The following is a 258,658-nucleotide window of genomic DNA, read 5'->3' on the forward strand; positions in this document are numbered from 1 at the left end:
TGGACCCACTCCCGCATGGCCCTCCTCCCACCTGGGCCCACTCCCGAATGGCCCCCCCTCCCACCTGGGCCCACTCCTGCATGGCCCCCCTCCCTCCTTGACCCACTCCCGCATGGCCCTCCTCCCACCTGTGCCCCCCTCCCTCCTGGACCCGCTCCCGCTTGGCCCACCTCCCTCCTGGACCCACTCCCGCATGGACCCACTCCCGCATGACCCCCCTCCCTCCTGCATGGCCCCCCTCCCTCCTGGACCCACTCCCGCTTGGCCCCCCTCCTGCTTGGCCCCCCTCCCTCCTGGACCCACTCCCGCATGACCCCCCTCCCTCCTGGGCCCACTCCTGCATGGCCCCCCTCCCTCCTGGACCCACTCCCGCTTGGCCCCCCTCCCTCCTGGACCCACTCCCGCATGGCCCCCCTCCCACCTGGACCCACTCCCGCATGGCCCCCCTCCCTCCTGGACCCACTCCCGCATGGCCCTCCTCCCACCTGGGCCCCCCTCCCTCCTGGACCCACTCCCGCTTGGCCCCCCTCCTGCTTGGCCCCCCTCCCTCCTGGACCCACTCCCGCATGACCCCCCTCCCTCCTGGGTCCACTCCCGCATGGCCCCCCTCCCTCCTGGACCCACTCCCGCATGGCCCCCTTCCCTCCTGGACCCACTCCCGCATGGCCCCCCTCCCGCCTGGACTCACTCCCGCATGGCCCCCCTCCCGCCTGGACCCACTCCCACATGGCCCTCCTCCCGCCTGGACCCACTCCCGCATGGCCCTCCTCCCACCTGGGCCCACTCCCGAATGGCCCCCCCTCCCACCTGGGCCCACTCCTGCATGGCCCCCCTCCCTCCTTGACCCACTCCCGCATGGCCCTCCTCCCACCTGTGCCCCCCTCCCTCCTGGACCCGCTCCCGCTTGGCCCACCTCCCTCCTGGACCCACTCCCGCATGGACCCACTCCCGCATGACCCCCCTCCCTCCTGCATGGCCCCCCTCCCTCCTGGACCCACTCCCGCTTGGCCCCCCTCCTGCTTGGCCCCCCTCCCTCCTGGACCCACTCCCGCATGACCCCCCTCCCTCCTGGGCCCACTCCTGCATGGCCCCCCTCCCTCCTGGACCCACTCCCGCTTGGCCCCCCTCCCTCCTGGACCCACTCCCGCATGGCCCCCCTCCCACCTGGACCCCCTCCCTCCTGGACCCACTCCCTCCTGGACCCACTCCCGCATGGCCCTCCTCCCACCTGGGCCCCCCTCCCTCCTGGACCCACTCCCGCTTGGCCCCCCTCCTGCTTGGCCCCCCTCCCTCCTGGACCCACTCCCGCATGACCCCCCTCCCTCCTGGGCCCACTCCCGCATGGCCCCCCTCCCTCCTGGACCCACTCCCGCATGGCCCCCTTCCCTCCTGGACCCACTCCCGCATGGCCCCCCTCCCGCCTGGACTCACTCCCGCATGGCCCCCCTCCCGCCTGGACCCACTCCCACATGGCCCTCCTCCCGCCTGGACCCACTCCCGCATGGCCCTCCTCCCACCTGGGCCCACTCCCGAATGGCCCCCCCTCCCACCTGGGCCCACTCCTGCATGGCCCCCCTCCCTCCTTGACCCACTCCCGCATGGCCCTCCTCCCACCTGTGCCCCCCTCCCTCCTGGACCCGCTCCCGCTTGGCCCACCTCCCTCCTGGACCCACTCCCGCATGGACCCACTCCCGCATGACCCCCCTCCCTCCTGCATGGCCCCCCTCCCTCCTGGACCCACTCCCGCTTGGCCCCCCTCCTGGGCCCACTCCTGCATGGCCCTCCTCCCGCCTGGCCCGGAACCTGCATTTCCCCCCCTCCAGCTTGGACCCGCACCTGCATGGCCCTCCTCCAGCCTGGACCAGCTCCCGCCTTAGCCCGGTCAGTCTCACCCTCTGCAACTGTGATCTTTAAAATTAATTTTTTTGTGATTTTATTTGTGTCTACTAAAGTGCTAGTCATGGCGAATAATTATTCCTGTGGTAAATATGACTGGCGGCGACAGTCAACAATAAAGTGTCCATTGATTCATATACTCGTGCCTCTGTGGTAAAATGTCACTGGTGAAGATATATGTATTCAGGAATAATGACAAATAATAATGTGTATGAAGTCATGACTCCATTAATTTTGACGGGGTCTCTCTGCTGCTGACTGAATTTTTGGCGCGCTATGTTGTATTACGTCACAAGGTCCACTAGGTCGTTAATGCGCCTGCGCAGAAAACCCCAACGCCCCTGCCAACACAGCCTGTGAGACACGTGTATTGCGGCGGTCAGCTGACCCGAGCCAGGTCATGTGACAAGGAAACGCTGGCTGCTGCTTTTCAGTTGCTACTAGGTAGAGCTCGGTGAGAGATGTGCTGTCCGCCGCCATAGAGGAGGACAGGACGAGAGCTCGCCATGGAGGAGCTGACAGCCGCCTGCCGCCTCTCCACAGCCCTGCTGCTGATCTCCCTGCTGAGCACGGCCGCCTGCGCCGCCACCAACCAGGTAGAGGACTTATCGTAAAGGGAGGCCGCAGCCTAGTGTCGTAAAGAGCACACTGCAATTGCTTATGTGACAATTCCTGCCTGCTGTCATGGCTTTTTTTAGCCTAGTTTTTTCCATTTACTCTCAGAAATTAAATGTCTTTATCATGGATTTCAGGTGTAATTGTGCTTAAAAATGCCAGACAATCGCTTATCCTGCGACTACCTAATCCAATAGTGAGCGCCCATACAATCGCTTATCCTGCAACTGCCTAATCCAGTAGTGAGCGCCCATACAATCGCTTATCCTGCAACTGCCTAATCCAATAGTGAGCGCCCACACAATCGCTTATCCTGCGACTACCTAATCCAATAGTGAGCGCCCACACAATCGCTTATCCTGCAACTACCTAATCCAATAGTGAGCGCCCATACAATCGCTTATCCTGCAACTGCCTAATCCAGTAGTGAGCGCCCATACAATCGCTTATCCTGCAACTGCCTAATCCAGTAGTGAGCGCCCATACAATCGCTTATCCTGCAACTGCCTAATCCAATAGTGAGCGCCCATACAATCGCTTATCCTGCAACTGCCTAATCCAGTAGTGAGCGCCCATACAATCGCTTATCCTGCAACTGCCTAATCCAATAGTGAGCGCCCATACAATCGCTTATCCTGCAACTGCCTAATCCAATAGTGAGCGCCCATACAATCGCTTATCCTGCAACTGCCTAATCCAATAGTGAGCGCCCATACAATCGCTTATCCTGCAACTGCCTAATCCAATAGTGAGCGCCCATACAATCGCTTATCCTGCAACTGCCTAATCCAATAGTGAGCGCCCACACAATCGCTTATCCTGCAACTGCCTAATCCAGTAGTGAGCGCCCACACAATCGCTTATCCTGCAACTACCTAATCCAATAGTGAGCGCCCACACAATCGCTTATCCTGCAACTACCTAATCCAATAGTGAGCGCCCATACAATCGCTTATCCTGCAACTACCTAATCCAATAGTGAGCGCCCAGACAATCGCTGTGGTCGTTACCGAGGTAAAGAATTCTTAAGGTGCAGTTGCTTGAATACCAATTCCATAATGTTTTTACTCGGACTTTGGAGACTCCCTGTGGTTTCCCTCGGGTCTGTCCTCAGAACCCCTGCATGATGTAGATGCTGAAGCTGCCACTTTGCAAAAATAAGATGCAATCGCTTAAATACCAGTTCCATAATGATATCACTAGATCTCCCTCTGATGCTTGAGCTGTGCATTATTGCTTCCTGTAATTGCTATTTAAGCAATTTTCTGTTTATTTTGATGCATGTGAATGAACGGCATTAGGGCACGCCTGGGTATGGCACGCCGAAACATTGCATCTCAGGCTGGATCTGTGAGCTCCGGCTCTCCAGCTGTGACACTATAACTCCCAGCGTGCACAGGGGATTGCGGACCATTGAGGGTTAATGTGCGGCGCGCTGAGCTCTGCGGATGTGGAGGACGGTGGTCTCGGCTGTGACTGTTAGATGCAGGGATTGCTCTGATCATCTGATGGATGGAGGAGCAGATAAAACAGCGCTGTCAGTCAGCGGTCGGACCGGTTGTTCAGGGAGCGGTCATTGTGCCTGCGGCACAGAGCCTTCCTTAAAGGGCAAGTCATGGTTAAATACACTTATATGAAAAAGTTTGGGCACCCCTATTAATCTTAAGCTTAATGCTTTATAAAAATAGTTTTTTTTGCAACAGCTATTTCAGTTTCATATATCTAATAACTGTTGGACACAGTAATGTTTCTGCCTTGAAATGAGGTTTATTGTACTAACAGAAAATGTGCAATCTGCATTCAAACAAAATTTGACAGGTGCATAAGTATGGGCACCCTTATCATTTTCTTGTTTTAAATACTCCTACCTACTTTTTACTGACTTACTAAAGCACTTTTTTTGGTTTTGTAACCTCATGGAGCTTTGAACTTCATAGCCAGGTGTATGCAATCATGAGAAAAGCTACTTAAAGTGGCCACTTGCAAGTTGTTCTCCTGTTTGAATTTCATCTGAAGAGTGGCATCATGGGCTCCTCAAAACAACTGTCAAATGATCTGAAAGCAAAGATTATTCAACATAGCTGTTCAGGGGAAGGATACAAAAAGCTGTCTCAGAGATTTAACCTGTCAATTTCCACTGTGAGGAACATAGTAAGGAAATGGAAGAACACTGGTACAGTTCTTGTTAAGGCCAGAAGTGGCAGGCCAAGAAAAACATCAGAAAGGCAGAGAAGAAGAATGGTGAGATCAGTCAAGGACAATCCTCAGACCACCTCCAGAGAGCTGCAGCATCAACTTGCTGCAGATGGTGTCACTGTGCATCGGTCAACTATACAACGCACTTTGCACAAGGAGAAGCTGTATGGGAGAGTGATGCGAAGGAAGCCGTTTCTGCAAGCTCGCCACAAACAGAGTCGGCTGAGGTATGCAAAAGCACATTTGGAGAAGCCAATTTCTTTTTGGAAGAAGGTCCTGTGGACTGATGAAACCAAGATTGAGTTGTTTGGTCATACAAAAAGGCGTTATGCCTGGTGGCAAAAAACACAGCATTCCAAGAAAAACCTTTGCTACCCACAGTAAAATTTGGTGGAGGTTCCATCATGCTTTGGGGCTGTGTGGCCAATGCCGGCACCGGGAATCTTGTTAAAGTTCAGGGACGCATGGATTCCTCTCAGTATCAGCAGATTCTTGACAATAATGTTCATGAATCAGTGACAAAGTTGAAGTTACGCAGGGGATGGATCTTTCAGCAAGACAATGATCCAAAACACTGCTCCAAATCTACTCAGGCATTCATGCAGAGGAACAATTACACTGTTCTGGAATGGCCATCCCAGTCCCCAGACCTGAATATCATTGAACATCTGTGGGATCATTTGAAGAGGGCCGTCCATGCTCGGCGACCATCAAACTTAACTGAACTGGAATTGTTTTGTAAAGAGGAATGGTCAAAAATACCTTCATCCAGGATCCAGGAACTCATTAAAAGCTACAGGAAGCGACTAGAGGCTGTTATTTTTGCAAAAGGAGGATCTACTAAATATTAATGTCACTTTTCTGGTGAGGAGCCCATACTTATGCACCTGTCAAATTTTGTTTGAATGCAGATTGCACATTTTCTGTTAGTACAATTTACCTCATTTCAAGGCAGAAACATTACTGTGTCCAACACTTATTAGATATATGAAACTGAAATAGCTGTTGCAAAAAAAACAATTTTTATAAAACATTAAGCTTAAGATTAATAGGGGTGCCCAAACTTTTTCATATAACTGTATGTGAACCCCTCATAGGCCAGTGCTTGTGTAATGCCCGGTTTGTAATATGTGGGACAGCCTGAGCGCTTTCTTTTCCAGTTTGGTGCACAGCGCCTGCCGTCTGCCCGTAATAGCAGAGACGAGCGGTGCCGGATGCTGATCACTGCCTACTCCCATTACAAGGCGACCATTACAGATCGTTATCTTCACGGATTGTAAACGGATTCCCTCTGGACCACCATGATTTGTAGTTCAGTGCTCCACCTGGGGGTGTCCTGAATTAGAAATTAAATGCCTCCTTTTATGTCAGGACCAGTGCCGCCCCTGACCATGGGTTGTCTAGTATTGCAGCTCAGGTCCATTCATGTCAACGGGGCTGAGTGGTTTTGTCTGGCACTGATAATGCTCCAGGGAAGACGCTATTTCTTATATCCTGTATTTCTTCTAATCCTGGACGCCCCCTTACCATCCTGCACAGTCACCATTCAGGGGCACCGCTGCCCAGCCTGTAGGGGCAGTGTCTGTGGCTAGCCTTGGGGTGGCACTTGGCACTAGGTCCAGCTTACCTGGCAAAACTCAAATTTCTTTTCCTATTTTTTTTTTTCCCCAGGTGGCGCCAGTCATTTCCATGGAGCAGTTGCTGTGGGTCAGCGGCCGAGTGATCGGGGAAGTGGACACCTATCGTATTCCCTTAATCACCTACACCCCTCGGGGGCATCTCCTTGCATTTTCTGAAGCCCGAAAACACTCCGCTTCTGACTTGGGGGCAAAGTTTATCGCCGTCCGGCGCTCACATGATGGAGGTAGGTGGGAGGATAAATCCGTTTTCTTACCTGTATGTGTATATATCAGTCACTATGACTAATGATGGGGAAACTCCCAATCTAAAAGGTCCATTAACCCTGCAGCTGCCAAAAGTCCTGATTGAGTAGATGATTGGTGGCGGCATGTCGCCATCTAGTGGCTGAAAGGGAGCACAGCAGGAGTTAAGAGGCAGTAAAGCGAATTGCCCCTTGTACCTGGTTTCATGAGTAACAATAACATCTGTATAAGTAACATTTTAACTATTTATGACTCACTTTTAATCTACTGACCCCCAGTGGGGAGATCTAGCATCACACGCAGATTATTCAAACCAGTGGTCGACCATGTAGCATGTAGATGGGTGGGTCGGGTCTGGCAGAGCGGAAGCCATTCTCACCCCTCTATGGTGTGCATACGCTTATTCTATATATTGATGTGTTTTTCAGGTTACACCTGGGGTCCAACCGCCTTCATAGTGGATGACGGGACAGCCCCGGACGGACTAAACCTTGGTGCGGTGGTGGTGGATGACGATACGAAGAATATATTCTTGGTTTACACGTTGTGCGCCCATTACCTCCAGTGCGGAGTCTCCAGCGTCATGGTGACTAACAGCTCGGATGACGGCATCACCTGGAGCACGCCGAGGAATCTCTCCCGCGAGATTGGCACCAAAATGTTTTGCCCCGGTCCAGGATATGGAATCCAGGTGGGTGGTGGGCCGAGATTGTGACCAGATGGATAATTCCGGCCGCTCTGCATATTAACCCCTTTCTGACATTGGACATAATATTCCGTCCCTGTGCCTATTTGACCAGAGACGGCATATTGCGTCATCGCAATTGCCGCCAGGTGTCAGCTGATTCTGACAACTGGCACTAGGTACCAGGAGCGGTCACAGACCACACCCGGCACTTTAACCTCCGAAATACTGCGATCGAACACAATCGCAGCATTCTGGAGCCGGCAGCCCCTCTGCCTTTGGATCGGAGACACCGCGGCGTGATGTGGGGTCTCGATGTCGTCATGACGATATCTGGGTCACCACCTAGAAAACTTGCTGATCATGCCCAGTGCGTGATGGGCAAGTGTGTCAGTCAGTCCAGAACTGACAGTTTCTATAGCATCGCTGCATCCCCATGCTATGGAAGCAATCAGCCTGCAAAAAATGAGTGTCCTCTTGTCCTGCAAGAAACAAGTTGCCATACAGCATAATCACCGGAAAAATAAAAAAGTTAGAAGTCTCAGAATAAATCGATGCAAAAATAATTTTTTTTTTCTATAAGCGCCGAAACATTAAAAAAAATGATATAAATGAGGCATCGCTGTTATCATACTGACCCGAACAATAAAACTGCCTTATCAATTTTACCACATGCGGAACGGTATAAACGCCCCCCCCCCCCCCAAAATAAATAAAAATCCTGAATTGCTGGCTTTTGTTCATTCTACCTCCCAAAAATCGGAATAGAAAACTATCAAAAATGTCATGTGCCTGAAAATGGCACCAATGAAAACGCCAACTCTCCCGCAAAAAACAAGACCTCACATGACTCTGTGGGACAAAATATGGAAAAATTATGGCTCTCAAAATGTAGAGACGCAAAAACTATTTTTTGCAATAAAAAGTCTGTTAGTGTGTGACAGCTGCCAAACATAAAAATCCGCTATAACGCCTCTTTCACACGTCCTGATTTTTCCGATACCGGAGATGTCAGTGTCCGTGTATGTAATACTTGTGGCATGTGTGTGCCGCATCAGTATCAAAGGACGGGCCCCAGGGAAGAAGCGTTACAGTAAGCGCTGTTCCCCCTGCATCGGGTGCAGGACACGGCTCTCTTCATCATTCTCATCATTGTCCCCTGCTCTGCCGGGCTGAACTGCGGTGAGCGCTGACTATGTCACCTTTGCACTCATGGTGCTAGCGGGGATCTCACCGGCGTCACCGCAGTTCAGCCCGGCTGGGAACAGAGCCTCAGTGACCAGAGGTAACCTCAATTGCGTCACTGACGCTGCGCTCACTGCAGCTCGTTCACCAGGGGTTCTCAGCCTGGATGGTCGCATCTTGGCACCATCCAGTTTGAAAACTATTTCGCGTGAGACAAAACGACCGACAGGTGAGGGATATGGTTGTTTTATTTTTGTTTTATTACAGGAGACGAAGGCTTCCGTGGATTAGGCGTTAGGTGAGTACAACTATGTTTGTTTTTAAATAAAAATGGGAACATTTAACCCCTTGATGACAGCCAATACGTCTTTTAACTGACCTGAGATATAAGAGAATAGCCTCCCCATACAGGTGACAGTCCCGCAGCTGTCGGCTGTCCACTATAGCTGACAACTTGCTCTATCAGCCACAATCAGTGTTTGCACCATCCAAATCTGTTTAACCCCTTAGATGCTGCTGTCAATAGTGACTACATCATTATAAATAGTTAACAGAGTGTGGTGGCTTCCTCTTTATCCCAATTGGTGCCCTCAGATCATGATTGTGTGGTCCTGATGTTCGCCATGGCAATTCATGACCAAATAGCGGCCTTAGAGTCTGCCGGCTATAGTAATCTGTTCAGAAGTTAGAGACATTTAGGTGCTAAAAATACACATTTTCATTTCTGTCATACCACTTTGCATTAATTCCTGTAAAGCACCTGAAGGGTTAATAAACTACCTGACAGCAGTTTTCAATATGTCAGGGGGTGCTGTTTTTAAAATGGTTTCACGTTTGGGGGTTTCCCATTATATAAAACCCCTAAATTCACTTCAAACATGGATAAGTCCCTAAAAAAATAAATTTTGTACATTTCCTTGAAAAAATGAAAAATTGCTGCTACATTTTTTAACCTCCTAAAATGCTAACAAAATAAAATAACATTTTACAAATTGTGCTGCTGTAAAGCCGACATGTGGGAAGTGTTATTTATTCATGGTCTGCTGTGGTATGAGCATCTGGATTAAAGGGATAATCATTCAAATTTAAAAAATTGCAAATTTGTTTACATTTTTCTCAAATTTTTGATATTTTTTATAAATAAACACAAAACATATTGACCTAAATTTACCATTATCATAAAGTATAATGTGTCATGAAAAAACAATCTCAAAATCACTGGGATTTATTGAAGCGTTCCAGAGTTATTACCACATAAAGTGACACTGGTCAGATTTCAAAAATTTGGCTCCGTCTCTAAGGGGTTAAATGGACTGGAGACTAATAGTCTATTGAAGGCCAGCTGGGACATGCTATTAAATATGGCCCCCTGAAGAAGCCAGTGTAACGCGCATTGGGGCTGCTATTGTGGGGTCTCTCTGTGGAACTATGGGTAAGAGCCATCTTTAATCTATGAGGTGGATAATGTGGTGCATTTTACTGCTTTAGAGCACTCTATAGGTTGCACACAGGTGGGGCAGAACAGGAGCACCTTTTTGGCTCTGCACTTATGCTACTTTAAGCCCTAGCACTTTGTGATAAGGGGGGGGGGGGGGAGAAGGGGCTAAAGAGATAGAGAGATAGATATATATATATATATATATATATATATATATATATATATATATATATATATATATATCTCTATCTATCTCATTTTATTTTTTATTTTCTTATACACAGAAAAAGTTTTCTCCAAAAATGGGGCGCCTCATTGTCTGCGGGCACGGGACGCTGGACGAGGATGGCATCTTCTGTCTCCTAAGTGATGATCATGGGAACAGCTGGAAGCAGGGGGGGAAGTTGGAGGGGCTGCCGTTCAAGCAGCAGAAGCGACTAGGGGACTTCAGCCCCGATGAATGTCAGGTAACGGGAGTCTCGCTGTGTGTGACGCACAATCTGCCGCGCTGCACCTAACATCCTCCTTCTCTCCCACACAGCCCTATGAACTCCCAGATGGCACCGTGGTTATTAACGCCCGCAACCAGTACTTCTATCATTGCCACTGCCGCATCGTGTCCTTCTCCACCGACGGCTGTGACACGCTTCCGCTAGAAAATGTCCGCTTCGATGAGGGTTTACCAGACCCGGCAGTGGCAGCCGGAGCTTTATACAAGAATGGCGTCACCTACTTCGTCAACGCAGCCAACCAGTCTAAAAGTAAGAGGGACAATCTGCGTGTTCTGGTAGAAGTGGTGTGTGCTGTACAGGGGTATATGTGGGGCAGCCCCATAGCTACAAGTTGCCAGGTGCCGCAGACTTGGCATCAATGGGTGAGCGGCGCTTATGACGACACATCTGCATGTATCTGTCAGGACGCATGCCACACATCGGGCATGATGCTTGCCACGCTACGGGCATGATGCTTACCACATACGTCATCTGTGCCACCATCTCCTGATTGTGCAAGCGAGCCGTGCTGGACAACCTCTAAACCCGCTTCGCTTTGCAACCAATTTTCATTTTTTTCCTTCTCTTCTAAGAGCCATAACTTTTTATTTTTTCTTCGACATACGTTCATTTTACTCTATAATGCACAAAAAAACTGAGATGGTGAAGAGAAGGAAAAAAAAGGTGGTGCGGTAAAAGTGACCTGATATTGATTCTCCAGATAAGTACTATAACAGCAAGACCAAATGTGTACAAAAGATGACCGAATTTGTAAAACAAGAAAAAAAAAATATATTTTAATTTTATCGGTTATTTAAAAATAAATAAATAAAAATAAATATTTTTAATTTTCACTTTATTTTTGCATCTTCTTCAGGACTTTAATACTGCAATACTAAAGAGAATCTGTCATATGGATTCACCCTAAAAACTAAAGGTGCGACCATAACGGCGCTGTGATGTTGATCAATCCTATACCTGATGTACAGGGATCCGCTCAGTGGCTGATGAATGCCTTATGAAGTTTTCAGAAAATGATTTGTGTGCTTCAGGGTGGGACGTGGGGTCAGGGTCTTCTAGTTCCCTGCCCCCACCCCTTTTACCAGCCTCCTCTGCTTCTTACACAGGTCACCGATTATTCAGTCACCCGCCTCCTTTTTAAAATCCTGCACCGCCATCACTGTGGGGGTGACGCGTGCGCCCTGCGAGTCAGCGTCCTGTGTGCAGGACTTCACTAAAATGGCACTTGAGGCGGCGCATGAGCAGATCGAGATTTCACCTGGGTGAAAAATGTACTGAGCCGAAATCTTGATCTGCGCATGCGCCCCCTCCGGCGCCATTTTATTGAAGTCCTTCACACAAGGTGCCGCCCACACAATGATGGCGACGATGAATTTTTAATAAGGAGGCACATCACTGAATACTCGGTGACCTGTACAAGAAACAGAGGAGGCCCCACATCCTTCCCCGGAGCGCACAAGATGTCATTGTATGAAAACTTCATCCTTTCACATCGGGTATCAGATTAATCAGCATTACAGCACCATTATGGCCGTGCCTTTAGTTTATAGGTCTAATAATTCCTGCCGACAGGTTCTCTCTAAAGTAAACACTATTTTATTTTTTCCCCCATAAATTAATGAAACGTCATGTATTGCACTATACAGTCATCATGATAGTCTCCCACAGAGGCTAGCGACAGGTTGGCTTCCTAGGAGGACTAAGGTGGCAGCAATGAGGGTCTTGCGTGCGGTCACTGGGGTGGAGGGATGATGGGGGGGGGGGGGGGCAGTGCACAGGTATAACAGCAGTTGCTTTACTTAAGTGTCACAGTCTGTGATTGATATCAGCACTTAAATGGATAAACAGCAATCGGAGCGCTGTCTGGTCGCTGCTGTATAGTCTCTTGTGGTGGAGAGGCGGCCATCGTCCCTTTGTTTCCCCCCTTACATCTTTCTGTCCCTTTCCCTAGGAGTTAACCTCACTCTGCGGTGGAGCTTCGATTTCGGGGACTCGTGGGAGCAGAATTCCATCCAGATCTGGCCCTTAGCCAGCGGCTACTCAAGCCTCACCACCCTGTCCCGTAACATCGAGGACAACGAGAACATCTTCATCATCTACGAGAAAGGAAGGCAAGACATCACTGAGTCCATCGCTTTTGTGAAAGTCAACCTGTACGGGAACATCTGAGCCCCCTGCCCAGTGCGGAGATGACCGGACTTCACCCCCTTCTCCCCCAGAAGACATAATCTCAGATGAATGGACTCCCGGGACGTCTGTCTCCTCTCCGGGGCTCTTCCCACTTGTTGTTTTTCCATAATCTGCATCCAGCCGAATATCACACATGGGGGGTAATGAAGGCTTCCAACTTAACAAGCAGGATCACCTCCCACTGTGATGGCTCTTCTCTGGAGGGACCACCAGTGTCTCTCTATATGGGCGAGCGCTGGAGCTCCCTTTTACATGGACAACCTTTTTAAATGTCTAAAAGGATTTTCCACCATATTGCTAAATTGTAGAAAATCTAAACACTTGGAACGAAAAGGAAAAAAATCATAAGAATGACCCTGCCCACGGATACATGAAAGCCACTTGTCAAAGTGTTTGGTGGGAGGACCCCTTTACATGCTCACATTATGGTCCCCTGCAGAGAAGATCTGGACTTTCTCAGTCTGTCCTCATTCTTGACAGTTCATGGCCCTAATCGAATCTGTAGGTGAATATATAGCTGACGATTGCACTAAGGGCTGGGTGCGGGATAGTATGCGGACTATAAATAAATATATATATATATATATATATATATATATATATATATATATATATATATATATATATATATATATATATATATATATATATATACACACCAATCACTGTATAAAATGATAATATTAAGTGCAAGTGGAGAAAATGTAACGGAGGAAATCAATTTACAGATGTAGCAGAGCTGAGTACTAACCCTGCTGCAGTCTCCTGACCCCCAGACTGGGCTCTGCTACATCTGTCTGCAGGTTGTGTTCCATGGACTTGAGTCAGCTGAGCTGCAGTACCGCTCATGTACTGTAGACAAGTGTGGCGCTATTAGATCAGCCTTTTTTTTCCCTCTAATCCTGTACAGGGCGTATGTTGGAGATTACTGGGCACAGATATTGGACGGATGTCTCTCCGAAACCAAAAAAATCAAAACCAATTTGTAGTTATTAAATTATTTTGGAATGTATTCTGTGATGTGGTTTTTTTTTTTTCTTTTTTAAGTTTTTCTTGTTGCGGCTCACAATGTGACCCTGTTCATCTGCATTACATTGCAATCTTATTTTATTTTATTTTTTCCACCATCTAACCCCCCTGATCCTGCGCAGCTTTGATATGGTGTCTGTTAAATGGCCATAAACAAGGAATTACATTTATAAATATTCTTGGTTTCAAATCTACCGTTTCGTGTACACAGCCCCTATTCAGACCTATGCGTCTCCATGGTTGCAGACTACAAGCAAACATTTTTGTAGTCACAATTCAATTGATCTGTCGCTTACTTGGTAATGTAATGGGTGTGTGCTAGCAAAGGGGACGAGGGATGGAGTAAAGAAATGGTCACAAAGGCGGACGTACCCTCTACAGCTCCTTCTTGCCCCTTTTTTTTGGGGCTCATATCCCTCGGGCTTTATTGAACATTTACTTTTTTTTACAGATGGTTTAGTTTCCTTTTATTGTATTTGATTTACGGTGAAAATCTGCTCTCCTGATCACTGTTTTCCTGCTGACCTCCTGCTTAAACACAGCTTCCAGCCTAAACAAGCAGCGCTGCAGTGTAAATCATGGAAAATGTGTCACCCACAGGTAATACTACTTTTGGCACACGCGGGCATATTTGGGAATTGCATGTATAGCAATCTCTGCTTTCCTGTGCAGCGTCAGGTCCTGTCCTCTGCGCTCCCCTTGCTGTATGCCATGTGAGGGCTGAGGCCATTTCCTGCCCTTATACATTAATATTAAGCTAGCCGGGCCCTCGAGTAGAGCGGCTGCCCAGATGTCAGGCAGATTTATTGTTGCCTCAACTCTGGGGGGGGGGGGGGGGGGAAAGAAAAAAAGAAAAAAAAGTCAGCTTCAGAAAATTTAGTTTCAGAGCTATTAAGTGTTAAAAACTTTGCTGTCGACTCCCTTAAGATGATCCGACGTGTAGCAAATGGTCCAAAGATGTGAGTCAATCAAGAGGTTGTGTAATGATAGGCAAATCATTGGGCAGCAGCATAAAGTGCCCCTGCCGGGAGCTTCATGGCCGAGCAGCTGCATGCAGCCGTACATCACCAAGCACAATGCTGCGCAGCGGATGGAGTGGTGTAAAGCCGCCACCACTGGACTCTGGAGGAGACGTGTTCTGTGCAGTGACGGATCACACTTCTCTATCTGCGTCTGATGGAGGAGTCCGGGTTTGGTGATTTCAGGAGGACGTTGCCCCCTGACTGCATTGTGCCCCTGTACAGATGGTGGAGGAGGGTAATACTATATATGGGCTGTTATCGGGGGGTTCGGTCTGCCCCAGTGCATGAGGTCCATACGGACATGGTTGGGAGAGTATGGTGGAAGAACATGAGCGTCCGCAGAGACCTCAGCCCCATCTAACACCTATAATAGAGTTTGTGTTCCCCCCCCAACATCAGGGTCTGACCCCACAAATGCTCTTCGGGATGAAGCGGCAAAAAGTCCCACAGACGCCTCCAAAATCTTGTAGAAGAGTTTTTTTTTTTTTCTCCTGCACCTCCTCTTTCCTGTATATAATTGAAGTTTTTTTTTTGTTTTAAGTCGAGAGGGTGTAGGCAAGAAAAATCCCATTGGGAAGATTTGAGGATCCCACCCACTTAACTTAAAAAAACAACAAAAAAACACCTATAGGTACTATACAGCTATACAGGTAATGTCAAGCACCAGCTGCTACAGCCCCAGTTACATATGCACTTAGGCACACCAGGAAAACTATACATACAGCATGAGTTCGCCATCTTGTGGATAAGCTTGGTATAGCACACCATGTGGATTTATCATTGTTCTTTGTGTATAGGCGCTATGTAACGGGTATTAAAGGGGTATTCCCATCTCCAGGATCCTTTACCAATATGTAGTAGGTGCAATAATATTAGCAAATGCCTCCAATTAGCGAATCAGAAAAACTATACTACATTTATATGTCTCTTTCCTCATCTGCAGGCATTGAAGGACCTTGGGTATCCATGGTTCAGGCCACTGATGGTGACAATTAGCGAGTTGCTAGTGGTTGTAACCACGGATTCCTAAGGTCCTGCAATGCTTGCGCATGATGAAAGACATCGCGAATCAGAAGAACTATACTACATTTCTAATTGGAGCTATTTGCTAATATTATTATTATTGCACCTACTACATATTGGGATAGGTTCTTAGAGATGGGAATACTTCTTTAACCCCTTCCCGACATGTGACGTATATCCTGTGATCGTGCAGGCTCTTGTGAGAGCTGACACCCTGCTGCAATGCCCACGATCGGTTCTTGCACCGATCGCAGACATTTAACCCCTCTGATATTGCCTGTCAATACTGATAGTGACATCAAGGAGCATCGCACAGGGAGTGGGCTCTCATCAGCACAACGCAGTGCGATCGTATTGTGCTGATGGTCTCCGTGGTGACCGTGGGCCGCAAGATGGCTGTGGGGTCCTTCAGGGGCCTGCAGGGAAATCGGCCTGTGAGCGCCTGCTAAGAACATGAGTTGACATGCCTTCTTAAGTGATGAGCGAATATACTCGTTACTAGAGATTTCTCGAGCACGCTCGGGGGTCATCCGAGTATTTTTTAGTGCTCGGAGATTTAGTTTTCCTCACCCCAGATGAATGATTTACAGCTATTAGCCAGGCTGTGTACATGTGGGGGTTGCCTGGTTGCTAGGGAATCCCCACATGTAATCAAGCTGGCTAAGAGATGTAAATCATTCAGCTGAGGTGAAGAAAACTAAATCTCTGAGCACTAAAAAAAATACTTGGAGGACCCAGAGCGCTCAGCTGTGATTGGAGGTGTAAACTCACCTCTGGTCACTGGTGTTAGCTGATGGGACTACTGCTCCCATCATCTGACACCTACAGCCACTAATTACAATGAGAGCAGGAGCGGATGATGGGAGTATTCATTAGCCTCCTCTGTGCTGTAAATAAATAATTAAAAAAGAAAACCTGCATGGGATCCCCTCTATTTTTGATAAAAAGCCAGACAAAACTCACAGGTGGGGCCTGCAACCCTCAGCTGTCCTCTTCAGCAAGGCTGGTTATCAATAACAGAGGGGTCCTCACTTTCTATTATTTAAATAATAAAAAAAAAAAAAACTGCGTGGGCTCCCCCCATTTTTTACAACCAGCCTTGCTAAAGCAGACAGCTGGGGGCTGGTATTCTCAGGCTAGTAAGGGCCCATGGATATTGGCCCCCTCAGCCTAAGGCCGGCGTCACACTCGGCGTAAGACAATACGGTCCGTATTTTACGGCCGTAATACGGCCGAAATACGGTGAAATGTTCCCAAAATAGTGATCCGTAGGCAGGGTGTGTCAGCGTATTTTGCGCATGGCATCCTCCGTATGTAATCCGTATGGCATCCGTACTGCGAGATTTTCGCGCAGGCTTGCAAAACCGACATCTAATGGATTTATGTGCTCAAATGTTCATTAAAACATATATACAGTATATATATATATATATATATATATATATGTCATTGAGACACATATATATATATTCTGTATTTAGATTTCATTCAGCGCGATATCTGTGAACAGCCGGTAATTCAATTGCCGGCTTTTCATTTCTCCTGCACAAACCCGACAGGATATGAGACATGGTTTACATACAGTAAACCATCTCATATCCCCCTTTTTTTTGCATATTCCACACTACTAATGTTAGTAGTGTGTATGTGCAAAATTTCAGCGCTGTAGCTGCTAAAATAAAGGGTTAAATGGCGGAAAAAATTGGCGTGGGCTCCCGCGCAATTTTCTCCGCCAGAGCGGTAAAGCCAGTGACTGAGGGCAGATATTAATAGCCAGGAGAGGGTCCATGGTTTTTGGCCCCCCCGTGGCTACAAACATCTGCCCCCAGCCACCCCAGAAAAGGCACATCTGGAAGATGCGCCTATTCTGGCACTTGGCCACTCTCTTCCCACTCCCTGTAGCGGTGGGATATGGGGTAATGAAGGGTTAATGCCACCTTGCTATTGGAAGGTGACATTAAGCCAGATTAATAATGGAGAGGCGTCAATTATGACACCTATCCATTATTAATCCAATTGTTGGAAAGGGTTAAAAAACACACACACACATGATTAAAAAGGATTTTAATGAAATAAACACAGCGGTTGTTGTAATAATTTATTGTTCTCTCAAATCCATTTGCAGTCCCTCGCTTGGCAACATAATAAACGCACAAGATACATACCTTCTGATGTACTGTCAGGTCCAACGATGTAATCCATCTGAAGGGGTTAACTAATATTACAAGCAGGAGCCCTGCTATAATGCAGCTGTGCTCCGTGCTTGTAATTCCCCTGCGAATGAATGAAATGTAGGTCATTGACCTACATTTCATTCATTCGCGGTGAGGCGCCCTCTGGTGGATGTTCTCATGAACTGCAGCCTGGGAACTTTTTCCCACGCTCCAGGTCATATGAGGACATCCACCAGGGGGCGCATCACCGCGAATGAATGAAATGTAGGTCAATGACCTACATTTCATTCATTCGCAGGGGAATTACAAGCACGGAGCACAGCTGCATTATAGCAGGGCTCCTGCTTGTAATATTAGTTAACCCCTTCAGATGGATTACATCGTTGGACCTGACAGTACATCAGAAGGTATGTATCTTGTGCGTTTATTATGTTGCCAAGTGAGGGACTGCAAATGGATTTGAGAGAACAATAAATTATTACAACAACCGCTGTGTTTATTTCATTAAAATCCTTTTTAATCATGTGTGTGTGTGTGTGTTTTTTAACCCTTTCAAACAATTGGATTAATAATGGATAGGTGTCATAATTGACGCCTCTCCATTATTAATCTGGCTTAATGTCACCTTCCAATAGCAAGGTGGCATTAACCCTTCATTACCCCATATCCCACCGCTACAGGGAGTGGGAAGAGAGTGGCCAAGTGCCAGAATAGGCGCATCTTCCAGATGTGCCTTTTCTGGGGTGGCTGGGGGCAGATGTTTGTAGCCACGGGGGGGCCAAAAACCATGGACCCTCTCCTGGCTATTAATATCTGCCCTCAGTCACTGGCTTTACCGCTCTGGCGGAGAAAATTGCGCGGGAGCCCACGCCAATTTTTTCCGCCATTTAACCCTTTATTTTAGCAGCTACAGCGCTGAAATTTTGCACATACACACTACTAACATTAGTAGTGTGGAATATGCAAAAAAAAGGGGGATATGAGATGGTTTACTGTATGTAAACCATGTCTCATATCCTGTCGGGTTTGTGCAGGAGAAATGAAAAGCCGGCAATTGAATTACCGACTTTTCACTAACAGCGCTGCGTATTTCTCGCAAGTCACACTGCTGGTCCGTGTGGAATCCGTATTTTTCTCGCCCCCATAGACTTTCATTGGCGATTTTTTTGCGCAGTACGCTGACAAACGCAGCATGCTGCGATTTTGTACGGCCGTAGAAAGCCGTATAATACTGAACCGTAATATACGGCTAATAGGAGCAGCCCCATTGAGAATAATTGTGCCGTATGTTATGCGAGTTTTACGGACGTAGTTTCTGCGCTCTTACGTCCGTAAAACTCGCCAGTGTGACGCCGGCCTAAGCAGCCCACAGTTGCACAGAAAAGGCACATCTATTAGCTGCACCAATTCTGGCACTTTGCCTGGCTCTTCCCACTTGCCCTATAGTGGTGGCAAGTGGGGTTCATATTTGTGGGGTTGATGTCACCTTTGTATTGTCCGGGGACATCAAGCCCCGAGGTTAGTAATGGAGAGGCGTCAATAAGACGCCCCCATTACTAACCCCATAATCACATTGTAAGAAAACACAGACACCAAGAATAAAGTCCTTTAATTGAAATGATGACACAGACTCTTTTATTAACCTCAATTAAACCATACTTACGACCTCGCCTAATTCCTCCGAAGCCCTCGATCTCCTGTAATAAACCAAAAATAAAAAACAACAATATACCATACCTGTCCATTGTTCTCTCCAATGCTGTAATACATGTCTGGAGGATAATTAGTTTTCAACCTGGATGGTGCCAAGATGCGATCGTCCAGGCTGAGAACCACTGGTGAATGAGCTGCTGTGAGTGCAGCCTCAGTGACTAGCGGTGACGTCACTGAGGCTGCATTCCTAGCCTGGCTGAACTACCTCGGTGACATCCCCACTAGTACCATGAGAAAGTTGCACGGTGCAGAGGCGAGTTTATCGGGAGAATTGGGGCATCTTAGAGATGCACCTTTTCTGGGGTGGCTGAGACCGGATGTTTTTAGGCTCGGGGGGGGGGGGGGGGAGTAATATCCATGGCCCATTCCTAGGCTATTAATATCAGCCCACAGCTGTCTGTACAACCTTTGCTGGTTATTAATTTTAGGAGGACCCTACGTCGTTTTCTTTAGGGTCCCCCATTTTAATAGCCAGTAAAGGTTAATTCTACAGCTATGAGCTTATATTAATAACCTGGGAAGCTCCATGGGTATTACCCCCTTCCCAGGCTATAAATATCTGCCCCCAGCCGTTGGCTTTCCCTCTGCTGGTGCCGAAGGGGAGACACGTGAACTGGAAGTGATACATTAGTCCTCTGTTCGTCAGGGCGAATCTCAGGAACTTCTGGTGGGCAGCGTGTATTGGAACATGGTAGTATGCACTTTTTAGATCCAAGGTGCACATCACCATGTCTTTGTCTATGAGCGGTATTGTGGACCTTATAGATTCCATCCTGAATCTTTTCCACCTGATCAGGGGTTTTAGATTTATAATCGTTCGGGATTCTCCCGATGTTTTTTTTTTTATTGAGAACAGCTGTGAATAATGGCCCTTGCCTCTCTCTGAGATGGGTACTGGGACGATTGCCTTTATTTTTAACAACTCTTGGATGTCTGTCCACATAGGGGAGTTTGAGAGGGAACAGGATCTGGTTACTATGAACCTTTCTGGGGGAAGGCTGGAGAACTCTAATTTGTATCCCTGAGCAATCATCTGCAGAATCCATGGATTTTTGGATATTTTCTGCCCCTTGAAATTTTTGTAACCGACATCCCACACTGATGTAATTTATTTGGCTTTCCTGTACTTGTACCGGGGAAGATGGGAGTCTCTACCTTTTCCACCTTTGGGATAAGACCACCTCCCGGACTTCCCTTTCCCCCTGTAGTCTGTCTTCTGACTAGGTCAGGCTCTACGAAAGGGCTGGTACTTTTTCGTATTATCTTCAGGAAACCCTTTCTTCTTGTCTGAAGCTTTTTCTAATATGTCATCTAGAATAGGCCCAAACACTTTACTCCCTGAAAATGGGATTCCACAAAGCTTATTTTTTGATTGGATATCCCCAGACCAAGTCTTTAGCCAGATAGCTCTTCTGGCCGCATTGGACAAAGATTCGCTTCTGGCGGCGAATCGTACAGATTCCACTGAAGCATCCGCCATAAAACCTGTTGCGAGTGTTAGCAACGGAAGGGATTTGAGAATAACATTTCTGGAGGTCTTGGCTTTGAGATGTTCTTCCAAATCGCCCATCCATAAATGCATGGACCGGGCTACCGAGGTTGCTGCTATATTGGCCGCCCAGGATTCCCAAGTTCTCCTGAGCAGTCCATCTGCTTTGCGATCCATTGGATCCTTTTAAGCGGAGGAGTCTTCAAACGGGATTGCCGTCTTTTTCGCCTCTTTTGCTAATGGCACATCTATCTTGGGAACGTCATCCCAAACTTTAATATCCTCCGGATTATAAGGTAAACTGAGTCTGAAGTCTGTAGGTACCACTAGTCTTTTCTCCGCTTCCTGCCATTCTTCTAATATCATGGAACGGACATGATTGTTAACTGGAAATACATTTTTTGACTTGAGCATGCAGACCACCAAACATTTCATCTTGAATTGAGATTTCCTCTGCAGTGTCCTGTAACTATATGAACATATTCGTAGTCGGCAGGACTGTAGTGTCCTGTAACTGTACTGCATGTAGGAGTTCATCCGTATCTACTGCCGAGAAGAGATATCTCTTTCCTCTTCCTAATGGTTCTTCTTTTCCTTCTTCATCCGAATTTTCCGAATCTTCTTCCTCAGAAGAAGGACTGGACTCCCTTGATCTTTTCCGTGAGGTTTGCGGTTCTGTCTGGCTCGTCTGGGAAAGATTGAGGCTCGAGATGGACGCCTGAACCTCCTGACGTATCATTGCTGTCATATTGGTTAATAAAGGTGTCTGTTCTTCTCCAACGATTTTAGATGTGCATGACTTGCAGAGTGGCTTCCGCCAGTTCTCTGGAAATCTAGCTGCACAAATGGGACATTTACTTTTTCCAGATTTTTTCTTTTCAGGTGCAGGGATGGAAGGCTCTGCCTAAAATACATATAGATCCTAGTAATAGGGGTATATGGGGATGGACAGGACGCATTGTGGTGTGGCTTTGATTAGCTAACTCACATGCCCCTGAGATTGGTCTAGCCCTTCAGGTCTGGCTGTCTCTTCCATTATGGAGATACCTTAGCCGGGTGCTCCTTATTAGGATGGCCGGCGGCATATGGACCCCCATACCCTGCTAATATATATGCTTTTACCTGGTTGATCCTGCCCTCCGTACCGCTTCCATGCGGTGACCGTGCCTCAAAGGCCTCTACTGAGGCCGGCGCTGCTGCTGGTGTCCCGTGCTCGTCGCTGCCGGAAGTGACGCGACCGCTGTACTTGAAAGCGGACGCGCCGCTCATGGAGGCTGCCACCGCTGATGAGAGCGGACACCACCGCTGATGAGAGCGGACACCGCCGCTGATGGAAGCGGCCGCTGCTGATGGAAGCGGCCGCCGCACTCACCCCCTAGCAGACAGGTGCCCGGACTGAGCCCCCTGTACGAAGGAAGCGGACCCGACCCCAGGAGCAGCTCTACACTGGGGATGCTGAGGGACCCCCCATGGCAGGTATCGGCAGCAGATATTCGCGGTGGGGAAGGGAAAGGCTGGGCCCCCCGATTTCCACTATCTGCACAGCACCGTCGGAGGAGAAGCTTGCCGTTCCTATCCACAGTGGGACAGGAAAAACACTGGTGGGTGGAGTGGGAAGGTTCCTTTTAACCGCTTGTTGTTCCTGTCCCACTGAGGGTAAGAAGGACGTCCTTCAATGGTGCTGTCAGGTGGTGAACTGGAAAGACTCCTAATTTCCTTGGAAAGGTGGTCTGGGGTGGTAGTCCCAGCCGAGTCCACAAAGTCACAGTCAGTAGACACCCGGCACCTTGTACAGAAATAGACAAGACGGACACAGTCCTGAGGCACAACTTGCAGTCCAACAGGGAAAAGAAATTTAATAATGGACAGTAGAGCTGAAGAAATAAAGTACAACACTGGCTTCCTGCCCTTTCCCTAGCAATGTCCGCGGCCGTACCCACGGCAGCCGCTAGAAGCAGTAGTCCATACGCCGGGGTCTGGACACTTAAAGTCCCTTCAGCGGGGCCCTTACCGAATCCTTGGGCCCATGTTGCAGTCCTGGGCAACAGATTCTTCCCCTCCTGGGGTCTGTCAATGCCTCGGCTGTAACTACACATCTGCCCAGGGCAGACGTGCCCGGGCGACTGACCACCAGCAGCAGCTTCCTGTGCACACCTATACAGTAAATCTGGATGGGCTCCTCAGAGCGCTGGGCCCGGGGCGGCAGCACCCTCTGCCCCCACTTGTATGGGTACGTGTCATCCGATTATCAGATACACTTGCACCATGCTGCCATTATTAATTGCACAACGGCACTATAGTATAACACTGGGCCGAATGCCATCTGATAAAATATCGGCTACACTCAGCTGTGTTATTCGCTCGTGTGAGCGAGCCAATAAAATATAGTCCCTGGTCTGTGCGGTGAGCGGCTTATTAGGCCTCGTCTACACTGCCATATTATCGTCAGTATTGTGAAGAATACATGTGAACCTTTTTATTATATTCTGTGTGGCTTCAGCTCTGGGTTTTTTCTTATAAATCCTAATGCTAAGTGGCGACAAAAATACAAAAGTGTGAATGAGGCGTAACTCTGCATCAGTCTTGTGTCCTGCTCCGTATTCTGTAGTTCCATATGAGTACTGGAGCCAATGCTGTAGAATTACACTACATCCTACAGTGTGGGGTTCTGTACTGGTAATTGGAGTCTAGGAGAGCTATAAGCCTGGACTCTGGTGAGATATATATATATCTGAATGTGTGTGTGTATGTATGTGTGTGTGTATGTCCGGGATTGGCAACTGCACCGTTGCAGCTACGGCCACAAAATTTTACACAGTCACACGTCTGGACCCCGAGAGCGTCATATGCTATGTTGTGAGGCGAAATTTTGTTCTAATTCACCAAACAATTTTGCCCCTATCTACATAATGGGGGAAAAAGTGAAAGGAAAAGTGTTGGAGGCAAATTGACAGCCAGGAGGAGGTGGCATACAGGTATATACTATATAAAGGAGAGATGATATACAGCTATATATTATATATAGGAGGAGATGGCATACAGGTATATACTATATACAGGGGAGATGACATACACGTATATCTAATATATAAAGCTGAATGTGTGTGTGTATGTGTGTATGTCCGGGATTGGCATCTGCACCGTCGCAGCTACAGCCACAAAATTTTGCACAGTCACACGTCTGGACCCTGAGAGCGTCATAAGCTATGTTGTGAGGCGAAATTATAACCCCTGCTATGTGCAAAAAGAAAAAAAAGGAGCATGAACCGCACATCCCAAAATCATATGTCGATCTAAAGCCGCTAGGCAAAATTTTAAATACTGAACATGAGGTTTTCAGTTTAACATTCTGATCAGACTGTATGAAGCCCACTGCCCCTTCACGGCAAACCTCGTAGTGGGTCCTAACGCCCTAACGGAGCGGAGCCGTGCGGCGACCACCGCCGCAGCGGCCATGCACCAGCAGGGCAGACGGCCTGTTGCCCCACAGCACCCATGCTGCGAGACTGAGTCCCCAAGACTCCAGACCGCGCCGCCCCACCAGCACAAAGCCACAGCAACAATGGCCGCCACACAGCACCAGCACCAAAATGAAGGGAGCATTTAAACTCACCTTCCCCGCGTGTTCTAATTCACCAAACAATTTTGCCCCTATCTAAATAATGGGGAAAAAGTGAAAGGAAAAGTGTTGGAGGCAAATTGACAGCTGCCAGATGTGAACAAGGGGGACTTAAAGAATGAGAGTGTTGACGCTAAAGAGTATGTACCATAGAGTTGCTAAGGTGGGGCCCCGACATGGGATACTCACCACACACGGGGATATGAACACACACACAAAATGCGCCATACACTACCACGTGCTTGAACACATATACCACCCTCAGCACACATTTCACCACACATGCACCAACCTCGCCACATAAAAGTCGAAACACAAAAGTCACTGCTCAAAACTCGCAATGCACAAAATTCGCCACATGCAAAACTCGCCACATGCAAAACTCGCCACATGCAAAACTCACCTCATGGAAAAGTCACCACACGCAAAACTCACCTCATGGAAAACTCGCCACACGCAAAACTTGCACACGCGGAAAAATTGCCACATGCACAAAAGTTGCAACACATGCAAAAGTTGGCTCACACAAAACTTGCACATACTCAAAACGCACCACACATAAAACTCGCCACGCGCAAAATTTGCCATGCGCAAAACTTGCTGCACACAACTTGCTAAACTAACCTGTCACATGCAACTCGACACACAAAAAGTTGATACATGCATGTCGCCACACAAAACTCATCTCACACAACTTGACACATGAAACTCGCCCTAAAACACACACAACTTGACACACGAAACTCGCCCTAAAACACACACAAGTCTGGTATTATCCTTCAAAAATAAAAATCTGATTAATAAGCAGACAAACTACAAGAGCAACAACTGTACCATATAGGAAATATGGCAGCTGTCAGTCACATGACCTGTCTATTATGTGTATGTGTGAGCTAATATATACTGCCAGGGGGGAGGGCTTCCTGTTGGCTGGGGATTTATCAGGCTGCCAATTTAGCTTACAAATACTGAGGTAAAAATACTGAGCAAATAACGTGTGAACGAGGTCTAATACAGGAGGAGATGACACAGATATATACTATATAAAGGAGGAGATGACACATAGGTATATACTATATACAGGGGAGATGACACACACACACATACAGTGGGGCAAAAAAGTATTTAGTCAGTCAGCAATAGTGCAAGTTCCACCACTTAAAAAGATGAGAGGCGTCTGTAATTTACATCATAGGTAGACCTCAACTATGGGAGACAAACTGAGAAAAAAAAATCCAGAAAATCACATTGTCTGTTTTTTTATCATTTTATTTGCATATTAGGGTGGAAAATAAGTATTTGGCCAGAAACAAACAATCAAGATTTCTGGCTCTCACAGACCTGTAACTTCTTCTTTAAGAGTCTCCTCTTTCCTCCACTCATTACCTGTAGTAAAGGCCCCGTCTCACATAGCGATTTACCAACGATCACGACCAGCGATACGACCTGGCTGTGATCGTTGGTAAGTCGTTGTGTGGTCGCTGGGGAGCTGTCACACAGACAGCTCTCTCCAGCGACCAACGATCAGGGGAACGACTTCGGCATCGTTGAAACTGTCTTCAACGATGCCGAAGTCCCCCTGCAGCACCCGGGTAACCAGGGTAAACATCGGGTTACTAAGCGCAGGGCCGCGCTTAGTAACCCGATGTTTACCCTGGTTGCCAAAAAAAACAAACAGTACATACTCACCATCTGATGTCCGTCAGGTCCCTTGCCGTCTGCTTCCTGCTCTGACTGAGCCGCCGTACAGTGAGAGCACAGCACAGCAGTGACGTCACCACTGTGCTGTGCTTTCACTTTACGGCGGCACTCAGTCAGAGCAGGAAGCAGACGGCAAGGGACCTGACGGACATCAGATGGTGAGTATGTACTGTTTGTTTTTTTTTACATTTACGCTGGTAACCAGGGTAAACATCGGGTTACTAAGCACGGCCCTGCGCTTAGTAACCCGATGTTTACCCTGGTTACCAGTGAAGACATCGCTGGATCGGTGTCACACACACCGATTCAGCGATGTCAGCGGGACCTCAACGACCAAAAAAAGGTCCAGGCCATTCCGACACGACCAGCGATCTCGCAGCAGGGGCCTGGTCGCTGGTACGTGTCACACATAGCGAGATCGCTACTGAGGTCGCTGTTGCGTCACAAAACTTGTGACTCAGCAGCGATCTCGCTAGCGATCTCGCTATGTGAGACGGGGCCTTAATGGCACCTGTTTAAACTTGTTATCAGTATAAAAAGACACCTGTGCACACCCTCAAACAGTCTGACTCCAAACTCCACTATGGTGAAGACCAAAGAGCTGTCAAAGGACACCAGAAACAAAATTGTAGCCCTGCACCAGGCTGGGAAGACTGAATCTGCAATAGCCAACCAGCTTGGAGTGAAGAAATCAACAGTGGGAGCAATAATTAGAAAATGGAAGACATGCAAGACCACTGATAATCTCCCTCGATCTGGGGCTCCACGCAAAATCCCACCCCGTGGGGTCAGAATGATCACAAGAACGGTGGGCAAAAATCCCAGAACCACGCGGGGGGACTTAGTGAATGAACTGCAGAGAGCTGGGACCAATGTAACAAGGCCTACCATAAGTAACACACTACGCCACCATGGACTCAGATCCTGCAGTGCCAGACGTGTCCCACTGCTTAAGCCAGTACATGTCCGGGCCCGTCTGAAGTTTGCTAGAGAGCATTTGGATGATCCAGAGGAGTTTTGGGAGAATGTCCTATGGTCTGATGAAACCAAACTGGAACTGTTTGGTAGAAACACAACTTGTCGTGTTTGGAGGAAAAAGAATACTGAGTTGCATCCATCAAACACCATACCTACTGTAAAGCATGGTGGTGGAAACATCATGCTTTGGGGCTGTTTCTCTGCAAAGGGGCCAGGACGACTGATCCGGGTACATGAAAGAATGAATGGGGCCATGTATCGTGAGATTTTGAGTGCAAACCTCCTTCCATCAGCAAGGGCATTGAAGATGAAACGTGGCTGGGTCTTTCAACATGACAATGATCCAAAGCACACCGCCAGGGCAACGAAGCAGTGGCTTCGTAAGAAGCATTTCAAGGTCCTGGAGTGGCCTAGCCAGTCTCCAGATCTCAACCCTATAGAAAACCTTTGGAGGGAGTTGAAAGTCCGTGTTGCCAAGCGAAAAGCCAAAAACATCACTGCTCTAGAGGAGATCTGCATGGAGGAATGGGCCAACATACCAACAACAGTGTGTGGCAACCTTGTGAAGACTTACAGAAAACGTTTGACCTCTGTCATTGCCAACAAAGACTATATTACAAAGTATTGAGATGAAATTTTGTTTCTGACCAAATACTTATTTTCCACCCTAATATGCAAATAAAATGATAAAAAAACAGACAATGTGATTTTCTGGATTTTTTTTTCTCAGTTTGTCTCCCATAGTTGAGGTCTACCTATGATGTAAATTACAGACGCCTCTCATCTTTTTAAGTGGTGGAACTTGCACTATTGCTGACTGACTAAATACTTTTGTCCCCACTGTATATACTATATACAGGGGAGATGACACACAGGTATATACTATATACAGGGGAGATGACATACAGGTACATACTATACAGGGGAGATGACACACAGGTATATACTATATACAGGGGAGATGACACAGGTATATACTAGATACAGGGGAGATGACACACAGGGATATACTATATACAGGAGGAGATGACACACAGGTATATACTATATACAGGAGGAGATGACATACAGGTCAATACTATATACAGGAGGAGATGACAAAAAAGTACATACTATATACAGGAGGAGATGACACACAGATATATACTATATACAGGAGGAGATGACACACAGGTATATACTATATACAGGAGGAGATGACACACAGGTATACACTAACTATATACAGGGGAGATGACACACGTATATACTATATACAGGAGGAGATGACACACAGATATATACTATATACAGGAGCAGATGACACACAGGTATATACTATATACAGGAGATGACACGCAGGTATATACTATATACAGGAGGAGATGACACGCAGGTACATACTATATACAGGAGAAGATGACACACAGGTATATACTATATACAGGAGCAGATGACACACAGGTATATATTATATACAGGAGGAGATGACACACAGCTATATACTATATACAGGAGGAGATGACACAGGTATATACTATATTCAGGAGGAGATGACTTACAGTTATATACTGTATACAGGAGGAGATGACACATGTATATACTATATACAGGAGGAGATGACATACAGGTATATACTATATAAAAGAGGAGATAACACATAGGTATATAGAGGAGATGACATACAGCAGGTATATACACTATATACAGGGGAGATGACATACAGGTATATAGTATATACAGGAAATGACATACAGGTATATGCTATATATAGGAGGAGATGACACACAGGTATATACTATATACAGGAGCAGATGACACACAGGTATATACTATATACAGGAGGAGATGACTTACAGGTATATACTATATACAGGAGGAGATGACACACAGGTATATACTATATACAGGAGGAGGGAGATGACACACAGGTATATACTATATACAGAAGAGATGACATACAGGTATATACTATATACAGGAGGAGATGACACATAGGTATATACAATATACAGGAGGAGATGACATACAGCAGGTATATACTATTTACAGGGGAGATGACATACAGATATATACTATATACAGGAGATGACATACAGGTGTATACTATATATAAGGGAGATGACAAACATGTATATACTGAGGGGAAAATGAGAGGTGTGAGGTGAAAATGAAAAGGTGTGAGTGCAAAATGAGAGGAGTGAGGGAAAATAGTGGAGTGATCGGAAAATGACAGATGTGAGGTCGAAATGACAAGTGTTAGGGGGGAATGAGAGGAGTGAGGGGGAAAATAAGAGGAGTGAGGGGGAAAATGAGAGGTGCAAGGGAGAAAATGAGAGATGTGAGGGGGAAAATGAGAGGCGTGATGGGAAAATAAGAGAAGTGAGGTGCTATAACTAACCACAGATATGTACTATGCCCAGGCAACGCCGGACTCTTCAGCTAGTATATATATATATATATATATATATATATATATATATATATATATATTTATTACACACACACAGACACACATCCACACACGTAAAGCAATATAATAGTTTATGTAAATTACACTAAACTTTAATTAGCTGTACACATTACAACATCACATAATTATGGCATATTGCAATACTTTCAGAAATTAGTTCCCTTAAAGTATTACTCTGGGGTATTTTTGATTTCACCACCAGAGGGGTATCAGTAATGTAAGTTCCCTGTGTGTAATAAAATACATAACAGTCACTGCCTTCTGCCACTGTGTCATAGCTTTGGTCCTGCATTATACCCTTTGAGGGTGCTGCATTATACTATATGAGGGGGCTGCATTATACTATATGAGGGGGCTGCATTATACTATATGAGAGGGCTGCATTATACTCTAGGAGAGGGCTGCATTATACTCTATGAGGAGGCTGCATTATACTCTGAGAGGGCTGCATTATACTCTGAGAGGGCTGCATTATACTCTATGAGAAGGCTGCATTATACTATATGAGGGGGCTGCATTTTACCCTTTGAGGTAGCTGCATTATACTATATGAGGGGGCTGCATTATATACCAAAGTAAATTACTAAAGGGCATAAATCAACTAGTATAAATCATAAACCTACCCTATAAAAGCCAATTTTTATTATTCATTATTAAAACCAATAGATAAGTCACAAAAAGAACCAAAAAACACAGTGAAAAAATACCAAACAAAACTATGGGATATTAGGGGATCCCTAGTACTGTATCTATGCTGTCACCTTCCTACCAGTGGGGGTTGGCACCCTATGGGAAACGGATTGGCGCCCCCGCTCAACGATGGCTGCCCCTTGTGGCCCTAAAAATATCATGAGCCGTAACCCTCCCCAGGTAGGGAATAAAGGGCACCTCTAGGTGTATACAGTGATCACTCCTACAAAACTAAGGATAGCCCTAATCCCCAGATGTGCGTGCAAATAGAAGCATCATATTAGAATCGGAACACTTTCCCTGTATCGGGCCTCCTGATGAGCCAGAGGGGCGAAACGCGTTGAGGCGGAAGTGGTGGGTGGACATGCATGGATGAGTACCAATATATATATTCTCCTTTTGTCATGTCTCAATCTGTGCTCAGGTTCCTAAAGGGCAAATAGGGCATGGCCTGGACTGCAGCAAACCTTTGTTACCAGAAATAGACATTACGTTTTGGTACTTGTCATTTTGAAGGGTTAACCATATTTATTATTGAGTTTTTACGGTTATCCCATTGATATCAATGAAGCAGGATTTATATGCATAATGTTTCCACCATTCGCCGATTGTGTTCATCATTTGGTTTTATTGGCACGCACATCTATTGACATCTGTGACCTATCTATTGGTTTTAATAATGAATAATAAAAATTGGCTTTTATGGGGCTGCATTATACTCTATGTGAGGTGTGCATTATACTATATGTGGGGGGCTGCATTATACTCTATGAGAGGGCTGCATTATACTCTATGAGAGGGCTGCATTATACTCTATGAGCGGGCTGCATTATACTCTATGAGAGGGCTGTATTATACTCTAAAAGGGGGTTGCATTATACTCTATGAGGGGGCTGCATTATACTCTATGAAAGGGCTGCATTATACTATATGTGGGGGCGGCATTATAGTATATGAGGGGGCTGCATTATACTATATGGGGGGCTGCATTATACCCTATGAGGGGGGCTGCATTATACCCTATGAGGGGGCTGCATTATATTATATAGGGGCTACATTATACCCTATGAGAGGACTGCATTATACCTTATCAGGGGGGGCTTCATTATACCCTATGAGGGGGCTACATTATATTCTATGAGGGAGGCTACATTATATTCTATGGGGTGGCTGTATTATACCCTATGAGTGGGGCTACCTTATATTCTATGAGGGGGCTACTTTATATTCTATGAGGTCGCTACACCAACCCCTGCTACATAATTAAAATATGTACTACCTTATATTATACCCTGATATTAGCGCGTTTTACCGCACAATTGGTGGTCTTGTATTTATTTCTATGTAGCTACATAGTGGGCCCCAAGAATGATTTTCTCTGGTGGGCCCAAGGTGCTCCAGTCCGATGCTGGATGCTCTTATATACAGTTGGCGATGTTGCCGGATGATCACATGTAATGTATTCCTGCTTTTTTAGCTGCACTCTCATTTTTGACATCATGTTTCATTATACCATTTTAGGAATAAAGATTATTTTAGGTTACAGATACTCTTGTGTTTCTTGGACTTCCATTTTTGCCTGTGATCTCATGGTTGAATGGTTGTATTTGGGTTATTGTTGTATCTTGTTTAGTCCCAGTAGATTCCGCATGAAATGAATGTTCCTTTAGGTTTATCATGTGGGGTTCCCAAAACTTTTGTCCATATAGTAAGTGTATGCTATTATATACTCCGGCGAGATGTGTAATTCTTCCCGGCTCCTGTGGTGGCGCTGTTGCTGTCAGGTTTTTCCACAAATTACAACTAATAATTAGGAGTAATCAATTAATTGTGTGTGGCTGAGGATATATAGAGGAAGGAAAAACATCTGTATCTGTCTGTGCAGAGCGGCCTTGTGGGTGGTAAGGTATGAGCAATCATCATATTTTATCAATTTCTAATTATTGCAAAAAATGTAGTAAATTTCCCAATAATGCAATGTAGAAGAATTGATGTGACCTGTCTGCAGACATCTTGGTGCGGGGGTGGGGGTGTGCAGCTGCAGAGCGGTGATTTTTTCCACATAATATATAGAAAGATGGCAGCTCAGCAGCCGTGGTACCCAGATATAGAGGAAGATGCTGAGGATGGAGGGAGGTGACGGCCCCGTGTATAGGAGGGGAGAGGATGCTGGAGATGGCAGAGGGGGAGGAGAGGATGATGCTGAGGAAGAGGAGGAGGAGGAGACGTGTGTGACTGCAGCGAGAGCAGAGGACACCAAGCAGCAGGAGGATACACAACCCGCAGGCCGCTGCATCTGTATATATTCTATATACCCCGCAGTGCCGCCATGACCAGTCAGTCCCAGGGCATCCAGCAACTGCTGCAGGCGGAGAAGAGGGCGGCCGAGAGGGTGTCCGAGGCCAGGAAACGTAAGAGTGTCTATTAGCTATCTATTATCTATCATCCATCTATCTATCTATTATCTATCTGTCTATTATCTATCATCTATCCATTTATCTATCTATTATCTATCTATTATCTGTCTATCTATCTATCATATATCTATCTATCTATTATCTATCATCTGTCTATCATCTATTTATCTATCCATCTATCTATTATCTATCTGTCTATTATCTATCTATCTATCTATCTATCTATCATCTATCTATCTGTCTATTATCTATCTATTATCTATCCATCTATATATCTATTATCTGTCTGTCTATCTATCTATCTATCATATATCTATCTATTATCTATCTATCTATCTATCTATCTATCTATCTATCATCTATGTATTATCTATCTAGGCTTGAGAAAGACTCTCCATGAGCTGAAACGTCACCATGACGGGCTATTAAACTTGAACACTTTTTGAACTCATTTGCAATGGTGTGCTGCCTGACTTTTTGGACTCTTATTATCTATCTATCTACTATCTATTTATCTATCTATCCATCTATTATCTATCATCTATCTATCTATTATCTGTTATCTATCTATCATCTATTATCGGTCTATCATCTATTATCTACCTACCTACCATCTATCTATTATCTATCTATTTATTATCCATCTATCTATAATCTAACTATTATCTATCTATCATCTATCTATCTATTATCTATCTGTCTATTATCCATCTATCTATTTACCTATCTATTATCTATCCATCTATCTATTATCTGTCTATCATCTATTATCTATCTATCATATATCTAGTATTTATCTATCTATCTATCATCTATCATCTACTATCTATCTATCCATCTATCTATTATCTATCTATAATCTATTATCTATTTATCTATCTATCCATCTATTATCTATCATCTATCTATCTATCATCTATTATCGATCTATCATCTATTATCTACCTACCTATTATCTATCTATCATCTATATATTATCTATCTATAATTTATCTATTATCTATCTATTATCTATCTACAATCTATCTATCATCTATTATCTATCTATCTATCTATCTATCTATCTATCTATCTATCTATCTATCTATCTATCTATCTATCTATCTATCCATCATCTGGTCAGATGAGGTAACAGGTCTTGTGGGCCTCCCTTGACCGCCTCCATCATCTCCCAGGTGAGGAGGTCTCCTATTCCTGACCGGTCATATTACTACGGCGAGCCGCTGCGTCCACTATTTGCCCGACACTTCCCGTTCGCCCGGTATTTGTAGGATGCTAATATTTATGTCCTGTGCTGAATCTTGGTTTGGGACCATCGGGTCTATTTCTTTCCTTATGTCCTGTAGGTAAGGCCCGGAGGCTGAAACAAGCAAAGGAGGAGGCCCAGGGGGAGATCGAACAATATCGGATAGAAAGAGAGCGGGAATTCCAGAGCCAGCAGCGCACCGTACGTAGACAGCGGGTATTATTGAGTTATGGTAGTTGGTGGTAGTATGTCCAGTGCACGGCGATATGCTGCAAATTCACAGCAGTGGTCGGAGGGTGATCCTTGGATTTCTGCCCTGGATTTGTAGTCAATGGGTCAAACCAATTGTGGTTCCCAATAAGGGTCACTTATTTTTTTTTCTGTTTTGTGTTGGGAAACAATAAATCACACTGATGTGGCGCACGCTGATTTCCCACAGATTTAGCAGAGAAATGAACTCTGTGGGAACTTATTAAACAAGACGAAATAAGATTACTAATGGATCCTCCATTGCGGATACAGTGAAAAATACCAGTATTGCACAAAGTAGCGTATTTTGGCTACTAAAAGGCCGAGACCCATAGTGCTCCCATAGTGCTGCCATAGTAGCCCCCATAGTGGCCCCTATAGTGCCCCCATAGTACCCCTATAGTGGCCCCATAGTACCCCACAGTACCTCCATAGTGGCCCCATAGTACCCCCATAGTGCCCCCATAGTACCCCCATAGTGGCCCCCACAGTACCTCCATAGTGGCCCCATAGTACCCCCATAGCACCATGCCTGGTCAATGACGTTCTTTGGACACTTATCTCCTGTCTTCAGTATCTAATAACTTTTGGAAGCGATTCCCTTTCTTAGACATTGGGGCAGATTTATCAATACTGGTGTGAAAAGTGCGCCACCTTATATCATATGCTAAAAAGAGAGAAAAATATTAGCTCACCTTCTCAATGGATACCACACAAGGAAACCCGCAGTGCCGCAGTTAGGAAACCATTTGTAAAAATAGAAAAATATACAGCGTGTTGAATAAAATTCAGAAGTCTTTATTGAAGAATGAAAAGATCGCACCAGTGTACGTGGGCAGTAAAAATGTGCAAATCTCGCATATATTTATTTTAATCCTTATTCATTGAATACATTTGGCGCAAAGTAAATCATTTAATCATTTTTTCAACCTTTAAGAAAAAAAGTCTCACTTTCGTCTTAAAACGCGTCACATTAAAAACTCCATCAGAAATCTTACTCCACGTGAGATTTGCCACCCAACCGTCCCCCAAAAAAACCCCTTGACATTTGACAAATGTGTCAATTCATCAATCTATATAAAACATCTAGATAACTAAAGTTGTTGGGGGAAATGGAAAATAATAATAAAGAAACATAAAAAAAGACAATAAAAAAAAAAATGGCACAAAAATGACAAAGAATAAAATTACTCCAGAAAAGTGGAGAAACGGCAGTGATGACTCGGGGACTAAGTTTTCTCGTCAAATTGCCAGAGATGTAACTTGAAGCTTGTGGCCCACAATGCAAAATCTCCAACAGGCCCCCCCAGGGGTCTTCCCAGCACTATAAGGAGGAGGGGGCTATTTTGATTTTTGGTTGGGTCTCTTCTATGTGCCGGCCATCTTGTATCTCATCTGTGTTCTGCTTGGCATCTTGTCCACAGGCCTTGGGCACCCAGGGTGACCTGTCCTCTGAGATTGAGGCCCGAACCCGGCATACGCTCCAGATGGTCCAGAGCAGCCATGGAAAGAATAAGGAGGTCGTGCTGAGGAGGCTACTGAGCCTCGTGTGTGACGTGAAACCCGAACTGCACGCCAACTACCGCTTCACCAACTACTGAGTGCCCCGCCCGTACCCCCTGTGCCCGTGTGTAGTGTCCATGTTGTGTATCTCAGGAGGGGCTCGGCGCCCATGCTGCTGCAGTCTCAGAAGACCACATATCCCGGGGGGAAGATTTTGAGAAGAAGCCCCCTTCCCTCCAGTTGCTGCTGTATCTTTACCCATGATCCTCTATGTTATTAAATTCAGAAACAATAAAGGCACAACTTGTCGTGTAAACCTCTTGTAGCGCTCCATGTCCATGACATAGGACCAAAGACCCCGGCCGCTTGTATCTAATAATCTCACTGCTGAGGGTTTGTTTCAGTTTTGGGCAGACTAGACAAGCCCTGTAAGATTTAGTGGCATAGCTAGGGTCTAATGGGCCCCGGTGCAAGATTGTGCCCGGGACCCCCCCATCCTGTTATATGTATATATATGTTGTCTATCCTAATATATATGTTCCATTCCTGGGTCCCATCCTGGTATCTATGTCCCTTATCCTGGGCCCCATCCTGGTATATATGTTCCTTATCTTACTATATATGTTCCCACTCCTGGAATATATGCCCCTTATCCTGGTATATATTCTTATCCTGGGCCCCATCCTGGTATATATGTCCCTTATCCTGGTATATATTATCCTGGGCCCCATCCTGGTGTATATGTCCCTTATCCTGGTATATATTCAGTATCACCTCTATGCTGATGACACACAGATCTACATCTCTGGACCAGATATCACCTCCCTACTAACCAGAATCCCTCAATGTCTGTCCACTATTTCATCCTTCTTCTCCGCTAAATTTCTGAAACTTAACATGGACAAAACAGAATTCATCATCTTTCCCCCATCTCACGTGACCCCCCCAACGAACCTATCCATTACAGTAAATGGCTGCCCACTCTCCCCAGTCCCACAAGCTCACTGCCTCGGGGTTATCCTTGACGCTGATCTCTCCTTCAAACCACATATCCAAGCCCTTTCCACTTCCTGCCGACTTCAACTCAAAAATATTGCACGAATCCGTTCATTCCTCAACCAAGAATCTGCAAAAACCCTAGTCCATGCCCTCATCATCTCTCGTCTTGACTACTGCAACCTCCTGCTCTGTGGCCTCCCCTCAAACACTCTCGCACCCCTCCAATCTATTCTAAACTCTGCTGCCCGACTAATCCACCTGTCCCCCCGCTATTCTCCGGCCTCTCCCCTCTGTCAATCCCTTCACTGGCTCCCCATTGCCCAGAGACTCCAGTACAAAACCCTAACCATGACGTACAAAGCCATCCACAACCTGTCTCCTCCTTACATCTGTGACCTCATCTCCCGGTACTTTCCTACACGCAACCTCCGATCCTCACAAGATCTCCTTCTCTACTCCCCTCTTATCTCCTCTTCCCACAATCGTATACAAGATTTCTCTCGCGTATCACCCCTACTCTGGAACCCTCTACCACAACACATCAGACTCTCGCCCACCATCGAAACCTTCAAAAAGAATCTGAAGACCCACCTCTTCCGACAAGCCTACAACCTGCAGTAACCACCGATCAACCAACCGCTGCACGATCAGCTCTATCCTCACCTACTGTATTCTCACCCATCCCTTGTAGATTGTGAGCCCTCGCGGGCAGGGTCCTCACTCCTCCTGTACCAGTTATGACTTGTATTGTTCAAGATTATTGTACTTGTTTTTATTATGTATACCCCTCCTCACTTGTAAAGCGCCATGGAATAAATGGCGCTATAACAATAAATAATAATAATAATAATAATATTCTTATCCTGGGCCCCATCCTGGTATATATGTCTCTTATCCTGGTATATATTCTTATCCTGGGCCCCATCCTGGTATATATGTCCCTTATCCTGGTATATATTCTTATCCTGGGCCCCATCCTGGTATATATGTCCCTTGTCCTGGTATATATTCTTATCCTGAGTCCCATCCTGGTATATATGTCCCTTGTCCTGGTATATATTCTTATCCTGGGTCCCATCCTGGTATATATGTCCCTTATCCTGGTATATATTCTTATCCTGGGCCCCATCCTGGTATATATGTCCCTTATCCTGGTATATATTCTTATCCTGGGCCCCATCCTGGTATATATGTCCCTTATCCTGGTATATATTCTTATCCTGGGCCCCATCCTGTTATATATGTCCCTTATCCTGGTATATATTCTTATCCTGGGTCCCATTCTGGTATATATGTTCCTTATCTTGATATATATGTTCCCACTCCTGGAATATATGGGTCTTATCTTGGTATATATTCTTATCCTGGGCCCCATCCTGGTATATATGTTCCTTATCTTGATATATATGTTCCCACTCTTGGAATATATGTCCCTTATCCTGGTATATATTCTTATCCTGGGCCCCATCCTGGTATATATGTCCCTTATCCTGGTATATATTCTTATCCTGGGCCCCATCCTGGTATATATGTCCCTTATCCTGGTATATATTCTTATCCTGGGCCCCACCCTGGTATATATGTCCCTTATCCTGGTATATATTCTTATCCTGGGTCCCATCCTGGTATATATGTCCCTTATCCTGGTATATATTCTTATCCTGGGCCCCATCCTGGTATATATGTCCCTTATCCTGGTATATATTCTTATCCTGGGCCCCATCCTGGTATATATGTATCTTATCCTGGTATATATTCTTATCCTGGGCCCCATCCTGATATATCTGTCCCTTATCCTGCTATATATTCTTATCCTGGGCCCCATCCTGGTATATATGTCCCTTATCCTGGTATATATTCTTATCCTGGGTCCCATCCTGGTATATATGTCCCTTTTCCTGGTATATATTCTTATCCTGGGTCCCATCCTGGTATATATGTCCCTTATCCTGGGCCCTATCCTGGTATATATGTCCCTTATCTTGGTATATAATCGTATCCTGGGCCCCATTCTGGTATATATATATCCCTTATCCCGTTATAGATGTCCCTTATCCTATGCCCCATCCTGGTATATATGTCCCTTATCCTATGCCCCATCCTGGTATATATGTTCCCGTTCCTGGTATCTATGTCCCTTATCCTGGTATATATGTTCCTTATCCAGGAATGTATGTCCCTTATCTTGGGCCTCATCTTGGTATATATTTTCCTTATCTTGATATATATGTTTCCATTCCTGGTATATATGCCCCTTATCCTGGGCCCCATCCTGGTATATATGTCCCTTTTCCTGGGCCCCATCCTGATATATATGTCCCTTATCTTGGTATATATGTCCCTTCTCCTGGTATATGTCAGCTAATGGCCTCTGATTGGCTGGCAGTGTGTATTGTCGCCCATGGACCCGATTGGTCTGTGCACCACAATACACTACAATTAAATATGCGTCTGAGGACGCACATCCTGTTGAAGTTTGTGCTGACGCTGCTCAGTCATGCTCACGACCTCTGCGACTGCGGTCGTTTACGCCGCTGCCCCTATCCATGAGATTGCTGGGGGGTCCGTCCTCTGGGACTCCTGCCGATCCCAATAACCTGGGCTCTGCTGCTCACTGGAGATAGCCAATCGCTGCATTCGGTTGATCTTCGACAGTCCCATAAAAAATTATAGAGCAATGGTGCCAGTCGTCGTCCACGACAGTCCCATAAAAAATTATAGAGCAATGGTGCCAGTCGTCGTCCACCATTTATTTCTCATGGACCTCTTCGAGTCCCAGTTTCTTGGGATCATTGGGTGTCCTTTTGGGTCCCTCTAGATTCCAGGGCCCAGATCTGACTGCAGCCTTGTACCTAGTATTTGTTATGCCCATTTGGATTAACCAGACAAGGTACAAACAACTGCAACAAACCCTCAGCTGTGAGAAGGATTAGAACTACACAGATAATGTAAGAGAGAATGTTTCCATTCACTGACAGCAAGCTCAGTGCTTGGAAATGGTGAGTAACTGAAATACAAATGGGAAGATAAAAAGGTTTAGGGACAATAGGTTATGTGTGCCGTTCAGGAGTCTAGGAAAAGTTGGGTATCAGCCGTGTTGTCCGCCATGGTGGTTGTCGCTCAACTTTCCTCAATACATATGTAACTGAGAAACAAATACATATAACAGAAGAGGGCAAATATGTGCCGGGAAATACCGTATACCCGCGGTGTGTACTGCTCTGCCCCCTAGAGGTAGAATGAGGAAGTACACAAACTATAGACTGATGATCACTATCAGGCTGACACACTGAGCAGAATTCACACGGCTTCATGAAAAACCTCACATTCTTACTGTGCAGCAGAATGCAGGCTGTTGTTCTCTGTTATCAGATGTGGTCACAGTAGTGCTGCATTTTTATAAGGTGTTCTCTTCCAAAGTCCAAATCTTGATTTTTGCATTGCCGAACACTGCAGTAATACAAGAATAAAGAGTTCAGTCAGATCAACATTCACACCCAGGCCGTTCCCAAACCTCCGGTAATGCAGGAGCCATGACCTCAGCTGCTGAAACACTCTGTCAGCTGAATACTCATTCGGGTGTGTCACATCTGACAGCTACACACCCACAGATGAGCATGTACGCTATGGAGAAACGTATTCAGACAGGCGTCAGGAGCATTGAATGTGGGGATTCACTCAGCTCCATTGTCCCTTATGTATCACATCAGACATCTCGTGCCCGGTGTATTACATCCAAAACCACTGCCCTGGTGTATTTCTCACCCGCAGAATATAACACCTGCCCGGTGTATAACATACGGCCCTTCTCCCCGGTATATAACATGCAGCCCCTAGCCCCCAGTGCATAACATGCAGCCCCTCACCCGTGGAATATAACACCCGGCCCCATTGTCCCCTGTGTATAACACCCGGCCCCTCACAAGTGAAATATAACAGCCGGCCCCTCTCCCCCATGTATAACATGCAGTCACTCACCTGCAGAATATAAAACCCGGGCCCTCGCCCGCAGTATATAACATATGTCCCCTCGCCCCTGGTGTATAACATGCAGCCCCTCACCCGAGGAATATAACACGCGGCCCGATTGTTCCCTGTGTATAGTTCGTGTTCCTGCCAACGCTGAAATATTTGTTTATATAATTTGTCCCTCATACCTCGAATTTGTCAGTGGGACAGGTCTTTCCCCCCTTACACAGACGCACCACAGCCGTCAGTTATTTCCTCATTTATTCTGGGCACCGCCTCCGCGTTATGGCATTTTAAAGGGAACCTGTCACCCCCCCAGGCGTTTGTAACTACAGTAAAAGAGCCACCTTGTGCAGCACTAATGCTGCATTCTGTCAAGGTGGCTCTTCTAGTTCATGTCCCTGCCAACGCTGAAATAATCGTTTATATAATTTGTCAGTGAATTTGTCAGTGGGGCAGGTCTTTCCCCCCTTACACAGACGCACCACAGCCGTCAGTTATTTCCTCATTTCTCATGGGAGCCGCCTCCTCAGTGTTATGGCATTTTCCCGGCGCCTGCGCTGTCATATTAGGCCTTGGGCATGCGCAGTTAGCACTGCCCGTCCACTGACATCTCATGATCTGACGATTCCTATGATGCTGCACAGTAGGAAAGAGGAGGAGGGAGATGAGGGAGAGCCACAGAGAACTACTGCACATGCCCAAGATTCCCAGCCCCGCAGTGTGAATAAATCAGAAGAGACTGCGGGGCGGGATCTCGGGCCGCGCGTCCACACAGGCGCAATAAGAAAGACATCATGAGATGTCAGTGGACGGGCAGTGCTAACTGCGCATGCCCAAGGCCTAATATGACAGCGCAGGCGCCGGGAAAATGCCATAACGCTGAGGAGGCGGCTCCCATGAGAAATGAGGAAATAACTGACGGCTGTGGTGCGTCTGTGTAAGGGGGGAAAGACCTGCCCCACTGACAAATTCACTGACAAATTATATAAACGATTATTTCAGCGTTGGCAGGGACATGAACTAAAAGAGCCACCTTGACAGAATGCAGCATTAGTGCTGTACAAGGTGGCTCTTTTACTGTAGTTACAAACGCCTGGGGGGGTGACAGGTTCCCTTTAACATGCAGCCCCTCACCCGCAGAATATAACACCCAGCCCCTCACCCGCGGAATATAACACGCGGCCCCTCTCCCTGGTGTATATCATGCGGTCCCTCACCCACAGAATATAACACTCGGCCCCTCTCCCGCGGAATATAACACGCGGCCCCTCTGTGCGGTGTATAACATGCGGCCCCTCACCTGCAGAATATAACACGTGGCCCCTCTCCTCGGTGTATAACATGCGGCCCCTCCCCTGCAGAATATAACACCCAGCCCCTCTCCCCAGTGTATAACATGGGGCCCCTCACCTGCAAAATATAACACCCGGCCCCTCTCCCCGGTATATAACATGCATATAACATGCGGCCCCTCACTCGCGGTATAAAACACCCGGCTCCTCTTCCCCAGTGTATATACATGCGGCCCCTCACCCCCGGTATATAACAACCGGCCCCTCTCCCGCAGTGTATAACAACCAGCCCCTCTCCCCTCTGTTAAAATGTTGGCCATCTCCATCAGTCACACAGATATTAAATAAACAAATATTGCACCTGAGTGACCACCGATTACCGGTAAGTCAAATTTTTGGGACCCTTGTGTGGCACCCGAGGGTCCTGGTCGTCACAGTTGCATTGCTTTCCTCACGGGGAGAGTGATGTTACGTTTGGAGGCAAGGAAGGATAACTGTCACCAGGTAAACACAAACATGCAACATGTTCACACTCCAGGCCACCAGGGGGAGCTTTTGATCCTATTTACTACGTGACTCCCCATATATATGGTTGTTTGTAGGCTAAGTGAGTTGAGTTCTTGCCAGGAAACAGACTGGAGCAGTCTGAGGCAGAGGAAGTTGTACGGAGCTGTGTAGCCGCAGTGCTGCAGCTCCTGGAAAGAGATTATACGAAAGCCGAATATATTGCAGTGAGTGTGCAGGAGAGAGAAGCACAGGAGAGGATACCAGTGGGAGACCAGCCACGAGCAGGCTGCCTCCTTCTGAGGCGCAGAGACCGGTAGCCGGAACACCGAGGTTGTAAGGGTCTCTACGACTTACATCAGAGACCGGCATGACAGCTGAACTGCAAGTTAACTGTCCGCCCTAATTCCCAGGAGGCACGGTGACACCTATAGAGCCCGGGGCGCGCTAGAGTCCCTGTAAAAAGGCTCAAGTCACCAGTCATACGGGTTATGTCCTATCCTAAAAGGGGTACAGAGAGAGAACATCTGTGAGGACCTTATATGAAGCCATAGGCAGTAAGGAACTACAACACCACGGCGCTAGAAGAAGGCTTTAATCTTCACCTGGATAAGGGAACTCCCAACTTGCCTCCAAGCCGGCCGGACCCTGCCTGCCCTGTGATCTGGTGCTCTGGACTGTGGCTGCCTGAAGTCTTCAGTAAACAAGGTAAAGAGACTGCAAACCTGTGTCCTCGTTCTTTACTGCGCCATTCACCATCTTCCATCTACACACCGGGAGCCCTGGGGATACATTTCACCTGCGGGAAGTTATACCATCTAGCTGCCATAACATCACCCCAGAGGACCCCTTGAGGCACCGTCGGTCCCCACTGACCGAATACCACAGGTGGCGTCATGAACATAAACTTTATTCCCTTTAAAGATCTTTCCCTTTTGCATGGACGCCCAGGGCCACGGACCGGGTCGCCACCGTGACATCCCCCTGTGAACACCGGACCCAGTACCGAGTATCCAACGGCCTTGGCATGGAGACTCACTTGTTTTAGTGAACAATTGGAGTCACAACAGAGGAGCACCCATAGATCGTACATTTATCACCTATCCTGTGGATACCCCGTTCCAATCACATGCACAAAGTCTAATATTTTATTTGCTCTGCACTGATATATATGACAATGCTATGTGGACAGTATATGGAAGTATTGTTTAGGTATTCTGTAAAGGTATTATTTGAAAACAAAATGATAACTCTATTTGGGTAGTATTTAGAGAGCAATTAGTGGCAGTGATATGAGGACAGTATATGGCGGAACATACTAGACAATTCTCCCAGAACATCTGGGCTGCTTATGGAAAAAAAAGGGGAGATCTCCCTAGTTCCCATAGGGACTTGGCAAATATCATCAACCCTTCACAGATCTTTATATAGGCAAAAAATAAAACAAAATCTAAAAAAAAATGTATAAAAAGTAGAAAAGATCTTAGCCTCTTGGTATTGTAGAATCTCCATGTTGATGTCAGACAGTAAGAGACATAGCTTCCTTCCATTGGTGTCCATCTGTGTAAGCACGGTCAATAATTTACGGCAAGGAACCATCTTGTGGTTCAATGAGTCTTGTTTTCTCATAATTTTTCGGTGCCCAGCTCAGTTTATGATACTTCAGCCATAACCTGTTGTCCCAGCAATACTCAGGTGATAGCACCTTGGATGGTAAATGTTCCAAAGTTAGGTATCTGTTGAGGTGGCTTTCATCGTGCCAGATAGCTTCTACGCCCCTTTTCTTGTCTTCTATGATGCCCTCCAGGCATCTCGAGATGAGGTTGGTGAGATGTGTGGGCTTTCCACCAAACACTGCCCCATGGTAATAAAAAGTACTCTTCCATGGAGGTATGAAAGCCACAGATAAAGGGTTCCTCTCAAGGGGGTATTTCTTTCTGTTTGCTAAGTAATATCCAGAATGTAGCTGAGCCACAAGGTCACCAAGAGTCTCTGGTCCGTAATTGGAGGTGAATATCTAAAGGTTTGAAGAGAAGAAAGAAAATATAAAAGGTACCTTCACACTCAGCAACTTTGCAACGAGAACGACAACGATCCGTGACGTTGCAGCGTCCTGGATAACGATCTCGTTGAGTTTGACACGCAGCAGCGATCTGGATCCCGCTGTGATATCGCTGGTCGGAGCTAGAAGTCCAGAACTTTATTTGGTCGTCAGGTCGGCGTGTATCGTCATGTTTGACATCAAAAGCTACGATGTCAGCAATGTTTTACATGGAGCTAACAACCAGCGAGAACGATAAGTGAGTCGCCGTTACGTCACTAGATCGCTCCTGCATCGTTCTGGAGCTGCTGTGTTTGACATCTCTACAGCGATCTAAACAGCGACGCTCCAGCGATCGGCTCGTTGTCTATATCGCTGCAGCGTCGCTGAGTGTGACGGTACCTTAAGAGTATAGTTCATTGTTTGTCTAGCCACAGTAGTGTGAAAAAGTGTTTGCCCCCTTCCTGATCTCCTATTTGTTTGCTTGTTTGTTAGGCTTAAATGTTTCAGATCACCAAACAAATGTAAATATTAGACAAAGATCACACAAGTAACAACAAAATGCAGCTTATACATGAAGGTCTTTATTATTAATGGAAAAAGAAATCCAAACCTGCAGGATCCTGTGTGAAAAAGTGATTACCACATAACATAATAACTGATTGGGCCACCCTTAGCAGCAACAACTGCAATCAAGAATCTGGGATAACTGGCAATTAGTCTTTTACAACGCTCTGGAGGAATTTTGGCAAACTCATCTTTGCAGAATTGTTGTAATTCAGCTACATTCAAGGGGTTTCCAAGCATGATCTACTTTTTTAAGGTCATGCCACAGCATCTCAAACTAATTATGGTCAGGACTTTGACTAGGCCACTCCAGAGTATTAATTTTGTTTTTCTTTTAGCCATTCAGAGGTGGTCTTGCTGGTGTGTTTTTGATCGCTGTCCTGCTGCTGTCCTAACCCAAGTGCGCTTTAGCTTGAGGTCACGAACAGATGGCCGGACATTCTCCTACAAGATTTTTTGGTAGACAGCAGAATTCATGGTTCCATTTACAACAGCAAGTCTTCCAGGTCCTGAAACAGCAAAACAGCCCCAGACCATCACGCTACCACCACATTTTACTATTGGTATGATGTTCCTTTTCTGAAATGCTGTGTTACTTCTACGCCAGATGTAATGGGGCATACACCTTTCAAAAAATTAAACTTTTGTCTCTTCAGTCTAGCAGTCAAAAGTCTTGGGGATCATCAAGATATTTTCTGGAAAAAGTGAGATGAGCCTTTATGATCTTATTGCTCAGCAGTGGTTTTCTACTTGGAACTCTGCCATGGAGGCCATTTTTGCCCACTGACGTTAACTGAGGTAGGTTCCTGTAGTTCTTTGGATAGTGTTGTGGGATCTGTTGTTACCTCTTGGATGAGTCATCACTGCACTTTTGGGATAATTGTGGTCAGCTGTCCACTCCTGGGAAGGTTCCTCACTGTTCCATGTTTTCGCCATTTGTGAATAATGGCTCTCACTGTGGTTCTCTGGAGTCCCAAAGCTTTAGAAATGGCTTTATAACCTTTTCCTGACTGATAGATCTCAATTACTTTGTTTCTCATTGTTCCCGAATTTCTTTGGATGGTGGAATGATGTCTAGCTTTTGAGGAACTTTTGGTTTACTTCACTTTGTCAGGCAGGTCTTATTTAAGTGATTTCTTGATTAAAACAGGTGTGACAGTAATCAGGCCTGTGTGTGGCTAGGGAATTTGAACTCAGCTTCCCAAAGATGCGATAAACCACAGTTAATTTATGTTTTTAAGGGGTTAGAGGGCAATCACTTTTTCACACAGGGCCCTGTAGGTTTGGATTTTTTTTAAATAATAAAGACCTTCATGTAAAAGCTGCATTTTGTGTTACTTGTGTTACCTTTGTCTCAAATATTTACATTAGTTGGGTGATCTGAAACATTTAAGTGTGACAAACATGCAAAAGAATAGTAAATCAGGAAGGGGGCAAACACTTTATCACAACTGTATCTATCTTTTATCTATCTATCTATCTATCATCTACCTTTTATCTACCTGTTATCTATTATCTATCTATCATCTATCTTTTATCTATCTATATATCTATCTATCTATCTATCTATCATCCATTTATTTATCTATCTATTTCTTATGTCCTAAAGGTTCACCAGGTCTTGGCAAATTGTAGACCACTGATCAACAAAGTAAACTTACTTGATCAACATCCATACAGAAAAGGTAATCCACTTGGTCATGAGCCAGTGGTAGGACTAGATCTCTTAAATCCATCATGCGCATCATTGAGATGTCCTGCCAACGTGCCCGGTTGGTCACTTGGAGGGTAGTTATGGACATACGGTACCGTTTATGGATTCTGGGCACATCCAATGGACGGTCAGTGAGGATATATACTATGCAAGGCAAACCAGGCATAAAGAAGCGATTGGCAGAAACAAGAAAGTCTTCAAGGTAGCTGTCAAGATACCTGAGGAGACAAGAGCGGAGATGACCTATGTCTTCTAGTAACCTATCAACTTTGCGATCTGCTCAGACTTTTCCTTGCTCTTTCCTTCCTCCACCTTGCTACCCACCATGACTGTCGAGCTTGTGAATATTATTCCCTCTATGTTGGAATAAACTGCCACATGATAGCCCACATACATCCTGTGTATTGCACTGGAAAAGAAATCATGAACACTCACTTTCCAACTGCAAATACTGAGAGACCAACCACAGTTCCACGAGCCCGATGAAGAAGATTTTCCTCCTCAGGATCAAATGTTCCTTCCCACACGATGGGAGCTCCCCAAGACGTTACAGAAGGCTCCTTAGGAAAACATCTGTAAGAGTACTGAGTGTGAACTAAAGTTTTATACATGTGCATATAAAACCAGTCTAATCGCAACATTTTAATTGCAATCTAAAGCTATTACTTTATGGCAACCTTTGATCTTGGAATTTTTTTCCTCCTGAAGGATAACATTAATGTCATGGTGACTCCCAATTATACAGAAGTATCGCTGTGGAGACTTAGTCTATAGATCATCCTCTTTTTTATCTACAGACGTCAAACATTGAAATGTTTCCCCTCCCGAAATGCAGTAAAAACATTCAGTGACCAAGTGCAATTCCACCATTTTTTTAGGGGGTCAGGGAAGGGGGTTTCTTGGTAACATGATTCTCCTGGTCAGTACAATTATGGTGATGCCATATTTATATTGTTTTTTTTCTTCTCTTTAGTATTCAGAAAAAAATCAGAATTAAAAAAAATTTGGTTTAAGTCTCCATATTGTAAGACAAGTACCGCTTTTTTTTCCTGGTGATGGATGTGTGTGAGGGCTTGTTTTATGTAAGGAGAGCTGACATTTTTAGTGATAAGATTTTCAGTTACATGCGATGATTTGATTGCTGTTTGTTGCATTTTTTGGGGGATGTACAGGGCAAAACACATTTTTGGCATTTCTATTATTTTTCTGTTTATGGCATTTACGGTAGGGGTTGATTCATTATATATTTTGATAGAACAGATACAACGATAATAATTCTGTTTATTTTATTTTCTAAATTTTAATGGGGCAAGGAGGTTGATTTGAATCCTATTTATTTTTTTATATACATTTTTTCTTTCTTATTCTTTTACTATGTTGAGTGCAGCAGTCAAATCTTCACGGCTTCTGCACTCTGCACATATACTCCGCTCTTCTCAGCCAGTGTAAAGCCTCATTCAGACGTCACTGGTTTCTGCTCTCTGTACATTGAAGTTCAGCTTATTAGCCACTGTAGTGGTGACATGTTCTTCTGTGATGTGACCCGTAAGAAGTCCCCGCCACAGCCCCGTTCTCTCTGCTATTTACACTAATGAGAACAAGGCGGTGGTGGTGACCTAGTGGTGAGAACAGTTTGGTAGCCTGGCATTAGTCCTACAATGTCAGGCTTCTCAATGTATTCTCACCACCGCTGGCCATACCTGCTGTCACCGTCGCTTCCCTGATGCCTGGATGCCCTGCCACCTCTCACCGCTATAATAGCGGTGACACAAGAATATTGCAGCTCAGCATACAGCGCTGGGCTACAATAAAACTGTGCCGTAACCTGCTCGTGTCGGGAAATGTGCACAGTGCCCACTGACACGGCCACGGTATATTAGATACGGCTGGTGTACGATCGCAGTCTCCTATGTGTCTGCTGTATTTGCCGTATGTGTCATACTTTGACATTTACACACAAGCAAGTAAAAATGGCCGTCCCCAGTGGCTGATGCAAAAAAAATGTTAATAGTTAATTTTATAGTACATTACAAATTAATGTTTAGATGTAAAATTCAAGTTGGTGACCAGTTTAAGTTTTCTAGATCACAAGGGTTGTCATTCATTGTTGGTAAAGCGGGCAAATCTTACCTTCTCTTATGTTGCTTAACAGATATCTTAGTGTTATGTCCTGGGGCCCAATATTACAGACCTCAAACCTGTAGGACTGGATCTGTTAGTCATTATATAAGGGTGTGAGAGGCTCTCATGCAGGTACGGACTGGGGCTGAAATTCAGCCCTGGCATTTGAAATCACACAGGCCCATGCTGTCCCCATCCCCATGAACCAGATGGGATATATTACTAATATTACCCTGGATGGAGGAAAGGTTTTCTACAAGACCAATATTTCTAATGATACCTGTTGCCTGCTGGGGTCAGCGACTTTGTGCTCCAACACAACTCTTAACAGTATGGGTGTCCGGAGAAAACCGATTCTGTTAACGACGTAGCAGACAAGGCAGCCCATGACCAGACAGGCCCTTTTGGCATTTGCCAGAATTGCCAGATGGCCAGTCCGGCCCTGCTCTCATGTGCCTGTCCCTCTCTAAATAGTGTAGATAATAAATGTGTGCTGATAGTCACTGTTATACTATGTGCTGCTGCATAGAATGTTATGAACATTGCTGTATTCGCTTAATGTTATTATACAGTGATTAAATGCTATTTATGCATAGTGAACTAGAACTAGTGAACTAGAACCCAGATGCCCAGGAGAGTCCTGGGCCCTGGGTACCTGAGGAGCTAGCATTGAAAGGGAAATCCAAGGCTGGCTATGGGACCGCAGAGCCAGGAAGAGCATCTCAGAGGCTAGAGGAGCCAGAATTAAGAGGGAAAGCCCAGGCTGGATATGGGACCACAGAGCCAGGACGAGCATCTCAGAGGCTAGAGGAGCCAGCATTGAGAGGGAAAGCCCAGGCTGGATATGGGACTGCAGAGCCAGGACGAGCATCTCAGAGGCTAGAGGACCTAACATTGAGAGGGAAAGCCCAGACTGGATATGGGACCACAGAGCCTGGACGAGCATCTCAGAGGCTAGAGGAGCCAGCATTGAGAGGGAAAGCCCAGACTGGATATGGGACCGCAGTGCCAGGAAGAGCATCTCAGAGGCTAGAGGTGCCAGATTTGAGAGGGAAAGCCCAGACTGGATATGGGACCGCAGAGCAAGGACGAGCATCTCAGAGGCTAGAGGAGCCAGCATTGAGAGGGAAAGCCCAGGCTAGATATAGGAAGCCAGAGCCAGGACGAGCATCTTAGAGGCTAGAGGAGCCAGCATTGAGAGGGAAATCAAAGCTGGATATGGAACCAAAGAGCCAGGAAGAGCATCTCAGTGGCTAGAGGTGCCAGCATTGAGAGGGAAAGCCCAGGCTGGATATGGGACCGCAGAGCCAGGATGAGCATCTCAGAGGCTAGAGGAGCCAGCATTGAGAGGGAAAGCCCAGGCTGGATATAGGAAGCCAGAGCCAGGACGAGCATCTCAGAGGCTAGAGGAGCCAGCATTGAGAGGGAAAGCCCAGGCTAAATATAGGAAGCCAGAGCCAGGATGAGCATCTTAAAGGCTAGAGGAGCCAGCATTGAGAGGGAAATACCAGCTGGATATGGAACCAAAGAGCCAGGAAGAGCATCTCAGAGGCTAGAGGAGCCAGCATTGAGAGGGAAAGCCCAGGCTGGATATAGGAAGCCAGAGCCAGGATGAGCATCTCAGAGGCTAGAGGAGCCAGCATTGAGAGGGAGAAGGCTGAATACTTGAACTTGTGCTGTACTGAAACTGCCATGGATTGTTTGTTATCAAGTAAAGTTATACTACTGTTAAAACGGAATACGGAGTCTGTTCCTGAGTGTGTGATATCGTCCGGAGACAGGACTATATGATCAGCAGGATCTGCAAACCCAAACGTGAGTTTTGTGCAATACTCTCACACCACACATCAGACGGGACATTATTTTTTCTTTGTGGGGTGCCAGGGTGTGGGAATACAACAGCCCCTCACCATGACTACCACCTTGGCTACCTCACAGTTACAAACATTCATCATTTCTCACACCCAGACGGGCATGTGATTCTTTCTTTTTTTTTTTTCTTGTGTTTTCATAATGAAATCATCATGTGAGGGATTACTATCTACTATATAATTGTCTAAGGGTACTTCCGTCTTTCTGTCCTTCTGTCACCGTTATTCGTTCGCTGATTGGTCTCGGCAGCTGCCTGTCATGGCTGCCGCGACCAATCAGCGACGCGCACGGTCCGGAAGAAAATGGCCGCTCCTCACTCCCCACACTCACTGCCCGGCGCCCGCATACACCCCTCCGCTCACCGCTCACACAGGGTTAATGCCGGCGGTAACGGACCGCGTAATGCCGTGGGTAACGCACTCCGTTACCGCCGCTATTAACCCTGTGTGACCAAGATTTTTACTATTGAGGCTGCCTATGCAGCACCAATAGTAAAAACATCTGTTAAAAATAATTAAAAAAATAAAAAATGATTATATACTCACCTACGTCACCTTTCCCGCTCCTTGCGATGCAACCGCCACGCTCCGGTGCCATGGATGGTCTGGCAGAAGGACCTGCGATGACGTCACGGTCATGTGACCGCGACGTCATCAGAAGTCTTGCGCGGAAAGGACCTGCCGTGATGTCACGGTCACGTGACCGCTACACGGTCATGTGACCGCGACGTCATGACAGGTCCTGCGCTACAAGGACCTGCCAGTCGACAGAGCTACAACGGGCCAGCGGAAGGTGAGTATGTTTATTTTTTTACCTGTGTCATACGTGGCTGGGCAATATACTACATAGCTGGGCAATATACTACATGGCCTGTGCAATATATTACGTGGCTCTGTGCTGTATACTACGTCACTGGACAATATACAATGTAACTGGGCAATATCCTACATAGCTGGGCAATATACTACATAGCTGGGCAATATACTACATGGGCTGTGCAATATACTACGGGGCTCTGTGCTGTATACTACGTCACTGGGCAATATACTATGTGGCTCTGTGCTGTACACTACGTCATTGGACAATATACTGTGTGGCTCTGCTGTATACTACGTCACTGGGCAATATACAATGTAACTGGCCAATATACTACGTGGCTGGGCAATATACTACATAGCTCTGCTATATACTACATAGCTGGGCAATATACTACGTGGCTGGGCAATATACTACGTGGCTGGGCAATATACTTCGTGGACATACATATTCTAGAATACCCGATACATTAGAATCGGGCCACCATCTAGTTTAATTATATATTTGCTACTAAAGAACAAAAATACCAGAAACCCCGTCCAGAGGAATGGAGACCATGGTAAGTTGCACCAATTTTTAGGCCTAGAATGCCCACTTCTCAGCCATTTAGTAACTAAGGATTTGAGGTTACAGAGAGATAATAAGGCATGTTATTTTTTTTGTAACTTCTTTTTTTTGGTTTAGTGTCTCTTATAGGGTTATTCCCATCATTAATAGTTGTGGATTGGCCAGGATCTGACAGCTGGGACTCCCACCGATCCCCATAACGGGGTTCTGAAATTCCCCATTGGAATGGAGCATTTGTGTTACTGCTAGAGATGAGCGAATATGTTCGGAAAACGATCACCAAACATAAATTCGGCACGAGTCTGGTAATTTGGATTCATGATTGGTAACATGAGCATTTTTCTTAAAATCTGAAAAAGTCGGTAACAGTAAAAGATAGAATAAAAGCCAGTAATTCATGTGCCGCGTTCAGTAAAATCACAGTGACAGGTTAGAATAGATAGAATAGATATATACACATAGAATACATAGATATATATATAGATGTTAGTGACACACACACATATATATATATGTATATATATTAGATAGATATGGAGCGCCCCCAGACGCAGGGCCGCGGGTTACTCGGTACCGGGCCTCTCTGTCTCAGTTCTGGGGTTGTCACGGTGGCTAGACCCGGTCCGTGACCCTGCTAAGGGGCGTCCAATGAAAGGTGTGATGAGGGTGCGTGGTGCAGGTCGCGATGAATAACGAGGACACAGGGTTGCAGTGTCTTTACCTCTTTACTGAAGGCTTCAGGATCCGCAATCCAGAGTACTGCTAACAGGGCTGGCTGAGACCGGCCGGTCCGAAGGCACATCCAGAGTTTCCTTTGCAGGTGGAAATCAGTGCCTACCTTCTAGCGCCTGTGTGTTGTAGTACCTCCCTGCTGAGCACCACTGGATAGTCCTCACAACTGTTGTGTCTGTTTCTGATGTTCTTCTCTCACAACTCGTATCTATTCTGATGTTCTTCTCCGTCCCCCAGATGATATGGATAGGACGCACCCGTATGACGGGTAGGCCTGGAGTTCTTCCGGGACCCTAGTGTCGCCCCTCTCCCACAATTGCCCCCTATGTCTGCTTAGGTGATTTAGGTGAGACAGCCAACCTATAATTAACTCTCCTGCCGTTGGTTTGAAGTAATGCTTGGAGCCCAATACTTCCTCGGCGTTCCGACCACCGGCTACGCACCTCAGTAGGATGTTGCCTCGATCTTACGGCACGACTCCTACTGGCTCTATTCTCCTTTTTGCTGCGATCTCGTTTCTCACTTCTCCACAGTAAACCTCGCTTTTTTTCCTTTCTTAGGATGCCACCGCATTCAAGTGCAGGCACGGCTCCGTAACGTTCTGTTCTGTTCGCTAGGCCACTGTCAGGATCCCACCCCTGACAGAGACCCCCCTGAATCTTCCCCCGCAACACCCTCTGCCACAGGATGTTGCCTGGTTCGAACCCAGTCAGCTTCTGACTAACTTCCTATCCAACCCCCAGTTTTACCAGATTGTGAGGAGTGGCCTAATACATGGAACCCTTTGCTCCCCCTGGTGGCCAGAATGTGAAGTGTAAAGTGTGACTGTGATACATGGTCAGGTGAACTCCTGAAGTGCCATCAGATGTACCATCACTCCCCTTAGTGGCGGAGCAACAGTACTGCAACGACCAGGACTCTGGGGAGCTGCAGATAGATAGATAGATAGATAGATAGATAGATAGATAGATAGATAGAAGAAAAGCCGGCAATTCATCTGCCACGTACAGTAAAATCACTACAGGAGCTGACAGCATAGAATAGATGGATTACATACAGTAAATACATATAGAATAGGTACAGTGGGGGAAATAAGTATTCAATTCCTTGCTGATTTTGTACGTTTTCCCACTGACAAAGACACGAACAGTCTATAATTTTAAAGGTTGGTTAATTTTTTTTTTTGAGAGATAGAATATCAAAAATAAAATCCAGAAAATCACATTGTATAAATTATACAAATTTGCAGTGAGAAATAAGTATTTAATCCCTCTGGCAAACAAGACTTAATACTTTGTGGCAAGCACCGTGAGTTGAGTTAATGCCAAAGACCTGAATTGTTGTCTCGTCTGATCACAGCACCTTCTCCCAATCACTCACAGAATCATCCAGGTGTTCATTGGCAAACTTCAGACGGGCCTGCACATGAGCCTTCTTGAGCAGTGGGACCTTGTGGGCACTGCAGGATTGTAAACCTTTATGGCATAATGATTTATCAATAGTGTTGAGCGAGTGTGCTCGTTACTCGAGTTTTCTGAGCATGCTCTGAGTATTTTGGGAGTGCTCGTAATTTATTTCTGAGTCCCCGAAGCTGCATGATTTGCAGCTGCTAGACAGCTTGAATACATGTGGGTATTCCCTAACAAACAAGCAATCCCTGCATGTATTCAGGCTGTCTACCAGCTGCAAATCATGCAGCTGCAGGGACTCAGACAAAATTTATGAGCACTCCCAAAATACTCGGAGAACACCAGAGCATGCTCGGAAAACTCGAGTAACGAGCACACTCGCTCATCACTAGTTACCAATGGTTTTCTTTGACTGTGGTCACAACTGCCTTGAGATCAGTAACAAGTTCCCCCTGTGTAGTTTTAGGCTGATCGCTCACCTTCCTCATGATCAAGGATACCCCACGAGGTGAGATTTTGCATGGTGCCCCACATCGATGTTGATTGACAGTCATTTTGTATTTTTTCCATTTTCTTACTACTGCACGAACAGTTATCTCCTTCTCACACAGCATCTTACTTATGGTTTTGTAGCCCATTCCAGCTTTGTGCAGGTCTATGATCTTGTCCATGACATCCTTATAAAGCTCTTTGGTCTTGCCCATGTTGTAGAGGTTAGAGTCTGACTGATTAATTGAGTCTGTGGAGAGGAGTCTTTTATAAAGGTGACTATGTAAGACAGCTGTCTTTAATGCAGGTAACGAGTTGATTAGGAGTGTCTAACGGGTCTGTAGGAGAAAGAACTCTTAATGGATGGTAGGGGATCAAATACTTATTTCTCACTGCAAAATGCAAATAAATTTATATAATTTATTCAATGTGACTTTCTGGATTTTATTTTTGATATTCTATTTATCAATCTTAAAATTAACCTACCCTTAAAATTATAGACTGTTCATGTCTTTGTTAGTGGGTAAACTTACAAAATCAGCAAGGATCAAATATCAAAGGATCACAGTACAAAGGAGAATAGAACCAGTAGGAGTCGTGCCTTAAGGTCGTGGCAACATCCTACTGAGGCGCATAGCCAGTGGCCGGGGCACCGAGGAAGTAACAGACTCTACGCATTACTTCAAACTACGGCAGGACAATTAACTTCAGGTTGGTTGTCTCACCCTTTTACACCTAACGAAGACACGGAGGCAACTGTGGGAGACGGGCGTCTCTAGGGTCCCAGAATAACTCCAGGCCTACCCCGTCATACGGGTGCGTCCTAGCCATATCATCTGGGGGACGGAGAAAGAACATCAGAAACCGACACAAGAGTTGTGAGGACTATCCCGTGGTGCTCAGCAGGGAGGTACTACAACACCCAGGCACTAGTAGGTAGGCACTGATTTCCACCTGCAAAGGGAACTCTGGATGTGCCTTCGGACCGGCCGGTCTCAGCCAGCCCTGTTAGCAGTGCTCTGGATTGCAGACCCTGAAGCCTTCAGTAAAGAGGTAAAGAGACTGCAACCCGGTGTCCTCGTTATTCATCGCGACTTGCACCACGCACCACCATCACACCTTTCATTGGACACCCCTTAGCAGGGTCACGGACCGGGTCTAGCCACCGTGACAACCCCAGGACCGAGACAGAGAGGCCCAGTATCAAGTACCCCGCGGCCCTGCGTCTGGGGGCGCTCCATGTCCGTGTATCACTGAGCTGCCGTGAGAGAGTTCACTGAAGTTCATCACCTCCGGTGATCTCCGTTACGGCACCACTGCTGCGTGAGAAAGTTCATCTGAGTTCAACATGAGTGATACACTGCGGGATCGACCACCTCCTGTCAGTGTATCACCGGCAGCTGGGTAGAGCAGTCACATCTCCCGATGTGACTGTTCTACAAGTGAGATCACCGTGGGACACTCGGGATTATGTGGACTACAGCAGACAGGTGAATATATGGTGGTTTGTTATTTTTTATTTTTTCAAGGAGACTAGGGCGTTGGGGATTTGGTGTTAGGTGAGTATAATGTGTTTGTTTTTTTTACTTGAATAAGTATTTAATTAATTTACTTTTTTTTTTTAAAAAAAATTTTTACTTTCAGCATAGGCGCCGGCAGACGAGAGACTATTTCTCCCATCAGCGGCTCCAGCTATCACTGTTATCATGACAGCAGACATAGCCCGATGGGAGGAGTAGTAGGTAGCCTCTCATCAGCCACTACCTGCTGACCTGCGGTAAGCTTTTTATCGTGGGTTACCGCATCTCTGTGAGGTCACGCCAACATCTGACAGCATGACCCTGCAGGGCTCTGACGGCGGTAACAATCCCGCCAATCAGAAGTGCTACGCTGTGTGACAGTGTGGGAAACATTGGCTTTTGTGCTGTGTATGTTCAGATATATTTGGCAATTAAATTGGCAAATATTGCATATTCGGCGATCGTGAGCCAAACCGAATATTGAAATATTCGCTTATCTCTTGTTACTGCCCATTTCACCCTTCTATGGGACTGCTGGAGATAGTGGAGTACAGCATTCATTAATCTTGGGTCGTCTCATACAGCATGAATGGTGTGGAGGCACGCATGTACACCCACTGATCCATTACAATAGAGCATTTCGGAGCCGATTCCCAGTGGTCGGATGCTCACCGATGCCCTAGATATAAATGATAGCTTTTAGCGATGTTAAATTGGTTGTCCAAGCAAGATCAAACTTTGCCCAGGGATTGGAATTTGTGCAAAATAACAAACCCATCCATATTCCAATGGCACCATGTGTTACATACTGACCATCACGTCCGTATTAATTCATCTGACCGCTGCAGCCAGCCACATGATGCAGCGATCTAGCAGCTGGTGGAGTGGTGGCATCACTGCTTTCTGTCTCTGTATAGACCATGGCACGGCTTCCACTGCATCCGAGTGAGTTTGGCTGAGTTTGTTCTTTTATTACATATCTCATTTCCTGGGCAATGTTTTCTTTTTACTTGAACAACTCCTTTAATCTTCCATTGAGTGACCATGGCAAACTGGTGAAGTCTGGACCTCAAATATTCCAATATCACAATTGGATGTGGTGGTCTTGAATGTGCACTACTGGGAGTCATGATGCATAATTTCATGTCCTCGCCCCCATTTTTTCCCCCTTTTTTCTTCTCTAGCCCTGCTTCCTCACCTGCATGCCTCTGTTCTCCTCTTCTAGAGTTCACTTTTCTCAGTCGTCACAGCAGCTGGAAGAGATTACTGATGCTGCAGGCCGCCCTTTCTTCCTCACCCTCCTCTCCTAGAGTTCACTTTTCTCAGTCGTCACAGCAGCTGGAGGAGATTACTGATGCTGCAGGCCCCCTCAAGCACTGAAACACTAACACTGGAGACCTGATTTACATATTTGTAGTATGTTTATACTCACATTAAAGACCTGATGTAGATGACGTAGCTCAGAGCCAGAAGTGGTGTGCACCAAAGTAGCTGTTGCTTGGTAATCTGCATAGAGAGACATCTTGATAAAATTACATTTTTCCCAAAATTTTAGTCCAAAAACACAAATGCAGGCATGATGGATTAACCTAATGGGTACTAAGTTGACCCAGTATATAACCCCATATCTGAACAAAATTCAATTTAAAGGAAGTGGACATCGATGGCTTCCAACTAATTGTGCACTACAACTTTCCAATGCAGCTGGTTGGTGAATGTGGTGTACAGCCCCGGAACTTCTAAATTTTAGATAGTATGATAGCCATTGTTAGAACCTATTAAAGAGGTTAGCCACTACTTTATCATCCTTAGGATGGACCATCAATGTCGTATAATATGTTATTTTTATTTGGCCATCAATAAAAAAAAAAGAAAGTACTGGCCAACCCCTTTAGATATATTAGATATGTTTAATAAAATTCAACCCTAGATAAAAAAATTTGGTGAAAATAAAGCTAAAACGCTTTACGTGGTAGAACCCTTATACCATTGTGTTTCTAAGCAGACACATACATATCAGTTATACATCAATAATATATCATGAGACAACAACAACAACAAATTATTTAAAGGCCCTATCCCTTTTCGATCCTTCCTTACCGTGGAGGTCGGCACCCTATATTTGCGCAGATGGCGTCATCTCAACTTATTGTGACCCATTGGGCCCTAGCAAGTGATATATCTGAAGGTAAATTGTAACAATGATATAACAATCTAATGAAAGGCTACCTATATGGACCTATATGACACCACACCAAGCAAACCTGTTCAAAGCCGGCAAAGCAGTTATAGGGGGAAGACGATACTATTATCCCAAAGTAGGAGACAAATGCTCATCAAAATAATATACACTCACCGGCCACTTTATTAGGTACACCATGCTAGTAACGGGTTGGACCCCCTTTTGCCTTCAGAACTGCCTCAATTCTTCGTGGCATAGATTCAACAAGGTGCTGGAAGCATTCCTCAGAGATTTTGGTCCATATTGACATGATGGCATCACACAGTTGCCGCAGATTTGTCGGCTGCACATCCCAAAGATGCTCCATACAAGGCAGGATGGATCCATGCTTTCATGTTGTTTACGCCAAATTCTGACCCTACCATCCGAATGTCGCAGCAGAAATCGAGACTCATCAGACCAAGCAACGTTTTTCCAATCTTCTACTGTCCAATTTCGATGAGCTTGTACAAATTGTAGCCTCAGTTTCCTGTTCTTAGCTGAAAGGAGTGGTACCCGGTGTGGTCTTCTGCTGCTGTAGCCCATCTGCCTCAAAGTTCGACGCACTGTGCGTTCAGAGATGCTCTTAGGCCTACCTTGGTTGTAACGGGTGGCGATTTGAGTCACTGTTGCCTTTCTATCAGCTCGAACCAGTCTGCCCATTCTCCTCTGACCTCTGGCATCAACAAGGCATTTCCGCCCACAGAACTGCCGCTCACTGGATTTTTTTTCTTTTTCGGACCATTCTCTGTAAACCCTAGAGATGGTTGTGCGTGAAAATCCCAGTAGATCAGCAGTTTCTGAAATACTCAGACCAGCCCTTCTGGCACCAACAACCATGCCACGTTCAAAGGCACTCAAATCACCTTTCTTCCCCATACTGATGCTCGGTTTGAACTGCAGGAGATTGTCTTGACCATGTCTACATGCCTAAATGCACTGAGTTGCCGCCATGTGATTGGCTGATTAGAAATTAAGTGTTAACAAGAAGTTGGACAGGTGTACCTAATAAAGTGGCCGGTGAGTGTAGTTATGGGGTAAAAATAGGGTATAAATACTCGTCAAGATAATGTATTTATGGGGTAACCACTGTAACCCCACCATATAGCACATAATGCAAACGCATCTGTATGACAAATGTACCACAATCGGTGATTCAAGAAACATTTTAGAACTTTTTTTTATTTATATATATAAATCAATACCCAGTGCAAATTCACAGATATGTACGGTGGTAGATGAAAGCACACCAATAAGTGCTTTTGTGGTGCTCAGTGCGTTTCCCCTCCCAAATCAGAGGTTCCTCAGGAGTACAAACATAGCTAACCTCCTCAGTAAGGAAGGGTCGAATAGTGCTTGATTTGTCCTTTAAATACTTCATTGTTGTTGCCTTGTTTGACTACAACAGACAATTTAAAACCAAAGATAAGAAAAAACAAAATGAGCATATACCCTACAATAAGTAAATAGTAATAGTACATGTAACTAACACAAATAATAAAAAAACCGTAAAAGTCATCCCACCACGACAAGGTGTACCCAATCGGGATGGTCCTATCTCTAATATTAAAGCTCACCATGTGTCAGCAGACCTCAAAATTGATGTTGGCAGAGCAGTGCTTGGACCCGTGGAAAGCGATATATGGACAAAATGATCAGGTCAAAAGTGTTTTTTGATTCTGACCAAGACTTTCCAGGCTACCTTTAACTACAACATACAATTTACCTACGTTGGAGTCACTATCATATTATTAGGACCCGAGAAGTAAACCCCCTGGGTCACGGCTTCAGAGCCCCCAAAGGCGAGCGACCAGATGGAGCCACCCCCTATACAAGGAGTGTTTGGGACAGGCCCAAGGAGGGTGAAGCCGCAACTGCAGGAGCCAAAGGGGCGACTAATGATAGGACCAAAGATGGGTCAGAGGACAGGAGAGAGAAGGAGCCACTGAGGCAAACAGAATGAAAGAGACACTGGATGGGCAGAGACAGCAGAGAAAATGTACTGACCGGAATGGAGGAGACACAAGATAAACAGGGAACGTCAGGAACACAGGATCGGCTGGGACGGCTGGAACACAGGACTGGCTGAGACAGCAGGAACACAGGACTGGCAGGGATGACAGGAACTCAGGACTGACGAAATGGCAGGAACACAGGACTGGCAGGGATGACAGGAACTCAGGACTGGCAAGACGGCAGGAACACAGGACTGGCAAGGATGACAGGAACTCAGGACTGACGAGACGGCAGGAACACAGGACTGGCAGGGATGACAGGAACTCAGGACTGGCAAGACGGCAGGAACACAGGACTGGCAGGGATGACAGGAACTCAGGACTGGCAAGACGGCAGGAACACAGGACTGGCAGGGATGACAGGAACTCAGGACTGGCAAGACGGCAGGAACACAGGACTGGCAGGGATGACAGGAACTCAGGACTGATGAGATGGCAGGAACCCAGGACTGGCAAGGAAGATGAGAATGAGACAGGAACCTAGACAGGGCAAACGCTAGTGGAGCCAAAGATACTAAAGCGATGACGGCTAGAAACCGACAAACACAATAGACGCAAAGGTGTCTTATCAGGGCGAAGGCAGGAGAGAAATACCCAATGGGCGCCGCCATATTGGGAGCGGAGCCAACGGGTCACGACCTTCCGGGAACCCCAGCGGTAAGAGGAGCCCGTCTGCGCAAGCGCGGACCGCCGAAGGGACGAGCACCAGGAAATCCAGACTGAGAAGAGCGAGGAGGAGCGTCGGGAGCACGCCGGCTGGAAAGGTAAGTATTAGGCGGCGTAACAGTACCCCCTCTCTTACCCCCCCTCTCTTTAGAACTGGAAAGGAACCTCTTCAAGACTAGAGGAGCATTGATATTCTCCAGAGGCTCCCAAGACCTTTCCTCATTTCCAAACCCTTTCCAATCAATCAAATAAAACGTCCTGCCCTTGCCTTTTTTCTTAGCAAGAATATTCTTAACCTCAAAAGAAGCATCAGAAGAAATAGGTTGGTGAGAACGTGATGAAACAGAATGAAAATGATTAAAAATTGCGGGTTTGAGGAGTGATACATGAAAAGCATTAGGAATGCGTAGGGAAACGGGCAATTTCAACTTGTATGCTACGTTATTAATTCGGCTAGAAACCTCAAAGGGACCGATGTAACGTGGACCTAACTTCTGAGAGGGAATTTTGAGTCTGATGTAGCGAGAGGAAAGCCAGACCTTATCACCAGGTCGATAAGGAGGGACATCCAAACGCCTTTTGTCAGCATACCTTTTCATTCTGCTACTAGCATTTTCAAGCGCCTCCTTAGTCTCCTGCCAAATTTTGGAAAACTCCTGGGAGAAGCAGTCTGCCGCCGGCACGCCTGAGGTGGGGAGAACAGGGAGAGGAATGCCGGGATGTTGCCCAAAAACAATAAAAAAGGGAGACTTAGATGAAGATTCGCTAGTGTGGTGTTGTGAATTAGACTTTTTTGGCTCCCTCTTGTGGTCACTAGTGATATGACTCTGGGATTGTCTTTCCTCAGTTTGGCACCCACCTGGGTCGTTAGTCCAGGGGTGTTGCTATATAAACTTCCTGGATTCTCAGTCCTGTGCCTGGCATCGTTGTAATCAGTTCCTTTCTGTTTGCTCCTGTCTGCTGGTCCTGGATCTTGCAAAATGAAGCTAAGTCCTGCTTCCTTGTTTTTTGGTTATTTGCATTGCTCTTATTTTTTGTCCAGCTTGTACTAAATGTGATTCCTGATTTTGCTGGAAGCTCTAGGGGGCTGGTGTTCTCCCCCCGGGCCGTTAGACGGTTCGGGGGTTCTTGAATATCCAGCGTGGGAATTTTGATAGGGTTTTTGCTGACCGTATAAGTCATCTTACTATATTCTGCTATTAGTCAGTGGGCCTCTCTTTGCTAAATATCTAGTTCATTCTTACGTTTGTCTTTTCTCCTTACCTCACCGTTATTATTTGTTGGGGGCTTGTATCCAACTTTTGGGGTCTTTTCTCTGGAGGCAAGAAAGGTCTATCTTTTCCCTTCTAGGGTTAGTTAGTTCTCCAGCTGGCGCGAGACGTCTAAAACCAACGTAGGCACGTTCCCCGGCTGCTGCTATTTGTGGTGCTAGGATTAGATATATGGTCAGCCCAGTTACCACTGCCCTAAGAGCTGTTTTTTTGTGTTTGCAGACTTGGTATGTACTTTTGAGACCCTCTGCCATTGGGGTCATAACAGTATGCCAGGCCAAGGTTGAATGTTTAATGCATTGCAGAAGTGGGATTACAAGAAAGGAAAGTCTGAGTTTTTTTTTTTTTTTTTTCTTTCCTCTCTTTTTTCCTCCCCTTTACCTCTGAGTGGCTTGTGCTTGCTGCAGACATGAATGTCCAGACTTTGATTACAAGTGTGGATCAGCTTGCTGCTTGTGTGCAGGGCATACAAGATTTTGTTACCAGTAGTCCAATGTCTGAACCTAAAATACCTATTCCTGAACTGTTCTCTGGAGACCGATTTAAGTTTAGAAATTTCAGGAATAATTGTAAATTGTTTCTATCTCTGAGACCCCGTTCATCTGGAGACTCAGCTCAGCAAGTAAAAATTGTTATCTCTTTCTTACGGGGCGACCCTCAGGATTGGGCCTTCTCGCTAGCGCCAGGAGATCCGGCATTGGCAAATATTGATGCGTTTTTTTCTGGCGCTCGGATTGCTTTACGAGGAACCCAATCTTGAAATTCAGGCAGAAAAAGCCTTGCTGGCTATTTCTCAGGGTCAGGATGAAGCTGAAGTGTATTGCCAAAAATTTCGGAAATGGTCCGTGCTTACTCAGTGGAATGAGTGTGCTCTGGCCGCAAATTTCAGAAATGGCCTTTCTGAAGCCATTAAGAATGTGATGGTGGGTTTCTCCATTCCTACAGGTCTGAATGATTCCATGGCGCTGGCTATTCAAATTGACCGGCGTTTGCGGGAGCGCAAAGCCGCGAATCCTCTGGTGGTGTTGTCTGAACAAACACCTGATTTAATGCAATGTGGTAGAATTCAGACTAGAAATGAACGGAAAAATCATAGACGTCAGAATGGGTTGTGTTTTTACTGTGGTGATTCTACACATGTTATATCAGCATGCTCTAAACGCCTAACTAGGGTTGTTAGTCCTGTCGCCATTGGTAATTTGCAACCTAAATTTATTTTGTCTGTGACTTTAATTTGCTCATTGTCCTCCTACCCTGTTATGGCGTTTGTGGATTCAGGTGCTGCCCTGAGTCTTATGGATCTGTCGTTTGTCAAGCGCTGTGGTTTTGTTCTTGAGCCGTTGATAAATCCTATCCCTCTTAGAGGTATTGATGCTACGCCATTGGCGGAAAATAAACCGCAGTTTTGGACACAGGTAACCATGTGCATGACTCCTGAACATCGGGAGGTGATTCGTTTTCTTGTTCTTCATAAAATGCATGATTTGGTCGTTTTGGGTCTGCCATGGTTACAGACCCATAATCCAGTCTTGGATTGGAAGGCAATGTCTGTGTCAAGTTGGGGCTGTCGGGGAATTCATGGTGATTCCCCGCCGGTGTCTATTGCTTCCTCTACTCCTTCGGAAGTTCCTGAGTATTTGTCTGATTACCAGGATGTATTCAGCGAGTCCAGGTCCAGTGCTCTTCCTCCTCATAGGGACTGTGACTGCGCTATAGATTTGATTCCAGGTAGTAAATTTCCTAAGGGAAGATTATTTAATCTGTCTGTACCTGAGCATACCGCAATGCGTTCCTATATCAAGGAATCTCTGGAGAAGGGGCATATCCGTCCATCCTCTTCCCCTCTTGGTGCGGGATTCTTTTTTGTGGCCAAGAAGGACGGATCTTTGAGACCTTGTATTGACTATCGGCTTCTGAATAAAATCACTGTTAAATTTCAGTATCCTTTGCCTCTGTTGTCGGACTTGTTTGCCCGGATTAAAGGTGCCAAGTGGTTCACCAAGATAGATCTTCGTGGTGCGTACAACCTTGTGCGCATTAAGCAAGGAGATGAATGGAAAACTGCATTTAATACGCCCGAAGGTCATTTTGAGTACTTGGTGATGCCTTTCGGGCTCTCTAATGCTCCTTCAGTGTTTCAGTCCTTTATGCATGATATTTTCCGGAAGTATCTGGATAAATTTATGATTGTTTATCTGGATGATATTCTGTTTTTTTCTGATGATTGGGACTCGCATGTAGAGCAGGTCAGGATGGTGTTTCAGGTTTTGCGTGAGAATGCTTTGTTTGTTAAGGGCTCAAAGTGTCTCTTTGGGGTACAGAAGGTTCCCTTTTTGGGTTTTATTTTTTCCCCTTCTGCGGTGGAGATGGACCCAGTCAAGGTCCGAGCTATTCATGATTGGACTCAACCCACGTCAGTTAAGAGTCTTCAGAAGTTCTTGGGTTTTGCTAACTTCTACCGTCGTTTTATCGCTAATTTTTCTAGCGTTGTTAAACCTTTGACGGATATGACCAAGAAAGGTTCTGATGTTGCTAACTGGGCTCCTGCAGCCGTGGAAGCTTTTCAAGAGTTGAAGCGCCGGTTTACTTCGGCGCCTGTTTTGTGCCAGCCTGATGTCTCACTTCCCTTTCAGGTTGAAGTGGATGCTTCTGAGATTGGGGCAGGGGCCGTTTTGTCGCAGAGAGGCCCTGGTTGCTCTGTAATGAGACCATGTGCTTTTTTCTCTAGGAAGTTTTCGCTTGCTGAGCGGAATTATGATGTTGGCAATCGGGAGTTGTTAGCCATGAAGTGGGCATTTGAGGAGTGGCGTCATTGGCTCGAGGGTGCTAAGCATCGTGTGGTGGTCTTGACTGATCACAAAAATCTGATGTATCTCGAGTCTGCTAAACGCCTGAATCCTAGACAGGCCCGCTGGTCATTGTTTTTCTCCCGTTTTGACTTTGTGGTCTCGTATTTACCAGGTTCAAAGAATGTGAAGGCTGATGCTCTTTCAAGGAGCTTTGTGCCTGACTCTCCTGGAGTCGCAGAACCAGTTGGTATTCTCAAAGAGGGAGTTATCCTGTCAGCCATTTCTCCGGATTTGCGACGTGTGTTGCAGAGATTTCAGGCTGGTAGACCTGACTCTTGTCCACCTGACAGACTGTTTGTTCCTGATAAGTGGACCAGCAGAGTCATTTCCGAGGTTCATTCCTCGGTGTTGGCAGGGCATCCGGGAATTTTTGGCACCAGAGATCTGGTGGCTAGGTCCTTTTGGTGGCCTTCCTTGTCACGGGATGTGCGGTCATTTGTGCAGTCCTGTGGGACTTGTGCTCGAGCTAAGCCTTGCTGTTCTCGTGCCAGCGGGTTGCTCTTGCCCTTGCCTGTCCCGAAGAGGCCTTGGACACACATTTCCATGGATTTCATTTCAGATCTTCCGGCGTCTCAGGGCATGTCTGTCATCTGGGTGGTATGTGATCGCTTTTCCAAGATGGTCCATTTGGTATCTTTGCCTAAGCTGCCTTCCTCTTCCGATCTGGTTCCTTTGTTCTTTCAGAATGTGGTTCGTTTACACGGCATTCCTGAGAATATTGTGTCTGACAGAGGATCCCAGTTTGTTTCCAGGTTCTGGCGATCCTTTTGTGCTAAGATGGGCATTGATTTGTCGTTTTCGTCTGCCTTTCATCCTCAGACTAATGGACAAACGGAGCGAACTAATCAGACTCTGGAGGCTTATTTGAGGTGTTTTGTTTCTGCAGATCAGGATGATTGGGTGACCTTCTTGCCGTTGGCTGAGTTTGCCCTTAATAATCGGGCTAGTTCCGCTACTTTGGTTTCGCCATTTTTTTGCAACTCTGGTTTCCATCCTCGTTTTTCCTCGGGACATGTGGAGCCTTCTGACTGTCCTGGGGTAGATTCCATGGTGGATAGGTTGCAGCAGATCTGGAATCATGTGGTGGACAACTTAAAGTTGTCACAGGAGAAGGCTCAGCGTTTTGCCAACCGCCGCCGCGGTGTGGGTCCCCGACTTCGTGTTGGGGATTTGGTATGGCTGTCTTCTCGATTTGTTCCTATGAAGGTCTCCTCTCCTAAATTTAAGCATCGCTTCATTGGTCCTTACAAGATATTGGAAATCCTTAATCCTGTGTCCTTTCGCTTGGATCTTCCGGTGTCGTTTGCCATTCACAACGTGTTCCATAGGTCTTTGTTGCGGCGGTACGTTGTACCTGTGGTTCCTTCTGTTGAGCCTCCTGCTCCGGTGTTGGTTGAGGGTGAGTTGGAGTACGTGGTGGAGAAGATCTTGGATTCTCGTCTCTCCAGGCGGAGGCTTCAGTATCTGGTCAAGTGGAAGGGCTATGGTCAGGAGGATAATTCCTGGGTGGTTGCCTCTGATGTACATGCGGCCGATTTAGTTCGTGCCTTTCACGCTGCTCATCCTGATCGCCCTGGTGGTCTTGGTGAGGGTTCGGTGACCCCTCCTTAAAGGGGGGGTACTGTTGTGAATTAGACTTTTTTGGCTCCCTCTTGTGGTCACTAGTGATATGACTCTGGGATTGTCTTTCCTCAGTTTGGCACCCACCTGGGTCGTTAGTCCAGGGGTGTTGCTATATAAACTTCCTGGATTCTCAGTCCTGTGCCTGGCATCGTTGTAATCAGTTCCTTTCTGTTTGCTCCTGTCTGCTGGTCCTGGATCTTGCAAAATTAAGCTAAGTCCTGCTTCCTTGTTTTTTGGTTATTTGCATTGCTCTTATTTTTTGTCCAGCTTGTACTAAATGTGATTCCTGATTTTGCTGGAAGCTCTAGGGGGCTGGTGTTCTCCCCCCGGGCCGTTAGACGGTTCGTGGGTTCTTGAATATCCAGCGTGGGAATTTTGATAGGGTTTTTGCTGACCGTATAAGTCATCTTACTATATTCTGCTATTAGTCAGTGGGCCTCTCTTTGCTAAATATCTAGTTCATTCTTACATTTGTCTTTTCTCCTTACCTCACCGTTATTATTTGTTGGGGGCTTGTATCCAACTTTTGGGGTCTTTTCTCTGGAGGCAAGAAAGGTCTATCTTTTCCCTTCTAGGGTTAGTTAGTTCTCCGGCTGGCGCGAGACGTCTAGAACCAACGTAGGCACGTTCCCCGGCTGCTGCTATTTGTGGTGCTAGGATTAGATATATGGTCAGCCCAGTTACCACTGCCCTAAGAGCTGTTTTTTTGTGTTTGCAGACTTGGTATGTACTTTTGAGACCCTCTGCCATTGGGGTCATAACAGTGTGGTTATTGTAGGCGAATTCTGCCCAGGGAAGAAAAGACACCCAGTCATCATGGTGAGCACTGGTAAAATGACGAAGATATGATATGAGGATTTGATTTACACGCTCCACCTGACCGTTGGACTGGGGGTGGTAAGCAGAAGAAAAATCTAGCGATACCTTCATAAGACCACAAAGGGCTCTCCAAAAACGGGAGGTAAACTGGACTCCTCAGTCGGACATGATATGCTGAGGGAATCCGTGGAGTCGAAAAACTTGAAGTAAAAAGATCTTCGCTAGGTCAGAAGCAGATGGTAGACCAGGCAGAGGGACGAAGTGGGCCATCTTGGAAAATCTGTCTACCACCACCAAAATTGCTGTGCAATTAGAAGACTTAGGTAAGTCGGTGACAAAGTCCATGGCAATATGACTCCAGGGAACAGATGGCACTGGAAGTGGAAGCAGAGAACCAGAAGGAAGTAGTCGGGGAACCTTGTTCCGAGCACACGAGGAACAGGAAGCAACAAAATCCAGCACATCCTGGCGAAGAGAAGGCCACCAATAGTGACGAGAAATCAAGGAAAGAGTCTTCTTACCTCCAACATGTCCAGCGAACTGGGAGGGATGACCCCAACGCAAGACCTTCAACTTGTCACGATTTGATGCGAAGGTTTTTCCCGGAGGAGGAGTGATCAAATCTAGAGGAGCCAAGGAAACAATCTTAGCTGGATCAAGAATATGCATAGGTCTCTCCTCTTCATCCAACGGTTGAAAGGACCGTGATAGGGCGTCAGCCTTGATGTTTTTATTTCCAGGTCTGAAATGTAATTCGAAGTCGAAACGTCCGAAGAACAAGGACCATCTGGCTTGTCGAGGATTCAGCCTTTGGGCAGACTGGACGTAGACTAGATTATTGTGATCTGTAAAAATGACGAAAGGATGAACAGCCACTTCAAGAAGATATCGCCACTCCTCCAAGGCCAATTTGATGGCTAACAATTCTTTGACACCGATGGAATAATTAAGTTAAGGGGGGTAAAATGCTTTAGAGAAAAAGCCACAGGAGACTAACCGTCCCGAGTTAGACCTCTGTAAAAGTACAGCTCCGGCTCCGATAGAAGATGCATCCACTTCAAGAATAAAAGGCCTATTGGTATCCGGTCGATGAAGCACTGAGGCAGAAGCAAATTCTCGCTTCAGAGTTTGGAAGGCTGTTTCTGCCTCTGGAGGCCAAAGATTAGAATCGACCCCCTTGCGGACCAGAGCAGAGACTGGTTTAGACAAAGAGGAGAAGTGAGGAATAAATTGTCTGTAGTAATTGGCAAAGCCAAGAAATCGCTGTATAGCTTTTACTCCCGATGGACAGGGCCAATTCAAAACGGCAGACACCTTCTCAGGATCCATCTTTAGACCATCCTCAGAAACGATATAACTCAGGAAAGGCACGGAAGACTGCTCAAAGACGCATTTTTCAATCTTCGCGAAGAGATGATTCTCCCTTAGATGAAGTAAGACCCGGTGAACGTCTCGTCGATGGGTGGATAGATCATGAGAGAAGACGAGGATGTTATCCAAGTAGACTACAACACTGGTATAGAGACAGTCTCGAAAGATGTCATTGACGAACTCTTGGAACACCGCAGGAGCATTACAAAGCCCAAAAGGGATTACCAAATACTCGTAGTGACCGTCCCGAGTGTTGAATGCGGTCTTCCACTCGTCTCCCGCATAGATACGAGCCAAGTTGTAGGCTCCCCGAAGATCAAGCTTGGTAAAAATTTGTGCTCCTCTCAGTCGGTCAAAAAGTTCAGAGATAAGAGGTAAAGGATATTTGTTCTTCACAGTGATGTTATTTAACCCTCTGTAATCAATACATGGGCGGAGGGTACCATCCTTCTTCTTCACGAAAAAGAAACCTGCCCCAGCTGGAGAAGAAGATTTCCGAATGAAGCCTCTAGCAAGGTTCTCTTGTACATAATCCGACATAGCTTGTGCTTCTGTAGGCGAGAGAGGATAGATTCTTCCCCTAGGAGGCGTGGTACCAGGAACGAGGTCTATAGGACAATCGTAAGGTCGGTGTGGCGGAAGAGACTCACCCTCCTTTTTGTCAAAAACATCCGAAAAAGAATAGGCAGAAGGCAACCCAGAGGGAATGGTGGAGGGACAAGGAACACCAACAGGATGCACCGGCAGCAGACAACGAGACCGACAGGAATCTCCCCAACGAAGAATATTGCCCTTATGCCAATCCAAGAAAGGTTCGTGGAGTCGCAACCACGGTAGACCGAGGAGAATAGGATGAGAGATGTTGACTAAAACTAAAAATGAAATTCTCTCCCTATGAAGAGCCCCTACCTGAAGCTCGACCAAGTGCGTGACTTGAGTTATAGTTTCTTGCAGGGGTCTCCCGTCAACAGAAGCGAGAAGAAGAGGATTCTCTAAAGGCCTAAAAGGGACCGAGAATTTAATTACTTCTTCTAACCTAATAAAATTTCCCGCTGCACCCGAGTCCAAATAAGCCTCAAGAGAGAAACGTTTGTCATGAATGTGCAATAAAACGGGCAGAGTGAGGGGTTGAGAGGTTTCACATGCACCTAGGGAGGCCTCTCTTACCTGACCTAGGCGGAGGAGTTTTCCGGACGGTCTGGGCAGGGTCGAAGAAGATGAGAGGAGCAGTTGTTCGGAGAGTTTTACGCGATCAACGTGCATCGGCTCAGGAACAGAAACTGAAGCAGAGACCCTGGGATGCGCACTGGGCGGCCTGCGGGAAGTCATGGAAGAACGAGGAAATTTTCTCTCCCGAGCTCGCTCCTGAAAGCGAAGATCTATTCGCATTGCCAAGGCAATCAAATCCTCCAAAATAGTCGGAGTATACCGGCCAGCTAATTCATCCTTGATACGACTGGATAGCCCCCGCCAGAAAACCCTGACCAACGCCTCATTATTCCAACCCAAGTCGGAAGATAAAGTCCGAAACTGAATTGCATATTGCCCAACAGTTAGAGACCCCTGCTGTAAATTAAACAGGGCCTCAGTGGTAGAAGCCAAGCGACCTGGTTCATCGAACACTCGACGAAACGTCTCCAAAAATGGTGTTAACTGATTGACCACAGGATCATCCCGCGCCCAGAGAGGGTTAACCCATGCTAGCGCATCACCCTCCAAATGAGAAATAATAAAGGCTATCTTGGCCCGATAGGGTATTGCTGGGGAAGGAGCTCGAAATGAAGACGGCACTGATTCAGAAATCTCCGGCATAGTTTGGGATCACCATTGAAACGGGGAGGTTTAGCCAAACAGGGAGAGGGATGAGGCGCAGGGGTAGGTGCAGGAACAGACACCGCAGTCTGTAAAAAAAGAAGTCGAGTATCAACAGACGCCATATAGCCCAGAATATGGGACTGAGTGCTGTACCAGCTCTTGTTGCAAACTGGGCAACTGGGAGGCATTCCCCGGGTTAGAGGTCTGGAGGGCAGAAAGTCGGGAGTCCATGGATTTCATGAAGGACATCATCCGACTCTGATTCTCCCGAAAGGAAAAGTAGTTCCTTCTGAGCGGCCGCAGCTCCAGCGGGATCCATGGCCTTTGCATACTATTAGGACCCGAGAAGTGGACCCTCTGGGTCACGGCTTCAGAGCCCCCAAAGGCGAGCGACCAGATGGAGCCACCCCCTATACAGGGAGTGTTTGGGACAGGCCCAAGGAGGGTGAAGCCGCAACTGCCGGAGCCAAAGGGGCGACTAATGATAGGACCAAAGATGGGTCAGAGGACAGGAGAGAGAAGGAGCCACTGAGGCAAACAGAACGAAAGAGACACTGGACGGGCAGAGACAGCAGAGAAAATGTACTGACTGGAATGGAGGAGACAAGATAAACAGGGAACGTCAGGAACACAGGATCGGCTGGGACGGCTGGAACACAGGACTGGCTGAGACGCTGGAACACAGGACTGGCAGGGATGACAGGAACTCAGGACTGACGAGACGGCAGGAACACAGGACTGGCAGGGATGACAGGAACTCAGGACTGGCAAGATGGCAGGAACACAGGACTGGCAGGGATGGCAGGAACTCAGGACTGGCAAGACGGCAGGAACACAGGACTGGCAGGGATGACAGGAACTCAGGACTGGCAAGACGGCAGGAACACAGGACTGGCAGGGATGACAGGAACTCAGGACTGATGAGATGGCAGGAACACAGGACTGACAAGAAAGATGAGAATGAGACAGGAACCTAGACAGAGCAAACGCTAGTGGAGCCAAAGAAACTAAAGGGATGACGGCTAGAAACCGACAAACACAATAGATGCAAAGGCGTCTTACCTGGGCGAATGCAAGAGAGAAATACCCGACGGGCGCCGCCATATTGGGGGTGGAGCCAACGGGTCACGACCTCCCAGGAACCCCAGCGGTAAGAGGAGCCCGTCTGCGCATGCGCGGACCGCCGAAGGGACGAGCACCAGAGAATCCAGACGGAGAAGAGCGAGGAGGAGCGTCGGGAGCGCGCCGGCCAGAAAGGTAAGTATTAGGCGGCATAACACATATCATTATCATACCTACCAATAAAATTGCAAAATATAGCCGGGCTGCCTACTTGATTCTTTTTTTTTCTTAAAACCGATTTAACTAAAGAATTAATCAACTTGTTTAAACCCATTGGGTCCTCTCCACAATCATCTGAAAGATGGTGCGGTGACTTCCAAGTGTAGAGATGTCTCGATTCTCAGGGTGACATTGGAGACTACCAATTCGTGCTACAAAATTTTTCCAGGGTTTCCGACTTGAATTTTTTTCCAAAACAATTTAACTAAAAAAAATTAGTCAACTATTCTTAACCCTTAAATGACGGAGCCCTATTTTTTTTTTTAAATCTGACTTGTTACTTTGCGTGGTAATAATTCTGGAATGCTTGTACATGTCCCAATTTCTAAATATTTTTCTATCTACTGGCTAACACGGTACCAAGATTTATATCTTTCCTGTATGTACATGTCCCAACGATTCTGAGATTTATTTTTTTGTGACACATTGTGCTTTATGCTGGTGGTAAATTTAGGTTGATGTGTTTTGTGTTTATGAAAATGGTCAAAATTTTAGAGTCCTCAGTGGTTGATACTTTTTAATGGTTGACTGAAAAGGTTTTAACAAACAGCAGCTTTCCAGATCTTTTCACCAGGCATCAGATATTGCGCTATATCTGAAAAGTCACCTATTTATACACAACTAGACATAGAGCAGTGCAGTAATAAGACAAGTGACGTGAAGCAGAATGATCATTTTGGGGAGAAAAGAAAACAATTATGGCAATATACAGTATACTTGGATGAGTTTGGAGATAAGGAGTGTAAAGTTTTATTGTCCCTGATTGAGATCTGGTCCGGGGCTGTGATGTCCCCATGAAGGCTGAGGGACACAGTACTTAATTAATCTAGTAAGTCCCAAGTTGTCATTACCTGGTATTTAAACAAATGAGATAAAGAATGAGCAGATAGCATACAATAGATATGGTTCCAGGGAAACATCACTCATAGCGTGGTATAAGGTAAGTGACCATATTAGACTGGATAATTGGAAATACCAATCGGAGAAGAACCAAACCAATAAGAAAGAACTAATAAGTGGTCAAAACATGAGATATTGTGAAATAAAATACCTTATACTTACAAGTGGGTAAGTGGTGGCAAAGAGAGCGCGCACACAATAAAATAACATTAAAAAAATCTACTGTATACATACAGAATTGATGATACTTCAAGTAGAACCAGTAACGCAGAGTAAATTAGCTTAATTGATATAAAAAGCCATATCACACCCAAAAATTATAATTAGAGTGGGATATAGTGGATAATAGGATATAGGGGCATGATATAAAGAAGATGAAATATAGCTGTAAGGTTCCAACAAAGAATGTGGCACTCACCCCGACGCGCGTTTCGGTATGTACCTTTGTAAGGGGGTACCTGAGAATTGACGTTTACTTTAAATACTAGTATTTTAATATCCTTAATACTAAGATCAGTGCTGAAAAAAATTTTGGCCACAGGTAAGATCTGTCCTTCTTTCTTTTACTCTGTGGTGTTCTAAACTTTTGTGCTGTTTTTCCTACATAGACTGTGTTCACATGCAGGGTTTTTATTTTTTCTGCAGCAAAAAAATACTTTTTGTCAGTAAAAATGCGAGTTCCAAATGCATGTCCTGCTGTGTTTTCGCAATTTTTGTTTTTTGTGTGTGTGTGGATTACACATGTGCTTTGTCTACAGTGCACATTTAAACCCTTCATCCTCAAGCCATTTTTTTGTTTTTACCTCCCCTTCCTTCAAGAGTCATAGCTTCACTATGCAGTAAAACCAGTAAAACCAGCTATGATTCTCCAGGCGGCTGGGTGGAGGCTTAATTTTTGCTCATTGAGATTTCCTTTTTTTTTACCATTTTGGAGTAGATATGATTTTTGATCGCCTCTTATTGCATTTTATTGCAATGTTGCGGGTTGATCTGTGCAACTTCCAAGGCTACGATCTTTGACACAACAATTGTGCAATTTTTTAACTTTGAATGTTTGTCCCCTCAATCCAAATTGTCAAACCACACAAACTAGTTAATAAACAAATATATCTCCTTCATGTCATTGTTATTTTTAAAACTTGTTTTTATTTGATTAAGATGTTATGAAGGTTTCAGGAGCAATTTTTCATTTTTACTTTTCAAGAAAATTTAGAAAACTTACCTTTCGTGATCTACCGTATATAGTTTCAAAATGACTTTCAGGACCAATATATCTGGAAAATTTCCTAAAGTGATATCATCAAGTTTTCAGTACTGTTGTCGGGAAGTTTTTTTAACCCTCCATATACTTATAACTAGTTCTTCCAAAAACTCACAGACTCCTTATTTTTATGACAACAGAAAAAAAAACTTTTTTAACAGATGATAATTCTTTCAAGTATGTGAAGGAGTAATTCATTCAAGTGTCTGGCTTGGATCCTATCTTAAGTACTTTCTCCGTTACAGTATTCAGACTCTTCTCGAGTAAAAAAAGAAAAAAAAGAAAAAGTTCTGAGAAACATTTGAGAAGTTGATAAAAATCCTACGCAAAACAGAATCAGGGAACCGGTGTGGGAAGAAAGCAGTAGAATATCAAGTACATGTAAAACACTCACCATGATCCTGGTGCCGATGTTGACATGCTTGCTCAAAGTTCTCCTTCAAAGCTTCAGAAATATGAGAATGAGCAGAAGGCGTGCCTCTGCATGCCTCAGGCACTCCACACCTTCCCTAAAAGAAATCCAGTGAATTTTTCTACATTTTTTCTTCAGTCGATGTATAAAACATGAAAAATATTGTACATATAGAAAAACTTTCCAAATTGAGAGTGGTTGATACCTTTTTTTTGCGTCTAGAGAGAGAAGATGGTAATAAGTAGCAGCTCTGGAGACTCCTCCGTCTCATCATCAGATGTCAGGTAGGAGACAATATTGGAAGAGTCTCATATTTATATATAACAGGACATAGAATAGTACAGTAATGAGACACGACATAAAGCAGAATTATCAACATGGGAAGGGAAAAAAACAGTCATGGCAGTAAATACCGAATAAGTTGATAGATAAGGAGTGTAAAGTTTTATTGTCCTGTGAGATCTGGTCCAGGTTTATGATGTCCCCACAAGGTCTGAGGGACACATTTCTTAATTGCCACCAACCTGTAGCTCGATAGCCACATGTGGCTTGCGGGCCCGTGATGTGTGGCTCGCGACTGTCTGCCAGCTTGGATATGAGCAGATATGAATGGTGGCAAGATAGGAAACCCTGGAGCTTGGCATACTGCCTTGGTGTAATTTAGTTTAAAAGCTCTGGCTGTCATTATACCAATAATACGGGGTTCTCGGTGTCACTACTGTGAGTGAGGCAGGAGCTGTATGTGGCTCACTACCCTCTCTCAGAGCTGGATGTGGCTCGTGCTCCTCTCTCACAGCTGGATGTGGCTTGTGACCCTCTCTCAGAGCTGGACGTGTCTCGCGACTCTCAGAGCTAGGTGTGGCTCACGACCCTCTCTCAGAGCTGGATGTGGCTCGCAGCCCTCTCTCAGAGCTGGATGTGGCTCATGACCCTCTCTCGGAGCTGGATGTGGCTCTCAGCCCTCTCTCAGAGCTGAATGTGGCTTGTGGTCCTCTTTCATAGCAGGATGTGGCTTGTGGCCCTCTCTTTAAGCTGAATGTGGCTTGTGGCCCTCTCTCTGAGCTGAATGTAGCTCGCATCGCTCTTTCATAGCTGAATGTGGCTTTCAAGGTTAGAAAGGTTGGGGTCCTGTCAACAGTGTTTCAGCCAATCAGTAAGCTTAGAGGCTCATTTCTTGAGGTCGAGCAGAGCTGTTGAGCTCAGTTATGGGCTGCAGCGCTGTCAACATGACAACCATGCTGCATATAATAAAAGACACTAGGAATAGTGGCAGAGACTCAACGCTAGACTCGGGGAAGGTGAAAAAATTGCAGTTTTTAGGGGGGTTTTTTTAAAGCAAACTGCAGCCGAGCGACAGATGTTTTCCAAAACAGGAACACCCCTTTAAAACAATGTAGTACCCCAAAGCAGGGTACAACAGAATGTTCAGTTATCGCAAATGTCTTTACATAACCCTCTACTGCATTGTGTAAATGATAATGCACTTGCACCAGGATGCTGATATCCTGTACTGCTAAGTAACAGAGACTCATATTTGCACTAATATGCTCAGGATACTACTGGGTTAATGATGTTAGCCTTTTTAAGGTTCGCTCAGCGATTAAACTGAGTGAGTGCAATATGAGGAAACCTCGCATTGCACTAGCTACAATGCAAGCCAATGAGGCAGTGTTCATCTGTAAGTTTTTCTTCATCTAGAATTGAGGTGATGAAAAATTTGCAGCATGTTGTGAGTGGCTGAGACTCACCAATGAAAGTCAATGGGTGCGAGAACATTTTTTTGTCGGAAACCCGACATTTCATCAGCCGAAGTACAGTTAATTCAGAGTGGACCATCCGAATATATTAGAAGATATATATTGAATGTAAAAAAAATGGTGTGTAGTCCCCCTAATTTTTAATAATCAGGGGAGGGAAAGCCACTCTCTGGGGGCTGATGTTTATAGCCCGGGAAGGGGGTAATAAACATACAGCTTCCCAGGCTATTAATATTAGCTCACACCTGTGTAGTTAGCTGGTTAATAAAATGGGGTACCCCAAAAATAAAGTGACGTGGGGCCCCCCTATAATTAATAATCAGCAAAGGCTAGGCAGACAGCTGCTGGCTGATATTAATAGGCTAGGAAGGGGGCCATGGATACAGCCATAAGATGCACCAATTCTGGAGCTTAGCCTCGCTCTTCCCACTTGGCCTGGTGCACTGGCGAGGGGGGTTATAAATAATGGGGTTTATTTACCTTCGTATTGTCAAAGTGACATCAGGCAAAGAGATTAGTAATGGACATCTATAAGACCTCCCTATTATTAACCCCATAGTCAGATTGTAAAAATTATACAAGGACGCTGATAGTCCTCCGATGCCCATGGCATGAACATGGGCATCAGAGGATTATGTGCATGTCGGACAGGTGAGGAAAATGGTTGTTTATTATTTTTGCTTTTTTTACAGGGCTTCAATGGATTAGGCGTAAAAGTGAGTATAACTTTGTTTTTTATTTTTACATAAATGTGTAAAACAGGGTGTTGAGTTTAATTTCAAATAAAGGATTTTATTCTGGCTGTGTGTTAATTTCCAAATTCACTATGTGGTTAGTAATAGGGACGTCTTATAGAAAGCAGCCTGTTATGACCCCAATGGCAGAGGGTCTCAAAAGTACATACCAAGTCTGCAAACACAAAAAACCAGCTCATAGGGCAGTGGTAACTGGGCTGACCATATATCTAATCCTAGCACCACAAATAGCAGCAGCCGGGGAACGTGCCTACGTTGGTTCTAGACGTCTCGTGCCAGCCGGAGAACTAACTAACCCTAGAAGGGAAAAGATAGACCTTTCTTGCCTCCAGAGAAAAGACCCCAAAAGTTGGATACAAGCCCCCAACAAATAATAACGGTGAGGTAAGGAGAAAAGACAATTGTAAGAATGAACTAGATATTTAGCAAAGAGAGGCCCACTGACTAATAGCAGAATAAAGTAAGATGACTTATATGGTCAGCAAAAACCCTATCAAAATTTCCACGCTGGATATTCAAGAACCCCCGAACCGTCTAACGGCCCGGGGGGAGAACACCAGCCCCCTAGAACTTCCAGCAAAATCAGGAATCACATTTAGTACAAGCTGGACAAAAAAATAAGAGCAAGCAAATAACCAAAAAACAAGGAAGCAGGACTTAGCTTAATTTTGCAAGATCCAAGACCAGCAGACAGGAGCAAACAGAAAGGAACTGATTACAACGATGCCAGGCACTGGACTGAGAAACCAGGAAGTTTATATAGCAACACCCCTGGACTAACGGCCCAGGTGGGTGCCAAACTGAGGAAAGACAATCCCAGAGTCATATCACTAGTGACCACAAGAGGGAGCCAAAAAAGTCTAATTCACAACAGTACCCCCCCTTTAAGGAGGGGTCACCGAACCCTCACCAAGACCACCAGGGCGATCAGGATGAGCAGCGTGAAAGGCACGAACTAAATCGGCCGCATGCACATCAGAGGCAACCACCCAGGAATTATCCTCCTGACCATAGCCCTTCCACTTGACCAGATACTGAAGCCTCCGCCTGGAGAGACAAGAATCCAAGATCTTCTCCACCACGTACTCCAACTCGCCCTCAACCAACACCGGAGCAGGAGGCTCAACAGAAGGAACCACAGGTACAACGTACCGCCGCAACAAAGACCTATGGAACACGTTGTGAATGGCAAACGACACCGGAAGATCCAAGCGAAAGGACACAGGATTAAGGATTTCCAATATCTTGTAAGGTCCGATGAAGCGAGGCCTAAATTTAGGAGAGGAGACCTTCATAGGAACAAATCGAGAAGACAGCCATACCAAATCCCCAACACGAAGTCGGGGACCCACACCGCGGCGGCGGTTGGCAAAACGCTGAGCCTTCTCCTGTGACAACTTCAAGTTGTCCACCACATGATTCCAGATCCGCTGCAACCTATCCACCACGGAATCTACCCCAGGACAGTCAGAAGGCTCCACATGTCCCGAGGAAAAACGAGGATGGAAACCAGAGTTGCAAAAAAATGGCGAAACCAAAGTAGCGGAACTAGCCCGATTATTAAGGGCAAACTCAGCCAACGGCAAGAAGGTTACCCAATCATCCTGATCTGCAGAAACAAAACACCTCAAATAAGCCTCCAGAGTCTGATTAGTTCGCTCCATTTGTCCATTAGTCTGAGGATGAAAGGCAGACGAAAACGACAAATCAATGCCCATCTTAGCACAAAAGGATCACCAGAACCTGGAAACAAACTGGGATCCTCTGTCAGACACAATATTCTCAGGAATGCCGTGTAAACGAACCACATTCTGAAAGAACAAAGGAACCAGATCGGAAGAGGAAGGCAGCTTAGGCAAAGATACCAAATGGACCATCTTGGAAAAGCGATCACATACCACCCAGATGACAGACATGCCCTGAGACACCGGAAGATCTGAAATGAAATGCATGGAAATGTGTGTCCAAGGCCTCTTCGGGACAGGCAAGGGCAAGAGCAACCCGCTGGCACGAGAACAGCAAGGCTTAGCTCGAGCACAAGTCCCACAGGACTGCACAAATGACCGCACATCCAGTGACAAGGAAGGCCACCAAAAGGACCTAGCCACCAGATCTCTGGTGCCAAAAATTCCCGGATGCCCTGCCAACACCGAGGAATGAACCTCGGAAATGACTCTGCTGGTCCACTTATCAGGAACAAACAGTCTGTCAGGTGGACAAGAGTCAGGTCTACCAACCTGAAATCTCTGCAACACACGTCGCAAATCCGGAGAAATGGCTGACAGGATAACTCCCTCTTTGAGAATACCAACTGGTTCTGCGACTCCAGGAGAGTCAGGCACAAAGCTCCTTGAAAGAGCATCAGCCTTCACATTCTTTGAACCTGGTAAATACGAGACCACAAAGTCAAAACGGGAGAAAAACAATGACCAGCGGGCCTGTCTAGGATTCAGGCGTTTAGCAGACTCGAGATACATCAGATTTTTGTGATCAGTCAAGACCACCACACGATGCTTAGCACCCTCGAGCCAATGACGCCACTCCTCAAATGCCCACTTCATGGCTAACAACTCCCGATTGCCAACATCATAATTCCGCTCAGCAGGCGAAAACTTCCTAGAGAAAAAAGCACATGGTCTCATTACAGAGCAACCAGGGCCTCTCTGCGACAAAACGGCCCCTGCCCCAATCTCAGAAGCATCCACTTCAACCTGAAAGGGAAGTGAGACATCAGGCTGGCACAAAACAGGCGCCGAAGTAAACCGGCGCTTCAACTCTTGAAAGGCTTCCACGGCTGCGGGAGCCCAGTTAGCAACATCAGAACCTTTCTTGGTCATATCCGTCAAAGGTTTAACAACGCTAGAAAAATTAGCGATGAAACGACGGTAGAAGTTAGCAAAACCCAAGAACTTCTGAAGACTCTTAACTGACGTGGGTTGAGTCCAATCATGAATAGCTCGGACCTTGACTGGGTCCATCTCCACCGCAGAAGGGGAAAAAATAAAACCCAAAAAGGGAACCTTCTGTACTCCAAAGAGACACTTTGAGCCCTTAACAAACAAAGCATTCTCACGCAAAACCTGAAACACCATCCTGACCTGCTCTACATGCGAGTCCCAATCATCAGAAAAAAACAGAATATCATCCAGATAAACAATCATAAATTTATCCAGATACTTCCGGAAAATATCATGCATAAAGGACTGAAACACTGAAGGAGCATTAGAGAGCCCGAAAGGCATCACCAAGTACTCAAAATGACCTTCGGGCGTATTAAATGCAGTTTTCCATTCATCTCCTTGCTTAAGGCGCACAAGGTTGTACGCACCACGAAGATCTATCTTGGTGAACCACTTGGCACCTTTAATCCGGGCAAACAAGTCCGACAACAGAGGCAAAGGATACTGAAATTTAACAGTGATTTTATTCAGAAGCCGATAGTCAATACAAGGTCTCAAAGATCCGTCCTTCTTGGCCACAAAAAAGAATCCCGCACCAAGAGGGCAAGAGGATGGACGGATATGCCCCTTCTCCAGAGATTCCTTGATATACGAACGCATTGCGGTATGCTCAGGTACAGACAGATTAAATAATCTTCCCTTAGGAAATTTACTACCTGGAATCAAATCTATAGCGCAGTCACAGTCCCTATGAGGAGGAAGAGCACTGGACCTGGACTCGCTGAATATATCCTGGTAATCAGACAAATACTCAGGAACTTCTGAAGGAGTAGAGGAAGCAATAGACACCGGCGGGGAATCACCATGAATTCCCTGACAGCCCCAACTTGACACAGACATTGCCTTCCAATCCAAGACTGGATTATGGGTCTGTAACCATGGCAGACCCAAAACGACCAAATCATGCATTTTATGCAGAACAAGAAAACGAATCACCTCCCGATGTTCAGGAGTCATGCACATGGTTACCTGTGTCCAAAACTGCGGTTTATTTTCCGCCAATGGCGTAGCATCAATACCTCTAAGAGGGATAGGATTTACCAACGGCTCAAGAACAAAACCACAGCGCTTGGCAAACGACAGATCCATAAGACTCAGGGCAGCACCTGAATCCACAAACGCCATAACAGGGTAGGAGGACAATGAGCAAATTAAAGTCACAGACAAAATAAATTTAGGTTGCAAATTACCAATGGCGACAGGACTAACAACCCTAGTTAGGCGTTTAGAGCATGCTGATATAACGTGTAGAATCACCACAGTAAAAACACAACCCATTCTGACGTCTATGATTTTTCCGTTCATTTCTAGTCTGAATTCTACCACATTGCATTAAATCAGGTGTTTGTTCAGACAACACCACCAGAGGATTCGCTGCTTTGCTCTCCCGCAAACGCCGGTCAATTTGAATAGCCAGCGCCATGGAATCATTCAGACCTGTAGGAATGGAGAAACCCACCATCACATTCTTAATGGCTTCAGAAAGGCCATTTCTGAAATTTGCGGCCAGAGCACACTCATTCCACTGAGTAAGCACGGACCATTTCCGAAATTTTTGGCAATACACTTCAGCTTCATCCTGACCCTGAGAAATAGCCAGCAAGGCTTTTTCTGCCTGAATTTCAAGATTGGGTTCCTCGTAAAGCAATCCGAGCGCCAGAAAAAACGCATCAATATTTGCCAATGCCGGATCTCCTGGCGCTAGCGAGAAGGCCCAATCCTGAGGGTCGCCCCGTAAGAAAGAGATAACAATTTTTACTTGCTGAGCTGAGTCTCCAGATGAACGGGGTCTCAGAGATAGAAACAATTTACAATTATTCCTGAAATTCCTAAACTTAAATCGGTCTCCAGAGAACAGTTCAGGAATAGGTATTTTAGGTTCAGACATTGGACTACTGGTAACAAAATCTTGTATGCCCTGCACACGAGCAGCAAGCCGATCCACACTTGTAATCAAAGTCTGGACATTCATGTCTGCAGCAAGCACTAGCCACTCAGAGGTAAAGGGGAGGAAAAAAGAGAGGAAAGAAAAAAAAAAAAAAAACAAAACTCAGACTTTCCTTTCTTGTAATCCCACTTCTGCAATGCATTAAACATTCAACCTTGGCCTGGCATACTGTTATGACCCCAATGGCAGAGGGTCTCAAAAGTACATACCAAGTCTGCAAACACAAAAAACCAGCTCATAGGGCAGTGGTAACTGGGCTGACCAAATATCTAATCCTAGCACCACAAATAGCAGCAGCCGGGGAACGTGCCTACGTTGGTTCTAGACGTCTCGCGCCAGCCGGAGAACTAACTAACCCTAGAAGGGAAAAGATAGACCTTTCTTGCCTCCAGAGAAAAGACCCCAAAAGTTGGATACAAGCCCCCAACAAATAATAACGGTGAGGTAAGGAGAAAAGACAATTGTAAGAATGAACTAGATATTTAGCAAAGAGAGGCCCACTGACTAATAGCAGAATAAAGTAAGATGACTTATATGGTCAGCAAAAACCCTATCAAAATTTCCACGCTGGATATTCAAGAACCCCCGAACCGTCTAACGGCCCGGGGGGAGAACACCAGCCCCCTAGAACTTCCAGCAAAATCAGGAATCACATTTAGTACAAGCTGGACAAAAAAATAAGAGCAAGCAAATAACCAAAAAACAAGGAAGCAGGACTTAGCTTAATTTTGCAAGATCCAAGACCAGCAGACACGAGCAAACAGAAAGGAACTGATTACAACGATGCCAGGCACTGGACTGAGAAACCAGGAAGTTTATATAGCAACACCCCTGGACTAACGGCCCAGGTGGGTGCCAAACTGAGGAAAGACAATCCCAGAGTCATATCACTAGTGACCACAAGAGGGAGCCAAAAAAGTCTAATTCACAACAGCAGCCACAGGTAGGAAAGCGGCCATAGCTCTTATATATGGGGAGCAGGTAGGAGAGTGGCAATTGTTATGATCTGGTGGCCTAAGAGCAGCATGAGACGTACTCTGGAGAAGGTGGTACCTGTACTGACCGCAGACCCTGAACTTAACAACGCAACTAGAAGTAGCCGTGGAATGTACCTAGCGCTCCCTAGACATCTCGATACAGCCGGAGGACTAATTACCCCTAGAGATAGAAAAGGGAAAACTATCTTGCCTCAGAGAAAATCCCCAAAAGATAAGCAACCCCCCACAAATATTAACTGTGAGAGGAGAGGGAAAAAACATACACAGACGGAAATGACAATTTAGCAAAGGAGGCCACTTCTAGCTAAATAGAAAGGATAGGACAGAGTACTATGCGGTCAGTATTAAAACACTAGAAAATATCCACCACAGAAAATACAAAATCTCCACAGCTAACTAAAGATATGGAGGGTATATCTGCATCTCCAGAGATACCAGCTTGGCTAAACAAATCCTTATACAGACCAAGCTGGACAAGACAAAAACATGGAAAAGAACTGAACAATAAGGCCAGAGCATGTGGACAGCAAAAATCACAGCCAGAACTTATCTTTGTTGAAATTAACTGCAAAGCAGAAGGGACCAGGCAGGCATGTGAATCCTCCAGGAACAATGGACAACTGGCACTGACTAAAGGGTGAAGCAAGACTAAATAGCCCAGTCCAAATTGCAAAAAGTGAACACACCTGATAACTGCTGCGATTCAGAGACAGCAGCGCTACCACTTACAACCACCGGAGGGAGCCCAAGAGCACAATTCACAACAGGCAATATCTTCTATATATGAGAGAGCAGGGAGAAGAGCGGCCATATCTTCTACCGTGTTTCCTGATAGTAAGACACCCCCGATAGTAAGACGTAGTGGGGGTTTTAGCGGGGTCGGCTAATGTAAGATGCACCCCGAAAGTAAGACATAGTACTGTACGTTGGAAAAATATAAGCCGTACCGGTACCTTTTGCTGCATTAACTGCGGGATGTGGACGATTCAGCGATGTCTTCACTGGTAACCAGGGTAAACATCGGGTTACTAAGCGCAGGGCCGCGCTTAGTAACCCAATGTTTACCCTGGTTACCAGTGTAAATGTAAAAAAAAAAAAAGTGAGGTGTCATATCTTGTTTTTTCCAGAGGTGATTTTGGAGTTTTTGGGCTGTCGGGACAGAATACAGTGGCTCTTCCTTTGCCTTTTGGTGTTTTTAATCCTTCAGAAAGATACTGTTGACTTCCATCTCCAAGTTCTAAACGTCGCTTCGCCGGAGGGCGCCCCAGTGCAGGCTGCAGTAGGCCGGCTCTGGCGGCGGGTCCATGCGGGGTGGAGTAGATGAAGCTGGCCGCTGCTTGCTGCTTGCTGCTCGTGGCCGGGGGCGGCGCTGTGGTTGGCGCAGAAGGCGGCAGATACCTGCACGTCCTGTCCTCCCCCGGCCCGGTGCACCATCCCCCGCACGGACTGTGCGCTCCGGAGCAGCAAGCAGCGGCCAGCTTCATCTACTCCACCCTGCATGGACCCGCCGCCAGAACCGGCCTACTGCAGCCTGCACTGGGGCGCCCTCCGGCGAAGCGACGATTAGAACTTGGAGATGGAAGTCAACAGTATCTTTCTGAAGGATTAAAAACACCAAAAGGCAAAGGAAGAGCCACTGTATTCTGTCCCGACAGCCCAAAAACTCCAAAATCACCTCTGGAAAAAACAAGATATGACACCACTTTTTTTTTTTTTTTTTACATTTACACTGGTAACCAGGGTAAACATCGGGTTACTAAGCGCGGCCCTGCGCTTAGTGACCCGATGTTTACCCTGGATACCAGGGGACTTCGCATAGTTGGTCGCTGGAAAGCTGTCTGTGTGACAGCTCTCCAGCGACCACACAGGTTTTTTTTCCAATGTAAGACATACCCCGAAAGTAAGACATAGTGGGACTTTTGAGTGGTAAAAGAATGTAGGACACTGTCTTACTTTCGGGAAAACACGGTATATATGAGGGAGCAGGTAGGAGAGCGGCCATAGATCCTTTATATGAGGGAGTAGGTAGGAGAGCGGCCATAGCTCCTATACAGGTCCTTCTCAAAAAATTTGCATATAGTGTTAAATTTCATTATTTACCATAATGTAATGATTACAATTAAACTTTCATATATTATAGATTCATTACCCACCAACTGAAATTTGTCAGGTCTTTTATTGTTTTAATACTGATGATTTTGGCATACTCCTGAAAACCCAAAAAACCTGTCTCAATAAATTAGCATATCAAGAAAAGGTTCTCTAAACGACCTATTACCCTAATCTTCTGAATCAACTAATTAACTCTAAACACATGCAAAAGATACCTGAGGCTTTTAAAAACTCCCTGCCTGGTTCATTACTCAAAACCCCCATCATGGGTAAGACTAGCGACCTGACAGATGTCAAGAAGGCCATCATTGACAACCTCAAGCAAGAGGGTAAGACCCAGAAAGAAATTTCTCAACAAATAGGCTGTTCCCAGAGTGCTGTATCAAGGCACCTCAATGGTAAGTCTGTTGGAAGGAAACAATATGGCAGAAAACGCTGTACAACGAGAAGAGGTGACCGGACCCTGAGGAAGATTGTGGAGAAGGACCGATTCCAGAGCCACCGTGCACAGGCGTGTGCAGGAAATGGGCTACAGGTGCCGCATTCCCCAGGTAAAGCCACTTTTGAACCATAAACAGCGGCAGAAGCGCCTGACCTGGGCTACAGAGAAGCAGCACTGGACTGTTGCTAAGTGGTCCCAAGTACTTTTTTCTGATGAAAGCAAATTTTGCATGTCATTCGGAAATCAAGGTGCCAGAGTCTGGAGGAAGACTGGGGAGAAGGAAATGCCAAAATGCCTGAAGTCCAGTGTCAAGTACCCACAGTCAGTGATGGTGTGGGGTGCCATGTCAGCTGCTGGTGTTGGTCCACTGTGTTTCATCAAGGGCAGGGTCAATGCAGCTACAGGTAGCTATCAGGAGATTTTGGAGCACTTCATGCCTCCATCGGCTGAAATGCTTTATGGAGATGAAGATTTCATTTTCCAGCACGACCTGGCACCTGCTCACAGTGCCAAAACCACTGGTAAATGGTTTACTGACCATGGTATTACTGTGCTCAATTGGCCTGCCAACTCTCCTGACCTGAACCCCATAGAGAATCTGTGGGATATTGTGAAGAGAAAGTTGAGAGACGCAAGACCCAACACTCTGGATGAGCTTAAGGCCGCTATTGAAGCATCCTGGGCCTCCATAACATCTCAGCAGTGTCACAGGCTGATTGCCTCCATGCCACGCCGCATTGAAGCAGTCATTTCTGCCAAAGGATTCCCGACCAAGTATTGAGTGCATAACTGAACATTATTATTTGATGGTTTTTTTGTTTGTTATTAAAAAACACTTTTATTTGATTGGACGGGTGAAATATGCTAATTTATTGAGACAGGTTTTTTGGGTTTTCAGGAGTTGTATGCCAAAATCATCAGTATTAAAACAATAAAAGACCTGACAAATTTCAGTTGGTGGATAATGAATCTATAATATATGAAAGTTTAATTGTAATCATTACATTATGGTAAATAATGAAATTTAACACTATATGCTAATTTTTTGAGAAGGACCTGTATATGAGGGAGCAGGTAGGGGAGCGACCATAGATCCTATATATGAGAGAGCAGGTAGAGTGGTCAAAACTTCTATATATGAGGGAGCAAGTAGGAGAGCGGCCATAGCTCCTATATATGAAGGAGCAGGTAGGAGAGCGGCCATAGCTCCTGTATATGAGGGAGTAGGTAGGAGGGCGGCCATAGCTCCTATATATGAGGGAGCAGGTAGGAGAGCGGCCATAGCTCCTATATATGAGGGAGCGGGTAGGAGAGCGGCCATACCTCCTATATATGAGGGAGCAGGTAGGAGAGTGGCCATAGCTCCTATATATGAGGGAGCAGGTAGGAGAGTGGCTATATCTTCTATATATTAGGGAGCAGGTACGAGAGCAACCATAGCTCCTACACATGAGGGGGTAGGTAGGAGAGCGGCCATAGCACCTTTATATGAGGGAGTAGGTAGGAGAGCGGCCATAGCTCCTATATATGAGGGAGCAAGTAGGAGAGCGGCCATAGCTCCTATATATGAGGGAGCAAGTAGGAGAGCGGCCACAGCTCCTATATATCAGGGAGCAGTGTTGTGAATTCTGTTCTGGGGTTCCCTCCGGTGGTTGTTGGTGGCATTGCAGCTGTTCCTGGCTTGCAATCCTGGTCAGGTGTCCCTGCTGATTGCAGGCCTGACTGGGGTATTTAGGGCTGCTGGATTCATTAGTCAGTGCCAGTTGTCCATTGTTCTTGGAGGGATTGCATCTCTCTCTGGTTCCTCATGCTCTGCTGCCAATTCAGCTAAGATAAGTGTCTGTTTTTTTGTCTCTGTGCACACATGCAGTGTGCTTGTAATTCAGTGCAACTCATTTGTGTTTTTGTCCAGCTTAGACTTTGTTTGGATTTTTCAGTCATGCTGGATTCTCAGGAGTTGCAGATATACTTGCTATGTCTTTAGTTAGATGTAGTATATTTGTATTTTCTGCTGTGGATATTTTTAGGATTTTAATACTGACCGCTTAGAATTCTGTCCTATCCTTTCTATTTAGCTAGAAGTGCCTCTTTTGCTAAATTCTGTTTTTCTGCCTGCTTGTGTCTTTCCTCTTATACTCACAGTCAATATTTGTGGGGAGCTGCCTATCCTTTGGGGCTCTGCTCTGAGGCAAGATAGAATTCCCATTTCCACCTATAGGGGTATTTAGTCCTCCGGCTGTGTCGAGGTGTCTAGGACTGGTCAGGCACACCCCACGGCTACTTCTAGTTGCGGTGTCAGATTAGGGTTTGCGGTCAGTACAGATACCACTTACTCCTGAGAAAGTCTCTCATGCAGCTCCTAGGTCACCGGATCATAACAGTACAACTGACCGACAATGAGTTAAATGCATCTCAGAAGAAGGGAAGAAAGGTGCTGAGCCATTTTTTTCTGTAGCCTGTTTTTTCTTTCCTTCCCTCTTTTCCTCTGGGTGACTGAGGAGACTTGTGCTAGCATGGATGTTCAGGGATAAGTTTCTTGTCTAGACCAGCTTGCTGCTAGGGTACAGGGTATTTCGGATTATATTGTTCAGACTCCGCTTTTAGAGCCTAGGATTCCTACTCCTGATTTGTTTTTTGGGGACAGGTCCAAATTTTTGACTTTTAAAAACAACTGTAAACTGTTTTTTGCTCTGAAACCTCGTTCCTCTGGTGATCCCATTCAGCAGGTTAAAATTGTCATCTCCCTGTTGCGTGGCGACCCTCAGGATTTGGCATTTTCACTGGAATCTGGGAATCCGGCCTTGCTTAATGTAGACGCCTTTTTTCAGGCTCTAGGATTATTATATGACGAGCCAAATTCTGTGGATCAAGCGGAAAAGACCTTGTTGGCCCTGTCTCAGGGTCAAGAAGCGGCAGAATTGTATTGTCAGAAATTTAGAAAATGGTCTGTGCTGACTAAATGGAGTGATGAAGCTTTGGCTGCAATTTTCAGAAAGGGTCTTTCTGAATCTGTTAAAGATGTTATGGTGGGGTTTCCCACGCCTGTTGGTCTAAATGATTCTATGTCTCTGGCCATTCAGATTGATCGGCGCTTGCGGGAGCGCAGAACTGTGCTCGCTGTGGCGTTGTCCTCAGAGCAGATGCCTGAGCCTATGCAGTGTGATAGGATTCTGTCTAGAACGGAACAACAGGGATTCAGATGTCAGAATAGCTTGTGTTTTTATTGTGGCGATGCTTCTCATGTCATTTCAGTCTGCCCTAAGCGTACAAAGAGAAACGCTAGTTCAGTTACCATCAGTACTGTACAACCTAAATTTCTGTTATCTGTGACCTTGATCTGCTCATTGTCGTCATTTTCTGTCATGGCGTTTGTGGATTCAGGCGCCGCTTTGAATCTAATGGACTTTGAATTTGCCAGGCGTTGTGGTTTCCCCTTGCAGTCTTTGCAGAATCCTATTCCTTTAAGGGGCATTGATGCTACACCTTTGGCTAAAAATAAGCCCCAGTTTTGGACACAGGTGACCATGCACATGGCGCCAGCCCATCAGGAAGATTGTCGTTTTCTGGTGTTGCATAATTTGCATGATGCTATTGTGCTGGGTTTTCCATGGTTGCAGATGCATAATCCTGTGTTGGATTGGAAGTCTATGTCTGTGACTAGTTGGGGTTGTCAGGGGGTTCATAGTGACGTTCCTTTGATGTCAATCTCCTCTTCCACCTCTTCTGAGGTCCCAGAGTTTTTGTCTGATTTTCAGGATGTATTCGATGAGCCCAAGTCCAGTGCCCTTCCACCGCATAGGGACTGTGATTGTGTTATTGGCTTGATTCCAGGCTGTAAGTTTCCCAAGGGCCGACTTTTCAACCTGTCTGTGCCGGAACATACCGCCATGCGGAGTTATGTTAAGGAGTCTTTGGAGAAGGGGCATATTCTTCTCCCATCTTCTTCACCGTTGGGAGCGGGATTTTTTTTTGTTGCTAAGAAGGATGGCTCCTTGAGACCCTGTATTGATTATCGCCTCTTGAATAAAATCACGGTAAAGTTTCAATACCCTTTGCCTTTGCTTTCCGATTTGTTTGCCAGGATTAAGGGGGCTAGTTGGTTTTCTAAGATTGATCTTCGGGGGGCATATACTCTTGTTCGTATTAAGCAGGGTGATGAATGGAAAACTGCGTTTAATACGCCTGAAGGCCATTTTGAATACCTTGTGATGCCATTCAGACTCTCTAATGCTCCATCTGTTTTTCAGTCCTTCATGCATGATATCTTCCAGAATTATCTTGATAAATTCATGATTGTATATTTGGATGATATCTTGATTTTTTCCGATGATTGGGAGTCTCATGTGAAACAGGTCAGGATGGTATTTCAGATCCTTCGTGATAATGCTTTGTTTGTGAAGGGGTCTAAGTGTCTCTTTGGAGTGCAGAAGGTTTCTTTTTTGGGCTTCATTTTTTCTCCCTCATCTATAGAGATGGATCCGGTTAAGGTTCAGACCATTCATGACTGGATTCAGCCCACATCCGTGAAGAGCCTTCAGAAATTTTTGGGCTTTGCTAATTTTTATCGCCGTTTCATTGCTAACTTCTCCAGTGTGGTTAAACCCCTGACCAATTTGACGAAGAAAGGCGCTGATGTGGCGAATTGGTCCTCTGCGGCTGTCTCTGCCTTTCAGGAGCTTAAACGCCGATTTACTTCTGCCCCGGTGTTGCGTCAGCCGGATGTTTCTCTTCCGTTTCAGGTTGAGGTTGACGCTTCTGAGATTGGGGCAAGGGCCGTTTTGTCTCAGAGGAATTCTGTTGGTTCCTTGATGAAACCGTGTGCCTTCTTTTCTTGTAAGTTTTCGCCTGCTGAACGCAATTATGATGTCGGCAATTGGGAGTTGTTGGCTATGAAGTGGGCGTTTGAGGAGTGGCGACATTGGCTTGAGGGAGCCAAGCACCGTATTGTGGTCTTGACTAGGGTTGAGCGAAACGGGTCGATCATTTTCAAAAGTCGCCGACTTTTGGCTAAGTCGGCGTCTCATGAAACCCGATCCGACCCCTGTGCTTGTCGGCCATGCGGTACGCGACTTTCGCGCCAAAGTCGCGTTTCAATGACGCGAAAAGCGCCATTTCTCAGCCAATGAAGGTGAACGCAGAGTGTGGGCAGCGTGATGACATAGATCCTGGTCCCCACCATCTTAGAGAAGGGCATTGCAGTGATTGGCTTGCTGTCTGCGGCGTCACAGGGGCTATAAAGGGGCGTTCCCGCCGACCGCCATCTTACTGCTGCTGATCTGAGCTTAGGGACAGGTTGCTGCCGCTTCATCAGAAGCAGGGAGAGCGTTAGGCAGGGTCCACTAACCACCAAACCGCTTGTGCTGCAGCGATTTCCACTGTCCAGCACCACCTTCGGTGTGCAGGGACTGTGGAAGCTATTTTTTTTTTTTTTTCCCCTCAGCGCTGTAGCTCATTGGGCTGCCCTAGAAGGCTCCGTGATAGCTGTATTGCTGTGTGTACGCCACTGTGGAAACCAACTGCTTTTTTCAAAGCACATATCCTCTTGTTCCTTCCTTTCTGCACAGCTATCTTTTCTGTTTTTCCACACTTTTTATTTAATTTGTGCATCAGTCCACTCCTATTGCTGCCTGCCATACCTGGCTTACATTACTGCAGGGAGATAGTAATTGTAGGACAGTTTTTTTTTTTTTTTTGTTTTTTTTTTTTGTGGGAGATTAAGATTGGCATTTCTGCTACAGTGCCATCCCTGTGTGTGCCATCTCTCACTGAGTGGACCATAGAAAGCCTATTTATTTTTTCCGTGATTTGTGTTCTAAAATCTACCTCAACACAAAAACAGTACATCAATCAGTGGGAGAAAAATATTGGCCTCAGTCAGGGCTTGTGTGCCACTGCTGTGTGTGCTATCTCTCATTCAGTGGGCTATAGCAAGCCTATTTTTTTTTTTTTTTTTTAATATTATTTGGTTTCTAATTCTCCCTGAAAAAAAAAAAAAAAACCTAAAAAAACAGTGGGAGAATAATATTGCCCTTTCAGCTTGTGTGCCAGTCTTGACTCCTGGGTGTGCCACCTCTCTCCCTCTCATTCAGTGGGCCATAGAAAGCCTATTTATTTATTTTTTTAAATATTATTGGGTTTCTAAAGTCTCCCTGAAAAAACAAAAAATACATAAAAAAACAGTGGGAGAGTAATATTGCCCTTTCAGCTTGTGTGCCAGTCTTGACTCCTGGGTGTGCCACCTCTCTCCCTTTCATTCAGTGGGCCATAGAAAGCCTATTTATTTTTTCCGTGATTTGTGTTCTAAAATCTACCTCAACACAAAAACACTACATCAATCAGTGGGAGAAAAATATTGGCCTCAGTCAGGGCTTGTGTGCCACTGCTGTGTGTGCTATCTCTCATTCAGTGGGCTATAGCAAGCCTATTTTTTTTTTTTTTTTTTTAATATTATTTGGTTTCTAAAGTCTCCCTGAAAAAAAAAAAAAAACATAAAAAAACAGTGGGAGAGTAATATTGCCCTTTCAGCTTGTGTGCCAGTCTTGACTCCTGGGTGTGCCACCTCTCTCCCTTTCATTCAGTGGGCCATAGAAAGCCTATTTATTTTTTGGTTTTTTTAATATTATTTGGTTTCTAAAGTCTCCCTGAAAATAAAAAAAAAAAATACATAAAAAAACAGTGGGAGAGTAATATTGCCATTTCAGCTTGTGTGCCAGTCTTGACTCCTGGGTGTGCCACCTCTCTCCCTCTCATTCAGTGGGCCATAGAAAGCCTTGTTTTTTTGTTTTTTTTTTAATATTATTTGGTTTCTAAAGTCTCCCTGAAAATAAAAAAAAAAAACATAAAAAAACAGTGGGAGAGTAATATTGCCATTTCAGCTTGTGTGCCAGTCTTGACTCCTGGGTGTGCCACCTCTCTCTCTAATTGTGGGCCATAGAAAGCCTATTTATTTTTTGGTTTTTTTAATATTATTTGGTTTCTAAAGTCTCCCTGAAAATAAAAAAAAAAAATACATAAAAAAACAGTGGGAGAGTAATATTGCCCTTTCAGCTTGTGTGCCAGTCTTGACTCCTGGGTGTGCCACCTCTCTCCCTTTCATTCAGTGGGCCATAGAAAGCCTATTTATTTTTTGGTTTTTTTAATATTATTTGGTTTCTAAAGTCTCCCTGAAAATAAAAAAAAAAAATACATAAAAAAACAGTGGGAGAGTAATATTGCCATTTCAGCTTGTGTGCCAGTCTTGACTCCTGGGTGTGCCACCTCTGTCCCTCTCATTCAGTGGGCCATAGAAAGCCTTGTTTTTTTTTTTTTTTTTAAATATTATTTGGTTTCTAAAGTCTCCCTGAAAATAAAAAAAAAATACATAAAAAAACAGTGGGAGAGTAATATTGCCATTTCAGCTTGTGTGCCAGTCTTGACTCCTGGGTGTGCCACCTCTCTCTCTAATTGTGGGCCATAGAAAGCCTTTTTATTTTTTTCCTTCATTTGTGTTTTAAAATCAACCTCAACACAAAAACACTACATCAATCAGTGGGAGAAAAATATTGGCCTCAGTCAGGGCTTGTGTGCCACTCCTGTGCGTGCCATCTCTCATTCAGTGGGCCATAGAAAGCCTTGTTTTTTTGTTTTTTTTTTAAATATTATTTGGTTTCTAAAGTCTCACAGAGAAAAAAAAAAAAAAAAATTAGGTGGGAGATTAATATTGACATTAGTGCTTGAGTGACAGTCCTGCGTGTGTGTCATCTCTGTGATTTGGTGTCACAGAAAACAGAGTGTGTAACATTGTGCCTGATTTTCCTTGTGGTCTCACCAACCTGTTAAGGGATATTGAAATCATACTGAAGTTATAGCTCACCGTGTAAGTTGTTTGACAGCAACAAATAAAGTTAGTTTGGTTACGATTTTTAAACAATGAGGAAGTCTGGTGCAAGAGGTCGTCGTGGGCGTTCATTGTCAGCTGGTAATGATGGTAGTGGTAGTGGAGCATCAGGTGGTCGTGGGGATAAAAATATTCCACCTAAGTCTGGAGCTGTGGAGCCAGTTTCGTCGTCAGGCTACACAAGGCCTCGAACGCTCTCTTTTCTGGGAGTAGGAAAACCGCTTTTAAAGGCTGAGCAGCAACAGCAAGTTTTGGCTTACATTGCAGACTCAGCCTCTAGCTCTTTTGCCTCCTCTTCCGAAACTGGTAAATGTAAAAGCAGCGCGTCGCTTGTGGATGTTCACGGTCAGGGACAAGTCGCTTCCTTGTCCTCCTCAGCAAAAACTACAACAAGAGAGAAGGATGCAGCAGGCGACACAACGGGTCACTCCATGGAGCTCTTTACACATACCGTCCCTGGCTTAGAAAGTGAAACATTTAACAGGCCATGCCCATTACAAGTAGATTCTGACATGGAGTGCACTGATGCACAGCCACAGCCAGAGTACTATGCTGCTCCTTTGACTCAGACCACCACATTGCCCTCTCAGGGTACAGATCCACAATCAGACCCTGATGAGACTATGTTGCCCCGCCACGAACGCTATACCACCGACCGACACAGTGACACAGACGAAGTTGCACACGAGCTCGAAGAGGAGGTAATAGATGACCCAGTTATTGACCCCGATTGGCAGCCATTGGGGGAACAGGGTGCAGGCGGCAGTAGTTCAGAAGCGGAGGTGGAGGAGGGGCCGCAGCAGGCATCAACATCGCAACAGGTTCCATCTGCCGGGCCCGTATCTGGCCCAAAACGCGTGTCAAAGCCAAAACCTGTTGGAGGACAGCGTGGCCATCCGGTTAAAGCTCAGTCTGCAATCCCTGAAAAGGGATCCGAGTCTAGGAAGAGTGCAGTCTGGCATTTTTTTAAACAACATCCAACTGATCAGCGCAAAGTCATCTGTCAAAAATGTTCAACTAGCTTAAGCAGAGGTCAGAATCTGAAAAGTCTAAATACTAGTTGCATGCATAGACACTTAACCACCATGCATTTTCAAGCCTGGACTAACTACCAAACGTCCCTTAAGGTTGTAGCACCCTCGGCCAATGAAGCTAGTCAGCAACGCAACATCCCTTCCGTCACTGTAAGGCCACCATTTTCCGCACCACCGGCAGTATCTGTGCAGGTTTCTTTGCCAGCCAAAAGCAGTCAGGGTCAGGGAATCACCAGTTTAGTAGGAGGAAATATTGCATCTAGGGCACCGGCGGAAACAATACCGTCTCCAACCGTCTCTCAGTCTGCCATGTACACCGGCACACCCGAAAGTTCCACGATCTCCTGCTCTCCAGTCCAGCTCACCCTACATGAGACTCTGGTTAGAAAAAGGAAGTACTTATCCTCGCATCCGCGTACACAGGGTTTTAACGCCCACATAGCTAGACTAATCTCGTTAGAGATGATGCCCTACCGTTTAGTTGAAAGCGAAGCTTTTAAAGCCCTGATGGAGTACGCTGAACCACGATACGAGCTACCTAGTCGACACTTTTTTTCCAGAAAAGCCATCCCAGCCCTGCACCAGCATGTTAAACAGCGCATCGTCCATGCACTTAGGCAATCTGTGAGTACAAAGGTGCACCTGACTACAGATGCATGGACCAGTAGGCATGGCCAGGGACGTTATGTGTCCATCACGGCACACTGGGTGAATGTGGTGGATGCAGGGTCCACAGGCGACATCAATTTAGGGACAGTTGTGCCTAGCCCACGGTCTAGGAAACAGTTGGCTGTAGGCGTTCGCACCCCCTCCTCCTCCTCCTCGTCCTCCTGCAGAAGCTACAGCTCTTCCACAGAACGCAGTCGGCCAACCACTCCATCGGCAGATGACACTGTTGCACACCAGTTGTCCCATTATGGGCCAGCTACTGCCAAGCGTCAGCAGGCTGTATTGGCTATGAAGTGTTTGGGCGACAACAGACACACCGCGGAAGTTCTGTCCGAGTTCTTGCAACAAGAAACGCAGTCGTGGCTGGGCACAGTAGATCTTGAGGCAGGCAAGGTAGTGAGTGATAACGGAAGGAATTTCATGGCTGCCATCTCCCTTTCCCAACTGAAACACATTCCTTGCCTGGCTCACACCTTAAACCTGGTGGTGCAGTGCTTATTGAAAACTTATCCTGGGTTCTCCGACCTGCTCCTCAAAGTGCGTGCACTTTGCTCACATATCCGACGTTCGCCTGTACACGCCAGCCGTATGCAGACCTATCAGCGGTCTTTGAACCTTCCCCAGCATCGCCTAATCATAGACGTTGCAACAAGGTGGAACTCAACACTGCACATGCTTCAGAGACTGTGCGAACAGAGGCGTGCTGTTATTTATTTGTGGGAGGATACACGGGCAGGCAGTAGGATGGCAGACATGGAGTTGTCAGGTGTGCAGTGGTCGAAGATACAAGACATGTGTCAAGTCCTTCAGTGTTTTGAGGAATGCACACGGCTGGTTAGTGCAGACAACGCCGTAATAAGCATGAGCATCCCCCTAATGCGTCTGCTGATGCAAAGTTTGACGCACATAAAGGAGCAGGCGTCTGCACCAGAGGAAGAGGGAAGCCTTGATGACAGTCAGCCATTGTCTGGTCAGGGCAGTGTACAGGACGAGGTAGCGGGCGAAGAGGAGGTGGAGGACGAGGAGGATGATGGGGATGAGTATATTTTTAATGCGGAAACTTTCACGGGGGCACAGGAAATTGGTTGCGTGTCACGGCCGGGTTCTGGTTTTTTGAGGGACACAAGTGACGTAGATTTGCCTGCAACTGCCCCTCAACCAATCACAACCGGAGATTTGACAACTGGAACTTTGGCCCACATGGCGGATTATGCCTTACGTATCCTAAAAAGGGACACACGCATTACGAAAATGATGAACGATGACGATTACTGGTTGGCCTGCCTCCTTGATCCACGCTATAAAGGCAAATTGCAAAATATTATGCCACATGAGAACTTGGAACTAATATTAGCAACCAAACAATCAACTCTTGTTGACCGTTTGCTTCAGGCATTCCCAGCACACAGCGCACGTGATCGTTCTCACACAAGCTCCAGGGGGCAGCAGACTAGGAGTGTTAGGGGTGCACACATCAGAAGTGGCGTTGGACAGAGGGGTTTTCTGACCAGGTTGTGGAGTGATTTTGCTATGACCGCAGACAGGACAGGTACTGCTGCATCAATTGAAAGTGACAGGAGACAACATTTGTCCAGTATGGTTACTAACTATTTTTCATCCCTTATCGATGTTCTCCCTCAACCGTCATTCCCATTTGATTACTGGGCCTCCAAATTAGACACCTGGCCAGAATTGGCAGAATATGCATTGCAGGAGCTTGCTTGCCCGGCAGCAAGTGTCCTATCAGAAAGAGTATTCAGTGCTGCAGGTTCAATATTAACCGAAAAAAGGACTCGTCTGGCTACCCAAAATGTTGACGATCTAACATTCATTAAAATGAACCACAACTGGATTTCGAAATCTTTTGCCCCACCTTGCCCGGCCGACACCTAGCTTTCCTATGAAAAGCTCTTGCCTGTGAATTACTTTTCTAATGTCTAATTTGCTGCAGCTGATTGTACAGCATACGACATGTTTACACCTCCCTAAATGGCAAAACTCCCCACACGGGGCCGTGGTATCGCGACTTGGCGCAAGCACCCGTGAGACTGCTGTTTGTCTGAAGAGGTGGGTGTGCTCGCTTTTGGTTGACGGCATTGCTACTGGGTCCCTCATAGTACAATGTAGTGTCTCTGGCGGTGGTGGTGCGCACCCAACGTCAGACACACCGTTGTAACATGAGGGGCCCTGGGGCGGTCCCGCCGGCCTCAAGAGAGTTCCCCCCTACCCCAGCTCAAAATGTGCTCTACCACGTGCAAAATTATGTCGCACAGCTCCACCAATCTTTAGTCTATTCGCTGACATCATTCAATGTCTGGCACTGACAATACAAATTTGTAGACATCTATGATGCAACTTAAAGTAGTCTGTGTCTGTGTCCTATATTGGCACCATTAAATAGTTACTGCCAAATTACAATGTCAGAAACTCAGTAGATGAGCCCACCCCTGTACCTAAGTATGCCACCTTTTTTTTTTGTTTTGGTTGTTTTGCGAGACATTAACATCTATTTATATTTTGGGAGTACTGGGACAGACACTCCTTGCACTACTCCTCCACTCACCACCAAGCTGCCTGTGTATCCATGTAACCGCTGTAAAACTGCCATGAGCCTATTGTTTGTTATTTTAGGCCTTTGATAGCCTGTCTGCGGTCCCTACTTTAAATACTCCTCCACTGACCACCAAGCTGCCTGCCCGTGTATCCATGTAACCGCTGTGAAACTGCCATGAGCCTATTGTTTGTTATGTTAGGCCTTTGATAGCCTGTCTGCGGTCCCTACTTTAAATACTCCTCCACTGACCAGACCACTGCTGCCCGTGTACCCCTGGAACCAATTATAAAGTGCCTACAGCCAGCCCATTTTCTTATGTTAGGCCTTTGAAGCCTGTCTGCGGTCCCTACTTTAAATACTCCTCCACTCACCACCACCAAGCTGCCTGCCCGTGTATCCATGTAACCGCTGTGAAACTGCCATGAGCCTATTGTTTGTTATTTTAGGCCTTTGATAGCCTGTGTGCGGTCCCTACTTTAAATACTCCTCCACTCACCACCAAGCTGCCTGCCCGTGTATCCATGTAACCGCTGTGAAACTGCCATGAGCCTATTGTTTGTTATTTTAGGCCTTTGATAGCCTGTGTGCGGTCCCTACTTTAAATACTCCTCCACTCACCACCAAGCTGCCTGCCCGTGTATCCATGTAACCGCTGTGAAACTGCCATGAGCCTATTGTTTGTTATGTTAGGCCTTTGATAGCCTGTCTGCGGTCCCTACTTTAAATACTCCTCCACTGACCAGACCACTGCTGCCCGTGTACCCCTGGAACCAATTATAAAGTGCCTACAGCCAGCCCATTTTCTTATGTTAGGCCTTTGAAGCCTGTCTGCGGTCCCTACTTTAAATACTCCTCCACTGACCAGACCACTGCTGCCCGTGTACCCCTGGAACCAATTATAAAGTGCCTACAGCCAGCCCATTTTCTTATGTTAGGCCTTTGAAGCCTGTCTGCGGTCCCTACTTTAAATACTCCTCCACTCACCACCACCAAGCTGCCTGCCCGTGTACCCATGTAACCGCTGTGAAACTGCCATGAGCCTATTGTTTGTTATTTTAGGCCTTTGATAGCCTGTGTGCGGTCCCTACTTTAAATACTCCTCCACTCACCACCAAGCTGCCTGCCCGTGTATCCATGTAACCGCTGTGAAACTGCCATGAGCCTATTGTTTGTTATTTTAGGCCTTTGATAGCCTGTGTGCGGTCCCTACTTTAAATACTCCTCCACTCACCACCAAGCTGCCTGCCCGTGTATCCATGTAACCGCTGTGAAACTGCCATGAGCCTATTGTTTGTTATGTTAGGCCTTTGATAGCCTGTCTGCGGTCCCTACTTTAAATACTCCTCCACTGACCAGACCACTGCTGCCCGTGTACCCCTGGAACCAATTATAAAGTGCCTACAGCCAGCCCATTTTCTTATGTTAGGCCTTTGAAGCCTGTCTGCGGTCCCTACTTTAAATACTCCTCCACTGACCAGACCACTGCTGCCCGTGTACCCCTGGAACCAATTATAAAGTGCCTACAGCCAGCCCATTTTCTTATGTTAGGCCTTTGAAGCCTGTCTGCGGTCCCTACTTTAAATACTCCTCCACTCACCAGTCACCACCACCAAGCTGCCTGCCCGTGTATCCATGTAACCGCTGTGAAACTGCCATGAGCCTATTGTTTGTTATTTTAGGCCTTTGATAGCCTGTCTGCGGTCCCTACTTTAAATACTCCTCCACTCACCACCAAGCTGCCTGCCCGTGTATCCATGTAACCGCTGTGAAACTGCCATCATGAGCCTATTGTTTGTTATGTTAGGCCTTTGATAGCCTGTCTGCGGTCCCTACTTTAAATACTCCTCCACTGACCAGACCACTGCTGCCCGTGTACCCCTGGAACCAATTATAAAGTGCCTACAGCCAGCCCATTTTCTTATGTTAGGCCTTTGAAGCCTGTCTGCGGTCCCTACTTTAAATACTCCTCCACTGACCAGACCACTGCTGCCCGTGTACCCCTGGAACCAATTATAAAGTGCCTACAGCCAGCCCATTTTCTTATGTTAGGCCTTTGAAGCCTGTCTGCGGTCCCTACTTTAAATACTCCTCCACTGACCAGACCACTGCTGCCCGTGTACCCCTGGAACCAATTATAAAGTGCCTACAGCCAGCCCATTTTCTTATGTTAGGCCTTTGAAGCCTGTCTGCGGTCCCTACTTTAAATACTCCTCCACTCACCACCACCAAGCTGCCTGCCCGTCTATCCATGTAACCGCTGTAAAACTGCAATGAGCCTATTGTTTGTTATTTTAGGCCTTTGATAGCCTGTCTGCGGCCCCTACTTGCAATACTCCTCCACTGACCACAATGCTGCCTGGAGTGCCTGCCTGTGTATCCATGTAACCGATGTAAAACTGCCATGACTGCCTACTGTTTGTTATTTTAGGCCTTTGATAGCCTGTCTGCAGCCCCTACTTGCAATACTCCTCCACTGACCACACCAATGCTGCCCGTGTACCCCTGGAACCTATTTAAAAGTTCATAGAGCCTAGTTATATATTTTATTTACTATTAATAAGGCCATGATGGACTACGCTGTACCACGCTACAAGCTAACCAGTCGACACTTCTTTTGCGAGAAAAGCCATCCCAACCCTCCACCAGCATGTAGAAGACCGCATTGTCCATGCACTCTGGCAATCTGTGAGTACAAAGGTGCACCTGACAACAGACGCATGGACCTGTAGGCATGGCCACGGAAGATTACGTGTCCATTACGGCGCAATGGGTTAATGTGGTGGATGCATGGTCCACAGGGGACAGCCTACTAAGTCTGTCTGCAGTCCCTAATTCAAATTGTGCTCCACTGTCTAAATCGGAACTTCCACCTTCTGGCTTTCGGCCTATAGTATCAGAAATTAAACTGCATTTGGCCTTCAACTTTGGTTAGGGCCTACTAACGGCTTCTGCCCCTCCCTGGTGTTGCCCTCAACTAAATAAAGCTGAGCTTCAACCTTCTGCTCCAAATTACCATTTTGAAAAATGCAATAGGCTTTTCAGGCCTACTAAAGGAGTCTGTCTGTGTGCCCCTCCCTGGTGTTGTCCTCAACTAAATAAAGCTGAGCTTCAACCTTCCGGCTCTCATTATGTGGTTTTAAAAAAAAAAAAGGTGGTTAGGGCCTACTAACGGCTTCTGCCCCTCCCTGGTGTTGTCCTCAACTAAATAAAGCTGAGCTTCAACCTTCCGGCTCTCATTATGTGGTTTTAAAAAAAAAAAAGGTGGTTAGGGCCTACTAACGGCTTCTGCCCCTCCCTGGTGTTGTCCTCAACTAAATAAAGCTGAGCTTCAACCTTCCGGCTCTCATTATGTGGTTTTAAAAAAAAAAAAGGTGGTTAGGGCCTACTAACGGCTTCTGCCCCTCCCTGGTGTTGTCCTCAACTAAATAAAGCTGAGCTTCAACCTTCCGGCTCTCATTATGTGGTTTTAAAAAAAAAAAAGGTGGTTAGGGCCTACTAACGGCTTCTGCCCCTCCCTGGTGTTGTCCTCAACTAAATAAAGCTGAGCTTCAACCTTCCGGCTCTCATTATGTGGTTTTAAAAAAAAAAAAGGTGGTTAGGGCCTACTAACGGCTTCTGCCCCTCCCTGGTGTTGTCCTCAACTAAATAAAGCTGAGCTTCAACCTTCCGGCTCTCATTATGTGGTTTTAAAAAAAAAAAAGGTGGTTAGGGCCTACTAACGGCTTCTGCCCCTCCCTGGTGTTGTCCTCAACTAAATAAAGCTGAGCTTCAACCTTCCGGCTCTCATTATGTGGTTTTAAAAAAAAAAAAGGTGGTTAGGGCCTACTAACGGCTTCTGCCCCTCCCTGGTGTTGTCCTCAACTAAATAAAGCTGAGCTTCAACCTTCCGGCTCTCATTATGTGGTTTTAAAAAAAAAAAAGGTGGTTAGGGCCTACTAACGGCTTCTGCCCCTCCCTGGTGTTGTCCTCAACTAAATAAAGCTGAGCTTCAACCTTCCGGCTCTCATTATGTGGTTTTAAAAAAAAAAAAGGTGGTTAGGGCCTACTAACGGCTTCTGCCCCTCCCTGGTGTTGTCCTCAACTAAATAAAGCTGAGCTTCAACCTTCCGGCTCTCATTATGTGGTTTTAAAAAAAAAAATGGTGGTTAGGGCCTACTAACGGCTTCTGCCCCTCCCTGGTGTTGTCCTCAACTAAATAAAGCTGAGCTTCAACCTTCCGGCTCTCATTATGTGGTTTTAAAAAAAAAAATGGTGGTTAGGGCCTACTAACGGCTTCTGCCCCTCCCTGGTGTTGTCCTCAACTAAATAAAGCTGAGCTTCAACCTTCCGGCTCTCATTATGTGGTTTTAAAAAAAAAAAAGGTGGTTAGGGCCTACTAACGGCTTCTGCCCCTCCCTGGTGTTGTCCTCAACTAAATAAAGCTGAGCTTCAACCTTCCGGCTCTCATTATGTGGTTTTAAAAAAAAAAAAGGTGGTTAGGGCCTACTAACGGCTTCTGCCCCTCCCTGGTGTTGTCCTCAACTAAATAAAGCTGAGCTTCAACCTTCCGGCTCTCATTATGTGGTTTTAAAAAAAAAAATGGTGGTTAGGGCCTACTAACGGCTTCTGCCCCTCCCTGGTGTTGTCCTCAACTAAATAAAGCTGAGCTTCAACCTTCCGGCTCTCATTAAGTGGTTTTAAAAAAAAAATGGTGGTTAGGGCCTACTAACGGCTTCTGCCCCTCCCTGGTGTTGCCCTCAACTAAATAAAGCTGAGCTTCAACCTTCTGCTCCAAATTACCATTTTAAAAAATGCAATAGGCTTTTCCGGCCTACTAAAGGTGTCTGCCCCTCCCTGGTGTTGTCCTCAACTGAACAAAGCTGAGCTTCCACATTCTGGCTTTCGCCCTATACTATCAGATATTAAACTGCATTTGGCCTACTAGTGTGGTTAGGCCCTTGAAACAGTGTCTGCTGCTCTTGGGTTTGCTACTCCACTGAACAAAGCAATGCCGCCTGTTTAGTCCTGTTACCAATTTTGAACTGCATGTAGCCTACTTTATTCTTTGGCCCTATATCTGTTTCCTCCTCATCCTGCCCATTGCCCAGCCACTGCTAAATGAGTCTGCTGGTACATTGACCGAGACCACTACATTCCCCTTGTACTCTACACAGCCAGAATCTGTCCCTGCTGAAAGTAAGGTTCCCCTTCCCGCATGTTATACCACCTTACACAGGGACAAAGAGGAAGGTGCAGATGAAAGTGCAGGTTCCTTCATCAGGTGGGGGGGCATACTCGTTGGCGACGTCACTGGCACAGGGCCCCTCAGAGTACGCAAAAGTGTCGCTGCTGGTGGGAGGCGCCCCCGCCATGCAAACACACCGCCGTACTTTGAGGGGCCCTGTGCCAGTGGCAATGCGAACGAGTGGGCCCCCCCCCTGCTTGCTCAGGATCACAGCACTTGCAACTTTTAAATAATTACCTTTCCCTGCAACACCGCCGTGACGTAGTCCGCATTTCCTGGGCCCACGAAAAACTTGAGCCGGCCCTACTCCCCCCACAACTTTTGCCAAATGACCCCCAATTCCCTATGCCCAACTATTATTATAAAGTTAATTAAGATTGACAAGCTTCAGAAACAAGAATGGATGTTTTTGGCATTAAAATGGGCACTGTAGGTGTTTTCCTGGCCTCCACTCACTGCCGACTATGCTTCCCCATTGACTTGCATTGGGTTTCGTGTTTCGGTCGATCCCCGACTTTTAGCGATAATCGGCCGACTGCACTCGACTCGACTCTGGACAAAATCGGGTTTCCCAAAACCCTACTCGATCTTAAAAAAATGAAAGTCGCTCAACCCTAGTCTTGACCGATCATAAAAATCTGATTTACCTCGAGTCTGCCAGACGGCTGAATCCTAGACAGGCTCGATGGTCCTTGTTTTTCTCCCGTTTTGATTTCGTGGTCTCGTATCTTCCGGGTTCTAAGAATATTAAGGCTGATGCCCTCTCTAGGAGTTTTTTGCCTGATTCTCCTGAGGTACTGGAACCGGTCGACATTCTGAAGGAAGGGGTGGTCCTTTCGGCCATTTCCCCTGATTTGCGACGGGTTCTGCAGGAATTTCAGGCTGACAAACCTGACCGCTGTCCAGTGGGCAAACTGTTTTCCTGACAGATGGACTAGTAGAGTGATTTCTGAGGTTCATTGTTCTGTGTTGGCAGGCCATCCTGGTATTTTTGGTACCAGAGATTTGGTTGGTAGGTCCTTTTGGTGGCCTTCTTTGTCGCGTGATGTGCGTTCTTTTGTGCAGTCCTGTGGGACTTGTACGCGGGCCAAGCCTTGTTGTTCCCGTGCTAGCGGGTTGCTTTTGCCTTTGCCGGTCCCTGAGAGGCCCTGGACGCATATTTCTATGGATTTTATTTCAGATCTTCTGGTTTCCCAGAGGATGTCGGTTATCTGGGTGGTTTGTGACCGGTTCTCTAAGATGGTTCATTTGGTGCCTTTGCCTAAATTGCCGTCCTCTTCTGATTTGGTTCCGTTGTTTTTCCAGCATGTGGTTCGTTTGCATGGTATTCCGGAGAATATTGTGTCCGACAGAGGTTCCCAGTTTGTTTCTAGGTTTTGGCGGGCCTTTTGTGCTAGGCTGGGCATTGATTTGGCTTTTTCTTCCGCATTTCATCCGCAGACAAATGGCCAGACCGAGCGAACTAATCAGATTTTGGAAACTTATTTGAGATGCTTTGTGTCTGCTGATCAGGATGATTGGGTGGCTTTCTTGCCATTGGCCGAGTTCGCCGTTAATAATCGGGCTAGTTCGGCTACCTTGGTTTCGCCCTTCTTTTGTAATTTTGGTTTTCATCCTCGTTTTTCTTCGGGGCAGGTTGAGCCTTCTGATTGTCCTGGTGTGGATTCTGTGGTCGACAGGTTGCAGCAGATTTGGGCTCATGTGGTGGACAATTTGGTGTTGTCTCAGGAGGAGGCTCAGCGTTTTGCTAACCGTCGTCGGTGTGTTGGTTCACGGCTTCAGGTTGGGGATTTGGTCTGGTTGTCTTCCCGTCATGTTCCTATGAAGGTTTCTTCCACTAAGTTTAAGCCTCGGTTTATTGGTCCTTATAGGATTTCTGAGATCATCAATCCGGTGTCTTTTCGTTTGGCCCTTCCGGCCTCTTTTGCCATCCATAATGTTTTCCATAGATCTTTATTGCGGAAATATGTGGTGCCCGTTGTTCCCTCTGTTGATCCTCCTGCTCCTGTGTTGGTTGATGGGGAGTTGGAGTATGTGCTTGAGAAGATTTTGGATTCTCGCCTTTCGAGGCGGAGCCTTCAGTACCTTGTCAAATGGAAGGGTTATGGCCAGGAGGATAATTCTTGGGTTTTTGCCTCTGATGTCCATGCTGCTGATTTGGTCCGTGCCTTTCATCTGGCTCGTCCTGATCGGCCTGGGGGCTCTGGTGAGGGTTCGGTGCCCCCTCCTCAAGGGGGGGGGGTACTGTTGTGAATTCTGTTCTGGGGTTCCCTCCGGTGGTTGTTGGTGGTACTGCAGCTCTTCCTGGCTTGCAATCCTGGTCAGGTGTCCCTGCTGACTGCAGGCCTGACTGGGGTATTTAGGGCTGCTGGATTCATCAGTCAGTGCCAGTTGTCCATTGTTCTTGGAGGGATTGCATCTCTCTCTGGTTCCTCATGCTCTGCTGCCAATTCATCTAAGATAAGTGTCTGTTTTTTTGTCTCTGTGCACACATGCAGTGTGCTTGTAATTCAGTGCAATTCATTTGTGTTTTTGTCCAGCTTAGACTTTGTTTGGAGTTGCAGATATACTTGCTATGTCTTTAGTTAGATGTAGTATATTTGTATTTTCTGCTGTGGATATTTTTAGGATTTTAATACTGACCGCTTAGAATTCTGTCCTATCCTTTCTATTTAGCTAGAAGTGCCTCTTTTGCTAAATTCTGTTTTTCTGCCTGCGTGTGTCTTTCCTCTTATACTCACAGTCAATATTTGTGGGGGGCTGCCTATCCTTTGGGGCTCTGCTCTGAGGCAAGATAGAATTCCCATTTCCACCTATAGGGGTATTTAGTCCTCCGGCTGTGTCGAGGTGTCTAGGACTGGTCAGGCACACCCCACGGCTACTTCTAGTTGCGGTGTCAGATTAGGGTTTGCGGTCAGTACAGATACCACTTACTCCTGAGAAAGCCTCTCATGCATCTCCTAGGTCACCGGATCATAGCAGAGCAGGTAGGAGAGCGGCCATAGCTCCTATATATGAGGGAGCAGGTAGGAGAGTGGCTATATCTTCTATATATTAGGGAGCAGGTAGGAGAGCAACCATAGCTCCTATATATGAGGGAGTAGGTAGGAGAGCGGCCATAGCTCCTATATATGAGGGAGCAGGTAGGAGAGCGGCCATAGCTCCTATATATGAGGGAGCAGGTAGGAGAGCGGCCATAGCTCCTATATATGAGGGAGCAGGTAGGAGAGTGGCTATATCTTCTATATATTAGGGAGCAGGTAGGAGAGCGGCCATAGCTCCTATATATGAGGGAGTAGGTAGGAGAGCGGCCATATCTCCTATATATGAGGGAGCAGGTAGGAGAGCGGCTATAGCTCCTATATATGAGGGAGCAGGTAGGAGAGCGGCCATAGCTCCTATATATTAGGGAGTAGGTAGGAGAGCGGCCATATCTTCTATATATTAGGGAGCAGGTAGGAGAGCGGCCATATCTTCTATATATGAGGGAGCAGGTAGGAGAGCGGCCATAGCTCCTATATATGAGGGAGCAGGTAGGAGAGTGGCTATATCTTCTTTATATGAGAGCAGGGCCGGTTTTAGGCAAAGTGGGGCCCTAGGCAAAAGTTTAAAATGGGGCCCCAAATACTAACATATTGCACATCACACAGAAATAGTAAAAAGATCTAATGTTAAAAATAATAAAAAAAACAAAAAACCTGCTATTCTCACCTTCCGTCATCCGCCAATGTGCGCGGCTGCCGCCAGCTTCCGTTCCCAGAGATGCATTGCGAAATTACCCAGAAGACTTAGCGGTCTCGCAAGACCACTAAGTCATCTGGGTAATTTCGCAATGCATCTCTGGGAACGGAAGCTGGCGGCAGCAGCGCGTGCATCGGGACAGCTTCGCTGGACGCCGGAGGTGAGTATATAACTATTTTTTATTTTAATTATTTTTTTAAAAATGGATATGGTGCCCACACTGCTATATACTACGTGGGCTATGTTATATACTGCGTCGCTGCTATATACTACGTGGCCAGTGTTATATACTACGTGGGCTGTGCTATATATTACATGGGCTGTGTTATATACTGCGTGGCTGCTATATACTACGAGGGCAGTGTTATATACTATTTGGGCTGTGTTATACACTGCGTGGCCACTGTTATATACTGCGTGGCCTGTATTATATACTGCGTGGGCTGTGTCATATACTGCGTGGACTGTGTTATATACTGCGTGTCTGCTACAGTATATACTATGTGGCTGCTATATACACACATACATACATATTCTAGAATACCCGATGCGTTCGAATCGGGCCACCATCTAGTAGATTACATAACCACGATATGTCTGGTATCTGCTCTACATATACCATACATACATACAGATACACATATAAATACAGTATATGCAAACACATACATATACCATACATACACACAGATACACATACATATACTGTCATACCTACACATAGCGTACATACACATGCATATACCATACATTCACACACATACCGTACATACATATACCGTACATACATATACATGCATATACCGTACATACCTACACACATACCGTACATACATATACACGTACTGTACATACACACATACAGTTATGTACACATATTGTATACACATACCGTACATACATATGCCATACATACACACATACACATAAATACAGTATACCGTACATACATACACATACCGTACAGAGATACACCGTGCATACACAGATGCACACATATACCGTACATACAGATACACATACATGTACCGTACATACACACAGTATATACACATATAGTATAAACATACCGCACACATATACATACTGTATGTACATGCACATAAACATACATATACCATATATACATACAAATTTATTGCACATACACAGATACACATACATATACTGTGCATACATACACATACTGTACATGCATACACACAGCCATACAAATATACCATACATACACACATATACCGTACATATATACACAGATACACACAGATAGAAACATACACATAGATACACACACATACAAGCATATACATACACACATACCAATCTGTGATATCAGCTCACAGGTGATCAGAGGAGCCCTGGATGAGGTCACATAGTTCAGCAGGAGAGGGCTGCAGAACCCACTACTGTGGGGGATGGGGCACAGAGCAGGCAGGACTGATATCAGCCCCCTGGTGCTGCCGTGTTGTGTGTTGTCCCGTGCAGTGAGCCTCCTCCCCCATCTCTTCTCTGTGAGGTGCCCCCTTTTTGATCTCCTGCACTTCGCGCCCCGCTCTCTCCCCGGGACCCGGTGTTCCATGATTACAAGAGGGAGTGAGAGGGGCCCGATCCTGCATGATACCGGGCCTGCCTCCAGGGCCCCCCCTCCACCTCTGGGCCCCGGAGCAGTGCCATCAGCAGTATGTCCAACCCTGGCTGGGGGCCCCTAGGCAGCTGCCTAGTCTGCCTGCCCCTAACGCCGGCCCTGTATGAGAGAGCAGGGAGAAGAGCGGCCATATCTTCTATATATTAGGGAGCAGATAGCAGAGCAGCCATAGCTCCTATGTATGAGGGGGCAGGTAGGGAAGAGTCCATAACTCCTCTATATAAAGCACCAAGGTCTCAGCTGCCCTCAGCATGGACTAGGACCATACAGTATATGAGTACCAGAACCATCGAGATAAATGTACCTGTGATCCTTAAACAAGTAAATGGCTACAATAAACCTTTTGTCTACTCTGTTCTTGGACTAATTAGAGTGCACCACATTACATCTCACTATCACTGACTATTTAAATGCATCCCGGAATCACGAATCCATTCCTTTTGTCACTGCCATGGCGGAGCAGTGGCTTTCGCACATCAACGTGGTATTACACTTTGGCGTTATGAACATGATGGAGCTGAAGTGCGCTAGAAATCCCAGCCTGTAGTGACCGCAGAGCCTAATAAACTTTATTGCACTGTATATATGCATATATAATGTGTCATAGACGCAGTGAGGATGAGCGCAGCATCGGATGGAAGCTCCGCCTTCTTTATCGTGCGATAGCCAATCACAGCACAGAGTGCCAAAGAAAAGGAAGTCCCTACTCCAGCACAGCAAGAAACTGACTGGACCGCAGAGAAAGGAAATCTTACCTCAACAGAAAGAACATCAGGCCTGGGCAGCAATTAAAGGTACAGCACTCCTTAAAGGGATAGACAATTTTGCAAGTGGGAAAAATCTGTGTGTAAAGTCTCTACCAGAATGTCTGTGGAAGGAAATAGCATATTGCATGGTAGCAGTGAATGTCCCAGAATGGCTCATGCAATGCCACCTAATGCGCCTTACTATTTTGGAGCACCATGGCTCCCTAGCTACAAGGGGGATGCAAGGGACTTAAAATACTTAAGAGAGAAAATGCAGGCCATGTTTTGGTTATACCCCATTACTACAGAACAGAAGGTGGAAGTCCTAACAGGGCAGTTGAGAGAAGTAGCACTAAAAGAAGTGAAATCCTGGTCCCCGACTGAAAAAACGGACTGTTGTGCAAATCTTTGAGAGGCTGAGCATGACCTTTGACACCAGAACTGTTTCTGAAATGAACATGCATTTCTTTGGCAGAAATTAACAACATGGTGAGTCACTAAGAGACATTGTCCTGAATTTGCTGGAGGCATTACAGACCATCAAGCAAATGGATCCTCATGAGGCACAGGATACAGACAGATACCTGATAGACCAGTTTGTTGAAAGTGCAAGAGCCCCTCCTTTCTTGGACTAATTAGAGTGCACCACATTACATCTCACGTCACTACCAAGGAGCAGAGGTTAATAAAGTGCATCCTGGTGTCACAAATCTTTTCCTTTTGTCACTGCCATGGCGGAGTGGTAACTTCTGCACATCAATGTGGTATTAGAAGTGGCTTGCCAAAGGCTTTCTATTCTTCAAGAATTTTCATCTGTATCTTCATGATGGAAGTATGGTCTGTTTGGAGACCCGGATAAGCCCTGTTGGAAGCCGACATGGGCAATATCTGAAATATCAAGCCCGGGATAAAATTTAATCATTGAACTCTAGTTTACTCCACATGTCAACAAAAATACTTAGAACATCAAAGTGATGGATAAAAGCAGGACTCAGGATGGTGGATAACAGCAGGACTCAGGATGGTGGAGAACAGCAGGTCTCAGGACGATGGATAACAGCAGATATCAGGATGATGGATAACAGCAGGTCTCAGGATGGTAGATAACAGCAGGTCTCAGGACGATGGATAACAGCAGGTCTCAGGTTGGTGGATAACAGCAGGTCTGAGAATGGTGGATAACAGCAGGTCTCAGGACGATGGATAACAGCAGGTCTCAGGATGATGGATAATAACAGGTCTCAGGATGGTAGATAACAGCAGGTCTCAGGACGATGGATAACAGCAGGTCTCAGGATGGTGGATAACAGCAGGTCTCAGGATGGTGGATAACAGCAGGTCTCAGGACGATGAATAACAGCAGGTCTCAGGGCGATGGATAACAGCAGGTCTCAGGATGGTGGATAACAGCAGGTCTCAGGACGATGGATAACAGCAGGTCTCAGGATGGTGGATAACAGCAGGTCTCAGGATGGTGGATAACAGCAGGTCTCAGGACGATGAATAACAGCAGGTCTCAGGGCGATGGATAACTGCAGGTCTCAGGATGATGGATAACAGCAGGTCTCAGGATGGTGGATACCAGCAGGTCTCAGGAAGATGGATAACAGCAGATATCAGGATGGTGGATAACAGGAGGTCTCAGGAAGATGGATAACAGCAGATCTCAGGATGATGGATAACAGCCGGTCTCAGGATGGTAGATAACAGCAGGTCTCAGGATGGTGGATAACAGCAGGTCTCAGGATGGTGGATAACAGCAGGTCTCAGGATGGTGGATAACAGCAAGTCTCAGGATGGTGGATAACAGCAGGTCTCAGGATGGTAGATAACAGCAGGTCTCAGGATGGTGGATAAAAGCAGGTCTCAGGATGATGGATACAGCAGGTCTCAGGATGATGGACAACAGCAGGTCTCAGGACGATGGATAACAGCAGGTCTCAGGATGGTGGATAACAGCAGGTCTCAGGACGATGGATAACAGCAGGTCTCAGGATGATGGATAACAGCAGGTCTCAGGACGATGGATAATAGCAGGATTTAGGACTATGGATAACAGCAGGTCTTTAGGATGATGGATAACAGCAGGACTCTGGGCGATGGATAACATCAAGAGGATGGATAACAGCAGGATTTAGGTCAATGGCATAAATAGCTCCTCTAAGCGCTGAATGGTTTTATTAGTGGGCACACCTGTGCTTAGAATAGACAGCTGGCCTCAGGCCTTTGTCATAAAGTACTTTCCTAAGTGTAAGGAAGATGATGACCACTGTGATCATGTTTGTAAATTATTCTTAATCTCTAATTCATTTTGGAACTAAAAGCGCCAACTTTAGCAGAGTCTCAGCATCAGCAAAAATGTGTATGTTGCTGGAAAACTCAAAGACAGCAACCTGATTTGATGGTACCATTATATGGTTGGGTAGCAGGGAGAGATAGTGTAATCTGCTATGGTTGAGAGTGTGGCTGATGTACAGTACCCGCAAAAGTCTGAACACAACGGTTCATGCAATGGTTTTCCTTCTGTCCTGTTATTATTGAAATGCGCACATTGGAGTTTCTGTGAAGGCAGCAAAACCTCGAAGTAACACATATGGAAATAAGTGGAATGCCCCAACATTGGAGATTACATTAATGTTTTTACAATGTGATGTGTTCTTGAAATATGCCTTTAAATACTTGACTTATTGCATTGGTTTATTGTAACACCAATAGAAGCACAATCCGAACTTATGGCCTAAAAGAAGAGTATAAATGCAATATTTTTAATCAAATTCACTTTATTTAGATATAAATTGTAAACGGTGGCATTGAAAGCAAATGCGCCCGTACTTGGAAGATATAATAAAAATCAATGGTATTAAAAAATAAATAAATATATAACATTAAATAGAAAAAGCCCATAACCACGCCAGTGTACCAAGTACTGTAAAGTACGACGCACTACACGAGAGTCAACCACCTTGGAGGCTTCAAACTCCAAATTACCATCTGCAGCGCCCCAGAGTCCTGGTCGTTGCAGTACTGTGGTTCCGCCACTATGGGGAGCCATGGTGCGTCCGATGGCACTGAAGGAGTTCATCTGATCAGGTATCACAGACACCAATACATTTCACAGCTGGGCCTCCGGGGGGAGCTAAGGGTTCTATTCATTAGGCCACTCCCCACCATAGTGGGTAAACTGGGGGTCAGGCAGGAAGTTAGAAGAGAAAGCTGACTGGATTGGACGAAGCAACACCTAGTGGCAGAGGGTGTTGTGGAGGAAGAGACAGTAGGGTCTCTGTCAGGGGTGGGATCCTGACAGAGGCTTGGCATTGAAAAGAACGTAACGGGTCCGCGCCAGCTCCGGGAAGCGGCGGGACCCAAGAAAGGACTAGAAGCGAGATAGATTGTGCTGAGTGAGAAACGAGATCAAGCGATAGGAGAATACCAGTAGGGGTCGTGCTGTAAGACCGGAGCAACATCCTACTGAGGCGCACTACCGGTGGCCGGAACGCCGAGGGAGTATTACAATAACTAGCTTCAAGCAATACTCTAAACAGCGGCAGGGCAGTCAGTCTCAGGCGGGCTGTCTCACCTAAATCACCTATGAAGTCTTGGGAGGCAATTGCGGGAGAGGGGCGTCTCTAGGGTCCCGGAAGAACTCCAGGCCTACCCGACAAACGGGTGCCGTTCTAACTGTAACATCAGGAAGGGACGGAAGATTAGAAGAACATCATTTAATCGAGTTTTTGAGGGAACTTAAGAACAGACACAACGGTTGTGGGGTACTTTCCGTAAGCATAGCAGGGAAGGACTACAACACATAGCGCTAAGAAGGAAGGCACCGATTTCCACCTGTGAAGTGAACTCTGGAGGTGCCATTGGACCGGCCGGACTTGCGCAGCCTGGTGGACCTTATTCTGGACTGAGGACTCAGAGATCTCCAGTAAAGAGGTAAAGAGACTGCAACCTGGTGTCCTCGTTATTGACCGCGACCTGCACCCCACAACTGCATCCACACCTATCATTCACTGTGCGCCCCACGGCAGGGTCACGGACCGGGGCCTAGCCGCCGTGACAACCCCAGAAGCAGAGACTCAGAGGCCCGGTACCGGGTCCCCCTCGGCCCTGCGGCAGTGGGGGCGCTACAACTTGGCGTCACGAACAGGATCTACTTAAGCCTGAAGAATCGGGTCATGTGTGCCTTGGAATTGTGATTTATTTTGCTTGAACTGTGACTTATTGCAAAGACTGTGGATTGCCACTTGCCGCCAAAAGTTCCCGCCAAAACCGCCGCCATTGCAGCGCCACAGGGAGCGCAGAGGGAGAAGAAGGGCGTGCCATGGGAGGAGACTACCAAAGCGGCGCCAGAAGTAGCGACCGCCCCCTCCGACTCCTGCTGCGAGAGAACGACCTGCCCAGCAGCGGAGGAGAACCGCCTCCTGATCTGCAACGGCGGGAACGAGGTGAAGAAGGAGCCCGGCCCTGGAGAAATGGCGGAGTTAGGTGCATGCACTGCCACCGACTATCAGGCAGCGATGACGAACAGCAAGTGCCTGAACGAGGAAGGAGCGATTCCGGCTTGCCCTCCTTCACCAGAGGCGGACCTATGTCCACTGCAGCGGAAGGATCTGAATTCTTTGGAACCGGCCGCGGAGCTGAGCTTACCCATCCCGTCCTCGGAGTCAGCGGAGGAGGAACCCTGGTGGGCGGAGCCGCATCCAGGGACCCCATTGGAGGGGCCGCGGTCCGGGCTGCGGCCGACTCCAGCGTTCTCGTTAATGGACCGGAGCGACATCGGTGGAACCACATCAGGCGCAGGTATGGAAGACGCCCCTGCTCCCCTGCTCGATCCCGCTCCCGCGACCGGCCCTCGCCCCAGTAAAAGTCATCTACTATCGGCAGAGCTAGTGGTGCTACCCCCCGATGCAATGGGGAAGCTGGTGCCACCGCTGCCGACTAGGATGGGGGAACCCGTAGACGTGGGCCCAGACGGGGTGACCCTCCAGTGGGACACCCCCCGGGTTGGGCCAGATGGAGTTCGGGAAGAAGGATTCACCCTTGCTGTGCTTACCTGGGAGCAATACAAACAATGCTTGATCCTACATTGGAAAAGGCAGAAAGAGGCAGAGCTGACTGCCCCACTGAGGGTACGACAACCACCTCCTGCAGGTGATGACCGGGACGTGGTGAGGCGGGGCACTGTGTTGGCCTTCCACCCGAAGAGAGGATGGGGCTCCATACAGGAACCGGGGCTACCAACTGACGTCTTCGTTGCCAGCTGCAACGTGAAGGCTCCCTGCTGTGGCCGAAGTGGTGATCCGCTACAAAGGGGAGATCCGGTGACTTACACCCGTCATCGGAATGCATACGGGTGGTATGCCCGGGACGTGCGCCGTTGTGAGCTTGGGGGAGCGTCATCTGGTACTTCAACCATGATGGAACCAGACATCACAGATCTTACCAACATTGCTGCCGTACGTCTCATTGCAGCGACTGAGCTGGCGGCTAGAGTCCGCCTTCGGGTCCAGACATCGGGTGGTCTGACTGCACCAGGGAAATCCATCGGTGATACTGGTGCGGCATCAGCTGCTGACCTAGGATCAAAGTCTGCACAGTCGGAAGGTGCCCACTTTCGGCTGATGTCTTGTGATTTACTATGAAGATAAACCTCGATACCATGAATCTGTAAATAGTTACTGTTTCCTGTTGGCTGCTAAACCCGCTCAGGGTAAACTTTTAAGGGGATCCTTCTATGGACCTGGGATCCCTTTTGTTTTTGGTTATTTTCTATTTTTCTATGTTACTTCAAAAACTGTGAAATCATGAACAGTGCATGATCCGAACTTTTTGTAAATAGTTTGCACCTTATTAAAGGCGCTCCCTACTGGTTTTATTTAAAGACTCTTTGCGAAGATACCGCACTGGAACCTTTGCTGAGCATGGACTGGTAGTCTGAGAAGACGAACTACCTCAGAAAGACTTGATCCCCTCTTAAAGGGGATGTTCATTTGCCGCATCTTGATAGTAATATTGCTTAAGACAAGTAGCAATAACGTTGATGAAGAGAAAAGTGATGATAATGTTTGTACGAGAAAGTTATATGTGTTTAATTAGTTAAATGTGAAGAAATACTGATGATGTGCTCTGAGAATTAAAAGGTGAAAGATAGAAGAAGGATGCAGTGGGCCCGTAGAGATAGATGTGGTGTCCAGCATGCAAGAAAGGAAGAAAGATAATGAGAAGGCTTAATGTTCGATAGGTGTTGTGAATTTGGTTTCTGGGCTCCCCCGGTGGTCACTGGTGGTACTGAACTTGTGTGCTTCATCTCCTCTGTTCACCTGTTTCCATCAGGATGTGGGAGTTTTCTATTTAGCCTTGCTCCTCAGTCATTTCTATGCCGGCCAACAATGTTACCAGAAGCCTTTCTGTTGCATGTTCCTGCTCCTAGACTACTACCAGCTAAGTTGGACTTGTTGTCCTAAGTTTGTTTTGCATTTTTGTTCCAGTTCTCTGTGATTGAATATTTCTGAGGCTGGAAGCTCTTGTGAGCTGAAATTGCCACTCTGGTGTCATGAGTTGATATTAGAGTCTTAAAGTAATTTCAGGATGGTGTTTTGAAAGGGTTTTCAGCTGACTGTGAAGTTCCCTTTTCTGTCTTCCTACTATCTAGTAAGCGGACCTCAATTTGCTAAACCTATTTTCATACTTCGTATGTCAATTTCCTCTGAAATCACCGACAATATATGTGGGGGCTACTGTCTGCCTTTTGGGGAAAATTTCTCTAGAGGTAAGCCAGGTCTGTATTTTCCTCTGCTAGGGTCAGTCAGTCCTCCGGCTGGCGCTGGGCGTCTAGGGATAAAACGTAGGCACGCTACCCAGCCACTGTTAGTTGTGCGGTAGGTTTAGCTCACAGTCAGCTCTAGTTCCCATCTTCCAAGAGCTAGTCCTTTTGTATGCTTACTACGTTCTCTTGCCATTGAGAACCATGACAGTTTGGCCGGCCAAGGGTTAAATTAATTGGCTGAAGATAGGAGAGAAAAGAAGTCTGCAGAGAATTTTTTTTTTTTTTTTCTGAGGTTGCTCATTAGTTGATTCACTAGCATCTCTGCTTACTGCAGCCTTCGTCTCTCTCTCCTTCTAATCCTTGAATGGTTCTGATTTCACCTGATTAAAATGGATCCTCAGAGTTTAGCTACAGGTTTGAATAATCTCGCTATGAAGGTTCAAAGTTTACAGGATTTTGTAACTCATGCTCCTATATCTGAACCTAGAGTTCCTTTGCCTGAATTTTTCTCCGGGGATAGATCTCGCTTCCAGAATTTCAAACATAATTGTAAATTATTTTTGTCTCTGAGATCTCGCTCCGCTGGAGATCCTGCACAGCAGGTCAGGATTGTAATTTCCTTGCTCCGGGGCGACCCTCAGGATTGGGCATTTGCTTTGGCACCAGGGGATCCTGCGTTGCTCAATGTGGATGCGTTTTTCCTGGCTTTGGGGTTGCTTTATGAGGAACCTCATTTAGAGATTCAGGCTGAAAAAGCCTTGATGGCCCTGTCTCAAGGGCAAGATGAGGCTGAAATATACTGCCAAAAATTTCGTAAGTGGTCTGTGCTTACTCAGTGGAATGAGTGCGCCCTGGTGGCGAATTTCAGAGAGGGTCTCTCTGATGCCATTAAAGATGTTATGGTGGGGTTCCCTGTGCCTACAGGTCTGAATGAGTCCATGACAATGGCTATTCAGATTGATCGGCGTTTGCGGGAGCGCAAACCTGTGCACCATTTGGCGGTGTCTACTGAGAAGGCGCCAGAGATTATGCAATGTGATAGAATTCTGTCCAGAAGCGAACGACAGAATTTTAGGCGAAAAAATGGGTTATGCTTCTATTGTGGTGATTCAACTCATGTTATATCAGCATGCTCTAAACGTACTAAGAGGGTTGATAAGCCTGTTTCAATTGGCACTTTATAGTCTAAGTTTATTCTGTCTGTGACCCTGATTTGCTCTTTATCATCTATTACCGCGGACGCCTATGTCGACTCTGGCGCCGCTTTGAGTCTTATGGATTGGTCCTTTGCCAAACGCTGTGGGTTTAATTTAGAGCCTCTGGAAGTTCCTATACCTCTGAAGGGTATTGACTCCACGCCATTGGCTAGTAATAAACCACAATACTGGACACAAGTAACTATGCGTATTAATCCGGATCACCAGGAGATTATTCGCTTCCTTGTGTTGTATAATCTACATGATGTGTTGGTGCTTGGATTGCCATGGCTGCAATCTCATAACCCAGTCCTCGACTGGAAGGCAATGTCTGTGTTAAGCTGGGGATGTCAGGGGACTCATGGGGACGTACCTTTGGTTTCCATTTCGTCATCTATTCCCTCTGAGATTCTGGAATTTTTATCTGATTATCGTGACGTTTTTGAGGTGCCTAAACTTGGTTCACTACCTCCGCACAGAGATTGCGATTGTACTATAGATCTGATTCCGGGCAGTAAGTTTCCTAAGGGTCGTTTATTTAATCTATCTGTGCCTGAACATGCTGCTATGCGGGAATATATTAAGGAGTCCTTGGAAAAGGGACATATTCGTCCTTCGTCATCTCCCTTAGGAGCCGGTTTTTTCTTTGTATCTAAAAAAGATGGCTCTTTGAGGCCGTGTATTGATTATCGTCTTTTGAATAAAATCACGGTTAAATATCAGTACCCTTTGCCACTGCTTACTGATTTGTTTGCTCGAATAAAGGGGGCCAAGTGGTTCTCTAAGATTGATCTTCGTGGGGCGTATAATTTAGTGCGAATTAAGCAGGGGGATGAGTGGAAAACCGCATTTAATACGCCTGAGGGCCATTTTGAGTATTTAGTAATGCCTTTTGGTCTTTCAAATGCCCCTTCAGTCTTTCAGTCTTTTATGCATGACATTTTCCGTGAATATTTGGATAAATTTATGATTCTGTATCTGGATGATATTTTGATTTTTTCGGATGACTGGGACTCTCATGTCCAACAGGTCAGGAGGGTTTTTCAGGTTTTGCGCTCTAATTCCTTGTGTGTAAAGGGTTCTAAGTGCGTTTTTGGGGTTCAAAAGATTTCGTTTTTGGGGTACATTTTTTCCCCCTCTTCCATTGAGATGGACCCTGTCAAGGTTCAGGCTATTTGTGATTGGACGCAACCCTCTTCTCTTAAGAGCCTTCAGAAGTTTTTGGGCTTTGCTAATTTTTATCGTCGATTTATAACTGGTTTTTCTGATGTTGCTAAACCGTTGACTGATTTGACTAAGAAGGGTGCTGATGTTGCTGATTGGTCCCCTGCTGCTGTGGAGGCCTTTCGGGAGCTTAAGCGCCGCTTTTCTTCCGCCCCTGTATTGCGTCAGCCTGATGTTACTCTTCCTTTTCAGGTTGAGGTCGACGCTTCAGAAATCGGAGCTGGGGCGGTTTTGTCGCAGAAAAGTTCCGACTGCTCCGTGATGAGACCTTGCGCGTTCTTTTCTCGTAAATTTTCGCCCGCTGAGCAAAATTATGATATTGGTAATCGGGAGCTCTTGGCTATGAAGTGGGCTTTTGAGGAGTGGCGTCATTGGCTTGAGGGGGCTAGACATCAGGCGGTGGTATTGACCGACCACAAGAATTTGATTTATCTTGAGTCTGCCAGGCGCCTGAATCCTAGACAGGCGCGCTGGTCGTTATTTTTCTCTCGGTTTAATTTTGTGGTTTCTTACCTACCGGGTTCTAAAAATGTGAAGGCGGATGCCCTTTCTAGGAGTTTTGAGCCTGATTCCCCTGGTAATTCTGAACCTACAGGTATCCTTAAGGATGGAGTGATATTATCTGCTGTTTCCCCAGACTTGCGACGGGTCTTGCAGGAGTTTCAGGCGGATAGACCTGATCGTTGCCCGCCTGGTAGAATGTTTGTTCCTGATGATTGGACCAGTAGAGTCATCTCGGAGGTCCATTCTTCTGCGTTAGCTGGTCATCCTGGAATCTTTGGTACCAGGGATTTGGTGGCTAGGTCCTTCTGGTGGCCTTCCCTGTCGCGAGATGTGCGAGGTTTTGTGCAGTCTTGTGATGTTTGTGCTCGGGCCAAACCTTGTTGTTCTCGGGCTAGTGGATTGTTGTTATCTTTGCCTATTCCGAAGAGGCCTTGGACTCACATCTCCATGGATTTTATTTCTGATCTCCCTGTTTCTCAGAAGATGTCTGTCATCTGGGTGGTGTGTGACCGTTTCTCTAAGATGGTCCATTTGGTCCCCTTGCCTAAATTGCCTTCCTCATCCGAGCTGGTTCCTCTGTTTTTTCAAAATGTGGTTCGCTTGCATGGTATTCCGGAGAATATCGTTTCTGACAGGGGAACCCAATTCGTGTCTAGATTTTGGCGAGCGTTCTGTGCTAGGATGGGCATTGATTTGTCTTTTTTGTCTGCTTTCCATCCTCAGACTAATGGCCAGACCGAGCGAACTAATCAGACCTTGGAGACTTATTTGAGGTGTTTTGTGAATGCGGATCAGGATGATTGGGTTGCCTTTTTGCCCTTGGCGGAGTTTGCCCTCAATAATCGGGCTAGTTCTGCCACCTTGGTTTCTCCTTTCTTCTGTAATTCGGGGTTTCATCCTCGTTTCTCTTCCGGTCAGGTGGAGTCTTCGGATTGTCCTGGAGTGGATGCTGTGGTGGAGAGGTTGCATCAGATTTGGGGGCATGTGGTGGACAATTTGAAGTTGTCCCAGGAGAAGACTCAGCATTTTGCCAACCGCCGTCGTCGTGTTGGTCCTCGTCTTTGTGTTGGGGACTTGGTGTGGTTGTCTTCTCGTTTTGTCCCTATGAAGGTTTCTTCTCCTAAGTTTAAGCCTCGGTTCATCGGCCCGTACAAGATATTGGAGATTCTTAACCCTGTGTCCTTTCGTTTGGACCTCCCTGCATCTTTTTCTATTCATAATGTCTTCCATCGGTCATTGTTGCGCAGGTATGAGGTACCGGTTGTGCCTTCCGTTGAGCCTCCTGCTCCGGTGTTGGTTGAGGGTGAGTTGGAGTACGTTGTCGAGAAGATCTTGGACTCCCGTGTTTCCAGACGGAGACTTCAGTATCTGGTCAAGTGGAAGGGCTACGGTCAGGAGGATAATTCTTGGGTGACTGCCTCTGATGTTCATGCCTCCGATTTGGTCCGTGCCTTTCATAGGGCTCATCCTGATCGCCCTGGTGGTTCTGGTGAGGGTTCGGTGCCCCCTCCTTGAGGGGGGGGTACTGTTGTGAATTTGGTTTCTGGGCTCCCCCGGTGGTCACTGGTGGTACTGAACTTGTGTGCTTCATCTCCTCTGTTCACCTGTTTCCATCAGGATGTGGGAGTTTTCTATTTAGCCTTGCTCCTCAGTCATTTCTATGCCGGCCAACAATGTTACCAGAAGCCTTTCTGTTGCATGTTCCTGCTCCTAGACTACTACCAGCTAAGTTGGACTTGTTGTCCTAAGTTTGTTTTGCATTTTTGTTCCAGTTCTCTGTGATTGAATATTTCTGAGGCTGGAAGCTCTTGTGAGCTGAAATTGCCACTCTGGTGTCATGAGTTGATATTAGAGTCTTAAAGTAATTTCAGGATGGTGTTTTGAAAGGGTTTTCAGCTGACTGTGAAGTTCCCTTTTCTGTCTTCCTACTATCTAGTAAGCGGACCTCAATTTGCTAAACCTATTTTCATACTTCGTATGTCAATTTCCTCTGAAATCACCGACAATATATGTGGGGGCTACTGTCTGCCTTTTGGGGAAAATTTCTCTAGAGGTAAGCCAGGTCTGTATTTTCCTCTGCTAGTCAGTCAGTCCTCCGGCTGGCGCTGGGCGTCTAGGGATAAAACGTAGGCACGCTACCCGGCCACTGTTAGTTGTGCGGTAGGTTTAGCTCACAGTCAGCTCTAGTTCCCATCTTCCAAGAGCTAGTCCTTTTGTATGCTTACTACGTTCTCTTGCCATTGAGAACCATGACAGATAGGCAATGTTTAGATAATGCTGATAGAAAGTTAGGATAGGAGGTAAACCCTGAGTCCTGATAGGAGTCATGTAGGGATGACTCAGTGCTCTTAAACTGAAAGAAATGTTATGTTCTATACTGTGTATAGTAGTTGAAAAGGCAGTAGGCCCTGGCTGAACGGGGCGGTCCTGTAAAAGAAAGGAGAGGCAGTAGGTCTGGTGCCGATAGGACAGGCGGTCCTGCAGATTTAAAGAAGGCGAATGGGAAAGTTAAAATACCTTATAATGTGATTATAGGAAGGTCTTTAGTGGATTTAGAGTGTGAGTCCTTAAAGGCAATGTTAAATTATTGTTCAACAATTTTGTACTTAGTAGAATACCCGGTTGGGTAACAGGAGTTATTTATAGCCTGTAATTTATAATGTTAACCATGTTTGTAACGTTCAAGTGTCCTCACCTCCCATAAAGGGAAGCCTGTTCAAGTATACTTATTGTTATTACACTCAATGAAACTGTATGTCTTTTTGCTAACTTGTATTGCTGTTTTCTTCCCAGTCCCGGAGTACTGTGTTTAACCAGGGGGGAGTGCAGTGCCCCAGAGTCCTGGTCGTTGCAGTACTGTGGTTCCGCCACTATGGGGAGCCATGGTGCGTCCGATGGCACTGAAGGAGTTCATCTGATCAGGTATCACAGACACCAATACATTTCACAGCTGGGCCTCCGGGGGGAGCTAAGGGTTCTATTCATTAGGCCACTCCCCACCATAGTGGGTAAACTGGGGGTCAGGCAGGAAGTTAGAAGAGAAAGCTGACTGGATTGGACGAAGCAACACCTAGTGGCAGAGGGTGTTGTGGAGGAAGAGACAGGGGTGGGATCCTGACAGAGGCTTGGCATTGAAAAGAACGTAACGGGTCCGCGCCAGCTCCGGGAAGCGGCGGGACCCAAGAAAGGACTAGAAGCGAGATAGATTGTGCTGAGTGAGAAACGAGATCAAGCGATAGGAGAATACCAGTAGGGGTCGTGCTGTAAGACCGGAGCAACATCCTACTGAGGCGCACTACCGGTGGCCGGAACGCCGAGGGAGTATTACAATAACTAGCTTCAAGCAATACTCTAAACAGCGGCAGGGCAGTCAGTCTCAGGCGGGCTGTCTCACCTAAATCACCTATGAAGTCTTGGGAGGCAATTGCGGGAGAGGGGCATCTCTAGGGTCCCGGAAGAACTCCAGGCCTACCCGACAAACGGGTGCCGTTCTAACTGTAACATCAGGAAGGGACGGAAGATTAGAAGAACATCATTTAATCGAGTTGTGAGGGAACTTAAGAAACAGACACAACGGTTGTGGGGTACTTTCCGTAAGCATAGCAGGGAAGGACTACAACACATAGCGCTAAGAAGGAAGGCACCGATTTCCACCTGTGAAGTGAACTCTGGAGGTGCCATTGGACCGGCCGGACTTGCGCAGCCTGGTGGACCTTATTCTGGACTGAGGACTCAGAGATCTCCAGTAAAGAGGTAAAGAGACTGCAACCTGGTGTCCTCGTTATTGACCGCGACCTGCACCCCACAACTGCACCACCGACATCCACACCTATCATTCACTGTGCGCCCCACGGCAGGGTCACGGACCGGGGCCTAGCCGCCGTGACAACCCCAGAAGCAGAGACTCAGAGGCCCGGTACCGGGTACCCCTCGGCCCTGCGGCAGTGGGGGCGCTACACATCCACCAAGACTGGAGGTGGCATAGGCGACGCGTCCACAGAACCCACCACCTTCTTTAGAAGAGACCTGTGGAACACGTTGTGTATCTTATACACTGTAGGGAGCTCCAATCGGTACGCTACTGGGTTAATGACGGCGGTGACCCTAAATGGACCAATAAACCGTGGACCCAATTTAAGGGATGGTATTTTGAGTCTTATGTTTTTTGTGGATAACCACACCCAGTCATCCACACTCAGGTCCGGACCTGGCACACGCCTACTGTCAGCCACACGTTTGTACCTAGCACCCACACTCAACAGTCGCTGTTTAACTCTCCTCCAGACTGATGATAATTGTGCTCCTAACTGATCCTCCTCCGGAACGCCGGAAGAGCCCCTCTGACTCAAGGTACAAAATTGAGGATGTAGCCCATAAACACAAAAAAACAGAGACTCCCCAGACGACTCCTGGCGGTGATTATTGATGGCAAACTCAGCCAAAGGAAGAAAGGTAGACCACTCCTCCTGGTTATCAGAGACAAAGCAGCGTAAGTACTGTTCCAAATTTTGGTTCATACGCTCAGTCTGACCATTTGACTGAGGATGGAACGCCGAAGAATGAGAAAACTTGATCCCCAGCCGTGAGCAAAATGCTCTCCAAAATTTTGCCACAAACTGAGACCCCCTATCAGACACGATGTCAGACGGAACCCCATGAAGTCTGACCACCTCCTGCACAAATACCTGAGCCAGAGTCTTAGCGTTAGGCAACGAAGGCAAAGGCACAAAGTGCGACATTTTTGAAAACCGATCAACAATCACCAAGATGACCGTGTTCCCAGCTGATGAGGGCAAATCAGTGATGAAATCCATGGAGATTTCCGTCCATGGCTTACTAGGTACTTCAAGAGGAAGTAGTGTGCCAACAGGACGGGAGCGGGGCGTCTTAGCCCTAGCGCACGTGGTACAAGCTGACACGTATGAGACCACATCCTGTCGGATCTTGGGCCACCAAAACCGACGTGACACCAACTCCAAGGTACCTCTAACCCCTGGGTGGCCAGCCAGGACAGCATCATGATGCTCCGCCAAAACCTTTAGGCGGAGATGAAGCGGTACAAAAGATTTGTTGATGGGAAGCTCAGATGGTACCTCCTCCTGAGCCTCGGCAATCTCAGCCTCAACCTTGGTAGTGAGAGCCGAAACCACAACACCCTTTTAGAGGATGGGTACTGGATCCTCCCGAGGTTCACCCCCCGGAAAACACCTGGACAGAGCATCCGCCTTAGTGTTTTTAGACCCCAGTCTGTAAGTGACAACAAAATTGAGCCGCGTGAAAAACAATGCCTGCCTGGGGGACAGACGCTTGGCTGACTCCAAATACAGCAGATTCTTATGATCGGTAATAACAGTAACCTGATGTACCGACCCCTCAAAGAAGTGTCGCCATTCCTCAAAGGCCAACTTGATTGCCAACAACTGCCTGTTGCCGATATCGTAGATACGTTCGGCGGACGACAGTTTCTTGGAGAAATAGGCGCACGGACGCAAACCACTCAAAGATGAGCCTTGAGATAGTACCGCCCCCACACCAACCTCAGACGCATCGACTTCAACAACAAAGGGTTTTGATACGTCTGGCTGCACAAGAATGGGGGCTGAAACAAAACTGTTCTTAAGAAATTCAAATGCGTGCACAGCAGCCTCAGGCCAAACGGAGAAATTGGTACCCTTTTTAGTCATGTCAGTTAGCGGTTTAGCAATGATGGAAAAATCCTTGATAAATTTCCTATAGTAGTTAGAAAACCCAAGGAACCGCTGAAGTGCTTTCAGGTTATCAGGACGTTCCCAATGCAGCACCGCTTGCACCTTAGCGGCGTCCATTTTAAAACCGGAAGCAGACACAATATAACCCAAGAAAGGCAACTCTTGAACAGAAAATACACATTTCTCAAGTTTAGCATACAGCTTATTCTCTCTGAGAAGCTGTAACACCTGCCTGACATGATCTAAATGAGCATCACGGTCGCAAGAATATATGAGGATGTCATCTAGGTACACGATAACGAATGTCCCCAAAACATGCGAGAACACATCATTGATGAAATGTTGGAACACTGCAGGTGCGTTAGTCAACCCAAAAGGCATCACCAAATTTTCAAAATGACCCTCAGGGGTATTAAAAGGCGTCTTCCACTCATCACCTTGACGGACTCTTATGAGGTTGTACGCCCCCCTGAGGTCAAGCTTGGTAAACCACTTAGCACCCGCCACCTGGTTGAACAAATCTGGTATCAGTGGCATCGGGTATGGATCACGAACCGTAATCTGGTTCAACTCCCGGAAATCCAAACACGGGCGTAATCCGCCATCTTTCTTCTTCACGAAGAAGAACCCTGCTGCCACCGGCGAGGATGACGGCCTGTTGTGCCCTTTGCTCAAGCTTTCAGCAATATTATCTTTTAACGCTTGTCTCTCCGGACCGGAGATGTTAAACATCCTTGCTTTAGGCAACTTGGCCCCTGGTTTAAACCTGATAGAACAGTCATAGGGACGATGTGGCGGCAACTCTGAGCAACAGTAATCCTCTGCTACTCGCTCCCCCTGGCGAATGGAGCGTATCTTAGATTCTGCCAGAGCCATTCTGTCAGGTTCATCATAGATTTTCCCAAGAGAAGAAAAAAACTCTCCACAGAGTCAAATGCTGCAGAATCAGATGGCAAAGAAAACGCCCATGCTTGGGGATCCCCGTTTAACAATGACAACACCAGGCCCACACGCTGAGCCTCATTACCCGAGGAGATCGGGCGCATATGGAAATATAGTTTGCAAGCTTCACGAAAAGAAACAATTTTACTGCGTTCCCCAGCAAATTTTTCAGGCAAAGGAAATTTAGGCTCAGCAACTCTTTCTGTCGCTCTAACTTGCACATTAGATACTGCTAGTCCCTGTTGCTGTACTGCCCCCCTCAACTCCGTGACCTGTAGGGACAGCGCCTCCAACTGGCGGGTTATGGAAGTCATGGGATCCATGACAAAACACAAAAAAAAAGAAACCCCTTTTTTTTTTTGTTGTTGGGCCGATTATAATGTCACGGGGAGACTAGGTGGGTGAGAGCTAATAACCCGGGCCCCTGCAATTTCCCTCAGACTAGGGAAATGCTGACTGACCCTCTACCTGAAGTTTACACTGATGGTGTGCATGTCCAGGCCTCGAACCTCACCCTGCCTCCTGTTACAACCCTAAGCTGAAAACCTCCGCCCTCCACCCAGTGAATGTAATACACCAATACCCACAGTTAGCACAGACAAGGATAAAGGAAAATATACACCACGCCGCAGTCACTCAGGAATACACTATAAATGTGCAGGGCAAAATAAACACAAATATAGGAAGGAGTAAATAAGACAAAGGAAAATACACCACCAGCAACGATTCTCCAACAACCAGCTCTTCACTCCAGACCGAGATAACAACGCAAGACAGAAGCTATAATTGGCGACGCCCAATGATCCGGAGAACTATTTAAAGGCCATGGGCATGGCCCAGCTTCCAATCCGAGGATCAGGTAAATTGACCCTGGAACAGCTGGACAAAACCTAGCCGACGCCAATGAGCAAATAGTGGTCAAAAGCGGAATTACCACTGTCTGTCGAACGACCTGGTCTGAACAGCGTCCGACATGACAACAAGTGGGAGAGGTAGCTGTGCTTTAACAAGTCCTATGTTTTACCGGATGGTGAGTGCCACCTTTTTTTCTGCTTTTGGACTATAAGTTATTATTTTTGGTGTGCACCCATATTCCCTCAGTTGTCTGGTGTCCAGCCTACATCCAGTTAGATTTCAGTCTCAGCCGAGATAACCAAAGGAGTAAGGGTATGTGCACACGTCAGGATTTCTTGCAGAAATTTCCTGAAGAAAACCGGAAATTTTCTGCAAGAAAGCCGCATTTTTTTTGCGTTTTTTTTTAGCATTTTGCAAGCGTAATTAGCTTGCAGAATGCTAAAGTTTTCCAAGCGATCTGTAGCATCACTTGGAAAACTGATTGACAGGTTGGTCACACTTGTCAAACAGAGTGTTTGACAAGTGTGACCAACTTTTTACTATAGATGCAGCCTATGCAGCATCAATAGTAAAAGATAGAAGGTTTAAAAATAATTAAAAAAATAAAAAAAATGGTTATACTCACCTGCAGACAGCCGATCTCCTCAGCGGCGTGCGTTCCTATAGATGGTGTGTGTGAAGGACCTTCGATGACGTCGCGGTCACATGACCGCGACGTCATCGCGGTCATGTGACCGCGACATCATCGCAGGTCCTTCACACACACCATCTATAGGAACGGCAGCGGCAGCGTGCACCGATGAGAGGCGGGAAGACTCCGGGGGCCATCGAAGGCGAGTATATGACTATTTTTTATTTTAATTCGTTTTTTTTACCGATTATATGGTGCCCAGTCTGTGGAGGAGAGTCTCCTCTCCTCCACCCTGGGTACCAACCGCACATGATCTGCTTACTTCCCGCATGGTGTGCACAGCCCCGTGCAGGAAGTAAGCAGATCAATGCATTCCTAGGTGTGCGGAATCCCCGCAATTCCGCAAATTTAATGAAGATGTTGCTTTTTTTTCCGCGATGCGATTTTTTCACGGAAAAAAATGCAACATTTGCACAAGAAATGCGGAATACACTGAAAATAAAGGGAGGCATATGTAAGCTTATTTTTTGCGTTTGTATCACGTTTTTATAGCGAAAAAACGCGAAAAGAACGCGAAAAATACTGAACGTGTGCACATGGCCTAAGTGCCGGCAACACACCTCTTTTTACACCATACATCCACATATTGTTTATCCTAATCTCTCCATCTAGGTCATTTTGAGGGATGTACTACTTTTATCAGTGGCAATTGCCTGTGCAACCTATTGCATCCACAGGAGCTTAGACCTTGAGCAAAACATGACTCCTAAAATGACTCTTCCATCTGAAGACCAGGGACCCTATTGGTAGGGTCTCAGATAAAAAAGCTCTGGAACGCTGGCCACCAGAGCTCTACAACTGTGGAGCACCAGTATACTATTAATTAATAGTTTCTTCTTATCTAAAAGAAGCAAAATTGTAACGGCATAGAAAATATAAGACTCAAAATGTTATTCCATTAAGTTAAAAAATATCCATAGTACCTAGTTAAAATCATGTTCACTCTAACGCGCGTTTCTAGCCAAATACCTTAGTCATAGAGAAAATCAGGATACCACAGGAAAATGCTATTTAAAAGTTATACCTTATCAGACATAAATATTTAAATGCAAAAAATTACCAGATAGGAAATACCATATATAATATTATAATAATAATACAAGACACTTATAATTATTCCATCATGACATCAGCAGAATTCCAATAACAATGCAATAGATTGAACAAATAATACAAGAATAAATTAACATAAACAAACGTCTGTGAAGCACATGGGGGTTCAAAATACTCAATATACATCTAGATAAGTTCCCTAAGGGGTCTAGTTTCCAAAATGATGTCACTTGTTGGGGGGTTTCCACTGTGTAGGCACATCAGGGGCTCTCCAAACATTACATGGCGTCCGCTAATTATTACAGCACTTTTTACATTCAAAAAGTGAAATGGCGCTCCTTCCCTTCCAAGCTCTGCCGTGCACCCAAACAGTAGATTTCCCCCATATATGAGGTATCGTCATGCTCAGGAGAAATTGCACAACAAAATGTATGGTCTACTTTCTCCTGTTACCCTTGTAAAAGTAAAAAAAATAGGTCTAAAGGAAATTTTTTGTGAAAGAAAAGTAAACATTTCTTTTTCCTTCAACATTCCAAAAATTCCTGTGAAGCACCTGAATTGGTAATAAACTTCTTGAATGTGGTTTTGCGCACCTTGAGGGGAGCAGTTTTTAGAATGGTGTCACTTTTGAGTGACGTGGTCCCTAAATAAAAATGGTTTTGCAAATTTTGTTATAAAAATGAGAAATCACTGGTAAACCTTTAACCCTTATAACTTCCTAATAAAAAAAAATTGATTAAAAAATTGTGCTGATGTAAAGTAGACATGTGGGAAATGTTACTTATTGACTATTTTGTGCGATATGACTCTCTGATTTAAGTGCATAAAAATTAAAAGTTTGAAAATTGTGAAATTTTTGCCAAATTTCCGTTTTTTTTTCACAAATAAACGCAAGTCATATCAAAGAAATTTTACCATTAACATGAAGTACAATATGTCAAGAGAAAATATTCTCAGAATCAGTGGGATCCTTTGAAGCATTCCAGAGTTATAAACCTCAAAAAGTGACAGTGGTCAGAATTGTAAAAATTGGCCTGGTCAGGAAGATGAAAACAGGTTTCAGGGCGAAGGGGTTAAAGGGGTTGTCCACTACTTTCAATTAACCCCCCAATGTATCCCCCCGGGGCCCCTGATGAATTGTGTAATTACCTTCCGTTGCCGTTTTCGCCTGTAAGCAGCGCTATTCCGGCGGCTGAGTCCGGGTCACGTGACCCCCAGGCTGCAGCCGCCGCTTATTTCCGCCGACGTCATGTCAATTTCCAGACTCTTCCAGAGTGACTGGGCTGTGGGCGGGGCTGGTGGCTGCAGGTCTGTGCTGGGGGTGGGCGGGGCTAGGCAGGGATGTGCGGGCGGGGCTAGGCAGGGAGGATTGTGCGGGCGCCGGTGCTGTGCGGGCCGGCGCCGGTGCTGTGCGGGCCGGCGCCGGTATGTGCGGGCCGGCGCCGGTATGTGCTGGGGTCTGCTGGGGGGGTGGTCTTTGGGGTGTGTGTGTCTCTGTGTGCAGGCATCGTCCGATGGGACTACAAGTCCCATCGGGCTCTGCCTGCTACAGTGACAGTGAGTGACACATTAGCCAATGATGGGACAGTAGTAGTCCCATCATCCGGCTAATGTGTTGAATGTAAAAAAAAAAAAATACACATATACAGTACATACATACATACATACAACACACACCATGTGACATGTGACAACATGCACCATACGATATGCGAAAACATGCAACATACGACATGCACCATGTGACGACATGCGACGACATGCACCATGCGACAACATGCGACATGCACCATGCGACGACATGCACCATGCGACGACATGCACCATGCGACAACATGCACCATGCGACAACATGCACCATGTGACGACATGTGACATGTACCATGCGATGACATGCACCATGCTGCGACATGCACCATGCGACGACATGCGACATTCACCATGCGACATGCACCATGCGACGACATGCACCATGCGACGACATGCAACATGCACCATGTGACGACATGCACCATGCGACGACATGCACCATGCGACGCGACATGCACCATGCGATGACATGCGACATGCACCATGCGATGACATGCGACATGCACCATGTGATGACATGCACCATGCGACGACATGCGACAACATGCGACATGCACCATGCGACGACATGCGATGACATGCACCATGCGACGACATGCACCATGCGACGACATGCACCATGCGACGACATGCACCATGCGGCAACATGCGATGACATGCAACATGTGACATGCGACATGCAACATGCCACATACAGTACGTGCATACATGCAACATACATACAGACATACAGTACAAATAACAGAGTACATACTCACCATCACTTGTCACCTTGATCCCCGAAGCCATTGTCATCAGTAAAAAATATTAAAATAATAAACAACCAATATACTCCCTGATCCGCAGAAATCCAATTAAAACGAGTGTCCCTCGACGATCTCCCGTGGACAGCAGGAGCATCTGCTGATGCGACTGCTCTCCAGGGGCTCCAGGAACACAATGATGGAAGGTATCCTTCCACAATGTATTCCTCACAATGTATTCCTACGCCCCTGTGAGAAAATAGTCCCTAGTCTCACTTTATGGTATTGCTGTATGAGAAATTTTCCCATGCAGCTTTTTGCCATAAAGTAAGACTTTGAACTTTAGTAACCCCAGTGATGCACTGCAGGAGCCATTGTCTCCTGTCAGTGTGTCACTGAGGGTCCTATAGAGCAGTGACATCACCCGATGTCACTGTTCTATAAGGGAGATCGTCGTGGGACACTCGTTATTAATTGGACTACGGCGGACATGTAGTATACGGTTTATTATTTTACGTTTTTTGCAGGCGCTGAAGTATGGTAAATATGGTTAAATGAAGAATATTAAAATACATTTTTCCTAATTTGTGTGTGTGTGTGTGTGTTTTATTAACCCTTTATTACTATTGGATTAATAACGGATAGGCGTCTTATTGACGCCTCTCCGTTATTAACCCGGCTTAATGTCACCTTACAATAGCAAGGTGACATTAACCCCTTATTACCCCATATCCCACCACTACATGGGAGTGGGAAGAGAGGGGCTAAGTGCCGGAATTGGCGCATCTTACAGATGCGCAATTTGTGGGTCGTCTGTGGACTGGTATTTGTAGCCGAGGGGGGAACCAATATCCATGGCCCCTCTCTAGGCTATGAATATCAGCCCGCAGCTGTCTGCGTAGCCTTTCTGGCTATAAAATATAGGGGGACCCCACATCATTTTTTTGGGGGGGTCCCCCTATTTTAAAAGCCAGTAAAGGCTACGCAGACAGCTGCGGGCTGATATTCATCACAGGCTACAAATATTGGCCCCCGGCCATTGGCTTTCCCCCTCTGGCGCAGAAAATTGCACGGGAGCCCACGCTGTTTTTTTCCGTTTTTTTATTAAAGTAAACGCTCATTAAGGCCTCTTTCACACTTGCGTCAGTACGGGTCCATCGCTATGCATCGGGCCGATGTACTGACGCACGTTGTGAAATTTGTGCACGTCGTGGGCAGCAGATGCAGTTTTTCAACGCATCCGCTGCCCATTCTGAAGTCCAGGGAGGAGGGGGCGGAGTTTTGGCCGCGCATGCGTGGTAGAAAATGGCGGACGCGACGGTCAAAAAACGTTCACTTGAACGTTTTTTCGTGCCAACGGTCAGCCAAAACACGACGCATCCGTTGCACGATGGACGCGACGTGTGGCCATCCGTCGCGATCCGTCACTAATACAAGTCTATGGGTAAAAAACGCATCCTGCGAGCACATTTGCCGGATCCATTTTTTTCCCAAAAAGACGGATTGCTAAAAACGCAAGTGTGAAAGAAGCCTTAGGCTGCTTTCACACTAGCATCGGTAAGGGGCCGTCGCGCTGCGGCGCTAATAAAAGTCTATGGAGAAAAAACGCATCCTGCAGACAACTTTGCAGGACGCGTTTTTTCTCCACAACGACGCATTGCGACGTGCAGTGCACGATGCTAGTGTGAAAGAGGCCTTAGAAACATCGGCCTTTCTATTATATATCTATGGATATATCTATCCATAGATATATTTATAGATAGATATATCTCTAGATACATAGATGTATCTACCCATACATTTGGCTGCTTTCACACATCAGGTTTTTGCCGTGAGGCACAATCCGGCGAGTTTTGAAAAAAACGGGTCCATTTTTTTCCACCGGATCCCTTTTTTTCTCATAGAGTTGTATTAGTGCCGGATTGCGCCTGATGGCCACACGTTTCATCCGTTTTTTGCCGGATCCGTCAAAAAAGCTGTTTCCGCCGGATGGAAAACACATACAGAGGAACGTTTTTCTGTCCGGCGAAAAAACGCACAGCGACGGATCCGGCAAAAAAACGTATGAAACTGAGCTGTGAAATGATGAATCCGGCCTTGGAATCCGTTTTTTCATGCATGTTTCCATTCAAATCATGCACATTTTCCGTTTATTTACTTATTTCCAAAAACGGCATTAAAAACCCGCATAAACCGCACCAAAAAAAGCATCAAAACTGCACCAAAAACTGCATCAAAACTGCACCAAAAACTGCATCAAAACCTGGTGCAGTTTTGCAGTTTTGGTGCGGTTTTGATGCAGTTTTTGGTGCGGTTTTGATGCAGTTCTTGGTGCGGTTTTGATGCAGTTCTTGGTGCGGTTTTGATGCAGTTTTTGGTGCGGTTTTGATGCAGTTTTGATGCAGTTTTTGGTGCAGTTTTGGTGCAGTGTTGATGCACTTTTGGTGCGGTTTTGATGCAGTTTTGATGCGTTTTTTTTTTCAGTTTTGATGCGTTTTTTATGCAGTTTTTTGCACGGTTTTGTTCCTTTTTTTAATTCGCTTTTGGTGCGGTTTTTGCGCGGTTTTTAGGCGTTTTGGTGCGTTTTTGAAAGCTAAATAAAGATGTATTATTGAACAAAAAAAAAAGATTTGTGATGTCATTATTGTCCAACCTCCTCTTTTACATTTGTCCAACCCACACTCCATTAAACACACAGATAGACAGATAGATGATAGATGATAGATGAAATGGATAGACAGATCTACATATAGATAGATCTATAGATGCATACATCTATCTATTCATATATCTATCTGTAGATGTGTCTGGATAGATATATCTATTGATAGATGTATGGATAGCGTAGGGTGTGTGTCCACTGTCCGGATTACATCCGAATGAGCTGCAGATTGGATGCTGCATACTTGTAGTCCCATCGGATGATGCCTGCACACACCCCCCAAAAGACCCCATGCACAGCCCCGCACACACCTGAACAGTCCCGAACAGCCCCGCACACACATGAACAGTCCCGCACAGGACTGTACACATCTGAACAGTCCCGCACACATCCGAACAGCCCGCAGACCCCGCCCGCACACACATACACGCACACTGTCACCGCCCACACACTTCCCTCCTCCCGAACTGCAGCGTTTCTCGGACCCACATCCGCAGCAAAACTGCAGATCTTTTTTACATCTGCGGTTTTGCTGTGGATGTGCCCAACTCAATGAAAGTCTAAAGGTGCAGAAACGCTGCAGTTCGGCACAAAAGAAGTGACATGCTGCGAGAAAAAAAAGCTGCGTTTTGGTGCGGCTTTTTCAGCAGCATGTGCACAACAAGTCTGCGGCTCCCATAGACTTACATTGGTTGTGCACTACACTGAGGATTTGATGCAATTCAGTGCGGCAAAAAACGCTGCAGATCTGCAATCAGATCCGCAACGTGTGCACACAGCCTTAGCTTTTAGTGAACCTAGCAAAAAAGCCAAGCAAAAAACAAGTGTGGGATTGCACTTTTTTTGCAATTTCATTTCACTTTGAATTTTTTTCACATTTTCTGTTACACGACATGGTAAAACCAATGATGTTGTTCAAAAGTAGAACTTGTCCCGCAAAAGATAAGCCCCCACATGGCCATATTGACGGAAAAATTATGGCTCTGGATAGAAGGGGAGCGATAAAAGAAAACAAAAAAGCTCCATATATCTATGGAAATAGACATAGATATATCTGTATGTATGTATCTATCTATCTATCTATCTATCTGAGTGTAATGGAGTGTGGGTTGGACAAATGTAAAAGAGGAGGTTGGACAGAAATTACATCACAAATCTTTTTGAAGATAGAGAGAACCGCATCTCAGAAGAAGGGAAGGAAAGTGCTAAGATTTTTTTTTCTGTAGTCTGTTGTGTTGTTTTTTTTTTTTCTTCCCCCTTTCCCTCTGGGTGGCTCAGGAGTTCAGCGCTGATATGGATGTTCAGGGATTGCCTTCTCGTGTGGATCAACTTGCCGCTAGAGTACAGGGTATTTCCGATTATATCGTTCAGACTCCGGTTTTAGAGCCTAGAATTCCAACTCCTGATTTGTTTTTTGGGGATAGGTCCAAATTTCTGAGCTTTAAAAATAACTGTAAACTGTTTTTTGCTCTGAAACCCCGTTCCTCTGGTGATCCCATCCAGCAGGTTAAAATTGTTATATCTCTGCTGCGTGGTGACCCCCAGGATTGGGCATTTGCCCTGGAACCTGGGAATCCGGCGTTGGTTAATGTAGACACCTTTTTTCAGGCGCTTGGGTTATTGTATGACGAACCTAATTCAGTGGATCATGCTGAGAAGACCTTGTTGGCCCTGTCTCAGGGTCAAGAAGCGGCAGAATCATATTGCCAGAAGTTTAGAAAATGGTCTGTTGTTATGGTTCTCAATGGCAAGAGAACATAGCCCAGCAAACATAAGTACTAGCTCTTGGAAGGATGGAAACTAAACTGACCATGAACTAAACCTGCCGCACAACTAACAGTAGCTGGGTAGCGTTGCCTACGTTTTTTATTCCTAGACGCCCAGCGCCGGCCGGAGGACTAACTAATCCTGGCAGAGGAAAATATAGTCCTGGCTCACCTCTAGAGAAATTTCCCCGATAGGCAGACAGAGGCCCCCACATATATTGGCGGTGATTTTAGATGAAATGACAAACGTAGTATGAAAATAGGTTTAGCAAAATTGAGGTCCGCTTACTAGATAGCAGGAAGACAGAAAGGGCACTTTCATGGTCAGCTGAAAACCCTATCAAAATACCATCCTGAAATTACTTTAAGACTCTAGTATTAACTCATAACATCAGAGTGGCAATTTCAGATCACAAGAGCTTTCCAGACACAGAAACGAAACTACAGCTGTGAACTGGAACAAAATGCAAAAACAAACGAGGACTAAAGTCCAACTTAACTGGGAGTTGTCTAGCAGCAGGAACATGCACAGAAAGGCTTCTGATTACAATGTTGACCGGCATGGAAGTGACAGAGGAGCAAGGTTAAATAGCGACTCCCACATCCTGATGGAAGCAGGTGAACAGAGGGGATGATGCACACCAGTTCAATTCCACCAGTGGCCACCGGGGGAGCCCAAAATCCAATTTCACAACAGTACCCCCCCCTCAAGGAGGGGGCACCGAACCCTCACCAGAACCACCAGGGCGATCAGGATGAGCCCTATGAAAGGCACGGACCAGATCGGAGGCATGAACATCAGAGGCAGTCACCCAAGAATTATCCTCCTGACCGTATCCCTTCCATTTGACCAGATACTGGAGTTTCCGTCTGGAAACACGGGAGTCCAAGATTTTTTCCACAACGTACTCCAACTCGCCCTCAACCAACACCGGAGCAGGAGGCTCAACGGAAGGCACAACCGGTACCTCATACCTGCGCAACAATGACCGATGAAAAACATTATGAATAGAAAAAGATGCAGGGAGGTCCAAACGGAAGGACACAAGGTTAAGAATCTCCAATATTTTGTACGGGCCGATGAACCGAGGCTTAAACTTAGGAGAAGAAACCCTCATAGGGACAAAACGAGAAGACAACCACACCAAGTCCCCAACACAAAGCCGAGGACCAACCCGACGCCGGCGGTTGGCAAAAAGCTGAGTCTTCTCCTGGGACAACTTCAAATTGTCCACTACCTGCCCCCAAATCTGATGCAACCTCTCCACCACAGCATCCACTCCAGGACAATCCGAAGATTCCACCTGACCAGAAGAAAATCGAAGATGAAACCCCGAATTACAGAAAAAAGGAGACACCAAGGTGGCAGAGCTGGCCCGATTATTGAGGGCAAACTCCGCTAAAGGCAAAAAAGCAACCCAATCATCCTGATCTGCAGACACAAAACACCTCAAATATGTCTCCAAGGTCTGATTCGTCCGCTCGGTCTGGCCATTAGTCTGAGGATGGAAAGCAGACGAGAAAGACAAATCTATGCCCATCCTAGCACAGAATGCTCGCCAAAATCTAGACACGAATTGGGTTCCTCTGTCAGAAACGATATTCTCCGGAATACCATGCAAACGGACCACATTTTGAAAAAACAGAGGAACCAACTCGGAAGAAGAAGGCAACTTAGGCAGGGGAACCAAATGGACCATCTTAGAGAAACGGTCACACACCACCCAGATGACAGACATCTTCTGAGAAACAGGAAGATCCGAAATAAAATCCATCGAGATGTGCGTCCAGGGCCTCTTCGGGATAGGCAAGGGCAACAACAATCCACTAGCCCGAGAACAACAAGGCTTGGCCCGAGCACAAACGTCACAAGACTGCACAAAGCCTCGCACATCTCGAGACAGGGAAGGCCACCAGAAGGACCTTGCCACCAAATCCCTGGTACCAAAGATTCCAGGATGACCTGTCAACGCAGAAGAATGAACCTCAGAAATGACTTTACTGGTCCAATCATCAGGAACAAACAGTCTACCAGGTGGGCAACGATCAGGTCTATCCGCCTGAAACTCCTGCAAGGCCCGCCGCAGGTCTGGAGAAACGGCAGACAATATCACTCCATCCTTAAGGATACCTGTAGGTTCAGAGTTACCAGGGGAGTCAGGCTCAAAACTCCTAGAAAGGGCATCCGCCTTAACATTCTTAGAACCCGGCAGGTAGGACACCACAAAATTAAACCGAGAGAAAAACAACGACCAGCGCGCCTGTCTAGGATTCAGGCGTCTGGCGGACTCAAGATAAATTAGATTTTTGTGGTCAGTCAATACCACCACCTGATGTCTAGCCCCCTCAAGCCAATGACGCCACTCCTCAAAAGCCCACTTCATGGCCAAAAGCTCCCGATTCCCAACATCATAATTCCGCTCGGCGGGCGAAAATTTACGCGAGAAAAAGGCACAAGGTCTCATCACGGAACAATCGGAACTTCTCTGCGACAAAACTGCCCCAGCTCCGATTTCAGAAGCGTCGACCTCAACCTGAAAAGGAAGAGCAACATCAGGCTGATGCAACACAGGGGCGGAAGAAAAGCGGCGCTTAAGCTCCCGAAAGGCCTCCACAGCAGCAGGGGACCAATCAGCAACATCAGCACCCTTCTTAGTCAAATCAGTCAATGGTTTAACAACATCAGAAAAACCAGCAATAAATCGACGATAAAAGTTAGCAAAGCCCAAAAATTTCTGAAGACTCTTAAGAGAAGAGGGTTGCTTCCAATCACAAATAGCCTGAACCTTGACAGGATCCATCTCGATGGAAGAGGGGGAAAAAATATATCCCAAAAAGGAAATCTTTTGAACCCCAAAAACGCACTTAGAACCCTTCACACACAAGGAATTAGACCGCAAAACCTGAAAAACCCTCCTGACCTGCTGGACATGAGAGTCCCAGTCATCCGAAAAAATCAAAATATCATCCAGATACACAATCATAAATTTATCCAAATAATCACGGAAAATGTCATGCATAAAGGACTGAAAGACTGAAGGGGCATTTGAAAGACCAAAAGGCATCACCAAATACTCAAAGTGGCCCTCGGGCGTATTAAATGCGGTCTTCCACTCATCCCCCTGCTTAATTCGCACCAAATTATACGCCCCACGGAGATCTATCTTAGAGAACCACTTGGCCCCCTTTATGCGAGCAAACAAATCAGTCAGCAGTGGCAACGGATATTGATATTTAACCGTGATTTTATTCAAAAGCCGATAATCAATACACGGTCTCAAAGAGCCATCTTTCTTAGCCACAAAGAAAAAAACGGCTCCTAAGGGAGATGACGAAGGACGAATATGTCCCTTTTCCAAGGACTCCTTTATATATTCTCGCATAGCAGCATGTTCAGGCACAGACAGATTAAATAAACGACCCTTAGGGTATTTACTACCCGGAATCAAATCTATGGCACAATCGCACTCCCGGTGCGGAGGTAATGAACCAAGCTTAGGTTCTTCAAAAACGTCACGATATTCAGTCAAAAATTCAGGAATCTCAGAGGGAATAGATGATGAAATGGAAACCACAGGTACGTCCCCATGCGTCCCCTTACATCCCCAGCTTAACACAGACATAGCTTTCCAGTCAAGGACTGGGTTATGAGATTGCAGCCATGGCAATCCAAGCACCAACACATCATGTAGGTTATACAGCACAAGAAAGCGAATAATCTCCTGATGATCCGGATTAATCCGCATAGTTACTTGTGTCCAGTATTGTGGTTTATTACTAGCCAATGGGGTGGAGTCAATCCCCTTCAGGGGTATAGGAGTTTCAAGAGGCTCCAAATCATACCCACAGCGTTTGGCAAAGGACCAATCCATAAGACTCAAAGCGGCGCCAGAGTCGACATAGGCATCCGCGGTAATAGATGATAAAGAACAAATCAGGGTCACAGATAAAATAAACTTAGACTGTAAAGTGCCAATTGAAACAGACTTATCAAGCTTCTTAGTACGCTTAGAGCATGCTGATATAACATGAGTTGAATCACCGCAATAGAAGCACAACCCATTTTTTCGTCTTAAATTCTGCCGTTCACTTCTGGACAGAATTCTATCACATTGCATATTCTCTGGCGTCTTCTCAGTAGACACCGCCAAATGGTGCACAGGTTTGCGCTCCCGCAGACGCCTATCGATCTGGATAGCCATTGTCATGGACTCATTCAGACCCGCAGGCACAGGGAGCCCCACCATAACATCCTTAATGGCATCAGAGAGACCCTCTCTGAAATTCGCCGCCAGGGCGCACTCATTCCACTGAGTAAGCACAGCCCATTTACGGAATTTCTGGCAGTATATTTCAGCTTCGTCTTGCCCCTGAGATAGGGACATCAAGGCCTTTTCCGCCTGAAGCTCTAACTGAGGTTCCTCATAAAGCAACCCCAAGGCCAGAAAAAACGCATCCACATTGAGCAATGCAGGATCCCCTGGAGCCAATGCAAAAGCCCAATCCTGAGGGTCGCCCCGGAGCAAGGAAATTACAATCCTGACCTGCTGAGCAGGATCTCCAGCAGAGCGAGATTTCAGGGACAAAAACAACTTGCAATTATTTTTGAAATTTTGAAAGCAAGATCTATTCCCCGAGAAAAATTCAGGCAAAGGAATTCTAGGTTCAGATATAGGAACATGAACAACAAAATCTTGTAAATTTTGAACTTTCGTGGTGAGATTATTCAAACCTGCAGCTAAACTCTGAATATCCATTTTAAACAGGTGAACAAAGAGCCATTCCAGGATTAGAAGGAGAGAGAGAGAGAGAAAGGCTGCAATATAGGCAGACTTGCAAGAGATTCAATTACAAGCACACTCAGAACTGAAGGGAAGGGGAAAAAAAAAAAAAAAAAAAAAATCTTCAGCAGACTTCTCTTTTCTCTCCTTTCTCTGTCAATTAATTTAACCCTTTTTGGGCCGGTCAAACTGTTATGGTTCTCAATGGCAAGAGAACATAGCCCAGCAAACATAAGTACTAGCTCTTGGAAGGATGGAAACTAAACTGACCATGAACTAAACCTGCCGCACAACTAACAGTAGCCGGGTAGCGTTGCCTACGTTTTTTATTCCTAGACGCCCAGCGCCGGCCGGAGGACTAACTAATCCTGGCAGAGGAAAATATAGTCCTGGCTCACCTCTAGAGAAATTTCCCCGATAGGCAGACAGAGGCCCCCACATATATTGGCGGTGATTTTAGATGAAATGACAAACGTAGTATGAAAATAGGTTTAGCAAAATTGAGGTCCGCTTACTAGATAGCAGGAAGACAGAAAGGGCACTTTCATGGTCAGCTGAAAACCCTATCAAAATACCATCCTGAAATTACTTTAAGACTCTAGTATTAACTCATAACATCAGAGTGGCAATTTCAGATCACAAGAGCTTTCCAGACACAGAAACGAAACTACAGCTGTGAACTGGAACAAAATGCAAAAACAAACGAGGACTAAAGTCCAACTTAACTGGGAGTTGTCTAGCAGCAGGAACATGCACAGAAAGGCTTCTGATTACAATGTTGACCGGCATGGAAGTGACAGAGGAGCAAGGTTAAATAGCGACTCCCACATCCTGATGGAAGCAGGTGAACAGAGGGGATGATGCACACCAGTTCAATTCCACCAGTGGCCACCGGGGGAGCCCAAAATCCAATTTCACAACAGTCTGTACTGACTAAATGGAATGAGGATGCCTTGGCGGCAATCTTCAGAAAGGGTCTTTCTGAATCCGTTAAAGATGTTATGGTGGGGTTCCCCACGCCTGCTGGTCTGAGTGATTCTATGTCTCTGGCCATTCAGATTGATCGGCGCTTGCGCGAGCGCAGAGTTGTGCACACTATGGCATTGTCTTCTGAGCGGAGTCCTGAGCCTATGCAGTGTGATAGGATTGTGTCTAGAGCTGAACGACAAGGATTCAGACGTCAGAATAGGTTGTGTTTTTACTGCGGCGATTCTGCTCATGTTATTTCTGATTACCCTAAGCGTACCAAGAGAATCGCTAGTTCTGTTACCATCAGTACTGTACAACCTAAATTTCTGTTACCTGTGACCCTGATCTGCTCATTATCGTCATTTTCTGTCATGGCATTTGTGGATTCAGGCGCCGCTCTAAATTTAATGGACTTAGAATTTGCCAGGCGTTGTGGTTTCCCCTTGCAGCCTTTGCAGAGTCCTATTCCTTTGATGGGTATTGATGCTACACCGTTGGCTAAAAATAAACCTCAGTTTTGGACACAGCTGACCATGTGCATGGCGCCAGCCCATCAGGAAGATTGTCGTTTTCTGGTGTTGCATAATTTGCATGATGCTGTTGTGCTGGGTTTCCCATGGTTACAGGTGCATAATCCAGTATTAGATTGGAAATCTATGTCTGTGACTAGTTGGGGTTGTCAGGGGGTTCATGGTGACGTTCCTTTGATGTCAATTGCCTCCTCCCCCTCTTCTGAAATTCCTGAGTTTTTGTCAGATTTCCAGGATGTATTCGATGAGCCCAAGTCCAGTTCCCTTCCACCGCATAGGGACTGTGACTGTGGTATTGATTTGATTCCAGGTTGTAAGTTCCCTAAGGGCCGACTTTTCAATCTGTCTGTGCCAGAACATACCGCCATGCGGAGCTATGTTAAGGAGTCCTTGGAGAAGGGGCATATTCGGCCATCTTCTTCACCATTGGGAGCAGGTTTTTTTTTTGTTGCCAAGAAAGATGGCTCCTTGAGACCCTGTATTAATTATCGCCTCTTGAATGAGATCACAGTCAAATTCCAATACCCTTTACCTTTGCTTTCTGATCTGTTTGCTAGGATTAAGGGGGCTAGTTGGTTTACTAAGATTGACCTTCGAGGGGCATATAATCTTGTTCGTATTAAGCAGGGAGGGTGACGAATGGAAAACTGCATTTAATACGCCCGAAGGCCATTTTGAATACCTTGTGATGCCATTCGGACTCTCTAATGCTCCATCTGTTTTTCAGTCCTTCATGCATGATATATTTCGGAATTATCTTGATAAATTCATGATTGTATATTTGGATGATATTTTGATTTTTTCAGATGATTGGGAGTCTCATGTGAAACAAGTCAGGATGGTATTTCAGATCCTTCGTGATAATGCCTTGTTTGTGAAGGGGTCTAAGTGCCTCTTTGGAGTACAGAAGATTTCTTTTTTGGGCTTCATTTTTTCTCCCTCATCTATAGAAATGGATCCGGTTAAGGTTCAGGCCATTCATGATTGGATCCAGCCCACATCCGTGAAGAGCCTTCAGAAATTTTTGGGCTTTGCTAATTTTTATCGCCGTTTCATTGCCAACTTCTCCAGTGTGGTTAAACCCCTGACCGATTTGACGAAGAAAGGCACTGATGTGACGAATTGGTCCTTTGCGGCTGTTTCTGCCTTTCAGGAGCTTAAACGCCGATTTACTTCTGCCCCTGTGTTGCGTCAGCCAGATGTTTCTCTTCCTTTTCAGGTTGAGGTTGACGCTTCTGAGATTGGGGCAGGGGCCGTTTTGTCTCAGAGGAATTCTGATGGTTCCTTGATTAAACCGTGTGCCTTCTTTTCTCGAAAATTTTCGCCTGCGGAACGCAATTATGATGTTGGCAATCGTGAGTTGTTGGCTATCAAGTGGGCATTTGAGGAGTGGCGACATTGGCTTGAGGGGGCCAAGCACCGTATTGTGGTCTTGACCGATCATAAGAATCTGATTTATCTGGAGTCTGCCAAACGGCTGAATCCTAGACAGGCCCGATGGTCCCTGTTTTTCTCCCGTTTTGATTTTGTGGTCTCGTATCTTCCGGGTTCTAAGAATGTTAAGGCTGATGCCCTCTCTAGGAGCTTTTTGCCTGATTCTCCTGGGGTCCTTGAGCCGGTCGGTATTCTGAAGGAAGGGGTGATTCTTTCTGCCATCTCCCCTGATTTACGACGGGTTCTTCAGGAATTTCAGGCTGATAAACCTGACCGCTGTCCTGTGGGGAAACTGTTCGTTCCTGATAAATGGACTAGTAGAGTGATTTCGGAGGTTCACTGTTCTGTGTTGGCTGGCCATCCTGGTATTTTTGGTACCAGAGATTTTGTTGGTAGGTCTTTTTGGTGGCCTTCTTTATCACGGGATGTGCGTTCTTTTGTGCAGTCCTGTGGGACTTGTGCGCGGGCCAAGCCTTGCTGTTCCCACGCTAGTGGGTTGCTTTTGCCTTTGCCGGTCCCTAAGAGGCCTTGGACGCATATTTCTATGGATTTTATTTCGGATCTTCCGGTTTCCCAGAGGATGTCGGTTATCTGGGTGGTTTTCTATGATGGTTCATTTGGTGCCTTTGCCTAAGTTGCCTTCCTCTTCTGATTTGGTTCCTTTGTTTTTTCAGCATGTGGTTCGTTTGAAATGGTATTCCGGAGAATATTGTGTCCGACAGAGGTTCCCAGTTTGTCTCTAGGTTTTGGCGTGCCTTTTGTATTAAGCTGGGCATTGATTTGTCTTTTTCTTCCGCATTTCATCCTCAGACAAATGGCCAAACCGAGCGAACTAATCAGACTTTGGAAACTTATTTGAGATGCTTTGTGTCTGCTGATCAGGATGATTGGGTGGCTTTCTTGCCATTGGCCGAGTTTGCCCTTAATAATCGGGCTAGTTCTGCTACCTTGGTTTCACCCTTCTTTTGTAACTCTGGTTTTCATCCTCGTTTTTCTTCAGGGCAGGTTGAGCCTTCTGATTGTCCTGGAGTGGACTCTGTGGTTGACAGGTTGCAGCAAATGTGGGCTCATGTTGTTGACAATTTGGTGTTGTCTCAGGAGGGGGCTCAACGTTTTGCTAACCGTCGTCGGTGTGTTGGTTCCCGGCTTCGGGTTGGGGATTTGGTCTGGTTGTCTTCCCGTCATGTCCCTATGAAGGTTTCTTCCCCTAAGTTTAAGCCTCGGTTTATTGGCCCTTATAGGATTTCTGAGATTACCAATCCAGTGTCTTTTCGTTTGGCCCTTCCAGCCTCTTTTTCCATCCATAATGTTTTTCATAGATCTTTGTTGCGAAAATATGTGGTGCCCGTTGTTCCCTCTGTTGATCCTCCTGCCCCGGTGTTGATTGATGGGGAGTTGGAGTATGTGGTGGAAAAGATTTTGGATTCTCGTTTTTCGAGGCGGAAGCTTCAGTATCTTGTCAAATGGAAGGGTTATGGCCAGGAGGATAATTCTTGGGTTGTTGCCTCCGATGTTCGTGCTGATGATTTGGTTCGTGCCTTTCATTTGGCTCGTCCGGATCGGCCTGGGGGCTCTGGTGAGGGTTCGGTGACCCCTCCTCAAGGGGGGGGTACTGTTGTGAATTCTGCTCTTGGGCTCCCTCTGGTGGTTGTAAGTGGTAGCGCTGCTGTGTCTGAATCGCAGCAGTTATCAGGTGTGTTCACTTTTTGCAATTTGGACTGGGCTATTTAGTCTTGCTTCACCCTTTAGTCAGTGCCAGTTGTCCATTGTTCCTGGAGGATTCACATGCCTGCCTGGTCTCTTCTGCTTTGCAGTTCATTTCAACAAAGATAAGTTCTGGCCTTGATTTTTGCTGTCCACTTGTTGTGGCCTTATTGATCAGTTCTTTTCCATGTTTTTGTCTTGTCCAGCTTGGTCTGGATAAGGATTTGTTTAGCCAAGCTGGTATCTCTGGAGATGCAGATATACCCTCCATATCTTTAGTTAGCTGTGGAGATTTTGTATTTTCTGTGGTGGATATTTTCTAGTGTTTTAATACTGACCGCATAGTACTCTGTCCTATCCTTTCTATTTAGCTAGAAGTGGCCTCCTTTGCTAAATTCTCATTTCCGTCTGTGTATGTTTTTTCCCTCTCCTCTCACAGTCAATATTTGTGGGGGGCTGCTTATCTTTGGGGGATTTTCTCTGAGGCAAGATAGTTTTCCCTTTTCTATCTCTAGGGTTAATTAGTCCTCCGGCTGTGTCGAGATGTCTAGGGAGCGCTAGGTACATTCCACGGCTACTTCTAGTTGCGGTGTTAAGTTCAGGGTCTGCGGTCAGTACAGGTACCACCTTCTCCAGAGTACGTCTCATGCTGCTCTTAGGCCACCAGATCATAACAGCGGGAACAGAGTTGGTGACAGTAAGCCAGACAAAGAGGACATATGAGCAGTGGAACTCAGAGGCACAGAGACCGAAGGGTGGCTGGAGACCCAGACAGGCGAGACACTGTTGGTCAAGCACCGACACCCAGACTTCGCTGGTCAAGACACAAGGCCCAGATTCTGTTGGTCAAGACCCACTGTCTTGTCTTCACAAGTCAAGACCTAATATCTAAAACACTGCAAGTCAAGCACCAAAGGTTGGAGGCTGATCATGTAACAATGTCTGTCGTGGTAACAAGGAAACCAGGGTGAACCGAGACATTACTTTTAGTGTAGACGTATGGTACAGTGCTTGAGCCAATTCTTGTTTGAGGGATTTTCTTCCATTCTTTCTTGCAAAAAATTGTTCAAGTTCTGTGAGATTTTGGGTTGTCTTGCATTCTCTGCCATTTTGAGGTGTAGCCACCATTATCAATAATGTTCAGACCAGGGGTCTGTGAGGGCCATTGTTAAACCTTCAGCTTGTGCCTTTTGAGGTTGTTATTCTGTTTAGGTTGATTATATGTATGTAATGTGCACATCTCTTTCAGATCTTTCTCTTCGTTTTTTAAATCACAATTGAGCTAATGGCAACATTACCCTAATGAGATTTCTGCACCACCACAATACGGACAATGGAAATTTATTCATATAGATGTTGAATATTAAATGTTAAATGGACATACATGTGCCAGTCTTTTTATTTTTTTGCATGTCATAGAAAACATTAAAATCCATAAAGTTACACTAGTGAGGAGGCATTCCACGCCCTCTCTCCTCTCTCACAGGGAATTGCAGTAGGTAAAAAAGCTTACATTCTAAATCTCTTAGGGTACTGTCACACAGTACCATTTTGATCGCTACGACGGTACGATTCGTGACGTTCTAGCGATATCGTTACGATATCGCAGTGTCTGACACGCAGCAGCGATCAGGGATCCTGCTGAGAATCGTACGTCGTAGCAGATCGTGTGGAACTTTCTTTCGTCGCTTGATCACCCGCTGACATCGCTGGATCGTTGTGTGTGACAGCGATCCAGCGATGTCTTCGCTTGTAACCAGGGTAAACATCGGGTAACTAAGCGCAGGGCCGCGCTTAGTAACCCGATGTTTACCGTGGTTACCAGCGTAAACGTAAAAAAACAAACAGTACATACTTACATTCCGGTGTCTGTCCTCCAGCATCTCAGCTTCTCTCCACTGTGTGAGCGTCTGCCAGCCGGAAAGCGAGCACAGCGGTGACGTCTGACATCACCGCTGTGCTTGCCGGCTATGGCGCTTACACAGTGGAGAGAAGCAGAACGCCGGGGACAGACACCGGAATGTAAGTATGTACTGTTTGTTTTTTTTACGTTTACGCTGGTAACCACGGTAAACATCGGGTTACTAAGCGCGGCCCTGCGCTTAGTTACCCGATGTTTACCCTGTTACCGGGGACTTCGGCATCGCTCCAGCGCCGTGATTGCAACGTGTGACCGCAGTCTACGACGCTGGAGCGATAATCATACGATCGCTGCGACGTCACGGATCGTGCCGTCGTAGCGATCAAAATGGTACTGTGTGACAGTACCCTTAGATGTAGAATTGCACAATGGATATAGTGAAGTGGGTAATTTACATATAGCCAGGGGTGAGAAAGCCAATTAAGACATGAATAGCTAAACATTCAAGTTCCCTTTCTGGTGTGAAAAACAATTAAGGCAGGATGCCTATTGTGATCTCTTCAGCTGCTATGATGAAAGAACTTCCCCCAGACTTTTTGTCTCCAATGGAAAGTTATGAATTTTGGGGTTTGTGTAGATCAGATAGTGATGGGACATAAGTTCTCAACTTCAGGACTAATCGAGGAAGAATATGCATATTATTTTCATAACTGTGACACCTGTTTATAAGTCCCAATTCAATAGTGGCCAGCCATGTCATGTTTTCTTTGGAAAGGTAAAATCCTGATAAAATATGGTGATGATCTCAAACTTCTGCGATCATCAGGAGGGAAGATATTGCTAATGTTGGGAATTTCCTAAAATCATGAAGGGCAGTTGGAGCGCCCCCACACCGCCGCAGGGCCTAGGGGTACCCGGAGCCGGGCCTCTGGGATCTCAGTCCTGGGGTTGTCACGGTGGCTAGACCCGGTCCGTGGCCCTGTCTGTCAGTGGGGGACATCCGGTGCAAATAGGGGTGTTGTAACGGTGCAGGTCGCGGTAAATAATGAAGACACCAGGTTGCAGTCTCTTTACCTCTTTACTGAAGATGTTGGAGACCTCAGTCCAGAGCGCTGTTAACGGGGTTTTCAGAGACCGGCCGGTCCAACGACACATCAGGAGTTCTCCTTACAGGTGGGAATCAGTATCTACCTTCTAGCGCTGTGTGTTGTAGTTCTTCCCTGCTGAGCTCCCGGGATAGTCCTCACAACTGTTTCTTTCTGTCTCTACTATTCTTTCTCCGTCCTCCAGGTAATATGGTAGGACGCACCCGTATGACGGGGTAGGCCTGGAGTTCTTCCGGGACCCTAGAGTCGCCCCTCTCCCACAGCTGCCTCCGTTGTCTGCTTAGGTGTTAAGTGAGACAGCCAACCTGTAATTAGCTGTCCTGCCGTGGTTTGCAATGTACTTAAAGTCTCTTACTTGCTCGGCGTTCCGGCCACCGACTGTTTGCGCCTCAGAAGGATGTTGCCTCGGTCTAACAGCAGGACCCCTTCTGGTATTTCTCCTTTTCTGTATTCCCGTTGTTTACTGGTTAGTTCTGCTCTGAGGAGTCTGCCAGGATCCCATCCCTGACAGGTCCTCTCACTAGCTCTTCCCAGCTACTTCTCCCTGTCTTCCTGTCCAACCCCCAGTTTTACCACAGTTGTGAGGAGTGGCCTACTAGATAGGACCACCCCCCCTGGTGGCCGGAGTGTGAAGTGTGGTGTGAGTGTACCTGGTCAGAGAAACTCCTTTAGTGCAATCAGACGTACCACAGCTCCCCATAGTGGCGGAGCCACAGTACTGCAACAACCAGGACTCTGGGGTGCTGCACTGAGAACATCCCACAACCCGGCCCACATAAGGTAATCAAGGGGGTTGGGTGTGTATGTGTAACTCAGGTGCTGATAAAAAGACAAGGCTAATTATGATCTGAAAGATCATATCAGTGTAGACTTGATCCCATTAACCAGACATTTTCAATCAGTTTGCTTCAATCCAACATCTCTGTGACCAGGGTAATAAGTTCTTCTGTTAATCCTTTTTATTTTACGTAATTTGCTGTATACTATGCTGTATTGTTTTGTGCCCTTTTTAAAATCTTTTGTATATTTATATAAACACAGCCTATTTTTCTGGAATAATTATAAAAGTTAATAGTTCTGTTCCTTTTGTTCTGTAAACCACACCCCAAAGCCACACGCTACCAGAACCAGGCGTCCAGTCAGTTTGTATAAAAATGACTGGTGGTGGCACTGAGTAGTTATTAGTTTATTGTGAAGCTGACAGTAACCATACCGAGATTATGTACACAAATTCCATACATGGGAATCAGAGGTGTATATACCATACTGTCACTCTTAGTTTCCAAATAACTGGCCTTATTGGAAACAGCCGCAGGTTTCTCCATTAATCGTCGATCAATTACATAATTGTCCGGACAATAGGGGGCACCAGAGGGCTGTTTGTGACAAAAAGATAACAGCGTGGGTGGTTCGGTTACGACCCCCCTGGCCGTGATCTTTTATATTACTATTTTCTTTTACTGTTGGGTGTCAAAGTTTGACTAGTGCACTTTAATCCATCTACAGTACCTATCATTATGGCTATTTTTATAAGGCCTCCTTGTTAATTACTATTATATTCTGAAATTAGGCAGAAAAGAATAGAAATATAAAACCCCACAAAATTAAGTGTGTAGTTAACAGTTCAAAAACCCATCATAAGTTCCGACACTCACCATGGTCGCTGCACGTTACAGACTTCCCTCTCTGCTTTAAAGCCCAGGTCGCCCCGGTTGTACATGGAAGACAGATAGGTCTGCGGGAAGAGCGAAAAGCATTATTCCTGCTGTCTAAATTAAAGGTTCAGTTCCACTGTCTGCGAATAAACTCCAGTTCAAACAAGAAAACTTTAATTCTTAGGTGTTATCCAGAATAATAGCCCCAATGGAAGTCTGGCAACTTATGAGCATACGAGTGGACAACCTGCTATTTCACTCAGTTTTAGGCAATAGATGCAACAAAATGCAATGTCATGCAATCATCATGTCGCAACAATGAAATCCTTCCTGGTCTCTGAGCAGGTAGGAGGAGATTCATAGGACTCTTTTCCAGTGGTCATGGACTACCAAAGTGGCTGCTAGATGAGGGTCCTGTCAATGTTTTATTTTTTCTCATTTCTATCAACTAACCATGTTACATACCATTGTACATTTTACAAACATAACCACAGCGCCCCCATGGTAATTCTAGTTCTGGTGCCCTACACCATCATCACTACTCATGGTGCCTCAAGATGTGGTGATCGCGTCATCATCATCATCGCTTGACATGGCCATGTTGAATGTAACCAAGTTGTCAAAATAAATCTTCACTTGATTACCTGATTTTACTGGAAAACTCAAGTTTCCTATCCAGTTCAACGAGAGCCATATCGTAATCATAGGATTTCTCCACGCCCTTGTCTTTTTTGCCAATTGGGTTGTAGTCACTATGAAGGTGGAGTTCCTTCACCCTGTAGACCTTATCTACAATAGATGAAAGCAAAAACATAGGTAGTCCTCACATTTGTATAGTCAGCTTCAATGTGCTCATGTCTGTGCTAGAGGCCAAGTTGGAGGCTGTGTTAGGACCACAGCTGGGGCTCCAGCAAGATTGATGAACTTACCTCCAACTCTGACACTGACAGTATGGAGTAGTTCATCCAGGTGGAAGCAGTGAGCAGCCGTCAAGACAAATGATTTGCTCACAATTGATCCTTTACATTTTTCTTCAGAACCTGGACGCTTAATGTAACAAAAAAAGAGAAAGTGTCACAAATCCTGGTGGCAAGTGGACAGAAAATACATAAAGTGGTGAATTTTTAACACAAATCAACGCTTGCTCATAGTTGAAGAATATCTCAGTTTTTAACCAGGACATTCTTAATAAATCTCACTCAAAGTGTTTTCTACAGCCATTTTGCAGTAGAATAATATGGCTTTCTGGTAGCTTCCAGATACTATTTATCTAGAAGACTATTAGCGCATCAGTATTCATCTACAACCTTTTGAGTAGACCTACAATACCCACAACTGGCCCAACATGTAATATATTGGGTAGCGGCACAGTGTAGACATGCACTTCTATCAAATTGGGAAGTTAATGAGGCATTTCAAGTTTTCTCTTGAAGAGTTTAGAGCAATATAATCTCCTTATTTGGTTTCTGGCAAGGTGGACTTTCATCCTTGAGAGACAATGCTGGTAAATAGGACTGTAGTATCAGTAGAACCTTAAAGCTTAGCAGAAGTACTGTTGTAACACATTCACCTATCAGTAGTTTGTTTTGAGTCTACACTGTTATCCCTGTATTTACACATGGTGATAATGGGACACTTGAATAAAGGTACCGTCACACTCAGCGACGCTGCGGCGATATAGACAACGAGCCAACCTAAACTAGATCACTGGAGTGTCGCTGTTTAGGTCGCTGTAGAGACGTCAAACACAGCAACTCCAGAACGATGCAGGAGCGATCCAGTGACGTAACGGCAACTCACTTCTCGTTCTCGCTGGTTGTTAGCTCCATGTCAAACAGCCGGAGTGTACCGACTGGCTAGAAGGAGACGCTGCGACGCCCCCTATGCTCGTTGCTGGCGTCATTGCTTTTGATGTCAAACATGACGATACACACCGACCTGGCGACGAAATAAAGTTCTGGACTTCTAGCTCCGACCAGCGATGGCACAGAGGGATCCAGATCGCTGCTGCGTGTCAAACTCAACGAGATCGCTAACCAGGACGCTGCAACGTCACGGATTGTTGTCGTTCTCTTTGCAAAGTTGCTGAGTGTGATGGTACCTTAAGCACAAAGTTCTGAACAACCAGCAGAGTGATTAAGAGACCTTCTCTGAAAGCTGCATGGCTGGTGATTTATAACTGTATCTCTTCAGAAGAAGAAGGAGTAAAAATGCTGTATAGAAATCAATGGTCTGGAAAGAGGTGACTGGGATGTTAAGAGTTAACCCCTCTCCTGATGTGTAACCACTGCACCCTCTCTGAGCACCATGGAAAACAACTGTACACTATAAAGATAAAATCTCCAATTGCAGGACAATGACAGCAGTTTGAAAAAGCAAGCCAATTGCAAATTAGCTTATTTTCATGCTGCCTAAATAATTAAAAAACTTGAGAACACCCCTTTATGGTTCCCAGAGAAACTGGTGACAAAAAGAAGTCTATATAATGACAAAGTGTCTAGATGCAAAAGTATTTTTTTTTTACACAGGACATCTCTCATCAGCCTTTTATCCATAATAACTAGTGATGAGCGAGTGTACTCGTTGCTCGACTTTTCCCGAGCACGCTCGGGTGGTCTCCGAGTATTTGTTAGTGTTCGGAAATTTAGTTTTCATCACGACAGCTGAATAATTTACAGCTACTAGCCAGGCTGAGTACATGTGGGGGTTGCCTGGTTGCTAGGGAATCCCCGCATGTAATCAAGGTGGCTAGTAGCTGTAAATCATGCTGCTGAGACGATGAAAACTTAATCTCAGAGCAGTTACAAATACTCGGAGACCACCCGAGCGTGCTCTGCAAAACCCAAGCAATGAGTACACTAGCTCATCACTAATAATAACCTATTTTGGAAATCCACTGACACTCTGTTGGAAAAGACAGGCATCTCATATGGATGGTAACTTCATTTTAAGACTACTTTTCTAGATGATCATGGCTTTCTGGCAGCTTACTGGCACCAGATAGAGGTTTGTTGTTTTTTTTTTTTAAATGCAGAGCACACGTAACCTTGGATTTATGTGATATATTTGGTGTATATGTGTATTATCCTCACCTATGACTTTCTGACGCTACATCTCCTCTTGTTGCATGTCTAGGGATTTCATACTCCAGGTATGGTGTGATGAACCAAGCAAATACAGACTTACTGTGATAGTAATTTTAGCTATCCAGGGAAACACTTCTTCTAGGCCCTGATCATCTTGAAGTCGTTCTTTGGAAAGTCCACACATCTGAAGAACTTCTGTATCATCTAAAAGGTGTAAGAAGAAAAATTGATAAAAGATAGAACCCGTGCAGAAAGGGACAGCTGTTTGAAAAAAATTTGGTGGTGCCACCATTCCAGCTATGAGTTCTTAACCACCCTTGACCCTAATCAGAGTTTTCCATGCTGGGCCATATCACTTTAGTCTAGACCCACAAACTCGCCCAAAACAGCCATGAATATATTTCCCTGTTCCAGTTACCATTTTATCAGCCTATTCCAGCCTTTTGTCCGGGCTTCCTGCATCTTTATACAGGCATGAACAATGACATCGTTGCACACAATTAGGAAGAAAGAAATGTAAATGTTCTCACCTAACATTATTTCAAAAGCCTTCTTCATGTGAAGCACATTTTCCATCCTGAAAACATGCTTCTCATTATCTTTCTTGGATGCAATGTCATTGATTTCACTTTCACTTATGTCATTACCTAGGCCGAAGACATAAACATCTATAAATGAGAGAAAAATAATTAAAGCAGGGATAATGTAAAATATTGAGGAACAATTAAACTATAAAGGACATTAATATGATGTAAATTATCATCTTATTCTTCTCGAAAGAGGAAATATTTGGGAGTATGAGGTCAGATGTTCCACCGAAAATTGCATCATGCCGGCATCCTTCGTCAGAGACCACTGCACACATTGGTTTCACTAGATGTTTACCTTTACCATCCAAATAATGATTGTTGTTTTGTAGCTCTTTTGGTGAGGAAGACCAAGCTGGACCAACCATTTGTAAGATCCCTAATGAATTTTATGGATGTAACTTCGTTATTATTGAAAAGTAGTCTAAACTTCATGATCATTTGGCTTTAGTCATTTGGATATAACGTACGGGTGTAATATGAATAGTCCCTGGTGTTTGAGATCTGTGTCGTCTAAAGGCCCCGTCTCACATAGCGAGATCGCTAGCGAGATCGCTGCTGAGTCACAAGTTTTGTGACGCAACAGCGACCTCCATAGCGATCTCGCTATGTGTGACACGTACCAGCGATCAGGCCCCTGCTGCGAGATCGCTGGTCGTGTCAGAATGGCCTGGACCTTTTTTTGGTCGTTGAGGCCCCGCTGACATCGCTGAATCGGTGTGTGTGACACCGATCCAGCGATGTCTTCACTGGTAACCAGGGTAAACATCGGGTTACTAAGCGCAGGGCCGCGCTTAGTAACCCGATGTTTACCCTGGTTACCAGCGTAAATGTAAAAAAAAACAAACAATACATACTCGCCTTCTGATGTCCGTCAGGTCCCTTGCCGTCTGCTTCCTGCTCTCACTGACTCCCGGCCGTACAGTGAGAAGTGAGAGCACAGCAGTGACGTCACCGCTGCGCTCTGCTCTCACTGTACGGCGGCTCAGTCAGAGCAGGAAGCAGACGGCAAGGGACCTGGACACCGAAAGGCGAGTATGTACTGTTTGTTTTTTTTGGTAACCAGGGTAAACATCGGGTTACTAAGCGCGGCCCTGCGCTTAGTAACCCGATGTTTACCCTGGTTACCCGGGTGCTGCAGGGGGACTTCGGCATCGTTGAAGACAGTTTCAACGATGCCGAACTCGTTCCCCTGATCGTTGGTCGCTGGGGAGAGCGGTCTGTGTGACAGCTCCCCAGCGACCACACAGCGACTTACCAACGATCACGGCCAGGTCATATCGCTGGTCGTGATCGTTGGTAAATCGCTAAGTGAGACGGGGCCTTAAGGACCTCAACACACCAAAATTATCTGGATCTTCCACGATCACTGCGTACAAAAGATAGAGTGACGATGCCGCTGCCAGCACCGAGTGCTGTGTGGAATGTAATAGAGGAGACAGAAGTGGTAATGAACCATATCTGTCTTCTCCTCAGGCTTTGGCCATCTCTGACAACTGATTACCCAACATTGCTGCTGAACTGTAGGAACGGCATGCCTGATGGTGGTTATCATCACTGTCTACTGAAACGAGGCACAAGTACCGTAACATATATATTACATACCTAGATAATCTTCCCGTTTATTGTCCTTCCTGATGTTCAGAAATTCTCTGATCCTCTTAATCTCCACAGTCGGGTCTCCTCCCATATTGTGCTTTCCTAAGGGGTGAAAAAAAGCTATCATGAAGAGGACATGATGCCACTGAATGTGTTTGCGGTGACGTAAAGCACGCTGTGGGGTGAGGATAGAGGACTGATGGAAAATGTTAGAAGGTTGACTCTTTTTGCAAAGATGAGCATCAGAGTTGTTTGGATTCAACAAATGAGATGATTTGTGGAGCCATCCTCCATCTGTGCAGAACATGTATATTTCCCAAAAAATGATCTTTGTCGTTATTAGAGATGAATCAAATTAGCTTAAACTTTTACAAAAAATTCTGATTCTAAATGGCCGAGAAAGGATTAAAAATGTAATACTCACCTCCCAAAACCATCCCCTATGCCTTCCAGCTCCATGCAAGATCATTTCATCCTCTTCTAGGTGACTGTAGTTCTCGTCCATTTTCAGACCGGTCTTTGACGCCTCCAAAGCCGACTAGATTTTGCAAGATCATGATAACTCGGGGCGACACACGTTATGACGATGTGAGGGCCTAATGCCAACTAGACTTCCTGCGAAGTCACTGATTAGCAATCACAATATGTGTGAAGATGGAAGAGGTCCAGAGGTTTCTAAAAGAGGACTGGAAGACCAGGCAGGGAATTGCGTGGAGAGGCAGGTGAGGGGCGGGCATTGATGAATATGATTTTTTTATACACTACATTTATTATAATCTGGGAGTAAAGTAAGACATATTTGATTTGCGTCCAAAAATATTTGACGCAAATCGAATTTTCCATCAAATTCACTCATCTCTAGTCTTTATCATTGCACACACTGGACATTTCATCAGTAAGATAAAAGAGGTTTTTCTTTAGATGAGCCTGTAAGAGAATGTGAGTGATTTGCTCCAAAGCTACTTCCAAATGGGGTTGTCTTCTTCTGGACACTTACGACCTATTATACAGTCAGAGCCTAGACCACTTAAGGATCCTCTGTCTAAAAATTTTAGGAGGAAGATATGGAACGCCCGCAAGAGCCGTGGGGCACTCAGTACCGGGTTCGGTACTTAAAGGGGATGTTACGGTGGCTGTGACCCGGTCCTGAGCCCTGGGCGCCCAATTAAAGGGGAAAGGTCTTTTAAGGGGTATTGTGAATAAAGTCTATTGTTCGTGATGCCTCCTGTGGTGTTCGGTCAGTGGGGACCGACGCTGCTTAAAAGGGTCCTCTGGGCTGATGGTATGCAGCAAGATGGTTACACTTCCCACAGGTGAAGCGGGGTCCCCAGGGCTTCACAGGTGTAGGGCACCAATGGTGTGGTGGATAGTATGGCAAAGAACGAGGACACAGGTTTCCAGTCTTTACCTGGTTTAGTGATGATAGAAGTGCATCTCAGTCCAGAGTACCAGGTACAGGTGTAGCTGTGGTCCGTCCGGCTTGGAGGCAATAGAGGATCCCTTTCCCAATTGAGGTCCGTGAGCCTTTCCTCCTTGCGCTGTTGTATGAGGTCCCTGCTGCCTGAAGCTTACTGGCAAAGTCCTCTTTCCCCTGTCCTAGAACAGGTACCTGCATGACTGGCAGCTTGAGACTTTTATAGGGACTCTATCATGCCCCAGGCTCTTCAGGTGCTGCTGCGTCTCAGGTGTGGTGTGGGCCAATCACATAAAGATCTTAGCCCTCCAGTTCTGCTAAGTGTCCTAGAGTCCCACTAAAGCCTCGGGCTCCCGGTGCCCAGTTACTGTGCTCTGGCTCTGAGGGTGCCCGGTCACAGTTCCCCTCTGAGCCCTTTTCCACTCCTGTGCTCCTTTCCTCTGTAGCTCCACCACATACAACCCTTCAGGTTATCTCTCTTTCCAGAGGCTGCAGCTCCCACCTGGCTGCTAGGCATCTCTGTCTGTTCCAGACATCGTTCCTCTCTCTCCCTCCTGGAGAATAACTAGCCCCTCCTCCAGGCCAGGATACATAAAGTCTAAGGAAGCTCCCCTGAATCCGGGTCCTGATCTACCCCTTGTTGCCTGGATTTGGAATGTTTTGCATGTGGGTGCCTTACCTGATAAAGAGAACTCCATTGCCTCCACGCATGATATCACCCTCCCCGAAGAGAAGTCAACATCACTGTAACAACCGGTTACCTGGGGTGTTACAGATAGAGCACTGACTATGAGTTAAAGAAGACAAGTCTAAGGACTGACAAGATTTTCACTAGTGACCTGTAGGACTAACTGTGACCCGATACTTGCCATCTGTCATCAGCAGGATTACATTTCTCGTTTCCAGGAATTTTTGGGGATCTCTCGTATTTTGCAGTGACAACATGTTGTGAGTTTCATTCAGGGCTGCCCGAGTGTTCATTCCCAGTTCATCTGCATGTGCTTTTTTGAAAAAAAAAAACAGATTCATTTCAGGCTTCTAATAATAAGCTGGATACAAAGCTAAATGTTTTGCATCTTCAGGAGTGGAAGGGTGGTTAAAAAAGTAATTAAAGAGTTGTTACACTTTTTTACAATACCTACTTAGTTAAAGAGCCTCTTCGACTTCGCTGGGATGATCAGTGATCACCTGAAACATCTCAGAAAGTGGTTAGTTCTCCTGCAGTGCCACCACAGATGAAAATAAACATTACGCTGTGTCCATTCACATGAGTGTGTTATCTGTGCAACATAGAACAGGACAGGTCCTCCAGAGCAAGAGACGCTCTATCCATCACGTGTCCACTCACATATATCTAATAACTTGTCTGAAAATAGGTTTTCTAAACTGGGAAACCCCTTCAATTAGTTTTCTATAGTGTGCCAGTTTTTTTGATTGGTCATGTGTCACCTTATATCATTAGTGAAGTTATTGGGAAAGCACCGTGAGCTCCATTACCTGTGTACTTAAATTCTTTAATCCTCTCGATGACGGCGTCAGCGTCCACACTGTCATCATCAGACAGCAGCACAATGGGTTTCGCAAATGACGCATACGAGATGACAGCATAGCGAGGGGTAAAATCAAAGCTGGATATCTGTAAGAGACAAAGAGTTATTTATACTACCCCCAGTCATCAGATCATAATTGCAACCGGTCATATATAATTTACACAAATGAGCGCTGTGCCGTATCTATGGATATATTGTATATGCAAAATTGTCTGGAAAAAATGTTGGATGCCCTGAAGAATGAACTGTCTAGTTCAATCCAAACAACGAGAAGTGATAAAGAGGTCCATCTGCCTACTGTACGGGCATCAAAGGTTTGCCACCCTGAATGGAACAATCAGCTGGCACACCATCCTTACTGGTTCTCATCCACCCATCCAGAAAAGATACCGGACTATCCCTCCATTCATGTACAAGCCTGTGAAGAAATTAATCCAGGACTTGAAGAGCACAGATGCCATTGCAGCACCCCCAGGTAACCGGTTGCTGCAGTGCTGTTGCCTTCCCTTCGGGGAGGCTGATGTCACGCTTGGAGGCAAAGGGGATCCTATCTATCTGGTAAGGCACTCGCATTCAACACAATCTGAATCTAGGCCAGGAGGGGGAGCTCAGGACCTGGATTCAGGGTAGCTTCCTTACACTTTATGTATCCTGGTCTGGAGGAGGAGCCAGTCAGTCTCAGGGAGTCAGAGAGACAGTGGATTGAGACAGTTGGTCTCCAGCAGCTGAAGGATGTCTGGCGCAGACGTGGGGGCTGAGCAGCCAGGAGGGAGCTGCTACCCCTGGAAAGAGAAGCAGAAGGAGAGTTGAATTAAGGAGGAGCTTAGAGGAAAGAAGCATAGAGGAGGAAAGGGCTCAGGAGGGGAACAGTGGAAGGACACCCTCAGAGTCAGAGCGCAGAAGCCGGGTACCGGGAGCCCGAGGTCGTGTTGTTCTCCAGGACGCACGACAGAACCGGAGGGCAAAGCACTATATGTCAATTGCCCGTAACAATGTAAATATGAAAGTAAACACCGTGTGCACTGCTATAATCTGGTGCAGAGACTAGGTACCCAAACCATATAGTAAACTGTAAAGAAGTCTCGCACTCAACTTAAGTATTTTGGTTTGTAGATTTATTAGTACTAGAGGTAGCACTGGAAACGTTTCAGCCCTTATCGGGCTTTCATCAGTCACGTGCTGTGCCTGATAATGTGTGTCGATAATACCTTTATTTAGGATGCAGATCATGCGTGATGCAGTGGGTGGCCCCCTCATATAGAAGTGGAGTAGTTCATAAACAGAATACGTAAAAGCTCAAGAAGGAATGTATAGGGCTAGAGGTAATCACCTCAAACGGCCAGCAAGGAAGCAGGGGCTGGAGGGAAGCCGCTCAGTTGTATGTGATGCCCTCTCAGATGCGGTGTCCACCGGTTGCCCGTAACAAGTCTGAGGTGAAGCAGTGACCGTGAGAGCCGGGTCATCTAAGAGATCCTATAAACAGGCTCAAACTGCCTATCGTACAGACATCTGCCTTAGGACAGGAGAGAGGGGACTTGCACTGAGCTTCAAGCAGCAGGGACCTAATTAACTAAACGGTGCTAGCAGGAAAGGCTTACGGACCTCACCTGGTAAAGGGATCTCTTATTGCCTCCAAGCCGGCCGGACCACAGCTACCCTGTACTTGGTACCCTGGACTGAGGACTACTACTACCATCAGTAAACCAGGTAAAGACTTGCAAACCTGTGTCCTCTTTTTTTGTGCATTTATCGGCTTACACCATCTTGCCATACACCTGGGGAGCCCTGGGGACCCCAGCTTCACCTGTGGGAAGCGTTACCATACTGCTGCAACAACATCACCCCAGAGGACCCCTTTAAGCAGCGTCAGTCACTACTGACCGAACACCACAGGTGGCGTCACAAACATAGACATTACAAATCCCCTTAAAGACCTTTCCTTTTAATTGAGCGCCCAGGGCCACGGACCGGGTCGCAGCCACCGTGACATCCCCTTTAAGACCGGACCCGGTACCGAGTACCCTGCTGCCCTGGTTGGGGCGCTCCATTATCAGAGACAGTCCTTGGGTGGAACCAGTTGTCTTCTTGAGGAAGGAATGGAACATTATGTTAACCTGATACACCTTGCAAAGAACGATCTAGTCTTTCAGCAAAAGATCAGTCAATTTTTAGATAAGCATGGCTGACGGCTTTTCAGTTTGTAGGGTTTTATCATCTTTGCGGTTCGAGGGGCGCCCGCGATATTCTAGCACCTCCAGCTAGCACCCATCAAAAATCCATTTTAACTGTGTATTTGGGGTTGTATCAAATATATATTATTCCCTAGAGATAGCGCAGGACTCTCCATTCATCCGGGCCTCGTCAAAGAACAGTGGTCAGACCCCCAGCAGTTAATTAGTTATGCCCTTTCCTATACCATACTTGGTACAAACCTGTTTTAGGATATTTCACTTTATGGCTTTGAGGGATTCACTTTATGAGAATCCCTCAATGTCTGTCCACTATTTCATCCTTCTTCTCTGCTAGATTTCTCAAACTTAACATGGACAAAACAGAATTCATCATCTTTCCCCCATCTCACGCGACTCCCCCAACGAACCTATCCATTACAGTAAATGGCTGCCCACTCTCCCCAGTCCCACAAGCTCGCTGCCTCGGGGTAATCCTCGACGCTGATCTCTCCTTCAAACCACATATCCAAGCCCTTTCCACTTCCTGCCGACTTCAACTCAAAAATATTTCACGAATCCGTTCATTCCTCAACCAAGAATCTGCAAAAACCCTAGTCCATGCCCTCATCATCTCTCGCCTTGACTACTGCAATCTCCTGCTCTGTGGCGTCCCCTCGAACACTCTCGCACCCCTCCAATCTATTCTAAACTCTGCTGCCCGACTAATCCACCTGTCCCCCCGCTATTCCCCGGCCTCTCCCCTCTGTCAATCCCTTCACTGGCTCCCCATTGCCCAGAGACTCCAGTACAAAACCCTAACCATGACGTACAAAGCCATCCACAACCTGTCTCCTCCATACATCTGTGACCTCGTCTCCCGGTACTTACCTACACGCAACCTCCGATCCTCACAAGATCTCCTTCTCTACTCCCCTCTTATCTCCTCTTCCCACAATCGCATACAAGATTTCTCTCGCGTATCACCCCTCCTCTGGAACCCTCTACCACAACACATCAGACTCTCGCCTACCATGGAAACCTTCAAAAAGAACCTGAAGACCCACCTCTTCCGACAAGCCTACAACCTGCAGTAACCACCGATCGACCAAACCGCTGCATGACCAGCTCTACCCTCACCTACTGTATCCTCACCCATCCCTTGTAGATTGTGAGCCCTCGCGGGCAAGGTCCTCTCTCCTCCTGTACCAGTTATGACTTGTATTGTTCAAGATTATTGTACTTGTTTTTATTATGCATACCCCTCCTCACATGTAAAGCGCCATGGAATAAATGGCGCTATAACAATAAATAATAATAATAATAATGGCACCATTTACATTGTGTGGCACTATTACTTAGACACTGTACAGTGCATTATTTTGCAGTGTATGGTGGTAGTAGTACGGTACAGCATTGTTATAACTGTATGGAAGTATTTATGATATAACATAAGGCGGCACATTTGTATATTGTATAGTTACATTTTAAGAGCAGAAGGTATGCCATTATCACACAGGTTCTATATAAATTGCCCTAAAATGTAGCATCCAGCACTCATCTCTATATATTCTCCATACCTTTTCTATGAACACTTCACTGATTTCCTTCGCGATTTCAAAGTTTTGGGGTCCAACACTCTTAGAGGCATCGATGAGGATGAAGATGTTCATAAGACCTCCGGTTTTCACCATCAGTTTACGATCACCATCAACTATATGAAGAATAAGAGAATTATCAGGTTCTGTAAATCTGTCCTAATGTGAGTGGTGGTCAGGGGCCCCTCAGCCAGAACTGTATATGGTGTCTAATCTGCTGAAATTAAAATACTGTAGAGTTCCTCCTCCGTGGTTCGCCCGAGTACAATGCCAATAACCACTGGTATGACACTTATTTATCTCTTTTAGGACAAGGTGATTCTTTGGGTTTTTTTGTGCTTTTCTTTTTCTTGTCCCCTTCTTTCAAGAACATAACTTTATTTTTTTCTCATCGCTATAGCCGGGTGAATGCTTTCCTCTTCATGGGATGAGTTGTAGTTTTGACTGAAATGATTCAGTTTACTACACTGTGTTCCAAATTATTATGCACAAAGAGTTTAGGAGTGATAAGGTTAGAATTTTTTTGTTTGTCATTTAAACTCATTGATGGTGATGTGTGTCAGGGCTCTTTATATCACTGAAAGCAATTGCAGATACCTGTGCAAATTAGTTTGGCAGGTGTGTCCAAATAAAGGCAAGACTACTTAAAGGGAACCTGTCACCTGAATTTGGCGGGACCAGTTTTGGGTCATATGGGCGGGGTTTTCGGGTGTTTGATTCACCCTTTCCTTACCCGCTGGCTGCATGCTGGCCGCAATATTGGATTGAAGTTCATTCTCTGTCCTCCGGAGTACACGCCTGCGCAAGGCAATATTGGCTTGCGCTGGCGTGTACTCCGGAGGACAGAGAATGAACTTCAATCCAATATTGCGGCCAGCATGCAGCCAGCGGGTAAGGAAAGGGTGAATCAAACACCCGAAAACCCCGCCCATATGACCCAAAACTGGTCCCGCCAAATTCAGGTGACAGGTTCCCTTTAAGAAGGCTGTTCCACATTATTAAGCAGCCTACATTTTTGGCCAAAATGGGAAAGAAAAAAGATGTGTCGGCTGCTGAGAAGCAACAAATTGTGGAGTATTTAGGTCAAGGCATGACTACAATCAACATTGCCAAGACACTTCATCGTGATCATCGCACAATCAAGAAGTATGTAGCTGATTCCCAGCACACGTGTGCGTGCTGATAAGGAAACATTGAGGACCCTTTCCAACAGGCAATTGCGTAAGGTTAAAAGAGCAGCTGCAAAAATGCCTAGTCATAGCAGCAGACAAGTTTTTGAAGCTGCTGGTGCCTCCAACGTCCCCAGAACAACAAGATGCAGGGTCCTTCAGAGGTGCGTAAGCCATCCTGTCGACCACCTCTATCCACTGCACACAAGCAGAAACAGCTCCAGTTGGCCAAACGATACATGAAGACTGACTTCCAAACTGTTTTGTTCACCGATGAGTGCCGTGCAACGCTCGATGGTCCAGATGGATGGAGTGGGGGATGGCTGGTTGATGGACACCCCATGAAAACACGGCTAAGGCGCCAACAAGGAGGAGGTAGAGTAATGTTTTGGGCTGGAATCATGGGGAGAGAGATTGTCGGCCCCTTTATGATCCCTGAAGGGGTAAAGATGAACTCCATAATCTATGTGGAGTTTCTAAAAACACTTCCTGCCATGGTTCAAGAGGAATAACCGTGCTTTCTGCAGCAAGATCATTTTCATGCATGATAATGCACCGTCTCATGCTGCAAAAAACACATCTGCATCTCTGGCTACTATGGGCATAAAAGAGGACAAACTTATGGTGTGGCCACCATCTTCCCCTGACCTCAACCCCATTGAGAACCTCTGGAGCATCATCAAAAGGAGTGTCTATGATGGCGGGAGGCAGTCCACATCTAAGCAACAGCTCTGGGAGGGTATTCTGTCCACATGCAAAACAATTGAAGCAGAAACCATCCAAAAACTGACAAATTCAATGGACGAGAGAGTTCAGAAGCTTCTTTCGAACAAGGGGTCCTATGTGCAAATGTAACATCACCTAGAATAAAGTTTTCACCTGAAAACTGTTTGATTTCATTTTTAATAAGCTGATAATGCTTATAACATCACAATTGACCATTTTTTTGTTCAAAATAAAATAAAAAAGGTTGAAAACACTGCTGTGCATAATAATTTGGAACATGCATTTTGAGTGTTTATTTTTTTTAAAAAGATACTGTTTTCATAGGCAGTTTGTTCCAAAACATTGCAATTATACTAGAATAGTAGATGACTGGAAAATAACAATGACTGCAATTCAGATAGGTAATTTAGAGAAAATATGAGGAAATATTATTTGCATAATAATTTGGAACACAGTGTATATAAAGTATGGACAAACTGGGAAAAAATATAAGTGGGGTAAATATATTGAAAAACAAAATTGTTTTTCTATTTTTCAGTGGGGTTTTATTTGGTTAGTACTTTGTACCCAAAAGCGGACTTGTATTTAAGAGCGGAAAACTTTTCACCAGTTTTGCCCTCTTCCTGCTCCATCACTAATCTAGAAAAAACACCACAGAAAAACAGGCAAAAGTGCTTACCTGTCTAGGCCTCAAATCAAATGCACTCTCATGGTGCAGTGGGCCCCAAGTAAAGATGGCGACTACACAGGTGTGGTAATACCAAATGAGACAGCCAGCCTACAATCAGGGATTGGCCGCTGGGCACACCAGTGCAAATAATAATCTGCAGCAGTGTTCACACAGAGTATGCACAGCAACTGGATCCTAGCCTATTAGTAACGCCATGTGGCGGGCTGACCAGTGCTAACTGTAATGTTAGCCCCCCCGCGTAAACCTGAAAGAAATATAGCGGGGGTCTCATGGCCTCATGGACCCTGTCATTTAATATGACTTTCTGTCAGAAGAAAGGTCAAATAAAGGTCAGGTCAGTCATCTCTGAAAGTGTGACACTGGTTTTATCCAGTTTTTTCTGGTATGTTTGGCAGCTATTGTAACGGTTTTCTATTGGCTGTTAGCAGCTTTGCCGCTCTTTTTTTGAATATATAAACACCTGTTTTGTGGTATCTGGTCATTCTGTCAGCAGAAGAAGATAAAGAAGACACATACCCCAGGATGGAGAATCTCCTGCAACAGCTCCTGACTAGAGCCGACGGCGAGGATGGAGCGGACTGGCTGAGGCAATGCCTGGCTATGAAACCTATCTTAGCGCCTGCCAATGCTGTCCCTCATCCTCCAGAAGATACCCTTCGGTCGCCGTGTCAAGCCTCTCCGGTCCTGCCGACACCCACCGCTTCAGGGAGGCGCAGGAGGCAAAGGACCCCATACTCTCCGAAGTCGCTGTCGCCGCCTGCTTCCAGACGCAGTGTCCAAGAAGGAAGAAGGAAGTCACGGCGCCGCCCTCCTCAGAAGTCTCGCAGCCCAGCTCGAGACTTCCACCGCCAGCATCATGACAGAGCGCCGACCGCCTCATCTGAAGTGGCCGGGATGTCTTTAACACACCGCAGCCGTAAAAGCGCTGCGGTGTCATTGGATTCTACAACAGCAGTGGCTTCTGCAGCTGCGGTCCAGACCACCGGTTCGGGAGGACCCCCTGTCGTCACACTCAGAAGAGGATGAAGAAACGCCGCTTACAGCAGCTTCCCATATGAGCTTGCCCAACATGGAGGGCTCGAGCTCCTGCTGCTGTATGGAGCAGAGAAACGACCAGCATTCATCGAGGGGTGAGACTTTCAATGTTCCTTTGTCTGTTCCACACTCACATTTAAAAGACATCATAAAGAAAAGTGTTAGCTGAAACTTTAAGAGAAGCTATTCCCCCCCACCCTGCTGTCACATCAGCTGTCACATCAGCTGTCACATCAGCTGTCACATCAGCTGTACACAGTGCTGCAATTTCTGACATTTCATCAGCTAACACCGCCCCTGTTAACTCTTTTAAATAAGCTCTGACATGCGAGCTGTCTCCCTTAGGATTCCATTTAAGCCCTTCTGTAAAAGAGCTTATTTGGAATAATCATTTAGTCGATATTTTTTCTTTACTGCCTAGAAAGGACCAGCTTTCAAAATCCGAAAAGAATGATGAGAAAGCTGATTCAGATGAATTTAAACGCACCAACTTTAAATCTTTCAACAACTGGGTGCAAGCTTTTTCTATTTTTGCTGCAGTTTTGGGTGAAAAATCTCCCCATCTCTGCAACAAGTTATTTCAGCCCCCTTCTAGTTCAAGTAAACGCGGTGTTTGTTTCGCTTTCAACGATTCCTTTTGTAAGTGGAACAACAACTGTAGATTCCGCCATGAATGCTCGTTCTGTGGTAACTCACACCCTATGTCTAAGGCCGGCGTCACACTGGCGAGTTTTACGGACGTAAGAGCGCAGAAACTACGTCCGTAAAACTCGCATTACATACGGCACAATTATTCTCAATGGGGCTGCTCCTATTAGCCGTATATTACGGTTCAGTATTATACGGCTTTCTACGGCCGTACAAAATCGCAGCATGCTGCGTTTGTCAGCGTATTGCGCAAAAAAAAATCGCTAATGAAAGTCTATGGGGGCGAGAAAAATACGGATTCCACACGGACCTGCAGTGTGACTTGCGAGAAATACGCAGCGGTGTTAGTGAAAAGTCGGTAATTCAATTGCCGGCTTTTCATTTCTCCTGCACAAACCCGACAGGATATGAGACATGATTACATACAGTAAACCATCTCATATCCCCTTTTTTTTTGCATATTTTACACTACTAATGTTAGTAGTGTGTATGTGCAAAATTTCAGCGCTGTAGCTGCTGAAATAAAGGGTTAAATGGCGGAAAAAATTGGCGTGGGCTCCCGCGCAATTTTCTCCGCCAGAATGGTAAAGCCAGTGACTGAGGGCAGATATTAATAGCCAGGAGAGGGTCCATGGTTATTGGCCCCCCCGTGGCTAAAAACATCTGCCCCCAGCCACCCCAGAAAAGGCACATCTGGAAGATGCGCCTGTTCTGGCACTTGGCCACTCTCTTCCCACTCCCTGTAGCGGTGGGATATGGGGTAATGAAGGGTTAATGCCACCTTGCTATTGTAAGGTGACATTAAGCCAGATTAATAATGGAGAGGCGTCAATTATGACACCTATCCATTATTAATCCAATTGTTGGAAAGGGTTAAAAAACACACACACACATGATTTAAAAGTATTTTAATAAAATAAACACAGCGGTTGTTGTAATAATTTATTGTTCTCTCAATCCATCAGGAACACCCTCGCTTGGAAAAATAATAAACGCACAAAATACATACCTTCTGGTGAACCGTCTCGTCCCACGATGTAATCCATCTGAAGGGGTTAACTAATATTACAGGCAGGAGCCCTGCTAAATGCAGCGGTGCTCCGTGCCTGTAATCCCCGGCGAATGAATGAAATGTAGGTCATTGACCTACATTTCCTTCAGTCGCGGTGATGCGCCCCCTGGTGGATGTCCTCATATGACCTGGAGCGTGGGAAAAAGTTCCCAGGCTGCAGTTCATGAGAACATCCAGCAGGGGCGCATCACCGCGACTCAATGTAAGTACAGATCACTGCTTTCCTTTCAGCACCCGGGGATTACAGGCACGGAGCACAGCTGCATTTAGCAGGGCTCCTGCCTGTAATATTAGTTAACCCCTTCAGATGGATTACATCGTGGGACGAGACGGTTCACCAGAAGGTATGTATTTTGTGCGTTTATTATTTTTCCAAGCGAGGGTGTTCCTGATGGATTGAGAGAACAATAAATTATTACAACAACCGCTGTGTTTATTTTATTAAAATACTTTTAAATCATGTGTGTGTGTGTGTTTTTTAACCCTTTCCAACAATTGGATTAATAATGGATAGGTGTCATAATTGACGCCTCTCCATTATTAATCTGGCTTAATGTCACCTTCCAATAGCAAGGTGGCATTAACCCTTCATTACCCCATATCCCACCGCTACAGGGCGTGGGAAGAGAGTGGCCAAGTGCCAGAATAGGCGCATCTTCCAGATGTGCCTTTTCTGGGGTGGCTGGGGGCAGATGTTTTTAGCCACGGGGGGGGCAATAACCATGGACCCTCTCCTGGCTATTAATATCTGCCCTCGGTCACTGGCTTTACCATTCTGGCGGAGAAAATTGCGCGGGAGCCCACGCCAATTTTTTCCGCCATTTAACCCTTTATTTCAGCAGCTACAGCGCTGAAATTTTGCACATACACACTACTAACATTAGTAGTGTGGAATATGCAAAAAAAAAGGGGATATGAGATGGTTTACTGTATGTAAACCATGTCTCATATCCTGTCGGGTTTGTGCAGGAGAAATGAAAAGCCGGCAATTGAATTACCGGCTGTTCACAGATATCGCGCTGAATGAAATCTAAATACAGAATATATATATATGTGTCTCAATGACATATATATATATATATACACTGTATATATGTTTTCCCGAACATTTGAGCACATAAATCCATTAGATGTCGGTTTTGCAAGCCTGCGCGAAAATCTCGCAGTACGGATGCCATACGGATTACATACGGAGGATGCCATGCGCAAAATACGCTGACACACCCTGACTACGGATCACTATTTTGGGAACATTTCTCCGTATTACGGCCGTAGTACGGACGTAAAAAACGGACCGTATTGTCTTACGCCGAGTGTGACGCCGGCCTAAATGTTTTAAGTAACAAGCAGGTCAACAGTCCTCAGGTAAAGAGCCTAATTCAAAAAGCACAGACGCCAGTGATTCTGGCAAACATGTCAGTATGCCTAAGCAAATATCCCGACCAGGAGACCAGTGAGCTGCTTTTTAATGGTTTTTCAGAATGATTTTTTAACCCACAATTTAAAGGGGCGGGCTGTTCTGTTGTTCCTAATTTACCCTCTTTAAAGGCTCACCCTGAGGCAGCTAGGGATAAAATTATTAATGAAATTCAGCTAGGCAGAGTTTCAGGCCCTTTTTTAACCCCGCAGTTTGTTAATTTCCATATATCACCATTGGGTATTGTACCAAAAAAAAAAAAAAAAAAAAGATGAGGGCTCTTTCCGGCTAATTCACCACTTATCATATCCGCTGGGTTCATCCATGAACGATGAAGTGGACAAGGCTTTATGCTCCGTGTCCTATTCATCTTTTGATTCTGCATTAGAAATCCTCAAGAAATTTGGTTTTAATGTTTTAATGTCCAAGTCAGATATTAAGTCTGCTTTTAGACTCCTTCCTGTTTACCCGTGCGGTTTTAATTCTTTAGGTTTTTATTTTGATGACTGTTTTTTTATCCAAATGTGTGAGCACTTCGGTGTTCCTATTGCTCACAGAAAAACAGTTGGTCCATCTAGATCTATCGAATTTCTGGGAATCACTCTTGATTATCAAAAAATGGAATCTGACTTCCTGATGAGAAAATTTTTAAACTGCGCATTGTGTTATCAAATTTTTTAGCCAAGAACAAGGTCACTCTTAAGGAAATTCATTCATTGTTAGGTCTATTGCATTTTGCGGTTTGCATCATTCCTATAGGTCGGGCTTTTTGCAGAAGTTTATAGGATGCCACTTAAGGTGTGTCTTCACCTCATTCGCATGTTAGTATCCGTTCTGACCTAAAGGAAGACGCTAGAATTTGGCTCTCCTTTTTGTCAGAGCATAACGGCAGATCTTTGTGGCAGTCATTTTTTGTCTCTGGCGATTCTTTTCCCTTTCTTTTCACAGCGGATAGCCAGCGTGGCTTCAGTATTTTATTGGACTCCCATTGGATGTCCATCCTGTGGCCAATAAGTTGGGTGTCTAAGAAAGTAACTTCAAACGTAATGGTGTTGGAACTTTTTTCTATTTTTGCAGGAATATTAATTTGGAGATCACTAATGCAGAATTCCAGGATTTTACTCCTTTCCACTAACCAGGCAGTAGTTGTTTTTATTTATTTTATTTTATTTATTTTTTTTCTATCAACACGTTATCTTCTAAAAATACTTTTGCTGCCAGAATTTTGAGACAATTGGTTTTACAATGCCTGAAAGCAAAGTTGGGAAAGAGCAAATTTCTTTTCATAACTGACTCTTTACAAAATCGTCAGTGGTCGAATTTTTTCCTGCAGGTTCCCAACGTGGATTCGGAAGGACCCTCTTACCCCTTTCAATTTGGGACATGATTGCACGCTGATACAGTATTTTATTAAAAAATAAATAAATAAATAAATAAATAAAAAATCGTTATCTAATAGATCATGGGCTGACTATTCGGCTGCATGGCTGAATTGGAACAATTTTTGCAACCTACATTATTTTGACCCAACAGTTTCTAATCCGGTAGCAGCACTAAAGTTTGCTGAATCTTTAGTACAAAACGGTTTGTCTTACTATGCAATAGCGAAATGCCTAGCAGGAGTTTCATTTTTCCTTAAACTTTCTGGCAGTATTGCTTTAACTAATCTTTTTCCAGTAAAGCAGTTTTTAAAAGGCTTTAGGAAAACCAATTTTATACCTGACTCGAGACGACCTATTTCCCTGTCTTTATTGAAAGAATTGTGCTCCTGTCTCATCCACGTTTGTGTAAATTTTAAGGAAGCCTTATTATTTAGCTCTATTTTTTTTTCTCTGTCCTTTTTTGGAGCACTTCGCGTTGGTGAGGTGGTTTCTGTTAAGAAATCGGAGCCTTCGGGACTCATGATTTCGGATGTCCAGATTCATGAGTAGTTTTTTTTTTTTATTTTATTTTATTTATAAGAAAATTAAAGACAGATTAATTAGGCAGGGGATCTAGGTTGAAAATTAACGCGATCCATGTCTCTATCATTTGCCCTGTTGATAACACGGCAAACTGGTTTAAGGTCAGACCTATGGGACAGGGCCCATTATTCATTCATAGAGATTTTTCTCCTGTTACTGTCTTTCAATTTAATTTTGTCCTAAAGAAATGTTTACGCTTTTTGGGTAAAAATCACCTTAAAATCACATCTCATTCATTTAGAATCGGAGCAGCTACGGAGGCCTCTAGGGCCGGGCTTTCCGATTCAGGGATAAAGGAATTGGGAAGATGAAACTCCAAAAGGTTCAAATTATATGTACGACATGATCTGTATGACTATTAATTATTGGTTTTCTTTCAGGTCCGCTAGTCATTTGGATAGTCGGACATTCTTTTATCTTCTGGGCCAGGAAGAGGGCCAGCCAACGATCTTATGCTGAAAATTTATCCTTTAATCCTTCTGATATTCAGGTCTGGTGGCATGGAGTTCGCGGCTTGAAATGGCATTGCCTGGTTGCTGAAGTGAAGAAATGGCTAATTAAATTTCCTTCCCCTGATTTAATTATATTTCATGTAGCTGGGAATGATCTCGGAAAAATCAGGACTCTTGACTTATTATCGGACATTCGATCCGATATTATTTATCTTAAGCAAATTCTGCCTGATTCAAACTTCGTTTTTTCAAGATTATTCCCAGACTTTTGTGGCACGACAATCAATTTTCTTTTTTAGATAAAATCCGGAGAAGGGTCAATAAATCCATGGAAAAATGTTTTCTTTTAATTTCAGGGTTTTCATTCCGGCATTTGGATTTGGAGGGTTTTTTACCGGGCCTTTATAGGCCTGATTTGGTTCATTTATCTGATATCGGCCTTGATATTTTTAATTTGGACCTACAAACTATCATTGAAAAATGGCTGTGTGGTTTGGGGGGGCCATGTCTCGCTGAGTCATGGCCTTGTGGGAAAATCACCCATGTCTGGGTGGATTGGTTTATTGGAAAAGTTTGGTACTTTGGTTTTATAATTTATGGAGTTTATTTATTGGTGATTAATTAATTTATGTAACCCTAAATAAACTACACGGCCATTTTTATCCACAATTAAAGCGTTTTGTGTTTTTATTGTATGAATGGGTTCTATGAGGCCATGCGTCCTGTGTGAACAGAGGCCACAACTTACAAAGCCATCAGGGCCCAACTGCACCTCAAAAAGTAAAAGTAAAAAAAGTGCACAAGAACATATTGAAAAATGTAAGGTATTAGTTAATATTATGGCCACAATACATAAGCTGGCAACCCACGTCACGGGTCCTCACGCTTGCCAGTCCTAGTCTAACAGCAAAAACCACAACAGGAGGAAAAAAAAAAAAGAGGAAAAAACCTCCACTATTCTAGAAAAAACACCACAGAAAAACAGGCAAAAGTGCTTACCTGTCTAGGCCTCAAATCAAATGCACTCTCATGGTGCAGTGGGCCCCAAGTAAAGATGGCGACTACACAGGTGTGTGGTAATACCAAATGAGACAGCCAGCCTACAATCAGGGATTGGCCGCTAATCACTAATCTTCAGCTGTCTCTGAGCTAGCGGTTGGAAACTAAGTGCCATGATGTCTCCCATACACAGCACACATAGACATGATGGATTCCTGTTCTTCTCTCTCTATGCAGCACATGCTCAGAAGAAGCATCAGCAGCAAGGAGGACATTGTACAGCCAGGAGGGAGGTGTGGTGGCATGCAGGGATGCCTACTTACTCACTGCTCAGGCAGCCCTGTCGTGTCCCCTGCTCTGGCTCCCATGTCCAAGTCTCAGCGTGCACCGCACTGCTCCCCTGGTGGTGAGCTTTGGGTGCATGCACTCACATTGCTGGTCTCTTAAAGAGACAGCATGCGCAATCCTATATGTGCAGCGCCCCAGAGTCCTGGTCGTTGCAGTAATGTTGTTCTTCCACCAGGGGGAGTAATATTACGTCTGGAGGCAATAAAAGAGATCTTCTGTCCAGGTATCACAACCACACACAACACACTTCACACTCCAGCCACCAGGGGGAGCAAAGGTTCTATCTACTAGGCCACTCCTCACAGTTAGGTAAAACTGGTAGTTGGAGGGAAAGTTAGACAGTAGAGTTCCTGGCTGGAGACAGAGAGAAAGGTCTCCAGACCGAGCTGTCTGGAGGGAGTTCCAGTCAGATCCAGACTGCGGTTTGAGGAGGACGAGGGTCCACGGTGACCAGAAAAATGCCCACTAAATCTGCATCGTGTGCCCATATCCTATTTATGTGTCCCTGTTCTGACCCTAATGCATAATTAAACACAATAAGGATTGGGGACCATGTAAACCAGGATAGGGACATATATACCAGAAAGGGGGCATAAATACCAGGATGGAGATCATGTGGACCATACATACTAGGATGAGGACCATATATACCAGCATTAGGACATATATACCAGGATGCAGACATATTCACCAGGATGATGGGCATATATACCAGTATGGGGGACATTACTACATAATGAAGGGGGAGGGGGGCAATTCATACGTCTTTATAGAATTTAGAACACTACAGGGGCCCATACATCTGACCAACGTGTGTGTGTGTGGGGGGAAAATTTCGCACTGGGACCCATCGGACTCCACTGCAAAAGCATATCATACTTTCTCAGCAAGAACACAAAGTGGTACAAGTGACAGAATCTCACCTTTCTGCGGTGCCTTCTGGGCTTCCAGGACCAAATATCTCTGCCAGCAGCAGTGATTCTTTTGTGAGCACTGATAGCAGTGATGGCTCCTCTGGATCACACTGCTGCTGGTTCTGCATGTGCTGCTGCTCTGGGCTGGTGGGAGGAGTAAGGCAGAATCAGTGAGAGAAGAGAGCAGACTAGATCTATCTATTGCTGAGAATGACAGACTGCTACAAACCACAGATCATCATTTTTGCAGTTTTGCACTAGGTCAACTGTAAATCACAAGTTGATCACATATTATGTGAACATCCTCACCTTGCACCTGAAATATCATAGATCTGAAACTTTTGTGATGCTGTAATTGGCAATTTTGCGTGTGGGGAATTTTCCGTGTGGGGGATTTTCCATGTGGGGAATTTTCCGTGTGGGGAATTTTCCGTGTGGGGAATTTTCCGTGTGGGCAATTTTCCTGTGGGCATTTTTCCTGTGTGCATTTTACCTGTGGGCAATTTTCCTGTGGGCAATTTTCCTGTGGGCATTTTTCAGGGAACTGGGTCCACGGAGCTGCGCCTGCCCCACTTGCGGCAGCATCCAAAGAAAGAGACATTGAAGAGAAGCGTATTGCAGTGAGTGAGAAATGAAGTCATAGCAAAAGGAGAGGAAACCAGAAGGAGTTCTGTCCTGTGACAGGCTGCCTCCTTCTGAAGCGCAGGAATCCCGGTGTCTAGAATACCGAGGGAGTAAGGATCTCTATGCTTTACTTCAGAGACTGGCAGAACAGTCAATTCCAAGTTGGCTGCCCGACCTTTATACACAGGAGACACGGTGGCAACTTGTGGGGACCGGGGCGTCTCTAGGGTCCCTATAAAAAGCCTCAGGCCACCAGTCATATGTGTTTTGTTCTATCCGACCACGGGGAACAGTGAGAGGAGTAAAACCAGTGAGGACCTCATTAGAGCTAAAAGTACCGTCACACTCAGCGACGCTGCGGCGATATAGACAACGAGCCGATCGCTGCAGCGTCGCTGTTTAGGTCGCTGTAGAGATGTCAAACACAGCAGCTCCAGAACGATGCAGGAGCGATCCTGTGACGTAACGGTGACTCATTTATCGTTCTCACAGGTCGTTACCTCCATGCAAAACATTGCTGACATCGTTGCTTTTGCTGTCAAACACGACGATACATGCCGATCTGACGACCAAATAAAGTTCTGGACTTCTAGCTCCTGAGCGAATACCACATGTGGCATTACGAACTACCCCTTTCCCCATTTTTCAACGGACACCCCCAGGGCCACGGACCGGGTCATCCACCGTGACATCCCCGCTGAGAACCGAAGGACCCGGCTCCGAGTACCCCACGGTCCTATGGGGGCGCTCCATATGTCTCCAGCCAAAATTTAGGAGACTCTTAGTACTTAATGCTCCTCATGTAGAGAGGTGCCTGAGCAACAATTGAGTTTTGGCAATCTGCTAGCTGCAAGCCTGTTGTCAGGTCCCCGAACCTTCATCTGTTCTAGTACTTGTTCCCATCAGATCTGCATCTGTACTTCAAGCAGGAAACCGCACCTGCGGTACCTGAGCCTGAAACTGCTCTGGTGGTACCTGAACCCAAACAGCTCTGGCGGGACCTGAACCAGAAACCGCACATGTGGTACATGAGCCTGAAACCACTCCGTCAGTATGTGAACATGAAACCGCTTCGGCGGTACCTGAACCCAAAACCGCTCTGGTAGTACATGAACCTGAAGCCACACCTGTGGTACCTGAGCCTGAAACCGCTCCATCGATACGTCAACAAGAAACTACTCCGGCCTTTCATGTATTGGAAATCTCTCCAGTAGTACACGAACCTAAAACCGGACTTGCGGTACCTGATCCTGAAACCACTACGATGGTATGTGAACCGGTACCTGTGCTTACTACCCTGTCCCGTCTGTATTAGCACTACTGTCTGTACCACCAGTATTCGGTCCCATATGTTGTCGCAGGTCTCGACCTACTCTCTGATGAGTCCACTGTAGAGATGAAGTCACGGCACCGGAGAGATAAGACACAGTACGCCAGGGCTGTATTTGAAATATCTCTAGTTTTTAATGAGCTTACACACACTTTTATGCATTCTTGTGTTGGAGGCGGATTCCCCATGTATCGGCTAAGCGTCGGAGTGTTTTACTCCCTTATCTCCCTGCAGTTTTGCAGACATATTTTACACAGTACATCATTCTTTATCTTTCCAAGGACATTCACTCCTTCCATTAGTTCTTAGGAATTCACGATAACAGCACAATGAAGAATAGTGAATTATATCTTACTTTTCTGGATTACATCAAGAATATGCCGCCACACTCACCGATCCAAGTGAACTGCAAAGAAGTTTATTGAAGACTCTGAACAGACATCTTAAAACCACGGTCCGGGACGAAGAAACAGGAAGGAGGTGAGCAGGATGTGACGACGGCCGTTTCGCGCTTACGTCAGATACATCGATGATTTGTTCCTGGTGTGGGACGGGACGGAGGAGGAGTTTGAGTCTTTTGTCCAATATCTTAATACTTCCAATACCATGGGGATGTCATTTACATCAGTGTTTGGGGGTTCCCGTTTGGAGTTTTTGGATGTGGTAGTAGAGATTATTGACGGGGAGGTATGTACATCGATTTTTCGCAAACCTACTGCGACTAACTCGTTATTACATTCTAAGAGTTTTCACCCTATGCATATTAAACGGTCACTACCTTACAGCCAATTTCTCCGCACGAGAAGGGTCAACAACACACAAGCGGGCTTTGAGCGTCAGTCTTCTGACTTGTTTGCTAGGTTTCGGGAGCGAGGCTATTCTGATGAAGTACTTTGTGAGGCTATGGAACGTGTTGACAGGTTACCATTGGGCGGACGCCGAGAGACTATGGTACCTTCTGGTCAGCGTTTTTCGTTTTGTTTCCGTTATGGCCCTATGGACCACGAGATCAGAGCATCCATACGGAGGCATTGGCATGTCCTGGCTAGGGATGGTGATCTATCTGACAGGGCAGCAGGAGGACCACTTATTTCTAATAAACGGAGTACACGTGTTAGAGATTTATTAGTCCGCAACCGTCTCTCGGACCTTAGGTCCTCATGGTTGGAACAATCAATCCCCAAAGGCAATTTTCGCTGCGGTCACTGCATTTCTTGCCAATATCACATCACAGGGCAAACACTTAACATTGGCCCGTTAAAACATACTGTCCGGCAATTTATCTCTTGCAAAACTGATTACGTTGTTTATGTATTGTTTTGTCCGTGTAAAAGATATTACATAGGTAAAACCATACGGCAATTGTGTGTACGCTTTAGAGAGCACTTTCGATCCATTCGGACTGGCAGGGGGGTACCTAGGCTGATTGAGCATATCAATGACTCACATCAAGGCGATTCGGAGGTTCTTCGATTCGCCGGGATAGAGAAGGTGGCCCTGCCTGCACAAGGGGGCGACTTACAGAAGTTGTTGTTGAGAAAAGAAGCCAGCTGGATCATGCGCACTTGCGCTTTGGGTCCAGCTGGTCTCAATGACAAGCTTGACATGTCCGTTTTTCTATAGCGTATTGGTATTTTTGTGGACATGTTTCTTTTCTATTCTTCCTGATGTGTTGTCTTAGTATTTTCTGAATTTTTTGAACTTGCTCATTTTTATACAAACCTCTAGGTCCCCCTGCTTATATGGGTCTCCTTCAGGTAAGCGCGCTGTGCGGCTACTTATATTTATATTTATATATATGTATACAAGATTATGTATTTTTTCTGTACACTTTGTAATTTGACCATGTCTGTTATATTTCTTTATGATTTGTCTTTGGGCCAGTACTTATTTCTGGATTTGTACCCAGATTTTATCATTGTTTTTAATTATTTGTGCACATGTGTATTTTGTCCGTGGTAGGTGCAGGATAGGAGTGTGACCAGGGAGGTACTCCCTTCCTTTCTTTCCTCCCCTTTTTCCTTTTTTTTTTTTTTTTTCCTTCCCCCCCCCCCCCCTCCCTCCCCACCCCTTCCCCCCCCCTCCTCCCTATTTATTCCCACATTATCTGTCTGCACCTTAGGGTACCGTCACACATTGAAATTTCCATCACTACGACGTTACGATTCGTGACGTTCTAGCGATATCGTAACGATATCGCAGTGTCTGACACGCAGCAGCGATCAGGGATCCTGCTGAGAATCGTACGTCGTAGCAGATCGTATGGAACTTTCTTTCGTCGCTTGATCACCCGCTGACATCGCTGGATCGTTGTGTGTGACAGCGATCCAGCGATGTCTTCGCTTGTAACCAGGGTAAACATCGGGTAACTAAGCGCAGGGCCGCGCTTAGTAACCCGATGTTTACCCTGGTTACAAGCGTAAACGTAAAAAAACAAACCGTACATACTCACCCGTCGGTGTCCTTCAGGTCCCTTGCTGTCTGCTTCCTGCTCTGAGTGCCGGCCGGAAAGTGAGAGCAGATCACAGCGGTGCTGCGCTCTGCTCTCACTGAACGGCTGCACTCAGAGCAGGAAGCAGGCGGCAAGGGACCTGAAGGACACCGACGGGTGAGTATGTACTGTTTGTTTTTTTACGTTTACGCTGGTAACCAGGGTAAACATCGGGTTACTAAGCGCGGCCCTGCGCTTAGTTACCCGATGTTTACCCTGGTTACCCGGGGACTTCGGCATCGCTCCAGCGCCGTGATTGCAACGTGTGACCGCAGTCTACGACGCTGGAGCGATGATCATGCGATCGCTGCGACGTCACGGATCGTGCCGTCGCAGCGATGAAAATTTCAATGTGTGACGGTACCCTTAGACCCGTTGAAGCGCTGACGTAAGCGCGAAACGGCCGTCGTCACATCCTGCTCACCTCCTTCCTGTTTCTTCGTCCCGGACCGTGGTTTTAAGATGTCTGTTCAGAGTCTTCAATAAACTTCTTTGCAGTTCACTTGGATCGGTGAGTGTGGCCGCATATTCTTGATGTAATCCAGTTGGCTCTTTCTCTTTCTGTGAGCACCTCTACCGTGACCCAGGATCTTTTCTAAGGAACTGTTATCTGTATGTGACCCAGTGGCGGCTGTGCAATCATACGTTTTTGCTCTTGGCTCATATATTATCTTACTTTTCTGACCTCTAGTAACACTTATACAAAATGGAGGCAAGCAAAATAAAATGGATTCTGCTCTAACATTCCCCCATTTTATTCACTATTCTGAATAAGCTGTACCCCTTTTTTTTTTTTTTTTTGTTAGTATATATCATCATCTATGTGAGTGCAGAATTTCCCAGTACATACAGAGATACACTTAAAAACTATTTTAAACACTATATATGCAATAAGGACAATCGCTACTATATGCAACAGGCTTTGCAAAACCCCAGCTACCCAGCCCCCGATCCCCTTAAACCAATTGGCTGGGTTTAGGAAAGAGAAAGTATCTGACCACCAGCTGTCCTTAGTGCGATCATTATCTTTGTCATATCGGTCTCTGAGTCTTTGAACATCTTCTAACTTTAGCTTCATCTTTAGAGTGCTATTTGGATCTATATAATGGCAGCAAGCAGGTCCAATAACCTGACACATACCACCTTGTGCTGCTGTTACATAGTCTAGGGGGGGGCTGGAATGGGCAGAGCTAGATGAAAGCCCCCCATGACTGAGTTGCCATGGGAGGGTTTTTTCCCATATCAGGTTTGAATTAGTGAAAGGGATTGGCTGGGGGAAAAGGGGGGGGGAGGAGCTGGGGGCTGGGTATTATTGGTTAGGGGAAAAAGTGCGGGAAGAAGTCCAGTCACGAGGAGGAAGGCAATAGAGAAAGACCCCCTCTAATCACTGCAATCCGTTACCTGGAGAAGATGGATTCCGTGGACGGCATGATGGATCGGCTTCGGGAGATGGCGAGATCGCGCAGGGACGGATGGCTGCAGGAGCAGCTGGCCACCTTGCTAGGGACTGCGGAGCCGAGCGGCACCAGGACGAGGAGGACCAGGCCACCGGAGCGTCTGTCGCCGGAGATGGGTACGCGCGGCAGGAGGAGGCCGCGGAGCCCCACTCGGGACCCTGCGGAGGCTCGGTGCCCCGGCGCGGCTGCTTCGCCCGGCGCCGCCTCCGGCAGGAATCCTGGCCCCCGACCTGCCGGCGCAGCGCGGCGCCGCACTATGGAGACCAGGAGCGCGGCGGCTGGGCGCGCTTCCCCTTTACCACAGGCCGCACCGGAAGTGAGGCCTGCGCCTGCGCGCCGGAGTTCGGGGCAGCCGGGGAGAGTACGGAGCGGCGTGGCGCCGGTGTGCACGGCTCGGGCAGCAGCGGAGCAGAGGCGCCAGGCAGCTGGGACGGCTGCAGGAGGGAGCGGAGCGATTGCGGAGGATCCAGGCGCCCACGGTGATGCAGGAGGGTGGGCGTCTGACACGCGGAGAGGCCGGCAGAGCAGGCTGCAGGGCAGACAGCCTCAGGACTCCCAGGCTGGGGACAACAGTGGCACAGGAAGAGACAGCAGGCTGCAAGCGACGGCGGCTGACGCCAGATCCAGATCCGGCAGACGGTCTAGGGAGCGCCACATATCCCCCGCTCCGGTCCCCCCTGGTGACGAGGAGGCCAGGGGCACGGGCCTGGAGAGGCAGGGCTACGACACCAGGAGCGAGTCGGGGAGCGAACAATTGGAGGATGGAACTCGGCAGGAGTCTGGATGTCCGGCTGGCGGGGACACAGCACCCGCGCAGCCTCGTGAGTATACGTCCACGTCTAGTCTGTCTCATTTAGGGGGTAGTTTAAGGGGGGTTGGGGGTATCGGGGGTACGGCATCCGTTATTAGCTCTATAGCGGGGGTAGGGGGCTCTGGGATGTTGGGAATTAGTGATATTTTGGCTGGGGTGTCACATTTTTTGAAAAGTCTGGAAGGGGGAGTTGCGGAGGGGGATGGGGGTTCCCCCCTTGGAGCCTGGTTACAGGGTGTGAGGGCGGGATCGCGGTTGGCTAGTGATGCGACTAGCTCTGGGGGGTCACCACAGGCATCGTCTGCCGGTGTATCGGTGTCGGTAGAGACTGAGAAGGATAAAGGGGATAAAGTAAAATTGGACGACAGGGCAAAGGGGGAGGTATACGTCTGCTTCGAGAATGCGCGGGGGCGCATTTAAAGAAGGAAGTGAAGGAGAGGATTTGGAAGGATGAGTATGTGGAGATTTTCTCCCTACTCCCTTTGGAAAAATTTAATTTGGACAACAGTAAGAAGGAGGACAACAAAAAAGAGGAGGAGGAGAAGCGTAGGTGGCGGTTGATTCCGCAGACTTTCGTTAATTGGCAGCAGGCTTTTGCGATACTGGCTAGTGTCATAGGTGAGAAATTTCCAGATAACTGTTCGGGCCTGTTTTGTTACTTTGACTCGATAGGTGAGGCACATCGGACTTATGGGGGGCAGGCGTGGCTCCGTTATGAAGAGCAGTTCCGTCAGAGGAAGGCAGTCAGGCCCGAAATCAAATGGGACCAAAAGGACATCGGGCTCTGGTTGAAAGTCATGGCTCCGGTGAGATATGGGCAGTCCTTTCAGGGTAGCGGGGGCAACAGCACTCAGCAATCAGGACATGCCAGCGGAGGCCAGGGGGCACAGGGCGGGAAAGAGAAGTCCGGTACTTGTTGGCAGTTCAATGATGGCCAATGTAAGTATGGGAACTCCTGCAAATTTAAGCACGTTTGTTCCCATTGCAACGGCAGCTCCCATGGAGCATCCAAATGTTTCAAAAAAGCCAAGGGTAAGCCAGGAACGGGTAGTAGTCAAAGGGGAGACACCGGTGAGGCTTCAAGGGATGGTCCCTTATCTAAATAGATACCCTGATCAAGATAAGGCGGGAATTCTTTTACGGGGTTTTTCTGAGGGTTTTCGGATCCCGGCCCCTAATCACGTGGTTCCCTTTACTACTAAGAATTTGAGGTCAGCGGATTTACATGCTGAGGTAGTTAGCAGTAAGTTGGCGAAGGAGGTGGAACTGGGTAGGATGGCTGGGCCATTCAGTTCATTGCCCATTGAAGGCATGGTCCTTTCACCTTTGGGGGTGGTGCCCAAGAAGGAGCCGAACAAGTTTCGGTTGATCCAACATTTGTCGTATCCGAAAGGGAGGTCAGTTAACGATGGCATAGATGGAGAGCTTTGTTCAGTGGTGTACACCTCGTTTGATACGGCAGTGCAATGGGTACGGCGGTATGGCGAGGGGGCTTTACTGGCCAAGACAGATATTGAATCGGCTTTTCGGTTGCTCCCTGTGCACCCGGATAGCATTCCTTTGTTGGGTTGTAGTTGGAAAGGTGGCTTTTATCTGGACAGATGTTTGCCTATGGGATGTTCGATTTCTTGTTCACTGTTTGAGATGTTTAGCACGTTTCTGGAATGGGTTATCAGGGATGTGTCCGGTGTTCCTTCCGCCATCCACTATTTGGATGATTTTTTGTTTATTGGCCCCCCTGATTCAGCCGTATGCAGGAATTTGTTGGCTACTATGGAGTGGATGGCAGGGTTGTTTGGAGTACCGTTGGCGAAGGAGAAGACGGAGGGACCCTGTAAGGTTCTGAGTTTTTTGGGTATCCTTATCGATTCGGAGAAGATGGAATGTAGGTTACCTGAGGACAAACTTTCGTTGCTGGTACATGAGGTACGCAGGATTGGTCACTTGCGTAAGGTGACGTTGAAAGAATTGCAGTCCCTTTTGGGGCGTTTGAATTTCGCGTGCCGGATTATGCCCATTGGCCGAATCTTTTGCCGAAGGTTGTCGTTGGCAACGGCCGGAGTTAGGGCGGTGCATCATTTTGTTCGTTTAACCAAGGAGCATAGGGAAGATTTGGTCGTTTGGCAGCGTTTTTTGTCAAATTATAATGGTCGCTCTTTGATTCAGTTGGAAGCCGTGGATGATTTTGACTGTGAAATTTACACAGATGCGGCCGGTTCGGTTGGATACGGCGCGTATTGTGCAGGTCGATGGAGTGCGGAGGTGTGGCCGGAAGTATGGCGGAAGCAGGGTTTAACTAAGAATCTTGCACTCTTAGAACTGTTCCCAATTGTGGTGTCGGTTGCGATTTGGGGTGACATTTTTCAAAATCGGAAGGTCAGGTTTCATTGCGATAATTTAAGTGTGGTTGCTATTATCAATAGTTTAACCTCTTCCTCCCCCCCGGTGATTAGGCTGGTTAGGGAACTTGTGTTGCGTTGCTTGGAGTTAAATGCATACATTTCTGCAGTACATGTACCGGGGGTACAAAATTCTTAAGCAGATGCTTTGTCTCGTTCACAGTTGGAACGTTTCCGGGAGTTGGCCCCAGATGCGGACGCCTCAGGAGTGGTATGCCCTTCACGTTTGTGGAAAATTGTTGCGGACGAGGAGGAAGGTTGATTCAATCCTCGGTCTCGAGGTCGACGTGGCTGGCTTACAAATCGGCTTGGGAAATCTGGGAGAGTTGGTCTGGTCAATGGGGAGCGGCTGAATCGGACAGTGATAGGACAATGGCGGTATTGTTTTTGGTGGGCAAGGCAGCTGAGTGGAATTGGTCAGTATCGAAGTTAAATAAATTTATGGCGGGTTTGGCCTTTGGTTTCAAGCTGCAGGGGTCGGTCGATGTTACCAAGAATTTTCTCGTAGTTCAGGCCCTGCGGGGTTTTCGTAGCGGGAATACTAGTGTTGACAAGCGTAGACCCATTTCTTTTAGTTTGTTAGTAAGGTTAGGAGATGCAGTTGGGAGAATTTGTGGTTCTCAGTTTGAAGTTGCCTTGTTTAGGTTGGCATATTCTTGGGCGTTTTTTGGGGCCTTGAGATTGGGTGAGCTGGTGTCCCCTAACAAGGCTAAGGCGGGAGGTTTGTCAGCAGAGGATGTTGATTTTTGGGTGGGAGGTATTTCTTTTTTGATTCGGAGGTCGAAGACTGACAGGTTCGGAAAGGGTAAGCGGGTGGCTTTAGGGAGGGTAACTGGATGTTTGATGTGTCCGCAGCGATGTTTGGAGGAATACTGGGGTTTGTGGTCGGTTAGGTCTGGCCCGTTACTTTGCCACCAGGACGGGACTTTCTTGTCACGTTTTCAATTCTCGGCGGTTTTAAAAAAGGTTTTAGTCGAGTTGGGACTGGATCCCCAGTCATACGGGTCTCATTCTTTTAGAATTGGGGCGGCAACGGTTGCGGATGGTTTGGGTTTAGGGTCCGATGTGATTAAACGAATCGGGCGCTGGAGTTCTAATCGTTATTTGACTTATATACGGCATTAGTCGGTGTGGTGCCATGTAGCTTTCTGGTTCATTTAATTATTGTTTTGTTTTTCAGGTCGGCCCCCGTTATTGACATGGATTTTCGGACATTCGTTCGTGTATTGGGGTGCGGCGCGGGCTGACGCGAGACCGGACGGCAGACAGTTGGGTTTTTGCCGCGACACGGTAGTGATTCGATGGTTGGGGTTCCGGGGTATGTTATGGAACCGGGTGTTGCCCGAATTTTCACGGGCGGTTCGTCTGGATAGAGCGCCTGATATCTTGCTGGTGCACATAGGGGGGAATGATTTGGGTACGAAGCCGGTTAGGGAACTGATCAGGGACATCCGCTTCGATTTTTTGAGATTGTGGGTCTCTTATCCGGGAGTTACAACGGTTTGGTCCGACATTGTGCCCAGGAAACGGTGGAGGTTGGCTCGGTCTTTGACAGGCATTAATAGGGCCAGGATCAAACTTAATAGGGCTGTGGGGAAGTTTGTATCCAGGAATGGAGGAATTGCAGTGAGGCACTTCGAGTTGGAGGCCGGGGTCGGTAACTTTTGGAGAGAGGAGGGTGTGCACCTAAACGATATCGGTGTAGACTTGTGGGCGCTTGCCATACAGGAGGGTGTGGAAAGAGCGTTGGCGGTGGTGGGGCACTCACGAGCCTGAGGTGGTCAGGGCTGTTCGTGGTTGGCGGGGGGGCGGGGTTCTTGGAGTTGGTGATGTTTATTGGAGGAAGGTCAATTAAAAGGATGGGGGTGGACCTGGCTTGTGGTTACGCGCTCTGGACGGGGATTGTCCTCGGGAGCTTTCGGGTTTTTGGTCTGCCCTGAAATAGGGTTACATGGTGCCCTCGAGCTGGTTGTCACGGCTGAGGGTAAAAAAGTGTTGGGTTTTGCCCATATATATATATATATATATATATATATATGATGCCAGATCTTTTAGCTCCAAGAACCCTCCCCCTCAGGTTTTTTCAGATAATTCTGTATGGTTATAATGTTTTAACTGTTGTTTGTTAATAAACTGGCCGCTGTGGCCAAAAATTTCCAAAGAATTTAATGTGTCATGTTTTTTGTGCATATGTAGCATGAGACGGGGTGGCAGAATTTGGTCTGGGGGTGGGGGGGGGGGAAAAACGGTCCAGATGGGCTATACGCGGTCAAGGGGGGGGCTGGAATGAGCAGAGCTAGATGAAAGCCCCCCATGACTGAGTTGCCATGGGAGGGTTTTTTCCCATATCAGGTTTGAATTAGTGAAAGGGATTGGCTGGGGGAAAAGGGGGGGGGGGGAGGAGCTGGGGGCTGGGTATTATTGGTTAGGGGAAAAAGTGCGGGAAGAAGTCCAGTCACGAGGAGGAAGGCAATAGAGAAAGCCCACCCACCCTCCCTTTGCTTGCAGGGGCATCGAGTAGGGCTGTTGTTTAGGGAATGTAATGCGATTAATTAGTAGGTGAGGTCGGTGTTTTGTTACTTTTACGAGTTCTCATTGTCACAGTGGCAAGTGTGGCGGGGGGGGCGGGGTTCTTGGAGTTGGTGATGTTTATTGGAGGAAGGTCAATTAAAAGGATGGGGGTGGATCTGGCTTGTGGTTACGCGCTCTGGACGGGGATTGTCCTCGGGAGCTTTCGGGTTTTTGGTCTGCCCTGAAATAGGGTTACATGGTGCCCTCGAGCTGGTTGTCACGGCTGAGGGTAAAAAAGTGTTGGGTTTTGCCCATATATATATATATATATATATATATATGATGCCAGATCTTTTAGCTCCAAGAACCCTCCCCCTCAGGTTTTTTCAGATAATTCTGTATGGTTATAATGTTTTAACTGTTGTTTGTTAATAAACTGGCCGCTGTGGCCAAAAATTTCCAAAGAATTTAATGTGTCATGTTTTTTGTGCATATGTAGCATGAGACGGGGTGGCAGAATTTGGTCTGGGGGTGTGGGGGGGAAAAACGGTCCAGATGGGCTATACGCGGTCAAGTACTATAGTATGAAGTCACATCAAAACTAATTTGCAAATCATAAGTTGGAACTCGCCCTAAATCTGTTAGTCCAGTCTTATTCCTAGGTACCCAGGCCCCACCCTCATAGGCCAAATATTGTAGATGTGTACTACTTCCTGAGAGATTACCTTGCCACCACGGGTATCCCACCCATCCTACAATCGGTATACCCACTGTAGTGTTCCATAACTTAACATTGTTTGTGGCATTGTTGGCGAGTGTCTCAGAACAATCAGTCCAGGCAAACAGTTCCTCAGGTGACACAGGGATAGCTAGGAAGGGGATACTTGTGGCTGACGTGGGTGAGTGCGTACAGATCCAACAGTCTGATAAGGGCTGGGAATTTTTCAACAAGTCATCTATCAGTTTTCGGTGATGTTGCACAAACTTTTTATTCAAGGATGTTGAAGAATCCAGACTGTCCCATGCGATTACGCATAATATCATGGAAATCGAAACCAGCCAAAACATTATGTTTCCTTTATCGGCTGTCCGGTTCTTTAACTTGCTTCCAGTGTGATGCGTGGATCCAACTAGGTTTTCCTTCGAGCTTGACAGCTGTGGCTGTGGTCAGGAGCACTTGGTATGGTCCGTCAAATCTTGGATCCAGGCTCTTCCGGACGTGCCGCTTTATCACTACCCAGTCTCCTGGCTCTAAGGGATAGTGTCCAGGAACCTTGTCTGGGTCTGGAAGAGAACTGAAGACAGTTAAATGCACTTTGGCAAGGTGTCCATGTAAGGCCTGCACATAGCTAGTCAAGTCCTGGTACTTGAGCTGCAACTGTTGTGGAAAGAAACATCCAAGATTGGGGCCCCTGCCAAACAGAATCTCATACGGTGACAGTCCTGTCTTCCTGTTTGGGGTATATCTTACTGAAAACAAAACTAGAGGAAGGCATTCTGTCCATGGTTTACCAGTCTCTGCCATTGCCTTCTGGATTTTAAGTTTAAGAGTTCCATTTAGTCTCTCCACTTTTCCACTGCTCTGTGGATGGAGTATGCAATGCTTGACTTACCCCCAGTGCTGCCATTACCTCTGACATGATCTCTCCAGTAAAATGGGAACCCCGATCGCTTTCAATGACTTCAGGAACTCCATACCTGCATATGATCTCAGCCATCAGTTTCTTTGCCGTAGCTTAGCCGTAGCTTTGGCAACTGGGTAGGCTTCTGGCCAACCTGAAAATAAATCAATGCAGACCAACACATACTCATACGTCCCTACCCTAGGCAACTGAATATAATCAATCTGCAGTCTCTGGAATGGGTAAAGGGGCCGGGGAGTGTGTTTGGATGGGGTTTTCACTGTCCTACCCTGATTATGTGTGGCACATACCATGCAGCTCTGTACCTGCCTTTCTGCGCAGGTGGAAAACCCGGGGGCAATCCATTGTCTCTGTAGGGTGTCACACATGGCCGTCTTCGAGTGGTGCACATTCCCGTGCAGAACCTGTGCCATCATTGGGTACAGTACCTGTGGTAGGCAGACCTTTTCACCCCTCCCCCATAGTCCAGTGACGGTATCAGAGCAAGCCCCTATCTTTTGCCACCTATCTTTCTCCTCCTTTCTAATCTTACAGGCTTTTTCCAGTGCCTCAACAAAGTCAGACCCTGACCTGGCATTGTTAGGTTCTCCGTCTTGGGGACCATTTCCCCCTGGGTACATTTTAAATGTCTCAGCTGTCAGTCGGGTGGAAGGTGCTTCCCCCAGGGCTGAATGCACTAACTGTTACACGTCCTGTCTGGTTGCCTGGTAAGTGTGCTGTATCACCCCACACTGTCTGGCAAAAGTCATAGGTCCTTGGTTAATGTCTGGCAGCTGGGCAATCAAAGACATCTGTTCTGTGGGAGACCATGGCTGATACCTACTAGCAACATGGTAAGTCAGAGGTCCACTATCAGTTGCACCGTGTGGGTTTTCATGAAGTCATGCCATTTACCTGAATCTAATTCCCCTGAGGGGTGGAAGCCTCCTGCCTTCAAGAGCACACTAACCTGCTTCTGGGTTCCTTCCCTTCTGGACTATTCTCTGGACTAATTCTCTAGCACTATGGAACCCTGTACTTAGTTCCCAATTCTATTGCTAGTATACGTGCAGGCTGAAAACTATCAGACAGACCTTTCCTCCTCACCGAGAGAAGGCTATGTCATCCTGCGTTAGCCCTAAACATGCAGGCTGAAAACTTATCAGACGGACTTTTCCTCCTCACCTAGAGAAGGCTATGTCCTCCTGCCTTAGTCCTAAACCTAAACTATAGGTTTACTGTGCTTACAGGTTATTGTATTAGCTTGCTTCCAAGATTGATAACACAGGTATATGAACAGACAAACCACAAACACTCCACAAGCACACCATACAAAGATCATGGGGTCAATCATTTTAATCTAACAGTGGAGTCATCAGTAACCACACATTGAGGGTTAACATCTGGGTTCAAGGGTACCTGAGCCGGGCAAAACCCGTGATCTTACCTGGTCCTGGTCGACTAGAAGCAGGGGAAAACCCGTCCACAAGTGGAATGACGTAGGCAGAATATAATCAGTATTCTCACCCCAGCGCTGTGTGATGCCACTAGTCCCGGGAAGTCCCCTGGTCCATTACTGGAGTCGGCCGGATCCCAGATGAAGCACTCAGGTCCCTGTTCGGGCAGCCAGAATTGTTGTCGCAGGTCTCGACCTACTCTCTGATGAGTCCACTGTAGAGATGAAGTCACGGCACCGGAGAGATAAGACACAGTACGCCAGGGCTGTATTTGAAATATCTCTAGTCTTTAATGAGCTTACACACACTTTTATGCATTCTTGTGTTGGAGGCGGATTCCCAATGTATCGGCTAAGCGTCGGAGTGTTTTACTCCCTTATCTCCCTGCAGTTTTGCAGACATATTTTACACAGTACATCATTCTTTATCTTTCCAAGGATATTCACTCCTTCCATTAGTTCTTAGGAATTCACGATAACAGCACAATGAAGAATAGTGAATTATATCTTACTTTTCTGACCTCTAATAACACTTATACAAGATGGAGGCAAGCAAAATAAAATGGATTCTGCTCTAACACATACTTGGGTACGATACTGGGTCTATTGTCCTGACCCTTAGGATCAGCTGCTGTGGTACTGAGGTTTGTCCTGAAGAAGCACTTGGCGTCCATCTGTGGTCCAAGTCTAACCATACTATCAGGGGCTTTAGTGAAAATCCAGGTGGTCACCAGTTACGCCCCTCCAGGCTCTCCCCTGTCAGTGAAACAGTAAGCCTATGATCCACGTGTTTTACAAGCAGTAGTGAGCAGTGTATCTGTGAATCCAGCTGTGAGGTGACCTAAAATACTTCAAAAACAGCAGTATAGTCTGTCTCTATTAGTTAGCTCCTCTCTCCTTCTTCCCCCCCCCTTTCCATAGACTAAAATCTGAAATGTGGAAATATCTCTTAAAAGTTAGCATATCCACCTTTAAAGGGGTACAGCCATCACCTATACACATAGATGTTGTTAGTAGGTCAATCCCTTTAATACCTCTCTTTTAACTGCATCTCAGACATCAGCTCATCCTCATTTTCTTCTCTCATGATAGTGCAATCTATTGTGAATTCTGCTCTTGGGCTCCCTCCGGTGGTTGTAAGTGGTAGCGCTTCTGTCTCTGAATCGCAGCATTTATCAGGTGTGTTCACGTTTTGCAATTTTGACTGGGCTATTTAGTCTTGCTCCACCCTTTAGTCAGTGCCAGTTGTCCATTGTTCCTGGAGGATTCACATGCCTGCCTGGTCTCTTCTGCTTTGCAGTTCATTTCAACAAAGATAAGTTCTGGCCTTGATTTTTGCTGTCCACATGTTGTGGCCTTATTGTTCAGTTCTTTTCCATGTTTTTGTCTTGTCCAGCTTGGTCTGTATAAGGATTTGTTTAGCCAAGCTGGTATCTCTGGAGATGCAGATATACCCTCCATATCTTTAGTTAGCTGTGGAGATTTAGTATTTTCTGTGGTGCATATTTTCTAGTGTTTTAATACTGACCGCATAGTACTCTGTCCTATCCTTTCTATTTAGCTAGAAGTGGCCTCCTTTGCTAAATTCTCATTTCCGTCTGTGTATGTTTTTTTCCCTCTCCTCTAACAGTCAATATTTGTGGGGGGCTGCTTATCTTTTGGGGATTTTCTCTGAGGCAAGATAGTTTTCCCTTTTCTATCTCTAGGGGTAATTAGTCCTCCGGCTGTGTCGAGATGTCTAGGGAGCGCTAGGTACATTCCACGGCTACTTCTAGTTGCGGTGTTAAGTTCAGGGTCTGCGGTCAGTACAGGTACCACCTTCTCCAGAGTACGTCTCATGCTGCTCTTAGGCCACCAGATCATAACAGTACAACTGGCCAACAATGAGTTAACCGCATCTCAGAAGGGAAGGAAAGTGCTGAGCAATTTTTTTTTCTGTAGTCTGTTGTGTTTTTTTTTTTCTTCCCTCTTTACCTCTGGGTGGCTCAGGAGTTCAGCGCTGATATGGATGTTCAGGGATTGGCTTCTCGTGTGGATCAACTTGCTGCTAGAGTACAGGGTATTTCCGATTATATCGTTCAGACTCCGGTTTTAGAGCCTAGAATTCCAACTCCTGATTTGTTTTTTGGGGATAGGTCCAAATTTCTGAGCTTTAAAAATAATTGTAAACTGTTTTTTGCTCTGAAACCCCGTTCCTCTGGTGATCCCATCCAGCAGGTTAAAATTGTTATATCTCTGCTGCGTGGTGACCCCCAGGATTGGGCATTTGCCCTGGAACCTGGGAATCCGGCGTTGCTTAATGTAGACACCTTTTTTCAGGCGTTTGGGTTATTGTATGACGAACCTAATTCAGTGGATCATGCTGAGAAGACCTTGTTGGCCCTGTCTCAGGGTCAAGAAGCGGCAGAATCATATTGCCAGAAGTTTAGAAAATGGTCTGTACTAACTAAATGGAATGAGGATGCCTTGGCGGCAATCTTCAGAAAGGGTCTTTCTGAATCCGTTAAAGATGTTATGGTGGGGTTCCCCACGCCTGCTGGTCTGAGTGATTCTATGTCTTTGGCCATTCAGATTGATCGGTGCTTGCGCGAGCGCAGAGTTGTGCACACTATGGCATTGTCTTCCGAGCGGAGTCCTGAGCCTATGCAGTGTGATAGGATTGTGTCTAGAGCTGAACGACAAGGATTCAGACGTCAGAATAGGTTGTGTTTTTACTGCGGCGATTCTGCTCATGTTATTTCTGATTGCCCTAAGCGTACCAAGAGAATCGCTAGTTCTGTTACCATCAGAACTGTACAACCTAAATTTCTGTTATCTGTGACCTTGATCTGCTCATTGTCGTCATTTTCTGTCATGGCGTTTGTGGATTCAGGCGCTGCTTTGAATTTAATGGACTTTGAATTTGCCAGGCGTTGTGGTTTCCCCTTGCAGTCTTTGCAGAACCCTATTCCTCTAAGGGGCATTGATGCTACACCTTTGGCTAAAAATAAGCCCCAGTTTTGGACACAGGTGACCATGCACATGGCGCCAGCCCATCAGGAAGATTGTCGTTTTCTGGTGTTGCATAATTTGCATGATGCTATTGTGCTGGGTTTTCCATGGTTGCAGATACATAATCCTGTGTTGGATTGGAAGTCTATGTCTGTGACTAGTTGGGGTTGTCAGGGGGTTCATAGTGACGTTCCTTTGATGTCAATCTCCTCTTCCACCTCTTCTGAGGTTCCAGAGTTTTTGTCTGATTTTCAGGATGTATTCAATGAGCCCAGGTCCAGTTCCCTTCCACCGCATAGGGACTGTGATTGTGCTATTGACTTGATTCCAGGCTGTAAGTTTCCCAAGGGCCGACTTTTCAACCTGTCTGTGCCGGAACATACCGCCATGCAGAGTTATGTTAAGGAGTCTTTGGAGAAGGGGCATATTCGGCCATCTTCTTCACCGTTGGGAGCGGGATTTTTTTTTGTTGCTAAGAAGGATGGCTCCTTGAGACCCTATATTGATTATCGCCTCTTGAATAAGATCACGGTCAAGTTTCAATATCCTTTACCTTTGCTTTCCGATTTGTTTGCCAGGATTAAGGGGGCAAGTTGGTTTACTAAGATTGACCTTCGGGGGGCATATAATCTTGTTCGTATTAAGCAGGGTGATGAATGGAAAACTGCTTTTAATACGCCCGAAGGCCATTTTGAATACCTTGTGATGCCATTTGGACTCTCTAATGCTCCATCTGTTTTTCAGTCCTTCATGCATGATATCTTCCGGAATTATCTTGATAAATTCATGATTGTATATTTGGATGATATCTTGATTTTTTCCGATGATTGGGAGTCTCATGTGAAACAGGTCAGGATGGTATTTCAGATCCTACGTGATAATGCTTTGTTTGTAAAGGGGTCTAAGTGTCTCTTTGGAGTGCAGAAGGTTTCTTTTTTGGGCTTCATTTTTTCTCCCTCATCTATAGAGATGGATCCGGTTAAGGTTCAGGCCATTCATGATTGGATTCAGCCCACATCCATGAAGAGCCTTCAGAAATTTTTGGGCTTTGCTAATTTTTATCGCCGTTTCATTGCTAACTTATCCAGTGTGGTTAAACCCCTGACCGATTTGACGAAGAAAGGCGCTGATGTAGCGAATTGGTCCTCTGTGGTTGTCTCTGCCTTTCAGGAGCTTAAACGCCGATTTACTTCTGCCCCGGTGTTGCGTCAGCCGGATGTTTCTCTTCCATTTCAGGTTGAGGTTGACGCTTCTGAGATTGGGGCAGGGACCGTTTTGTCTCAGAGGAATTCTGTTGGTTCCTTGATGAAACCGTGTGCCTTCTTTTCTCGTAAGTTTTCGCCTGCTGAACGCAATTATGATGTCGGCAATCGGGAGTTGTTGGCTATGAAGTGGGCGTTTGAGGAATGGCGACATTGGCTTGAGGGAGCCAAGCACTGTGTTGTGGTCTTGACCGATCATAAAAATCTGATTTACCTCGAGTCTGCCAAATGGCTGAATCCTAGACAGGCTCGATGGTCCTTGTTTTTCTCCCGTTTTGATTTCGTGGTCTCGTATCTTCCGGGTTCTAAGAATATTAAGGCTGATGCCCTCTCTAGGAGTTTTTTGCCTGATTCTCCTGAGGTACTGGAACCAGTCGGCATTCTGAAGGAAGGGGTGGTCCTTTCGGCCATTTCCCCTGATTTGCGACGAGTTCTGCAGGAATTTCAGGCTGACAAACCTGACCGCTGTCCTGTGGGCAAACTGTTTGTTCCTGACAGATGGACTAGTAGAGTGATTTCTGAGGTTCATTGTTCTGTGTGTGGCAGGCCATCCTGGTATTTTTGGTACCAGAGATTTGGTTGGTAGGTCCTTTTGGTGGCCTTCTTTGTCGCGTGATGTGCGTTCCTTTGTGCAGTCCTGTGAGACTTGTGCGCGGGCCAAGCCTTGTTGTTCCCGTGCTAGTGGGTTCCTTTTGCCTTTGCCGGTCCCTGAGAGGCCCTGGACGCATATTTCTATGGATTTTATTTCAGATCTTCCGGTTTCCCAGAGGATGTCGGTTATCTGGGTGGTTTGTGACCGGTTCTCTAAGATGGTTCATTTGGTGCCTTTGCCTAAATTGCCTTCCTCTTCTGATTTGGTTCCGTTGTTTTTCCAGCATGTGGTTCGTTTGCATGGTATTCCGGAGAATATTGTGTCCGACAGAGGTTCCCAGTTTGTTTCTAGGTTTTGGCGGGCCTTTTGTGTTAGGCTGGGCATTGATTTGTCTTTTTCTTCCGCATTTCATCCGCAGACAAATGGCCAGACTGAGCGAACTAATCAGACTTTGGAAACTTATTTGAGATGCTTTGTGTCTGCTGATCAGGATGATTGGGTGGCTTTCTTGCCATTGGCCGAGTTCGCCCTTAATAATAGGGCTAGTTCGGCTACCTTGGTTTCGCCCTTCTTTTGTAATTTTGGTTTTCATCCTCGTTTTTCTTCGGGGCAGGTTGAGCCTTCTGATTGTCCTGGTGTGGATTCTGTGGTTGACAGGTTGCAGCAGATTTGGGCTCATGTGGTGGACAATTTGGTGTTGTCTCAGGAGGAGGCCCAGTGTTTTGCTAACCGTCGTCGGTGTGTTGGTTCCCGGCTTCGGGTTGGGGATTTGGTCTGGTTGTCTTCCCGTCATGTTCCTATGAAGGTTTCTTCCCCTAAGTTTAAGCCTCGGTTAATTGGTCCTTATAGGATTTCTGAGATCATCAATCCGGTGTCTTTTCGTTTGGCCCTTCCGGCCTCTTTTGCCATCCATAATGTTTTCCATAGATCTTTATTGCGGAAATATGTGGTGCCCGTTGTTCCCTCTGTTGATCCTCCTGCTCCTGTGTTGGTTGATGGGGAGTTGGAGTATGTGGTTGAGAAGATTTTGGATTCTCGCCTTTCGAGGCGGAGGCTTCAGTACCTTGTCAAATGGAAGGGTTATGGCCAGGAGGATAATTCTTGGGTTTTTGCCTCTGATATCCATGCTGCTTTGGTCCGTGCCTTTCATCTGGCTCGGCCTGGGGGCTCTGGTGAGGGTTCGGTGACCCCTCTTCAAGTGGGGGTACTGTTGTGAATTCTGCTCTTGGGCTCCCTCCGGTGGTTGTTAGTGGTAGTGCAGTTGTCTTGGGGTTGTAATCCAGGGCAGGTGTTTCTGCTTATTGCAGCTCTACTAGGTATTTAGGTGTGCAGGATCCATTACTCCTGGCCAGTTGTCCATTGTTCTTGGAGGGATTGCATCTCTCTCTGGTTCCTCATGCTCTGCTGCCAATTCAGCTAAAGATAAGTGTCTGATTTTTTTTCTCTGTGCACACATGCTGTGTGCTTGGTAATTCAGTGCAATTCATTGTGTTTTTGTCCAGCTTAGACTTTGTTTGGATTTTTCAGTCATGCTGGATTCTCAGGAGTTGCAGATATACTTGCTATGTCTTTAGTTAGATGTAGTATATTTGTATTTTCTGCTGTGGATATTTTTAGGATTTTAATACTGACCGCTTAGAATTCTGTTCTATCCTTTTCTATTTAGCTAGAAGTGCCTCTTTTGCTAAATTCTGTTTTTCTGCCTGCGTGTGTCTTTCCTCTTATACTCACAGTCAATATTTGTGGGGGGCTGCCTATCCTTTGGGGGTCTGCTCTGAGGCAAGATAGAATTCCCATTTCCACCTATAGGGGTATTTAGTCCTCCAGCTGTGTCGAGGTGTCTAGGACGGGTTAGGCACACCCCACGGCTACTTCTAGTTGCGGTGTCAGTTTAGGGTTTGCGGTCAGTACAGATACCACTTAGGCTACTTTCACACTAGCGTCGGGCTCGGCCCGTCACCGTGCGTCGGGCCGAGGTCCCCGACGCTAGCGTTGTCCCCGCCGCACAACGGGGGCAGCGGATGCATTTTTCCCACGCATCCGCTGCCCCATTGTGAGGTGCGGGGAAGTGCGGGGAGGTGGGGGCGGAGTTCCGGCCGCGCATGCGCGGTCGGAAAAAGCGGACCGTCGGGAGCAAAAAACGTTACATGTAAGGTTTTTTTCTCCCGACGGTCCGCTACCACACGTCCAAGCGTCGCAAAACGGACGCGACGTTTGGCAATGCGTCGCAAATGCGTCGCTAATGTTAGTCTATGACGAAAAAACGCATCCAGCAAGAACTTTTGCTAGATGCGTATTTTCGGCAAAACGACGCATTTGCGACGTATTGCAGTTAACGCTAGTGTGAAACTAGCCTAACTCCTGAGAAAGTCTCTCATGCGGCTCCAAGGTCACCGGATCATAACAGGAAGCCTATGATTTTTATGCACCAATATTGAAATTGGTAAAGAAAATCAATCTGAATCCATACCTTCCTTGCAAATAGTGCTCATCGTCTGTCAATCAGCCCTCCTGACTTTACAGAAGGTTTCAGATGGATCATATCACACCCCTGCTGGAGTCTACCAGGCCTGGACCTGTATAATCCAATGATATCACATGCTTAATTCACATGACCACTGCAACTAATCACTGGCTTCAGCGGTCACATGAAAAATGTATGACAAGCGGGGATCACCGTAGTGGCATCTAAGGGTTGAGCAGGAACAACTGGGCTGACTTTTGGTTATTTTTTCATTTTATACACATCTGAAAAAACCTGGAACATTTCTTTGAAGTCTATATTGTTTGCAATATGAGAAATGAAATACAGGTTTAACATTTATTGTACACTTGTTGTTTTTAGTATATTATTTTTCGTTATAATATGTACTTGTTGTTTTTACCATATTATTATATTTGTTTTATTTTATTATTTATTATAATTTTTTACCTGTTATTTTTGCTACTCTGTTATTATACTTGTTTTTATTTTATTCTTTCACTTGTTGTTTTATTACATTTTATTATTTCATTAGAAAATGTAACTTGTTGTTTTTGCTATATTATTGATGCTTGTTTTTATTATGTTATTAAATTGTTTTACTTGTTTTTACCATATTATTTATTATCACATTTTACTTGTGACCGCTTAGAATTCTGTTCTATCCTTTTCTATTTAGCTAGAAGTGCCTCTTTTGCTAAATTCTGTTTTTCTGCCTGTGTGTGTCTTTCCTCTTATACTCACAGTCAATATTTTTGGGGGGCTGCCTATCCTTTGGGGGTCTGCTCTGAGGCAAGATAGAATTCCCATTTCCACCTATAGGGGTATTTAGTCCTCCAGCTGTGTCGAGGTGTCTAGGACGGGTTAGGCACACCCCACGGCTACTTCTAGTTGCGGTGCCAGTTTAGGGTTTGCGGTCAGTACAGATACCACTTAGGCTACTTTCACACTAGCGTCGGGCTCGGCCCGTCGCCGTGCGTTGGGCCGAGGTCCCCGACGCTAGCGTTGTCCCCGCCGCACAACGGGGGCAGCGGATGCATTTTTCCCATTCATCCGCTGCCCCATTGTGAGGTGCGGGGAAGTGCGGGGAGGTGGGGGCGGAGTTCTTACCATATTCTTTACCATATTATTATATTTGTTTTATTTTATTATTTATTATAATTTTTTACCTGTTATTTTTGCTACTCTGTTATTATACTTGTTTTTATTTTATTCTTTCACTTGTTGTTTTATTACATTTTATTATTTCATTAGAAAATGTAACTTGTTGTTTTTACTATATTATTGATGCTTGTTTTTATTATGTTATTAAATTGTTTTACTTGTTTTTACCATATTATTTATTATCACATTTTACTTGTATTATCATATTTTTTAATCACAAAACTTTCTTCATTATTACAATACTTGTTATTTTATTACATTATTTTATTTATTCTACTATTTTATTTTTTTTTCTCTAAATTACTCATCATTATTTTGCTTGTTGTTATATATACACACACACACACACGTGGGTAGAGAAAGTATTCACCCCCCTTTAAATTTTTCACTCTGTTTCATTGCAGCCATTTGGTAAATTCAAAAAAGTTCATTTTTTCTAATTAATGTGTACTCTGCACCCCATCTTGAAGGAGTAGAACCATCTCAAGGAGGATCACAAGGAAATGGACAGCATGTGACTTACATATGAGTGTCTGAGCAAATGGTCTGAATACTTATGACCATGTGATATTTCAGCTTTTCTTTTTTAATAATTTGCAAAAATTACTACATTTCTGTTTTTTTCAGTCAAGATGGGGTGCAGAGTGTACATTAATAAGAAAAAAATGAACTTTTTTGAATTTCCCAAATGACTGCAGTGAAACAAAGAGTGAAAAATTTAAAGGGGTCTAAATACTTTCCGTATCCATTGTACATGTATATTTCACCTTTTTTCATATTTTTTTCTGATTATCATTTTAACACATTATTGTACCTTGATCGTCACATATTGTTTCTTCTCCACTCCATTTTCCATTTGCCTGACAGGTGTGGGTTTTAGGACCAACCATTTTAAACCCTCCCCAGCACTCGAAGTTCAGGACGTCTCCCACAAAGTATTTCTGAGTAAGATTATAGAACTCTCCATTGTCGAACATTTCTGGTCGGGGGCACTGCACAACTGTGGGCGTAAAGGAAACAGATATCACATAGTTATAATTTACAAGATGACTGGAACCAGTGGATCCATTATTTGACACAAGATATAACACAGTAAAGCTGCAGTAGAAAACAACTGTATGAGACGTGTCAGAAGCTCCAGGTTCCCGAGTCCAACACTGCTAAGCAGTACAGTCATATAAAAGGCAAAATGTGTATCAGGTTTCTCAGCTACCAGAGGAGCCTTCGGGTCTTCTGAGGAGCCCAGGTCCAGATGTGACTGCTACCTCTGCTCCCCCTATAGCTCGGCTATTGGTCGTTGCCTATAAGCCTCACCGGTAGTGTTGAGCGATACCTTCCGATATCGGAAAGTATCGGTATCGAAAAGTATCGGCCGATACCGGCAAAGTATCGGATCTCGCCGATTCCGATACCCGATACCAATGCAAGTCAATGGGACGAAAATATCGGAATTAAAATAAACCCTTTCTTTCCTTGTAGGTTCATTCTACATGAAGGAAAACAACTAAGAATAATGTAGGATGTATTGGGGGAGGTGGCGGAGACATTAAAGGCATAGAGGTTTAGCCCAATCAAATAGAATAGCAGGAATTTTAATTTTTTTTTAAGACGTTCGGAGTTACAAAGATATTGACTATGTTAAGATTTTTTTTATTTTGTCAGATATTGATATTTCACTACTTCCACGCCCTTCACCCTCTTTTTTACTTCTCCCACACTTTCTTCATCATCATCAGCATCTTTGACATCAAGTTCTTCTTCACCTTATTCATCTTCTTCTTCATCTTCTACCTATAATTTTTTTTTGTTACATTGTTCATATTCTTTTTATTTAACTCTTATTCTTCTTCATATTCAAGTTCTTCATCATATTCTTATTTGTGACAGGCATTCCCGTAATTGTTATCTATAAAAGTTTGAAGATTACACCTTCCGTTCTGCCTGTCACAAAAGAGTTACATTTGTCCGCGTTCAGTTTGGCCTGCAGCATCAGGCTTTATCCAGGGGCACCACGAGGAGGAACGGACTCACCCCCATACACTGCTTAGTCTTCTTCTGCTTATAATTTAGATAATATCTTTTGCTCTGATATTTTGTGTTATGCTTAATGTTCTTCTGCTCTTTGTTCTGCAGCCTCTTGTTCTTCTGCTTCTCGGTCTCCCATGTCGTCGTCGTCTCCAGTGTCGTCGTCTCCGGGGTCGTCGTCATCGGGGTGGTCTTCAGGGTCATCGTCTCCAGGGTCGTCGTCATCTCAGTGGTTGTCGTCTCTGGTGTCGTCGTCATCTTAGGGGTGGTCTTCCGGGTCATCGTCTTTAGGGTCTTGAACTTGGAAATGTAGCAGAAGGTACAAGAAGGCTGAGAAAATGCCGAGAAACAGCTGATGGAACTGGAACTCGGATGGCTACCCGAAGGTCCAAGAGCCAATGGAACTACCGAGGACCAGCTGACGTTACTGGAACCCGGTTACTAAGCAGGAGGTACCCGTGCCTGAAAGCACTACCAAGGACCACCTGACGTTGGTGGAACTCAGATACCCAGAGGGAGGCACCTAAGCCAAAGGCTCTGCCCGGAACCAGCTGACGGTACTGGAACCAGGATGGGGAGCAGAAGGTACAAGAGCAAAAGACACTGCCGAGAACCAGCTGACGGTACTGGAACCCGGATGGGTAGCCGAAGGTCCAAGAGCCAATGGAACTACCGAGGACCAGCTGACGTTACTGGAACCCGGTTACTAAGCAGGAGGTACTCGTGCCTGAAAGCACTACCAAGGACCACCTGACGTTGATGGAACTCGGATACCCAGAGGGAGGCACCTGAGCCAAAGGCTCTGCCCGGAACCAGCTGACGGTACTGGAACCAGGATGGGGACCTATTCAAGCTTGTCTTCTTACAGCCCCAACTAGTGGGGTTGGAGCAAAGGGTCAGCAGGGGGAGCAGAGTGTAGGCCGAAGCCTGCACTGGAGGCATTTGGAGGTCTGTTGTGTCTGCGTGGCATTTGCAGGACACGTTGCCAGCTACACAGCAGGGGAACAGCTGGCGGTGCTGAACCCCACTGACACATTGGCGGGTGTTTTGCTCTGTGCAGCTAGCACTTCCGGGCGCCAACTGGCGGTGTTAGAGCCCAGGGTCAGCAGGAGGAGAGGGAGCAGAGTGTAGGCCGAAGCCTGCACTGGCGGCAGCTTTGTGTCTGCGTGGCTTTTGCAGGACACGTTGCCAGCTACACAGCAGGGGAACAGCTGGCGGTGCTGAACCCCACTGACAGAGTGGTGGGTGTTTTGCTCTGTGTAGCCAGCACTTCCGGGCACCAACTGGCAGTGTTAGAGCCCAGGGACAGCAGGAGGAGAGGGAGCAGAGTGTAGGCCGAAGCCTAATTGAACCAATTTTAAAGGTAACCTTTAACCCCCCCTCAGGTGTTACAAACTAGAAGAGCCACACCTTGGGCAGCAGTAATGCTGCCCAAGTCAAAGGTTGCTCTTTTAATTTTGTTCCTTGCACACGCTGAATGAAACACGAACCACATTTAGGCCCTTATACAGTCAAAACTGTCTTGGAGGAGGGAGTTCCCTTCTTAATGAGACGCAGCACAGCTGGCAAAAATACCACCTTGGTGCTTGGCGCGGCCTCCTGAGCATCGCATTTTGCAGTACAGGAGTCTGCGCTGTTGCGTTATCCCTTGGCCATGCGCTGCCCGTCTTCTGACATCATTTCATGTCGGCTGGTGCGGTTCGCGATGCCCATGAATCCCAGCCCAGCAGTGTCTTTACATTGTTTCACACTGCGGGGCTGGGATTCATGGCCTTGCGCAGTACATATGTTCGCCTCTCACTCGGGTCTTTACACCTGCTTCAGACTGTGCGGCATCAGCTGATCCCTTATCGCATGCCACGGCCATGAAGCCGCACAGTCTGAAGAAGGCGGAAGGAGATGAGTGACAGGCGAACATATGCACTGCTCATGCCCGTCAATCACACCCTCGCAGTCAAAATAAATAAGACACCGAGGGGCGTTGTGTCGGGCAGGGCGGCCGCAGAGGCGCAGCCAGCCAAACAATGATGTCAGAAGACGGGCAGCGCTACCAAGGGGGGTGCAGCGTGTCATTACAAAGGAAAGTCACACCTGAGGGACGTTTTAATGGTCTCAGGGGACACATTTTAGATGTGTTCAGTTCCACCTGTGCAAGGAGAATAAGTTTATGAGCCACCTTGCACAAATGCAGCATGAATGCTGTACAAGGTGGCTCTAATACATACAAACGCCTGGGGGGGGGACAGGTTCCCTTCAATTTCAGTTCTTGTGTCTGCGTGGCTTTTGCAGGACACGTTGCCAGCTACACAGCAGGGGAACAGCTGGCGGTGCTGAACCCCACTGACACATTGGCTGGTGTTTTTCTCTGTGCAGCCAGCACTTCCGGGCGCCAACTGGCGGTGTTAGAGCCCAGGGTCAGCAGGAGGAGAGGGAGCAGAGTGTAGGCCGAAGCCTGCACTGGCGGCAGCTTTGTGTCTGCGTGGCTTTTGCAGGACACGTTGCCGGCTACACAGCAGGTGAACAGCTGGCGGTGCTGAACCCCACTGACACATTGGCGGGTGTTTTGCTCTGTGCAGCTAGCACTTCCGGGCACCAACTGGCGGTGTTAGAGCCCAGGGTCAGCAGGAGGAGAGGGAGCAGAGTGTAGGCCGAAGCCTGCACTGGCGGCAGGTTTGTGTCTGCGTGGCGTTTGCAGGACACGTTGCCGGCTACACAGCAGGGGAACAGCTTGCGTTGCTGAACCCCACTGACACATTGGCGAGGTGTTTGGCTCTGTGCAGCTAGCACTCCCGGGCGCCAACTGGCGGTGTTAGAGCCCAGGCTCTGCGGGAGGAGCAGAGTGTAGGCTGAAGCCTAATTGAACCAATTTTAAAGGTAACCTTTAACCCCCCCTCAGGTGTTTCAAACTAGAAGAGCCACACCTTGTGCAGCTGTAATGCTGCACAAGTCAAAGGTTGCTCTTTAAGTTTTGAATCTTGCAGACGCTGAATGAAACACGTATAACATTTAGCCCCTTATACAGTCAAACTGTCTTGGAGGCGTGACTTTCCTTCTTAATGAGACGCAGCACTGCTGTCAAAAATACCACCTTGGTGCTGGGCGCAGTCGCCTGAGCGTTGTTATTAGCTGTACAGGAGTCTGCGCTGTTGTGTTATCCCTTGGCCATGCGCTGTTTGTGCTGCCCGTCTTCTGACATCATTTCATGTCGGCTGGTGCGATTCATGATGCCCATGAATCCCAGCACAGCAGTGTCTTTACATTGTTTCACACTGCGGGGCTGGGATTCATGGCCTTGCGCAGTCGATATGTTCGCCTCTCACACTCGGGTCCTTACACCTGCTTCAGACTGTGCGGCGTCAGCTGATCCCTTATCGCATGCCACGGCCATGAAGCAGTACAGTCTGAAGAAGGCGGAAGGAGATGAGTGACAACAGGCAAAGATATGCACTGCTCATGCCCGTCAATCACACCCTCGCAGTCAAAATAAATAAGACACTGAGGGGCGTTGTGTCGGGCAGGGCGGCCGCAGAGGCGCAGCCAGCCAAACAATGATGTCAGAAGACGGGCAGCGCTACCAAGGGGGGTGCAGCGTGTCATTACAAAGGAAAGTCACACCTCAGGGACGGTTTAATGGTCTTAGGGGACACATTTTAGACGTGTTGCGTTCGACGTGTGTAAGGAGAGTAACTTAATGAGCCACCTTGTACAAATGCAGCATTACTGCTGTACAAGGTGGCTGTTATACATGCCAACGCCTGGGGTAGGGGGACAGGTTTCCTTCAATTTCAGTTCTTGTGTCTGCGTGGCGTTTGCAGGACACGATGCTGGCTACACAGCAGGGGAACAGCTGGCGTTACTGAACCCCACTGACACATTGGCTGGTGTTTTTCTCTGTGCAGCTAGCACTCCCGGGCGACAACTGGCGGTGTTAGAGCCCAGGGTCAGCAGGAGGAGCAGAGGGAGCAGAGTGTAGGCCGAAGCCTGCACTGGCGGCAGCTTTGTGTCTGTGTGGCTTTTGCAGGACACGTTGCCGGCTACACAGCGGGGGAAGAGCTGGCGTTACTGAACCCCACTGACACATTGGCTGGTGTATTTCTCTGTGCAGCTAGCACTTCCGGGTGCCAACTGGCGGTATTAGAGCCCAGGGTCAGCAGGAGGAGCAGGGGGAGCAGAGTGTAGGCCGAAGCCTGCACTGGCGCCAGTTTTGTGTCTGCGTGGCTTTTCTAGGACACGTTGCCGGCTACACAGCAGGGGAACAGCTGGCGTTACTGAACCCCACTGACACATTGGCGGGTGTTTTTCTCTGTGCAGCCAGCACTTCCGGGCACCAACTGGCGTTGTTAGAGCCCAGGGTCAGCAGGAGCAGAGGGAGCAGAGTGTAGGCCGAAGCCTAATTGAACCAATTTTAAAGGTAACCTTTAACCCCCCCTCAGGTGTTACAAACTAGAAGAGCCACACCTTATGCAGCAGTAGTGCTGCAAAAGTCAAAGGTTGCTCTTTTAATTTTGTTCCTTTCACAAGCTGAATGAAACACGTACAACATTTTGGCCCTTATGCAGTCAATCTGTCTTGGAGGCGGGAGTTCCCTTCGTAATGAGACGCAGCACAGCTGGCAAAAATACCAACTTGGTGCTTGGCGCGGCCTCCTGAGCATCGCATTCTGATGTACAGGAGTCTGCGCTGTTGCGTTATCCCTTGGCCATGCGCTGTCCGTCTTCTGACATCATTTAATGTCGGCCGGTGCGGTTCGCGATGCCCATGAATCCCAGCCCCGCAGTGTCTTTACATTGTTAAAACACTGCGGGGCTGGGATTCATGGCCTTGCGCAGTACATATGTTCGCCTTTCACTCGGGTCCTTACACCTGCTTCAGACTGTGCGGCGCCAGCTGATCCCTTATGGCATGCCACGGCCATGAGGCCGCACAGTGTGAAGAAGGCGGAAGGAGATAAGTGCCAGGCGAAGATAGGCACTGCTCATGCCCATCAATCACACCCTCGCAGTCAAAATAAATAAGACACCGAGGGGCATTGTGTCGGGCAGGGCGTCCGCAGAGGCGCAGCCAGCCAACCAAGGATGCCAGAAGACGGGCAGCGCTACCAAGGGGGTTGCAGCGTGTCATTACAAAGGAAAGTCACACCTCAGGGACGGTTTAATGGTCTCAGGGGACACATTTTAGACGTGTTTCGTTCGGCGTGTGCAAGGAGAGTAACTTAATGAGCCACCTTGTACAAATGCAGCATTACTGCTGTACAAGGTGGCTGTTATACATACAAACGCCTAGGGGGGGGGACAGGTTCCCTTAAATTTCAGTTCTTGTGTCTGCGTGGCTGTTGCAGGACACGATGCCGGCTACACAGCAGGGGAACAGCTGGCGTTGCTGAACCCCACTGACACATTGGCGGGTGTTTTTCTCTGCAGCTAGCACTTCGGGGTGCCAACTGGCGGTGTTAGAGCCCAGGGTCAGCAGGAGCAGAGGGAGCAGAGTGTAGGCCAAAGCCTGCACTGGCGGCAGCTTTGTGTCTGCGTGGCGTTTGCAGGACACGTTGCCGGCTACACAGCAGGGGAACAGCTGGCGTTGCTGAACCCCACTGACACATTGGCTGGTGTTTTTCTCTGTGCAGCTAGCACTTCCGGGCGCCAACTGGCGGTGTTAGAGCCCAGGGTCAGCAGGAGGAGCAGAGTGTAGGCCGAAGCCTGCACTGGAGCAAGTTGAAAGGGAACCTTTAACCCCCCCCCAAGGCGTTTGTAGCTGAAAGAGCCATCTTGTACAGCACTAATGCTGGAAAAGGTAAACTTAGCTCTTTAAATTATGGTCCTTGCAAACGCTGTACTTGACACTTATGAAATGTGTCCCCTCACACCGTTAAACCGTCCGGTAGGTGGAACTTTCATTTGTCATGTGACGCAGCACAGCCGTCATTCTTACCCACTTGGCGCCGTGCGCCGCCTCCTCAGCGTTGTTTGAATCTGTCCCGGAGCCTGCGCTGTTATGTTAGCCCTTGGCCATGCACACATTTTGCGCTGCCCGTCTTCTGACATCATTTGGTGTCAGGCTGGCTGCGCCTGTGCGGCCGCACTGGCCAAGATCCCGCCTCGCTGTGTCATCTAATGTAATCACTCTGCGGACCTGTGATCCATGGGCATGAGCAGTGCATATCCTCGCCTCTCACTCCCCTCCCTACGGCTTCTTCAGACTGTGCGGCGTCACGGCCGTGGCATGCTATTAGGGATCAGCTGATGTTGCACAGTCTGAAGAAGGCGTAGGGAGATGAGTGAGAGGCGGAGGTTAAGATATGCACTGCGCATGTCCATGGATCACAGGCCCGCAGTGGGATTAAATCAGAAGACACTACGAGGCGGGATCTCGTCCAGCGCGGCCGCACAGGAGCAGCCAGCCTGACACCAAATAATGTCAGAAGACGGGCAGCGCTAAGTGTGCATGTCCAAGGGCTAACATAACAGCGCAGGCTCTGGGACAGATTCAAACAACGCTGAGGAGGCGGCGCACGGCGCCAAGGGGGTAAGAATGACGGCTGTGCTGCGTCACATGACAAATGAAAGTTCCACCTACCGGACGGTTTAACGGTGTGAGGGGACACATTTCATAAGTGTTAGGTTCAGCATGTGCAAGGAGCACCACGAAAAGAGGCACTTTTTCCTTTTGCATCATTACTGCTGCACAAGGTGGCTCTTTCAGTAAGAAACGCCTGGGGGGGGGACAGGTTCCCTTAAATTTAAGTTGTTGTGCCTGCGTGGCGGTCGCATGACACGTTGCCGTATACACAGCAGGGGAGCAGCAGGCATTACTGAACCCCACTAACACATTGGCGAGGTGTTTGGCTCTGTGCGGACAGCACTTCCGGACAACAACTAGCGGTGTTGGAGCCCAGGGACAGCAGGAGGAGCAGATAGGAGGTATTGCAGCACACACAGCAGGGGAGCAGCTGACGTTACTGAACCCCAATAACAGAGGAGCGACTGTTGACTGTGCGGACAGCACTTCCAGGCAACAAATAGCGGTGTTGGAGCCCAGGGACAGCAGGAGGAGGAGGTGGAGGAGATAGGAGGGATTGCCACACACACAGCTGGGGAACAGCTGACGTTACTGAACCCCAATAACAGAGGAGCGACTTTTGACTGTGCGGACAGCACTTCCAGGCAACAACTAGCGGTGTTGGAGCCCAGGGACAGCAGGAGGAGGAGGTGGAGGAGATAGGAGGGATTGCCACACACACAGCTGGGGAACAGCTGACGTTACTGAACCCCAATAACAGAGGAGCGACTGTTGACTGTGCGGACAGCACTTCCAGGCAACAACTAGCGGTGTTGGAGCCCATGGACAGCAGGAGGAGGAGGTTGAGGAGATAGGAGGGCTTGCCACACACACAGCTGGGGAACAGCTGACATTACTGAACCCCAATAACAGAGGAGCGACTGTTGACTGTGCGGACAGCACTTCCAGGCAACAACTAGCGGTGTTGGAGCCCAGGGACAGCAGGAGGAGGAGGTGGAGGAGATAGGAGGGATTGCCACACACACAGCTGGGGAACAGCTGACGTTACTGAACCCCAATAACAGAGGAGCGACTGTTGACTGTGCGGACAGCACTTCCAGGCAACAACTAGCGGTGTTGGAGCCCATGGACAGCAGGAGGAGGAGGTGGAGGAGATAGGAGGGATTGCCACACACACAGCTGGGGAACAGCTGATGTTACTGAACCCCAATAACAGAGGAGCGACTGTTGACTGTGCGGACAGCACTTCCAGGCAACAACTAGCGGTGTTGGAGCCCAGGGATAGCAGGAGGAGGAGGTGGAGGAGATAGGAGGGATTTCCACACACACAGCTGGGGAACAGCTGACGTTACTGAACCCCAATAACAGAGGAGCGACTGTTGACTGTGCGGACAGCACTTCCAGGCAACAACTAGCGGTGTTGGAGCCCAGGGACAGCAGGAGGAGCAGATAGGAGGTATTGCAGCACACACAGCAGGGGAGCAGCTGACGTTACTGAACCCCAATAACACGGCAGCAAGTGTTGACTGTGCGGACAGCACTTCCAGGAAACAACTAGCGGTGTTGGAGCCCAGGGACAACAGGAGGAGCAGAGGAACACAGTGTAGGCCGAAGCCTGATTGGAGAAAATCGAAAGGGAACCTTTAACCCCCCCCAAGGCGTTTGTAGCTGAAAGAGCCAGCTTGTGCAGCACAAAGGATGCAAAAGGAAAAGGTGTCTCTTTTCATTATGCTCCTTGCAAACACAGAACTAAACACTTATAAAATGTGTCCCCTGATACCGTGAGACCGTCCCGGAGGTGGGACTTTCCTTCGTAATATGATGCAGCACAGCCGTCATTCCTACCCCCTTGGCGCCGTGCCCCGGCTCCTCAGCGTTGTTTGATTCCGTCCCGGAGCCTGCACTGTTATGTTATCCCTTGGCCAGGCACACTTAGCGCTGCCCATCTTCTGACATCATTTGGTGTCAGTCTGGCTGCGCCTGTGCAGCCGCGCTGGCCGAGAGCCCGCCTCACAGTGTCGTCTAATGTAATCCCACCGCGGGCCTGGGATCCGTGGCCATGCGCAGTGCATATCCTCGCCTCTCACTCCCCTCTTTCCGGCTTCTTCAGACTGTGCGGTGTCACGGCCGTGGCATGCTATTAGGGATCAGCTGGCGCACAGTCTGAAGAAGGCAAAGGGAGATGAGTGAGAGGCGGAGGTGAAGATATGCACTGTGCATGCCCATGGATCCCAGGCCCGCAGTGTGATTAAATCAGAAGACACTGCGAGGCGGGATCTCGGCCAGCGAGGACGCACAGGCGCAGTCAGCCTGACACCAAATGATGTCAGAAGAGGGTCAGCGCTAAGTGTGCCTGGCCAAGGGATAACATAACAGCGCAGGCTTCGGGACAGAATCAAACAACGCTGAGGAGCCGGCGCACGGCGCCAAGGGGGTAAGAATGATGGCTGTGCTGTGTCACATTATGAAGGAAAGTCCCACCTCCGGGACGGTTTTACGGTATCAGTGGACACATTTTATAAGTGTTAAGTTCTGCATGTGCAAGGAGCTAAACAAAAATAGCTACCTTTACCTTGTGCAGCATTACTGCTGCACAAGGTGGCTCTTTCAGTAACAAACGCCTGAGGGGGGGGGGACAGGTTCCCTTACATTTCAGTTGTTGTGTCAGCGTGGCGGTCGCAGGACACATTGCCGGCTACACAGCGGGGGATCAGCTGACGTTACTGACACCCAATAACACTGGGTCGTATGTTTTGACTATGCAGACGGCACTTCTGAGCCTCAACTGGCGGTGTTGGAGCCCAGGAATTAAAGTTCAGGTGGTAGAAAGTTGAACACAACAGGAGACCTGGATACTGTAGACAGTCACCTAATTATTTAATCAGGAAGAGGAGTGGCAAATTCCTGCGAGATCCAGGCCTGGTTCATTTTCAGGAAAGTAAGCCGGTCAACGTTATCGGAGGATAGTCGCATGCGACGGTCAGTTAGTACACCACCTGCAGCACTAAAGACGCGTTCCGATAATACACTAGCCACAGGGCAAGCCAGCACCTCCAATGCATACTGGCTTAGCTCTGGCCATGTATCCAGCTTTGAGACCCAAAACTTGAAAGGGGAAGAGCTGTCTGGGAGTACAGCAAGAGGGCAAGACATGTAGTCTGTCACCATCTGACGGAACCGTTGCCTCCTGCTGACTGGAGCCGTCTGTGATGGTGTAGACTTTTGTGGCGGGCACACAAAACTGTGCCACAGTTGGGCCATACTGGTCTTGCCTTGGGCAGAGGCACTGCTTCTGCTCCCTCTTTGTGCAGAGCCTCCTCCACTGCCTGGACGCACTGAGCTGCTTTGTAATGCACTAGCAGCACTTCTCTCAGTTGGACTGGAGAAGATGATGGAATTCACCAGTGTGTCTTGGTACTCCCGCATTTTTCGCTCCCGGTTCAACGGTGTGATGAGGCTTTCTACGTTGTCCCGGTAGCGAGGATCAAGGAGGGTGAACACCCAATAATCAGACGTGTTGAGAATGTGGGCGATGCGGCGGTCGTTTCTCAGGCACTGCAGCATGTAATCCACCATGTGCTGCAGACTGCCAACTGGCCAAGAAACGCTGTCCCCTGCTTGAGGCGTGATCTCTGCCTGCTTGTCATCACCCCACCCTCGCTGTACGCACTGACTACTGGACAATTGTGTAACTCCCTCCTCTGGACGGATGTCTTCCTCCTCCATTGACTCCTCCTCATCCTCCTCACAAAGTGTCCCCTGCCTACGCGTTTGTGAGGAACGACGTGGCGCTGACTGTCCAGAAGATGATGGAAATGGTGAATCCTCATCCTCCACCTCTTCCACAACATCATCCCTTAGCGCTTGCAGTGATTTGTCAAGCAGGCAGATAAGGGGGACAGTCATGCTTACTAGTGCATCATCTGCACTCGCCATCCGCGTGGAATAATCGAAGGGACGCAAAACCTGGCAGACGTCCTTCATAGTGGCCCACTCTGTGGTTGTGAAGTCTGAACGGCGCGGAGTGCGACTTCTTTGCGCCTGATGCAGCTGGTACTCCATTACTGCTTGCTGCTGCTCACACAACCGCTCCAACATATGTAACGTGGAATTCCACCTGGTAGGTAGGTCACATATGATGCGATGTTCCGGAAGGCGGAATCGGTGCTGCAGAGCCGCAATGCGCGATTTTGCCGTGCTGGAACGCCGCAAGTGAGCACACTCTAGGCGGACCTTGTGCAGCAGTGCATCAAGATCCGGATAGTCCCTCAAAAAACTCTGCACGACCAAATTGAGCACATGTGCCAGACATGGGATGTGAGTGAGGTTGCCGAGGCCCAGAGCTGCCACCAGATTTCGGCCATTATCACACACTACCATGCCTGGCTGGAGATTCCACAAACCACACATCGCTCTCCTGCTTGATGGCATTCCAGAGCTCCTGCGCTGTGTGGCTTCGATTCCCCAAAGAAATTAATTTCAAGACGGCCTGTTGACGATTGGCCACGGCTGTGCTCATGTCGGTCGTAACTGGTAAACGTTCACGGGTCCATGTGGAGGTGGACTGTGACGGCTCCTGCAGCGATGATTCTGAGGAACTTGTGTAAGAGGAGGAGTCAATGCGTACAGACTGGATTCCTGCAATCCTTGGAGTGGGCAGGACACGTCCTGCGCCACTCGCAGGATCTGTACCCGGCTCAACAACATTAACCCAATGGGCAGTGAGGGAAAAGTATCGCCCCTGTCCATGTTGACTGGTCCACGCATCGGTGGTGAGGTGGACCTTGCTACTGACGGCGTTCAGTAGCGCGTGTTTTATGTGTCCCTCCACATGCTTGTGCAGGGCAGGGACGGCTTGCCTGCTGAAATAAAAGTGGCTGGGCACATTGTACTGTGGGACTGCCAATGACATCAAGTCACGGAAGCTGTCAGTCTCCATCAGCCTGAATGACAGCATTTCCAGTGACAGAAGTTTGGCAATGCCTGCAGTCAGAGCCTGTGCTCGTGGGTGGTTTGCCGAGAAAGGCCGCCTTTTCTCCCATGCCTGTACTACCGATGGCTGTAGACTGGCCTGGGAGTGTGAGGATAACTGGGAACGTGTTGCTGCGGGTGGAATTACAGTGGGTCTCTGGACAACAGTGCCAGAGGTTCTTCCACGGCGATCCTGGGAGGAAGCCGAACCAGCTGCGTGTGAGCTGGAGGAAGAGGCAACACGAGCTGAAGAGGTGGTAGCTGCCGCTGTTGGTTGGCCTAGCTCTTCAGTGTGTTTTTGTAACTCCACCGCGTGCCTGTTCCGCACATGTTTCCACATGTTGGAGGTATTGAGGTTGCTGACATTTCTCCCTCTTTTGACTTTGTGATGACACACCTTGCATTTGACATAGCAAATGTCATCTGCAGCTGTGTCAAAAAAGGACCAGGCACTGCAAGTCTTGGGAGCGCCCTTTTTGGCTTTTGGAAGAGACATGCTCCTAACGGGTGCCAAAGTGGAGGCTACGGGATCCGCAGTCTTCCCCCTCCCTCTCCCTCTTTGGCCCGTTCGGGGAATCTCTTCCTCAGAGCTGCTCCCACCACCTTCCTGTCCCTCACGCCAAGATGGGTCAAGGACCTCATCATCTACACTACCCTCTGCCACCAACTGCTCCTCCTGGGTAGTCTCAGCAGCAGAGCACGCACCAGAAAGTGGCACCTGAGTGTCATCAGCGGATGCGTCCTGCGTTGTGGTGACCGGAGGCACTGGCCCACCCGCCTCTTCAGACTCAGAGAGAAAAAGCTGTTGGGCATCACTGCACACTGCCTCTTCTTCCATTTCTCCAATGCTGCTTGGCTGGCCCCCTGTTTCCAAGCCAAGAGATTCAGAGAACAGAAGTAGAGACGGCTCCTGTCCTGGGCTCTCTGTCTGCCTGGGCAATTTGGCAGGTGGTGAAGAGACAGATGGGTGCTCTCCAGTGCTCTATGTCTGAGAGGATGTGGCACTAATTGAAGTCGATGTGTTAGCTGCCATCCATCCGACAACGGCTTCAATTTGGTCTTCACGCAGCAGCGGTGTACTGCGCTCTACGACAAAGCTGCGCATGAAGGACTGTTCCCTGCTGAAACTGGGTGATGATGAGTCACCGGTGCCCGCAGCAGGCACAGAATCCCCACGTCCTCTCCCTGCTCCGCGCCCACGCCCACATGCCTTACTCCCTGCCTTCTTCATCTTGGTTGACTGATAAAGATAAGCAGAAAAGTACTAACAGCTTTGTGTGCTTATTCCTGAACAGCTCCTAACAGGTATAAAAAACACTAATTTTCTAAAGTGTGGACTAGACTTTAATATGAGCTAATGTGGCCTACACAAATGTAAAGTGGTGTGTTTGGTGAACTTTATTATTTATTTATTTAGTGGGGGCTGAACTGACAACAGGGAGAGCTGCAGTCACACGGAGACCGTGCAGACAGCCGTAAACGGCGCTGCAAGGCCCCAAAAACACTCCTCTACGTTATCCTATGTAGTGTTTTTCCACAATTTAGCTGGATACGGGTGGAAAGACTCTAATAGGAATTTTTTGAAAAAATGTGCAGCAGCCTGCACTACTTAAAAAAAAGGAAAATGGATTTTGCGGTATGACGCAGTGACGCACCCTGAGCTGGATACAACCGGCTATGGCTGCACACAGACTACAGGGCGAGCTGCAGTCACACGGAGACCGTGCAGACAGCCGTAAATGGCGCTGCAAGGCCCCAAAAACACTCCTCTATGTTATCCTATGTAGTGTTTTTCCACAATTTAGCTGGATACGGGTGGAAAGACACTAATAGGAATTTTTTGAAAAAATGTGCAGCAGCCTGCACTACTTAAAAAAAAGGAAAATGGATTTTACGGTATGACGCAGTGACGCACCCTGAGCTGGATACAACCGGCTATGGCTGCACACAGACTACAGGGCGAGCTGCAGTCACACGGAGACCGTGCAGACAGCCGTAAGCGGCGCTGCAAGGCCCAAAAAAAATACTCCTCTACGTTATCCTATCTAGTGTTTTTCCACAATTTAGCTGGATACGGGTGGAAAGTCACTAATAGGAATTATTAGAAAAAATGTGCAGCAGCCTTCACTACTTGAAAAAAAAAAAAAAGAAAATAGAACAGTATGAGGCAGTGAACCACCCTCCCTGAACTGAATACAACCAGCTATGGCCTATGGCTGCACACAGACTAGAGAGTGGGCTGCACACACACACACACACACACACAGACCTTGCAGATCGCTGTGAAAACAGCGCTGCAAGGCAAAAGCAAGGTGATTAGTAGGTGAACACAGCGGTTGCTAAATTAGCCTTGGAAAAGAACAATGAAGCAAATCGCTATCTCAACTGGCCCTCAGTCAGCACACAGCGTCCTGTCACTAACTGAATTCACAGCAGAGTGAGCGCAAAATGGCGCCAGCGACTTTTAAACTGCAGCATGACATCATTTCAGCAGCCAATCACAGCCTTGCCAGTAGTTACATGCCCACCATGCTGAACAGGATGTGCCCACACTCAGAATCATTCCTCATTGGCTGAATTCATGCAGTTTGAATCCTGGGAACTTCCGATTCCGGTATCCGATATGCGGCAAGTATCGGATCTCGGTATCTGAATTCAGATACCGCAAGTATCGGCCGATACCCGATACTTGCGGTATCGGAATGCTCAACACTACTCACCGGGTCTCAGTAAACAGACACCTATAGTCAGTTACCTCTACATTGCACCTTCACTTTCTCGTCCGTCCACCGACCAGTGTAGAGGCATTCCCGTGAGAAGGACGGGTGCGGGTACATTCCTTGAGGGCAGCTGTACTCCACCGTACTGCCAACATTTCCTCCATTAGTCACTGTGTAATTCCCACCAGCAATGGTTATTTTATTCAGATCACATTCAGGTGTAGGGGCTGCAATACACACTAAAAAGAAACAGTAATAGAGTGAATGTACAAATGGCCTTCAAGGAGAAGCAAAACAATCTGTCTGGGCATACAGTGGGGGAAATAAGTATTTGATCTCTTGCTGATTTTGTACATTTGCTCACTAACAAAGATATGAACAGTCTATAATTTTAAGGGTAGGTTAATTTTAACATTGAGAGATAGAATATAAAAAATAAAATCCAGAAAATCACATTGTATAAATTATATAAATTTAGCTGCCATCAATCTGTGAACAACTTTCTTTGTGTAGGGCCCAATTTGAAAGCTTAGCCTGGAAATCAGATCTCTAGACCAGCCTTTCATGTTAATATTCTAATTTCTATTTTGTGACTGGACCATGGCTACTTTATCAATGAATACATTATTTTTTCTCTAAACGCTCTTTGTCGTAACCTTTCCTTCCCATAGTAAATAGAAAGAGTCAGGCTGCACTAGGTCCCATTTGGCATCTTCCTTCAAAGGCATCAGAGGTGTGAAATGGTTCCAATTCTGTGGGTTCTCAGGAAGACACCCTGGGGTCTGAGACCCTGCGACCAGGAAAACTGCCTTCTCTCCAGATAACATAGGTTATGACCTTTGTGAAAAGCTGCAGCCTAAGGGTACTGTCACACAGTACCATTTTGATCGCTACGACGGTACGATTCGTGACGTTCTAGCGATATCGTTACGATATCGCAGTGTCTGACACGCAGCAGCGATCAGGGATCCTGCTGAGAATCGTACGTCGTAGCAGATCGTGTGGAACTTTCTTTCGTCGCTTGATCACCCGCTGACATCGCTGGATCGTTGTGTGTGACAGCGATCCAGCGATGTGTTCGCTTGTAACCAGGGTAAACATCGGGTTACTAAGCGCAGGGCCGCGCTTAGTAACCCGATGTTTACCCTGGTTACCAGCGTAAACGTAAAAAAACAAACAGTACATACTTACATTCCGGTGTCTGTCCTCCAGCGTCTCAGCTTCTCTCCACTGTGTGAGCGTCTGCCAGCCGGAAAGCGAGCACAGCGGTGACGTCTGACGTCACCGCTGTGCTTGCCGGCTATGGCGCTTTTACACAGTGGAGAGAAGGAGAACGCCGGGGACAGACACCGGAATGTAAGTATGTACTGTTTGTTTTTTTACGTTTACGCTGGTAACCACGGTAAACATCGGGTTACTAAGCGCGGCCCTGCGCTTAGTTACCCGATGTTTACCCTGGTTACCGGGGACTTCGGCATCGCTCCAGCGCCGTGATTGCAACGTGTGACCGCAGTCTACGACGCTGGAGCGATAATCATACGATCGCTGCGACGTCACGGATCGTGCCGTCGTAGCGATCAAAATGGTACTGTGTGACAGTACCCTAAGAGCAGATGCTAATTTACTGCCAGTCATACATCAACTACAAATACATATTTTCACTACAATCCTGTATTATACTCCGGAGCTGCACTCACTTTTCTAATGATGCAGTCACTGTGTACATACATTCAGGGCCGTATTTAGAGTTTCTGCTGCCCTAGGCACTTTTAGTGCTGCCTCCCCCATTGGTGAGTATGACACTATCGGCAGTGACTTTTGGCAAAAATCGCTGATGTGAAAGCAGCCTTTTGCAGCAGAACCGGCAGTTTTTCGGCTTCTGCTGCGTAATGGATCGCTTACGGCAACACTGCGTTTGGCCTCATTTATTCCCTATGGGATTTGCAGCACTTGCTGTGATCTGGCAAATGTGGTACCATACCTCCCAACTTTTGAAGGAGGCGAAATAGGGCTAAATTTTGCTGCACTTTTTAGGCCACGCCTCTGACCACACCCATTTCACAACTAGTCACACCTATATCCATGTCTCAATCACACCCATTTAGCACTGCTAATCACACTGCTTCATAAACAATAATTATAAACAAAAAAAATGCCCACACAGTGCTCCATACTGTATAATGGCCACACATAATGCTCAATACTGTATAATGGCCCCACATGATGCTCCATACTGTATAATGGCCCCACATGATGCTCCATACTGTATAATGCCACACATGATGCTCCATACTGTATAATGCCACACATGATGCTCAATACTGTATAATGGCCACATATGATGCTCCATACTGTATAATAGCCCCACATGATGCTCCATACTGTATAATGCCACACATGATGCTCCATACTGTATAATGGCCACACATGATGCTCAATACTGTATAATGGCCACACATGATGCTCAATACTGTATAATGGCCACACATGATGCTCCATACTGTATAATGCAACACATGATGCTCCATACTGTATAATGGCCACACATAATGCTCAATACTGTATAATGGCCACACATGCTCCATACTGTATAATGGCCACACATGATGCTCAATACTGTATAACAGCCCCACATGATGCTCCATACTGTATAATGGCCACACATGATGCTCAATACTGTATAATAGCCCCACATGATGCTCCATACAGTATAATGCCACACATGATGCTCCATACTGTATAATGCCACACATGATGCTCCATACTGTATAATGCCACACATGATGCTCAATATTGTATAATGCCACACATGATGATCCATACTGTATAATGGCCCCACATGATGCTCCATACTGTATAATGGCCCCACATGATGCTCCATACTGTATAATAGCCCCACATGATGCTCCATACTGTATAATGCCACACATGATGATCCATACTGTATAATGGCCCCACATGATGCTCCATACTGTATAATGGCCCCACATGATGCTCCATACTGTATAATAGCCCCACATGATGCTCCATACTGTATAATGCCACACATGATGCTCCATACTGTATAATGCCACACATGATGTTCAATACTGTATAATGGCCACACATGATGCTCCATACTGCATAATGGCCCCACATGATGCTCCATACTGTATAATGCCACACATGATGCTTCATACTGTATAATGCCACACATGATGCTCAATACTGTATAATGGCCCCACATGATGCTCAATACTGTATAATGGCCTCACATGATGCTCCATACTGTATAATAGCCCCACATGATGCTCCATACTGTATAATGCCACACATGATGCTCCATACTGTATAATGCCACACATGATGCTCAATACTGTATAATGGCCACACATGATGCTCAATACTGTATAATGGCCACCCATGATGCTCCATACTGTATAATGGCCACACATGATGCTCCATACTGTATAATGGCCCCACATGATGCTCCATACTGTATAATAGCCCCACATGATGCTCCATACTGTATAATGCCACACATGATGCTCCATACTGTATAATGCCACACATGATGCTCAATACTGTATAATAGCCACACATGATGCTCCATACTGTATAATGGCCCCACATGATGCTTCATACTGTATAATAGCCCCACATGATGCTTCATACTGTATAATGCCACACATGATGCTCCATACTGTATAATGGCCACACATGATGCTCAATACTGTATAATGGCCACACATGATGCTCCATACTGTATAATAGCCACACATGATGTTCAATACTGTATAACAGCCCCGCATGATGCTCCATACTGTATAATGCCACACATGATGCTCAATAGAAGAAAACCAAAGAAAAAGATATGCACACAATGGGATCAACCATGCACAATAAATTTTATTTGTACATATTGCTACAGACAGAGGCAATAAAGAGGACAAACGGTTAAAAACATTTAAAAACTAAGCGGACCAACCCACATCCCCCAGGACACAAGAATAGGGATCAATGTGACAGTGCATACAATATGTGCAGATGATACATAGGGCACCAAATCCGACAGCAAATTTAAAGCAGTAACAATGGAAATGCTAAATACCCCGTGCTGCCAGCTGAGCAAGCCCCTAATGCCACAGATCCAAATGAACCCAGCAATCCCTCACCATAAAGCAGACATGAGACCGATATGAATATATGTCCCAAAAGACAATTAAATACGAAACCATATAAATGAATGGATCCAAACAAGAGAAGAAAAAAGAAGTGGCACTCACCCTGGTCTTGCTGTGCAATGATGTCCTTTATTCAAAATACAAAGGCACAAACATGATGTGGAGAGGCGGCTGGTGAGGGAGAGGGTACAAGAGGAGACGAAAGGACGACGGCCGTTTCGCGCCGGTGCGCTTCCACGGGTCCAGGTGCATTAATTAAAAACGTCATGTCCTATATAGGAAACTAGACAGCTTTGTGAACAGGTGAAACAATTAAAAACATATTCGAATATGAACACCAAATCATGCTGATAAGTACAATAGATCAATGTCTTTACTTTATACATGTTCTTAATCTGGCTTATTATAAGAAAATAGACATATCGAGTTTGTCATTTAGTCCGGTGGCTCCCTGCGCTTTAGTTTCCATAATCCACCTCGCTTCGCGTTGTAAAAGTATCTTACCCCGATCTCCTCCATTCTGGGGATTTTTTACAACCTCTATTCCTGCAAAGCGCAATACATTCGGATTTGCGTTATGTACGTCCTGCATATGTTTTATAAAGCGAGGACATCCTTTGCCAGTGGAGATGGAATTACAATGCTCCCTAAACCTGTGGAACATTGGGCGAATGGTCTTACCAATATAATAGTACTGGCATGGACATACTATTAAATAGACAACATACTGAGTTTTGCATGTGATCAACTGTCGGACTGTGTGACAAACGGGACCAATATGAATGGGATTATCCAAAAGCCTAAGATGGCAAAAACTACAATTTCCACACTTGTGGTTACCTGTCGGTTGTAGTTTTTTGAGCCAATTAGTACCTTCATTCGTTACTAAACGATTTTTTACAAGGATATCACCTAAATTTTTTGACCGTTAGTAAGCAAAGATTGGATGGCTTATTGTTAAAGATGATAATTCTCTATCAGTTTGCAGTAAGTGCCAATTTTTGTTAATAGCTGCATAAATTGCTTTATCCATCGGGCTATGTGTAAAAGTAAACACAAATTTCTTATTGGCTTTGTCGTTAGGGGCATATACAGACTTCTTGCGATTCTTTAATAGATCAGTCTGTGTTAGTTGCCTTACTCTATTTTCAGCTGATGACAAGATTTTTTGAGGGTAATCCCTACTCAGGAAATTAGCTTTAAGTTCAGAAATCTGTCTATTAAATGTTATTTCGTTATTGTTAATTTTTCTATACCTAATCATCTGGCTGTAAGGAATGCTATTTTTTGTGTGAAATGGATGAGCGCTCTTAAAGTGTAATAGGCTATTTGTTGCAGTGGATTTTTTGTGTACAGACGTATTAATTCTATTCTCTACTATTTCAATTTTAACGTCCAAAAACTCGAGTGACATACCGCCAAAACATGCAGTAAATTGCATATTGTCGTCATTAACATTATTGAGATAAGAAACAAATTTGTTAAATTCATTTTCAGAATTGTCCCACACGATAAAGACATCATCAGCAAATCTATGATAGGAACGTATGAACCGCAAAAACGGATTAGTAATAGAGGTGATGTACTTTTCCTCAAATACTGCCAAAAATAAATTAGCAAAAACGCATGCGACGGGTGTCCCCATCGCAGTTCCAGTGCGTTGAAGGAACCATTTATTGATAAATTTAAATGCGTTATGCGATAAAATAAAGTCCAAGCTATCAGTGATGAAATCAATGAAGTCTTGGTCCTTATTGCAGTTTTGCAAAATAATGCGAATAGCTTCGATGCCTTTATCTTGGGGGATACGTGTATACAAGTTTACAATATCTATTGAGACCAAAGAAAAAGTGGGTTGCCAATCTAATGCCCGTAGGACTGATAAAAAGTCACCAGAGTCCTTCACGAAGGATGGAATTTTTTTAAGAAGTGGTTTGAGTAACCAATCCAGGAAATTGGACAAGGGTTCCGTTAAAGAGCCAATGCCGGATATTATAGGCCGTCCAGGTGGTTTCGTGGCATGTTTGTGAATTTTAGGAAGACTATACCAATTGGGAATGGTAGGGTGTTCAGGAAGAAGTTTCTCTGCTTTATTTTTTAACAATACACCTTTTACTACATATTTATTCAGAAGTATTCTTAATTTCTCTTTAAATTTCACAGTTGGATTGTGATCTAATGGAATGTAGGTGTTTTTATCATTCAATTGGGACATAGCTTCCTCAACATAATAATTCTTATCAAGAATAACTATGTTGCCACCCTTGTCCGCTTTCCGTATGATCGTATCCTCCCACTGTTGCATTTCACATATCGCTTTTTCTTCATTTGGGGACAAATTTTTTTGTGGATGATGATATAGGATGGCCTCCACATCTTTTATTACTGAATCCTGGAATAGATCGACAACATTTCCTGGGGAAATAGGGGGCATAAATGTTGACTTTGTGCCTCCTTTAAACGGTTCGATGTTGGGAGGATCTTCCTGGGCGGAGTTCACATCACGTATACTATTTGGTTCGCATAAATTGGCTAATAGCCACGCATTTTCAATGTCTTTCGGATCTGTAGGTGAAAAAGCCATGAAGCCTAAATTACCGATAGAAACCGGGCTTTCTGTAGCAATATCAGAAGAAGATTTTTTATCTTTCACATTTGAAAAGAATTTTTTTAAATGTAATTTTCTTGTGGCTTTAAATAAATCAACTCTAAAGTCTGTTAAATTAAATTCCTCCGGGATACAAAAATTTAAACCCAGCGATAACACTTTTTTCTGTTCATTAGTAAGAATTCTTTTAGAAAGATTTATTATTTGAAGTTCATTATTATCCACTCCTACTTTCTCCAAGAGACCTGTTTGCGTTTTTTCTGTTGATTTCTTTTTCCGTCCACCCCGTCGGGTCTTTTTCCTAAAGGGAAGTCTTCCCGTGAAGAAGTTGCTGCGGCTTCAGTGTTTCCCAATGGTTCTTCCACGCCGCTGGAATCAGAATCCGTTACCCATCCATCTTTATACGTTTTATGTTTATTGAATTTTCTGAAAGATTGATTTCTCTGAAAATTTCTTTTCTTGTTATATTTGTTCCAGGAAAAAATCTGCCCTGTGGCAAAATCATTTTTGTCTCTCAAAAATTTATCTTTTTTCTTTTGCTTAGTTTCTATTTGTATTAAAACGAGTTTTTTATTTAATTTCTTTAAAAAAGTACTATAGTAGTTTTCTGTAACACGTGAATTTAATTCCTGTTTAGCCTTGTCCAATTGATCACACAAAATAGCATATTCTTTTTCATTTTGAGTGACAACTAAAGCCAAAAGACTTCGTGAACATTGCAGATGGATATCTTCCCAAGCTTTTTGGAATAATTCATCTCCACTAAATTGGGAAATTTCTTTATAGACACGTAGTCCTCTGGGGACTCTCCCACATTCCATATAGGATTTTAAAGACTGTATGGTCCAGTATAGTCTGATTTCTCTCTCAGCCAGAGAGTATATTTTAGTTTCTAAAGTTTTGGTACTTATCAGCAATAAATCATCTTTATGGTTACAGTCCATAAAGAACTCCTCTGCACCCTCTCTACCAGCCTGTAAACCATCCTCCAAAGTAGTACCCAGGTCCGAGTCCATAATATCCTCATGAGAATTATCCATTTTACAAGTCTTTTATATGGCCACCTGTGCTCAATTCAAAAAAGTGTATAGTTCAATGGTATGAGCAAGAGTATAAAGGCAGAATGGCACTAGGTGGCAGCTTTATAACGATCAGTCTAACGTTGAGGCGTTGAAATCCAGACTTTCTTAACGAAGAAACCGAGGGATATAGGATTCTGTGGAAGACCTCTTTGGCACGCAGTATTTATCAGCATACGGGTGGTGCTCAACAATAGTGGAGATATGGATCCAAACAAGAGAAGAAAAAAGAAGTGGCACTCACCCTGGTCTTGCTGTGCAATGATGTCCTTTATTCAAAATACAAAGGCACAAACATGATGTGGAGAGGCGGCTGGTGAGGGAGAGGGTACAAGAGGAGACGAAAGGACGACGGCCGTTTCGCGCCGGTGCGCTTCCACGGGTCCAGGTGCATTAATTAAAAACGTCATGTCCTATATAGGAAACTAGACAGCTTTGTGAACAGGTGAAACAATTAAAAACATATTCGAATATGAACACCAAATCATGCTGATAAGTACAATAGATCAATGTCTTTACTTTATACATGTTCTTAATCTGGCTTATTATAAGAAAATAGACATATCGAGTTTGTCATTTAGTCCGGTGGCTCCCTGCGCTTTAGTTTCCATAATCCACCTCGCTTCGCGTTGTAAAAGTATCTTACCCCGATCTCCTCCATTCTGGGGATTTTTTACAACCTCTATTCCTGCAAAGCGCAATACATTCGGATTTGCGTTATGTACGTCCTGCATATGTTTTATAAAGCGAGGACATCCTTTGCCAGTGGAGATGGAATTACAATGCTCCCTAAACCTGTGGAACATTGGGCGAATGGTCTTACCAATATAATAGTACTGGCATGGACATACTATTAAATAGACAACATACTGAGTTTTGCATGTGATCAACTGTCGGACTGTGTGACAAACGGGACCAATATGAATGGGATTATCCAAAAGCCTAAGATGGCAAAAACTACAATTTCCACACTTGTGGTTACCTGTCGGTTGTAGTTTTTTGAGCCAATTAGTACCTTCATTCGTTACTAAACGATTTTTTACAAGGATATCACCTAAATTTTTTGACCGTTTGTAAGCAAAGATTGGATGGCTTATTGTTAAAGATGATAATTCTCTATCAGTTTGCAGTAAGTGCCAATTTTTGTTAATAGCTGCATAAATTGCTTTATCCATCGGGCTATGTGTAAAAGTAAACACAAATTTCTTATTGGCTTTGTCGTTAGGGGCATATACAGACTTCTTGCGATTCTTTAATAGATCAGTCTGTGTTAGTTGCCTTACTCTATTTTCAGCTGATGACAAGATTTTTTGAGGGTAATCCCTACTCAGGAAATTAGCTTTAAGTTCAGAAATCTGTCTATTAAATGTTATTTCGTTATTGTTAATTTTTCTATACCTAATCATCTGGCTGTAAGGAATGCTATTTTTTGTGTGAAATGGATGAGCGCTCTTAAAGTGTAATAGGCTATTTGTTGCAGTGGATTTTTTGTGTACAGACGTATTAATTCTATTCTCTACTATTTCAATTTTAACGTCCAAAAACTCGAGTGACATACCGCCAAAACATGCAGTAAATTGCATATTGTCGTCATTAACATTATTGAGATAAGAAACAAATTTGTTAAATTCATTTTCAGAATTGTCCCACACGATAAAGACATCATCAGCAAATCTATGATAGGAACGTATGAACCGCAAAAACGGATTAGTAATAGAGGTGATGTACTTTTCCTCAAATACTGCCAAAAATAAATTAGCAAAAACGCATGCGACGGGTGTCCCCATCGCAGTTCCAGTGCGTTGAAGGAACCATTTATTGATAAATTTAAATGCGTTATGCGATAAAATAAAGTCCAAGCTATCAGTGATGAAATCAATGAAGTCTTGGTCCTTATTGCAGTTTTGCAAAATAATGCGAATAGCTTCGATGCCTTTATCTTGGGGGATACGTGTATACAAGTTTACAATATCTATTGAGACCAAAGAAAAAGTGGGTTGCCAATCTAATGCCCGTAGGACTGATAAAAAGTCACCAGAGTCCTTCACGAAGGATGGAATTTTTTTAAGAAGTGGTTTGAGTAACCAATCCAGGAAATTGGACAAGGGTTCCGTTAAAGAGCCAATGCCGGATATTATAGGCCGTCCAGGTGGTTTCGTGGCATGTTTGTGAATTTTAGGAAGACTATACCAATTGGGAATGGTAGGGTGTTCAGGAAGAAGTTTCTCTGCTTTATTTTTTAACAATACACCTTTTACTACATATTTATTCAGAAGTATTCTTAATTTCTCTTTAAATTTCACAGTTGGATTGTGATCTAATGGAATGTAGGTGTTTTTATCATTCAATTGGGACATAGCTTCCTCAACATAATAATTCTTATCAAGAATAACTATGTTGCCACCCTTGTCCGCTTTCCGTATGATCGTATCCTCCCACTGTTGCATTTCACATATCGCTTTTTCTTCATTTGGGGACAAATTTTTTTGTGGATGATGATATAGGATGGCCTCCACATCTTTTATTACTGAATCCTGGAATAGATCGACAACATTTCCTGGGGAAATAGGGGGCATAAATGTTGACTTTGTGCCTCCTTTAAACGGTTCGATGTTGGGAGGATCTTCCTGGACGGAGTTCACATCACGTATACTATTTGGTTCGCATAAATTGGCTAATAGCCACGCATTTTCAATGTCTTTCGGATCTGTAGGTGAAAAAGCCATGAAGCCTAAATTACCGATAGAAACCGGGCTTTCTGTAGCAATATCAGAAGAAGATTTTTTATCTTTCACATTTGAAAAGAATTTTTTTAAATGTAATTTTCTTGTGGCTTTAAATAAATCAACTCTAAAGTCTGTTAAATTAAATTCCTCCGGGATACAAAAATTTAAACCCAGCGATAACACTTTTTTCTGTTCATTAGTAAGAATTCTTTTAGAAAGATTTATTATTTGAAGTTCATTATTATCCACTCCTACTTTCTCCAAGAGACCTGTTTGCGTTTTTTCTGTTGATTTCTTTTTCCGTCCACCCCGTCGGGTCTTTTTCCTAAAGGGAAGTCTTCCCGTGAAGAAGTTGCTGCGGCTTCAGTGTTTCCCAATGGTTCTTCCACGCCGCTGCAATTTACTGCATGTTTTGGCGGTATGTCACTCGAGTTTTTGGACGTTAAAATTGAAATAGTAGAGAATAGAATTAATACGTCTGTACACAAAAAATCCACTGCAACAAATAGCCTATTACACTTTAAGAGCGCTCATCCATTTCACACAAAAAATAGCATTCCTTACAGCCAGATGATTAGGTATAGAAAAATTAACAATAACGAAATAACATTTAATAGACAGATTTCTGAACTTAAAGCTAATTTCCTGAGTAGGGATTACCCTCAAAAAATCTTGTCATCAGCTGAAAATAGAGTAAGGCAACTAACACAGACTGATCTATTAAAGAATCGCAAGAAGTCTGTATATGCCCCTAACGACAAAGCCAATAAGAAATTTGTGTTTACTTTTACACATAGCCCGATGGATAAAGCAATTTATGCAGCTATTAACAAAAATTGGCACTTACTGCAAACTGATAGAGAATTATCATCTTTAACAATAAGCCATCCAATCTTTGCTTACAAACGGTCAAAAAATTTAGGTGATATCCTTGTAAAAAATCGTTTAGTAACGAATGAAGGTACTAATTGGCTCAAAAAACTACAACCGACAGGTAACCACAAGTGTGGAAATTGTAGTTTTTGCCATCTTAGGCTTTTGGATAATCCCATTCATATTGGTCCCGTTTGTCACACAGTCCGACAGTTGATCACATGCAAAACTCAGTATGTTGTCTATTTAATAGTATGTCCATGCCAGTACTATTATATTGGTAAGACCATTCGCCCAATGTTCCACAGGTTTAGGGAGCATTGTAATTCCATCTCCACTGGCAAAGGATGTCCTCGCTTTATAAAACATATGCAGGACGTACATAACGCAAATCCGAATGTATTGCGCTTTGCAGGAATAGAGGTTGTAAAAAATCCCCAGAATGGAGGAGATCGGGGTAAGATACTTTTACAACGCGAAGCGAGGTGGATTATGGAAACTAAAGCGCAGGGAGCCACCGGACTAAATGACAAACTCGATATGTCTATTTTCTTATAATAAGCCAGATTAAGAACATGTATAAAGTAAAGACATTGATCTATTGTACTTATCAGCATGATTTGGTGTTCATATTCGAATATGTTTTTAATTGTTTCACCTGTTCACAAAGCTGTCTAGTTTCCTATATAGGACATGACGTTTTTAATTAATGCACCTGGACCCGTGGAAGCGCACCGGCGCGAAACGGCCGTCGTCCTTTCGTCTCCTCTTGTACCCTCTCCCTCACCAGCCGCCTCTCCACATCATGTTTGTGCCTTTGTATTTTGAATAAAGGACATCATTGCACAGCAAGACCAGGGTGAGTGCCACTTCTTTTTTCTTCTCTTGTTTGGATCCATATCTCCACTATTGTTGAGCACCACCCGTATGCTGATAAATACTGCGTGCCAAAGAGGTCTTCCACAGAATCCTATATCCCTCGGTTTCTTCGTTAAGAAAGTCTGGATTTCAACGCCTCAACGTTAGACTGATCGTTATAAAGCTGCCACCTAGTGCCATTCTGCCTTTATACTCTTGCTCATACCATTGAACTATACACTTTTTTGAATTGAGCACAGGTGGCCATATAAAAGACTTGTAAAATGGATAATTCTCATGAGGATATTATGGACTCGGACCTGGGTACTACTTTGGAGGATGGTTTACAGGCTGGTAGAGAGGGTGCAGAGGAGTTCTTTATGGACTGTAACCATAAAGATGATTTATTGCTGATAAGTACCAAAACTTTAGAAACTAAAATATACTCTCTGGCTGAGAGAGAAATCAGACTATACTGGACCATACAGTCTTTAAAATCCTACATGGAATGTGGGAGAGTCCCCAGAGGACTACGTGTCTATAAAGAAATTTCCCAATTTAGTGGAGATGAATTATTCCAAAAAGCTTGGGAAGATATCCATCTGCAATGTTCACGAAGTCTTTTGGCTTTAGTTGTCACTCAAAATGAAAAAGAATATGCTATTTTGTGTGATCAATTGGACAAGGCTAAACAGGAATTAAATTCACGTGTTACAGAAAACTACTATAGTACTTTTTTAAAGAAATTAAATAAAAAACTCGTTTTAATACAAATAGAAACTAAGCAAAAGAAAAAAGATAAATTTTTGAGAGACAAAAATGATTTTGCCACAGGGCAGATTTTTTCCTGGAACAAATATAACAAGAAAAGAAATTTTCAGAGAAATCAATCTTTCAGAAAATTCAATAAACATAAAACGTATAAAGATGGATGGGTAACGGATTCTGATTCCAGCGGCGTGGAAGAACCATTGGGAAACACTGAAGCCGCAGCAACTTCTTCACGGGAAGACTTCCCTTTAGGAAAAAGACCCGACGGGGTGGACGGAAAAAGAAATCAACAGAAAAAACGCAAACAGGTCTCTTGGAGAAAGTAGGAGTGGATAATAATGAACTTCAAATAATAAATCTTTCTAAAAGAATTCTTACTAATGAACAGAAAAAAGTGTTATCGCTGGGTTTAAATTTTTGTATCCCGGAGGAATTTAATTTAACAGACTTTAGAGTTGATTTATTTAAAGCCACAAGAAAATTACATTTAAAAAAATTCTTTTCAAATGTGAAAGATAAAAAATCTTCTTCTGATATTGCTACAGAAAGCCCGGTTTCTATCGGTAATTTAGGCTTCATGGCTTTTTCACCTACAGATCCGAAAGACATTGAAAATGCGTGGCTATTAGCCAATTTATGCGAACCAAATAGTATACGTGATGTGAACTCCGTCCAGGAAGATCCTCCCAACATCGAACCGTTTAAAGGAGGCACAAAGTCAACATTTATGCCCCCTATTTCCCCAGGAAATGTTGTCGATCTATTCCAGGATTCAGTAATAAAAGATGTGGAGGCCATCCTATATCATCATCCACAAAAAAATTTGTCCCCAAATGAAGAAAAAGCGATATGTGAAATGCAACAGTGGGAGGATACGATCATACGGAAAGCGGACAAGGGTGGCAACATAGTTATTCTTGATAAGAATTATTATGTTGAGGAAGCTATGTCCCAATTGAATGATAAAAACACCTACATTCCATTAGATCACAATCCAACTGTGAAATTTAAAGAGAAATTAAGAATACTTCTGAATAAATATGTAGTAAAAGGTGTATTGTTAAAAAATAAAGCAGAGAAACTTCTTCCTGAACACCCTACCATTCCCAATTGGTATAGTCTTCCTAAAATTCACAAACATGCCACGAAACCACCTGGACGGCCTATAATATCCGGCATTGGCTCTTTAACGGAACCCTTGTCCAATTTCCTGGATTGGTTACTCAAACCACTTCTTAAAAAAATTCCATCCTTCGTGAAGGACTCTGGTGACTTTTTATCAGTCCTACGGGCATTAGATTGGCAACCCACTTTTTCTTTGGTCTCAATAGATATTGTAAACTTGTATACACGTATCCCCCAAGATAAAGGCATCGAAGCTATTCGCATTATTTTGCAAAACTGCAATAAGGACCAAGACTTCATTGATTTCATCACTGATAGCTTGGACTTTATTTTATCGCATAACGCATTTAAATTTATCAATAAATGGTTCCTTCAACGCACTGGAACTGCGATGGGGACACCCGTCGCATGCGTTTTTGCTAATTTATTTTTGGCAGTATTTGAGGAAAAGTACATCACCTCTATTACTAATCCGTTTTTGCGGTTCATACGTTCCTATCATAGATTTGCTGATGATGTCTTTATCGTGTGGGACAATTCTGAAAATGAATTTAACAAATTTGTTTCTTATCTCAATAATGTTAATGACGACAATATGCAATTTACTGCATGTTTTGGCGGTATGTCACTCGAGTTTTTGGACGTTAAAATTGAAATAGTAGAGAATAGAATTAATACGTCTGTACACAAAAAATCCACTGCAACAAATAGCCTATTACACTTTAAGAGCGCTCATCCATTTCACACAAAAAATAGCATTCCTTACAGCCAGATGATTAGGTATAGAAAAATTAACAATAACGAAATAACATTTAATAGACAGATTTCTGAACTTAAAGCTAATTTCCTGAGTAGGGATTACCCTCAAAAAATCTTGTCATCAGCTGAAAATAGAGTAAGGCAACTAACACAGACTGATCTATTAAAGAATCGCAAGAAGTCTGTATATGCCCCTAACGACAAAGCCAATAAGAAATTTGTGTTTACTTTTACACATAGCCCGATGGATAAAGCAATTTATGCAGCTATTAACAAAAATTGGCACTTACTGCAAACTGATAGAGAATTATCATCTTTAACAATAAGCCATCCAATCTTTGCTTACAAACGGTCAAAAAATTTAGGTGATATCCTTGTAAAAAATCGTTTAGTAACGAATGAAGGTACTAATTGGCTCAAAAAACTACAACCGACAGGTAACCACAAGTGTGGAAATTGTAGTTTTTGCCATCTTAGGCTTTTGGATAATCCCATTCATATTGGTCCCGTTTGTCACACAGTCCGACAGTTGATCACATGCAAAACTCAGTATGTTGTCTATTTAATAGTATGTCCATGCCAGTACTATTATATTGGTAAGACCATTCGCCCAATGTTCCACAGGTTTAGGGAGCATTGTAATTCCATCTCCACTGGCAAAGGATGTCCTCGCTTTATAAAACATATGCAGGACGTACATAACGCAAATCCGAATGTATTGCGCTTTGCAGGAATAGAGGTTGTAAAAAATCCCCAGAATGGAGGAGATCGGGGTAAGATACTTTTACAACGCGAAGCGAGGTGGATTATGGAAACTAAAGCGCAGGGAGCCACCGGACTAAATGACAAACTCGATATGTCTATTTTCTTATAATAAGCCAGATTAAGAACATGTATAAAGTAAAGACATTGATCTATTGTACTTATCAGCATGATTTGGTGTTCATATTCGAATATGTTTTTAATTGTTTCACCTGTTCACAAAGCTGTCTAGTTTCCTATATAGGACATGACGTTTTTAATTAATGCACCTGGACCCGTGGAAGCGCACCGGCGCGAAACGGCCGTCGTCCTTTCGTCTCCTCTTGTACCCTCTCCCTCACCAGCCGCCTCTCCACATCATGTTTGTGCCTTTGTATTTTGAATAAAGGACATCATTGCACAGCAAGACCAGGGTGAGTGCCACTTCTTTTTTCTTCTCTTGTTTGGATCCATATCTCCACTATTGTTGAGCACCACCCGTATGCTGATAAATACTGCGTGCCAAAGAGGTCTTCCACAGAATCCTATATCCCTCGGTTTCTTCGTTAAGAAAGTCTGGATTTCAACGCCTCAACGTTAGACTGATCGTTATAAAGCTGCCACCTAGTGCCATTCTGCCTTTATACTCTTGCTCATATAAATGAATGGTATAATATGTCCACGTCCCTCCTTAATGCTAACACCCCATATCATACATCACCAAATGCGAGGAAAATCCTAGCTACTGGAAAGCAGATATCCTTGAGGATGAGAGAATATGGGTGTACCCTCGATGGAGGGTGCCAAAATGGCAGACACGCATAAGCGTGTGCCCCTAAGCGCAACTGGGGTGTAGGAGAGGATTGCTGGGAAAAGGTCCAAGAGGGGATGGAGGCCCCACGCGTATCGACGCCACTAGAGCGTCTTCGTCAGGGGAAGGTTGTACTTTTATATGCACGTGATTGATCCCTCTTTTCATATTGTGTGTGGTGCCCGCCTCCTTTTGTTTTGGCACATGATGCTCAATACTGTATAATGGCCACACATGATGCTCCATACAGTATAATGCCACATGATGCTCAATACTGTATAATGGCCACACATGATGCTCCATACTGTATAATGGCCCCACATGCTGCTCAATACTGTATAATGGCCACATATGATGCTCCATGCATACTGTATAATGGCCCACCCCCCCTCCCAACCTGTATGCATGGCTCATCTCCCCCTCCCTGTCTGCATGGGTGGCTCTGGCTCATCTCCCATCCCCCCCTGTATGCGTGGCTCATCTCCCCCTCCCTGTATGCATGGGTGGCTCTGGCTCATCTCCCATCCCACCCCACCTGTATGCATGGCTCATCGGCTCCCATCTTGCATGGCTCGTCATCTCTCCCCCCTGGCCCCCTCCATGCATGGCTCATCGGCTCCCCGCCGCTCCCATCTTGTATGGCTCGGCTCCCTATCCACGATCCTCCTTCATCCTCCCCCCGTCCTCCCTAGCTGTCATCATACTCACCTTTTCCACACCGCGCAGAACAGATCCTCCACCTCTGTCCCGGCGCAGCACCCTCGTCCTGTGTGAGCGGTCATGTGGTACCGCTCATTAAGGTGATGAATATGCATCCATATTCATCACCTTAATGAGTGGTACAACGTGACCGCTCACACAGGATGAGCTGCCGTCGCTGAGACCAGACCAGGCATCACTGGAGTAGGTGAGTATGAATCATACTGTATGATGTCTTCAAGGGGGGCAAGGAGGCGGGCGGGCGGGGGGGGAGGTTTAAGGTGACCCTGGCCCGGACTTTATAAAAAAAAAACCTGCTCAGGTGCCGCCCCCCCCGCATCGTCCCGCCCTAGGCACGTGCCCTCAAGTGCCTAGTGGCAAATACGGCCCTGCATACATTACATTACTGATCCTGAGTTACCTCCTGTATTATACTCTAGAGCTGCACTCACTATTCTGTTGGTGCAGTCACTGTGTACATACATTACATTACTGATCCCGAGTTACATCCTGTATTATACCCCAGAGCTGCACTCACTATTCTGCTGGTGCAGTCACTGTGTACATACATTACATTAGTGATCCTGTACTGATCCTGAATTATATCCTGTATTATACCCCAGAGCTGCACTCACTATTCTGCTGGTGCAATCACTTTATACATGCATTACATTACTGATCATGAGTTACATCCTGTATTATACCCCGGAGCTGCACTCACTATTCTGTTCATGGAGCCTTGAGTTCATACAATACCTAAATAATACAGTATAGTATGTAAGTAACACTAGTAATCAATGTCAACAGAATGTGGTTATATATTTCCCACACAATGCTGCCAGCCATTGACAAAGATAAGTATCCAAAATTGTTAGAAAATGCCCTTGCACAAAAACTAAATAATACCGCTATATAGTATAGATAATACTAGAAATTTGAGTCCTAGTGCACATACTAGTGTACCTTACAGCCCAACTATAAGTGTTCTAAAAAATTGTCCAAATTACACACCGCAGTATACAATATATGTAATACTGCCATATAGTGACCAAAATAATATTAGTATTTAGGGTCCACATAACACAGTCATGTATTTCCCACATAATACTGGTGCACATTGCGCGAACGATGTTACCCAAAAACAATGTCTAAAATGTGAAGATGTCAGTGGTAAAATCCCAATTCTAATCTTTATATTATAGTAATATATTATATTAGTCGGCATCCAAACAATAAGAAATCTTCTTAACCTTAGAAGTTCAGGTCCTGGTCGTGTAGAGGTTTTTTTAATTATTTCACAGTACCGTATGTAAATTCTCTTCCTGTTTGGTGGAAACATGTGAAATGGATAAAATTCCATAAGATCCCTTATGCCCGGGTGCATTTCCTATGTGTCGTCATGAATGATCCAGTTTGTAGATTATCAGGATAGATACATTACGCCGTACGGAGATCCGCAGGGAGGAGGGTTACTTGTACGGCCCCATTTTTTAATAGTGTTCAGAATTAAATAATGGCGATCTTCAATGGACAAGACATGAAATGTGATCGAGCAAAAAAAAAAGTGACTCTTGATTGTATGGAAACCCTGCGCTCGTTCTTTCCTATCACTCGCTGTGATAAAACCGTCCCGAGTTCTCCGTTACTTACGTGCTATTTGGCTGAGGAGCAATAGAGGTAACATCTTGTGGCCGTCGTCTTTCTGCGTCCCTCTCCTCCAAGGATCTGAGCCTCGCTGAGGGTTTGGTGCTGTGTATATAGCAGGGGTTGAGGACAAGTAAACTCCAGTAAATGATAAAATAAACACTTTGGTTTCACAATCGATGTTTGTAGAGCGGAGGAGCAGAGTGATATTACCCAATTCACTAGAAACACAAAAGAGGTGAAATTCCTCCTAATTTACTTGTGGGTCATAACTGTGGGGTAATTTGGCAAAGCTGAGACAATGTCCAGTACTCGATGAAGACATCTAGTAAATCGCATTTTTCCTTTTTTATGAGTTATTGCAAAGTCCTCCTTGTGTACCAAAACACAGAATATACACACTATACATATTGTTTTGTATTTGGTGAGACCGGGGATGCCCAATCTCAAAGCTTGAAGAGCGACAATCAATCTCCAAAAATATCGGGTTGAGCCTTGGATTTTTTGATAGAGGATGACAAGTGTCAAACGTACTGATGAGCAGTGTCAGACGTGCTGATGACCAGTGTCAGACGTGCTGATGACCAGTGTCAGATGTGCTGATGACCAGTGTCAGATGTGCTGATGACCAGTGTCAGATGTGCTGATGACCAGTGTCTGACGTGCTGATGACCAGTGTCAGACGTGATGATGAGCAGAATCAGACGTGCTGATGACCAGTGTCAGACGTGCTGATGACTAGGGTTGAGCGACTTTCATTTTTTTAAGATCGAGTCTGGTTTTGTGAAACCCGATTTAGTCCAGAGTCGAGTCGAGTGAAGTCGGCCGATTATCGCTAAAAGTCGGGGATCGACCGAAACACGAAACCCAATGCAAGTCAATGGGGAAGCATAGCCGGCAGTGAGTGGAGGCCAGGAAAACACCTACAGTGCACATTTTACTGCCAAAAACATCCATTCTTGTTTTCTGAAGCTTGTCAATCTTAATTAACTTTATAATAATAGTTGGGCACTGGAAATTGCGGGTCATTTGGCAAAAGTTGTGGGGGTAGGGCTGGTTCAAGGTTTTAGTGGGCCCAGGAAACATGGACTACGTCATGGCGGTGGAGCAGGGAGAGGTAAGTATTTCAACGTTGCAAGTGCTGTGATCCTGAGCAAGCAGGGGGGGCCCACTCGTTCGCATTGGCACTGGCACAGGGCCCCTCAAAGTACGGCGGTGTGTTTGCATGGCGGGGGCGCCTCCCACCAGCAGCGACACTTTTGCGTACTCTGAGGGGCCCTGTGCCAGTGACGTCGCCAACGAGTATGCCCCCCCACCTGATGAAGGAACCTGCACTTTCATCTGCACCTTCCTCTTTGTCCCTGTGTAAGGTGGTATAATATGCGGGAAGGGGAACCTTACTTTCAGCAGGGTCAGATTCTGGCTGTGTAGAGTACAAGGGGAATGTAGTGGTCTAGGTCAATGTACCAGCAGACTCATCTAGCAGTGGCTGGGCAATGGGCAGGATGATGAGGAAACAGATATAGGGCCAAAGAATAAAGTAGGCTAAATGCAGATCAAAATTGGTAACAGGACTAAACAGGCGGCATTGCTTTGTTCAGTGGAGTAGCAAACCCAAGAGCAGCAGACACTGTTTCAAGGGCCTAACCACACTAGTAGGCCAAATGCAGTTTAATATCTGATAGTATAGGCCGAAAGCCAGAATGTGGAAGCTCAGCTTTGTTCAGTTGAGGACAACACCAGGGAGGGGCAGACACCGTTAGTAGGCCCTAACCACCATTTTGTTTTTTAAAAAACACTTAATGAGAGCCAGAAGGTTGAAGCTCAGCTTTATTCAGTTGAGGGCAACACCAGGCAGGGGCAGACACCGTTAGTAGGCCGGAACCACCAATGTGTTTAAAAACAGCAGTTAATCAGAGCCGGAAGGTAGAAGCTCAGCTTTATTCAGTTGAGGGCAACACCAGGGAGGGGCAGACACCGTTAGTAGGCCCTAACCACCATTTTGTTTTTTAAAAAACACTTAATGAGAGCCAGAAGGTTGAAGCTCAGCTTTATTCAGTTGAGGGCAACACCAGGCAGGGGCAGACACCGTTAGTAGGCCGGAACCACCAATGTGTTTAAAAACAGCAGTTAATCAGAGCCGGAAGGTAGAAGCTCAGCTTTATTCAGTTGAGGGCAACACCAGGGAGGGGCAGAAGCCGTTAGTAGGCCCTAACCACCATTTTGTTTTTTAAAAAAACACTTAATGAGAGCCAGAAGGTTGAAGCTCAGCTTTATTCAGTTGAGGGCAACACCAGGGAGGGGCAGAAGCCGTTAGTAGGCCCTAACCACCATTTTGTTTTTTAAAAAACACTTAATGAGAGCCAGAAGGTTGAAGCTCAGCTTTATTCAGTTGAGGGCAACACCAGGCAGGGGCAGACACCGTTAGTAGGCCCTAACCACCAATGTGTTTAAAAACAGCAGTTAATCAGAGCCGGAAGGTAGAAGCTCAGCTTTATTCAGTTGAGGGCAACACCAGGGAGGGGCAGAAGCCGTTAGTAGGCCCTAACCACCATTTTGTTTTTTAAAAAACACTTAATGAGAGCCAGAAGGTTGAAGCTCAGCTTTATTCAGTTGAGGGCAACACCAGGGAGGGGCAGACACCGTTAGTAGGCCCTAACCACCAATGTGTTTAAAAACAGCAGTTAATCAGAGCCGGAAGGTAGAAGCTCAGCTTTATTCAGTTGAGGGCAACACCAGGGAGGGGCAGAAGCCGTTAGTAGGCCCTAACCACCATTTTGTTTTTTAAAAAAACACTTAATGAGAGCCAGAAGGTTGAAGCTCAGCTTTATTCAGTTGAGGGCAACACCAGGCAGGGGCAGACACCGTTAGTAGGCCCTGACCACCATTTTGTTTTTTAAAAAACACTTAATGAGAGCCAGAAGGTTGAAGCTCAGCTTTATTCAGTTGAGGGCAACACCAGGCAGGGGCAGACACCGTTAGTAGGCCGGAACCACCAATGTGTTTAAAAACAGCAGTTAATCAGAGCCGGAAGGTAGAAGCTCAGCTTTATTCAGTTGAGGGCAACACCAGGGAGGGGCAGACACCGTTAGTAGGCCCTAACCACCATTTTGTTTTTTAAAAAACACTTAATGAGAGCCAGAAGGTTGAAGCTCAGCTTTATTCAGTTGAGGGCAACACCAGGCAGGGGCAGACACCGTTAGTAGGCCGGAACCACCAATGTGTTTAAAAACAGCAGTTAATCAGAGCCGGAAGGTAGAAGCTCAGCTTTATTCAGTTGAGGGCAACACCAGGGAGGGGCAGACACCGTTAGTAGGCCCTGACCACCATTTTGTTTTTTAAAAAACACTTAATGAGAGCCAGAAGGTTGAAGCTCAGCTTTATTCAGTTGAGGGCAACACCAGGCAGGGGCAGACACCGTTAGTAGGCCGGAACCACCAATGTGTTTAAAAACAGCAGTTAATCAGAGCCGGAAGGTAGAAGCTCAGCTTTATTCAGTTGAGGGCAACACCAGGGAGGGGCAGAAGCCGTTAGTAGGCCCTAACCACCATTTTGTTTTTTAAAAAAACACTTAATGAGAGCCAGAAGGTTGAAGCTCAGCTTTATTCAGTTGAAGGCAACACCAGGGAGGGGCAGAAGCCGTTAGTAGGCCCTAACCACCATTTTGTTTTTTAAAAAACACTTAATGAGAGCCAGAAGGTTGAAGCTCAGCTTTATTCAGTTGAGGGCAACACCAGGCAGGGGCAGACACCGTTAGTAGGCCCTAACCACCAATGTGTTTAAAAACAGCAGTTAATCAGAGCCGGAAGGTAGAAGCTCAGCTTTATTCAGTTGAGGGCAACACCAGGGAGGGGCAGAAGCCGTTAGTAGGCCCTAACCACCATTTTGTTTTTTAAAAAAACACTTAATGAGAGCCAGAAGGTTGAAGCTCAGCTTTATTCAGTTGAGGGCAACACCAGGGAGGGGCAGAAGCCGTTAGTAGGCCCTAACCACCATTTTGTTTTTTAAAAAACACTTAATGAGAGCCAGAAGGTTGAAGCTCAGCTTTATTCAGTTGAGGGCAACACCAGGGAGGGGCAGACACCGTTAGTAGGCCCTAACCACCAATGTGTTTAAAAACAGCAGTTAATCAGAGCCGGAAGGTAGAAGCTCAGCTTTATTCAGTTGAGGGCAACACCAGGGAGGGGCAGAAGCCGTTAGTAGGCCCTAACCACCATTTTGTTTTTTAAAAAACACTTAATGAGAGCCAGAAGGTTGAAGCTCAGCTTTATTCAGTTGAGGGCAACACCAGGGAGGGGCAGACACCGTTAGTAGGCCCTAACCACCAATGTGTTTAAAAACAGCAGTTAATCAGAGCCGGAAGGTAGAAGCTCAGCTTTATTCAGTTGAGGGCAACACCAGGGAGGGGCAGAAGCCGTTAGTAGGCCCTAACCACCATTTTGTTTTTTAAAAAACACTTAATGAGAGCCAGAAGGTTGAAGCTCAGCTTTATTCAGTTGAGGGCAACACCAGGGAGGGGCAGACACCGTTAGTAGGCCCTGACCACCATTTTGTTTTTTAAAAAACACTTAATGAGAGCCAGAAGGTTGAAGCTCAGCTTTATTCAGTTGAGGGCAACACCAGGCAGGGGCAGACACCGTTAGTAGGCCCTGACCACCATTTTGTTTTTTAAAAAACACTTAATGAGAGCCAGAAGGTTGAAGCTCAGCTTTATTCAGTTGAGGGCAACACCAGGCAGGGGCAGACACCGTTAGTAGGCCGGAACCACCAATGTGTTTAAAAACAGCAGTTAATCAGAGCCGGAAGGTAGAAGCTCAGCTTTATTCAGTTGAGGGCAACACCAGGGAGGGGCAGACACCGTTAGTAGGCCCTAACCACCATTTTGTTTTTTAAAAAACACTTAATGAGAGCCAGAAGGTTGAAGCTCAGCTTTATTCAGTTGAGGGCAACACCAGGCAGGGGCAGACACCGTTAGTAGGCCGGAACCACCAATGTGTTTAAAAACAGCAGTTAATCAGAGCCGGAAGGTAGAAGCTCAGCTTTATTCAGTTGAGGGCAACACCAGGGAGGGGCAGAAGCCGTTAGTAGGCCCTAACCACCATTTTGTTTTTTAAAAAAACACTTAATGAGAGCCAGAAGGTTGAAGCTCAGCTTTATTCAGTTGAGGGCAACACCAGGCAGGGGCAGACACCGTTAGTAGGCCCTAACCACCAATGTGTTTAAAAACAGCAGTTAATCAGAGCCGGAAGGTAGAAGCTCAGCTTTATTCAGTTGAGGACAACTTGAATTAGGGACTGCAGACAGACTTAGCAGGCTGTCCCCTGTGTGGACCATGCATCCAATACATTAACCCATTGAGCCACAAAGGACACGTAACCTTCCGTGGCCATGCCTACAGGTCCATGTGTCTGTTGTCAGGTGTACCTTTGTCAGTGTAGGCCTATTGGAAGGAGGGACCGCAGACAGGCTTCGAAGGCCTAACACAATAAAATGGGCTGGCTGTAGGCACTTTAAAATTGGTTCCAGGGGTACACGGGCAGCAGTGGTCTGGTCAGTGGAGGCCTAGTGGAAGGAGGGACCGCAGACAGGCTTCGAAGGCCTAACACAATAAAATGGGCTGGCTGTAGGCACTTTTAAATTGGTTCCAGGGGTACACGGGCAGCGGTGGTCTGGTCAGTGGAGGCCTATTGGAAGGAGGGACCGCAGACAGGCTTCGAAGGCCTAACACAATAAAATGGGCTGGCTGTAGGCACTTTAAAATTGGTTCCAGGGGTACACGGGCAGCAGTGGTCTGGTCAGTTGTGGCCTAGTGGAAGGAGGGACCGCAGACAGGCTTCGAAGGCCTAACACAATAAAATGGGCTGGCTGTAGGCACTTTTAAATTGGTTCCAGGGGTACACGGGCAGCAGTGGTCTGGTCAGTGGAGGCCTATTGGAAGGAGGGACCGCAGACAGGCTTCGAAGGCCTAACACAATAAAATGGGCTGGCTGTAGGCACTTTAAAATTGGTTCCAGGGGTACACGGGCAGCAGTGGTCTGGTCAGTGGAGGCCTAGTGGAAGGAGGGACCGCAGACAGGCTTCGAAGGCCTAAAATAACAAACAATAGGCTCATGGCAGTTTTACAGCGGTTACATGGATACACGGGCAGGCAGCTTGGTGGTGAGTGGAGGAGTATTTAAAGTAGGGACCGCAGACAGGCTATCAAAGGCCTAAAATAACAAATAATAGGCTCATGGCAGTTTTACAGCGGTTACATGGATACACAGGCAGGCAGCTTGGTGGTGAGTGGAGGAGTATTTAAAGTAGGGACCGCAGACAGGCTATCAAAGGCCTAAAATAACAAACAATAGGCTCATGGCAGTTTTACAGCGGTTACATGGATACACAGGCAGGCAGCTTGGTGGTGAGTGGAGGAGTATTTTAAGTAGGGACCGCAGACAGGCTATCAAAGGCCTAAAATAACAAACAATAGGCTCATGGCAGTTTTACAGCGGTTACATGGATACACGGGCAGGCAGCTTGGTGGTGAGTGGAGGAGTATTTAAAGTAGGGACCGCAGACAGGCTATCAAAGGCCTAAAATAACAAACAATAGGCTCATGGCAGTTTTACAGCGGTTACATGGATACACGGGCAGGCAGCTTGGTGGTGAGTGGAGGAGTATTTAAAGTAGGGACCGCAGACAGGCTATCAAAGGCCTAAAATAACAAACAATAGGCTCATGGCAGTTTTACAGCGGTTACATGGATACACAGACAGGCAGCTTGGTGGTGAGTGGAGGAGTATTTTAAGTAGGGACCGCAGACAGGCTATCAAAGGCCTAAAATAACAAACAATAGGCTCATGGCAGTTTTACAGCGGTTACATGGATACACGGGCAGGCAGCTTGGTGGTGAGTGGAGGAGTATTTAAAGTAGGGACCGCAGACAGGCTATCAAAGGCCTAAAATAACAAACAATAGGCTCATGGCAGTTTTACAGCGGTTACATGGATACACGGGCAGGCAGCTTGGTGGTGAGTGGAGGAGTATTTAAAGTAGGGACCGCAGACAGGCTATCAAAGGCCTAAAATAACAAACAATAGGCTCATGGCAGTTTTACAGCGGTTACATGGATACACAGGCAGGCAGCTTGGTGGTGAGTGGAGGAGTATTTTAAGTAGGGACCGCAGACAGGCTATCAAAGGCCTAAAATAACAAACAATAGGCTCATGGCAGTTTTACAGCGGTTACATGGATACACGGGCAGGCAGCTTGGTGGTGAGTGGAGGAGTATTTAAAGTAGGGACCGCAGACAGGCTATCAAAGGCCTAAAATAACAAACAATAGGCTCATGGCAGTTTTACAGCGGTTACATGGATACACGGGCAGGCAGCTTGGTGGTGAGTGGAGGAGTATTTAAAGTAGGGACCGCAGACAGGCTATCAAAGGCCTAAAATAACAAACAATAGGCTCATGGCAGTTTTACAGCGGTTACATGGATACACGGGCAGGCAGCTTGGTGGTGAGTGGAGGAGTATTTAAAGTAGGGACCGCAGACAGGCTATCAAAGGCCTAAAATAACAAACAATAGGCTCATGGCAGTTTTACAGCGGTTACATGGATACACGGGCAGGCAGCTTGGTGGTGAGTGGAGGAGTATTTAAAGTAGGGACCGCAGACAGGCTATCAAAGGCCTAAAATAACAAACAATAGGCTCATGGCAGTTTTACAGCGGTTACATGGATACACGGGCAGGCAGCTTGGTGGTGAGTGGAGGAGTATTTAAAGTAGGGACCGCAGACAGGCTATCAAAGGCCTAAAATAACAAACAATAGGCTCATGGCAGTTTTACAGCGGTTACATGGATACACAGGCAGGCAGCTTGGTGGTGAGTGGAGGAGTATTTTAAGTAGGGACCGCAGACAGGCTATCAAAGGCCTAAAATAACAAACAATAGGCTCATGGCAGTTTTACAGCGGTTACATGGATACACGGGCAGGCAGCTTGGTGGTGAGTGGAGGAGTATTTAAAGTAGGGACCGCAGACAGGCTATCAAAGGCCTAAAATAACAAACAATAGGCTCATGGCAGTTTTACAGCGGTTACATGGATACACGGGCAGGCAGCTTGGTGGTGAGTGGAGGAGTATTTAAAGTAGGGACCGCAGACAGGCTATCAAAGGCCTAAAATAACAAATAATAGGCTCATGGCAGTTTTACAGCGGTTACATGGATACACGGGCAGGCAGCTTGGTGGTGAGTGGAGGAGTATTTAAAGTAGGGACCGCAGACAGGCTATCAAAGGCCTAAAATAACAAACAATAGGCTCATGGCAGTTTTACAGCGGTTACATGGATACACGGGCAGGCAGCTTGGTGGTGAGTGGAGGAGTATTTAAAGTAGGGACCGCAGACAGGCTATCAAAGGCCTAAAATAACAAACAATAGGCTCATGGCAGTTTTACAGCGGTTACATGGATACACAGGCAGGCAGCTTGGTGGTGAGTGGAGGAGTATTTAAAGTAGGGACCGCAGACAGGCTATCAAAGGCCTAAAATAACAAACAATAGGCTCATGGCAGTTTTACAGCGGTTACATGGATACACGGGCAGGCAGCTTGGTGGTGAGTGGAGGAGTATTTAAAGTAGGGACCGCAGACAGGCTATCAAAGGCCTAAAATAACAAACAATAGGCTCATGGCAGTTTTACAGCGGTTACATGGATACACGGGCAGGCAGCTTGGTGGTCAGTGGAGGAGTAGGGACCGCAGACAGGCTATCAAAGGCCTAAAATAACAAACAATAGGCTCATGGCAGTTTTACAGCGGTTACATGGATACACAGGCAGCTTGGTGGTGAGTGGAGGAGTAGTGCAAGGAGTGTCTGTCCCAGTACTCCCAAAATATAAATAGATGTTAATGTCTCGCAAAACAACCAAAACAAAAAAAAAGGTGGCATACTTAGGTACAGGGGTGGGCTCATCTACTGAGTTTCTGACATAGTAATTTGGCAGTAACTATTTAATGGTGCCAATATAGGACACAGACACAGACTACTTTAAGTTGCATCATAGATGTCTACAAATTTGTATTGTCAGTGCCAGACATTGAATGATGTCAGCGAATAGACTAAAGATTGGTGGAGCTGTGCGACATAATTTTGCACGTGGTAGAGCACATTTTGAGCTGGGGTAGGGGGGAACTCTCTTGAGGCCGGCGGGACCGCCCCAGGGCCCCTCATGTTACAACGGTGTGTCTGACGTTGGGTGCGCACCACCACCGCCAGAGACACTACATTGTACTATGAGGGACCCAGTAGCAATGCCGTCAACCAAAAGCGAGCACACCCACCTCTTCAGACAAACAGCAGTCTCACGGGTGCTTGCGCCAAGTCGCGATACCACGGCCCCGTGTGGGGAGTTTGGCCATTTAGGGAGGTGTAAACATGTCGTATGCTGTACAATCAGCTGCAGCAAATTAGACATTAGAAAAGTAATTCACAGGCAAGAGCTTTTCATAGGAAAGCTAGGTGTCGGCCGGGCAAGGTGGGGCAAAAGATTTCGAAATCCAGTTGTGGTTCATTTTAATGAATGTTAGATCGTCAACATTTTGGGTAGCCAGACGAGTCCTTTTTTCGGTTAATATTGAACCTGCAGCACTGAATACTCTTTCTGATAGGACACTTGCTGCCGGGCAAGCAAGCTCCTGCAATGCATATTCTGCCAATTCTGGCCAGGTGTCTAATTTGGAGGCCCAGTAATCAAATGGGAATGACGGTTGAGGGAGAACATCGATAAGGGATGAAAAATAGTTAGTAACCATACTGGACAAATGTTGTCTCCTGTCACTTTCAATTGATGCAGCAGTACCTTTCCTGTCTGCGGTCATAGCAAAATCACTCCACAACCTGGTCAGAAAACCCCTCTGTCCAACGCCACTTCTGATGTGTGCACCCCTAACACTCCTAGTCTGCTGCCCCCTGGAGCTCGTGTGAGAACGATCACGTGCGCTGTGTGCTGGGAATGCCTGAAGCAAACGGTCAACAAGAGTTGATTGTTTGGTTGCTAATATTAGTTCCAAGTTCTCATGTGGCATAATATTTTGCAATTTGCCTTTATAGCGTGGATCAAGGAGGCAGGCCAACCAGTAATCGTCATCGTTCATCATTTTCGTAATGCGTGTGTCCCTTTTTAGGATACGTAAGGCATAATCCGCCATGTGGGCCAAAGTTCCAGTTGTCAAATCTCCGGTTGTGATTGGTTGAGGGGCAGTTGCAGGCAAATCTACGTCACTTGTGTCCCTCAAAAAACCAGAACCCGGCCGTGACACGCAACCAATTTCCTGTGCCCCCGGGAAAGGTTCGGCATTAAAAATATACTCATCCCCATCATCCTCCTCGTCCTCCACCTCCTCTTCGCCCGCTACCTCGTCCTGTACACTGCCCTGACCAGACAATGGCTGACTGTCATCAAGGCTTTCCTCTTCCTCTGGTGCAGACGCCTGCTCCTTTATGTGCGTCAAACTTTGCATCAGCAGACGCATTAGGGGGATGCTCATGCTTATTACGGCGTTGTCTGCACTAACCAGCCGTGTGCATTCCTCAAAACACTGAAGGACTTGACACATGTCTTGTATCTTAGACCACTGCACACCTGACAACTCCATGTCTGCCATCCTACTGCCTGCCCGTGTATCCTCCCACAAATAAATAACAGCACGCCTCTGTTCGCACAGTCTCTGAAGCATGTGCAGTGTTGAGTTCCACCTTGTTGCAACGTCTATGATTAGGCGATGCTGGGGAAGGTTCAAAGACCGCTGATAGGTCTGCATACGGCTGGCGTGTACAGGCGAACGTCGGATATGTGAGCAAAGTGCACGCACTTTGAGGAGCAGGTCGGAGAACCCAGGATAAGTTTTCAATAAGCACTGCACCACCAGGTTTAAGGTGTGAGCCAGGCAAGGAATGTGTTTCAGTTGGGAAAGGGAGATGGCAGCCATGAAATTCCTTCCGTTATCACTCACTACCTTGCCTGCCTCAAGATCTACTGTGCCCAGCCACGACTGCGTTTCTTGTTGCAAGAACTCGGACAGAACTTCCGCGGTGTGTCTGTTGTCGCCCAAACACTTCATAGCCAATACAGCCTGCTGACGCTTGGCAGTAGCTGGCCCATAATGGGACAACTGGTGTGCAACAGTGTCATCTGCCGATGGAGTGGTTGGCAGACTGCGTTCTGTGGAAGAGCTGTAGCTTCTGCAGGAGGACGAGGAGGAGGAGGGGGTGCGAACGCCTACAGCCAACTGTTTCCTAGACCGTGGGCTAGGCACAACTGTCCCTAAATTGATGTCGCCTGTGGACCCTGCATCCACCACATTCACCCAGTGTGCCGTGATGGACACATAACGTCCCTGGCCATGCCTACTGGTCCATGCATCTGTAGTCAGGTGCACCTTTGTACTCACAGATTGCCTGAGTGCATGGACGATGCGCTGTTTAACATGCTGGTGCAGGGCTGGGATGGCTTTTCTGGAAAAAAAGTGTCGACTGGGTAGCTCGTATCGTGGTTCAGCGTACTCCATCAGGGCTTTGAAAGCTTCGCTTTCAACTAACCGGTAGGGCATCATCTCTAACGAGATTAGTCTAGCTATGTGGGCGTTAAAACCCTGTGTACGCGGATGCGAGGATAAGTACTTCCTTTTTCTAACCAGAGTCTCATGTAGGGTGAGCTGGACTGGAGAGCTGGAGATCGTGGAACTTTCGGGTGTGCCGGTGTACATGGCAGACTGAGAGACGGTTGGAGACGGTATTGTTTCCGCCGGTGCCCTAGATGCAATATTTCCTCCTACAAAACTGGTGATTCCCTGACCCTGACTGCTTTTGGCTGGCAAAGAAACCTGCACAGATACTGCCGGTGGTGCGGAAAATGGTGGCCTTACAGTGACGGAAGGGATGTTGCGTTGCTGACTAGCTTCATTGGCCGAGGGTGCTACAACCTTAAGGGACGTTTGGTAGTTAGTCCAGGCTTGAAAATGCATGGTGGTTAAGTGTCTATGCATGCAACTAGTATTTAGACTTTTCAGATTCTGACCTCTGCTTAAGCTAGTTGAACATTTTTGACAGATGACTTTGCGCTGATCAGTTGGATGTTGTTTAAAAAAATGCCAGACTGCACTCTTCCTAGACTCGGATCCCTTTTCAGGGATTGCAGACTGAGCTTTAACCGGATGGCCACGCTGTCCTCCAACAGGTTTTGGCTTTGACACGCGTTTTGGGCCAGATACGGGCCCGGCAGATGGAACCTGTTGCGATGTTGATGCCTGCTGCGGCCCCTCCTCCACCTCCGCTTCTGAACTACTGCCGCCTGCACCCTGTTCCCCCAATGGCTGCCAATCGGGGTCAATAACTGGGTCATCTATTACCTCCTCTTCGAGCTCGTGTGCAACTTTGTCTGTGTCACTGTGTCGGTCGGTGGTATAGCGTTCGTGGCGGGGCAACATAGTCTCATCAGGGTCTGATTGTGGATCTGTACCCTGAGAGGGCAATGTGGTGGTCTGAGTCAAAGGAGCAGCATAGTACTCTGGCTGTGGCTGCGCATCAGTGCACTCCATGTCAGAATCTACTTGTAATGGGCATGGCCTGTTAAATGTTTCACTTTCTAAGCCAGGGACGGTATGTGTAAAGAGCTCCATGGAGTGACCCGTTGTGTCGCCTGCTGCATCCTTCTCTCTTGTTGTAGTTTTTGCTGAGGAGAACAAGGAAGCGACTTGTCCCTGACCGTGAACATCCACAAGCGATGCGCTGCTTTTACATTTACCAGTTTCTGAAGAGGAGGCAAAAGAGCTAGAGGCTGAGTCTGCAATGTAAGCCAAAACTTGCTGTTGCTGCTCCGCCTTTAAAAGCGGTTTTCCTACTCCCAGAAAAGAGAGCGTTCGAGGCCTTGTGTAGCCTGACGACGAAACTGGCTCCACAGCTCCAGACTTAGGTGGAATATTTTTATCCCCACGAACACCTGATGCTCCACTACCACTACCATCATTACCAGCTGACAATGAACGCCCACGACGACCTCTTGCACCAGACTTCCTCATTGTTTTAAAATCTTAACCAAAGTAACTTTATTTGTTGCTGTCAAACAACTTACACGGTGAGCTATAACTTCAGTATGATTTCAATATCCCTTAACAGGTTGGTGAGACCACAAGGAAAATCAGGCACAATGTTACACGCTCTGTTTTCTGTGGCACAAAATCACAGAGATGACACACACGCAGGACTGTCACTCAAGCACTAATGTCAATATTAATCTCCCACCTAATTTATTTATTTATTTTTCTCAGGGAGACTTTAGAAACCAAATAATATTAAAAAAAAAACAAAAAAAACAAAAGGCTTTCTATGGCCCACAATTAGAGAGAGAGAGGTGGCACACCCAGGAGTCAAGACTGGCGCACAAGCTGAAAGGGCAATATTACTCTCCCACTGTTTTTTTATGTTTTTTTTTTTTTTTCAGGGAGACTTTAGAAACCAAATAATATTAAAAAAACCCAAAAAATAAATAGCCTTTCTATGGCCCACTGAATGAGAGAGAGAGGTGGCACACCCAGGAGTCAAGACTGGCACACAAGCTGAAAGGGCAATATTACTCTCCCACTGTTTTTTTATGTATTTTTTGTTTTTTAAGGGAGACTTTAGAAACCCAATAATATTTAAAAAAAAAATAAAAATAGGCTTTCTATGGCCCACTGAATGAGAGGGAGAGAGGTGGCACACCCAGGAGTCAAGACTGGCACACAAGCTGAAAGGGCAATATTACTCTCCCACTGTTTTTTTATGTTTTTTTTTTTTTTCAGGGAGACTTTAGAAACCAAATAATATTAAAAAAACCAAAAAAATAAATAGCCTTTCTATGGCCCACTGAATGAGAGAGAGAGGTGGCACACCCAGGAGTCAAGACTGGCACACAAGCTGAAAGGGCAATATTACTCTCCCACTGTTTTTATATGTATTTTTTGTTTTTTAAGGGAGACTTTAGAAACCCAATAATATTTAAAAAAAAATAAATAAATAGGCTTTCTATGGCCCACTGAATGAGAGGGAGAGAGGTGGCACACCCAGGAGTCAAGACTGGCACACAAGCTGAAAGGGCAATATTACTCTCCCACTGTTTTTTTATGTATTTTTTGTTTTTTAAGGGAGACTTTAGAAACCCAATAATATTTAAAAAAAAAAAAAAATAGGCTTTCTATGGCCCACTGAATGAGAGGGAGAGAGGTGGCACACCCAGGAGTCAAGACTGGCACACAAGCTGAAAGGGCAATATTATTCTCCCACTGTTTTTTTATGTTTTTTTTTTTTTTTAAGGGAGACTTTAGAAACCCAATAATATTTTAAAAAAATAATAAATAGGCTTTCTATGGCCCACTGAATGAGAGGGAGAGAGGTGGCACACCCAGGAGTCAAGACTGGCACACAAGCTGAAAGGGCAATATTACACTCCCACTGTTTTTTTATGTTTTTTTTTTTTTTCAGGGAGACTTTAGAAACCAAATAATATTAAAAAAACCAAAAAAATAAATAGCCTTTCTATGGCCCACTGAATGAGAGAGAGAGGTGGCACACCCAGGAGTCAAGACTGGCACACAAGCTGAAAGGGCAATATTACTCTCCCACTGTTTTTTTATGTATTTTTTGTTTTTTAAGGGAGACTTTAGAAACCAAATAATATTAAAAAAACCAAAAAAAAAAGGCTTTCTATGGCCCACAATTAGAGAGAGAGGTGGCACACCCAGGAGTCAAGACTGGCACACAAGCTGAAAGGGCAATATTACTCTCCCAGTTTTTTTATGTATTTTTTGTTTTTTAAGGGAGACTTTAGAAACCCAATAATATTTAAAAAAATAAATAAATAGGCTTTCTATGGCCCACTGAATGAGAGGGAGAGAGGTGGCACACCCAGGAGTCAAGACTGGCACACAAGCTGAAAGGGCAATATTACTCTCCCACTGTTTTTTTTTATGTATTTTTTGTTTTTTAAGGGAGACTTTAGAAACCCAATAATATTTAAAAAAAAAAATAAATAGGCTTTCTATGGCCCACTGAATGAGAGGGAGAGAGGTGGCACACCCAGGAGTCAAGACTGGCACACAAGCTGAAAGGGCAATATTACTCTCCCACTGTTTTTTTTATGTATTTTTTGTTTTTTAAGGGAGACTTTAGAAACCCAATAATATTTAAAAAAAATAAATAAATAGGCTTTCTATGGCCCACTGAATGAGAGGGAGAGAGGTGGCACACCCAGGAGTCAAGACTGGCACACAAGCTGAAAGGGCAATATTACTCTCCCAGTTTTTTTATGTATTTTTTGTTTTTTAAGGGAGACTTTAGAAACCAAATAATATTAAAAAAACCAAAAAAATAAATAGCCTTTCTATGGCCCACTGAATGAGAGAGAGAGGTGGCACACCCAGGAGTCAAGACTGGCACACAAGCTGAAAGGGCAATATTACTCTCCCACTGTTTTTTTTATGTATTTTTTGTTTTTTAAGGGAGACTTTAGAAACCCAATAATATTTTTTAAAAAAAATAAATAGGCTTTCTATGGCCCACTGAATGAGAGGGAGAGAGGTGGCACACCCAGGAGTCAAGACTGGCACACAAGCTGAAAGGGCAATATTACTCTCCCACTGTTTTTTTTATGTATTTTTTGTTTTTTAAGGGAGACTTTAGAAACCCAATAATATTAAAAAAAAAAAAAAAATAGGCTTTCTATGGCCCACTGAATGAGAGGGAGAGAGGTGGCACACCCAGGAGTCAAGACTGGCACACAAGCTGAAAGGGCAATATTACTCTCCCACTGTTTTTTTATGTTTTTTTTTTTTTTCAGGGAGACTTTAGAAACCAAATAATATTAAAAAAACCAAAAAAATAAATAGCCTTTCTATGGCCCACTGAATGAGAGAGAGAGGTGGCACACCCAGGAGTCAAGACTGGCACACAAGCTGAAAGGGCAATATTACTCTCCCACTGTTTTTTTTATGTATTTTTTGTTTTTTAAGGGAGACTTTAGAAACCCAATAATATTTTTAAAAAAATAAATAAATAGGCTTTCTATGGCCCACTGAATGAGAGGGAGTGAATTGGCACACCCAGGAGTCAAGACTGGCACACAAGCTGAAAGGGCAATATTACTCTCCCAGTTTTTTTATGTATTTTTTGTTTTTTAAGGGAGACTTTAGAAACCCAATAATATTTAAAAAAATAAATAAATAGGCTTTCTATGGCCCACTGAATGAGAGGGAGAGAGGTGGCACACCCAGGAGTCAAGACTGGCACACAAGCTGAAAGGGCAATATTACTCTCCCACTGTTTTTTTTTATGTATTTTTTGTTTTTTAAGGGAGACTTTAGAAACCCAATAATATTTAAAAAAAAAAAAAAATAGGCTTTCTATGGCCCACTGAATGAGAGGGAGAGAGGTGGCACACCCAGGAGTCAAGACTGGCACACAAGCTGAAAGGGCAATATTACTCTCCCACTGTTTTTTTATGTTTTTTTTTTTTTTCAGGGAGACTTTAGAAACCAAATAATATTAAAAAAACCAAAAAAATAAATAGCCTTTCTATGGCCCACTGAATGAGAGAGAGAGGTGGCACACCCAGGAGTCAAGACTGGCACACAAGCTGAAAGGGCAATATTACTCTCCCACTGTTTTTTTATGTATTTTTTGTTTTTTAAGGGAGACTTTAGAAACCCAATAATATTAAAAAAAAAAAAAAATAGGCTTTCTATGGCCCACTGAATGAGAGGGAGAGAGGTGGCACACCCAGGAGTCAAGACTGGCACACAAGCTGAAAGGGCAATATTACTCTCCCACTGTTTTTTTATGTTTTGTTTTTTTTTCAGGGAGACTTTAGAAACCAAATAATATTAAAAAAACCAAAAAAATAAATAGCCTTTCTATGGCCCACTGAATGAGAGAGAGAGGTGGCACACCCAGGAGTCAAGACTGGCACACAAGCTGAAAGGGCAATATTACTCTCCCACTGTTTTTTTATTTATTTTTTTTTTTTTCAGGGAGACTTTAGAAACCAAATAATAAGAAAAAAAATAAATAAATAAATAGGCTTTCTATAGCCCACTGAATAAGAGATAGCACACACAGCAGTGGCACACAAGCCCTGACTGAGGCCAATATTTTTCTACCACTGATTGATGTAGTGTTTTTGTGTTGAGGTAGAATTTAGAACACAAATAACGGAAAAAATAAATAGGCTTTCTATGGCCCACTCAGTGAGAGATGGCACACACAGGGATGGCACTGTAGCAGAAATGCCAATCTTAATCTCCCACAAAAAAAAAAACAAAAAAAAAAACAGGGACTGTCCTACAATTACTATCTCCCTGCAGTAATCTAAGCCAGGTATGGCAGGCAGCAATAGGAGTGGACTGATGCACAAATTAAATAAAAAGTGTGGACAAACAAAAAAGATAGCTGTGCAGAAAGGAACAAGAGGATATGTGCTTTGAAAAAAGCAGTTGGTTTCCACAGTGGCGTACACACAGCAATACAGCTATCACGGAGCCTTCTAGGGCAGCCCAATGAGCTACAGCGCTGAGGAAAAAAAAAAAAAATAGCTTCCACTGTTCCTGCACACCGAAGGTGGTGTTGGACAGTGGAAATCGCTACAGCACAAGCGGTTTGGTGGTTAGTGGACCCTGCCTAACGCTCTCCCTGCTTCTGACGAAGCGGCAGCAACCTCTCCCTAAGCTCAGATCAGCAGCAGTAAGATGGCGGTCGGCGGGAACGCCCCTTTATAGCCCCTGTGACGCCGCAGACAGCAAGCCAATCACTGCAATGCCCTTCTCTAAGATGGTGGGGACCAGGATCTATGTCATCACGCTGCCCACACTCTGCGTTCACCTTCATTGGCTGAGAAATGGCGCTTTTCGCGTCATTGAAACGCGACTTTGGCGCGAAAGTCGCGTACCGCATGGCCGACAAGCACAGGGGTCGGATCGGGTTTCATGAGACGCCGACTTAGCCAAAAGTCGGCGACTTTTGAAAATGATCGACCCGTTTCGCTCAACCCTACTGATGACCAGTGTCAGACGTGCTGATGACCAGTGTCAGACGTGCTGATGACCAGTGTCAGACGTGCTGATGACCAGTGTCAGATGTGCTGATGACCAGTGTCAGATGTGCTGATGACCAGTGTCTGACGTGCTGATGAGCAGTGTCAGATGTGCTGATGACCATTTTATAACTCAAATAACATCCACAAATAACATACCCATAACCAAAGGTTGGGTTTTAGTGCTTCAAAAAAATACATAATTCACAGCTGACAAATTAGCTTCGGTGGAATTAGGTGAGGTCGTAAGTATGGTTTAATTGAGGTTATTAAAGGGACTGTGTCACCTGAATTTGGAGGGAACAATTTTCAGTCATATGGGTGGTGTTTTCGGGTGTTTGATTCACCCTTTCCTTACCCGCTGGCTGCATGCTGGCTGCAATATTGGATCGAAGTTCATTCTCTGTCCTCCGTAGTACACGCCTGCGTAAGGCAATCTTGCCTTACGCAGGCGTGTACTATGGAGGACAGAGAATGAACTTCAGTCCAATATTGCAGCCAGCATGCAGCCAGCGGGTAAGGAAAGGGTGAATCAAACACCCGAATACCCCGCCCATATGACTGAAAATTGTTCCCTCCAAATTCAGGTGACAGAGTCCCTTTAAAGGAGTCTGTGTCTTTCTTTAAATTAAAGGACTGTTTTCCAGGTGTCTGAGTTTTTTTACAATGTTTCTGACAAGACGCCCCCATTACTAACCTCGGAACTTGATGTCACCAGACAATACAAAGGTGACATCACCCCCCAACTATTACCCCACTTGCCACCGCTACAAAGCAAGTGGGAAGAGCAAGGCCAAGTGCCAGAATTGGCGCATCTTAGAGATGCGCTTTTTCTGGGGTGGCTGAGAGCTGATGTTTTTAGCCAGGGGGGCCAGTATCCATGCCCCTTCGTAGGCTATTAGTATCAGCTTGCAGCTGTCTGCATAGACTTTGCTGGTTATTAATTATAGGGGGACCCCATGTCCTTTTTTTTGGGGGGGTCCCACATTTTAATAGCCAGTAAAGGCTAAGTATACAGTCGTGAGCTGATATTAATAGCCTGGAAAGCTGCATGGGTATTACCCCCATCCCAGGCTATAAACATTGGCCCCCAGACGTCGGCTTTCCTTCTGCTATTTACAAAAATTGTGTGGTACCCCACACCATTTTTTTCCGACAAAACAATCTTTTATTAATTAAATACTTGTACAGTAATTTGCACACACACTGTACTAATTGTATTTGTCACTGACATCTATATATCTACCTATTCCATTTGTATTTACTGTATGTAATCTATCTCTTATATCCTGTCGGGTCCTGCAGTGATTTTACAAAACACGGCATATGAATTACTGGCTTTTCTTCTATCTATCTCTCTATGCAATATAAATACATATATATGTGTGTGTGCCACTGACATATATATATACATCTATTCTATGTGTATATATCTATTCTATATATTCTATTCTAACTTGTCACTCTGTGATTATACTGTACGAGGCAGATCATTTGCCGGCTTTTCTAGTATCTGTCTAAACAATATCTATCTAACTGTGTCACTGACATCAATATATCTATGAATTCTTTATGTCTATATCTGTTCCATCTATTCTTTCTAACCTGTCAGTGTGATTTTATTTACTGTACGTGGCAGATGATTTGCCGGCTTTTAATCTATCCGATATATATAGTGCCTTGTGAAAGTATTCTGCCCCCTGGAACTTTTCAACCTTTTCCCACATATCATGCTTCAAACATAAAGATACCAAATGTAACTTTTTGGTGAAGAATCAACAACAAGTGGAACACAATTGTGAAGTTGAACGAAATGTATTGGTAATTTTAAATTTTTGTGGAAATTCAAATACTGAAAAGTGGGGCGTGCTATATTATTCGGCCCCTTTAACTTAATACTTTGTTGTGCCACCTTTTGCTGCGATTACAGCTGCAGTCGCTCGGGGTATGTCTCTATCAGTTTTGTACATCGAGAGACTGAAATTCTTGCCCATTCTTCCTTGGCAAACAGCTCAAGCTCAGTGAGGTTTGATGGAGATCGTTTGTGAACAGCAGTTTTCAGCTCTTTCCACAGATTCTCGATTGGATTGAGGTCTGGACTTTGACTTGGCCATTCTAACACCTGGATACGTTTATTTGTGAACCATTCCATTGTAGATTTTGCTTTATGTTTGGGATCATTGTCTTGTTGCAAGACAAATCTCCGTCCCAGTCTCAGGTCTTTTGCAGACTCCAACAGGTTTTCTTCAAGAATGGTCCTGTATTTGGCTCCATCCATCTTCCCATCAATTTTAACCATCTTCCCTGTCCCTGCTGAAGAAAAGCAGGCCCAAACCATGATGCTGCCACCACCATGTTTGACAGTGGGGATGGTGTGTTCAGGGTGATGAGCTGTGTTGCCTTTACGCCAAACATATCGTTTGGCATTGTTGCCAAAAAGTTCAATTTTGGTTTCATCTGACCAGAGCACCTTCTTCCACATGTTTGGTGTGTTTTCCAGGTGGCTTGTTGCAAACTTTAAACAACACTTTTTATGGATATCTTTGAGAAATGGCTTTCTTCTTGCCACTCTTACATACAGGCCAGATTTGTGCAGTGTACGACTGATTGTTGTCCTATGGACAGACTGTCCCACCTCAGCTGTACATCTCTGCAGTTCATCCAGAGTGATCATGGGCCTCTTGGCTGCATCTCTGATCAGTCTTCTCCTTGTTTGAGATGAAAGTTTAGAGGGATGGCCGGGTCTTGGTAGATTTGCAGTGGTAGATTTCCATTTCAATATGATCGCTTGCACAGTGCTCCTTGGGATGTTTAAAGTTTTGGAAATCATTTTGTATCCAAATCCGGCTTTAAAATTCTCCACAACAGTATCACGGACCTGCCTGTTGTGTTCCTTGGTCTTCATGATGCTCTCTGGGCTTCCAAAAGAACCCTAAGACTATCACAGAGCAGGAGCATTTATACGGAGACTTGAAGGTGGATTATATTTATCATCATTAGGCATTTAGGACAACATTGGATCATTCAGAGATCCACAATGAATTTCTGGATGGAGTTTGCTGCACTGAAAGTAAAGGGCCGAATAATATTGCAAGCCCCACTTTTCAGTTTTTGAATTTCCACAAAAATTTCAAATAACCAAAAAATTTAGTTCAACTTCACAATTGTGCTCCACTTGTTGCTGATTCTTCACCAAAAATTAACATTTGGCATCTTTATGTTTGAAGCATGATATGTGGGAAAAGGTTGAAAAGTTCCAGGGGGCCGAATACTTTCGCAAGGCACTGTATATATATATATATATATCTACTATATAATTGTCTAAGGGTCACTTCCGTCTGTCTGTCCTTCTGTCTGTCTGTCTGTCGCGGTTATTCGTTCGCTGATTGGTCTCACCAGCTGCCTGTCATGGCTGCCGCGACCAATCAGCAACGCGCACAGTCCGGAAGAAAATGGCCGCTCCTTACTCCCCGCACTCACTGCCCGGCGCCCGCATACACCCCTCCGCTCACCGCTCACACAGGGTTAATGCCGGCGGTAACGGACCGCGTTATGCCGCGGGTAACGCACTCCGTTACCGCTGCTATTAACCCTGTGTGACCAAGTTTATTACTATTGACGCAGCCTATGCAGCGCCAATAGTAAAAACATCTATTGTTAAAAATAATTTAAAAAATAAAAAATGATTATATACTCACCTACGCCGCCTTTCCCGCTCCTCGCGATGCAACCAGCACGTTCCGTTGGCACGGATGGTCTGGCAGAAGGACCTGCCATGACGTCACGGTCATGTGACCTCGACGTCATCACAAGTCCTACGCGCCTGCGCGGAAAGGACCTGCCGTGACGTCACGGTCATGTGACCGCGACGTCATCACAGGCCCTGCGCGCCTGCGCAAGCAGGACCTGCCATGACGTCACGGTCATGTGACCACGATGTCATCACAGGCCCTGCGCGCCTGCGCGAGCAGGCTAGGACGAGAAGCTGCCGCCTGTACCTCGCACAGGCGACAGAACTACAAGTATGATGAGTATGTTAGAACTACAAGGGGCCCTCGGATCGGAAGGTGAGTATGTTTATTTTTTATTTTTTAACCTGTGACATACGTGGCTGGGCAATATACTATGTGGCTGGGCAATATACTATGTGGCTCTGTGCTGTATACTACATCGCAGGGCCGGCTCCACGTTTCTGAGGGCCCCGGGCGAAAGAGTCTCAGTGGGCCCCCCCCTTTAACACATACCACGATTCATAATGCACAGATACAGGAGAGAAATATAGCACAGCCACGTAGCATATAACACAGCCCACGTAGTATATAGCACAACCCACGTGGTATATAGCACAGCCACGTAGTGTATAACAGCCCACGTAGTATATAGCACAGCCACGTAGTGTATAACAGCCCACATAGCATATAACACAACCCACATAGTATATAGCAAGCCACGTAGTATATAGCACAGCCCACGTAGTGTATAACAGCCCACATAGCATATAACAGCCCACGTAGTGTATAGCACAGCCACGTAGTGTATAGCACAGCCACGTAGTGTATAGCACAGCCACGTAGTATATAGCACAGCCACGTAGTATATTGCACAGCCACGTAGTATATAGCACAGCCCATGCAGTATATAGCACAGCCCGTGTAGTATATAGCACAGCCACGTAGTGAATAGCACAGTCACGTAGTGTATAGCACAGCCATGTAGTGTATAGCACAGCCACGTAGTGTATAGCACAGCCACGTAGTGTATAGCACAGCCCACGTAGTATATAGCACAGCCCACGTAGTATATAGCACAGCCCACATAGTATATAGCACAGCCCACGTAGTATATAGCACAGCCCACGGAGTATATAGCACAGCCCACGGAGTATATAACACATCCATGTAGTATATAGCACAGCCAGTCATGTAGTATATAGTCTATAAGTCCCACCCACACCCAGCATCACTCAGATGCCATACTGTAGGTCTGTGGTGGCCCCGTACAGTCGCACCTTGTCCTCCCAGGCTGGATCCCCCGCAATGCTTTGGGACCAGCCTAGAACTTGTAAGGAAGACTCACTGCTTTCACCGTCACTCACGCCGTCGCCCACGTTGTACAGGGATGGCCCGGGTGCACCGTTCACTGACTGCTGGCTGCTCGTGCTCGTCATCGTCTTCCTGCTTGGCGCCGGACCTGGCTGGACAGTGGACGATCGCTGAGCGCCTGAGCTCACCTGGAAGTGACGACACAGATGACCGCCGGCCCAGAAGTGACTCTTCATATCCATGGTGACGATGTGGTGAGTATTCCAGCACCTGCGCAGCGAAACTCAGTTGCAGAGAGAGCTCTGTGCCGCGCCTGCTGCCAGGGATGGCTCCACCTCCGAGTCCTGGCTGGGAGACGGAGATCACGGAGCTGATCTTGTATACTAATACACACACAGCACAGCCGGATGTAGTCTGGCTGCAGGGGCCCCCAGGTCATCAGTGTAGTACCGTCCGTGTCTGTACTGTTACTACCTTAAATGGGCCCCCCCGTCTCGCCAGGGCCCCGGCACTTGCCCGGGTACGCCGGGTGCTGACGCCGGCCCTGCTACATCGCAATGCAATATACTGCATGGCTCTGTGCAATATACTATAATAATAATCTATATACATATATATATGTATATACTACATCACTGGGCAATATACTACGTGGCTCTGTGCTGTATACTACGTCACTGGGCAATATACTACGTCACTGGGCAATATTCTACGTCACTGGGCAATATACTACATGGCTGGGCAATATACTACGTGGCTCTGTGCTGAATACTACGTCACTGGGCAATATACTGCGTCACTGGGCAATATACTACATCACTCGGCAATATACTACATAGCTGGGCAATATACTACATGGCTGGGCAATATACTACGTGGCTCTCTGTGCTGAATACTGCGTCACTGGGCAATATACTGCATCACTGGGCAATATACTACGTCACTGGGCAATATACTACATGGCTGGGCTATATACTACGTGGCTGGGCAATATACTACGTGGCTCTGTGCTGAATACTACCTCACTGGGCAATATACTACATAGCTGGGCAATATACTACGTGGCTGGGCAATATACTACGTGGCTGGGCAATATACTACGTTGCTCTGTGCTGTATACTACGTCACTGGGCAATATACTACATTGCTGGGCAATATACTACGTGGCTGGGCAATATACTACGTTACTGGGCAATATACTACGTCACTGGGCAATATACTACGTGGCTGACCAATATACTACGTGGGCTATGCTATATACTACGTGGACATGCATATTCTAGAATACCCGATGCGTTAGAATCGGGCCACCATCTAGTATATATATACAGTGGGGCAAAAAAGTATTTAGTCAGTCAGCAATAGTGCAAGTTCCACCACTTAAAAAGATGAGAGGCGTCTGTAATTTACATCATAGGTAGACCTCAACTATGGGAGACAAACTGAGAAAAAAAAATCCAGAAAATCACATTGTCTGTTTTTTTATCATTTTATTTGCATTTTATGGTGGAAAATAAGTATTTGGTCAGAAACAAACAATCAAGATTTCTGGCTCTCACAGAACTGTAACTTCTTCTGTAAGAGTCTCCTCTTTCCTCCACTCATTACCTGTAGTAATGGCACCTGTTTAAACTTGTTATCAGTATAAAAAGACACCTGTGCACACCCTCAAACAGTCTGACTCCAAACTCCACTATGGTGAAGACCAAAGAGCTGTCAAAGGACACCAGAAACAAAATTGTAGCCCTGCACCAGGCTGGGAAGACTGAATCTGCAATAGCCAACCAGCTTGGAGTGAAGAAATCAACAGTGGGAGCAATAATTGGAAAATGGAAGACATACAAGACCACTGATAATCTCCCTCGATCTGGGGCTCCACGCAAAATCCCACCCCATGGGGTCAGAATGATCACAAGAACGGTGAGCAAAAATCCCAGAACCACGCAGGGGGACCTAGTGAATGAACTGCAGAGAGCTGGGACCAATGTAACAAGGCCTACCATAAGTAACACACTACGCCACCATGGACTCAGATCCTGCAGTGCCAGACGTGTCCCACTGCTTAAGCCAGTACATGTCCGGGCCCGTCTGAAGTTTGCTAGAGAGCATTTGGATGATCCAGAGGAGTTTTGGGAGAATGTCCTATGGTCTGATGAAACCAAACTGGAACTGTTTGGTAGAAACACAACTTGTCGTGTTTGGAGGAAAAAGAATACTGAGTTGCATCCATCAAACACCATACCTACTGTAAAGCATGGTGGTGGAAACATCATGCTTTGGGGCTGTTTCTCTGCAAAGGGGCCAGGACGACTGATCCGGGTACATGAAAGAATGAATGGGGCCATGTATCGTGAGATTTTGAGTGCAAACCTCCTTCCATCAGCAAGGGCATTGAAGATGAAACGTGGCTGGGTCTTTCAACATGACAATGATCCAAAGCACACCGCCAGGGCAACGAAGGAGTGGCTTCGTAAGAAGCATTTCAAGGTCCTGGAGTGGCCTAGCCAGTCTCCAGATCTCAACCCTATAGAAAACCTTTGGAGGGAGTTGAAAGTCCGTGTTGTCAAGCGAAAAGCCAAAAACATCACTGCTCTAGAGGAGGTCTGCATGGAGGAATGGGCCAACATACCAACAACAGTGTGTGGCAACCTTGTGAAGACTTACAGAAAACGTTTGACCTCTGTCATTGCCAACAAAGGATATATTGCAAAGTATTGAGATGAAATTTTGTTTCTGACCAAATACTTATTTTCCACCATAAAATGCAAATAAAATGATAAAAAAACAGACAATGTGATTTTCTGGATTTTTTTTTCTCAGTTTGTCTCCCATAGTTGAGGTCTACCTATGATGTAAATTACAGACGCCTCTCATCTTTTTAAGTGGTGGAACTTGCACTATTGCTGACTGACTAAATACTTTTTTGCCCCACTGTATATATATATATATATATAGTACAGACCAAGAGTTTGGACACACCTTCTCATTTAAAGATTTTTCTGTATTTTCATGACTATGAAAATTGTAAATTCACTCTGAAGGCATCAAAACTATGAATTAACACGTGTGGAATTATATACTTAACAAAAAAGTGTGAAACAATATGTCTTATATTCTAGATTCTTCAAAGTAGCCACCTTTTGCTTTGATTACTGCTTTTCACACTATTGGCATTCTCTTGATGAGCTTCAAGAGGTAGTCACCAGGAATGGTTTTCCAACAATCTTGAAGGAGTTCCCAGAGATGCTTAGCACTTGTTGGCCCTTTTGCCTTCACTCTGCGGTCCAGCTCACCCCAAACCATCTCGATTGGGTTTAGGTCATCTGGCATAGAACCCCATCACTCTCCTTCTTGGTCAAATAGCCCTTACACAGCCTGGAGGTGTGTTTGGGGTCATTGTCCTGTTGAAAAATAAATGATGGTCCAACTAAACGCAAAACGGATGGAATAGAATGCCGCTGCAAAATGCTGTGGTAGCCATGCTGGTTCAGTATGCATTCAATTTTGAATAAATCCCCAACAGTGACACCAGCAAAGCACCCCCACACCATCACACCTCCTCCTCCATGCTTCACGGTGGGAACCAGGCATATAGAGTCCATCCGTTCACCTTTTCTGCGTCGCACAAAGACACAGTGGTTGGAACCAAAGATCTCAAATTTGGACTCGTCAGACCAAAGCACAGATTTGCTCTGGTCTAATGTCCATTCCTGGTGTTCTTTAGCCCAAACAGTCTCTTCTGCTTGTTGCCTGTCCTTAGCAGTGGTTTCCTAGCAGCTGTTTTACCATGAAGGCCTGCTGCACAAAGTCTCCTTGTTGTAGAAATGTGTCTGCTGCTAGAACTCTGTGTGGCATTGACCTGGTCTCTAATCTGAGCTGCTGTTAACCTGCGATTTCTGCGGCTGGTGACTCGGATAAACTTATCCTCAGAAGCAGAGGTGACTCTTGGTCTTCCTTTCCTGGGGCGGTCAGGTCAGGTTTAATAAGTGGGATTTCTTGCCTTATAAATGGTGTTGGGACCATCAGTTGTGTTGTGCAGAAGTCTGGTGGATACACAGCTGATAGTCCTACTGAATAGGCTGTTAGAATTTGCATTATGGCAAGAAAAAAAGCAGCTAAGTAAAGAAAAATGAGTGGCCATCATTACTTTAAGAAACGAAGGTCAGTCAGTCCGAAAAATTGGGAAAACTTTGAAAGTGTCCCCAAGTGCAGTGGCAAAAACCATCAAGCGCTACAAAGAAACTGGCTCACATGAGGACCGCCCCAGGAAAGGAAGACCAAGAGTCACCTCTGCTTCTGAGGATAAGTTTATCCGAGTCACCAGCCTCAGAAATCGCAGGTTAACAGCAGCATAATTTCAGTTGTTTCACACTTTTTTGTTAAGTGTATAATTCCACACTTGTTACTTCATAGTTTTGATGCCTTCTGTGTGAATTTACAATTGTCATAGTCATGAAAATACAGAAAAATCTTTAAATGAGAAGGTGTGTCCAAACTTTTGGTCTGTA

At 45.9% G+C, this 258,658-nt stretch overlaps 3 protein-coding genes across 3 annotated transcripts; 2 read left to right on the forward strand and 1 right to left on the reverse strand.

Moving 5' to 3' along the window:
• Positions 1 to 2,275: 2,275 nt before the first annotated feature.
• On the forward strand, positions 2,276 to 13,612 carry NEU1 (neuraminidase 1). The gene is made up of 6 exons (XM_077286061.1): positions 2,276 to 2,492; positions 6,379 to 6,571; positions 7,019 to 7,281; positions 10,183 to 10,365; positions 10,440 to 10,659; positions 12,362 to 13,612. The coding sequence occupies exons 1-6, from the start codon at positions 2,403 to 2,405 to the stop codon at positions 12,577 to 12,579; spliced, it is 1,167 nt and encodes a 388-aa protein (XP_077142176.1). The 5' UTR covers positions 2,276 to 2,402; the 3' UTR covers positions 12,580 to 13,612.
• A 19,077-nt stretch (positions 13,613 to 32,689) lies between these two features.
• Positions 32,690 to 36,221, forward strand: ATP6V1G2 (ATPase H+ transporting V1 subunit G2). Its single transcript, XM_077286062.1, has 3 exons — positions 32,690 to 32,901; positions 34,254 to 34,354; positions 35,827 to 36,221. Exons 1-3 carry the CDS (start codon positions 32,820 to 32,822, stop codon positions 36,001 to 36,003), a joined length of 360 nt encoding a protein of 119 aa, XP_077142177.1. The 5' UTR covers positions 32,690 to 32,819; the 3' UTR covers positions 36,004 to 36,221.
• Positions 36,222 to 37,528: 1,307 nt separating this feature from the next.
• Positions 37,529 to 159,629, reverse strand: LOC143803805 (complement factor B-like). The gene is made up of 14 exons (XM_077281571.1): positions 159,546 to 159,629; positions 157,472 to 157,610; positions 156,844 to 156,975; positions 154,567 to 154,662; positions 152,905 to 153,042; positions 152,475 to 152,578; positions 150,218 to 150,335; positions 149,933 to 150,077; positions 149,289 to 149,368; positions 75,067 to 75,181; positions 57,953 to 58,026; positions 54,991 to 55,250; positions 47,430 to 47,567; positions 37,529 to 40,354 (listed from the first exon to the last, which is right to left on the reverse strand). The coding sequence occupies exons 1-10, from the start codon at positions 159,627 to 159,629 to the stop codon at positions 75,162 to 75,164; spliced, it is 1,056 nt and encodes a 351-aa protein (XP_077137686.1). The 3' UTR covers positions 37,529 to 40,354; positions 47,430 to 47,567; positions 54,991 to 55,250; positions 57,953 to 58,026; positions 75,067 to 75,161.
• Between the last annotated feature and the right edge of the window lie 99,029 nt (positions 159,630 to 258,658).

Source organism: Ranitomeya variabilis, chromosome 2 (assembly GCF_051348905.1).
Source record: "Ranitomeya variabilis isolate aRanVar5 chromosome 2, aRanVar5.hap1, whole genome shotgun sequence".
Classification (NCBI taxonomy): Eukaryota; Metazoa; Chordata; class Amphibia; order Anura; family Dendrobatidae; genus Ranitomeya; species Ranitomeya variabilis.

Coding starts and splice junctions, on each gene's coding strand:
- ATP6V1G2 (XM_077286062.1), top strand. CDS start 32,820: ATGACCAGTCAGTCCCAGGGCATCCAGCAACTGCTGCAGGCGGAGAAG. Junction 32,902..34,253: donor GGTGTCCGAGGCCAGGAAAC/GTAAGAGTGTCT, acceptor TATGTCCTGTAG/GTAAGGCCCGGAGGCTGAAA. Junction 34,355..35,826: donor TCCAGAGCCAGCAGCGCACC/GTACGTAGACAG, acceptor TCTTGTCCACAG/GCCTTGGGCACCCAGGGTGA.
- NEU1 (XM_077286061.1), top strand. CDS start 2,403: ATGGAGGAGCTGACAGCCGCCTGCCGCCTCTCCACAGCCCTGCTGCTG. Junction 7,282..10,182: donor GTCCAGGATATGGAATCCAG/GTGGGTGGTGGG, acceptor TCTTATACACAG/AAAAAGTTTTCTCCAAAAAT. Junction 10,366..10,439: donor TCAGCCCCGATGAATGTCAG/GTAACGGGAGTC, acceptor TCTCCCACACAG/CCCTATGAACTCCCAGATGG.
- LOC143803805 (XM_077281571.1), bottom strand. CDS start 159,629: ATGTTCCATTCCTTCCTCAAGAAGACAACTGGTTCCACCCAAGGACTG. Junction 156,976..157,471: donor TAAAGAATTTAAGTACACAG/GTAATGGAGCTC, acceptor TTTTCAAAAAAG/CACATGCAGATGAACTGGGA. Junction 150,336..152,474: donor TAGCTAAAATTACTATCACA/GTAAGTCTGTAT, acceptor TGTTACATTAAG/CGTCCAGGTTCTGAAGAAAA.